Below are 288,358 nucleotides of genomic sequence, written 5' to 3'. Positions count from 1 at the left end.
GCTCCCTGCTCAGTGGGAAGCCTGCTTTTCCCTCTCCCTCTCTCCCTGCTTGTGTTCCCACTCCTGCTGTGTCTCTCTCTATCAAATAAATAAAATCTTAAAAAAAAAAAGCTCAACATTATCAACCATTAGAGAAATGCAAGTTAAAACTGCAATGAGATACCACCACACACCTATTAGAATGGCAAAAATTAAGATCAACTCTACCAAGTATTACATGGATGTAACGGATGTGGAGAAAATACAACTCTCATACCATGCAGATGGAAATGTAAAATGATACAACCACTCTGGGAAGCAATTTAGCAGTTTCTTAAGTTAATACACCCACCCTATACTCCAGCTATTTCACTCTTAGGTATTTACCTGGAAGAAATGAAAGCACATTTCCATACAAAGATCTGTGCACAGCTGTTCACAGCAGCTTTCTTTGTAACAGCTACACACTGAAAATCACCTTGAAGTCCATCAGCAGGAAAATGGATAAACTGCTGCTTACCATACAGTTTTATTTATTTTATTGTGAGATACTGCTCACAATAAAAAAGAATAGACTGTTGGTACATGTCATAATAAAGATGATCTAAAAATAATTATGCTTGGTGTAAGAAGCCAGACAAAAGAAAGTGTATACTTTACTGATGTCATTTACATAAAATTGTAAAAAATGCAAATTAATTATAGTAAGAGCAGTAAGTGGTTGCTTGGGATACAGTAAAAGGGTAGGGAGGGAGAAAAACGATTTGCAACAGAGCATGATTAAACTCTTGGGGGTGATGGATATGTTCTTTATCTTTATGGTGGTGGAGATTTCATGACTAGGGTTGCCAGATTTAGCAAGTAAAAAAATAGAGGATGCCCAATTAAACTTAACTTCAGATAAAGAGGTTTTAGCATATGTATCACACAATGTTTGGAACATATCTATACTAAAATATTCATTGTCTACCTGAGATACAAATTTGACTGGGTATTCCTTTATTTATCTGGCAAACCTGTTACATGTGTATATATAAAACTTAACAAATTATACACTTCAAATACATGCAGTTTATTGTATTTCAGTTATACTTCAATAAAGTTGTTAAAAAAATGATGAAGAAATTGAGGTTAACAAGGAAGACAAAATGACTTTCGAAAGTTCACAGCCAATGGCAGCAAGGTTAAAACCAAAATCCCAGTTGCCATTCTCCTTGCCCAAGTGCTCTTTCTATTATACCAAGTGGATTCTAGAGGAGATGTTTGCTCACAGGGATGGAAAATAGATCCCAGAGTAAGGTTATTTGATATGGAGTGATAAGGAAATTTAAATTAACTTATGTTTTGTAAATCTCTGCTCTCATGTGGCTTTGTGAATCTAATAGTTCACCTGTTCACAAATCCAATTCGAAAGCAAAGCTCTGCAGCCCAGTGAAATCTCTTCTAGGAATAAGTAAGCAGTCATTTTATTTTGATTCTTCTAACTGTCTGGGCGCACAACAAGTCCCCACGGGGTCCAAGTAGAAAGGGTTAAAGGTGTAACAAAAAAGATAAAAAAGAACTATAAAGAGTACCTATCTGTTGATCAATGCTTTCTTGTTTTTTATAATTAAATATTTCTCAATAATTCAAATAGCAGGTGTCATATGCTTTTCTTATAGCATACCTTTAGTCATTTCTAGTTTTTTGTTTTGTTTTGTTTTGTTTTTTTAAGTAATCCCTACACCCAGTGTGGGGCTGGAACTCAACAACCCTAAGATCAAGAATCACATGCTTTACCAACTGAGCCAGACAGGCATTTCTGTACTTATTATATAATTTACAAGGTGAGAAATATCACTTACTAGTCTAAATTGCCCTGGTCTAAATTGAATTCACTTGCTGGCATCTAGAAATAGACAATCCTTTCCTGACACACTGTTTATCGAGAGAATAGGAAGGAAATTGCCATCTTTCACCTAGGCTAAAAAAATGTTATTTTAATAAATTACATTTTAACTTGTCTGTAGTTATGATGTACCTTACTATCAATATCTACATTTAAAGTGGTGAATTTCTTTTCTTTTCTCTTTTGAGGCAAACCTGATATTAAGTCAACGGTACATTTTGTAATTCATAGTCCCATAACTGGAGTAGCCGTTTCTATCCAGTCCGGTGTTAGCTATGCTCTTTGGATTAGGTGGTAATTATTATCATTACTCAGAGCACTAATGGAGCAATGTGTACTCTCTCAGCTCTTTCTGGTGGGGTAAAACCAGTGTAATTCTTAACTGATGTTATTTCCAAACAACCTGCATAATTTAGTATTCCACCCCACTGTTTCTATATTTTATTTTCCCTGGCAGGTTAACTATATTTGCATCTCCTTATTGGTCATTTAGGCAATCCTAATAATAACAAAATCAAGATCACAAAGTCAGAAATGACATGAGGCCAAATTAACATCAGCAAAGTAGAATTAAGCAATCGTCTTTACTGGGACCTATTATACAAATAAAAAGTGAATACTTCCATGCAAAATAGTGCATTTAAAAGAAATTTTTTTTTAAGCACTAACTTTTGCTGTGAAGTAATCAGAATAGAAACTTCTTATCTAAAATACGAACGGTAGCTTCTCATCTAATGATAGCTTCTTACGTAAAATAAAAGGCAAATATAAGACACACGCTGGATCTGTTAGTTAACTACAGCCTGCGGAACCAAATCTGGTTTGGTACCTGCTTTTATGCAGCCAAAAATGGTCTCTAACTTTGTAAGTGGTTGGAAAAAATTAAAAGAATATTTGGTGACATGAGATGACATAAAATTCTAACTTCAGGGTCCATAAATCAAGTTTTGTTAGAATATAGGCACACAATTGTTTACATATTGTCTGTGGCTGCTTTTGTGCTGCTTGGGGCAGGGTTGAGGAATTGTGACCAATAGGGTATCACCCACAAACTAAAAACATTTGCTCACCGTCTTTTACAGAAGAGTTTGCAGACCTCTGCTCGCTCTCTGAGGAGTGTGTGGGTGACTCAGTGGCTGAGGATCTGGCTCTATTTTTTTTTTTTAAGATTTTATTTATTTATTTATTTGACAGAGAGAGATCACAAGTAGGCAGAGAGGCAAGCAGAGAGAGAGAGAGAGAGAGAGAGAGAGAGAGAAGCAGGCCCCCTGCTGAGCAGCGAGCCTGAGGGAACTGGATCCCAGGATCATGACCTGAGCCAAAGGCAGAGGCTTAACCCACTGAGCCACCTAGGCGCCCCCCAGCATCCAACTCTTGATTTCAGTTCAGGTCATGATCTCAGGGTCCTGGGATTGAGCCCCATCTCAGGCTCTGTGCTCAGAGGGTCTTCTTGCCTTCCCTCTCTTTCTCTCTCTCCCTCCTTCTCTCTCTTATAAATTAAATAAAATATATATTTTTTTAAGGTTTAAATATAGAGGAACACCAGCAACTGCTCTCTTTTTCTTGTATTTTGAGAAGATGAGTTCTGATGGAGCCCTGGCTTGCCTCTATTTCTTTGCATCATTTCCATATAAGTCTGTATCCTCAGGTAGGAGAGCACAAACACCAAACAGATCATCATGATTGGAGATCATGCTCCAGAACCAAAGGAAGGTGAAGTACTGACTTCAAATAATTCATGCAGTCTTATAAGTAGATTACAATGTATTTTGTGTGTGTGGGGAGATTTCTTTCTTTTTTTCTTTTTCTATGATGAACATTTCCCTATATGCTTTATAGCAGACAACTCAGAGGGCAATACACCTTCTTCCTTTAAGAGGACCTCCATTTTGTTTGGATGTCTACACCCACCTCGCATGACTCAGGGTTAAACCCTGAGTCCTTCAAGCCAGTCACTCTTACCAGTGCTTAGTTTTCAGAAGAAATGAATGACTCAATCCTGGCCAATAAAATGAGAGAGCGACTCATCTGGGGTTTTCTAGGAAAGGCTTCTCCACTGACAAAACACACCCCGCCCTCATGGGCATTATGGTATCTGCGTTTGACACCAGGAACTGACAGCCTCATTGGGACCTCACTGGGAGCTTTGCCTGAAGGCACACAGGTGGAAAGACTCTTGCATTTCTGAAGACATCACTGATCTTCTGAATTAAGCAACCACAGAATCTTCCTACCACAAAAGATCTTATTACGTGACAGCAATTTTTCTTATTATTTAATCCATTTGCCATGGATTCCCTGTTATTTACAGTACTTATAACAAGTTCTTATTAATGTTACATACATAAATCTTTTAAATATCCTTTTTCAGTGGGACACCTAGAGCCTGTTTCCATGAGAGGTAATACAATTTCTTATAATACAATTGACTATGCATGTTTATACTAGGAAAATTCCCAAGACAAAAGCCAAAAAGAAAAATGAAACCTATTTATTATTATCTACTTACATTTCCCCTTCATGTGAGATGAACCTGTAGCAAATCACCTGGTTGCAAACTTTTGTCAGGGTAAATCTGTTCGTTTTATTTTCCAAGTAAAAGTCCAGAGATATCTGCAAAACTTTTGTCTTTTTTTTTTTTTTTAAAGATTTTCTTTATTTATTTGTCAGAGAGAGAGGGAGAGAGAGCGAGCACAGGCAGACAGAGAGGCAGGCAGAGGCAGAGGGAGAAGCAGGCTCCCTGCCGAGCAAGGAGCCCGATGTGGGACTCGATCCCAGGACGCTGGGATCATGACCTGAGCCGAAGGCAGCTGCTTAACCAACCGAGCCACCCAGGCGTCCCTCTGCAAACTTTTGATCTTGCCTTCTTTCTGCACTCAGCAGGAAAAATGCAGAATTTTATACTTTTGAATTATATTAGCACCTTTAATGATAAAGTAGTCATTCTTCTAAGAAAGATTACCAAGTATTTGCTTACTGTATCGCACTACTTAGAATGCTGTGGAAGTTACAAAGCAAACAGAAGACAGTTCGCATCTCTAAATGGAACTAACAAGGGCTGGCTTGACAAGCAGAGAGACTAGTCCCACACTCACGAAACAGCTAGGAAACCTAAGCAGGCATATGACACCTAGATCAAACTGTACTTTAAAGTTTCAATGAATACCATTGTTTGTCATGAGAGCAATGTTTCCTAGTGGAGATGAACATAGTCTTCTTTAGACTGTATGGTGTCTTAGTCTGTTTGGAGCTACTGTAATAAAATATCATGGCCTTGGGTTATTCACAACAGAAATATAGCTCTCATGGTTCTGGAGGCTGGAAAGTCCAAGATCAAGGCACCTGGTGAGAGGAGAGTCAGCGTCTGGTGAGCACCCACGTCCTGGTTCAGAAACGGCTATGTTTTTTGCTATAACCTCAAATGGCGGACGGGGTGAAAGAGCTCTTCGGGGTCTCTCTCGTGAGTGCACTAAACCCATTCACAAAAGCTCCCCCCTCAAGACCTAGTCACCTCACACAAGCCCAACTTTCAAACCTCATCACGTTGGGCCTTAGTAGTTCACATATGCACTTGGAGGGGGACACAGTCATTCAGTCTATAGCATTTGAAAAGGCAGAAAGACAGAGGTTATGTCCTATTAATCTTTGTTCAGCCTGACCCAGCTCTGGGCACACAGTAGGGTGCCATCAATGCGAGCTCAACCATCAGCTGAACTGTTGCAGAAGTCTCAAGTGAAATCTCAATTTCTTTATAACTCTAAATTCCAATTTGTAATTTCATATGTAATTATCATATAAGTTGCCTTATTGATACAATAATCCTTTGAATTTATTAGAGGCAGTTTGAGTTTATTGGAGGCTTCCCCTAATGTTTTCAGATTATCCACAGGTTTATTGTTTGAGAGAAGAACAGATGTACAGAGCAAGGATGTTTCTGCCTGATGTTTATTTGCCTCTTTCAGAAATCTGACAAACTTAATCTTTCAGTTCATTTAATGGTTAGACCCGCTGCATAACTGCACCGATGGGACTGAAATGAAGTCCTTAAAATTTTTCCAGTCCGTGGGTCCATTCTGTAGTAATTGTTGGAACTGGAGAGTCCTATTCACATTAACAGTTGCAAAAATTAATTTACAGCATCCTTTCCTCTCTTCTCCCCCCACCACATGGAAAAAGATGTATCTTGTGCTATGTATCCATTAGTTTTCATTTCACAGTTTCACATTCCTGCTGTCACCTCTGACCTCTGTCTTGCCTCGAGTCTCCCAATAAGCCCAGCTGTTCTGCACAGCGCATCTGTAATGGCAAATTTATGCCCATATTGTTAACAGATTTTCAAATATACTTATTAAAACACTCATTTCCATGTTCCACTTGATTCCTTTCGATTTATTTCCTTGGAATGTTTCATTTTGGTCACTGAAGTGGAGAATTGGCCTCATGAGGCAATATTATAAAATGAAGTAATATTACTATGAGCTCTCATCCTTCTCTCTATTAAAAATAAATGTTGTGAAAAGCAGTTCTTCCTCTGACCTTACCCTTAAGTGTCATATCATAAAATCCAAAATAGGAGGATTTAAGGCCGCCCTGGAGAGTAGATTGCTCTTCAGATATTTCAAGAAGTGTTTGCTTCTCTTTTAATATAAGTTTACATGATTCCTCTGTTATAATGGATTTCTGTTAAAGTTTATTGATTTATTTATCCTAAGTAATCTCTACACCCAACACAGGGCTCGAACTCATGACCCTGAGATCAAGAGTTGCATGCTTTTCAGACTGAGCCAGCCAGGCACCACTTTGGATGGAATTTTCAAATTCCTTTATTCAACTAACAACTCACTTCAGCATTTGACACATATTTCTTGAGGACCAACTGTGTTCAAAGTACTGTGCTGGCAAGTAGGAGTTTACAGAGGTAATAAATACAGACAATGGAATATTATACAACCATGAGAAAGAAGGCCATCCTGCCATCTGCAACAATATGGATGGAATTTGAGGACATCATGCTAAGTGAAATAAGTCAGACAGAGAAAGACAAGTACTATATGATACACTTACACATGGAATCAAAAAAAGTCAAACTCGTAAAAATATAGAGTAAATTAGTGGTTACCAGGGCCTGGAGACTGGGGAGATGTTTAAGGGCAGAGACTTGCAAAGACCAGTAAATAAGTCCTAGGGATCTAATGCACAGCATAGTAAATACAGACAATAATAATGTCTTATTTTCATCTAACCTGTCAAGATGCCATATATTAACTATTCCAACCATTAAAAAGGAATTATAATTAAGTGACAGATAGATGTGCTAATTATCACAGGAATGGCAATCACAATATATGTATCAAATCAACATGTTGCACACTTTAAATTTACACAGTTATGTATCAAATATATTTCAATTAAAGAATCTTTTTTAAAAGTTCAGAGACATAAATAAGATAGAGCCTTTACCCTCTAAGAGGGTAAGCTCTAGGAGCTTAAATATGATATAATCAAATAAATATGATATTAAATATCACATAAATATCATATACATATGACATTAAGCTCTAGGAGCTTAAATATTATATAAAAAGGAAAGTGAAATTAAAAGAAACTACTGTTAAGGCAGCCTGGGAGTGTCTAATTTGACTTGGGAGAGTAGGGGTATTGTCTAGAAAAGTATCACAATAAACCTTAAAAGATGAATTTTGATAACGAGAAAAAATGAAGGAAGGTAAAAATAAGTAGGTTAGGGTCAGATTATGAAGATACTCATCAGTCATCCTAAGAAATCTGGGTGGAAAAAATTATGAGCACTGTAGAAAATCATTTCATGTTTTTTCAAGAGAAGAGGCATTTTTTTAAAAAAGATTTATTTATTTATTTATTGACAGACAGAGATCACAAGTAGGCAGAGAGGCAGGCAGAGAGAGAGAGGAAGAGAAGCAGGCTTCCCGCTAAGCGGAGAGCCGGATGTGGGGCACGATCCGAGGAGTCTTGGATCATGACCTGAGCCGAAGGCAGAGGCTTTAACGCACTGAGCCACCCAGGTGCCCCAAGAGGCATTTATTTTAACTGAGTTTTCATTTCCTTTAGCACCTGTGTGGAGGACGGATTGGACAGGATAGAAACCAAAGCCAAGACTAGTTTAAGAGGTTATTGTGATAAGTCAAATGAAAGCTATTGAAAGACTATTTAATTTTATTGCCTGCCTCTTCAAGGAAATGTAAGCTCCATGAAAGCAGGATGCTTGCTTTGCTCACTTCTATACCCCCAGCATGCAGAACAGGGAGTGACATGGAGATCAACAAACATTTGTTGAATAAATAAATAAGTGAAAGCATAAACAAATGAATAAGTTGATTATTAAGTGAAACACTAGAAATGTCAAGAGGTCAGAAAGAGACATTTGCCTCAGAGATGGAATTTTCTCTTTTTCTACTGACTCATGCCATAGTTGGGTCCTTTTCAAGGGCTGGCAACACATGAAGCTTGTTGGAAAACCTCCCAGACTGGCCTGTCTGTGCTCTTTTCAGCCTCTGTGGTGGTCTGCTTTCTTAGGTCCACCATGATCCCACCATCTACAGCAGAGGTCGGCCAACTATGGCTCCTGGTTCAAATTTGTCCTGCCACCGGTTTTTGTAGGTTGGTGAATAAAGAGTGGCTTTTACATTTTCAAATAGTTATTAGGGAAAAAGCAAAGAAGAAGAATATTTTGTTTGTGAATTTCAATGAAATTACAATTTCAGTGTCCATAAATAAAGTTTAATGGGCACATAGCCACACTCTTTTGTTCACATGTTGTCTACAGCTGGTTTTGCCCTACAGTGGGAGAGTTTAAGTAGTTGAGACAGAGACAGTATGCTCTATAAAGCCAAAACTACTTACTCTCTGGCCTTTCATAAGAATAGTTTGCCAACCCCTGGAGAGAGAAGGATTTGAAGTTCACAATAGGAATAAATTGCTCATCAGGGAATGCTACTGGGGAAAAAAAATATATATATATATATATTTTTTTAAGATTTTATTTTTATTTATTTATTTGACAGAGATCACAAGTAGGCGGAGAGGCAGGCAGAGAGAGAGAAAGGGGGAAGCAGGCTCCCTGCTGAGCAGAAAGCCCAGTGTGGGACTTGATCCCAGGACCCCGGGATCATGACCTGAGCTGAAGGCAGAGGCTTTAACCCACTGAGCCACCCAGGTGCCCCCCCTAAAATATATTAAAAAAAATTTTTTTTAATTTAAAAATAAATATATTTTTTAAAAAACAAGCAAAAAAGAGGAAAAAACACTAATAGTAATATTAACGATATACTGTATGCCACATTCTCACCTAAGCACTTCTTTAAATAAAATTGATCCCCTCCTCTCCATCCAACATGGCAAAAAGATAGGTAGGCATCACCATTCTCATTTTATAGATAAGGAGCCTAAAACTCAGAGGCTGAAGAACTCTTCCTGGGTGACAAAGCCAGGATTTGAACCTTCAGCAGTTTAGATTAAAAAACCATAACCTTGGGGCACCTGGGTGGCTCAGTCATCGGGCTGCCTGCTTGACAGGAAGCCTGCTTCTCCCTCTCCCACTCCCCTGCTTGTGTTCCCTCTGTCTCTCTGTCAAATAAGTAAAAATCTTTTAAAAAATTAAAAAAAAAAAACAAAAAACAACTCTCACAACCTTAACTATAAATCTAGAATCTCAATACAAACGAGTGAGTACTATTGGGTCTATGTAGCGGGGAGAGGAAACATACTCAGCCTTTCCAGGTCAAGAAGATAGAGAAGCGTGGAGCCACGAAGCCGGGTACAGGTTTTAATGGAAGTGCATCTCCTTTCCCCATCCTAATGGGGCTCCCCAGTGGAGAAGAGTTCGGAGTGACTGGCTGGCACAGGGCAGCTCTGTGTTAGTGCCATAGCTGCTCCTTGTCCCGTTTGAGCAAGCCTTCAGACACAGAAGAGAACTTTAAAGAAGATGGGCAGATGAGGACTTTATTAACCCCGGGCGGCTGATTTCACTGTTGGCAAAACAAGGCTGAAGTTTGGGGAAGAGGATGAAAGATCCAGGAAAACTTGCCATAGGATGAAAAAAGAAAAAGAGAAACTAGAAACATCCTAAGGGATGTAGCAACCATGGATGAACAGAGATGATCATTGGTAATGGAAAAATAAAGAGAGCATGGACTACACATGAGTTGGAAGTTCTACTTTTCAGCAGAGAATCACAGCCAGCATAGAGTCTAGGATCTGGAGGATGAGGTTTGGAAGAGCACAATGGGTCACTTCAAGCCGAGCATCTGGGGAGCGCTCTCACTAAGGAAAGCGCGTTCCTGTGAGTCGCTGGTCGGGCAGTGATATGCCGAGGTCTGGGTCCAGTAAACCCTGGGCTGGCTCCAGAGCCTCTGCTGTGAAAATGGGGCCTGCCTTGCGCTCTGGCATCTAGCTGCTTCCATCTCTTAAGGCAGATGCCCGAGTCCACTCTGTGCCCAGAGCAGGGTCTTCCCAGGAATCTCCTGTGCCATGACTATCAAACCACACTATTTCTAAAGCATGGATGAGGAGATAGGAGTTTGGAAAAATCCAGCGACCTGACTAAAGCCACAGAGAACCCTGATTGGAGCCCTCTGCCCACCCAATCAACCCTTAAACATACTCCCAGTTTGCAGAGTATGGGCACCTTCCCCTACACCGTCTACACTGTCTTTTGATTCTGCTGCAAGTCACGGCTCTTTTAAACAACAAATAGCAGTCCACAGAGTGACTAAGGAACTAGCTACAGATATGTATCTTCTCTCCCATCTGTAGTAACAAGTGGTGATGACAAAATTTTAATGATAACTGAAACATTACACAAATGTAAGGTTCCCCAAATCCATTGGTATCTGCAGAATGTGTAAATGGGACCCAGCGGGGAGAAGAGATGCATGTTTAAATAAGTTTGGGAAACACTGGGTTACCTCATTGTAAATGGGCTTATTTACTACAGGATTTCTCAGAGCTTTTATTATGCTTTCATATGCTGTGACTATGTAAAAGGCAAAGGTAGCAAGCCGTGTTCCCAGATGTTTTTGACTAAAGAGCACTCTTGTCCCGCCCCTACATATATCTTCATGTTACCCTCACTGGAGCAGCATTTGATGAAACATTTGGGAAAATACTGCCCTAAACATATACTGAAATTTCAGCAAGACTAACCACAGTTCTTCTGTATTTTGTTGCGTACAGAAGAGCCTGCAAAAATTCACTATGACAGGAGTTTTATAGGTATCTCTGCCTGCCTCTCCATCTACTTGTGATTTCTCTCTGTTAAATTAAAAAAAAAAAAATTAAAAAAAAAAACAAAACAAACAAACAAAAAACATTATTTCATACTCTGGCCATTCTAATCTTTACCAAAGTCATTACACCTGAGGGTAAACCCAGACATGAATACAATGGAAGAGCCACTGAATCATCAAAGGAAATTAGCCACAGTGAATACTCAGTGCCTTCTAGGGAGTGATGGAGGTTAGGAAGCTGTGAAAACATCTGCCCAAATCACACGTCTGAAGAGCAATTTCTTATGTTCCCAACTTCTCAGGAAAGCTTAGATGACTTTTGTAAGCCCAGACTTGCTAGCACATTGACCATCCCGTCAAGAGTCCTTGTCAAAGCCCAGGTACATCTGTGTGCTCTGCAAACACTGAGCTTCCTAAGCCAGAGAGCCAGATGAAAGGAGCCACAGGACCGGGAGGGACCAGGTGACATCATGATCACAGCACAGTTTCTGCCTCCAATGTCTTTGGTCAAGTTCTGGGAACGAGAATGAAGTTTCTCCTTTGCTCCCCTCACCTGTCCATACAGTCTGCAGCTGTGTTGGGTCTGGGACTTCTGAAATACTCCCTGGCCAGCAGCTCACTTTCTATTTTACATCAGTACCATTCTTCCCACAGATCTGTGCTCCCCTTTACGTTTCACATCCTCAACTTTCAATACCAGGTTTATTTAAGGGATCTTTTCCCAGATCTTCTCTTATTTCTGCTTGTTTTACCCACTTCCACAATTCATGGATTCCTTTTTGATCACTGCCTTACATGTAAAATACAAATATTTATTTAAACACCCCCATCTTTGGTCATCACCTGTTACACAATGCCCTTCTCATCTGAGAGTTTCCATTTTCCAGTTGCTTCTGCTACATTTGGGAAATTTGCTCATTCTCATTTCAGGATTTTATCTACATCAAACACCCCAATGTCTAAAAGCCCGCAGCCTACAAGTGTGGCACGAGTGAGGGTTTTTAGTATCTAAGACATGTCTATACTAAGTTGGTTCTAAACAGAGCAGTAGAATGGGGGGCGATGAAGAGCGGAACCTGTGAGACAGCCTGTCTGGCAACGAAGACCTTGCTAGCTGTGACTCTGCAAGAGTAACCAGTCTTTCTGGGCCTCATTTTCCCCACCTATAAACTGGTGAAAACAGTATCACGTATCTTACGAGTATAAGGATTAACTGAACTAATATACCTAAAAGGCTTATAAGAGCAACTAGCATCTGGTCAATACCATATAATCATTAGCTATTATTATTTTCACCATTTAATATGACAAAGAGCACTTCGGAATAAAGTGTAGAGGTTTTTTTGGTGGTGTTTTTGGTTTTTTTAAGTAGGCTCCACACCCACCATGGAGCCCGGTGCGGGCTCAAACTCAGGACCCTGAGATCAAGACCTAAGCTGAGATCAAGAAGCAGACGCTTCACCAGCTAAGCCCCACCAGGTGCCCCAAGTGTAGAGTTTTTTTGAAAAGTCTGTCTTTCCGTCTTTTTAAGGCCCAGATTATATAAAGGATCATCTACCTAAAGTTCATCAGCACACGTCCTATATAGGAGAAAAACGCCCGGCATTGGAAAAGACTGGAGATCTCAGATATTTATGGAGACCTGCCTCAAATGGAAACTTACCAGCAAAATATAAATACGAGTATGTTGGTGAAGTTGGTTGGGGAATACCAGAGTATGATTTTATCAACCAAACAAGACTTCGGACTGGCTTTCAGATCAAGGTATTGCTCTTAAATACGCTCTTCATAACGGATCGTTTCTGACTTGAATCCTTTCTGAGTAAGCTTCCCCAGGAAATGTCATGTTCTTGATTTGTCATTGAAAAGTACTAGGATTTGAGTTTTGCAGAAAAAGAAATGTGTGAATAAATGGACTTGCTATGATTCCCTTTTAGGCCCTTTAATACATGAGAGGAGAGGTGTGAAGAGAAGGAAGCCATGCATAATCCAAAAGCATTTGTGTTTGGCTTTGGAATGCATTCAGATTCACATTTCTGCTGCGACATTCACACGTACTTCCCCCATCCTAGCGCTGCATTCTGAGTGGGTGGTATAAAAGAAGCCTGGGCTGGACATCATCCACAAGCCGAAACAGAGAGTTCCAGCTCTTTAAGATGCACTGTGTTGATAATGCCTTTGTATCACATAATTCAGGGTAATTAGCGGAAGGGTGCTTCGAGACCTTGTCTTAGTTCCTTTTGGTGATGTTTATGTAGGCATGAGTCCAGACAGTGTCCTCTGAGACAAGAGAACCCAGGTGATTTTAGAAGTAAAATCTGAGAATTCAGACTTTTTTTTTCCAGGCAGACCTTTGCATTATCTGAAAACTGAACATGGATCAACCACGAAATAACTGGATTTCCTCAAATGCGTAAGGCAATATGGGACTGCCTCATATGGTAAAGGTCAACAAAAGAAAAAACCTTTTTCTGGCTCAACTTAGGGCAGTGGGAGAAAGTGCTTGGAAGCTCAGTCTTTGAAGTCAGACAGGGCTGGATTCAAATCCTGACTCCGAGTTAGGTTTCGCTCTGTGACCCTGAGTGAGTGAGCTCCGCTCTCTGGGTCCCTGCTCCCTTCTCTTCCACACCAGAGAGTGCCCGTGTCCCAAGACCACCTGAAATCCCATCCTCTTCTGCCACCTACTTGCCTGCTCGCTGTGGGTGGCCCTGCAAGTTCCTTAACCCCTTTGGTTTCTTCATTATGCGTCTTAGTGTTTACCTCATGGCACTGCTGTAAACATTAAGCAAGTTAATATTCGTAAAGGGCTGGGAACAGTGCCTGGCACATACCAGGCCTCTATGTATTAAATATTATTTTTGTTATGTTGTGAGGATTAAATATGAGACCACAAGGAACACACGAGGTATGAAGCCTGGCACGTGGCTGATGTCAGCTCTTAGCGTATGTTTGCTGTACTTACTGTTACTTAGTGTCATTTAACGGAACAGATATTCAGGTTCTTAAACGGTGTCCCATTCCACCTAAGCAAGAAAGATGAAGTCAGAGATACCAAGACTGGCCACCAGCGGGAAGAGTACAGCCCAGGCGAGGCGGCTGGTTTGAAAGAGTCCAAACGTCTGTTGCTTTTTTGCTTCTCTTTGGGTGGCACCATGTATCTGTCTGGCCATCTTGGGTGTGTATTGCTTCTCTTCCTTCTTTATCTTTAAATTAAGAACACATTTGCTTATTCAGATGAAGCATATTCAAGTGTTCCTTGGATGTTGAAACAAGCTGTGAATCTAAAAGAGATAGCAGCCATGAGCTAGCCTTCCAGGAAGGAATTTATTGTTTCTTCCATTCATATTTCACAGGCGGCTTTAAATCACTGTTCTGTTCTGTAGCACTGTCTTCTTAACCCCTGTGAGACGGAGTCTGAGCCGCATGATGGTTTTTCTCCCCTGACTTGTGGCATATTCAGAATCTGGTCCTGTTCGGCACAAGCCATGGGAACTGTTACCTATCATCTGTGCACCTTCCTGGCCCTGGCATTTTGACAGGAATTGTTTCTGAAGATGTACCTACCTCATAACGATCTTCAGCAAGATCTTATAGGAGTCCTTGGACTCAGATCTTTGGAAGGAGAACAAGATTCATGGAGATTGACTGTACATCTGACCCTTGAACAATGAAGCGGTTAGGAGTGCTGATCCAACCGTTGAAAATCTGCGTGTAACTTTTGACTCCCCCCAAATTTAATTACTAATAGCCTACTGTTGACCTTCAAGCCTGTGGATAATAGAAAAGAGTTGATGATGATGATAATGATGATGACATTCTGAATATGTATTATATACTGTGTTCTTATCATAAACTAAAAAAAAAATGTTATTAAGAAAATCATAAGGAAGAGAAAATACATTTATAGAACTGTACTATATTTGTCCAAAAAAATTCCACATGAAAGTAGACTTGCACACTTCAAACCCATGTTGTTCAAGGGTCCGCTGTGCATATTAGTGAATAACCTATAATTTATCCACCAGTTAGGGTCTAGAATTGGCCATCAAGGCTCCTGATCTTCCACTAGGCACCTAGGCATGGCTGTCTACATCTAAGGCAATATTCGTTTTTCAGTCTAGCCTCAGATTCCTTACCAACCCAGAGCTTCAGGCAGTTACTTTCGATCCATATGACTTGGCATGAATTGACATTTGAGTTGACACAAACACACACACTCCATGCATAAAAATGAGCTCCTAATTACAAACAGTATATGAGAGTCCATGTCGCTCACACCCCTCCTTACCAGGGAGCTGGTTTATTCCCTAGTTTGATGTAACTTTGGGAAATGGAGAAATGCCTCAAGGTACCTCCTGTTTTTCTCTGACTCCTTGTCTTTAGTGGACCTTGTCTACAACCCTCCACCATCCTTGTGCATAAACCGATGAAGACAGCGCTCTGTTTCAGCCTAACTTCAGGGACTCCTCAGGGTCTCTCACTGCAGTTGCTCAGAGCTCTGATTTTTCAGCACAAACCTTTATCTAGTAGGTTTCTATAGCCTGAACTGCTATTCTTTCTAATCCACCACTCCAGGTTTGCAGGAGACTGTCAGCTACCGATGCTCAGGCACCTCCATTAGACTCTTGGTAAGATGCTGGGGCAGCTGCTTCTTACCTGGGAATGGCCTCTCCTGTTTGGGGACTGGGAAGGGTTTTATAGGTCATCTGCATTTTGGTAGAAAGACAATAACTTCTAGACTGAGTGACGACTGAAAAATGTCCCCACATCAAAGAGGTCAGTAAAGATCACAATATCGGGTTTCTTTTCTGGATCTTTTTATGTGTAGCTATTTCCTACTCATGTTTATATGGGCTGCAATGTCATCATAGCACATGTATATATAAACAGTAAAGATCATTGTTTTTGTTATTTTATTTATTTTTTTTTTAAAGATTTTATTTATTTATTTGACAGAAAGAGATCACAGTAGGCAGAGAGGCAGGCAGAGAGAGGGGAAGGGAAGCAGGCCCCTGCTGAGCAGAGAGCCCGATGTGGGACTCGATCCCAGGACCCTGAGATCATGACCTGAGCCGAAGGCAGCGGCTTAACCCACTGAGCCACCCAGGTGCCCCATTGTTTTTGTTATTATCTCAGATTTAAGAGTAGTACATTCTTCTTCTCCTCTATTAAAAAATGGATTTAGTCTCTGCCAAACTGCATGTGATGTTTCTGTAAGAATTATGTGAAGACTGGGCAAGCCTCTCGAGTCTCCTTCCTCTTTGGGAGCTTTGCATTATCACTTTATTATCAGTCAATAAACTTTGCCCTGCCGCCCACAAAGAAAAGAATATATGAAGACCATTGAAACAATTTTGGTTTCAACCCCATGCTAAACTGAGGGGACTTTCTAACTCCTTCCTAGCTGAGCATCTCTCCCTCCCCTTGGTTCTCTTTTTAACCCAAACCTCAATAGTATCAGCTGGCTTCCTAGTGCCATTTTCTGCTCCTGCACTCTGGCCTCATGACCAAATGATTTAAGTCATTTGGTTTTCCCACAAAAACAAGGTTATGACTAATTCTTCATAGGTGTGATCCCAAAGACAATATTAAACCAATTAATCATAACCTATATTACAACCAATATGTCATGGAGTCTAACAACTTGAAAATCCACATAAAGTTCTCTTTATGGGAACCCATCAATATATTTATATGATACAGTATAGTGTAATAAAAAGTAAGATCTTCAAGACTTTGAAAGTTCTGCCTTATTTGTAAATGCCACAAATTCCAGGGTTATGAAATGCAGAGGTCAGAACACCTGGGTGGCTCAGTTGGTTAAATGACTGCCTTAGGGTCAGGTCTTGATTCCATGGTCCTCAGATCAAGTCCCACAGAGGGAGCCTGCTTCTCCCTCTACCTGTCGTTCCCCCTGCTTGTGCTCTCTGTCTCTCTCTGTCAAATAAATAAATAAAATCTTTTTTTTTTTAATTTCTGTTATTAAAAAAAAAAGACATGCAGAGGTCTTCTCTGTGACAGTATTAGGGCTATTTGAACAGACTAATAATGAGACATTAAGTTTCTTAATGGCTGTGAATAAACCAATCAAGGTTTGGTTGCTTCATTAGACATTTTTTTCTCTCTGAATTTATTTAGAGAAAGGAAATGTAAAAAGTGTTTACCATGTGAGGAAGTTTCTGTGATTAGTTCTGTTTCAGGTTGAGGAAACTGGAGGTATTGACAGGAGGGTTTCTTGTCCGAGGCCTTGGCATTAATAAATGGTAGAACCAGGATTTCAACGTAGGCTGTGGAGTCACAGGGCTTCGTGGGAGTACAGCATTTATGAGATGAAAGGACTGAAAATGAAGTCAGAACCCTCGACACAGAGCCACCGTGTGAAGCTAACATCTGCGTGATCCTCATTCTGTGAGGCAGGGTCTGGCTGGGGTCAGTCCCAACTGCCTTCTCTTACAGAGTGTGCATCATTTCCTCAAGGTTCCCTCAATTTTCTCCCAGCTTTCCATTCTGTTTCACGGGCACCCCAGAGATTTCATTTACACTATTAAGATTAATTTTGAGTAGCTATCACTCACATATTTGATATAGTGAGAAATAGCTTCGCACTAGTTATTTTTGAATTTCTACCTAATAAGCATTTTACATTGCTTCAAAACATAGCATCAAGTACAATCTTCAGCATTATGGGGAAAAAAGAAGACGGTGAGGGTCTAGTGAACTGCCCCTTCTTTTTTCGTCCTAGCACAACTCTGTGCGTTCTTCTAAACCATCCACCTTCACACCATAGGGTCCTGGATAATCTTCAGACTATCCAATCCAAAAAGGATTGCCAGTGTGGAGGTGATCAGTATGTAGACCACCAATCACCTATTTCAGAATTTCTAAGTGTTTTCCACACCAAATTTCTTATTTACTTCTGGGTTTACTTGGGTAAATCCCATTCAGTCTTATTAGAATTCCTAGGATCTCACATTCCTAATCTCCAGATTTTTTAAGGAAGATTTTATTTATTTCACAGAGAGAGAGATAAAGAAAGCAAGCAGAAACAGAGAGAGAATCAGGCTCCCCACCGAGCAGAGAGCCCGATGTGGGACTGGATCCCAGGACCCTGGGATCATGACTTGAGCTGAAGGCAGATGCTTGACTGACTGAGCCTCCTGGGCGCCCAAGATGTTATTATCGATATAGAAGATTTTATAAAGATAATAAACGGGGCACCTGGGTGACTCAGTGTGTTGGGCCACTGCCTTCAGCTCAGGTCATGGTCTCAGGGTCTTGGGATGGGGCCCCTGCATCGGGCTCTCTGCTCAGCAGGGAGCGTGCTTCCCCCTCTCTCTTCCTGCCTCTCTGCCTACTTGTGATCTCTCTCTCTCTCTGTCAAATAAAAAAAAAAAATTTAATACAAAAAAGATAATAAGCTCCTTTTATCAACGAAGTTATAAGAACAAAACAGAAATAGCTTTTCTAAAATTAGGCTTCCCTTTGCATTGCTGCTGTTCTTCCCCAGATGGGCGTGTGTTTAGCTCTCACTTTATATTTCTTAGAGTTATTTGCATCCTAACAGTTTGTGATTTAATATAAAAATAATTACATTAGCACCTTTCATCCTTAAGTGCTGAATAAAGTCATGCATTTTCTGATACCAGAGGAAGTCTTCCATGAGGGAGTGCCACATGCTGTCCATCTGTGAGGGAGGAGAAACATTGGTAAGGAAGGCCAAACAACCCTCCCTCTTCTCGAATATAATATAGTAACACCACTAACCTCCTGATACATAGATGTTATATTTTCCCTATTTTATAAAGCATGCCTTTATAGGATGCCTCAGATAAACTGAAGGAACTAATTCTCTTATAAATTCTTACTCATAGCTGAACTTCTGGAAAAAAAGATTTTACGTTTGATGTTTCCTTTCTCTAACAGACCATGAAAACAACAAGGGAGGCATGTATCACTGCTTTGCATTCTGTATTGTGTTCAGAGCAGTTCCGTGAAGAATAACATGTTTGGAACAGGAAGTGTCTGTGTTGGTAGCTAGGGACACTGCCACGCCACATTTTACTGGGCAGCCCGCCCTGGTGACCTGACACCCTAACCAAACACAGCTTTCTCTCTCTTGTTGAGGTGACTTTATAGAAATCATTGGCGAATTGGGAAAAAAAAAATCTTAATTTTCACATCTTTCGTTAGGATGTACAAATGTGAGAAAGAAAAAAAGAAAGAGAGAAAGAAAGGGGAAAGGAAAGGAAAGGAAAGGAAAGGAAAGGAAAGGAATTCTATAATTTAGAGCCTAGGGGGTGATTTTATTCCTTAATTAAGGAAGGCTTAAAATATGCCATGCTGGTTACAAACTTTTACAGGGCTTGACATAACATCTTGAGGATGTGTCTAACTGTAAATGTCACTTTTTTTTTTTTAAATCATACTACCTAAAGTTAGTAATTCAGCATATGCCATCAGGTTTCAACAAATATTATTTGATGATGATAGGGAAATACAAAGCTTAGAAAAGAATGTGTAAATTAGAATGTGTTCTAGTAAACCTGTGGTATAACTCCATAGCCAAGGTCTTTTCACTATACTGTCAAAGAACTGTGAAATTTGTGTGCGACTAATACCCCCAACACAGGTGGCTAAAATACCAGAACATCTGTTTTCTAAATCTGGCATTTAGGGGCACCGGGGTGTTCAGGCAGTTAAGCTTCTGACTCTTGATTTTGGCTCAGGTCATGATCTCAGTGTCGTGAGATTAATTCCTGTGTCGTGGTCTTCGTTGGGCATGAAGCCTACTTAGGATTCTCTCTCTTCATCTCCCTCTGCCTCTACCCCCTTTAAAAAAAAAAAAATCTGGCATTTATCCTGGCTTTTAAAAATCTTTGGGAGAAATTCTAAAATTACTATAAACTGAAGATTATAGTTTTTCCTACTATTCAGGTCCAACACTCCCATAGTACTTCAGTGGTATTGACAGAAATGCCCAGAATGCATAGCCAACAAGACTAGCAATCTGGAGTAATCTATTCTTTTCCCAGGACTGAATTTAGGATATCCAGAAATCCTGAATAAGCAAACTGAAAATGATTCTTTAAATATAGGAGATCCCTGCTATGTTGTCCCAGCTACACCCCTGGGTAGAAAAGATCTAAAAGTAGTTGCTGTTAAGGATCCATGTGAGCTCCCTCAGCTGTTTGGGGAAGTAATCACAGGCAGTATCTTTGTGTTGCTGCTGTTGTTGAAATTTTTAGTGTGACTCCTGTCAGCAATTGGACAGCACAAGCCCAGATACATTTTATTTTTTTAATGTTGTTAAAAAGTGTATTTGGATACTTACTCATATGTTTCTTAATTTCAATTCAATTAACATATAGTGTATTATTAGTTCAGAGGTAGAATTTAGTGATTCATCCATATCATAGAACACCCAGTTCGTCAACTGCCCTCCTCAATGCCTATCGCCTAATTACCCCTTCCCCTCACCTACCTCCCCTTCCCCTCACCTACCTCCCCAGCAACCCTCAGTTTGTTTCCTAGAATTAAGTGTCGCTTATGGTTTGTCTCCCTCTATGTTTTCATCTTGTTTTATTTTTCCTTCCCTTCCCCTATGTCCATCTGTTTTGTTTCTTAAAATTCCACATATGAGTGAAATCATATGGTATTTGTCTTTCTCTGACCGACTTACTCTGTTTAGCATAATACCCTCTAATTCCATCCACGTCATTGCAAATGGCAAGATTTCATTCTTTTTGATGGATGAGTAATAATCCATTGTACATATATACCACCTCTTCTTTATCCGCTCATTGGTCCAGGGATATCTAGGCTCTTTCCATATCTTGGCTATTGGGAACATTGCTGCCATAAACATTGGGGACCAGATACCACCTTTTAAATGGCTTTAAGCAACTTGAGGTCTGAGATCTGTTTTATTTAATCCTATATGGACAACATCAACACCACTTTCCTACTGCTTAGCATGGTGTAGATGATTATCAATAAGTAATCAGAGATAGGCATGGAGATGGCTTCACTTCTCACGCAGTGTCTTTGTGCAGAGACCAAGTTGCAGAAGGGAAGAAATGAAGTTTGAAGTGTGCATTCAATTGAGAACTGTTGTACTCCTAGCTTATTCCATAGGCATTTGAAAACTACGTACCATCTTTTCCCCCCCTTTGTTGCTAAGACTTAGTTATACCGTTACTGTTCCTACAGCCTGAGCTGCCACCCCTCGTGTAATTCTGTGTTGTAAAGCTAATTGGACAATTAGCTTGGGAGAAGCACACTTTGTAACCTTTGAGTTAACAACTGTGCCAACACATCAGAAAACTCCAAGGGTGAGAACACTTGCAAAACATGCCTTGATTATATGTCAGAAACTGTGCCCCTGAGCACAGAGACCTAGGCAGCTCTTGTGTAGCTTCTCTGTAGCTCCACTAGCTGAATCTGTGCAGATCTCAGAGCCTGGATCATCAACCCACTCCAGAGGAAGGGCTGGTGGTAGAACGGCTACTCATCACAAAGCCTCACAATTCCCAACAGAACAATTTCTAGTCTTCCTTTAAACGAAAGTCCTTGGGTATTTTGAATAGAGAATGAATAAGGAGAACACTTATTGTCCTGGAGAAGTATGGCGACAAAATAGCAGATATTTGTCTTCTCTCTGAGAATAAATGGGGCAACTAGCATTCCTACTGCTTTTCAGGGCATGATTGTGAACTTAGCAAAAAACTGAATGTGACTTACAAGCAAAAGTCGCCACTTGAAGAACTCTTCATTTTCCCCTTTTGCTCCCTTTGCATGCTAGACTGCCTGTTTTGTTTTTTCTTTTTTATAACATCTCAGCTTTCCTGTCTGTAAAATGGGAACTGTATTCGTTTTCTTTTTTTTTTTTTTTTTTTTTAAAGATTTTATTTATTTACTTGAGAGAGAGAGACAGTGAGAGAGAGCATGAGTGAGGAGAAGGTCAGAGAGCGAAGCAGACTACCCATGGAACTGGGAGCCTGATGTGGGACTCGATCCCGGGACTCCAGGATCACGCCCTGAGCCGAAGGCAGTCGTCCAACCAACTGAGCCACCCAGGCGTCCCGACTGTATTCGTTTTCTATTGGGCATAGCAAATTACCACAAATTCAGCAGCTTAAAACAGCACCCATTTTTTTAATTCGTAGTTCTGTAGGTGAGAGGTCCTGGAAGGCATGGCTGGGTTCTCTGCCTGGGTCTCAGAAAACTGAAATCAAGGCATTCGCTGTAGCTGTGATCTTGTCTGAGGCTTGTGGTCTCGTCAGAGTTCACGTGGTTATGTCAGATTTCAGTTCCTTGTGGCTGTGGACTGAGGTCCCACATTTTTGCTGGCTTTTAGCGGCAGGCCATCCTCAGCATCTGGAAGCTGCCTACATTCTTTCCCATGTAGCACCCCCCCATCTTGAAAACCAGCACAGAGAGTCTCCCCCATATCAAATCCCTCTCACACTTCAAATTCCCTTTGCCAGGAAGAGCCCAGATCCTTTTAAGAGTTTACTTGATTAAGGAAGGTCCACTGAGGATAATCTCCCTTTCTTAAAGTCAACTGATTTAGGGTCTTAATTAAAATCCCTTCACAGCAGTAATTAGATCAGTATTTGGTGGACTATCTGGGAGAAGATGTGTATACCAAGGGATGAGAATAGTAGGGGTCATCTTAGAATTCTGCCCACCACAGGGATAATAATAATAATAATAATACCATATGGTATTGTTAAGTGGATTAAGAGAGATACGTATGTAAAACTATTATCATAGTTTCTAGGAGAATGTCTCAGTAATGGGATCCAGTATCACTGGTGTTTATATATACCATATTTTCTTGCCTACATGGATTTTTGAATTATAGTATTATAAGCACTTTAGAAGCATGATGGAATATGTTGCTCACTATTTGGACACTCCACAGAAAACAGAGATGCAGGGGCCATAGTCAACAAACTCATAAAACCTCATGATGTATTAATTCAAATGATTTAAAAACACTGCAGTTAAAAAAAGAGATACCAGGATATAATTTACATTGGAACTCAAGCCCATATATAATGTAGCATAAAATGAAGTATGGGTATCTGCTTTTTTTTTTTTTTTGCATTTTAATACAAAAAAACGCATTGCAGAGTCCATGCCTTAAACACTGACATTTTTCAGAAAGAATTGTTTTGTTTCTACTCATGCCCTGAATATAAAATGAATACTTCAAATGCGCCATTCATACAAAAGCCTTTATACCCCCTTTCCACCCTTCAATAGTTCTGGTCTAGAATAGGCAACATTATGCAATTCGGTGATCCCGCTACAACAATGAGAATGCTTCTCACAGGCTGTGGGAAGAAAGACACCTAAGGGGTTAACAGTAATATTTTGCAAATTGAGGCAAGTGAAGAAAAAATACATTAGCATAAGAAAAGGTAGCCTTAGGGAATTTTCCACTCAAATGTTTGGTACTAAGAGCTCTATGTTACGGAGAAGGAGGATAGAGAAGAGAAACCCTAGTGTCTATGCATTCTTGAAATGTATTGCCATTGTATTCATTCTACGGGTAAGAAAGACCTCATAGTTACAGAGATGGAAAATAGCTCTTTTAAGTAAAATAAATAAATAAATCAAAATTGGATATATTAAGAAAAGCATGTTGACTCGAGTACGGTAGAAAAGCAAGAGGATTCCTCCATGATCAGTCCCAAAAAGATTTCTTAAGTATGTCAGGACTAGCCTAGAAGTGGTTTGAGATTAAAAGTGAAAGTATTAAGCAACAATTTCAGTTGTGAACTGGAATGGGCCCTGTAGGTCTGCAATTAGCTCAAATTTAACGGGTTTTAACCCATTTCAGAGATAGTAGCTAATTCACAGTACCTGAATGTAGTTAGTAGTTACTTCCCTTCTTTAAAGATTGCTTCATAGGAAATGCCCACTTTTGAGTTATGATTGTTTGTGCTTGTTAAAATATTCAAACTAACTGATTTCATTAAGCCAGAGACCATACTAATGCATTGTTACCTATTTCTATAAAGATGTTGAGCCAGGTTTTGATTCAGTCTTTTCTTTACTCTTATGAACAACTGACCAGTTTTTGTTTTTTTTTAAAGACAAAGATCTTTTTTATTCTGAATTTCATTAGATTTAACACCACAGGCAGCAAGATCATCCAAATAAACTGTGGTGGATTTCATTAATAAATTGAGAAGGGACAGCTTATTTTAAGTAAATGTTTTATGACATTATACACTAATAACTAAAGGACAAAAGGGGGTAGCAAAAGAATCTGTTGCTTATTTCTAATAAAAGTCTTTCCAGATTAAGACAGTGCAATTTTTGTGTTTTAAAAATGGTAACAAAGATCAAAGAAGATTGTCCAATTCCTGGAAAATTTGTCAAAATGCTGATAACAAAGTTATTTATAAGTCAGTTGGTAAGGTCAGTTTTAGGGAATCACATGTCAGAAATAACTGAGAAAATTATACCATGATCTATACAGATTACTACTTTTCAAATCTTCTCTGGAATAATGGGCCACCCTTGCATTTAAACCTTGATTTTCCTTTTTTTTTTTTTTTTAAGATTTTATTTATTTATTTGACAGACAGAGATCACAGGTAGGCAGAGAAGCAGGCAGAGAGAGAGGAGGAAGCAGGTTCCCCGCAGAACAGGGAGCCTGATGCAGGACTCTACCCCAGGACCCTGAGATCATGACTTAAGGCAGAGGCTTTAACCCACTGAGTCACCCAGGTGCCTCTAAACCTTGTTTTTCTTGTCCCTGCTTTTATTTATTTATACATGAATATTAAAGAGGTAGAAGTGATGAAGGTTTCAACTTCATCTCTGAAAAGATGACAAATAGATCTGTTTTCCCAACACAAATAACTCTGAAGGACTTAATTAGGAAAGTCCTAAAGTAAAGCTTGAGGGAAAAGGAAGGGAAGGATTTAAAAAAAATGTACTAAGTATTTCTTCTGATGCTGAAATTATAATTCAATCTTGCTACTTTTCGAGATGTTATGAATACAGCATCCCACATCAATGTAAGTGAAAAATGATTTCCAAAACTGAAGTGAGATACTTTTGATAATCCAGATCATTGTTTCCCAACCCAAGTATGGAAAACTGAGTAATGATTGTAGACCAAAGGCTTTCCAATATAAATTTGACACCCCTATTCCCCTTGCTTATTCATAAGATGTGCCATCCACTGCCTATTCCTGGGGTAAAGGAGTCCGTATAGAAAGGCCATTTGTTCAGTGATAATGGATCATTTCAATGTACATGAGAGAGTGTGGGGATTATTTTTTTTAATGTGGGAACTGGTCCTAAACTAAAAATATTTTATCAATGTTCTAAATTATGCTTTCTGAAAGGAATTTTCAGATTTACACCTTACCACAGGCTGTCTATAACCCAGTTTTTCCTACATTATTGCCACCACATTTGCTAATTCTGTGAGGATAAGATGAAGTAAAAAGAATTAGACTACTTGGGTCTGAATAGTGGTTTAGGATGTCTGCTCATTATCAGACAGAATCATAAAAACAGAAAGGAGTTTTGAAACTATGGGCTACACTCTTCCTACTACTAATATTTCTACTTTCACAGAGAGGGCAAATAAAGCACACAGCATGATATTTGCTTTACTTCTTGCATTTTTTTTCTCAAATCAAGAATCAAAAGGTTATGTTCTTTTAATTGTATTTACCATCTCTTACTTCATTTCCCAGCCTGACTTCCTTTTTGACTAGGAGTATAGACTGTTAGACATGCTGGTGCCAATTTACCTGGAAGTTAGGTTACATAATTTTTCTTTCTTTTACAGTATGGAGAACTAAGTCAAGCCTCTATTGATAAAATAAGCCACAGATACCAAAACCCATGGTAAGCACATGCTAATACATTGTTAATTAATTATTTAGCTAATTAATTGATGTGTTTCCTTCTTAAACTAGTAACTTTTTTTTGTTTGTTTGTTTGTTTTTGTTTTTACTTTTGAGTGTATTACAACTTTATTTCTTTTTATATCAGGTAGGTTTCTTTGTAAAATCATGAATTTTTATTCCTAATAAAAACATAAAATTTTCGTGGCCTGTTAGGTTTAATTAGGGGAAGGAAAGGAGCAAGGCAGGCAGAGAGTAAGCAACTGTGAGAGTAAGCAAGTGGAGGAAAAGAGAGCCAGCAGCAGCTACTGAGAACACCAACTGGATGAGTAAGGTAGAATTAACTATATAAATAATTCTGTCTGTGAAATAGTAACAATACACTTTTTTTTTTTTTGTTTAAAGAAAACCTCATTTCATGCTGTTGGCCTAGAAACTATCATCAGGGGTAACCTGGGTTAATAAACATAATCCTACTGAAGTCACACAATGACTTGAATTCGTGCTATCTTAAGGCAAACTAAATTAAAAATGTCTTACCTCAAGGTATGTTAAATTATGGGAAAAGAGCAAAACCTAGACTTATCACCTGTAATTCTGATTCCTAAGTGGGAAGGAATCAATCAGCATTGTTCTTATAAGACTGCAGATTCAAAATATCTTTGTTATCTTTAGATTTTTGATAGTGAGAATTTCTGGAGCCTCTTTCACTCATTTTTATTTATTGAATGACACAGTTATTATCATGAGCAAAATGAATGAATTCCAGTCTCCTTCTGCTCTGCCACAACATAAGCTTCCCCAAAAAGAGAAAAGCTCTCAAACCCCATGTCAAAAGCCTACTAGTTACCACAGCAGAATCCCAGGACAACGAAAGAGCTCACTGGGCAATTCCTATAACTTACAAAGCATATCTTATTTTATTTATTTTTTTTAAAAGATTTATTTATTTATTTGACAGACAGAGGTCACAAGTAGGCAGAGAGGCAGGCAGAGACAGAGAGAGGGGGAAGCAGGCTCCCCGCTGAGCAGAGAGCCCAACGCAGGGCTTGATCCCAGGACCCTGGAATCAAGACCTGAGCCAAAGGCAGCAGCTTTAACCCACTGAGCCACCCAGGTGCCCCAGCATATCTTATGTTTAAACCACAGAGAAATAGTTACAGTTTATTGCTTGCAAGGCACATGTTATTAAGATATCAATTTAATTTGTTCAAATAACATTGCAGGCATCTACCTGTAAGTGCTCTATGAAAAATTTCTAAACCAAAGAAACCCACTAAAAGTCACTGAAAATCAAAGGAACTTCTACAAACACTGGTAATATAAGTGTGAAAATTTACTGCATTTATTTTAACATTAAACATTAGAAAGGATCTGGGAAATACTTAAGCTCTGAACACTTTCAGAATGTGAAAGAATGTTAGCTATATTCATTTCTAGGGAATATGATATGGTTTGTGCCAGATCAGGACATGTAAACATTTATAAACAAAGACCTCATACTCAACTGGGAAATTGGAGATTGGATATATATTTGTATAAATTATAAAATCAGTTTGCGTCTGTAAAGTGCCAAATGCATAATGAAGGCAATTATCATTACAAAATGATAATTAGGAAAGTTCAGAATTTTTTAAAAAGTATAATGATGACCCTCTAGATTTGCCTGTAACCTCTGGCCCAGGTCCTACTTTTAACTAGTCAGATGCCAATAACCTGAATGCTGCCTCCCTCTTGAGACTTCAACCATATCCACTGTTTAAGAGGCTTCTCACCCAAGTCTCTGGCTGGGAGTGAGCTCTTGAATAAGACACGGACTTGGACAGGCCTAGGTGTGCCCCACCACCTCGTGTTCTCTAAGTGGGACGAAGAGCCATCTCCTTTCTGGGCAAGGTTAGTGCTTTAGCCTCCCATTCAGTTTACATGCCCTGTCCTTCTCAATCAATGGTGTTCGCTCAATAAATCTAGTACCTCCTGAAGCATAGGTCGATTCTGTGGCCACAGTGGTGAACTAGACAAGCCCAACATATGCTCTTCTTGGAATTTGTATTTTAGGGGAGGAGACAGTCATTAAACAACTATATGACTTTTAAAAAACATTATGCTGTGTCTCATGTTTTTAAATAACTTTTAACCTTACACATATAATTCATGCTTGTGGCTACAAATCAAACAATATAGAGGTTTATTAAGAAAAAGTTAATATCATACCCTATCCCATCCAGTTCATGATTTCAGTTGGATTTTCAAGAAAACACATGTTTTCAATAAATGAAAGGAAGGATTTGAGTTGAATTTTCAAGAAAACACAGGCTTTAAATAAATGAAAGAAAAGAAGAGATGATATTTGCTGTTATCATGGAGAATAAGAATGTATTAGGCACTCTGTTGAAGCAGATTTTAATATCATCTTAATTTTACAAGTGAAGAAATTGAATTTCAGAGGTTCAGTTACATGACCAAGGGTCACAGCACTAATATTCCAGCCAAGTTGACCGATCCCATTGACCTAGGCTAGGATCTGGGCTTAGACACTTTAAGAGGGCTCTCTGAGAGATACCGCTGTGGAGCCAGGATTGAAGACCACTCCTGAAGCCTGAAGAAGGAAGGGCACTGAGCCTTCAAAAGTGCCCGCACTGGGGACAAGATGAATGAGAGCTACAGAGGGAGAAAGGAGCCTTAGAGGAAGGGCCTTTGAGACAATAGAAGGCCATAAAGCCAGGGAGGAATTTTGAACAGAAGTGCTTAATACAAGGAAATGGAAATCTAAGAAAACAGTGACAGGTAAATATTTGGAAGTTAATAGTCCTCTCAGAAAAAGCACTGGAGGAAGAGTAGGATGATCTCAGTCAATAAAACCAGCACAAAAGAGTTTCTGTCCGAGAAAAAAAAAAATAATTTTTGCCTGTTGTCATAATGGAGGTGAGTCCACTGTGTTTGGGGGCCCACAAGTCCAGTAAAGGACAATCAAAGGATTTCCTCCATTCTGAGGCATACTTTTTAAACTCTGACTTTCTTGAAATCAGGATGTGTTTTAGAATAGCTATTTACAAATGTATTATACAGATGTGGTGCCTCTTTTTTTCCTCCCATGTAAAGCTTTTATTAAAACAAGGGTGTGTTATACAATTTATTGGATCCTAAAGACCAGGAAAGATAAACTTCAACAAACTTGAAATGAAAATCTGCTCTGTGCCAGACATTCAGAGTTAAAGAATTAATAAGCAGGGTCCTTACTTTCAAGTAGCTCACAGAGAGATGTAAACAGAAGATTTCGGTATAATAGACCTTGATGGAGAACAACTGCAGTAACAGGGTGTGGGTTACCTCCTTTTTTCCTTCTGAATTAAAGAAAACATTCTTGGGGCCCCTGGCTGGCTCAGTCAGTTAAGCCTCTGCCTTTGGCTCAGGCCATGAGTCCAGGGTCCTGGGATGGAGCCCCGCTTAGAGTCTCACGTTGGGCTCCCTGCTCAAGGGAGGAAACTGTTTCTCCCTTTGCCCCTCCCCCATTCATGCCCTTCTCTCTCTCTTTCTCTCGCTCCCTCATTCTTGCTATCTTTATCTCAAATAAATAAATAAAATCCTCTTTCTAAAAAAATCTTAAGTGTCTCTAGATATATAAACCAACGATTACCTGGTTTTCATATGGTCTCTTCTAACTGCAACTCAGTGTTTTCCAATACATTTGTACTGTGTTTCTAATTTCAACAAGAAGACAAAAAAGCACAGATAGGAAATGGAGGAATCGTTTACCGTCAAATTAAAAGAGGTCATAAGAGAATGCACCAAAAACAGTGAAACAAGCAGGGACTTTTGTTTTAAGAAGCAAGTACATTTATGGAAGTAGAAAACACTCCAGATAGCTAAAAGAATGTTGAAAAAGAAAACCAAACCTGGTGGCATCACAATTCCTCCAGACTTCAAGCCCTATTATAAAGCTGTCATCATCAAGACAGTATGGTACTGGCACAAAAACAGACACATAGATCAATGGAACACAACAGAGAACCCAGAAATGAACCCTCAACTCAATGGTTAACTAATCTCCGACAAAGCAAGAAAGAATATCCAATGAAAAAAAGACAGTCTCTTCAACAAATGGTGTTGGGAAAATTGGACAGCCATATGCAGAAGAATGAAACTGTACCATTTCTTTACACTACACACAAAAATAGGCTCAAAATGGATAAAAGATTAAATGTGAAACAAGAATCCATCAAAATCCTAGAGAACACAAGCAGCAAACTCTTTTACTTCAGCCCCAGCAACTTCTTACCAAACATGTCTCCAAAGGCAAGGGAAACAAAGGCAAAAATGAACTATTGGGACTTCATCAAGATAAAAAGCTTTCACACAGCAAAGAAAACAGTCAACAAAACCAAAAGACAATTGACAGAATGGGAGAAGATATTCACAAATGACATATCAGATAAAGGGCTAGTATCCAAGATCTTCAAAGAACTTATCAAACTCAACACCCAAAGAACAAATAATCCAATCAAGAAATAGGCAGAAGACATGGACAGACATTTCTCCAAAGAAGACATTTCGCCAACAGACACATGAAAATATGCTTAATATCACTTGGCATCAGAGAAATTCGAATCAAAACCACAATGAGATACCACCTCACACCAGTCAGAATGGCTAAAATTTACAAGTCAGGAAATGATAGATATTGGTGAGGTTACAGAGAAAGGGGAACCCTCCTACACTGTTGGTGGGAATGCAAGCTGGTGCAGCCACTCTGGAAAATAGTATGGAGGTTCCTCAAAAAGTTAAAAATAGAGCTACCCTATGACCTAGCAATTGCACTGCTAGGTATTTAACCCAAAGATACAAATGTAGTGATCCGGAAGGGCACCTGCACCCCAATGTTTATAGCAGCAATGTCCACAATAGCCAAACTAGGAGCCCAGATGTCCATCAACAAATTAATGGATAAAGAAGATGTGGTATATGGATACACAATGGAATATTACATATCCATCAAAAAAATGAAAATTGCCATTTGCAATGACAAGGATGGAACTAGTAAAATAAGTCTGTCAGAGAAAGACAATTATCATATGATCTCACTGATACATGTAATTTAAGAAAAAAAACAGAGGATCATAGGGAAAGAGAGGAAAAAATGAAACAAGATGAGACCAGAGAGGGAGAGAAACCGTAAGAGACTCTTAATCATAAAAAAACAACAGAGGGTTGCTGGAAGGGATGCGGGGTGGAGGGCTGGAGTAACTGGGTGATGGACATTGGGAAAGAATCTGTTGTAATGAGCACTGGGTATTATATAAGACTGAAGAATCACAGAACTGTGTCCTGAAACAAATAATACATTATATGTTAATTAATTGAATTTAAATACAATTTTTAAATAAGAGGCAAGTAAATTCTGTAGAAGCTACACACCATCACTGAAGAGGGTGGGGCATGGAAATATTTTTTCTTCTTCTTTTCCTACATTTCACATAGTGCTTGACATGAATGGGCACTCAATACATATTTGCTGAATCAGATATAAAAGACAAATCTCACTTCTTATATTCATAATGGCACAGATTGTTACAGCTCAGGCCAAAGAAGCTAGAGAAATTCAAGCCACGAGGACTTCCTGAGAGAGACTAAATTTAAGCTGGGTTTAAAGGAACATTTTAGGAAAATCTCTGGCTGCCTACTTGGGTGGATTTTTTTTTTTTTTTCCTCATGCGATTGAGAGACTTGCTGAGATGGTAATATATAACAGAATTCTTCACAGGCAAATATCATTCCAGAAAGGAGCTGCTGACCTGCCTTTGACCTAATATCATGACAAAGTTGCCTCTGTGCCAACCAAGGCCCATGGTATTGGCCCAAGATTTATCTTAGTAATAATGTCGTAATGAACATTAAAAGTTTCTATGGAAAGTAGATGGGGATGGAAGGCAGTTGTCAAGGCTGCAAAGTCCAAGGTAAAGACAAACAAACTCGATGCCAGCCATGAAAAGAAGGGCAGCATGAGTTTGAATGAGCGGAAATAACAACAATAAATAAAATCTTAGGGAAAAAAAAAAAAAAGCCCTAGTTCTGGGCTCTGAGGACAGACTTCCTGAGTTCAAGTCTTAGCTTCACCACCTATTATCTATGACATCTTGTACAACTGTTTAAATTATTTATGCCTCAATTTCCAAATTTATATGATGTTAACAGAATCTACTCCATTGGGTTGTTGTATAGATGTGTTGTTATGTACATAGCACTTAAAATAACACTTGGGGAGCACCTGGCCAGCTCAGTTGGTGGAGCATGCCACTCTTGACCTCAGGCTTGTGAGTTTGAGCCCCCTGTTGAGTGTAGAGATTACTTACAAATAAAATCTTAAATATCAATCAATCAATCAAATCAAGTCAAAGAATACTTGGAACGTGCTAAGTACTCAGAAAATAGTGTGACCATGTAACTTATCACCCAAAACACGATACTTCTGAGAGTGAAACAGAAAGCTAATCAAACTGGTCACCTGGACAACAAACAAACAAATCAGGCCAATCTGTTAATAAATGTTATTATTAGTTAAATAAATGAAGTACATTGCAATAATGTAGCAAATACATTTATTAGAATTCGTATTATATTGTTAGCTAAAAACAATCAGTATAGAGATTTAGTATGGGATACAAATTTCATACTATATGGTTGAGTTAACCTCCCAAAAGTAGGAGAGAAGAAAGAGATGGAAAAAAAAAAAGGGGGAAAATATGAAAATAAGAAATCAGTTAAAATTAAATTAGATTAATATCTGACCAATAAGAGATCTAGAAAATAATCAGAGAAAACATAAGGAAATTGATAAAACAAGAAAATTTCTCAGAAGGGAATAATATGGGTTTCTAAATTGAAAGTCTCCATCAAAGCCAAAAAACCCCCATCCAAAACAAAATATATCAAGTCATATATCACTGAGAAACTTTGCTATGATAGAGATGAAGAGACCATTTAAAAACCTTCAAGAGGAAAAACAGGATATATCCAAATGATCTAGAATCCAAAAGGTGTCATACTTCTTGATAGCAATACTAAACTCTAGAAGACAATGGGTTAATGCCTTCCATATCTGACAGAATATGACTTTCAACCTAGAATTCTATACCCAGCCAAATAATTAAGAAGAAACATGGAAAAGAGACATTTTCAGGCATGTATTTAGGCACATATGTACTCAAAAAAAAATTGTACATCAAAGCCTTTTTTCCTAGGAAGCAACCAGAGAATATAATCTAGCAAGACAATGGAGGTATACATCAAGAAAAGACAAAAGAAGACAGAACAAGAAACACATTTCTTTGACAAGCAAAGGGGATTCCAAAGATGATGTTAAAGGAAAGTACCAGAAATATGACCATGCAGGACCTAGGGAACTATCAAATCAGACAAGAACAGGACAAATGGGGGCTTTAGAGAGCACGTTTACTGTATACAAATACTAGGTTAAGTTCCAAAAGAACCAAATGAGTGAAAAAGTGTTTACTTCTGCAGAAGAAAACTTTGGGACAGGGAGCAGGGAGAAAAAGGAATTTTTTTTTGTTTTTATTGTTTTTGTTTTTTACTATGAGCTTTTTAATACTATTTGTATTGTATATATGTACCTAAATTATTTCATTAAAATTGAAAAAAACTAGCACTATATTATTACTTGTACATAATATTACTTGTACAATGATATTATATATTATTACTGGTACAATGTCCAAGCATTTTATTTTGATAAAAGTATCACTAAATTGCAATAGTCAACCAGAATTTTAGTAATTTGGGCTCCTAAGTTGAAAAAGTTTCTGTCTAAAAGTAGGATTTTTGGTATGAAAGAAATATTCACTGACCTGAACAAACAGGGCTTTCTGTTTATTCAAAAAGGTGTAAGGTGTGCCTGTATTTGGCATTAGTGAGCGGGTGTGCAGAAAACTGCTTGTTTTATTCCATAATGAAATACTGCCAAAACCAGTTGTTAAACTAGCACAGACTTAATGACAGCCACTATTTTAAAAATATATTGGTACATAAATGTGTACTTTTTTTCTTAGAGTTGTTTTCCTCAAAACAGCCCTAAATCTTGACAGCTATTTTTAAGGCTGTCTGTGCCTGACCCATTGGAGGGATTTCCATGAGCATCAAGTAAAGTTCTGCAATTTTTGAGATCATCAGTACCTGCTTCTATGTTTGCCCTCTCGGTCCATTACCTAAGAATTGTCTTTGCACTTCGTTCCACCAAACCTCCTTGCCCCAGCCTCCTCTTCACCTTTGTGGGGAGGGAGGAGGGCTCTTGCTAAAGCCCAGGTATTGACAGGTCAACACGGAACTACCTTGGTAGTCACTGCATCAATACCACAACTATTCATTCAATAAATATTCAAGTGCCAACCATGTACCGGGCACAGTGTGAGGCCTGGGGATTCAGGTTGAACCAAACAGACATAATTCCTGTGGTCCTTGTATCTTCTCATCAAGGCAGGACAGAAACAGCCAAGATATGACTGAAAATTTAACTGTGGAAGGTGCGATAAGGAAGAAATGCAGGATGTGCGTAAATGTTTCTGATGGAATGAATGAATATTCCTCATCACAGGTTGGAGCTCTTGAGCAACAGGGTAAGATGCAACTACTTTTTGAAAAATCTACTGTTTTTGAAAGAAAAGCTAGCCAAAGAGATGGTGTTGTTATTCTTAAGAAGAAACTTGATGCCCAGGAGGGGAAAGATTTCCTTCATTTCAGAATGTGGCTCTTGACCATGCATTACTCTCTGGATAATTTACAAAAGATACAGATGACCTGATGAACCCTGGGTGTTATATACAACTCATGAATCACTGAACACCACATCAAAAACCAATGATGTACTACTATATGTTGGCTAATTACACTTAATAAAAAAATAATAGTAAAAAGAAAAGAAAGAAAGCTACTAATGTCTGACACATGTAAGAAAGAGACATTACTACTTCCCTGGCCTATCATCTACAATTTCTCAGTATATCAGAACTGTAGTTCTTAGAACCTGTTCAAGACACCAGGGTTACTGAGAGAACAGCTGCTGGGCCTAACAAAATGGTTTATGGCAATGAAATTCATGCATGGACTGCAAACTAATAGTAAACAGATGAGCTAAAATTTGGGGCCGGGGCAAACAGAGTTTATGCACTGAAAAGAACACAGAAAAACAAGGATGAAGTATGTTACAAAGGCTCAGATTGCTTTTATTTTACTATTACCTATTCAGTTTCTTGAAGCCACAAACATGCCCTGATCATGGTAGTTTTAAACATTCTTACATCACCAACATTTACATAAATGGTGTACAGAAGATCAATAGTATCTCTTAGCTAATATCCGTATTACCAGATGAAGCAACAGAATAATAATCACTGTAGTCCATTTAATATGTACTACTTATTATCATTTCTGCTTCTCATTTTTTATTATTAATGTTCAATTAGCTATATGTTGGCTAATTGAATGCAATCTTTTTTTTTAAGTAGACTCCACCCCCAGCATGGAGGCCAGCAGGGGCCTTGAACTCACAACCCTGAAAATTAAGACCTGAGCTGAGATCAAGAGTTGGAGGCTTGGGGCACCTGGGTGGCTCTGTGGGTTAAGCCTCTGCCTTCGGCTCAGGTAGTGATCTCAAGGTCCTGGGATCGAGCCCCAGATCGGGCTCTCTGTTTGGTGGGGAGCCTGCTTCCCCCTCTCTCTCTGCCTGCCTCTCTGCCTACTTGAGATCTCTGTCTGTCAAATAAATAAATAAAATCTTAAAAAAAAAAAAAGAGTGGACGCTTATTTGCGACAATGTGGATGGAACTAGAGGGTATTATGCTTAGCGAAATAAGTCAATCAGAGAAAGACAATTATCATATGATCTCCCTGATGTGAGGAAGTAGAGATGCAACACAGGGTGATTGGGGAGTAGGAAAAGAATAAATGAAACAAGATGGGATCGGGAGGGAGACAAACCGTAAGTGACTCTTAATCTCAGAAAACAAACTGAGGGTGACGGAGTGGGGGGGGAGGGTTATGGACATTGGGGAGGGTATGTGCTATGGTGAGTGCTGTGAAGTGTGTAAAACTGGCGGTTCACAGACCTGTACCCCTGGAGCTAAAAATACATTATATATTTATTAAAAAAATTAAAAATTATTAAAAAAAAAAGAGTTGGAGGCTTAACTGGCAGAGCCACACAGACACCCTTCATTACCTCTTTTACTTTTCATTTTCAGCCCACTCATAACTTCAGGTTCCCTTACCTGGAAGAGCAAGACTCTGAAACTGGGCAGAGTTGGGTTTAATTCCCTTATCTTATGAAATGTAGATGCTCTCTGAGCCTCAGTTTCAAGGGAAAGGGGGGAGTGAAAATATATATCCCATAGGGTTGTCTTGAGAATGAAGAGTCAACGGAAGTCAAGCACCCAGCATGGATCTGACACGCAAAAGATTAGCTTTCTTCCCCATTTTAAGAAAGTCCCAAATTGACCACAGAATTAGCTACTTCTTAATGCTTTCTATTCGCTTTTAAAAACTATCACCTCAAAAGTGATAAATTCTAAACAAAAGCGAAAATAAACTTTTGGGACTTCATCAAAATCAAAAGCTTCTGCACAGCAAAGGAAACAGTCAAAAAAACAAAGAGGCAACCCACGGAATGGGAGAAGATATTTGCAAATGACAGTACAGACAAAAGGTTGATATCCAGGATCTATAATGAACTCCTCAAACTCAACACACACGAAACAGGCAAACATATAAAAAAATGGGCAGAAGATATGAACAGATACTTCTCCAATCAAGACATACAAATGGCTATCAGACACATGAAAAAATGTTCATCATCATTAGCCCTCAGGGAGATTCAAATTAAAACCACATTGAGATATCACCTCACACCAGTTAGAATGGCCAAAATTAACAAAACAGGAAATAACATGTGTTGGAGAGGATGTGGAGAAAGGGGAATCCTCTTACATTGTTGGTGGGAATGCAAGTTGGTGCAGCCTCTTTCGAGAACAGTGTGGAGATTCCTCAAGAAATTAAAAATAGAGCCTCCCTATGACCCTGCAATTGCACTCCTGGGTATTTACCCCAAGGATACAGATGTCGTGAAAAGAAGGGCCATCTGTACCCCAATGTTTATAGCAGCAATGGCCACGGTCGCCAAACTATGGAAAGAACCAAGATGTCCTTCGACGGATGAATGGATAAGGAAGATGTGGTCCATATACACTATGGAGTATCATGCCTCCATCAGAAAGGATGAATACCCAACTTTTGTAGCAACATGGACGGGACTGGAAGAGATTATGCTGAGTGAAATAAGTCAAGCAGAGAGAGTCAATTATCATATGGTTTCACTTATTTGTGGAGCATAACAAATAGCATGGAGGACAAGGGGTGTTAGAGAGGAGAAGGGAGTTGGGGTAAATTGGAAGGGGAGGTGAATCACGAGAGACTATGGACTTTGAAAAACAATCTGAGGGGTCTGAAGTGGCGGGGGGGTGGGAGGTTGGGGTACCAGGTGGTGGGTATTATAGAGGGCACGGATTGCATGGAGCACTGGGTGTGGTGAAAAAATAATGAATACTGTTATACAGATGAAAATAAATAAATTGAAAAAAATTTTTAAAAGGTAATAAATTCTAACTCTACTCTGTACTATAAAATTTTCTCTAGGAGCACTAGACTGTTTTGAGGTACATTATTTGCTTTCTGTTTTTTAAAAAAAAAGATCATTAATTTTTTTTTTTACCATCTTCCTGATAAGGGGCCAAACTATTTCAAAGAATTTGAGTTTGGAAAAACTTCAGCTGTGAGTAGTGGTGAATTTATTATCTGTGGAATATCATTTCTCATCTATGTCATCATGAGGCCTGTGACTGGTGCATTTCCCCAAACGTTCACTGACCACAGTGATGAGAAAGAAAGCTGCAGTGCTCAGATGAGATATTTAAAAGACTGGGGGAAATAAAAAACAACAACAAAACAAACAAAAACCTATAAGAGTCCTTGTAGCAGGAATGTTTTGAAATTATTAATAATCAGAAGGAAAGCTCTTGTTTGCATAATTTTTATTCCAAATTAAATAGTCTCCTTGATATTGAGAGGAAATACTCTTTTCTAACTACTTTGGTTTATAGCCATTACTTGGAGCACTCATTTATTGAGTCAATCAACAAATATGTTTGGGATGTTGTTCTTTCCATCAAAGAGCTCATAGCATAATGGGGAAAAGAGACATACAGATAATTCTGAAACATGGACAGAGCAATGCTATAGCCACACAGGGATATTACGCATATAACCCAGCACAAGGGTGAGAGAGGAGTTATGGGAAACTGTCTGGGGAGGAGTCTGAAAAGGTGAGGTTAGGCAATACAAGATGAGTGGGGTTGCAAAGGAGTGTTTTAGGAAGAACAGATACTGGGATGCTTGGGTGGCTCAGTCAGTTAAGCTGCTGCCTTCAGCTCAGGTCATGATCCCAGAGTCCTGGAATCGAGTCCTGCATCTGGCTCCTTGTTCAGCAGGGAGCCTGCTTCTCTCTCTGCCTCTGCCTGCTTTTGTGTGCTCTCTATCTCTCTGACAAATAAATAAATAAAATCTTCAAAATAAGAAAAAAGAAGAGCAGACACCAGTAATAGAAGTTCAGAAGTGATAAATAAAATCGATGGATGCCTAAATATTTCAGTGCTACTGGATCCCAAAGTGTTATGAATGGTGGAGGGACAAGTGAAGCCAGAATTGAGTCAGGAGTTAGATGAGTTCACTTTTACGTTTTTGTTTAAATTCCAGTTAGTTAAGACACACTGTAATGTTGGCTTCAAGAGTTCATTCTTAGTTCTGAACTTTAGAAGATGGAGAACCCCAAGAAGGAATTTAAATTTACCCATCTTCCTTTTTTATGTAGTACCCAAAGTGATAAATTCATGCTTAGATTTTAGATAGAGGATGGGTATGAGGGGACATTACTGGAGATAGGGAAGTCCAGGCAGGAGTCTATCTGCTAGGCCCAGGACAATGATGGTAATTTAGAGAGATGGCAATTAAGATGGAGAGGAGGAAAAAAAAAGTCCAGAATTAACAAGGACAAAAATTGGCAGGACTTAGATATTGGATGTAGGAGATGAAAGTAATAATGGAGGCAATGGGCTTCCAATTTCTAGTCTGAGTGAATGATTTGACAATGGACCAACTCAGACGAGCACAGACGCAACATCTCCATTAAAGGGAAGAAGGTGATGATGATGAGTTCAGGTGGACTGGAAGTACCTGTGGGACATCCAGTAAGAATCAGATAGATAAATATGTGAAACTACATGAAAGAGCTGTGCCAAGGAGCTTTTTCTGTCATCATAACTATGTTGTTTCTGAAAAAAATGTGAGTGGATGAGAATAGGGAAGACCAGAGAAATAAAGATAGAATTGTAGGGAATTCAAACTCCTGCTGTTTGAAAAAAGAGAAGAGCCACGAAAGAAGGCATAGAAGGTGCACCTGGTGGCTCAGTCCATTAAGCATCTGCCTTCAGCTCAGTTCATAATTCCAGGGTCCTAGGATGGAGCCCAGCATCAGGCTCCCTGCTCAGCGAGGAGCCTGCTTCTTCTCCCTCTCCTCCTTGCTTGTGCTCTCTGTCGCTATCTGTCTCTCTCTCTCAAATAAATAAATAAAATCTTAAAAAAAAAAAAAGACACAGAAGTCCAAAGTGAAATAAGATGTTAATTGAAAAATGCCCACTGAAGAAAGTAGACAGAAAGTCATCAGAGACCATAATGAGACTAGAACAAATAGAACCATTTGGGAGAAGTGGAAGGAAGAGAGGGATGGAAGCTCCAGTAGAATAGGTTGAGGTATGAAGTACTCAACAAGTACAGGCATGGCTTTGAAAAATTTGGATAAGAAAGAAAGTGGAGGAGATGAGGGGTCCACTGAAGGTTTTCCTAGGTTAGGAGAAATGTTATCCTAGAGAAGTCTTCACTGCTTGGAGTGATGGGTAAGTGGTGATGCAGCTAGGCGTGAAATGGCCCGGGTAAATGTGGAGACCCCAGATGATAAAAACTCCCTCATTTCCAGAGACTGAAAGGAAGGAGAAATGGTTTCCTTGGCTATGTAGGTAGAGATGTTCTTGTACATGTAAGTGTGCGGTAGGCATTGATGGTGGTGTTGAAGGAGTATAGATCTGATGGCCTCAGGTTTCTTTTTTTCTTTTTTTTTTGGCCTCAGGTTTCTTGAGGGACTCTTTTTTGTGTGTAGATTTTTTTATAATGGTAAAATATACATAACATAAAATACTATTTTAATCATTTTTATTGTATAATTCAGTAGTCTGTGAAGCGTTATGCAAGGCTCTGTCCTCTAGAGGACTAATGAAAAGAGTGGGAATGAGATGCGAGTAGGAATCTTGAGGAAATAAAGAAGGGCTAGGGTGCTGTTGAAGATGTGCACTAAGGATAAGTAAAAAGATTGCTGCTCTGTAGAGTACTGAAGGCTCACCTAAGGTTGGAGACAGCAGGTCTACATCAGCAAGGATATCCAGTGTCCCAGGGAAGAGTTATTCACCTTGACACAAGACCCAAGAAAAACTGGAGTTGGGGCAACTGGCTCAACTTTTAGAAAAAGTAAAATTACACCTATACCTCATAACATACAATAAGATAAATTCCAGATGGACTAAAAATTAACTATTTTAGAAGTGAAATAGGGGCTCCTGGGTGGCTCAGTCATTGAGCATCTGCCTTCAGCTCAGGTCATGATCCTGGGGTCCTGGGACTGAACCCTGCATTGGGCTGTCTGCTCAGCGGGGGACCTGTTTCTCCCTCTAACACTTTCCCTGCTTGTATTCCCTCTCTCTCTGTCTTTCTGTCAAATAAATAGTTAAAATCTTATAAAAAAAGTGAAATAATATAGAATGAAATGTATAGGAGCATTCATATTATGTTTATATAGTCTGAGGGTATAGATGTCAGGCTGTAGCATTAAGCCACAGTTGAAAATTTATGAGCGTGTTTTTCATGACTTTGTCTTTTAATGTTGCCTCATACTTACAATCCTCAAGAGTGTCTTGTGTTTATACTCAAGAATTCTAATTCAATTTCAATAGTATCACCCTTATTCATTGTGCCAGTTAACCTATGGGCAAGTGTAATACCAAGGAAACAAGACAATTCCTGCCCTCAAAAAATTATCGTATGGGGGAAGAAACACATCAACAGATAATTACACTAGAGTATATTAGGATGCAGTGATAGAAATATTGAATCAATATTTATTGATTACCTATTTGTGCCTGGCTAGGTCTGGTGTTGTGTTAGATACTTGAGAAAGTATAACAACAAAGTGTTGTGCCTTTTACAATAGGGAGTATGTTAGGAGGTACAAGGAAAACATGTAACTGAGAAACAAAACTCTGTGGGAGGGTCAGAAAGGCTCCATAAGATCCCCTGACCTTGAAGGATGGTTAGGAGTTAGCTTCTAGAACTGCTGTAGCAGGATTGCTATCACTTCAGAGAGGGAGCTTCACCTATTCAGACACATTACCTTGGAGCACATTACCACGTATTTGACAAAAACTTTTCCTTTCTGGCTTCTATAGCAATGCATAAAGACAGCAGGACTTCACAGAATGCTGCAGCTTGTTTTCCGTCTAGCAGCCTAAAGGCTAACTCATTAAAATTCAAAGATGAATTACATGGTGGGTGACAGAACAAATGTTTTTTTCACTGAGCCGAGCAAAGGCCTTAAGACAGTTTTTCCCAGAATCTAATTCACTCTTTGCAGCTGTTCAGTAGGACGTGACTGAGGCTTCACCTCCTCCCACAAATCTACCATGACACCATCCAACCCTTTTTGTTGGAGGTCACATGTGTATGGTATCAAGAGAAGAATAGGAAAACAATAAGTGGTTTGACTTTGGAATCATGTGCATATCTTACAGGTAATCATGTGCATATCTTACCTTCTATCTTACCTTTCATTTATAAAATAATTTAAATAAAAAATCTTAAAAAAAAACTAGACGTGTACCCAGTTGATGGTTTAACCTACAAAGAGGGAATATTCCATGAGACTTTAAAGCATAGTCATTTGAGTACAAATATCTGGTGGGGTATACTCCAAGAACAAAAAGAACTGCAAAACGCTTGGTGGAAGTGTTGGTGGTGTTACTCTGACTCTGTTGTAGGTGTACAGTGGAATAAAGCAAATGAGCAAGAATGTGATGTTCTTACTCAATCGTTCCCGGTTTGGTTGAGTACCAGAAGATTCCTGGAGTGGGAGAAGGGAAATACAGATGTTAAGATAAAGGAGCTGAAAAACAGCCCCTGAATGTGAGTGGAAGATTATATATACACACACACACACACACACACACGCACACACATATGTATGTATGTGTGATTGTATGTATTTACAGACATTTTTTCCTAGCTCTATCCACTCTGAAGGCCTAGACATAGGAAGGAACTCAGTAGTTGTGAGTTCCTCTACTACTCAGATTCTGCTTTCTGTCTGTCTATCTTTGAGTAAGTTTTATACCCAGTGTGGGGCTTGAACTCATGATGCTGAGATCAATCTTAGCATGCTGCATGCTCTAACAACTGAGCCAGCCAGGCCCCTCAGATTCTACTCTTCAAACAACTTTTCCACTAAAAGGAATTGGGGCTTGTGGAGAATTGGTTGATTCTGGATCTGGAGAAGGAAATGAAAAACATGACTATAGTACATACTGTGCGCAGTTTTATAGGACAAGTGGCCCAGTTTTTTCAACAAATAAATAGCAGAAAGAAAGGAAAGAAAGGAAAAGGAAAGAGAAGAGGATGCTGGGAAAAGGGGAAAAGAAGGAGGAGGAGCTAAGAGATGAAACAGAACCTATGAATGAAAAGAAACTCCAAAGATGGATCAACCGATTGCAAGGTGCAAAGCTTATTTGGATTCTCTTTCTAACAAACTATCAAAAATATAGCGTTTATGAGGCAACTAAGATTTTAAACGCTGAATAATGGTAAAATTGTTAAATTTCCCAGAGAAATAATGTCATTGTGATTATGCTAAAGAAAAACAGTTTTTAAATTTTTGAGAGTCATAACTATAGGTCATTTGGAGAGGGAAGATTAGTCTTATTAATCTTCTTAATGACTGAAGAAGATTAAAAATAGGATAGAGATGAAATAAGATTGGCTACCAATTGAAAAGGTTTGAAATTGGGTGATGGGTACCCAGGTTTCTTTAAAGTCTTTTGTCTATTTTTGTGTATAATATATTCAAATCTCCAAAGTAACTAAAAAGAAATTGTATCAACTTTATCCTTAGTTAATGAAGGTCAAGATTCACCATCTGGATAGATAAAACTTGTCCAAAACAAGATTGAGTCAATACTGTTGTAGTCTCCCAACTGACCTTCACCCGGATTGCCTCCAAGCAGCTGAAATATATGTTGTTCTCCTTTGTCCCCTTGCCTTTCTCTGATCCGCCCACAAACAAGTAAGGGATGCCCAGGAAAGCACAAAGAGAAACCTTGAACTTGATATTTCAGAAGTCCTTAGCTGCTGAAATTGGCAGAATTTCCTGAAAGTCTTATATAAAATCTCTCATATCTGTAGCACAGGAATTATATTTAACATTCCTAAGAGGTGACCCTCATCAATCCAATATGCTGCATTTCTGGTAAGATTTTGGACAGCTGCCTCTGAGGCCATGTGCATGAGAAATAGTCACTTCATATAAATCATTTGAAAATACAGAATGGGAGTCAATAAACACCTCTGTGTATTTCTACACCATGGACGCACTCTTGGCAACAGGAACCTTTTGGAGGACATTTTTCTGCACAGGAAGACAACATGTTTGATTTTGATTGCATAACCCGTGGGACGGGAAGCCCAGCTGGGCCCCATAAGGGCAACCAGCAACGTGCTGGTGACATCACTGTGGCAAGGACAGCATTTCCCACATTCTGGAGCTCGAAGAAGACAATCTGGCAAAGCCATGAAAAAGTGTTCGTTTAGGGTAATGCGAAATCTTTCTTGTTTCAATTAATTCTTTACTTCAATATAGTGGTAGAATATTTAACAAGCCTTTTGAATAAAGCAGTTGTGTTTCCTATGAAATAAAACAATAAATCAAACCAAACAATCGCAATCTGAGGTCTGAAGCATATGGTGTGTGTAATTTTACAGAACTGCACAAGCCTTTGATGCTCTCCTTCGAGAAGAAAGTCTGAGAGTGGGCTTTTTCTACTTAAAAGAAAAATATTCTTATAGTTAGCGATCTCTTTTGGTCTTTTAAAAATAGCTTTTAAGCAATAATCTTGTGTTGGAAATACGCTGGCAGTTTGGAAAGACTTCTCTTGTGTTTTCCCAAACACTTCTTTGAGAAGCAATTTCATTTTTATCCTCGAGATAGTATATGTTTCATACTAATGTGAATTACACACATTTTGTTTATGAATTTAAATAACGCTACCTACTTTAGCAAAACAGTTTGTGCCCATAGTTAAGCAAACCCATTTAAGAAGGTTAGTTTCGAATTGTTAATGACATAAGACTGATCATAGGCATTTTGGCAAGTATAAAAGATTCAAACAAATATAAGAATGGTTCTACATTTCCTCATGAATGATAACTTCATCACGAAGTTGATTATAATCAAATAACCTCTCAATAACCATTTCATTCATTCACAGGCACAGCCGTAAATAAGCAATTGTTTATTCATATACTAATGTCCTTTTGCCATGTGTCCATTTTACATCGACTATCAGCTTTCTGTATGGTCTCCCAGAGAAACTGCTACATTGTGAAATACATACTAGGTATTTGGTCAAAAAAACTCTAGCTAAGACTCTAGTTGTCTAAAGACAGGATTAACAGATAGAGAGCTCTGGATCATCAGTGCTATAAATTACCTCAAATTGTCCTGATCATTCAGTTGAATATTATTTTGGACATTTACCTTAAAAAGGTTAAGTTACAACTCAGAGGTAGCCTGTCAGTTTTCCTAGTATCCAGAAGACAGAACATTAAGCAAGTAGACATGGCATATGCCTTCCAGCTAAATCTCTATAACCTCCTTTGGCTATGAATTACTAAAAATTAGCTTCTTTCATTAGCCTCTTTTTCTTTCCACTCAGTAAGAATCTGTTGGGCAACAACTAACCTAGTATAAATTCTATTAGCATTAAATTTTTCTCTACTAATAATTGTTAAATATAATTGCACACTCATTTTGTTTGTTCAAATATGAAATACCCGGAAAATGTCATGTTTTTAATCAGCTCTATGACATTTGTTGATCTAGGATAAAGTACATGTTAATCCAGAGGATTAAGATTAGGTCTTTTGGAAATAAGACACAACATCATTGTGCATGATTCTGTAGGACCAAGGAGAGAAGGAAGATCAATGTGTAAGAAATAAGGTTGGACTTGACTTAACAAGGATATGGCTAAAGCTAACCTGGGGCACCCCAATTTCCTCAGGTCCTCCTTTGTGGTACTGCCCCTTCGAGATACATTCTCTCTAGAAGGGCCAGGTAAAATGCTTTTAGTGCCTCTCCCCAACTGTGTGTGCTGGAAGCCTGGTCTCTGGTTGTGGAATAAAAGGAAACAGCAAGGGAGGGTCGAAGGGAATATTTTCTCGGGCAGCTGGTGTCTCTGAAATCATACGACATATGTGGCTGCCTATGTCAGCAGGAACACCCACTCCATCTATGTAGAAGGCCAATTCAAAAAAGGAAAAATACAATTAAAAACATCTTTAAAGGCCTAATGGTAATTTCTTGGCAGGTTCCGACTTTAGGTGTAGATGACACCATAAATTCAGAAAGATCTTTCAAAAACAGGGGTCGTATTTTCTTGTGAATGTTCCAAAGAGAAAAGAACAGGGAGAGAAGGCTTAGTCTCCCAGAAAGCAGAGATCCTGCCAAATGGTTTCTAAATGTGTTTCTCAGAAATTTCCATGTGCCATCAATGGTTTTTGAGTACTTCTGGAAGTGGAAAGAGCAGAAATCAATGGCCCTGTGAGAAAGCAAATACTTAAGGTAACTAATGTGCTGAGAACATAGGTCGTCACCCTAGATGCTGACAATATATGGTCGTTCAGTCACCATATATGGTGACCAGATAGAGCACCAGTCTCCTCACAGGCTAGAGAGGCACTGTTCCATCCCTGTGACACTACACAGAAAATACTGAGGCCCTCAAGGGACGCTTCCACATATTTCTCTATTTGAAACTCAAGTGAGTAACTGTTTTCTGGGTCTATATTAGGCGACCAGACTGACTCACTGGAACTTAAACAGTTAGTAATTTGTTTCCTTAACTGTGGAATCTAGAAGACTGTAATTTTACCACTTATTAGCACTATTTTTAGCCAACCAAAGGGAATCCAAAAGATGTCCAAATAGTGGAAAAAGCTTCACTTTTGGGCAAGACCGATGCTGGGTGGTCAATATCCAGAGTAACCAGTTATTTTGATCCGTTTAAGTAAACATATTAATTCAGGCTGGTTATTTCGCCAACATACTGAGACTTCATTGACTTGTTCGGTCATGAATCAAAGTGGCTGCCCTAGAGCCTCCTATGGGTCCAACTCTAGTCACAAAAAGGCGGGAACCCCGAAGACCAAGCGGAGCCCCACCCCTAGCAGAACCCTGTCCTCAGCTCTCCAGAGTATTTTCTCTGGCAGAAGAGTCTAAATGAGAGTTGTTTGTCCCCTCAGTTTTAGACAGTTACATAAGCGAGGCCCAGCCAGTCACTTCCTAACTTAGCGCTGAAGTCTGTTTTATCTTCTCAGCCCATTTCTAGGCTGCCCAGGCTGCGAGGACAATTTTGGTCATCTTCCAAGTAACCAACAATTTTTAAGGAAAACTCAGACATGTTTTATTATAAAAATAAAACACGCTTGTGGTTTAAAAAATTCAAACAGCAACAGGGAGAGTATGAATTTAAATCAATTCCACCTCACATCAAAACTTCTACCATGTACCATCACAGACCCTCTCGCTGGAGATGATGACAAAGCATTTTTTTAAACTGTCTTTACTGAAGCAACCAAAACTGACTGAAAACATGTTCTGTGTCAGGAACTCTGCTAGACATTGAAAACACAAAAAAGTAGGAGACAGTTCCTTCCCTTTACTTACAGATTTATTGAGAGTCACCACAACGACACCAAGTATAATTGGTATGAACAACACAGTAACAGTAGTACGGGGAACAAAGGAGGGCATGACTGCGGCCCACTGTGGAAGGTCAGGCTGCTATTCAGGAAAGCTTTGTAGGAGAGGTAACACCAGCTACATTATGAAGGCTACTTGGGAAATGAAAAGGAGGGCGTAGAACTAGAGCTGGGGAAGGAACACCCAGCCAGAAGGAATCGTATAAGCAAAGGCATGGAGGAGTGAACTCTTACCATGTGCTGAGGAAATGACTAGGAGTCTGGTGTAGCTCAAACAGGGTACTGGTTTAGGGGTGTGGTGGGAGGCAATACTGGAATTGCAGCACAGGGTCCAGATTGTGTACTATTGCAAATTCCATGCTAAAGATTTTTGTGCTTAATTCTGTAGGCAACAACTGTTGTTTTTATGTTTTTAAGTAAGGAAGTTATATAATCAAATCTGTGTGTTAGAAAGGATACCTGGCACATAAGGGGTGTAGGAAACTGCTGAATGGACGAGCAGAGAAAGGGGAGCCCGAGGGACAGAAAACAGGTTAAGTGATATTGTCATCATCACAATGAAGGGAGCCAGAATTATAGAGGTGGGGACAACAAGATGATTTAGAGAAAGACTCAGTGACACTTGGCAACCAATTAAATGTGGAGGAATGGAGGAGATGGGAAAATCAAACGCAATTCTGATGGTCTCTTCTGTGTGGCTGGGTATTTGGTTAAGTCATAAACAGAAATATGGGAAGGAGAGGGTATTTGAGGGAGATAGGAAATGGGGAGATAAATTGAGAAACAATAAATGGCCAACACATTATTGAATTTTTACCATGGACCAGATACTATTTTCAGTGCTTCATAAGTATTAACTCATTTAACTCTCATAAAGGGTAGTATTTTAATAATATCCCCATTTTACAGATGAGCTCACATAAGTTTAGAATCCAACAACTCTTGAGTGCAAGTCCCAGCTCTATAGCTTTTAACTGTTTGATCCTGGATAAATTACTTAATCAATCTAACCTCAGATGTAAAAAAGCAAAAAATGATATCTACCATATGGAATTATTATGAAGATTAGCAGTAACACATCTCAAGCAACTAGCATAGTGTCTGGAAGCTTATATATCTTAACGAATGCAAGAAATTATTCCTAGCTATGAGATAGCCTGGCGCTATGATCAGAAAGGAGCTTGGAATTTCTGTTTAAGTTATAGAGGTGAAAGCAGAAATTTCAAACATGAGTGTATTGATGTTGATTGGGTCACTGGATATAAATGCCATTTCCTGGTTTGGAGATGGGTGGCAGTATACCAAGAGATGAGATTCAAGGATGGAGTTCTGGGAGAATACCAATGATAAAGGAGCAAAAAGAATAAGAGATTCTTCTAAAGGAAATGTAGATGAGGTAATATAAGAGGAGGAGAGACAAAAAGAGAAGAGCTCTAGAAGCCCAAGTGGAAAAGTGGGAGGAGGATAATGTCAACAATTGCAAAAGCTTCTGGGAAGTCATACTAGAAAGTCTGAAAAGAGATGATTTGATCTGGCAGATGGAAAGGAGGTTGCTGTTGGCTGAAGTAAGAATCATCACAATGAAGTAATGGCAACACAAAACGGAATGCAGTGTATGGAGGAGGTGCAAATGAAGAAATGGAAACAGAAGACACAGGCAATTCCTCCTTAAATAGTGAGTCTCCATTTTACTTTAATTTAAATGATTTAGTTCAGGAAGCACTTTGGGAATGGTGCAGTAAGTACCTCCAAAAATCTGTTCCTCCAAGAAGAAATAAAACCAATGGCAAAAATTATCAAAACTACCTTTAAAAAAAACAAAAACAAAAACAAAAACAAAACTACCTTTTTTTTTTTTCAAAGCACTGGAAGTTAATAAACAAATGTTTCCAATAATCCATGAAGTATTTATTTAGGAAAAAGCACTGAAAAAAAAAAAAAGAAAAATCACTAAATCTCAGAAAGAACAATGATCTTTGGGCATTTTAAATTTAAATTGCTGTATTCCTCAGAGACAAACCAAGAAATAGACTCTTAATTATAGAGAACAAACTGATGGTTACCACTTGGTAACCAAGTGGGTGGGGGGATAGGGGAAATAGGTGATGGGGATTAAAGAGTATACTTATGACCACACTGAGTAAGGTATATAATTGTTTAATCCCTATATTGTACTCTGAAACTAAGAGAACACTGTATGTTAAGTATAGTTGAATTACATTAAAACCTTAATAAAAAATACAAAAAATAAATTGCTCTATTCCCATCCTTCCTTGCCAGCTCCACGGTTGCCTTGAAAAAACCAATAGCCTCACAACCATAGTAGCTGTGAAAACAAGAAAACAAGCAGCCTATTAGTCCCTGGAAGGGAACCATGGGTTTGAAGCTTCTTGAAAAGTGTCATACTCAGAGAAATGTCACATTTGATCCATCTTGCAAATCCCTGGAAAAAGCCCATTCTTAGGGCTTGTCATTATTTGACCTGATTCTGTGTGAACAGCTCTATCTTATGGGGATTCAAAATCATCAGTCAAAAATCATCAGCAGTAACTGTTTAATACCACAGCTGCCTGAGGGGACAACACCAGTTGGGCAAAGAAGGAGTGGATTAAAAATCTTAAAATGAGGGACGCCTGGGTGGCGCAGTTGGTTAAACGACTGCCTTCGGCTCAGGGCGTGATCCTGGAGTCCCGGGATCGAGTCCCACATCAGGCTCCCAGCTCCATGGGGAGTCTGCTTCGCTCTCTGACCTTCTCCTCGCTCATTCTCTCTCTCACTGTCTCTCTCTCTCAAATAAATAAAATAAAATCTTAAAAAAAAAAAAATCTTAAAATGAAAAATTGGGCAATGAGACATCCATAGGGGAATTTGAAAGGCTCCAACATATTCTTGGAAATATAGAAGGCTATGAACGTGGGCAGTGCTGTGCACATGCTCAGGAAAAACCTGAGAAGGTGCTAATCTCTCGCCTTTGGCTAATCTTGAAACTCTCTGCAAGTAGGAAATGAAGGCTAAGGTGGAGTTATAAGCTGCCTGCCAGAGCACTGAAGGTATGCCTCAACACACACAAAGGCAAGAAGACACACTGATTTGAGACATTTAAGGAAATTTCTACCCAATCATTAGGGGACCACTAAGCTAACCAAGCAAAAAATTCAGGAGGCACACATGACAAAATTTAGATAATTAGTCCAAGAAAGTCATTAAACAACCACCAAAAACAACAAATAGCAACAACATCAAGCTCTAGGGAGGGGAAAGAGATCTCATGTCCAGAACCGACACATTATATTATTTGAACCGTCAATTTTTTAACAAAGAATGACGAGACAAACCGAGGTAGTTCAGAGTAGGGTGAGAAAGACTGCAAGAGGGCATCCTGGACTGGGGTGTTGGGTCCCAAATGGGGTGAGTGAGGAGAACATGAGGAGAAAGTGGAGAGGGAGGTGTGGTAGCAGTGAGACATGGGTTATCGACAGGAAAACCCGTCAAATAAGTAACTGCGTAGAGAGAATGGGAATCAGGTTTCTCACTGTAGGAGAAGAGAGCTACAAATATGGAAAGGGAAAAAAGCAGAACACACACCCTAACGAATCCTGGGTTATGTTATCTGAGAAGGTTGTGTGACAGTGACACCTCAACACTAAGAGGAATATCTAGCACCTGGATCTTGGTTTGTCAATACCATTTTCCACTAAAAGGAACCAGAGTTCCTTCAAGAAATGGATTATTCCAGGACTGGAGAAAGGAAAGATGAACCTGGAACATCTTTTCGTTTTAAAAAGTAAGGAAATGCCCAAAGAATGATGGGGGCAACCAACAGGACACAGAAGTGAGATTAAAAGAGCTCCCTCTAGCTGAATCTGGGACAATCTGAGCATCAAAATGAATGTTATGAATGGATCATAGCCCAATGCACAAAACAGGAAATCCTGAGTCCATACTGATGTTAATTAATTAATTGAATGTTTGACATGGGATGAAGTTTTTACATAAATTCAAAGTATTTTTGAATACCAAAATACTGAAGTGTTTCTGAATACAAAATACCAATAACGAATGGGAAAAGTAATTTTATACCATCATTGTCCTGCGTTATTTCTGCCTGAGGATGCACGGCCTGAATCTAATCAAGAGAAAACACAAGATAAACCCAAACAGCGGGACATCTACAAAATAACTGGCCTGTGTTCTCCCAAAGTACCAAAGCTGTGTGAAAGTCACAGGAAGATTAGGAAAGGATTTTAGATTTAAGGAGACTAAAAAGATGAGAAAACCAAATGCGATGTGTGGTTCTTAAATTGATCCTTTTGCAAAACAGACATTATTGGGAAACTGGAATGGTGTCTGAAAGGATTAGGTAGTAATAATACAAACACGTTAATTTTCTGATTTCCTCTGCTTTTCCCTGAAGTTTTATTAGGGAATAATTATTGACATACCTCCTTGCATAAGTTGAGCATGATAGTTCAATTTACATATATTATGTAATGATTACCAAGTAAATGTAGTTAAAAACCATCAACTCATGTGGATACAAAAAAAAAAGAAAGAAAAACAAATTCCATTGTGAAGAGAACATTTAGGATTTACTCTCTTAACAACTTTGCCATACATAACACAGCTGTGTTAACTGTAGTCATCATGCTGCCATGACACACCTAGTGCTTCTGTATCTCGTGTCTGGAAGCTTCTACCTTTTGTCTACATTCCTCCAACTTCCCCTTCCCTCGACTCCCACCTCTGCTTACAAGTCTGATTTATTTTTTTTCTATGAGTTTGGTAGTCTTTGTTTTTAGATTCCACATATAAGTGAAAGCAAACACTATTTGTCTTTCTTTGTCTGACTTATTTCACCTAGTGTACTGTCTTCAAGGCCCCTCCATGTTGTCACAGATGATAGGATTTCCTCATTTTTTATGGCTGAAGAATATTCCATTGTGTGTATGTGTGTGTGTGTGTGTGTGTGTGTGTATATATCTCACAACTTCTTTATTCCTCCATCCATTGAAGGACATTAATGTTGTTTTCATGTCTTGGCTACTGCACATAATGCTGCTGTGAAACTGGGAGAGCAGATACCTTCCTGAGCTAGTGTTTTTGTTTCCTTTGGATATATTCCCAGAAGTGGAATTGCTAGACCATATGGTGGTTCTATTTTTAATTTTTTTATGAACTTCCATACTCTTTCCATAGTGGCTGTCCCAATTTGCATTCTCACCAACAGTGCACAAGGGTTCCCATTTCTCCACATCCACACCAACATTTATTATCTTTGTCTTTTTGATGATGGCCATTCTAACAGGCATGAGGTGACATCTCACTGTGGCTTTAATTTGCATTTCCCTAATGATTACTGATGTTGAACAGGCTTCTCATGTGCCTCTTGGCCATTTGTCTATCTCTGAGAAGGCGTCTATTCAGGTCCTTTGCACATTATTAAATTGGATTATTATTTCTTGTTTACTATTGAGTTGTAGGAATTATGTTGGATATATACTTGGGATATTAACACCTTTGCAGATATATGGTCTGCAAATAAATTTTCCCATTCTGTAGGTTGTCTTTTCACTTTGTTGATGATTTCTTCTATTGTGTAGAGGCTTATTAGTTTGGTGTAGTCCCCCTTACTTGTGTTTGCTTTTATTGCTTGTGTTGATTTTCTCGGATTGTGTTAGTTATGTTGAGGTTATGTAGAATGTCCTTATGGGTAGAAATTAACACACTCAAGTATTTGGGTGATGGGTATCATGTCCTACTTTCAAACTGTTCAGGAAAAAAAGCTTTTGTAATGTGCTTCTACTTTTCTATAAGCTTGAAATTGTTTCAAAAAGAAAAGAAGCTGACCCTTAGGGGCCTACTTAACATAAGAATAGTAAGATTGTTACACTAACAATCTTTGTTACCTATTTTGGTGTGTGTGTTTGCGGCTGTGTGCTTGTATAACATCGAATCCTTGCTGATGGCCTAACATTCACGCCCCAAATCATTCTGGAGCTAAACCTTCTGCTCCTGGATTTACCTCTTTCAACTTTTGTGGCTCAGTTTTAAGTTCAATATAGTGTATGTAAATCTCCACAGTTTCTGTGTCTATTATTTTTATAAGACTTTTAAACTCATTGAAACGCAACTAATTTTTAGCTTTCCATTGTTTCTGGGAATTCAAGATTTAGGGACATAGGATATTCTGAAATTAAAATAGAAGATTATAAAAAACTGCATACAAGGATTTTCCTTTTCTATTAGTATAATTATTTCTGTGACACATTATTTTTGTTAACTTTTTTCAAGCTTTTATTTAAATTCCAGTTGGTTAACAATATATAGTATAATACTACCTTCAGTTGTAATACATTATTTTTATAGAAAATATGGCACATTTGCATGAAATGATTCTCTTATGAATCATTAATCAAGCTATTATAAACTAGAAACAACACTCCCCCCATACATTTTACTCACTGGCTCTCTTGTCCTTTAAACTTTCTTGGAATTATTCCCAGCTATTAATATGTGTTTGTAAATAAAAGCATTCAGACAAACCAGACTGTGATCTGCTCCTTTACACCTGCTGGTGGTGGGAGGGAAAAAGAGGCTGCAGGAGGGGTGCCTGGGTGGCTCAGTTAATGGGTTAAGCGTCTGCCTTAGGCTCAGGTGGTGATCGGCCCGCAGTCCTGGGATTCAGTCCCAGGTTCGACTCCTTGCTCTATGGGAAGTCTGCTTTCCCTCTCCCTCTACTCCCTGCTCCTGGTTCTCTCTCTTGTTCTCTTGCATGCTCTATTTCAAATAAACAAAAAATAATCCTTAAAAAAGAGAGGGGGGGCTGCAGAAGCAGGCAAGTGGGAAAGAGTAAGAGGGAAGGAACCTTCAGCATAACTCAGCTTTTTTTTTTTAATTTTTTTTTAAAGATTTTATTTATTTATTTGACAGAGAGAGATCACAAGTAGACAGAGAGGCAGGCAGAGAGAGAGGGAAGCAGGCTCCCTGGCGAGCAGAGAGCCTGATGCGGGACTCGATCCCAGGACCCTGAGATCATGACCTGAGCCGAAGGCAGTGGCCCAACCCACTGAGCCACCCAGGTGCCCCCAGCATAACTCAGCTTTGATCTCCTCCCTCCCTTCCTCATTACTGCACCCATCACAGACAAGCTGAGAGTCCCGGTGAGTCAGGCCAGGTAATGAGTACTAGGGATCCTGTGATGAAAGAGACATTCTGGGCTCTTTAAGGAGCGCTGAGTTCAGAGGGAGAGAGACTGCTGCACTAGACATTTAAGCAGACGCTGATAGTTTCTACAAAAGAAGTCAAATGCAATGTGCTATCAGAGGGGGAAAAAATGCTACCTAACAGGAATAAGGAAGGAGTTTTTCCAGAAAAGGTGAGGTTTAAAGCCTTGGCTGCAGTTTGTCAGGAGAGGAGGAGGAGGGAGGGAAATACAAGCAAAAGGAAAAGTTGCAGCAGAAGGCTGAGGGTCTGAAAGCCTGACTTCCTCAGAGCTCACAGAGGGACGGGGACGCACAATGGAGTGCTGTGTGGGTGTCTGGGAGGAGGGAGGCACTGAGCACAGACCAGAAAGGCCCATGTGGGCAAACCATTTAAAAAAAGAAAACAGATGAAAAACAAACAGCAGCAGCACACACCCTTGTGTGCTGTGCTAAGGAATTTGGACTTCATTCTGAAGGCTATGGAGTGTCAGCGGAGAGTTTCTGGAGAACCACTGGGTCAGCTCCTGCCCAGTGCAGGGATCTGTGGTTCTAGGGAGTGGGAGGGAGTGTCCCGACCCCCAGGGCACTGTGAGAACGGCTGGCTCCCTCCCTTCATCTAGCTCCCAGCTCAAGGGATACCTCCTACTCCTCAGCCCACCACCACAAAAACAGCATGCCTGGCATTCTCTATTCCTTATCTGGCTTTAGTTTTCTTCATGATGCTTCCCCAATACTTGACTTACCTGTTTGCTGTCTGCCCATTATTGCTGTCTCCCCACCACCTCGTCGGGTGCCGGGCATACAGTAAGGGCACCTATCTTCTCAAATGAACAAAGGGTAAAGCAAACTGTCCAAAGAACTTGGGAACCCATAAAGCTCAGATGCTAGGAAGGGAAATTTATAGTGACCAAGAGGCTCTGAGAATTCAGGAAAAGGGATGGTACAGTAAGAAGCTCTAAGAGCTTCTTCAGAACGACAGACTTCCAGAGGAGATGGCAAATCCTCTCTCCTTTGATCTTTTTCGCTTTTCCCCCAGGGCTGGCCCTTTGTAATGGGAAAGCAGGACTTAGTATTCTAATTTAGGGATGTTGGAACCTACATAAGGATCTCAATGGGGAAAGAGAATGAAGGAGGATCAGTTATGATACAGGGGTGAATTCATCAACAAGGTTCCTAGATTAGTATCTATCTTGGGAGGTAGTTTCCTGAGCCTCCACAGCTGCACATCTGTTGGAGGAGGCAGAGTCCGGAAACTTCTTAGAATGCTGGCTGATGGCTCAGGTCCCTAACTTTCTTGAGCCACACAGCTAAAAATCGAGGGGAACAGACAAATCTCAACTATCTGAAAACTAATGGACTTGTTTCTAGATCTTTCGAATTTGAGAACCAACCAATTTGTTCCAATTTCAGGCAACCAAAACCTGATATTATGGATATGCAAGGAAAATACAGTCGTGGTTCTATCGCCTGGCATATGGGAGATTATGAGAACATCAATGAGAGAAATTCAAGAAGATCTGTCCTTGTCAGGCAGAGCACAACAGGGTTGCTAAGAGCTTCCAGACCACCTAAGTTGCCCAAGGTGCCAAGAAAGGAGGAGGTACCATCATTTGCTTTTCTGAATCGTCACAGAAAACGTTGAATTATTTTAAGATGAATTCGAGAATGCTATTTAGTAGTACTACTACTAATAACCAGTTTTATAGCTCCTTGTAACCTACCAGAACATTTTGGAATTAATATTGGATTTCCACAGTAATGTCCGTACTTTGGGTAGGTGGGTATTATTCCCACTTTATAGGTGGAAAAAAACAAGAGGTTGTAGAGTTCAGTCCTAACTACTTCTTTGTCATATGAGTGAACCTGAAGTGAATGGCCATCTCCTTGATTTGCAAAAGCTGAGAAAGATCTCAGTGTGTGAAATGGAGGTAAATCTATAGCCATGTCAAAACTCTTGCAGACTGGTTAGCAGAGTAAGTGTATAGTTGTTCAAGTGTTTCCCACTGCTATCTATGAAATCTTAAGCAGGCTGCATAATTTCCCTGTGTGGCTTTTTAATTTTTTAAAAAAGTACATTTGATTTTCCACTCCATACTTTTAATGAGGGTTTCTTTTTTTTTTTTTTTGAAGATAATTTATTTATTTGAGAGAGGAAGAAATCACAAGTGGGGAAGGGAGGGCAGAAGCAGACTCTTGGCTCAGCAGGAAGCCGGATGCGGGACTTTGGGTTTGATTCCAGGACCTTGGATCGCAACCTGAGCCCAAGGCAAGATGCTTAACCAGATGAGCCACACAGATGCCCCCCTTTATAGGGTTTTTTATAAGTAAAACGAAGAGTTAGTATTTGCACTAAATATCTGATAAAGTGATCATGAGAGTCAAGTAAAGAATGAATAAATATATGTGAATCAGCAACTATTTCCTAGGGTCCTTTAGCATAACCCCACAACAAAATGCACTTTGTAGTCGTTCTATATGGAGTATTACTAAGTTTCATGATAGAAAGGGAAAGGGATAGCTTGGAATAATTCAGACCTTCTTATTTCCTACATGAGAGCATCTCCTTGCTCCATCCAAGAATCTTGCCAACTCCCTAGAATATTGTTTGCCCTCTGTCACTAGAGATCTGATTCATTAGCAATTAATTATATCTATTTGAAACACTCTGTGAGGGAGCCATGGAAGTCCTCCTTGGTAGGTCCTGACCCCAGAGACACTTTGTATTAAAAAAGGGGGGGGGGGCAGTTCAGCGGCTAACATTCCTCTGTGGTCTGATTTTGGGCTGGGTCCAAATGAAATGATTTATTGCAATGGGTGTGCAGGAGGCTTGGGCTAGTTACTCTCCATCACTGTACTAATTTTGTGTAAAGCTATCATAGATTGAAAAATCCCAAAGGCCTCCTTCTATCATTCACTAAATCCAATTGAGATATTTTGGTGCATTAAAAAAATCTGTAAAGGGACTTTCATTTCGGAATGATTTCAGATTTATAGAAGAGTTGCAAGAACAGTACAAAGTGAACTTTGAAGAGTCCATTGTTTATTTGCTTTAATGCTTTCTTTCTAAATGTGTATGTGTGCATATATATATATATATATGTATATATATATATATATACATAAACACACGCACATATTTGTTTTTCCAAATCATTTAAGGTTTAGTTGCAGACATGATTCTTCTTTAACCCTAAACATTTCGGAGTGTATTCCTAAGAACAAAGATGTTCTCTTATATAACTGCAGTACAATAAGATCCACAGTTTAACATTGAAACAGTATTATTATCTATAGTTCATAATCAAATTTTAGTAATTGACCCAATAATGTCCTTTGTATTTTCTTCTCATCCAGGAGCCAATCTAGATTTTATACATTACGTCTTCATGTCTCTTCAGTCTCCTTCAATTTAGAACAGTTCCTCAGTCTTGGTCTTTTATAACACTGACATCTTTAAACAGTACAGACCAGTTCTGTAGAATATCTCTTAATTTGGGTTTATCTGATGTTTTTCTCCCAAGTAGATTCAGGAATCTCAGCTGAGTCCCATTATGTCATTCTCAATGCATCCCATCAAAGAGGCACCTGATGTCAGGTTAACTCATTGTTGGGAAGCTTAATTGAGCACCTGGTCACATCTTTTCCCTTCCAGAGATCGACAAAATACTATATTACCCCCAAATAATCTCTCTTTTTATAAACTAGGCTTTCTTTTAAATTTCTAGATACATGTTAGAAGCTTGTTCCCTAAGTCCATTTCTTGGACCAGCCCACAGGATTTTTGTGAATGATACTTCAATATGTACTCAAGCCTGCCCCTCTGTAATAGAAGTCCTCTTCAGAAAATAACGTGAAGCAAGTGTTCTTATATGTTCCAAAGCAAAGAAGGAATACAATGTGTGTAAAGCCTCCAACATACTGCTTTACACTGGCCTGCAATGAATGGCTACCATGACTATAACACTGTACATAGTGGGGATGTCAGCACATTTTCCGTTCTTACGCTGAAGGAATCCAAGCCACGCATGGGCAGCAGCCTCAATAGAGAAGATTAAATAACTATCAATGGTTTTGGGGGCTTGATGGAAATCCTTCTTCTCATGAAGGTAGATGGTTGAAAATGGGGATATTTCATATTCACATTCTTGAGTTTGTACCTTTACTTATAACTCTAAGTTTGGAGCCTAATTACAATGTTTCTAAAAGTGCAATTTATGATATTTAACAGTATATATCATTCATGTATTCATTTATCCAAAACTAAATGCTCTAAAAATTGGGCACATTTCTAAACTGCTTCTACTATATTTCCCCAGTTTTAAATTTTTTTAAATTTCAAGTTCTGTCTGATAGTATATGTTATTTTCCCTTCTTGACTTTTGGTTCAATTTTTTCCTCACATAAATAATAGCTACTTATGTGTTGTCAAATGTATGTTACATACACTTTTAACACCATCCATTCCTATCTCATTTCTTGGCTTGCAGATGTTCTCACTGCCCGCTTGTCATTCCAATACGGGGACACAATCTCAGTGATGGGTACTTCCTCTCCCTCATCCATTCACTCACATCGAATCCAAGGGCAATAATTCTCAAATTTTAAAATGCATATCAATCGCTCAGGAGTCGAATGAAGGCACAGATCCTCCATCAGTTGGGCTGGGAATCGGCATTTCCATGGAACTCTCAGGAAAAGCAGCTGTTGTTAGTCCAGACCCTGAGTGGCAAGGTGCTTGAGAATTTGATACTGAATTGCAGTTTGAGCTATGAACAGGAGGAGCTTGGACCAAAGGGGAGAGGGAGACAAGGAAGGACGGACAGCTGGGCAAAGGTAACACTAATATAGTGTCTTTGGTTTAATCCAGCTGAATAATATCATGCAAAGAGCAGTATCTGGTGAGGAGGCTGGGAAAGAGGAACCAGCTGGGGCATTTGAGTGTCCAGTGTCAAGGAACTTGGATTTTACAGGGCTGGCTTTCAAACAGAAGTTTATAGTGTTAAACTTTCATTCTGGAGGGGTTCAGACATCAGCCTGGAAGATTGATTAAACCTGTTTGATATGACAGGGAGACGAGTTTTGAGGCATTTTCGTAACTCAGTTGAGAAATGAGGAATTAAAAGAAGGCAAGAGAAAGGAGAAAAGATGACGACGCATTTGAGATGCAGAGAAAGTAGACTAGACAGCTCTTTCTATGGGAACAGAAGTGGAGGCCAAACTGCACTGCAGAGTTTGTGAGCCATCAGGGCGGGGGTGGGGGGAGGCAGGGGGCAACAAATAGAGAGTGAGTAGGAAGAAAAGAAGTGAGGGCCCAATAACCTCTCCAGAAAACACAGTTGTCGAAGGGAAGAGAGATTTGGGATCATGAAGAGGCAGGGAGACACAGGGCAAAACATGGGAGAATTTCTGTCTATACTTAGAATAGAAAAGTCTGTAGATTGAGCACTTACAGATGAGAAAAAGGAACAATAACCGATGTCTTGAGGTCCCCAGAAAGCAGAGGGAGATGTACAGCTCTAGGAATTAACATACAATGGCAGGGACTAATCTTTTACAGGAAGGGGGCATATTTCTCCCACTCTGAAGGAGTGTCATTTCCTTTCTTGCCATCCCCGAGGGTTATTTCTCACTCATGCTTTTCCTGTTCTCCCACATCTCCTTTGCCCCACATATCCAGAGACTATTGTGACTTGCCTGTCAGCCAGTCAGACAGGAATGGGTGCCGTGTTAGAGATCTTTGCTTTGAAGTCTACTACTTACAGTCGGGTATGACAATATTCTGACTACTCAACTCCTTTTGGGGGGACATCCTATACATCATCTGACTGCAGCTGAAGTATCGGTTATCAGTCAAGGTTCTCCCAAGAAATAGAACCAAAAAGATGGACAGACAGACAGACTGATTGATTTTAAGGACTCACGATTTTGGAGTCTCGCAGATGCAAAATCTTCAGGGTAGGCCAACAGGCTGGAGAGTGACGTTGCAGCTCAAGCCCAAAGGCAGTTCACAGGTAGAATTCCCTCTTCCTTAGCGACATCAACCCCTTAAATCCTTCAAGTGTCTGGGTGAGGCCCACCCACATAATGGTGGGTAATCTGCTTTACTCCAAATCTACTCAGTTAAATGTGAATATCGCGGATCCCCACGGCGGCCCGCAGGGGACGAGGGCGGGCGGGGGCTCTGGAGGCGGACACCCCACCCCCACCCCATCGCCCCCAGTTTCCTGGCCCAAGGCAGGAGAGCTGGGGTTGTGGGGCGGGACGCAGTCTGCCATAGGGAGCTGCAGGATGAGAGCAGTCCTCAGGCTTCAAGAAAACCTTGGGGCCAGAGTTGCACATCGGCGACCAGAGCATTCCTCGCAGGCCACCAGGCAGAGCGCGACCTGGGGCCCCGGAGCGAACGAGGGCGGGGGCGGGAACGCCTGACTGTGGCGGGTCTCTGCGCGAGCCACCTGCCTTCCCGCCTTGCGTCACTGAGCCCCTCCCCCCTCCCTGGCTTCTCTATTTCTTTCCTCGGTTGGTTCTGCGCCAGGCCTGAGGTTACGGTGAGGACTGTGAGCCTGGCCCCGCGCTGGCCCTCAGCCTACTGGACTCCTCAGGTCTGTGCCCCCTGCGGGGAGAGAACCCTGCCCGCACAGCAGGCGAGCCAGACACACGGCGCTGCAGGCTTCGGTATCCATGTGGATCCTCAGGACCCTAGAGCAGCTTGAAGCTATTATAACCCTCACTTCACAGCTGTGATAACCGAGACCGGAGAGGCTGAGAAATCCTTCCAGTGTGTCCCACAGCTAGTAGGCAGCCGATGTGCGACCTTCACCCTGTCCAAAGACACCCCCTGTGCCTGGCGCACAAGCCTTGCTAACTGATGGGAGTCTAGCAGAACGGAGCCTTAAGAACAGGACGTAGACCTTGGAGGGGAGAAGGGTTGCTGATCGGACACAGGGGTCTGCAGGAGAGAGGCCTGTAACTCGATGGTTTTGCTGAAGGCAGATAATATATGGTCCCGGCCTGACCCTGCTGTGGCTTTTGGCTGTGTGAGTCTCCCGGGTTTTCCCTCCCTCCTGTAGGGCAGGGGATGATTGCCCTGTTCACTTGTTCTTGGGGGGAAGCACAGAGTTTAGCAGGACTCTAAAGTTACTTTCCTGATGGGTTAGCTCTGAAGCCCTCTGTGGCTATCAATGCCCAGCAGGAGTCGGTCCTCAAGTAGCAAACACTCTGTAGAAACAGCATTTTTGTCAATCACTTCCCTGAACCTTCATCTCGCTGAAAACCAGGTCCTGATAAAACCTAACATGGCCCGGGGTGGGGGTGAGGGTGGGGGAACGCCTGGGGGCTCAGTAGGTTAAGTGTCTGCCTTCAGTTCAGGTCGTGATCTCCGGGTCCTGGGATCGAACCCCTTGTTGGGCTCCCTGCTCCGCTGGGAGTCTGCTGCTTCCTGTCCCTCTGCTACTCCCCCTGCTTGTGCTCTCTCCTTTCTCTGTCAAACAAAATCTTTAGGAAAAAAAAAAAAAACACCCTAACATGGGGCTCATTTTGAGCAACCTCCTTTCCCACCCCCACCGGAGGTGCCCCTCTGTCTTCCAACCTGGTTTTGAGTTCCTCTGTAGCTGCCACAGGCACTGATGTTATTATAGGTGCTCTGCCTGTAATCCTACACCCCCCCACCCCCTCAGCGACCAGGAAGACCCCACTTGGACTGCTTTTTCCACCTCTGTCCTGTGCATTTCAACCAGTGCCTAGCATCTAAATATTTGTTGAATGCTAAGGGAGCGGATAAGGATTAAAGGAGGTGATGTATCAATCAAGCTTAAAAATTTTAAAAAATATATTAATCACATCTAAAAAATATCCTCACAGCAACTTCCACATTCATGTTCGATCCGAATATCTGGGTACCATGCCCTGACCAAGTTGACATGTAAACTGAACTATCACGGTACCAATCTCATTCAAGTGTGAGTTTAATCCTCATGTATGAAGCTCCTGACAAAACTGTCCCTGCACCACAAAACCAAAAAGCAATGTGGTGTGTGTGTGTGTTTAAGTTCTTTATTAATGCAATACTTTTAAAGTTGCATGAGGGAATATGGAAAACACTTTTGAAATTTTCATTTAATCCAAAAGGAGTTGGAAATACCGAAGGTTACGTCTTTGAGATGACGTAATTCAGTATGGCATTATATATGTTTCAAAAGTTCTACTTAAAAGCATTTTTTTTTTCCTGAGACTATATATATGGATGATCTCATCCTTTACATAGCAAATATTATATAATATCCTTTACTTTCCTAAAATAAAATTCATAAGTAATATAACCTCCTTACACACATAATTTATAATAAACCAACATAATGCCCTAGATGTACTATTTTAAAAATAACATTAAAATATATCTTAATAAGGAGACATTGAAACACTAGCTTAGAATAGAAAATATAATGAAGCAGGCAGAGGCTTGCATCTATATGTAGTCTCCACGAATGCTACAAGCAAAGATGGATATACAAATGACTCAAATTCATTAATACAGTAGCTGTTGTTAATGTCATTTTCCAAGTTTATGTTAATTCTTATAAAAACCCTGAATCTTACAAAGTAAAATCTTCCCTCAATTTATACAACGGTGGCATTCCTGGAAAATTCAGCATATATCAAAAATCATGTGAAAAACACATTTGGCTTTTATGTAAAGCAGAATTAAATTCTTAGCTTAGATAATTATATACAGCTTTTTCACCCACATGAATGCCCAGCAGAACATTTAAAAGTCATGCAGGAGGAGGGACAATTCCTCACTCTGTGGGGGTGTCCCATACATTCCAAGACATTTCTCTTACCATCCTCAGCCCCCATCCTCTATGTGCCAGTGACTCTCACCCACCATTATGCTAACCAAGAATGTCCCTACACTTCCAAAACAGCCCTGCTGAAAATCACTGACATATATAACTACTCATTTCAGCATGAATTAATGGAAATGAGACCTCTTAAGTTTTTAAGAGCTAAGATTAAATGAAACAAGTCACATGCAGTACTGAGAAGATCTTCAAGATAAATTCAAAAGGTTTATTGCACCAAATGTCACAGAAAAATGGATCAAAATAATACAAGAACAAATTTTAAGAAAAAATTTCTATACATTGACATTGATATTTACCTGATCAAAAATATAAAGTCCTATCAATTTGTCTTCTGGAGCATCAATAATAACAAATCCCAGAATTTTCTCTTTTTAAACACCACTTAAATTTAAACATATTGCAATCTTGCTCCGAAGATATATGGTCACCAAAATTTTGACATTTAAAAATTAACACTCAGAGGGGGCTGCTTGATTTAGGTAAATATTATATTAAAATATCCCTTCCCCCACAGCACAATAAAAAACAAATGGTTCACATTTACCAAGAGAAGCTAAAGAATTTTTCAATTTAATGGTGAAAGTATGCATCAACAAAATACTTTCAAAAGTACATATTAGTGGGAAAATCCAGACATTTAAAAGAATTTTAGGGTCACTTTATATTCTTTATTTTTATGTACAACCAACTCTAATGAATAACCTAAAAAGCTACAGACTAAAGTTTTTATAAAATCTCAGGACCTAATTATAAGAGCCTAAACAACAGTTTAGTATCACTTAGCAAGCGGGGACTTTCCTCCCTCCAAAAAAGTTACTTTTGAAAAATATGGTAAGTTTAAAAAGTTGTGATGTAAACGGCAGTTCCATGGGATGTGAAAAGATTATAGTTACTTTTATTAAAAAACAGCACACTTCAGAAAAATGGATTGAAGCCTGTACAAAAAGCTATTTAACACTGATAAAAATAAAATACTTTGGAATTATGCACAAGTATGGAAGCTACATTTTAAATTTTCATTGTCATGTTTAAACATACACAATTATCTTTACATTCATATCACTCATCAATCTATTAAAAATAAAACTGCAACATGCTAGAAAGAGGTCCATCACAGTAACATTTACACACTTCTGCTCTGTCATGCCTCACTAGCTTGCTTAAAAAAGCAAGATGCTACAAAAGTTACACTCAACAGGTAAGACTTAAAAGTTGAAGAAACCCTAAAGGTGGAATCCTGTCAACTGAGGTAGTTTTCTCTTTTGTTTTGTTTTGTTTTCATTTTAATTTTCTTCTTGAGGTGGGCATTGGGAGAGGGCGGGATCCCTTCCTTGCCTCTTGGGCTACGACAGAATGAAGCCACCGGGTGGTGTGTGTGGGTGTATTTGAACGCAATTCCATGAGATTTTTTTTTTTTTCTTTTCCACTTTCAGGAGGAGGTTGAATTTTAAGACAAAACTTGAGTGTTATTTAAAGGAGGATTATAAAAGAGCAGCAACATTCCTGGTCTGTTTTTGTAGGCAACACATGTGAGGATTAGGTTCTGACTAGAATCCTGAGTGTCACTGAGACAACCCCCACATGTGACCCACCTGTAGTTTTCCAATAGATGTTTTCCAAGAGAGAGTTTTAGAACAGTGGATTAAGAGGCAAATTAAATTTTCTCAGGCTTTGAGAGGACTGGGCTAAATTTTTATGTGTGGAGTTTAGAATTAGCCATTTAAACCCAATTTCCCACTACATGGGTCTAATTTTTAACATGCTGCTATGCATACACATTTTGAACGAAACTAGTTTTGTTTCTAGTTATTTTCTATGAATCCCTGGAAAATGGTGAATGAGGGAAAGTGCTCAAAACATGTAAACAAGGAAAGGGGAAAGAGAGATGAGGGGAATGGTCTACACCGGTACAGATGGGAATGCTGTAACATCAGCTATCATAATTTATTCACACATAACGAGAAACAAATGATGAGTGAGCCGAGCCAGAGGTGAGGTTCATTCTCTGTGTACCACACCAGGAAGCAGTGATGTCACGGAACTGGAGACTTAAAAACACCAAACTCAGATGTTAGAGGAAATAAGATAAACATGAAAAGGATGGAAAACTTCAATCCTGTAAAAGAAAGACGTAAAATAAAAAGCAAAGATCTTAAGAGCCTTAATGCACCCACCTACAGTTCACATCATAGAGAGAGAGAGAGAGAGAGAGAGAGAAGGGAAGGCAGCAGTTCTGACCTATTCCTAAAGAATTATTACACCTATTTTTCTCCATTGGTACTGCTGCTATACTCTTTCAAACAATTAACTTCCATTTGTAAAAGGATAGACAAATTTATGGAACTTGGATGTTTAGAATCAGAATTTTATCAAATAAAAAATCTGAAGTCATTCTAACCCCTAAAAGGGAAGTTACTTCATAATCTTAGGTACAAAAGGGTACACGAGAAGGACCGGAATTAATTTCTGCGACAGTGAAAGGAAATCAGAGCCTGGTTATAATCAATTGTACTCAAGATCTGTGAGGGGCTAACAATGTTCTGATGTGTGAGATTAGCACAGTCCAGTTTTGAAAAGTCTTTTCCCTTACCCTGGACGTCAGTACGTGGTCTGACATGGCCAGAGTTCATGGCCAGTAAACCAAGTAAAGTTTCTTTCACATTAAGGTTTCTGAAAAAGTGAACCATACTAATAAACAATCTGTCATTTTGGCAGATTTTATCACGGGTGAGTTAATTTCTGGAGAGGTGTTTTGCAAAGGACTTAGGGGTTAGAAGGCACAGAGATGATAATGTAACAACAGATCATTTACGGATTGTTGGTAGATGTACAAACCAATTTCTTTCATTAGTCGTCCTGAACTGTTGCAGGTTCATTTCCTGCTAGGCCCGCTGTGCCTCTGAAAGTACAAACAGTCGTTTGTATTAACTATTGTGGAAGAAAGTGGCTTCGGCTGGAAGAATTTAGCAAGAGAAACACTCTTGAGCTTATAGAAATAACTTTGGTAAATGGCCTCTCTTAAAAAGGCTGCTGAAAGCTCTAAAGTATGAGGATAAAACATATGGTATCAGACTGTGCACTCTGCTGCTCTGAACTACATCTTGATAAGATTAAGATGCTACATTGGTTCCTGGGTTTATTGCACCAACAGTCCATCTCTAACCTACCTGTGGCTGCATCTGCAACAAGGTAAACTCCAAGATGTGGAAAGAGTGGGTCCCTAAAGCACCCTCTGCCCAAAAGTCGATCTTCTTTCCTGTTTTCTGCCAGGCAGTGATGCCTACAGCCTCCGGAGCGGAAGATGGCACAATGTGGCTTGCTTGCTTTCACCTTCTGTAAGAAGCAAACTCTGCCCTGGAATCCAAATCCCTTGCTCTGACTGTCTTCTTAGGACAGCAAATGAAGCTTCCATTTGCTTCATTTGCAAAATGAAGTTCTCCATTTTGGAGAGCTCATGCTTAAACTCTGAAATGTTGTCCTACTGGAATGGTATGTCTACTGGTTCCCTTGTCATTCTGCCCAAACACACAAGGTGATCTGTACCAGCAGCTTAGTGTTTACTGTAGTGTTTGTTTCCTCTTACCAAAAAGGTCACTCTCTCTGTTGATTCGTGGGTAACAAAAGGCCAAACAGTATTCACGAAAAACACAAATGATATGTCAAGTAAACCTAAGTCGTCCAACGAAGCATCCGCTTGAAAGCAAGAAAACAAAACAAAACAAAGCGGTGGAATGACTGTTTCTGTTTGCTCTTCTCATGCTTTTGACGTCACAGAGAGCTTACTCCTTTCACCTTCGGTTGAGAATCTGATTTTTTTTTCTTCCAGGGAAGAACTGTCCTGAGCTTTAGCTTATAAGAGTATTTGCGCAACGTAAGGAGAATGAGTACTGGCAATAGCAGTCAACAGAGGCAGGTCGTTGGATTCAATCCTGAATAGTGAAAAAAGAAAAGAATATTAAAATAGCATGATTTTACAGCAAAGTATTACTGCTAGGTACCACGCTTGCCAGATCCTTGCTTAAAACTATGACAAAGAGGTGGAAAGATGCTGAAACTGTCCTTTTAACACAATCTCCCAGTGACCACCACCTGACGAGAAGGATGCAGGTGTGCTCTGTGTGTGTGTGTGTGTGTGTTGGGGGGGTACACAAAGCTGCTCTTCCCACAGCTGGAGTCACCCAGATGAAGCCCAGAACGTTTCTATATTCCTCGACAATGTCAATGCATTGTACTCTAATGTCTTCTCCAGTATCTCCTCATTCTTCCAGTCAGCACTCTGAAACACGTACTGAAATTCTAGGCTAGACTCGGGCTTAGGAAAATGATAAAAATGGGAGTTTTTTCTATAAACTTGGGAATTTGTTCAACAGGTTAGACAATTTAGATCCTCACTAAGCATCTGAGCTACAAGATTCTGAGAGCAAAGTGACACTAACAGATAGTCAAGAGAATCATAACATCAAAGGGATGCAGCTTTGGCTACCTCTCTTACAGCAGAGGCGGATACAGCGTGGTCACTGGCTCAACACTGCCAAATGTCCTGAAAAAAATTAGGACTGCCTCAGTCCATGAAATATGTCCTATTTTTTTTCCCTTGAATTCCAAAAATGAAAAATCAAAAATAAAATTTAAAAAGGTAGCTGGCATTACTTCATGGAACTTTCTATGCTTTCTCCAGTAAGCTGCCTACAGATCTCCTTTCAGGGTAAATAAAGAAGTTCTTTAGTACCTTTTGTGCTGCTGGTTCTGACTAGGAGAGGAAGGGGCAAAAGCGAGGCTGGGTGTGACCCTCACTAATAATGAACCAAGAGGACCAAGAGACCACAAAGGTATATAAATCCTTAGGATCCTTCTAACAGTGTTGATGGACACCTGCCAGTCAGGGGCAATGGAAAACCTGGTGAGGCAGGACTCAAGGCTGAGGCTGGTAGAGATGTGAGCAACAACTAACAACAATAGCAACAAAGACACATTGCAAGTTAACTGCAAAAGCAAATGCCTCAAAAGGGCAAAACATTTTTTTAAATAAAGTATGGGAAAAAAATGTATGACAGGAAATGCCAAGAGCCAAACAATACAGTAAGTCATATCCTGGGTGTGAAATATGAAAAGTCTGATAAGAATGCAAAGGCCCGAGTCTTGAAATAATATTTTGATTAGCAGGCTTGATAAAGAATTTCAAGGTTGACACTATATACACAATATTTTCTTGCCCCAAATTAGGGGAGTCATCATCACAGGGAAGGGGGTCAATTCCCCATGGGCACAATGTCTTTTTGTTAGTTCTCTGTTGAAACATTAAGCAGAGAGTAACAAGTCAGAATTTCTTCTCTGAGAGAAGGTATGGCCAAACCCCGAGCCTCTGGAAGATGACCTACACTGTCAATCACATCAGCACGTCTTCCTTCCCAAGGGGCTTCTAATGAAGGAGGGGAAAGTACAGTCACCCTGTGGACATGCAGGTAGCCCCTGAGAGTCCAGAAGGCCTGCCTTGCCTCCTCCAGGGAGCAAAATATAAACCCAAGCTCTGCTGCATGTCTGATGGGTTATGCCTTTGACATCTTACCTAAATGACTAGAAATGGGCAAGCAAAAAGGGATTAAATTTTTCACTTTCAAGCATAAAATAATCCAGAGAGGAAACTAACATAAACTACCACTCGCTTAGCACTCTGCATTTCTTTGCAAGTATGAAACCCCAGTATCAGAGATAGGAAGAAGGAAAGCAGCAGACGCATAAATCTCATGAACCCCACACATTTCAATGGGGCACCAGGACCACAGGTTCTAGGTGAGACAGGCTAAGTGGGTCAGTCAGTGGGTGCAGTGCTAGGGTCAGTCCTATCACGGGGGAAACAGTGGCACTTCACAGCACTCACCCCAGTACGACACCTAATTCTTTCACATGGACTCGTGTGTGTCCACGAAGATATTCAGACAGCATCTTACTTTTCAGGTACATCTCCTGTAGTCTATCTTCAAGATGCATGATGCACTGCGAAGCCAATAACATTCACAATGAGGGCTGGGATTCAAGTCTCTGCCAACGTTCTAAGAGCTGGAATTAATTCATTTCTAAGAACACAGCTATAATCGCATTCCTTCCCAGTACACTTGAAAATTATAAACCACATCAAACCACTGGTAGGTAGAAGAAAAGGTTTTTTATAAAACAACAGCTTGCTTTTTCTAATGACAAGATTTTCATACATATCTGCTAGTCTTTTTAAAAAAGCATTTTTAACAGGGTGCCTGGGTAGCTCAGTTGGTTAAGCCTCTGCCTTTGGCTCAGGTCATGATCTCAGGTCCCGGATCTAGTCCCGCATCAGATTCCCCACTCAGCAGGGAGCCTGCTTCTCCCTCTCCCTCTGTGTGCTGCTCCCCTTGCTTGTGCCCTTTCTCTCTCTCTGTCAAATAATAAAAAATCTTTAAAAAAAGCACTTTTAACACAGCTGAAATCATTCTGTAAGTGCAATTATTTCCTACTTTTTAAAAATCTTGTAATAATCCTTTCCCCATGTTATTAATAAATCTTTATCAATGTAATTTTTATCATTAAATAATTTTTGAGAATGTGAATTACCATTATGTATCCACATGGCAATCTGAGATTTTGCTACTATAGCTAATTTTTAAAGAATATCTTTGTTGTTTTCCTATAGTTCACATTATTTTGGCGAAATGCGTCCTCAACAGTAGAGTAAATGGAACAAGGTTACTTTAAATCTACTTTTTCTCTCAAGAGTATATTTTAACTAGGTCTTTAATAACAATAAAGAAAAGGCAATTATTCTTAGGACATCTCTACCCTTGGAATTATGTCCAACTTCATTTTTTAGAGAATAGCAACCATCTGTGTCTTTCACCAGAGGCAAATGCTTTTGCATTTGGCAGGCAGAGCCATCCAAGCATCTTCAGTAAGACACCTGATGGCTTTGGCAAGGGTAATTCCATCATACATAATTTTCTTCTAGACCATTATGCCTGTTATTTTCAAGGTAAAAAGATTAACAGATGCATTTGAAAATGTTGATCTTGACCATCTGGGCTGATCAGTGACATGAAAAAAGTGTCTATTCAAGAGGCAATCTTTTCAGTTTTTCATTGGCTTAAAATCTTAAATGCACTGTGTTGAGTGGATGAAAAAACTGGTAAGTGACTAAGAGTAATAATCAAAACAAGCAGGATTTTACCAATTTTCATGAAAATGTTCCTCCAAGTTAACAGAGTTAAGTGGTAAAAGGATCTCCTGTTCAGTTTCAGTTCCTTATGAAGTAAATACAAGGTTTTTAATAAGGTGTTATAAAATATTAAAAAGAACTTTCACATTACATGGCATCCTTTGTTTTAAATGGTTAATTTATGGTGTTTTCATCATCCCCATGGACACCGTATGTTGTAATGTGGAAATAAAGATAACAGTGGTCTATATGGAACTTGAAATCAAATCATTCAGAATTTTTTTTATAAAAGGTTGGGGCGCCTGGGTGGCTCAGTGGGTTGAGCCGCTGCCTTCGGCTCGGGTCATGATCTCAGGGTCCTGGGATCGAGTCCCGCATCGGGCTCTCTGCTCAGCGGGGAGCCTGCTTCCTCCTCTCTCTGCCTGCCTGCCTTTCTGCCTGCTTGTGATCTCTGTCTGTCAAAGAAATAAATAAAATCTTTAAAAAAAAAAAAAAAAAAAAAAAAGGTTTGATTATCAAATTGAACTGCTTTGTGTTCTGTCCTTCCCTTCCTGGTATTTTATTCCTGAGATGGATTTCTTCAATTTTTAACTTCAGAAATTTTAAATAGCCACTTTCTCCTTTTGAAAATACTAAAAGTTCTAATAGTCATTTAGTCATGTTTCACTCAAGTGATTTTTTAAGGAGAGTTTCAAACCGCAGATGAAATTTTCTTTGACCTCGGTTTTGTCAGGATAAATAAGTCATTCACAGTATTAAGTGGCCAAACACACTTCTGCCCAAAAGAAGTAAAAAGAATTAGCTACAGCAATTTACTGCCTAGATAACTAAGATGTCAAATGTAGCTATGTCATAAGACTTATGTATCACAGAATAAAATATGAAAGTTTGGCAAATTTTATAACAGTAAAAAAGTATTAAATCTAATGTATCTGTCTTTCCTTACAGAAAAAGAGAGTTCAGTCTCTACATCAGCATGATGCAGCTTGCTACTAGGAAGAAAAAGTGCCTGCAAATATAGAACAAAAGTAAGGTCGTCATAACCCATAAGTGCTTCTCACATTACCCCCTTGGGACAGAGGTCCTTCAAGAGTATGCTTCAGTCTAAACCCCAAATAAATAAAAGATTTTGGTGAAAAGCTGTTGTCAGTCTTTACAGCCAGTAAAATTATTTCATGAAACTAACTATTAGCAATCACTCTAATAGTAGCTGTTTCCTGAGAACTCATGACATGTAATGCATTCCAAGTGCTTTACCTGAATAATCTAATTTCATTTTCATAACCACCTGAGATAAGCTACATCATCTCCTCAGCTTTATAGATGTAGAAACGGAGAATTTGAGAAGTCACACAGAAGGTAGTGGAGCTTGGATTTGACCCTAGACTACTGGACTCTAAAGGCCACACACAGGCCACTGCTGTGTACACTGGCTGTTAGAGTTTCTCATATTGGCAGAGTGCTTTGCCAGTTTTTTAAAAAGCTGTATCTCAGACTTAATTTTCAAAGGATTCTCACGACATGCTTGTCGAATGGGTACTATCTTCGTTTTACAAGTGAGAAAGCTGAGGTTCAGAGATGCTCAGGACCACCCACCATCACACGACTCACCGATGGCAAAGCCTATACTTCAACCCAGTTGCGCTGAGGGGGTCTCCCTATCGTGACACACTTCTACAACTTAGATGACAACTACACAGTATCTCAAAGCACCTTCTTGAAGGCCACAGAAGTCTTGACTTTCTGAGGAATGTGGGGAAATTACCTCAGGAAAATTACCACTCCATTTGCAATTAGTGTAGGTAATTAATATTCTGCTTCCTCCTTTGTTATTAAATAGCTCTGTATCTATTGTGGAGGCCAGAAGGGAGGTAATGGATACCCTGGTCTGGGGGTATACTGCAGAGGGCAACTGAGTGCAGGAGGGAATGAGTGGAGAAGGTGGGCACTCTCTCACCTAGCGCAAATCCCCGAGGTCGGACAGCTCACTTAGCTTCTCCTAGCTATCTGCCCTTGAGTCTCTCTTCCACTTTTGAGACCTCTCTCCCTCCCTCTCAAAATATATTTTTCTCAATCTCTCTGCACACATACACACGCACAAACACATACACATACATACACACACACACACACATTATATTGAAAAGTATCTGTTTTATATATTCATTCCAATGCCGGGGGTGGGGGGAGAGAGGTTAATCATTTCCTAGGAGTTTACAGGTTCTATTTGCTGTGTTTAATATAATGTGATGAAGTCAAATCAAAACCTGATTTGAGGGGCGTCTGGGTGGCTCAGTTGGTTGAGCGTCTACCTTCAGCTCAAGTCATGATCCTGGAGTCCCGGGATGGAGTCCCAAATCAGGCTCCCAGCTCCACAGGGAGTCGGTTTCTCCCTCTGACCTTCTCCCCTCTCATGCGCACTCTCTCTCACAAATAAATAAATAAAATCTTAAAAAAATAAATAAATAAAACTCGATTTGAAAAGGAGCAACTGATACCATCTTCTATGGGTATAATACTTCAAAACTGTCTTTATACAAATGATATTCCATTTTATCTTTAACAATATTATAGCAACAGTCCCTAAACAAAAGGAACTAGAATCCCTTCAGAAACTCACTTGCTTTATGTCAGTCCGATAAAGGAGAACTAATGAGTTCTCCAAAGGAAGATTTTAAATTTCCTTTTATGTCTGATCCCTTCCTCCAAATATTTTTTGTTTTACCATATACCTTATTCAAAAAGATTTCCATGTCACTGCGTGTTGTTTCGTGGATGAGCTATTGTTACTGAAATCTATCCCATCGGCCGGTGTTCTGTTGCATGTTCTATTTTTAGTTATGCTAATGTCCAATCATACTAAAAACAAAACATGTAGGTCTGTGATTTTATAATCAAAGTACTAGTAGAAGTGCTGTAACGATCTTTCTTTGGTGATATGAGAACAAATACTTACAAAATCAGCAGGGAGGTGAAGCTTGTAGAGCTGTAAAATGGAGTGAAGCAAACTGGACACCTGACTCGAGACCAAGACATCCTGGCCCAGTTTCATGCTGTCCGTCACCTTCCTCTGACTTGTGGCTACCTGGACACTCCACTTATCCGTGTCTGCAATAATACAGACTGCTTCGGCGATTGGCTCGTCGAGCACTGGATGCTGGAAACAAACACAGGGGGTCAACTCTCCACAGCACTGCCAAGTGGCACTCAGAATGTCCAGAATGTTTCTGTAATTTAATATTAGCCTAATCGTTCATAAGCTGCCAGCAGGAGCTACAGAAATTGAGAGTGTTATAGGGACTAAAATAGGAGTGTCATCAAATTGTCATTTGAAATTCCTGTGATAAAAATTGCATTTAAGTGGTATTTTTTTCCTTCCACCCAGTTAATACACTATAAATGTTGTTAATGTTCACAGAGAAGTGAAAAGATACATGCCCTCCCTACATTCCAGGATAGTAAAATTCCTTTTGAAAAACTGTACTCTCTTTTTAAAATGGAGAAAATTAGAATAAGCTGTAGGATTCTATTGCCATTTCTCCAAAACAAGCTTAGTCTGAGCAACTTAATATTCCCTTAAAGTTATAGCTTTAATCATTGAGCACTATTTACTTAGTGACCATGTGTGTCATACATAAATCAACTCTGAACAACCAACTAAAATCAGATGGGGGACTAATTTATCTAGAGGAATCCAAAAGGTCAAACGATGGCTACTGAGGAGTAATTTAAAATACAAAATTCTCAGTAACTCTGTAGTTACAGATAGAGCAGGTTGAGTACCAGTGAATTGTGACGTAGGGCAAACAGGGTAAACACTGATGGGATCAAGGAAAAGGCCTTAAAAAAACCAACCAACAAACAAATATTAATGTCCTCAAACTGATCAAAGTGTAACTGCTTTATCACCAGCACCTGGAATAAGGGCACTGTGGCTCACTGGGGAGGTCATGGATGGAGGATTCTCCAAACATGAGTTACTTTAGAAGGCTGCAGATCCAGATATTGATAACAAAAAGGGACAGAGACGTTGGCTCAATTACTTGAAAAGGAGAAACTTAATGGGTACAAGAAATGTTAGAAAAAAAAAAATCCAATGTGAAAAATGAGAATGAGTCATTTTAAATCACTGGATCAAAGAGAAATGACTCAAGACAAAGGGGTCAAGGGTTGAAACAAACCATGGGGAATCTGTGAGCCTGTTCCTTGAAGGAGAGACCTGAATCTTTTCTGCCTGAATTCTTAGCTCCTAGCACAGGGCCTGGCATTTGAAAAATGTTACTAAATTAAAATGAGACAGGTTAAGTACGAGCAAATGACAGCAATGATGAGCACCCTGCATTCCCTAACACAGCATGGTATTGCTGACTTCTATATTTTCAGGTTCTAGAACAGAGAAGAACCAGCCAAACATTTACAGAAGAGTACCTTAAAAGAAATACCTGAAGCATGAGACCCAGTCTCAGACTACTACGTATCTAACACAGAACTCCCTGAATATATCCACGGGGCAAACCCAATGTCTCCATCTAACCATGTCATTTAGTAGCTACTTACTTGTTTACTGAAGAATAAACACTCTTTTTTCTTTAAATAGCGATTTTATTTATTTATTTGACAGACAGGGAGAGTGAGCACAAGCAGCGGGAGCAGCAGACAGAGTGAGAGGAGAAAAGAAGGCTTGATCCCAGGACCCTGGAATCATGACCTGGGCTGAAGGCAGATGCTTAACTGACTGAGCCACCCAGGCGCCCCAAGAACAAACACTTTCTAAAAGAAGATGGAAGTAAAGGAAAATGTAAATTAGTCAAGGCAAAAAAAGATATAAAAATATCATGAGCAACTACTTTAGTTATAATTGAAGGGGTGAGCTATTGGTAGTCCATCCCTGACCTGGTCTAAACTTCTATGAGGTCAGAGAGTTGAAGCTTAATTAAGTTCCAATGATTCTGAAGATTTCTAACACATATCTTTGCAAAGAAAATGCAAACCCCACTAAAAAGATTTGGCTTATGATTTGGTCTATTAGTCAGTCTACAAGCTTTTACAATTTAAAGAACTCTAAGATCCAGAAGACCATGTTTGAATTCATCACAGAAACACACACCCAGACACACCCTATGCCCTGGTATTCAATTTAAAATTCCTCTTTGGAAAGGCTCTACTTTTAAGGCACATGCAGAACTACAATATACAAAAAATTTGCATGTAGGCTTCTTTTTAATCCTGACTTTTTCTTATTAGCTGTATCTTAATTACAGTAGTAATTAACAGTGGGATCTGTAAGGGTGATTTTTTAAGTTCACAATTTTATCAAGTTCACACGTACACCAGGATCCACAACAAACATATACACAGAGCAGCAGTAGTAACACACATGGAACAGTACCTTTGAGAAATTAAGTACTTTAAGAAATGCTGTAAAACCTAAGACTGAATGATTCAAACACCTATTAAAAGCCTGATCTGCTATCCTTAGGGCTTAGAGTTTGGGTGCAGAAACTAAAAAAAAAGGGCAGGAGAGGCAGGGCGGCATCCTGGTGGAGACTTTGGCCTCCTGTGGATCTTAAGAAAATCAAGATAGAGTATGGATAGCTACCAGCTGGGCAGTAACTTTATTTAGTAAGATTCCTCTTCTTAATGTTAAAAAACCCTAGGGGCGCCTGGGTGACTCAGACTTGGGTGTCTGTCTCCGATTCAGGTCATGGGGATCAAGCCCCGCATCAGGCTCAGCAGGAAGCCTGTTTCTCCCTTTTCCTCCCCCATTTGTGTTCTCTCTCTTGCTGTGTCTCTTTCTGTCAAATAAACAAATCTTTAAAAACAAACGAACAAAGCTTAAGGGGTGGGGGGCACTTTGTTAGTTTGACTAAATGTTAGAAAACCAAAAAAGGCCCCATCATATATTTACCCCTTTAAAAGTTCTCCTCCCAACCATTAGTGTCTGAGATTAAACAGGACCTCTGATGTTTGAGTTTGGAATGAAAATCTGAAGGAAATATTAAAACAGTCACTTCCCTTAAAATGCTTGTTTGGTTGAAAGCTTTACCAACTTTAGGGACACTGTTATTTATCAATTTTCCTTTTCTCTCTCAAACTGAAGAGAATTAATTTCAAGGTAAGTTTCTTGTCGACAAAGTTCATTAAATTCTCTTATCAGGGGGCGCCTGGGTGGCTCAGTGGGTTAAGCCGCTGCCTTCGGCTCAGGTCATGATCTCAGGGTCCTGGGATCGAGGCCCGCATCGGGCTCTCTGCTCAGCAGGGAGCCTGCTTCCTCCTCTCTCTCTGCCTGCCTCTCTGCCTGCTTGTGATCTCTCTCTGTCAAATAAATAAATAAAACCTTTAAAAAAAAAAATTCTCTTATCAGAATGAGTCTGCTGAGGCACCTGGGTGGCTCAGTCAGTTAAGCGGCTGCCTTTGGCTCAGGTCATGATCCCAGCACCCTGGGATCAAGTCCGAAGTCAGGCCCCTTGCCCTACAGGGAGTCTGCTTCTCCCTCTGTCCTTCCTCCCACTGTCCTCTTAATGTCTCACAAGTAATAAGTAAAATCTTAAATCTTAAAATTTTTAAAATCTTAAATAAGTAAGAAAATAAAAAAGAATGAGTCTGCAGTACGTTTCTACATTCTCCATAATCTGAAACTTCCAAAAGTGCTGCCCTGTTCTCGCCCTTACAAGTGCCCACACCCTGGTGAGCGCACACCCACGACCCAGGTGGCAAGGCAGAGCTGCCAGCCCTCCTGCCCCTGCTGGTCCTCCTGCCACCGCTTCCACATGACTGTCAGCAGCCTCCATGTCCGTGCCTCCCTCAGAGACGTGATCAGACAACTGAGAAACTTCTAACAGAGACTGGAGGATGAGGGAACCCTGGAGATCAACAGAGAGCTGTAGGCGATTGTCAGGGTGGAAAGCCAATCTCTGTCAGAGGAATGAAGTCTCGGCCATAAGCCAATTATCTTTTTTGCCTTACTCTGTTCTATGGGAGTTAGAAACAGTCATTTCTTTAGTTCCACTCTGTCAATATCTCATTTATCCAATCTACTTTCCTGTACAGATTTCTCAAGATAAAGTGACAAATGAAAGGCTTTGTATTAGAGGTCTTTAAAGGTTTCTCAAATATCTTTTGGCTATTGTATTTTGTTGAATCATCAGATTAGATCTGGTTTAATTCACAGCCACTAGGAATTTATGGGTCTGTTTTCTAGGAGTTCTAGATGTCCAGGACATTCCAATTTCAGGGTTCTGGATCAGAGCTCTGAGTACAAAAAATAGACTACCTTGGCTTACATAAACAAGACTTCTGCCCAATGTGCTAATTCAAAAACCTACTCTAGCACTTCTCATCCAAACACCTAAGTTCTAACTTTCCTTTTTCTCTCTTTTTAAAAAAGATTTTATTTTATTTATTTTTGCGAGAGAGAAGGGGAAGGTGCACAAGCTGCAGGGAGGGGCAGAGGGAGAAGCAGACTCCCCTCCCCCTCACTGAGCAGGGAGCCCAATGTGGGACTTGATCCTAGGACCCTGGGATCATGACCTGAGCTGAAAGCAGATGCTTAACCGACTGAGACACTCAGGTGCCTAATTCAAACTTTTTCTTTTCCATACTTTAAGCTCTTTACAGCGTGGGCCACATTCACCTATGCGTATTTACTTCCAGGACTCTCTAAGAATCCCCTTCTCCAGTCTGGGAGGGCTCCTGCCTCTTAGCACAGGCTGTGCCTGGAATATTTTCTCTGCTTCCTTCTAAATTTTTCAATCTTTTGGGGTCATCTGGGTGACTCAGTCGGTTAAGCGTCTGCCTTCGGCTCAGGTTATGGTCCCAAGGTCCTGGGATCAAGCCCCACATCAGGCTCCCTGCTCAGCAGGGGATATCCTTCTCCCTCTGCCCCCCACCCCGCTCTCATGCTCTCTCTCACTCTCTCCCTCAAATAAATAAAATCTTAAAAAAAAAAAAGTTGCTGAAGCAGAGGGGGGGCGGGATGGGGTGTCTGAGTGCTGGACAATGGAGAGGGGATAGCGAGAGAGGGAACACAAGCAGGGGGAATGGAAGAGGGAGAAGCAGGTTCCCCATTGAGCAGGGAGCCTGATGAGGGGCTTGATTCCAGGACCTTGGGACCATAACCCAAGCCGAAGGCAGACGCTTAAAGAGCAGGCCACCCAGGGTCCCCAAAATCTACATTAAAAAAAAAAAAGTTTATTTATTTCAGAGAGCGCATGAGGGGAAAGAGGGAGAAGCAGGCTCCCTGGCCCAACACGGGACTTTATCCCAGGACCTGGGGATCATGACCTGAGTTGAAGGCAGACACTTGACTGACTGAGCTACCCAGGCGCTCCTACAATCTGCATTTTGACATTTAATCACACTGTCTTAACTTGTTCTTGATTTCACATCTGTCTTGTATACTCAGTGATTATATAAGTAACTCAAGGAAAGAAATCGCATTTACTTTTTCTTCTGTAGCCTCTGAAATGAACATAACAAAATGCTAGTCATGTGCTAAGTATCTAACATGTGCTGGCTCTGTTGAATAATTCTCTATGCAGATTTCTTTATTTTTGGATTCAGACTAGTTCCTATTAAGTCATCTGCACAATTATTAATTTATTTCTTTTCCATGTACCATGTTTAAATGACTAACATTTCACGTAATCACCTATTTTTAACTTAAGGGCAGGAAAATACCATTATCACATATATGCTTCCTATAATTACTTATTAATTCATCATGCCATTTTTCCTGTGGGGCGGCCAGGAACACAGCACTGCCCTACAGACAGAAACACTGAGGACAAAAAAATGTAAGAGCTTATTAAGTATCTTGGTATGTCAGAAATAGAAACTAGTAACTCATGCAAGCATTTCCAACTTTTAGCTCAGTGAGTCTGCCAAGCCCTCTACTTTGAAATCCTAGGACCTTGTCAGGGTGGAAATCCCTCAGGAGACAAGACTGCAAACAGTGTGAATGACAGTCTCAACTTAATGTCAAAATAGGAGAAAATACAGTTGCCTCTATTAAGATTTTGTTAAGAAACTTCCCCATCTTTACACTGTCGGCACTGTGCAATACATACTCTGAGCTGACACTTTATCAGTCCCCAGAGATGTCCAGCTCACATGTGTGTTGCAGACCGCAGGAGAGTGGACAGACTTCTGTCCTCATAACCAGCTCCAAAATGTGCACACTGGTTATATCGAGGTGGGTCTGATTACCAGGGACAAGCCACTGAGCAGCCTCTTTCAAACATACAGGGGCAGGTGATTTATGATTCAGGAGATTGGAAGCATCTCCCTGTATCTTTTATTTTTCTCTGAAATATTCTGAATAAAACATAAGACTCCTTGGCATCATTTTGAGTGTCAATTTCTTATTCTATATAAGATAATTCTGGTACATTCTGTAACTTTATTAAACTGAACTTGAATAAGAGGATACCACATGACAGAATGCCTTTCAAAAAGATTCTCCACCATTCTGTTACAGCACCATGACTTAGTAATATTGGCTTTCACACAGCTTCAAGTGAGGACTTTCAGGCGTCCTATGAAGACACCAGGATGACTAATGCAGTGAGATTCACCTTCTCGGCACCTGCTCTTGGGTAAATGTCCTCAGAGCCCCCTTTTTATTCTTCTACCTCATTAGAAGTGAAGGCCCACCTGCTTCACCATATCCTCCACCGCCTTGGAGCTGAAGACCTAAGCAACATAACACAGTTCTGCGCCAGCCCACACCACCTCTGGATGGATGAGAGCCACAAATAAGGACTGCAGCCACGTGTGGACTGCTGACCAGTTTTATTTGGTTTTAGTAAAACCAACCAAACAAACAAACACCAAAACAAACAAACAAACAAACAAAAAACAAAAAAACCCTTCATTCATTCAGAGAAATTCAGAGAAACCATTCATTCAGAGAAAAGGAGCCTGGTTATCACTCACCATTCTTAAACACTTCTTCTCGTCTATAAAATCATGTAGAATACTGTCTTTTGCTAACTGCTCAGCATCTAGACTTTCCTAACCTCACTTTTACCAAGAAACAGTACAGAGAGAAACTCCTGTGCTGGTGAGGTCAGCTTCACCTGTTGGCTAAGAAGATGCTCATCAACGATCAGCCGGAAGTATCTTGGGTTTCCTGAGAGAGTCAAGTGGTTCCCTGCACCCTCCCTGGCCCCACATGCTCACCCCTACTGACCTCCTGGTACAGACACTACTTCCAGGAAGTCCTTCTATGCCTGTCCTGTGCCTCCCACTACAGGAGACTCTACTGTACTGTTTTTACTGCTTATTGACTTTGTACTTCCCATAACAGATTTCAATCTCCTTGAGGACAGGTGCCATATCTTCTCTTGGGCTCCTTACAAGTTTTCTTTGTCTTTGATGTTCTCTATAGCTTAAGACTGGATTTATTTGTATTTACACTTACTTGGGAGTCAGCGTGCTTATTTAATCTGAAAAAGTCAGTCTTTCCTCAAATATTGTTTTTCCTCGCCTTCTCTGTTCTCACTTTCTGAATATGCTATAAAATTTTCTTGTCCTAGCCTTCGTGTCACAAATTCTAATTCTCTCCAGTGGTATTTAATCTGCTCTGCTCTTCAACCTACCCTTGTGGGATTAAATTCCAATGGCTATAATGGTCACTTTTAGAAGTTCTTTTTAGTCCTTTTACAAATCTAAATATCACTTATCATATCATCCCATCTCTTTACTAAAGTTCCAATTCCTTCTTTTTTATGACCGGAACCATTTTAAACAGAGTGACTTCATGGTTATTTCAGATTGTTCTGGGAGCGTTAATTGTCCAGCTTGTATTTGCTTAGTCTTCCTCATCACGGTATCTTCATACATGGTTTGCAATCTCTGAACATGAGCCCATCTTATTGTGGCTATTTGTTTTATGTACTCTGTGTGTCACTTGGAAACAGGCTCAATGGAACTCACTAAATATTTTAAAGTGGAGAAGAGAAAAAGCATCTCATAAGGAAAAGTGTCTTATAAGCTGGTGGTTACGAAAGCGTCCAGTGTGCTTCCTTCCGCCAGAGTCCTAGAGGTTTCAATGCTTCTGAATTTTACATTTATTTCTTGGGCAGGGATTCCCAAGTCACTTGGGTAGAATAAATCTGGACCTCCAACCTACTCATAGAATGAATCTTAGGCTTTGATTTCTCATGGATGACTTTACTTTCTCCCACCCAAGTTTCCAACTTGTTTCTTTGCTGCCTCACTGTTCATGGCTGAAGTTTTCTAATCCCCTTTTCATGGAAGAATAACTGTTTGAAGCTCCAGACTTTACAAAAAGGGCTCAGTTCCAGGTCCCAAGCTTCATATGCATATGAGACCACATCTTTCATCCTGAGTAGATCTTAGAAACTCAGCACCCAATTCCTAGGGACCTGTATCCAGATTGAAACCCCAGAAGGCCAGGGTTGTTCTGGCTTTGATTTTGATTTTCTGCCACAAAAGAATTTCCACTTTTCTTCATGCACAGGTACTAGAAAAAATTGGTGTGGGATGGTACTACTTTACCTATCATGTCTATAGTTTTAGAGAGGAGGTGCACCATTAGTAGCAGCACGACATGGTGCTGGAACTCTCCCACCTCAGACCTTGACCATGGCTGTAAACACGGCACCTAGCACACAGTATTTTTTGATAGGAAGTAAATTTCCAAGGCATGACTGTCTTTCTCTTCCCCAAAACCCATGTTCAGGCTCCCTGCCTCATTTTTGGCCAAACAAGTCAGCCAGACCACCTGACATGCCACCAACAGAGATTTCTAGTTCATATCAAACAGACTGTTAACATATGAAAATACCAGAAGAAGTAAAAATTATATGATCTTATGATAACTCTGTAAGCATTTCTCCACCAGAATTTATTTTCTCTTGGATTCAATGCCAGTTGCTGAAGGCTTAAGGGTTGTAATGAGGTGGAGAAGAAGAGAAAAAAAATCAATCATTGTGGACCACAGACATTGCTAAGGGATCCCAAGAGGTATACCAAGGTGAGGGCTCTGGGAAGCCCAAAGACATCATGAAGACACAGGGATCTAGCAGAAGGAAGATTAAAGATTAAAGACTTTGCATAGATTTAGCAGAGGGTAGGAGGAGAGGGTCTTGTGAGGTGATCTAGGAGGGGCTACAAAGGAAACATCTGACCTTCTGTGGGTTTATGCCTGTGGCTGTCATTACCAGGCTGACACCCAAGTTCAGCCTACAACCTTGTAGATACAGTGTGCAACCTTGAGCACAACTTTATTTTCAGGCCTGTCACTTGCTGAGAAAAACAATTTAAAGTCCAGAAAAGGAGCTCAAGGTCAAAAAGAGTCATCAGACTAAAGCTATGTGATGATGCACAGGACTCCAAAATAAAATGCAGAAGGTTGATAGCTTTTTTTACAAAGAATGGCATAGATGTCCAAATACTTTGCACTAGTGAACACATTTAAGAAAAAATGAAAATTAGCTATGTGTCTAACATTTACAAAATGCAAGAGCACTGAAGCCTGAGTGACCTATAATAAGCTTTTTACTCTCCTTTACGTAAAGAAAATGAACACAGAGCCAAAGGAATCATGTCTAAACACACTACTCTTTCCTTCTACTTTTAAAAGACTAACTGCCATTTCTCCTTTCTTTAGAAAAAACACATAAACCAATCATCACAGTTTTAGCCACAAACACATATTCCTAAATCCAGGTCTGTAGGAAATAGTCAGTTGACATCACTGAGCATGTTGTAGGTACACACAGTGAGGAGCTGGGAATATGAAAGAAAGGAAGTCTCCCTTCTCTGCTCCAGAGGCCTGCAGCCCTAGTGCTAGAAAAACACCAGAAACAGAACAAAGATGTGGTAAAATGTGCTAAGGAGCCTGCGGGTGTAAAGTTCTACTTGAGGGCAACTCCAGCCAAGGAGTTTATATTTTACCATCTCAAAAGAATAGGAAACCATTAGAGCAAAAAGAGTAAATGATCATATTCAGGGGTTAGCAGGAGCCCTCTGTGGCACAGTACAAGATGACTAGAAGAGGAAAAACTGGACGCAAGAATTCTAGTTGGGAAGGTTAAGGGGAACTTAAATAAGATTGTACTGTAGACACTGGAAGGAGGAGAATCAGTAAGATTTCGGATTAGAGTTGGCAATACTCAGAGATCAGTATTTCTTTTCAAAAACTTAAAAAAAATCACAATTCACAATAAGAAATCCATTTAACCATCACAACCCCATGTACATGCTTATATATGTGTGAACATGTGTGTCCACAAACACACACATGCATATATACACACAGATTTTTATGAAACAGTAAGACAGTGCTGTAGGCCCAAGGCACTGCCATTCTCATTTTCCAGTATAGGAAAATGAAAGCGACAAGAGGTGTTCTCAGATAGCTGATCTGTCCTACATGGATGCTTCCTTTGCAACAGTATTGATTTTAAGGTTGTTGTTGACTTGAAGCACCTTGATGCTGTCTGTATTACTTAAGTAATGATTTATCATTTGATGCAACTTGCTGTTCTTTTGTAGTCTCCCTGGTTGATTACACTGCATGGCTTAATTAGGTATTCATGACCATATATCACAGCCAAGCTTTTAGCAAAGCTCTTTATCTGTGCGACTGATTTCTGCATGGTATTTCTGGAGTCAATCTGTCGCTACTCTTAAAATTAAATGAAAGAGGCTGCAATATCCAACTGTTAACTTTGCTTTATAGATTATTCTGTAAAATGCCTGCAGCCCTGGGACACAGTTTTTTTAAAAGAGCATTACAATGTGATGTTGATTTTGGGCTTGAGGACCCTACCCTGCAGTTAGCCACTTGGCCTGCTCTTTGTGATTTCACAAGCAAGGAGAAATGGATGCTTTTTAGCCCGGAATGAATGCGTATATGGGTTCTGTTCCACGATTTCCAGCGAGAGTTTCCTGGGAAACTCTATTACCAAGCACTTGCACATATATTATTTTAATAGCTAACATTAGTAATGTGCCAGGCACTGTGCTGAACACGTGATATGCATGATCTCTGAGTCTTCAAACCAAACCTGTATGTACTGTTCATTTTATAGAATCTGAAACTGATGCTTGGAAGAGTAAAGAAACCTGCCAAGGCCACGAAAGCCACTAAGGGGTGAGCCATGATTCAAATCAGGTTTGTCTGTCTTTAGAAGCCAAACTCTTAACCAGTGCATTATAATCTCATCTGCTCCTCTAAATATATTCTTTTGAGGCTTAGTGATACCAATTGATTTACTTGACTACCAGCAAATGAGTGGTAACAGTAAGACTTGAACCCAAGCCATCAATGCTGAATCAGTGCTCCTCCCCGACTAATCCATAACTTAATACCCCTAACACTGCCCTGAGCAGGAGTATTCATACCAGACAAGCACACAAGAGGAAAAAAGAAGAGAGAAAAAGTTACTTGAGGGTCATAGGTATAGTGGGAAGTGGACTCTCTCACTCTTTCTCTCCCCGTTTAACATTTAAAGTCAAAAGGAAAACAGAGAAAGAATGCACAGTTAGATATGACAGGGGTAAAACAGTGAAACTAAATATTACGTTAGCCTAATTTAAGGCAGCTGTATAATCTACATGCTAGGAGACAGAGAAACAGTTCAAATGACAGAAAGGAGGTAGTATATGGATTAAACAAGAACACATGTTTAAATATTTAAAGACCATCACAATATTGACATAGAAAAGCCGATAATGAAAATGGAAATAAAGTTAATATATCTTTCCTTTAATGAGACCAGAATAAGGAAATGCCTAAAAAGAATTTCTTAGTGTCGGAAGCTCTAGAATGCAATCCCTCAATGAGAGAAGAGATTCTATGAATTTGTCCACCATGGTTATAAAAGCGCATATTTATATAAGACAGATTTTACAGTCTACTCATGCACAGATCTAGAAGATAAATCAATAATTAAGTCAACTGTTTTTAAACAGTTAATAAAAATCCTTCACTAAAAATGATTATGAATATCAAAGCCCAATGAAGTCTTGCATGAACACTAAAAATTATTAACATCCAAAAAATAGGTTACTTAAAGCAAGTTAAGTGAAGCAATTTATCCCAACCTCTTCTTCCTCAACAAGTTATTATTTCAGCTCTGTGGTCATGTATTTTTGTTCTTGGATCTTTGCTTCTTTCTCTGGGAACATACTCAAGAATTTAAATAATTACTAGACTTTATAGAGTACTAACTCAATAAAATGTTTTTTTTAAAAAAACAATTTATTTTTCAACAAATATTTGTAAATGGCAGCTGAAAGTAAGGTTTTTTTTTTATTTAAACACTGCCACGGACCAGAGTCCCAATCTGAGAGGCAGTTTAAATGGAACACTACTCTTCAAAAGCAAATTTCATTATGATAAATGTGCCAAGTGAAATTAGAAATCTACTAATGCTAATTGGATACATTCTGAATGTATTAAATTTCCAAAGATATTTTTATGAACCCTTTGCAATTTCCTATTAACACCCATGCATGGCTGCACTTTGGATGTACCCACAATTTGACACAATATAGGTTATTACGCTTAATAACTTTCGATCTCTCAGGGTGATTGCATAGTCTAAAGAAATGAGAAAAGCCTACAGTGTGAAAACACTACTTCTGAAAGGAAGGGAAAATGATATATGAAAAATCTTTAAGAGTACTAATAGAGGAAACATGGATTTTTTTTTTCAAATATAAGAATTATAGAGCTCAATGGTCACCATTAAAACCTAATATACAAAAAATTGGTAACTGTCAGCCTATGGAAACTATAAAAAAAAGTCATAAATGGTTTTACAAAGAAGTTCAAGGAGGGTTATCAATCAATTAATGACATTTCCATAGAGGTAAGTGAGCAAGTCCGGAGCATTTGGGCAACACCCCCCTCCCCCAACTGGTAAGATCAATGGCACTGAGACAAACTGCCCCAGTTCACACTGGGTCTCCTGGTGCGTCTGTCAGAAGCAGAGCACAGGGCTTCATGGAGGAAGGGTCCCGCAAGTAAGAACACCAATGTTCTTCTTTTTTCTTTTTAAGATTTTATTTATTTATTTAAGAGAAAGTGCGAGCACAAGTGGGTGTGAGGGGTGGGAGGGGAGGAGGAGGAAGCAGACGCCCTGCTCAGCATGGAGCCCAAAGCAGGGCAGGGCTCAATCCCAGGACCCTGAGATCACGACCTGAGCTGAAAGCAAGAGTGGGACACAACCAACAGAGTCACCCAGGTGCTCTACAACACCCATGTTCTTACAAATCAAACTGACACAGAACAGAAAGAAAATACCCACAGGTTTTGGATATATGGATATAAACACATAGATTGCTGACAGAAAGGGAAAGGAAGGCCTCTACTTCCCTGCCTTAATGCTACCAAATGCTACAAAATATATTCGAGTCTCTAACATCACTGAGACTTCCCTGGTTTAAAAGAACCTCCACAGCATCACACAATGAGGACACTGTTCTTATTCTAATGTCACTGACCTAGGGACCTCTGAAATGATAAACAAGGATACAGTGTACATTACAACCATGAAAATAAAATGTTATGGCATTTTTTACAAGACAAGAAAGAAACCTCATAGCCTCATTCCTAGAATATCCTGGTGAGGGGTGGTGTCCGACCACAAAGCAGGGTGGGGTTAGGAATGTTTGGGTATAAATGTATGCTGGACTGGTCTTCCCAGCTTCCAATCACCCGTTCCCCATTTCTTCTCCCTCCTCATTCAGGGGGCTTTATGAGGACACCTGCTTCACTATTGAGCTCTTCTTCCCATTTCACAAAAATACCTTCAGCCTGTTTAGCCTGTGTCTGAAGTATGTTTAGTCTTCACAGAGGAGATGCTCAAGGCCAAAGATAACATACCGTGCCTTCTGCTCCACCTCTTAAAAAACACTCGCTGGGCAAGGAGGTAGGTAACAAGCCACATTCCAATTTTCTTAATGCAGTGAGGACTCTCCCTATTGCACAAGACACAGTATGTTTCCAATGCAAAACATTTATCTTTGCACGTCTGCCCAATAGCAGCTCAGTTAAAACCAGGCCCATCAGATTGCCACAGTTTCCTTAACTGCTCAGTTCCTGTCACGCTACAGATAGCAGAAAAGCACTTAACAGCAGCCACAAGGCAATTTTCCAGTAAGACTTGTTAAGTTTTATACAGTCATCCTCATGTAGCCATCAAAGTGAACTTAATGACAAATCAGTCAAAATAATTTACTCTTAGGAACTTGTAAGGATCAAATAAAAAGCAAACTGTATGTGATATCTCTTCAGTCCTCCCATGACGACATAGAATTGTCACCATCTGTGTTGTTTATTCTATTTTGCCCAGCTTGTGTGCCCTCTCGATCCACTCTCTGCCCTTCTCTGTCCTGTGCCAGCCCCAGGAGGCTGACCTCTGTGGACCTCACAAATGCTGCATCAGTTTTGACCTTGCTATCTAGCTTCCAGCTGGGCTCAACCAATGGGAGGGACAGAAGAGCTCAGAGGCTGAAGGGAAGAAATGGCAGAAAGCTATCCTCCACCTCCCTCAGTGCTCACCTTGCCAAGTGGCCTGGCCCATCCTACAGCCCCAGCTCTCCACAGCTCTGGTGTCACTGCACCCCACTTATCCTTCAGGCCCAGGTGTGCTCATAGCTTCCAGTTGTTGCTAACCCCTGGGTGCTTCACCAGCCCTTGCCTGCATCCTCTAGAATCAATCCTGTAATTACACACTCTTTAGCCTAAACACCTTTTGTTGGCCAAGACCCTGGCGGACGTCTGGTCAGCAGCCAGGGGATCCAAGCTGGGATCACTTACATGGACTGTGTGGACCAGATCGGCCACCAGACACTGCTTCATCTTCTCATCGCTGCTGGTCCCATGAAGCACCAGATCAGGCATGTACGTGGGGCAATAACCTGCCAGAAGTGAGCGGCCAAAGTTTCTTACATTTGGGTTGCTGATGCTCTGAGACCTAAAACAACATTGGTCCATTAGAATATACAATTAAAAATGTACTCCCTTCTAGCATCACAACTGGAACAAAAACTCTAGTAACACAGGTAAGGAAAACCGATTCAGGGAGGTCCATTTCACCAGTCCTCCAGGAAGTGGATCATCGATGTGGGAAAAGGAAGGGAGCTGGAAGAGAAAAAAAAATTTTTTTTTGGTTGGAGGGGTAGGAAAAACAGTATTCTGATGGCTGGCTATGAGTTTGTTCTTGAAGTTCATATCAAACATCTACCAGGCAGTCTGTGTCAAGCGAGTGAAGAAAGAGAAAGTCTCCTGAGGGGGGAAAGTTGCCAAAAACCTGGCTTTAGGAACTCGACACATCTGCACAGGGTGGTGCCCACGACAGTGCAGAAGAACAGAAGAAACCTCTAATTACTGCGTTCAGTCATCACAGACCAAATAATCAACCTGATGGAGTGTTAAGGAAGAGGTGTTGTTTCCCCACCACTTCCTGCCGCTCTGATCTGCAGGAGAGAAGTCACACGGCGAGGGTAATCCACCACATTGGATGCAAGGCATCTGCTGCCAGCCACCTCACTTTTACTCCGATGACAGAAAATTAAAACCCCTGCTCCCCACCCTCACCCCCACTGCATCCTTTAGCTTCCCAAATGCCACAGCAGTTGCAATGGCAACAACTTGCCACCTCACTCAGAGAGCTCAGATGCACCAGGCCACTGATCATCCTGGAAGAAAGGGTGGGCTTGAAGCTGTGTGCATCGGGTTGATGACACTGCTCATACTCTGAGGGATAACACCTGTTACGTGTGAAACAGCCGCCAGCAGCTAATGTGCTCATGCACGTTAAGTCAGGAGAAAACGGTATCAGAACCCAGTTCCCTCAGCTTCCCCACCTGCCAGTGTTACCTTGGCAGAGGCAGCTCCACTTCCAAGGACCCTTCAGTCCGGTCATCGCTGTGCTCTAGATTCAGCGAGGCTGAAGCACACGCTTCCTCGTCACTGTCTCCAAGTGCACTGTCTGAGCTTTCGTTTCTGGGAATGTCTCCCTCCATCCTGAAGTTGGCCTTCCTGTCGGCATCCCCACAGGGGACATCTGCAGTGCCCGAGACGCCAGAGTCCTGCTGTGCACACTTGCTTGGAACAGGCTGTATCAAAGGTCCTTCTGTATCCTTCAAGTGCAAACGTCTTGGTTTCTCCAGCATCCTCGTTCCAGTTCCTGGCGCACTGCCGTCAGGTGCCAGCGAGTCAGCAGACTGGCTGGGCTGCCCGGTAGCATCTGCTACCACCTCAGTTTTCATGCCTCTGTCCTCAGCAAAATCCCTCTCAAATTCACCTTCATTCCTCTCACAGGATGGACTCTGACGACAGTGGAAATTTTTCTGGAAGCCAGGTGTGAAGGAGCACCTAGAAACCGGTGGGTCCTGAGGCATGTCAGTGGTCATCCCGGACGTAGCTGAGGAATGGCAGCCCAATTCTGGATAATGTCTACAGGCCGTTAGCCGCTTCTCCATTTTTTTGGTGCGGCTTTCCAAGTCAGACTCTGGAGATACGGAGCTTCCAATCTGGAAAGTAACCTTTTCTAAGGGAGGTTTCTCCCAGGGATGTCTCTCAGGGCAAGGCCAGGCTGCTGACCGGTCTGCGAGTTTCTTAGGCATCTCCCTTCTCAACTCCTCACTGACAGTCTGCTGGCTGATCTTCACGCCTGCCTCTTGCCTTTCACAGCTGGACAGTCTTGAAGAGCCATCTCCTCGTGCCTCGTTTTCACTTTCTTCCTCCCCACAAAATGTGCTCTGAGGTTCCCAAGAGCTGTCCAAGGCTGGCTCTTGGAATCCCATGCTGCAGGCCTGAGAGCTCTGCTCTGGCCTTTTGTTTCCTTCTTTGTCAGGTTTGGAACACGGGTCTCTAATGTCAGTGCCCTCTGGGGATACACCCAGCCCCTCAGACCTGGGGCTCCTTCCCTCAGCCATAGTAGTTGGCAGGAGAGGGGGAAGGAGAGCAGGCTCACTTCTCACCGTGACCACCACATACTCAGACTCCTCTACCTCCCCCCTCTCCAAGGCTGTGGTGATGTTGCTCCCGTTTAACACCTGGTCACCTTCACTGTGATTCCCACTCCAGGTCAGCTGGTTCTCTTGCAGCTCCGAGCAACGGAGAAAGTAGGTCAGGACATAAAGTATGCGTTGGACCAAATCCTTCTGCTTCCCCACCACAACGGTGCGAGTCAGCCTCACTGGAGAGCCAATGGCTCCGTAAAGATCACCTATAGAGCAAAACAGACACAAAGTCAAAGTCATCTGGGGCAAGGCAGGTCACGGATATGTCAGCCTTTATGAGAGAAGGACAGACAACTTACACTCCCAAATTAGAGTTGCTTCTCCACACAAACTGAGGCAAAAACTGGGTAATGACCATGTAGCAGTGTTGCCTCTCTAATGGGATGTGTGCCTGGAAAGGCTAAGGCCAACCACTCTCGGGGCACGGGTATAGCACTGGTATACACAGCCCCTCCCTGTGCTTGTCGGGTCTTCCCAGCAGCTCACTGGACTGGCCAACTCCCTCTAAAGACAGCAGCCTCAACATGGGACCAAACCAAATACTGTAAAGTAGAAACTAGTATGATGAGATTTCTCTCTTTTTTTTTTCCCAGAAGAATTCCAGGACAATAGGCCTTGGGGTAAAATCCAAATTCAGGGATCTCTGAACAAAAGTGCAGTGCATCAATTCAAAATACTTAATGAAAAGGACTGCTCCAAATTCCCTCAATACACACACACATACACACACAAACACACCCCAAGCAGAATCAATCTGATTCTTCTGATTCAGAAGAAATCAATTAGTCATGAAAAATGAATCTATTTTCTATTACTTTAAAAGACAATTCTACTGGACGAAAATGTGTCCCATAAGTTATATCCTGACAAGCTGATTAAAAACTACCTAATAAACCTCAAAAATTTAGCTTAAGGTAGAAGAAGGCCAAATAAGGGCAAATGTGTCGATGAGCCCAGCAGTATAAGCTTTGCATCAAAAGTATTTAAGTGCTTATTGAAATATTGCATTTGATAATCTTCTTATTACATTTGATAAGTTGTACATTTGATGCTTTAATAATAACACTGACCATAATAACAAAAAGCCAACATTTGCTCATTGCGTAGGCACAATGCTAAGTGTTTCATTTTGTTTGTGCCTCTGTATAACCAGTCCTGAGCTAGAAACTGTTATGGGAATAATTAGAAGGCTGGAATAAATCAAAACGTGAAAAGATATTAAATAAAGGAAAGAAGGTACATGGCTACAGTTATAAATAAGAACTCAGGAGGTTAAACTTATCTGAGGAATGCTTCTAGAGAGGAGGGAATGCATTTTTATAAGGGCATATACTAGATAAAACTAACTAAATCAATAGACTACAACAGGAAAAAGTGACAGGAACCATTAGGAAGTACCTGCTCTGGAGAGTGGTCCCTAGTGTAAGACTACTGCTCCTGACCACATGCAAAGGGCAGGACGCAGCTGACTTTAAAGGATGCTGTCTAGAAAAAAGACTACAGGCTAGCAGAGTTTTATCTTTGAGGCTTTTGCGACTGACAACTCAAGAATTTAAAAGAATAGCTCAAGACTGTAGTCTGATGCTAGGACGAGTATTTCTGTTTGAGAAAACCTTCCTGACTGCTCACTGCTGCATGGTGTCAGAGTCATCTCAGGAATGCCTGGGGCATGCTTGCCAAATCAGTCTCATGTTAATAAAAACGATAACTATTACATATCTGAGACCTGGTACAAAAGAATCACAAAGAAAGGCCACTAAGAATGACAATATTATTTTTTAGCAATGCAGTTAACCTTAAAACTCATAAGGAAAAAGAGAAAACAAGGAAAGCTATTAAAATAGAATTTATAATAATTTAAACTATATGAAGTAATGACAGCAATGTTGTATGGAAACTGTGTGTTTATTTTAGGGTCAACTTTCATAAAATAATGCATCATTTAAATAACAGACCTATAATATTAAAGATTTACAGGATCCTGAACTGGAAGACAACTTTTGAGTCCCTGGGCTGACAAAGCTACTAATTTCAAAGTAGATTCGTTTGTTTTCATGAGTATAATTTTGCAAAATGAAGAAGTTGCACAACAGTGAGAATAAACAACACAACTGAACTTAGAAATGGTTAAGATGGCAAATGTTATGTTCGGGGCTTTTTTAAAAATCACAATTTAAAACATAAATTTAAGGGGTGCTTGGATGGCTCAGTTGGTTAAGCATCTGCCTTCTGCTTGGGTCATGATCCCAGGGTCCTGGGATCTGGGACAAGTCCCTACATTGGGTTCCTTGCTCAGCACAGAGCCTGCTTCTCCCTCTGTCTGCCTGTGCATTCTCTCTCTCTCTCTCTTTCACAAATTAAAAAAAAATTATATTTTTAATTTTTATTTATTTATTTGACAGAGAGAGACACAGCAAAAGAGGGAACACACACAAGTGGGGAGAGGAGGAGAGGAGGAGGGAGTCTCCCCCTGAGCAGGGAGCCTGATGTGGGGCTGCATCCCAGGACCTTCAGATCATGACCTGAAGGCAGATGCTTAACGACTGAGCCACCTAGGCACCCCAATAAATAAAATCTTTAAGAAATAAAAAAAAAAAAAGAAACAACTTTTAAAAAGAGAGAAAATGAGAGTAAGACAGAGTTGGGGGAAAGGGGTAAAAAAGAGTATCTTCAGGTGAAAGAGAAGCTAAAGGCAGAGAGTGCAGGGAAGCAGGAAGGGCCCTGGGTTGGGGAGAGGAGAGACCCGAAGGGAAGGACACAAAAGGGCACCAGCAGGAAGGAGCAGGAGGGAGTGGGAAGGAGTGAGAAAAGAAGAGCAGGTGGGGGAAGAGACACAGCTGGCCCAGAGAACAGAGAGGGAAGTCCAGAAAGAGGAGGGCAAGACAGAGAAGAGGGTTAGAAGGAGAAGGAGAAGAGGTGGGCAGTGGAAAGGTACAAATAACAGAGAACCTGAGAGAAGCAGAAAGAGGTGGAAGAGGTACGCAAATAAGCGAAGGGGGAATAATTACAGAGGCGGGGATGAAGAGGTGACAAGAAAAGGTATCGAGGGGATGGTGAAAAGATAGAAACTAGAAAGCTGGGAAACTGAGAATTTAGAGCGCTGTAAAGAGAGGGTGGTACATGGAGAGAGGCTGGGAGAGGTGGGGAATATGGAGGCAGAAGCAGACGGAGGGAGAAACTGAGACAGAGTTTTAAAAGGCCACTTACTCCAAGACGACCTTCTAATAAATGTGTACATGCAATGAAGTTCCCTTTTCACAGAGTCTCCCCAATCCCATACATGGTCATTTACTGTATCTTTATTATTATTTAGTTCAACCTATCTTCTAATTTCTCTTGTGAAGTATACTTTGGCTTTTGGGTTATTTAAATGGGTCGTTTAATTTCTGAGCAGGTGGGAATTTTCTCCCTATCTCCCTATTGATATTTCTCCAATATCATATATATTGATTTGTAGTCTAATTCCACTGCATTCTGAAAAATACAACTTAAACTTCAGCAGAAAATAAAAAATTTCCAACATTTTTACTTACATTAATTTAAACCAACAATCCCAAATGTTTTATGAGGAGAAAAGCTGCTTTTCATTTCCACATATTCTTGAGGTCGTTAGTATCATAAAAGAGACCCGCACAGAACTCCTTCAACAGTGGCGAAAGAAAGTGGCTTTCAAACTACGCCTACCCATCCCAAGAGAGAAATGCATTTATACCAAAGCCTCACTCACCCTCTGAAAGAAATATTTTACAAAACATTGTATGTGTTACTCTGATATGTTCTACTATATTGACCCGTTTGAATGCTTTTTTGACGCACTAAATTGCTTCTACAACCCACCAATGTCTGGTGATCCCTTTAGAAAGCCCATGTGCAGAGGGCTCCTGTGAGGCAGAGGTGGGGAGGAGCTCCCGGAGAGTAAGCCAGGGAGGGTGTGAAAGGGCCCAAGCGCTGGTTGCTTCCAGCTTTTCTCCTCCCTTCCCTGGGATTGCCAGGGAGGCAGGCAGAAGTGGGCATAGCAGTGGTACCGGTCCTGGCAAGCACTCAGATAAGCCTTGGAAATAATTCAAGATAAAGTCCTTTCTATTACTTAAGAACCTGGATTAAAATTACATCCACATCATTGTATGTTCCCAGAAATTTATATTTTCTTCTTTACTGTGACTTGATATTTAATGGAAATAATAATAATTTGGAAGAACTATCCTGTCAAATTACTGAAGCCTCTTGATTTTCTGTAATAATGGAAACTCAACCATCATTTACATTTGGCTTTACCACATGACTCTGTGCGAGGGTCTTAGCCCCTCTTACACTGCTCGTCAACAGCCAAACCCTAGCTGGATTGTCTAGGGGTGGGAAGGATTGGAAACTTTCGATAATACATGACTTACGGCTCAGTTGCTTAAGTGTCTGATTCTTGATTTCAGCTCAGGTCATGATCTCAAGGTCGTAAGATCAAGTCCTGTGTCGGGCTTGGAGCTCAGTGGGGACTCTGATTGGGATTCTCTCTCCCTCTTTCCCTACTTCCCCCACTCATGAGTGAGTGCACTCGTGTTCCCTCTCTCAATAAGTAAATAAAATCTTTTAAAAAATAATACATGATCTACTACATGACTGTGAGAACATGGGAAGGAGACTTTGCCTTGTTATACTGAACACAGGGAATTAATGGCTCTCGATTAGTTAAATTTAAATGAGACGCATGTCTAATTATAAATACATTTATCTAATTAAAAGCAAACTGCTTAATTAGCATTGTTTTTAAATGCGTGACCCAGCAGCCTGAAACACTATGTTTCCTTAACATCAAGCACCCTTCTCTTTGCCACTTAATGATACTACATTTTTTCAGGACTATTGTTTCAGGGGCACCTGGGTAGCTCATGTGGTTAAATGACTGCCTCTGGCTCAGGTCCTAATCCTGGAGTCCCAGGATCAAGCCCCGCATCCAGCTCCCTGCTCAGCGGGGAGTCTGCTTCTCTCTCTGACACTTTCCCCTCTCATGCTCTCTCTTACACTCTCTCAAATAAGTGAATAAAATCTTTGGGGAAAAAAAAAGAGACCATTGTTCCATAACAAGAACTACAATGCTCCATCCTCCCCAGAACTGTATAACCCAGAGTGAGGCACGCTCTGAGTTCTTTTCTGAGCTCAGTACTTTCTGGTTGTGTTAAATCCATTTTTAACATCCATAAATTCTTTAATTCAGTTAACATGTACCTATTATCCACTATCTGTGAGACAAATTTTCTCTTTCTTATATCCAGGATATAAGAGTAAGACATCTTTATCATCTATAATGTGAGGACAATAGTAATAGGTTTGGAATGAGAATCTGATTAATTAATACATGTAAAAAGCACTAAAAACAATGGTTGGCTCACAGTGTCAGCTTTCATTATTGTTATTACAACATGCTATTTTCTACTAGCATGCTATTTTCTACTACCTCCCTTGTCTGTACTTCTAAAGATGTCATTTAAACATTTCCTTAAGTATGCTTTCCTTGAAAATACCCTCCATCCCCTAACTCTGTCTTCTGGTGCCCGTCTATGTCAATATTCTGACCAGCAGCATAAATAACAAAAGTACTCTATGTAGAACTAATTTCCACAGCAAATATTTTATCCCATTTTACAGATGAAGAAACTGAGGCACAGAGAGGTTAAGTCACTTGCCCATGGAGACTGGATTTGATTTATGCAGTCTGGCTCTGGCTCCCTTGCTCTTAACCTCCACACTATACTGTGTCTCTCTTGCATCCTTCTACACATTTCTATCAAAGGAGTAATCAGGATGTTGTGAGACTGTCTGAATACAAATCTGCCACCTCCATTAGGCTACTAGCTTCCCAAAGCTAAGCCATGTCTCTGGCATCTAGCCTAAGATCTGGACCACAGTGAGTAGCAAGTATAACTTTGTCATTCTCTAAGTTTGATGAGTGAGAGATCCCAGGGTAGACCTGTTCTGCACATGAACCCAGAGAGGCCACTTTGATGTCGCAAGTCCCAAATTCTATAACCAAATATGCCCAAGAATTAGGTTCCTATACCATGCTTAAGAACGAAGCTGTAAGGAAATAAACAACACTAACTCATTGCAAGGAAGCTGTGTAGAGAAAGACAAGGTTCCTAACTTAAGCTAAACTTATAAAGGCAGTAAAATTTAGTGCACTACTTTCTTTTTTCTCCTTTTTTTTTTTCCTATTGAGTCCATCCTTGAGAGCAGTGGTTCTCAGCCAAGGAGTGTCTTGTTGCCCAAGAACAATGTCTGGAGAAACTTTTGATGGTCGTAACTCTGAAGGGGGTTCTTCACTGGAAGCTAGTGAACAGTGCTAAACATCCTACAATAATACACAAGACAGACCCCCTCCCATCCCCCCTCCCTCCAACCCTGCCCCAAAAGAATTATCTGGTCCAAACATCAACGAGGCCAAGCTTAAGAAACCCTGCTCCAGGGTGAGCTGCCGCTGTCGTCCAGGAGAACTGTTTGCTTGTACTGTGCTTCGCCAGAGCACAACAAAGCTGCCAGCAGCAGGAAGGAGAGGAACAGACAGACTTAAACAACTAGAATCTGTGGGCCAATCTCCTATTTTCTGTCCATCCAATGACATCTCCTGCATTGCCAGGATGGAGAGCCAATATTCACCAAAAAACTGGAGCATTTTCTCCATTCCCTCCCATCAAGTCTCTGAATAGGTACTAACCCAGCTGTGCCCAGAGAGGGTTATACGGATGTGTCTTGGCCAGCGTGTTCACGGACTGAGAGGTGCGTTTCTCTGAGAAGGCTTTAATGGGAGGATGATCAACAGGCATGACGGTCGGTACCCAGGCCAGGTGGTAGGTTAACACTGCAGTCAGTAAGGCAGCAAAAAACCTTGGAGAAATAGAAGAAAATACCACCACATGAGCCCATGCAGGAAGCAGCATGTCACGTGCAGTACATACACTGACCACAGAAGCTGCACCCGAGGCTCCAGAGTTGACACTTACTGGTTTTTGTTGATCTGTTCTATCAGAAGTGTGAATTCCTTGAGAAAGCGCTGGCATAGCTGGGTTTTTTCCAAAGTGCTGGACATCATGGTAAGCCATACAGGTTCAGCTATCCTTGGAACAGAATACAAGTTCCAGATTGTTCCTCTAGAGAAGAGAAAAGGGATATACAAAACTGTCACAGCTATCATTTTGGGTGATCATAATCTCTTCATAAAGGAATAAAGAAGAAAACAAAAATGTGAATCTATGCAGCCTTTAAGGGATTCAAGCAGTATATAAGTAAGGGATCAGCCAACTGTGATCCACAAGCCAAATCTCACCACCTCCTTTCTTGTAAACAACATTTTATTGGGATGCAGCCATGCTCACCTATTTACATATTCTCTGTCGCTGCTTTTGCATAATGGCAAAGTTGAGTAACTACGACAGCAGCACTTTACAGAAAAGGTATACTAACCCGTGATATAAAATATTCATTTTTAAAGCAATTTATTTTCACAATACCTAGTATAGAGCTTTACGGCCATTTTTTAAAAAAGATTTTATTTATTTGTTTGTCACAGAGAGAGAGAGAAAGAGTGCACATAAGCAGGGGTAGCAGCAGGCAGAGGTAGAAGCAGATTCCCCACTGAGCGGGGAGCCCGGAGGCGGGACTTGATCCCAGGACCCTGGGATCATGACTTAAGCCAAAGGCAGACACTTAACTGACTGAGCCACCCACGAGTCCTGACGGCTTTTCTTATAGTAAAGAAATAAAGGAATAAAGAGTATATACTATATCAAAAATGTGACTAAAGGCAACTCAACACTCCCAGTTTGGTGCTTTAGTTCCCTAAACCAAAGCACTCTATTTCAAATGGAAAAATTATTTAAGTGGCTCTTCTTCACTATAATATATGCCGAGTTTTTATAAGCACTAACAGAATCAAATTCTTAGAACTATAAGCTATTACCAAAACTGACTAATATGGCTCTATCACTTTACAGATTCAGAAACAGGCCTAGAGAAATTAAGTTACTTGCATAAAAGCTTGAACAACAAGGTCAGGAGGACTTTGGGTCTCCCACACCTGATGCCAAGGGTTCTATTGTGAGGTCATGATGCACAAGTGTTTTTCCAAAGAACACACTAACTTAGCTTAGGATCTCCACTGGAGAATACATCCACTTCAAATGAAAAGAGCTGAGACATATTCTGATTTGGTTTTCTAGCTGTGTGCCTATCCATTCTCGGCCTTTTGGCTAAGATCAAGAGTCTAGCTGTGTGCCTAAAAGAATTGAGACACAATAGAATTCCACCTTGGCCAAAAAAACATTTGCTGAGTTAGGTAGCAAGGACAAGTTACAGTCACATGGAACAGGAATTTCTTTACTAAAACTAAGGTCTCCAATTGGTAACACTTTTCTTTGTCACATTTCTGGAGAGGTAGATCACTGAAGTAAGAATAAGACTGGTCAATGAACAAGTGAGGTTCTCTGGCTCTGTACTTTCAGATTCTTGACCTCTGAAAAATTAATACTTTAATTAAACTAGTACAACTTCACCCTATTTCTCAACTATATGACTTAGGTCTTGACAATCACCAGATAATGACTTATGTGTTTTTTTGTTTTTTAATTTTTAATTTTTTACAAACATATATTTTTATCCCCAGGGGTACCAGTCTGTGAATCACCAGGTTTACACACTTCACAGCACTCACCAAAGCACATACCCTTCCCAATGTCCATAACCCCACCCCCCTTCTCCCAACCTCCCTCCCCCCAGCAACCCTCAGATTGTTTTGTGAGATTAAGAGTCACTTATGGTTCGTCTCCCTCCCAGTCCCATCTTGTTTCATTGATTCTTCTCCTACCCACTTAAGCCCCCATGTTGCATCACCACTTCCTCATATCAGGGAGACCATATGATAGTTGTCTTTCTCCGCTTGACTTATTTCGCTAAGCATGATACGCTCTAGTTCCATCCATGTTGTCGCAAATGGCAAGATTTCATTTCTTTTGATGGCTGCATAGTATTCCATTGTGTATATATACCCCATCTTCTTTATCCATTCATCTATTGATGGACATCTAGGTTCTTTCCATAGTTTGGCTATTGTGGACATTGCTGCTATAAACATTCGGGAGCACGTGCCCCTTCGGATCACTACGTTTGTATCTTTAGGGTAAATACCCAGTAGTGCAATTGCTGGGTCACAGGGCAGTTCTATTTTCAACATTTTGAGGAACCTCCATGCTGTTTTCCAGAGTGGTTGCACCAGCTTGCATTCCCATCAACAGTGTAGGAGGGTTCCCCTTTCTCCGCATCCTTGCCAGCATCTGTCATTTCCTGACTTGTTGATTTTAGCCATTCTGACTGATGTGAGGTGATATCTCATTGTGGTTTTGATTTGTATTTCCCTGATGCCGAGTGATATGGAGCACTTTTTCATCTGTTGGCCATCTGGATGTCTTCTTTGCAGAAATGTCTGTTCATGTCCTCTGCCCATTTCTTGATTGGATTATTTTTTCTTTGGGTGTTGAGTTTGCTAAGTTCTTTATAGATTTGGGACACTAGTCCTTTATCTGATATGTCATTTGCAAATATCTTCTCCCATTCTGTCAGTTGTCTTTTGATTTTGTTAACTGTTTCCTTTGCTGTGCAAAAGCTTTTGATCTTGATGAAATCCCAATAGTTCATTTTTGCCCTTGTTTCCCTTGCAACTTATGTGTTATTTGAGTACTTTATACATATAACCCAGGGTTCAAAAACTACTGGGGATTTTGCTCCAAGAAGCATTATAGAATTCACCTTAAGCATCAAGAAAGTGTTCTAAAATTCTAAGAACTACAAAAAATATTTTTATCCTTCAGCTACAGAATAACAGTTTGGCTCATTAGTTCATGACCCATTTGGAGTGTGATTCCATTCCCCATTGAGAAATTGGCTCAAAGAAATGGTGTGAGAATCCAGCTCAGCACGGTGAAGGAGAACCCCACCCCCTATACTACACCTTCCTATCCAGATATTAGGAGCAAGGACTATAGAAAACCAGTCTCCAGAATACAAAGATCATGAATGAGAAACTGAAAATGAAGACACACAGTTGTGGTTCAGACCAGGACACTGAGGAGAGGACACTGGGTAGAAACACAGATCGTCCTGGCTGACTGGAAGATCTACATCCCTGGCATAGATATTCTCCAGCTACCCTCTGGATAAGCAGCCCTGAATCTATGTTTCCACATCTGTACCACGGGGCTAGTTAATAGAGCTTACTCCTAGGGCTTTTGTGAGGAGGACATGAAATAATGAACAGGCTTGTAAGAGACACCTAAATATTAGTTTTCACTATTCATCTTGTTAAAAGCAATCAAGGACTGGATGACAGGCAGCAGTGTTGATTACACAGTGGGGAGTGACCCAAACTTTTTCCTCCAGTTGGTCTGGATTTCCATCTTGGGGGAAGGAGCTACCAAAGTGAGTACTAAATGCCAGTCCCACAATTCTTCCAAGTAATGGTCTCTGGGTATCCCCAGATCCATGGCTGCCATGGCTCCTGCCACTTATAAGCTACCTTTGGGGATTTGCCAGACGCTGCCAACGCACCTGAATTCTCCCAGAGCTTCCATCAGACGGCTGATGTAGAACTGGACACGCAGACTCGATTCTGCTATCTTTCTGCAGGAGATCATGGCCTACATGGAAGAGAAAACAAACCAAATTGCTCTCTGAGAAGAGATTCCTTTGTAACTGTCCACTACTGGGATTTTATTAATAAAATAATATTATAATTAAGACATTCACTGTGGTAATGACTTCAGTCATACCACAAGAAGTGATCTCCTTTCCTAAAATACTATAGTATCTGGGGGCGCCTGGGTGGCTCAGTGGTTTAAGCCTCTGCCTTCGGCTCGGGTCATGGTCTCAGGGTCCTGGGATCGAGCCCCGCGTAAGGCTCTCTGCTCAGCGGGGAGCCTACTTCCCCCCCTCTCTCTGCCTGCCTCTCTGCCTACTTGTGATCTCTCTCTGTCTGTCAAATAAATGAATAAAAAATATATAAAAAAATCAGTAAAATACTATAGTATCTGATATCTGATATCAACGTGCCTAAGGGTCTATTACTGTTGCAGACAATTTAACTTCTCTAAAAAAGTGATCGGATACATAAACCATGAGGTGTTAACCACCTTAAAGTGCCATGATCATGTCTCTATCTGACACTAGAACTACATTCTTATTACCTTTTCAATGGCACTCTTCAACCTGTTCATGTGAGATTCAAACAAAGGAAAATGAGAAAAAAAGAAGTCCTGGAAATTCCTTTGTGCCTCTTCTTTCTCACACAGAGAAAAGATGATGCTTATGGCAATTTTCTTCCTCCGAACTATGGCTGGATTAGAACTGCAGGTTTCTTCAGCTAGGCTGAATGTCTCATCCGTTGACCTGAAGGAAAAAGAAGTTTGAAAAGTTGCCATGCCTCCAAGAATTGCATTGAGGATAAACTGTAATGCCAGGGGATGACATTCAGAAAGTGAACCCAGAACACCCAGAGTCTTAACCAAGAATTTGTCTGCTTCCAATTCATTCTCTTCTCTAATTCTCTGTCATGATAAATGAAAACATCAACTTGCCACACGTTATTTTCTAACACGAAAAGAAGTGTAAATAAAACCTAAAAGTAACTTCGAATGTCCTCCTGTTAGGCTCTTAGTCTTTTTCCCTTGGATTATTTCACATCGGACTGGTGGTATTTAGAGAGCAGGGAGATACATCTGGTCACTCAAAACACAGGCCCTTTGTTTTGGTTGAGAGATAGCAATAGACAGGAACATTAGAAGGGAAATGATCCTGTGGTTTTCTGTTAAACCAGTGCATCATGTTTGGAAATTTACTCGTGGTTGAGGCTTACTTTCCCAAGGCTATTAAAACCATTAGATGAAGTAAGTCCGGTAAATGCTCAGATTAAGCCATGCAATTGATTAAACTCTCTGGGAAATCCCCCAAGCAGAAAGACATATCTCTCGGCTGGGTAGTCAATGTCTCAAAAAAATTTAAGATTCTTTTGAGAGACTCTGCTTCTATGATAAGAGAATCATGAAACCAGTAAATTATGGGTATGTTCTCAACTATCTTAAGGGGTAAGACTCAGAAATTCGGTCTAACCCGGTCTCTTACAGAACTATTCTGAAAAACCAGCACTACCACATAGCTACTAATAACAAAAGTGAAAATAATTTTTTTTTTTTTGTACAAAGACACCAAAAGCAAAGTCCATAATACATCACACATGAAAGCACTTTGTCTGGCACACAGGAGGTATATACAATTAACTTTCTCTTTCTCACCGACTGTCACCATTTAGTCTCGGATCTCCACTGAATATGGGAGGGTACTGCTTCCTCTGTTTTCTTTACCACAAATTACCACAGAACAATTACTTATGCTTGGCAGGACTCAAGGTCATCATACTCCTGATCTTAAACTTATTTGCTGCTCTAGTACTCACAGTCTGTAATGTTACTGTGATTTTCACATATCCATAGCTTTGAAAACACGCATACATCAGTTTTATGGTCAGGAAAGCCATTTTACTTTTGAAGAAAAGGAGAGAGACATCTTGTTCTAAGCTCAGAAAGGACATGTTCTTGTTTTATTCTCAACTTTAAGCAAGATCCCCGAGATGGAGATGTGGTTGATAAATTAGTAACAGGCTCTCACTAACAGACATGCCATGGGCAGGACATGATCTCCAGGTGCTGTTGTAAATGCTGTGCACTCTAGTAAACCATCAACTGTTTTTTCCGCAAAATTCCTAGATCTTAATCATCTGTTCATCAGAAAAAAAAAAATCTTGAGCCTCTCTTAGAATTTTACTTAATTTCGTACAGTGAAATTTCATATGGTGAATACTCGTCTTTCCCAAAATAACTGTAGTATAACTTTGTTTTTTGCACCAGTTTATTTCTATTTTATATAGGAAGTTCTGAGCTTATATATGGCCAATATTTTCTTGCAACACTTTTTTTTTTTTTTGGTCTGGCATCTATTTTTCTTCTTTTTTGAAAGTAAAATGACTGTTTCAGTCCATTCATCTTCAGCCAACATGGTCCTTAATAATGAAATTGTAATAAACACTTAACCCTATGCAAGTTTATGCACCATCTCTCATAAACAATAGCTGACTCTATCTTAATGTAGCAGAGTGCCACCTACTGCATTTCTGAAAAACTTCCATAGCTACAACAATGTGGATAGTTCTTCCTCACTTTGCTGTATCTCTGCCTACCGAATTCCAAAGCAACTGAGCTTCATTCTATAGTCTCACAAACCAGAATACATCAGTTCACAGAGTATTATGATTATATTTTTAAAATTATTCCACAATGAAAGAATGTTTCAAAATGTTTTAAAACACTTGAGTATGCAACCCAATATGTCATCTCTTCACCCTCAAGTCACCATGTAAGGTGAATAGGCCTTTCTGCAAATGTGGGAACTGAAGCAGAGTGAGTCATTAACTTGCCTCAGGAATAGAAAACTTCTCAGTAACAATGTTGGAGCTAGAACCCATGGTTTCTGTCTTCTAAGCTAGGCTTGTTTCTGGATGTTGGAAACGAGCAGGGTCCGTGCCCTGGGTCTGATCTGTCTTCCAGTCTTCATACCATCAGGTGCACCCTGCCAGCTGGAGCACTCAGAAGAAAGAGCTGGGAGTGATCACGTCAGCTGGCAGGACTTCAAGTCAAGGAAAGACCCCTGCTACATACTTAAGCTTTCTCCTTACAAAAAAATCAAATAGCATTTTGCTGACACTTACAGATAAGCATTTACATGTATTACTTTTACCTCAAGATCATAAGCAAAGCAAAAACTGTGATTATTTAAGTAATCTCAAGAATTTATAATTGATATCAGGACTTATAATTGATATCAGGCTTAGTCTAATTGTTTTTGTCAGCTTTGAACTTCATCTGAATCTATGTATTATATTGGAACATAGGAAATTGCCATTTTTGTAGGTCAGAGAACAAACCTGCAGCAACTTTGTATGGTTGGTTCAATATAATAATCCAAATCAAAAGCTCCTGTGAGTACTTTATACCTTGGTCCTTTAGGGTTTCTGTCGCCTCACTAAGGGATGAAATCTTTGCAGCTTCTCTTCTACTATAGGCGATAGTTCCCTACCAGCTGGTAAATGCCCAAAATGACTCCCTATCCAGAAGCCAAAATTTACCACTCAGCACAGCAAGGGGACTGGAGACAGGAGTATCCAGTGTGGGACTAACTGTTCAGTACTGTGAAATCTTCCTTTTTGCCTCTAACTCTCTTAGGAAGTTTCTGATTACTGTGGATTTTCTCTCAAAGCCAGAGGCAATCATATTTCTGGTACCTGCTATTCTTTTGTCTCACATCAAAAATTTTCCTACCTGCATACCTGCCAAAAGTAAGAGATCAACTGCAACATCTTGAAATGAAGGGATCTTCACAGGCGTAGTGATCAATTAAAAATATCAGCCGCACTTACATTCTCTGTGTGCCAGCTTCCTGGGCATGAGACCCCACTCACCCAGAGCCCTGTTCCCAGATGGGCTCCAGGCTTGATGTAAAGCTTTGCAGCTACCATCTAGGATTCTTAGTAATTTTATCTTTCAGCCTGTATTCTGGAAGTGAAATCTGATGGGACAATGAAGCATGTGAGTGAGCAGTGAAGACACCAGGCTGCAGAGTACACAGTGGGCTTAGGCCTAAGGGCATGCAACCCAGACGCTGAGCAACTGGCTGAGCAGTTAGGCGCACACCCACGTGTCTGAAAAGGCCAGGGTGCCAGGAGGCCCCAAGGCGGCAAGGCCAGGACTGGAGCCCAGACTGGTAGCTGGGACAGCAGCAGCAGAAAGAGCAGTGACCACAGCCACGGGAGAGAGGAAGGGCATAGGTAGTGGTGCGACCCACGGTGTGAGGCTAGCTTACCCATCCATCACTGGAATCTGTCCCTATAGAGTGTGCACAAATATTTAACTCTCTGACCCAAGCCCCAAAGACAGTAAGTTATCACAAAGAGCCTACAGTGGACATTGCAATAAAACATGTCCAGGAATAACCAGAATTCTTTAGTTTATCATCTCCAGTTTTGAAAACTATTGCAACACTGCAAAGTATCTATAGGCATAGAAACAAATTAAATGTAAAGATTGTTGTACTGGACAGAAAAAAAAAACCCTACTATTTTCATATGAAGCTTCGGATAAACTATTAATAAGGAAGTCCACTCTAAAATTAATATTCCTTGTAATTGAAGATGCAGTGATAGTGAAAACACAGGCATTCTGAATTATATACAATTCGTGAAGGCACTTTCAGTTGCTTGCAAAACCTCTATGAGTTACTCAAAATGTCAGAGGAGACATTAAAATAAGTTTGTATAAATTTACATTTAAATTAAATTCAGCCTTACACAAAATGGATTTGTGTGAAGACTAAAACCTTTTTAGAAAAAGTGTTCCACAAGAATCATCAGATCTAGATGTACTGAAATTTATATTTTGAAAGTTTATCAGAAACTTAATCCAGTGTTTTCATAATCCATAAAGTTCCAGTAAAGGTTACATCAGCAGAAAGATCTTTCTTACAAAATTGTCAAAAAATTACTTGCCATCTTGCATTTGCTAAGAGTGATTAATGCTGCTTTCAATTATATCAATTGAAAGCAAAGTTGCTAAAAATATAAATTTTGATAACCTAACAAATGAAGATAGAAAAGAAAGCCAGAAAAGTCTTATGATAAATCAAGATATAGCATTATTTATTATATTATATAAAATTATGATACCAAAATACTATTTCTTGTAATTTATAAGTTTATGTTTTATTCATATTTCATTATTATTCTATTATATTTTATAAGTAAAGTATTTTTAACCTTTACATTTTAGTACCTTTAACAGCACTCTTCCCCACTTTTTGAACAAAGGCGTTCTGCATTTTCATTTTTGAACCAAAGATATTTATTTTAGGTGTAAGTTTTGCAGAGATTCTTTAGTTTCCAAAGCCACATCTCAATTCAAATTAAAGTTCTGAAGAATTTTCAGAGGAGTGGATTGAAGAATGCTATTCAACTTTGGATTTAAACCTGAAGGGATGGGGGCACCTGGGTGGCTCAGTCGATTAAGCATCTGCTTTGGCTCAGGTCATGATCCCAGGGTTCTGGGATTGAGCCCCACATCGGGCTCCCCGCACAGCAGGGAATCTGCTTCTCCCTCTCCCTCTGCCTGCTGCTCTGCCTACTTGCGCCTCTTTCTGTCAAATAAATAAATAAATAAATAATCTTTAAAAACAAAAGCCTTGAAGGGATAGAAAAACATTTTTAGTAAAGAAATGTCTAAAGGGAAGGCTTCTATGACTCATCATTCTCTTTAATCACAGAAGCTGTTGTAAGGACAGTGAGGATGGTGGGATGCCCTCTCCTGACAACTGCAATGATGGCAATGATAATGACGGCAATAATAATTGTAAATAAGTCCTACTGACCAATATTTTCTTTACTTATCTTATCCTAGCTTGGCTTGACTTGCTGTATCTCATTTAACTTTCCCAACAACTGTGAGACTGGTACTAGTACAATGATCATACTGCTGATGAGGAAGCAACACTTTGTTTTTTTTTTTTTTTAAAAGTTTTTAAAACTTATTTTCAGTGTAACAGTATTCATTGTTTTTGCACCACACCCAGTACTCTATGCAATCCGTGCCCTCTATAATACCCACCAACTGGTACCCCAACCTCCCACCCCCCGCCCCTTCAAAACCCTCAGATTGTTTTTCAGAATCCATAGTCTCTCATGGTTCACCTCCCCTTCCAATTTCCCTCCACTCCCTTCTCCTCTCTAACTCCTCATGTCCTCCATGCTATTTGTTATGCTCCACAAATAAGTGAAACCATATGATAATTGACTCTCTCTGCTTGACTTATTTCACTCAGCATAATCTCTGAGGAAGCAACACTTTGAACACAAATTAATTCACTGTCGGTACACCTAGTGAGTGGCAGAAGTAGGACCTGTTCTCAGACCAAATTCCAAGCTCCTGACCATTCTACTCAAAGCCCACCAACCACAAAGCAGTTCCTCGATGAGTGAAGCAGCTCTATTTTTCTCTCTTAGTTGAGCTTGCTAGGATTGTGAGAACAACAGAAGAGAGGCCAGCAGCCTGACACATCATATACACACACCCTGACCCTCGCCTCTCAGCTTGTCCTTTAAGCACCATCTCTCCCAAAAAGGGAATCTCCAACTCCCCACCTAACAATGCAAGTGTTCTCTCCCTTCACTGAGTCCCAAAGCACTTGATGACCCCCCCACCCTGGCTCGTGGCATTTATAGTTTAACATTTTATTGCTATTATTTATGTGTGTATGGTCTACCCCACTAGTCAATAACCTCTATTAATGGTCCCCAGATGCAGGTGTGTATCTGAATCATCTTTACACCCTCACAGACCCCCTACACACGGTGATTACCAGCCTACACACCAAATCGAACAACTGACATGTGAATCTTTCTTTTTAGGTTTTGGGTTATAGGGAGAAGGAAGCGGAAGCTACTGATGTAATATCATAATAAGCCAAACTGTGTATTTTGCAAAACAACCAAACTTTAGATCTAAAATTCAACTGCAGTGAAGGCAGAATATACCTTGATGCTGTCTTTATAATCAGATTCATGACCATTTCGTTTAAGAATTTAAGTTTTAGGGGCACCTGGGTGGCTCAGTGGGTTAAGCCTCTGCTTTCGGCTCAGGTCATGATCTCAGGGTCCTGGGATTGAGTCCCGCATCAGGCTCTCTGCTTGGCAGGGAGCCTGCTCCCTCCTCTCTCTCTCTGCCTGCCTCTCTGCCTACTTGTGATCTTGCTCTTTCAAATAAATAAATAAAAATCTAAAAAGAATTTAAGTTTTATGAGAAGAGTATGCATGTTACAATCCTTGCGTTCCTATGTTTTCAAAGACCACATTGGTGTCACAGTAAGCTGAGGAAGAGATTTATTTCAACCCTGTAACCCACGAGAGCTACATCTGGAAGGGAGCCAATTCAAAGAGAGAGGAAACTCTTTTTTTTTTTTTTTTAAGATTTTATTTATTTATTTGACAGAGAGATCATAAGTAGGCAGAGAGGTAGGCAGAGAGAGGAGGAAGCAGGCTCCCCACCAAGCAGAGAGCCCGATGTGGGGCTCAATCCCAGGACCCTGAGATCATGACCTGAGCCGAAGGCAGAGGCTTTAACCCACTGAGCCACCCAGGTGCCCTGAGGAAACGCCTTTTAAATTAACACCAAATCTAGCTCGTACATGGCACAAAGACCCAGATGGTTCCCAGCGTCTTCCAAACCAGACTGGTTTTCAGCTTTTATATTTATTGATTTATAAAACTTCTAATTTACCCATTTTCAGCCTAAGCAGAAGCTAATCCAGCAGTCTGGGTTTTTTCCCCACTGAAAACAGGGGAGTCCTGCCAGTTTGTTTAAGCAGTCTACAACCAGCACCTTTCTGAGCAAGAGCAAACTTGTAACTCACCTCCTTGGAATGATGCCATTTTCCAAACTTGTTGTCTGACTTCGAAGCCAGCGGCGCTGGTAACTGCTGGAAGAGGATGTAGAGGAGCTTGGAGATGGAAAAGGTGTAATCAAAAGGCTGCTTAGTGAGGCTGTAAGGATGAAAAGTAGAAAGTTGAAAGTTGAGGTAAATGAATCCTCACGTAGCCACACAAAAACATGCGCGCCAAGTGACCTAAATTTTCCGGTTCTACCAGCCATGTCCAGCAGGGGGAGACTACAACTCCTCTCATACTAAGACTTTTGGACTGCAAAGAAAATGTCCTTTAAAAAGGAAAATAAATTAAAAAAAATAGGGATTACAGACATATCAAATGCATCAATTATCAGGCCCTACATTACAAAGGCAGCATAATTATTACTCACTTAACCAGAATGCAGATTTCTCATAAAAATGGTCCACATAGCATAACCATTTATATTGTTACCTGATAACCAATGTCATACACAGTGTTTATTTACACTATTTTCTCCTCTTAACTACTTCTTCACTCCTATTTTAAAGTGAAATCTAGGCAAGTAAGAAGTTCCTCCACAGAGTATCCTCCCTCCTATCCCCTGTCTCTAAATACACAATACTGACCTTCCTTCCCTCCAGCAACCAGCTTCCCCACTAACCCAGCTCCACTCCCTTGGCTGTGAAAAAACATCCTCTAGCCTTAAAGATATTTTCTGCTTGGATTGCTTATTTGCCTCAGGGCCTCTCTCTGCTTTTCTCTGCTAAATAGTATTAGATGCCTATGCTTGGGCTCTCAGTGTGAGCTGACCTGCCAGCCCAGACTTCTCAAAAAGGCAGGGAGGGATTGGTCCCTTTCATGGTAGGCAAAGGAATTCTTACAAATCAGAGCTGCTTGATTGGTGTCTACTAGTTTGGAAGAATAAAAGAAGGCGACTTTTACTTTCCTCAGGCTAAGGAATTAGACATCGATATGTCACTCAGTCCAGTGGAAAAGGAAATGAGGTCCAACTGAATGCTGGTCAACGTTTTCGGAAGCAAACCATAGGACAAAGGAAATTTATTTGAGCACACATAGTATACTATGCTTATGGATATCACTTGATAGGGCATTTCCCCATATGAAGTGTTATATTTTAATTTACACTTTTATAGGCAGATGTAAATGACCGGACTCCCTGACCTGATTCTTTTCCCCTGCCACAGAAGCAAGACGGAAATGACTCTGAGGGCTAAATTTATTCTGAAAATTGTATGTATTGCTGTATAATTCACAGTTTAGTAAACTGAGTAAGAACCCAGGCTCCCAATTCAAATCCTGGCTCTGCCACTCACCAGCTGTAATACCTGGGCAGTTTACTTAACCTGTCAGCTTTCTCATCTGTAAAATGAGGACAGGAAAGCATCACGCCTTGGGATTTTCATGAGAACTGCAATCTGCTAGTGAGTTATGAATTATTTAGTGAACCAACACCAACATTTAAAAGAAAAGAAAACAAGAGTATATTGCAATGCTAATATTAATTGATGAAAATTTGTTATATATAAAGATGTTTGTTACTGGATCATAGTATAAAATGCATTAGCATGAATTGCAGACAAAAGAAAAGTCTGAGAAGCACTGACCTATTTCATAAAGTTCCTGTGAGGATTAAACAAATCAATACACTTAGCCCAGTGCCCTACACAATAAATGTTGGCTATTGACTCCCTCTGATAATTCTTGGAACAGGAAAACTAAGTAAGACATTTCAGAGTACTAAAACATTATTAGTTCTGATTAGTTAATCATGAAAACAACCTCGGACTTGTAATAGACACATGAAAGGGAAAGGGGAAAAAATTAATAAAAAAACAGAGACAATATTCCTTTTTTCATTGTAAAATCCTGAATAAAAATTTGTAAGGTATACAAATGAAATACTTCACTAAAGTGCTGGTTTAGGGATACCCAGCACTTCCTTATCAAAGTATTTTAGTATTATTTAATATGATTTTTACATTAACTATGGTATATCATTGTCAGTCACATACTCTAGGAAGCAAAACATTTGGTAACTCTCAAGTGGAAGAACAATTCTCAAGCTTAATTTTGGCTTCTAACTCATTATCACTTTCATGAGAAAGGGGTGGATTCAGGTATCTGTTCTACTAACATTTAATGGTTGGCTAGACTCTTCTGTATCTTCTGCAACTTTGATAGACACCAGTCTGTGTGTATTTGGAAACAATCCCATCACAACAAAAAAAATATACTAATGTGATGAGGCCCCTTATTTCCTCTCCAAGCTTATCATACACCACTCTCCCCACTCTCCCCTTACTATATTCCAGCCTTCTCTCTATTTCTTATACACAAAGCTCCGAAACCTGTTTCCACTCTGGGTCTCTGCACTAGCTGTTCCCATGCCTGAAATGCTCTGTGCTCTGATCTTCATGGAGCCTGTTACCACCAGCAATCCAGCCAGGTGAATATTTCTCCTTCTTGAAGAGGCCTTCCATGAACATCTCATATCTTTTATTTTCCTCAGTGATAAGTGCTTACCTACATTTCACTGTCTATGATTTGTGCTTCCTTTATTCAATATAAACTCCATGAGATCAGGGATCATGTCCATTTGATCACTGATCTATCCCCATATTCTACAAAAATGCCTGGTACATAAGATGTTCAAGAAATATTGCTGCATGAAGAGTGAGCAATGATTATGTGAAGGACAATGACATCTGTCTCGATCAATAATTATGACAGAAACAAAGCATTAGAAAAACAAATTTCTAGGAATTGCAAGTCTGAATTTGAGGAAAGTTTCCAGTGGTCAAAGCTATATACACAGCATTTGGATTTTCTCTTTTTCCTCCTACCTTCATTTTAAAAAATTCTTTTTTTATTTTGTTTTATGGTGGTGGCGGACAGCAGTGGTGTATCTCTGAACCTGAACACTTTCTCTGCATGAAAGAGGGTACTACATCCAAAAGACAGGAATGATCTTTTGTGCTGTAATACTGACAGTACTTCCCTTAGAGTTTTTGCTTATTTAAACACTTGAGAAGTATAAGGTTCCTTAAAGTTTAACAGCTGTATTACTCAACAAAAGAATAGAAGCATTTAACAAGGTCAATTAATAGAGCTGTGATTATTGTCTGATAGGCGAATGCCATTTTTTTTTTTTGAGAATACCATTTTTAACAAACCGAATACATTACTAGGCAAATAAAAGTTAATACATTGTAGTTAGAAATCACAGAGTAATTTTAAGACTATAAAGGGTCCTTAAAAGCATCTCAGGAATTTTAACTTTTAATAAAATTCCCACAAACTCCCCTCAATGAAAAGACAAAATATCCTCACCGTGATGATTTCCAAACACCTTAATTTTTTTAAAATAGACTTTATTTTTTAGAGTAGGTTTAGGTTGAAAAAAAAAAAATGATTGGAAGTTCCAGAGATTTTCCTCCATAGAGCCCCTACTCCCCTGTGATCAGCCTCATTCACCAGACTGGTATACTTGTTACAACTGATGAATCTACACAGAAACATAATATCACCCAGAGACCATGAATAGAGACCATGAATAGAGACCACCATAGAGACCATAGAACCTGAGGGTTCACTCTTAGTGTTGTACTCTCTGAGTTTGGACAAATATATAACGACATGCACCCACTACTACAGTATCAATCAAAATAGTTTCAGTTCCCTAAAAATCCTCTGTATTCCAACTATTCATCCCTCCCTGCCCTGTCCCCAGGGGGACAGGGACCCCTGATTTTTTTACTGTTTCCACAGCGTTACCTTTTCTAGAATGTCGTACAGATGAAATCATGAAGGACTGTAGCCTTCTCAGATTGGCTTCTTTCACTTAGTGACGTGCCTTTAAGTTTCCTCCCTATCTTTTCATGGTTTGATAGATCATTACTTTTCAGCACTGATTTTATACTTCATTGAAAACATCTTAAATTTTAATTCCTTAGCTAGACATAAACCCTAGCCCAGCCTTTGTGATAAGCTCACTCTTGACATTTATTTGCCAAATTATTTGATCTTTCTAAGTCTTCTAATCCATAATTTGCAATCTAAGACTGAAGTGTCTGCAAAGACTTTTGGGAAGTCTAAAAAAACTCTCTTGGTTCTTTGCCCTTCCATATAAATAAGAGTTATTTTGTCTGGCTTCACAGGGAGTTTTAGTTGAAATTACACTGAATTTATATTTGTGAAAATTCACCTCTTTCTCTATTCATATTTATTTTCTTTGAGACATAGTTTCTTTACCTTATTGTTTTAAACATTTTCTTAAATTTAGCTTCAATTAATTAATTTATAATATATTATTGGTTTCAGGGGTACAGGCCCGTGACACATCAGTCTTATATAATACTCAGTGCTCATTACATCACATGCCCTCCTTAACGTCCATCAATCATCCCCCACCCTTCTCCCCTCCAGCAATCATCAGTTTGTTTCCTATGATTAAGAGTCTCTTATGGTTTATCTCCCTCTCTGGTTTCGTCTGTTTTTTGTTTTTTTTCTCCTCTATTACCCTATGATCCTCTGTTTTGTTTCTTAAATTCCACATATGAGTAAGAGCATATGATAACTGTCTTTCTCTGATTGACTTACTTCATTTATCTTTTTTTAATCAAATTTTTATATCTCTCCATAACTGTATCATATATATATATATATACATACATATATATATTTAGAATTATTCCTAGATCCCTTTACAGTTTGAGTTGTTATTTGCATTACTTTTTTATTCTAATTTTTCTTAAACAGGTAATAAGAATGCAAATGTAGAAAGGAAAAAGCTAAAGCAGAAGTTAGCAAATTTCTGAAACTGAAGAAGATACATATCCATTCCAGGAGAATACCAAAGGTCTGACTTGAAATATGAGAATTATAATGAAATGAAAAAATGAGTTCTGTCCAAGCTACATTACAGACTGCCAACTCCATATACGGAAGGCAAGGCAAAGCTCAAAGTAAAGATTTGACAGTACTGATAGAACAAGACATTTTTAAATTGAGACAGTTTCTTACACAGACTGTGGAAAGAAGAATAAAGCAAAAGTGCTAGTCCCTAGTGATCCTTGCCTCACACACCACAAAGGACAATACTGACACAAAAGGGATCAGATGCCTGCCCCACAATCTTTAGGAGACCCTGGTGCTGGAGAGCCAGCTGGAGACTAGACCTCGAGTCTCAGGTGGGCTAGGCAGAAAGCTCCAAATCTTATCTGAACCCAGGAGGTGATGAGAAACGTTTCACGTTGAGAGAGAGAAGTGAGTGGGGGATGACCTCCCAGTAGCTCCTTGGAGGCCTCCCATTCTCTTGTGTTCCCTGAGGAGTACAAGTTGTACTGCCAAGACTCAGATAAGCTGAGTTCGAGCCTTCGCCTGTATGCACACGTGCAAGGTCAAGGATGCTATGGCCCAACAGCAAACAGAGCAACACCCTCCTGGACGCTTGTCCTTCTTTACAAAGCACTGCAGCCGTTAAGTCAATAAAGAATTCAGATACAAATGGGATGTCAGTTTGCATCATTCAATGGTGACCTGTGTTGCAATCAACAGTTTGACTCCATTTTTTCACGTTTGACTGCTGATACCTTTTCAGGTTCTCCCCCCAACCCCCTTCCCTTTCTGCCTCAAATCTGGACAAGGTGATGAGAAAGCCCGGGGGCCCTCTCCTTTGGAACCAGTGGGCAGTTCTGCCATGTGTGGAAGCCCTTACCCTGGCCCTACCCCCTAACCACCATTAAAAAACCCCAAGACCATCTCCTTTCCCTGACCAGCTTGGGAAGCCCACTCTGCTTTCACCAGAAAGCATCATTATGTGAATGGTAAATATTTTCATATCATCTTTGCATGTGTGTGGTGTAATCAGTTTTGATATGGAAACCGTATTTTGGGTAGGGTCCATTCTGTACCTGTATAGTGGCTAAAACATATGTCCTATTTCAGTACTATGATTATACTGAAGATTCATTTTAAAACACCTGAATAAAGGGGCACCTGGGTGGCTCAGTCAGTTAAGCATCTGACTTAGACACAGTCCTGGAATTGAGTTCCACAGTTAGGCTCCCTGCTCAGTGGGAAGTCTCCTTCTCCCTCTCCCTCTGCCCCTCCCCACTGTTTGCATGAGCTCCTGTTCTCTCTTTCAAATAAATAATATCTTAAAAAATATTTAAAATTTTTGAAAAAAAAGTATTTAAAAGTACATTATTATCAAAGTTTTTCTCATATTGACCTTCTGTTTATTCTACTTTTAAGAACAGAGGAAATGCAATTGTTCAGTGAATGAGGAAATTATTTTTCTTGTCAATGATTTGAACATTCTGATGAAGAAGAGAACTGAAGCCTGAATGAAGGTCATAGATTAACAAGGCTCAGTGGCTCTGGTCTCAATCCCGGCCCTTCAACCCTTACGCTACTCATGTACTCAGACTTTCAAATTCTAGCTTCTGCTCCAATCCATCTCTGTAGAGCCAGTTTCCTATTTCTAAATTACAGATTTCTACTTTCTATTTCTACTCACACACCTAAAGAACTCAGACACTTCTAACTAAAAATTATCTATCTACCTCCCTGGACTGGCCTCCTGCTTTCCCTGTACTAGTTAATGCCATTATCCTCTGCTTATTTACCTGAGTTAGAAACTGAAGAGTCACCCTTGTTTCCTCCTGCCTCCTCCACATCCTGTGCCCCCTTAGTCACTGAGCCTTGCCAATCCCACCTCCTAGCATGGCTGAAACCCACCCTTCCTTTCTCCCAAGACCTTACTCAAAAATTTTTAATGGTGGGGCGCCTGGGTGGCTCAGTGGGTTAAAGCTTCTGCCTTCGGCTCAGGTCATGATCCCAGGGTCCTGGGATCGAGCCCCGCATCGGGCTCTCTGCTCAGCAGGGAACCTGCTTCCTCCTCTCTCTCTCTCTGCTTACCTGTGATCTCTATCTGTCAAACAAATAAATAAAAAAATGAAAAAAAAATTTTAATGGTAACCACTAAAAGAACAACCTCTCAAAAAATAATCTTCTAGATTAAGATATGTGCAAAGTACACATTAAAAAATATCCAAAAGAGGGATGCCTGGGTGGTTCAGTTGGTTAAGCAGCTGCCTTCGGCTCAGGTCATGATCCCAGCGTCCTGGGATCAAGTCCCACATCAGGCTCCTTGCCGAGCAAGGAGCCTGCTTCTCCCTCTGCCTCTGCCTGCCATTCTGTCTGCCTGTGCTCACTCTATCTCCCTCTCTCTGACAAATAAATAAAAAATCTTTAAAAAAAAATATATCCAAAAGAGAATACAATGAAAATGCATTTTCCCGTCTTATCTGTCCAGGTTTGTATCCCTTCCATAGACAGTCTATGACTTGATCTCACGACCCATGAGATCATAGACCTGAGCTGAAATCACGAATCACACACCTAACTGACTGAGCCACGTGGGTGCCCCTCTTTTTTTTTTTTAAAGTTAGATATTCTTGTTGCTTTATTTCTTATTCTGTGTGTAACAAGCTTGTAAAAAGGCACTGGAGTACTTAAAATGAAGAATAACTTAGAAAGAAAAGTTGTATATTTTCAAAGATGCTATTCCAAAAAAGCGAAGAGGAAAAAAAAATGGACAGTTTTTCAAAATTTTATGCTAAATCAGATAATCATTTTATACTAGCTACACACACACACACATATACATACACATACACAGTGGTAGGAAGCCCCCAGTGTTTCAGAAAACTATACTGAAAAAAAGTTAATGGGAAAAAAACCCCAAGCCCCTTCATGCCCTGCCAAATTAGAAAGCATCACCATTCATGTATTTTAGCAACAGATACATTGGTCCAGGTTTTTCTGGAGCACAGTTTTGACGAACCACCTTGACCTCAAAAACAGAGTCAATTATGTTACATCCCTTAGCTGTCCCTGCTTATAAGATTAAATCCAAACTCTTTATCATGGGACTGGTGCCATTCAAAATTAGCCTTTCATAACCAGCCTTACCTGCTGACATTCCCAACCCCCCATTCTAGTCCTGCAATTGTTCAAACATCCTAACAGTATGCTCTCAAGGATTTACACCCTTGCACAAACTATTTTCAGAAATGCTCTTTTCCTAAACTCTGGTACAGCTCTTTTCTACCTTCAAGGTGTCACTCAAGTATTACCTCTTATATGAGGCCATCACCCTGAATTCCCAGGCAAAGTGACTTACTGTTCCTCTTTGTTCCCACAATATCTTATGAGGTGGTACTTATCACACTGGATTTTAACTCTTGGTCTGCACAAACTCTTCCTGAGGTCATGTGCTATACTCTACTCTTCTTCAAAAACATCCAAATTCTGGTAAAGTCTGACAACACAGGGGACTAAAAACTGCTATTCAGTAAATAAACAAATATAGCTTAATAACTGGCTAGTTAGGAATCAGTGCTATCCTTCTAACTCTTTCCCTTAATTTCAACTGTATCAAATTGGTCTTACTGTGAAAACCACCAAAATAATTCAGTTTTCTAACAACAGAGTAAACTCCTTTGGGATTTCAAACCCCTATGGCTCTTTGTATTCCCAGAGCATACTCTGCATCGAACAAGTATGCTGCTGAATGTGAAATAAGCTCCTATATCCATTCCCTCCTTTCAGGTTTGCCTGCAGAAGAGGAAGCATAAGGAAGGCACTAGTGGGATAGGACAAAGACCCCCAGGTTTCTTTTCAATGGGGAACTGTAAACTCTCTTTTAAAGTTCCTTTTTATCCTGGAACAAGTTTCTCTGTATAGACAATGATTTAAAAACAAATAAACAAAAAAGATTTTCTCCAGTTACTTCTCTACAGGACTACTGGGGGAGGGGAAAAAAAGAACCTTAAATTATTCTTCAGACCTGAATTGCAATAATCGGAATTCTGGGCAGAACTCATGAAGCCTTTATATGGTGAAATGGTGTGAACACTAATTTCAGAGATCTACTGGACTGGCACACATAGCTACAAAAACTCCCCCATCTCAAGAGGTGCTGACCTCAGGGCACCTGGGTGGCACATTCAATTAAGCATCTGACTCTTGATTTCAGCTCAGGTCATGATCTCAGGGTGGTGAAATCAATCCCCGCATCAGGCTCCGTGATCAGCCCAGAGTTTGTTAAGACTCTCTCTCCCCAAACCATAAATCTCACAATCTCACAAAACAAACTGAGGGTTGCTGGGGGGAGGGTTGCTGAGGGTTGCTATGGGGTTATGGACATTGGGGAGGGTATGTGCTATGGTGAGTGCTGTGAAGTGTGTAAACCTGGCAATTCATAAATCTGTACCCCTGGGGATAAAAATATATTATATGTTTATAAATAATTTAAAAAAAAAGTAAAAAAAACCCCACAAAACCCTCTCTCTCCCTTTCCCTCTGCCCCTCCGCTCCATGCTCTCTCTCGCTAAAATAAATAAATCTTCCCCAAAAAGCTGACCTAAGTAACTGGAAATGAGTAGACATCTTTAAAACTAAAGGTAAAAGAAACTGAATAACAGCACTATACTCTAGTTAATAAAGTTGTTTCCTTCCCGGGTACAGGTTAATAATTCGGACACCACTACACACGTATACTGAAATGTACACAATTAAGTAAGCAGATGGCAGACATTGAGACCCAGGAGTCTCACTGCTGGAGTATGGAGTTTCACATAACCGAGGGGAGGAATGATCCATGAATGAATTCCATCATCCATGGAATGATCCATGTGGTAATGGCTTACAGATAATGGAGATATCAGTATAAACTCATGTTTTAACCCAACATACATATATATAATATTACACCCAGCAATACTATTATTTATGTATAAAGTCAGCATGAGCTCTTTATTTTTTGCTTGTCAACTGACAGGACCTATAAAAAAATGACATTCCTTGGGACGCCTGGGTGGCTCAGTTGGTTAAGCAGCTGCTTTCGGCTCAGGTCATGATCCCAGCGTCCTGGGATCGAGTCCCACATCAGGCTCCTTGCTCGGCAGGGAGCCTGCTTCTCCCTCTGCCTCTGCCTGCCCTTCTGTCTGCCTCTGTTCACTCTCTCTCCCTCTCTCTCTCTGACAAATAAATAAAATATTAAAAAAAATGACATTCCAGTAGCAACGAGCATATCTAATGTCTAGATCTTAGAATCTAATATCATTCTCCAATGAAAGAACAGGGTTCCATTCAGCAATGGCTGATTCTATGACTGGTAGGAGATATGTAAGACAATATACAAGTCTGGAGTATCTTATAGTGTCAGAAAGTAAGAAGTATTAAAAACACATATACCCATACCATGCCAATAGGGGTATATTAGAGAAATACAGAAGCCAGCAAAATGAGCTCCAGGGCTTCCATGGCCAAAGCTGGAACAGCTTCAGCACTACTGACTGACTGAATCGAAAAATGAACAGATGAGGGGAAAGAGATCAATCTCTCACGCAGAAGAATTCCAAATACTTTATGTAGATACAGATACCGTGTTCCAACAAATACTTTATGTAGATACAGATACCGTGCTCCAAGGAAGGTGAACAGAACTCTCCACTCCTTAGGTGTGGACTATACCTAGTGAATTCCTTCCTAAGTTACAGTAAAGGGAAGATAAAGAGTAACTTCACGGTGGAGAAACCTGACAAACATATGTACCCTGGTATGATGTGATGGAAACAGCACTTTATCTTTGGGATCTTTCTTCGGAAAACCATAACCCTAATAAACATGTGAAAAGCATCAAACAAATTTGAGTAGGGAGTATTCTATAAAATACCTGGACACTATCCCTCAAAACCGTCAAGGTTATCAAAAATAAAGTCTGAAAAAATTGAGAGGAGCCCTAAGGAGACATGATAACTAAATATAATATCGTCCTCGAACAGAAAAAAAGACATTAGATAAAAACTAAGGAAATAAATAAGACTATGGACTTTAGGTAATGATAATACATCAACATTGATTTGTGAACTATAACAAATTCACCATACTAATGTAAGGTGCTATTAATAGGGCAAACTGTGTGCAGGTTATATGGGAATTCTCTGTACTCATCCCAGTTTTTCTGTAAATCTAAATCTGTTCTGAAAAATAAAATCAATTTAAAAAAATTTCCCCAACTCTCAACTCTTCAGACATGAAGTTAAAAAAATTATAGAAAAAAGGAATAAGCATGTTTTTAATTTCTCTACATCTTCTGCTAAGGCAGTTCAAACACCTGGAGTCCCTATTCTGTTTCAGGAAGAGGACCTTGGTTCCAGCAGTGTAAGGAGGGTATAAAAGATCTAAGAGAATTAACTACAGTAAGAACATAAAGAGGATTTTATCAACAAACTGCTGAACCCCACCACGGGTATAAAGCTCACACTGGTCTTTCCTTCCCACATCTGGTCAGTCCCTAGTTCCTCTCATAGGAAAACATTCAGATCTGCTGTTCACATGAATGGAAGGCCAGGAAGAAGGGCATCTGAGGCCTGGACCCAGTCCACCAATGTAAGCACTGACCGGCTGGCTTATTCTGTGATGGAGCCGCGTATCACGGGTAAAACCAGCAGGGTACCCTTGGTCTTTCGTGGAAGGCAGAAGTGGCATGTATGACATGTTCATCAGGCAAAACCACAAACACCTCCAAGGCCTCTGGTTCCAGATCACTGGTTCACTACCCCTCTTCTACAGCACAGAATCTACCTCTGATCTAAACCACAAATCAAAAATCATAGCAGAATCGTGTACAGAAACAGAAACTGAGAGATTTTAAAAGCAATATTAGAAAAGCTGAAGGCTTGAAGAAATGAGAGCAAGGGGTATCCAAGATAAAATCTAGATCATCAGCCTGACTCTAGGACAGGACAGAGGGTGACTGGCAGGCCCTGCCCCAGTCATGGATAGACCATCCTCCACAGACACCCTTCTTCCTCTGATTTTACATTCAATATCAGCAGGCAAACTCCCAGTAACACTAGCTCAAGGAAGCTTCCCTTTAAAAAGAAATTTCTACATTGGGGAAGGTATGTGCTATGGTAAGTACTGTGAAGTGTGTAAACCTGGTGATTCACAGACCTGTACCCCTGGGGCTAATAATACATTATATGTTAATAAAAAAATTAAAAAATTAAAATTGAAAAAAAAAAAGAAATTTCTCAAAGTATGAGTCTCCTATGAGGCTCTTAGAAAAAAAATTAGTTTAGAAAAAAACAAGTCCATTTTGCACAATCACCCTTAGATGCTGTATATCAAAGTTCTAGATCTTCAGACACGTGAGAGAACCTTAGAATGTGGAGAGGGAAAAATATCTGGAAAATGAGGCCTGTCTTCTGTTTCCCACCTACCTCCCCATCATGGACGAGAGCTCACCCTACCACCTAAACCAATGAAGGGAAGTACAAGTACCTGATCTGGCAATGCCACTGTCCCGGTCTTCATTCTGTCCTCTGCTCGGCATGTCAACCGGAGTGCTATGTGCTAAGATAAAGGCAAAAGGTAAACATGTTACTGAAATGCCCAAAGAACGAGTTGTTCAAAAGCAACTGTAGTCCTTTTTATATTCCAAGGAGGCTATTGCTACTGATGACTGGCCTACGTTTATAGAAAGATTAACCACAAAGCAAAATTAAATATGTAGAAAACAAGTGAAAAGAAGATAGAGTCAAGTAACTACCTGCTTTTATCCTGTTGTTATTAACACAAACACTTTTTGGAGTGATGCTTATTTCTAAAACAAACTGCCATAATAAACTATTCGTGCAGTTGACACAATGAACAAACATTCTCAGGCAGATACTTTCAGGCCCTTTCCTCATTATCAGTAATACTTAAATAGCACTGTATTTTCAAAATGCTTTATAATCAGTTTCATTAGTGCCTGTAGGCAACTTGAGGGAACAGAAATTCTTGAATACCATTTTGTAAATTTAAAAATGTTTCTTTGTTTATAATCCACTCTCCTGGCAGGTATTAAAAAAAAACAAAAACACATATCCATTTTCAAATACTTCTTCCTCCACTTCTTTTTCATATATTCCCAGCATTACTGTAGTTACTGAGAAAAACTCATATCCTGGCATGAATTTTAGAAAACACACTAAAGTACTATAGACTTCCGATTCACCTAAACTGTACACTGACTGAGCTGCGGGGTAGATGACATGTTGCTATAGCAAGCTTTACAATGTACGAGAAGCCCAATGCCTTCCCTGATTATTATACTTGCCAGCTATTTTTGAAGCACGTTTATTTTCACAGTTTTAAAAAGAGCATATCAACATCTTATCCTCACTCTAAGTAGGTGGGACAGTGTCAGTTTCAATGTGCTTACTTAGCATACTTCCGGCTATGAAGAAGAACAGAATGAAGAATACCATTTGCCATAAACGTAACCGTTCATGTTAGTAGTGAAGATTCCCCACACTTGTTAATCATGCCAGACTACAGCAGACATTCCATAGCTTTAGCTAGCAAGGCCAGTTAAATCTCAGAATTTACCTACTCAGAGAGACGGAGATGATTATACCTGTAAAGAACCTAGAAACTGTGTTTAAACTGCTTAAATGCTATAGAGAGAGAGAGAGAGAGACGAGGAAGAAAAAAGAAAGAGAGGTCTTCCATGCTCTTATTAGGGTGGCTTTTGAAGAAACTCTGTGCAGGTAAGGATGCAGGTGAACAAATGGACAAAGGTATACCATGAGAAAGGGAAACAGTTCAGAGCAGCAGAAGAGGCCCAGGAAATCAGAAAATATAATCCTCTTAGAAACACTAAGGGCTCATTTCAGATCAAAATCAGCTTACACCGGGGTATTAGCAAAGACATTTACAAAAGAGGTTCTTTGGTGGAATTTTCACACCACCATAAACTTGGCAGCATTTGAAACTAATATCTCAAGAGCCCCTTGGATTTCTAGAGAGGCACCAAATAGGATTTTTTTTTTTCTAAGAACCTGCACAGGATTTATTATTAATGTGTGTGTGGGTCACACTGTACTCAGCATTCCACACAAACCTGCAAAGAAAGAAGCACTCCGGGTGAGCCGGAGCGGTCCTCCTTCAGCTACGCCCTGCAGCAGTTTGCTGCTGCATGCCTGCAGCAGACCTGGAGACAGAAACACACACAAGAGGGCAAACAGAGTACACACACAAAAATAAACACAGATTAAAGATAATGCAAAAAAAAAAAAAGTAAAAAAAAACCAGCGCAACTAACTCATAATCAAGCAAAACACACACCCACAATACTGGTATTCAGAAAGAGAGAGCCCAGTTACGTGGCGGATTTTACCTAGGTTACTCCCAGTACGACAAGGACCCAAATTATTCTGATTTGTGTTCAGTTTTCCCAAATTAGGATCTTGGTGGATATATTCAAAGCTGTCTTGCAAGCTAAATCCGGAGAGGGGAAGGAAGGGAGGGAGAGAGAAAAAAAAAAAAAATCAAGAGACAAATAAAGCTGTTTTCTAACAAACTTTCAAACATAGACAACTTACCAGCTGCCCAGACTTTTCTTTATAAATGAATAAAGTCTCACATCTAACAAAGGAAACCAAACTTTAGGGGAATTTGCTGGAGGAAAAGACAAGAAAAGCTTTCTGGAGGCAGTCCAAACTATAAAACTAAACAAAGCTTTCTTAACTGTTTCACGTGATGTAATGGTGCATGGAACTCTACAAATTCTGCTCTGGTGACTGATAGCTAGGATACTGCTCTTTGCCTCTGAATTGTACTTTAGTAACTGATACCCAAGATGTTGCCATTCATTTCAAGGATAATTTCACATAAACCTTCAAAATAAAATTCATCTTAACTCTTAGTTCTTGTTAACATTTTGTTAACATTCTTGTTAACATCTACAAGCAATTAGGCAACTTTTTTCAGGAGGACGATAGAACAGAAATTAGGATTCCTTAGGAATTTGACTTCACAACATCTAAAAAGTTAGTTATTCATAAACAGAAATATGAGAGAAGCAGATTTTAATAAGTTACTTATTTATTAACCAGTAAAATAAATATCAAGACTTTGAGGAAAATACAGCATAGTGAAGCCAAAATCATTTTTACTTAAATTTGAGTTCAATATTCTATTATAGGGAATTAGTGTAATAACTGAAAGAGTCTGGGTGGCTCAGTGGGTTAAGCCGCTGCCTTCGGCTCAGGTCATGATCTCAGGGTCCTGGGATTGAATCCCGCATCGGGCTCTCTGCTCAGCAGGGAGCCTGCTTCCCTCTCTCTCTCTCTGCCTGCCTCCGTCTACTTGTGATTTCTCTCTGTCAAATAAATAAATAAAATATTTAAAGAAGAATATCTCACAAGAAAAAAAAAATCAATTCCCATAACTGGCTTAAGTCATGCCAGTCCAATGTTAAATGCTCAAACAAGTTAAATTCAGGGGCGCCTGGGTAGCTCAGTGGGTTAAGCGTCTGCCATCGGCTCAGGTCATGATCCCAAGGTCCTGGGATCAAGTCCAGCATCAGGCTCCTTGCTCAGGTTTCTTCTTCTGCCTGCTGCTAACCCTGCTTGTGCTCTCCCTCTCTGGCAAATGAATACATAAAAGCTTATAAAAAAAACCAAAAACCTACCAAAGTATAACAAATGTTTTGCTTTATTCAAAAATGAAGCATATGAACTATTTCTGCTTGAAAAGTTTGAAATATATGAACAAATGTACCAGCATGAGAGTTAAGTTAGGCACATCAGTATTCTTAGTCTACTCAGAAGTATAAAATTAGAGGAGGAAAAAACTCAGAGGAGTGAAGATCAGAACAGAACATGGCCCAAATAACCACGAATCCCAGAGGCTACACTGATGGCTGAAGAGACTGTGAGCCCATAAGACCCATCCTATCATACACATGCCTAGGGGCCTGGAAAAACTGATTACATATTTCATTCCTTTAGAAATAAGTTAACAAACTAAGTAACTAACAAGTGTTTTTTTTCCAAGATAAAATAATGTTAGAAAATAAACAGGCATTTGTCCTTAAGACCATCTGATAAAGTCAAAGGCCTTTTCATACTCATTATGTACAGGAAAAGGGCCACTTTTAAAATCCCTTTGTTAATGTGGACTCTCCCCACTTATCATTTCAAAAGAACTTATGGTCCTGGAAGAAGTACTTTATCCAGAAATAGCCACTTAAAAAAGTGGAGGCAAGGGGGAAAGACAGGTACAAAATCCCACACTTACTTATTTGTACTCCCACAGAAGCTGCCCATTCTAGCAGAGAAAACCTTACTAATCATTAGTTGTGGAGGAGAACTGGAAGAAAACAAAAAAAAGTGAGGGAATGCATTTTTGAATTAAAAAGCCAGTAACACCATTCCATTTCCCACAATTAGTAGAAAAAGACACTTGAACTCACCGGATATAGTGTATCTTTAAAGTGGAGCCTTTGTAACTCATGGCGACTGAGCCAAACATCATTTCCCCTAGCATGTTGACATCAGAAGCTGGTCTGGTGTACTGTCACACATGAAAGAGACCAAAATCAAAGTTAGTACGTGGCACAATGTGATGTGTAATGCAACAGAAAATAACGTTTATTGATCTATAGGTCCATCTTTACTGTAGCAGTAACTAAAACTGTTTCTCAAAGCAGAAACTGACCATTTTAATCCATAATGTCGATTGACTATTTTTCCCCAAATTACTATTTATGTTCTTGGTTTCATCTTTACGCACAATATCTTCATACAGGATCCCAGTGTCTCAGCAGGGGTCATTTTTAACCTTGTTATGAAAAACAAAGATTTTGCATTATCTCTATTTATAAACTATAGAGAAAAAGATTAAGTTCTGGGAAAGAAAAAAAAGAAAAAGAAAACAGGGTAACTCTTATCTTGGTACCAAAATACATCCTGAAAAGAAACACAGTTCAATACTATTCACCTGAATAATTAACAGTGTTGAACGAAAATGCCAGTTGGCACAGGGAGGGTTTTGTGAGGGTCCAAAAGGTAGCAGACAGTCTGATACCTTGAAAGTTTTACCAAAAAAATATTTCAAAAATATTTGACCCCTCTGGCTTCTGACAAGTCTTTCTTGTCATCCAAAAGGGTGGCCTGAGCTAGCTCTAAATTTGCCTCATCTACTCAAATTGTCCTAGGATGGCCTCTGCCTTCCTGTCAAATCCAGTGTACTTTCCAGTTTGCTTTCTTTTTTTTTTTTATAAAGATTTTATTTATTTATTTGACAGACAGAGATCACAAGTAGGCAGAGAGGCAGGTAGAGAGAGAGAGAGAGGAGGAAGCAGGCTTCCCGCTGAGCAGAGAGCCCGATGTGGGGCTCGATCCCAGGACCCTGGGATCATGACCTGAGCTGAAGGCAGAGGCTTTAACCCACTGAGCCACCCAGGCGCCCTCCAGTTTGCTTTCTTAAACATCTCTCACAGTAGCTGATGATTTTATCTACCCCACCTTTTTTGAATCTCTTCTTTCTTAGGTCATCCCTTGAGCAGGGTTTTTTCTCAGAGGGCACTCCTACTCACCGTCTACACTCTCAACCACTCTTGGAATTTTGGTTATTCTTTACATAGAAATACCTTCCACATCTTTATCTGTAGGCCCAGACCTTTCCCTTAACTCTAGAATCCTATATCCAAAAGCATTCATTCACATATGATAACAATACATTATTACATATCATATATAAGTCATATGTTACATGTTATCATATACATATAATGATAATGTATAACTATGATAAGCCGCAGGCATCCCAGCACAGCCTGACCAAGACAAAACAAGCATCTCTCTCTGGCCCAGCCCACACAGCCCCGGATTCTCTACTAGTACGCTTTCCACCTAAGCAGAAACATGGGAATTGTTCTTAACATTCTCTTCTCAATCTCTTTTTTAAACTACAAATCCACACACAACACATATATACACAAGCACATGCACACACAAATGCACATATGCACACCTACTTAGACATGTCTGCAGAGAAGGAAAGAAAAACACACATCTACCAGCCTCGTTTAACTAGGCTGCTCTCTGTTTGGTTACAGCTCACGCCAACCCCTTCTCACTCCATCCAGACAGAGACCAACTGTCTTTCACATTTTTTATTAATAACTTCCACCCACCACCTCCATTTTATAATCTGCTTTTTCCTGGGGTACAAGGTCTACATGACAATTGTAATTCTCAACGAACTGAAAATTTCACTGTATACTTTTTAAAACACAAACTGCCTCGAGACCCAGGAGCACTGTGAAATAAGGGCAAACGCATGGCCCAAATCCTGAACATGAAATTCACCAAGTTCTATAGACCAGTGGCTGCTGGCAATTTACCTGGTTTAGCTTTTCCAGCAACATGGAAAATTCCACGAGTCAAAACCAAATCTGATACATCTTCCATCAGTTTACACCCTCCCGCTCTTTAGTATTCACGAAACATTTATTCCTTTATGTCTAGTACGCCAGTATTTTTCAATAACCCTAATCCCTATCCTCTACTTCCTTATGCACACACAACCACACACACACACGCGTGCACGCTACCAGCCCTGTATCTCTCACACTCAAGTTACATCCCAAAATGGTTCTCTTCCTCCTACTGTCAAGTGCTATTTTCTTAGGATGCCCATATATATTCCCAGAATCCTTGAAATTCTCATAACAAAACTGGAAAATCTGTGCTTCTTAATCAGGTTCTGGCAACAAAGGAAGCAAAACAAAAGGGTTTACCTCGTTAGCAATATTTCATCCTCACTCAGTATGTATTATACTGGGTCACCTCCACTCAATTATAGTTTTTATCAAGAGACTAAAACCAAAGTGTGAAAACAGCATGGACATGAAACCTCTAAGGGCACGTTTTTGAACACTTATGCTCATGTTCCTGGAGAAGCAACCTGAAGCAGGCATTCTTCCCTGTGCAGAAGTAACAGTAAGTGGCCTCAGCCCCAGGGCTATCAGGCACGGCAGGGACAGTTTTACCTGGTACTTTGGGAGCTGCTCCTTGGCGTGCTGTAGCGATCCCCCGGAAGAACTGTGGGATGAGATGCTGCTACTGCCACTGCTGCCGCTGCCCTGACAGCACTTGGCTGACAGTTTAATAGGGACATCCTCTGTTTTCTGGAGTGACAGACAGGCAAGATAAGATACTGCTAAGTGTATCGGGCTCCCACAGCCTGCGCTTCTTTGCTAAATTTCTTTGCAAAATCGCTCTGTTATGTTGTGCCTAAGTTACACTGAAAACCAGAGGCTTTTTCCCCCTTGCTTGCGGAGGACAAAAATGTGGTTCCTGAGAGTCTGTGCTATCTGGGAGGGAGGCATGATGAAGAGAGGAAACTGACAAAAGACGGGGCTGGTGTAGTGTGCAGTGTGGTTAGCCTCAAGTAATTCAACTTTATTTGTTTCAATTCATATCTTGAACCAGTCATCTCTGTTCGGGTTATTGAGGATCTGTTAGTACTGTGGAGAGTCATAATCTACAAAATTGACGTGGAGAAAGAAAGTTCTTCAAATTTAAAATGTTACCAGGCAAACAGAACTAAGTAAGAAAGCAAAATTGCTAATTTGGAAAGTCTGAGTTTGTATTTTTAATGACCCACCTTCTCTAGCACTGCTTTAAAGGTAACAGGAGAGAAAATCACGAGGTCAAATTTGTGAAAGATGAACCAAAACTCTGAAACAGGAGCTTCTGTGAATTATACATCATGTGATGGAAAAGTGTCCTCTAAAAGTTAGGGGTAACAGAAGATTATCTACTATATAGTCCCTAAATAGAGTTCACTGCTAATTTTATGACAGTGACATAAGGTATAAATATACACCTTTATTAATTTTGCCCTTCCTCCTACACCAAAATATATTACTCCCTACAGAAGCGTCCTGTGCCATCTATGATAAGTTGTTTCTATTCTGTTGGAGTCTTACTTGTTTTGTGTGCAGATTTGCTTGGAAAATCATGAATGCAACTGCAGCTTATCTAATCTCCAATGTGACAGTCACACTGGTGGTCTAATGCAAATGCCTGCAGTCATGTGCTTGATACAAACTCATGACGTTTTGTGCTTGCCAAGGGAGTGGGGGGCTGAAAATGGGAAAAGACTGTAAGGAAAACACAAACTGTGCTGGTCCATAATAGCCACTGTAGCAGTGATGGCACTCAAAATCATACTTGGTTATTCTCAGGTATCGGGCACTCCTTCAACACCCTCTTCAGCTCTAGCTGTTACTTAATACCACTTATATCAGAAACACCGCCCCTCAGAGAGCCTAAAGTGACACACCTGCCTCACACACTGTTCGATCCCCCTGGCTGGGGTACAACATACTAAGCATCTATAATTGGAGAAAATAACTGGTACAGTGAATAGAGCACTTTTCTTTTCTTTTGGACTCTGTAGCCTTGGGCAAGTTACAAAACCTCTCTGGACCTACATGCCTTTTTGATTAAATAAGTACATCCAGGCTCCAGTGTTATCACTGCTCCGATATACCAAAATTCCTGTTCATTTTGAAAACCCATGAGAATTTTTTCCTTCCACCTGTTACCACCATTAGATGCCCTAGTGATGGCGTGCAGGTGTTCCAACTAAACTACCTGTGCAGGGGCACCTGGGTGGCTCAGTGGGTTAAAGCCTCTGCCTTGGGTCAGGTCATGATCCCAGGGTCCCCCACATCGGGCTCTCTGCTCACTGGGGAGCCTGCTTCCTCCTCTGTCTCTCTCTGCCTGCTTCTCTGCCTACTTGTGATCTCTGCCTGTCAAATAAATAAATAAAATCTTAAAATTATATATATATATTTTTAAAAATATAAATAAATATAATATATAAAATATTTTTAAATATATATATATACATATGTGTATGTGTGTGTGTGTATATATATATATATATATATATATATTTTTTTTTTTTTAAACAAACTACCTGTGCAGGGCTTCAGGGAAACAGGAAACAATGTGGAAAATCAAAGGAAAACCATGGCCTATCCACCAAAGGGTAAAGTGCTGGCTCACTATAACTTTGATATAAATCTACCATTAAAGCCTACAGGTGAATCACCTGAGAGATCCCTGCCCCTCCTGCACCCCCAACCTAACAAGCCCAACAACTACTGTAATGATTAGCTACCTGGCAGCCTTCCACTTTAGAGCACTATGGAATCTACCCAGCTCAACTGCCTTTAACCAAATACGTCCTTCCTGCAGAAATGATCTTTATCAAAAATAGGAAAAGAGCCCCTGGGCCCTGATGAAACAAAGACCGTGAAATAAAATATTCATTTATTTAGCTACACATTCTATGAACTTCCAGAATTTGGTCAGTATGGATAGCAAGGTATTACATGAAAAGAATGAAAAGTCTAAAGGCAACAACTTAGAGGTCCCCCGGGCTGATGTCCAGAAGACTCAGGAGGTCTGGACTCTGTGCCTCACCTGGACACATGACCTTACCTTTCCTGTTCTGGCTACAAGGGATCAAGGGCTCTTATGTCCTCACTTTACCCATCCCAGATCTCCCCACACCCCATCCACCATCACCCCCACCCTGCTCGCCACTAAAAATAGGAAATAAATAAAGCTTCCCTGGTCAGATGGGTTTGAGAAGCCCTCCCTTTTGAAGATAAAAGCTTTTGTTAGCATACTGAAGAGCCCTATGGTAAGGAAAGCTATTTAATTTTGTTTAACTTCATGCAATGTAATACCTCTTATTATCTATGAGAAATACGAGACAGAATGATCTATTAACTTCCCTTCAGGCTAACACTTTATGAATTTTCGAGTTCTCAGTTTTCCTATTACACAGCACATGTTTGGCATCCAAATCCTACTGCATTGCAACTTTACCTCTAGTAACATTTATAGTACCCTACTGAGCATCTGTCATGATTCCTTGCTAACAGTCTCACCTGTGTATATTAATAAGCATACAAATGCAGCAGGGTAGGGTGGCGGAGAGCCTTTGTTTATGTTTCTTCTGAACCATTACTGGTACTGTACAATACAGCCCAAAGAGAAGATAATGAATTAATAAATGACTGGTCAGAGAGGTGGTTAACAGCACAGATAAAAAAGATGAAAGCAAATCTGCATTTCATACCTGAGTTGCCACCTCTTCAATCTTGTGAACCGCTTTAGAATCAAACAAGACTTGTCTGCCCCTCCTTTCACAGTCCTGGTAAACTATCAGGCGGATCTCATTCAGGTCAAACTCCGAACATGACCAGCTGTGGATTCAAAAGGGAGAAAGGAGTTATGTTACCCACAACACTTGGAATGATCACGGAGAGTAAGTTAAGCCAATGTGTCCAAGGGCATCAGAGGGCCACAAGGGTGCAGAGATTATAACCCCTTTGCACCTAGGGGGCAGATAGCCTCACCTGTGGCCTCAAAGGGGCCCTACAAATATTGCCAAATGGACATGACAAAGGTTGGGGAGACTGCAGTAAATAATAAATCACTGGAGAGAAAGCATCTCCTTCCAAAAAATCACGAGAGAGAGAGAGAGAGAAAGAGAGAGAAAAAGCTAAATTTGGATATGCCTGCATTCTGGGGATGGCATACCTGATGTATAGGAGTGTTCAAGCTTCTGTGTTACTAGCCAGGGAGCCATTTGGAGTGAGTGGGGTCTTTTCCTTTCCTCTCCCACACACCCAGGCTCAGGTAAAATTGAGTGGAATTACATATCCTAAAATTTAGGATTTTCCTCTATTATAGCTGGCTCTGATACAGAAGTTTTGACAACCAGGTGCAGGGGCACCTGGGTAGTTCAGTCGGTTAAGCATTTGCCTTCAGCTCAGGTCACGATCCTAGGATCGAGTCTGGGATAGAGTCCCATATCAGGCTCCCTGATAACTGGGGAGTCTGCTTCTCCATCCACCCCTCCCCTGCTTATGTTCTCTCTCTCTCAAATAAATAAAATCTAAAAATAAAAAAATAAAAAAATCAAGTGCATCACTGTAGGGAATTTGAATTGCTAACAATAATAATCAGCAATAAAGGAAGCATGGCTTATTCCTCTTAAAAAGAAAACTACAGACCAAAAATGGTGTCATTTAAGCCAAGTCACTAAACCAGAACTTAACACCTAACTTAACTACAGTTTCAACCTCCCCTAGAAGTTAACCTGTCATCACTAGGCCTTTTCCAGGCCTAAAAGAAGATGAGGTTATGTGCCTGATAAGACCCTTGTCCCTCCTCAGGGAAAATGACCTGGCCTGAAATAATCCTTTCTTTTCTTTTGCTGTTAACTCCTTGCTCCATCCTCCTCCCTGTAAAAACCGTCCATTCTGTACAACTCCTCAGAGCACCCCTCCACTTGCTGGAGGGGATGCTGCCCCACCCACTCAGGAACTGCTTAATAGAGCCAATGAAAACTTCAAATTTACTTGGTTTAATTTTGTCATTTAACTTTCCTAAGCAAACCAAAAGTTGCTGGGATAAAACTGCTCTAAACGTAAGTCTGTTCTTGAGTAATGAATGACATGAGAATGTGAGACTATAAAAAGGGTAATTTAAAATGCACTGCTTTGGAGCTCCTGGCTGGCTCAGGTGGTCAAGTCTGCAACTCTTGATCTCCAGGTTGTGAGTGCAGGCCCCATGCTGAGCACAGAGCTTACTTTTAAAAATTTTTAAAAATGAATAAATATAAAACGCACTGCTTTGGATTATTTTCAGTTATTAGTCTGTTAATCCACTTAACACATATTTGAGTGCCTACTATGATTCAGGCACTGTGGTCCTGATGCTAGATATTCAGCAGTTAACTAAACAGATCTGGTCCCTGCTCTCACAGAGAACATGGTTTAGCGGGGAATACTGGTCTAATAATATATGAATATGTAATTACAGATTGTCCTAAGTGCATAAAGGGGAAGGAGTCTCATATTTTCACATGTGAGGAACAGGGAAATCCCTAAGTATTTAAGGAAGTGAAGCAGGGTTCTGGCTGGCTCATTTGGTAGAACATGTGACTTTTGATCTTGGGGTCTTGAGTTTAAGCCACATGTTGGGTGTAGAGCCTAATAAGAAAGCAAAAAAAAAAAAAAAAAAAAAAACCCAAAAAACAAAACAGACAGAGGATCTAAGGGACTAACATTTAAACAGGGCTTGAAGGAGTAAGAGTTAAAGAAATAAAGCATGAGGGGCATCTAGGGGACTCAGTCGGTTAAGCATCTGCTTTTGGCTCAGGTATGATCCCAGGGTCCTGGGATTGAGCCCCCAGTTGGGCTCCCTGCTCAGCAGGAAGTCTGCCTCTCCTTCTGCCCCTCCCTTTGCTCATGCTCTCTCTCTCTCTCAAATAAATAAATAAAATCTTTAAAAAAAAAAAACAAGAAAGAAAGTGTGAGAATGAAGAACAGGGTAGGAAGAGGGAAGGACATGGTAAAATATAACACTGATATAGAAGAGACAGAAAAAAAAAAAAGCAGAGAAGTAGAGCTCAAGAGGTAGGCTGGGATGACAGGCAGGAGCCAAGATCATACCCTAAGTGCACTGAGAGGCCAAGATAAACAAACAAAGGCTGATAATTTCGGGTCTATACTTAAAAAAAAAAAAAAAAGAAAAGAAATTCAACCTAGCTCCTCTAAGGAAAACAGAGGTGGGGGAGATCAAGACTGGAAGCAAGAAGGCCAGACAGAATTCTTATGAGTTCAGCCCTTGTCAGGAAGGTGAGGACAGCAATTGAGGTGGAGGAAGCAAAGACATGCATGATAAGTGCTCCAAAATGTTACTAATTACTTAAGAGAATTGTTAATGGTACAATTAAAAAAAAAAACAAAAAACAAAAAAACTGATACAGTATCTGGTAGCCAACCACAAATTGTACATTATTGGCTCTTTCCTTTTTCAGTGACAGTTAATATTGAACATATTCTTTCCAGGTAGCAGATTAGTTTTCTTAAATTCCAGCACCAAAAAATACAAAGTTCTTATAACAACCTATGTTCTAAACTACCATGTCCAGTATCCCTTCCTCCTGATTTTGATAACATGGCCAAGTTTATTTTGGAAATCATTTTTTTCTCAGTCCACAAGTCATCTGTGATCCAGGTCTGGCCAATCAGACCCCCAGCTAGGTTGTGAAAGCCAGTCCCTACACTTCGTTGCTTGGCTGGCAGATGAAACCCTAGAGTTGACGGTGCCTGCTTTTAGTCGTTATGAGGTGAGAACCTATCTCTGAAAATGAAGTCAATGTGAAGGAAAGAGAGGTGAGCAATGGGGTGAGACAGATTCTTGTTGGCAATCGAAGCTACCTGCTTCCGAGTGAGCACTCTTCCTGAAGTTAGTTTTCTATCACTTACAACCCAAACAGTCCTGGTGACTGTGCCCCAAACCACTAAATTTTAAAATTACACAAAGTCATTAATAATGCCTCTGTGGGGAGCCTGGCTGGCGCAGTCAGCACAGCATGCAACTCTTGATCTTGGTGTTGTAAGTTCAAGCCTTATGCTGAGTGTAGGGACTACGTAAAAAAAAAATCTTAAAAAAATAGCCTCCAATAGTACACAGGCTAAAGTTATTAAAAGTGAGAAAGCAAAGAGGGTTTAATTGTCTTTTTTCTTGTTCGACCTGTTTTGCCCCAGCAATTACACTTCACCAAAACAGCTTTCTAATTTAAGAAGTTGTTCAATCTTTTTCTTTTTGAGAGGTAGCCATGACTCAAATATCCAATAATGATTGTAACACCTTATTAAATGTTTCATGCTATTTTTCAAAATTTAAAAGAATGGAAATAAAGACATGGAAGGGGAAAGTAAATATGTTGGACTAATTTTTTGACCCAAATAACTTAAAAAAGTATGTTTTATAAACTGTAAAGCAAACTACACTCTCCTTCCATATGAATATTTTATTTAATACCTAATTAAATTCTTGTCAGCTGTCATTACTAATATCAGTGGAGAAAATTACAGTTGAGAAATTTGACAAAGAAAACACAGGCAGGACAAAGGAGATATACTGAATGCTTCAAAGTAAGTGGGCCTAGGATCAAATCTCAGCTCTGCCTCCCACTGGTTTGACAGCCTTGGGCAAGTCCCCCCAGGCAGCACTATTGGGGCCTGGTGTAAAGATTAAAGGAGATAATCTATGGAAATCTCCCTGCGCACTGTCAGCTCTTTCCCCTACCATCCTCCATATACAGAGGCTTGGGTTAGTCATCATCACATGCCACATCTATCTTCCGCGTGTCCGCATTCCCTTCAATACTCCACCAAAAGTTTTTGTGGGGCTTCTGTGCGTACCAACCATGGTTCCTGGTGTTTCACTGAGGGCAACCCTGCATGACTCCAAGAAGTATGAAAAAATATGCCTTGGGCTTTTGCCTTAAGATATCTATTTGAAAGATGTTTATTCTAATCAGAACTACCTCATTTCTTTGCTTTGGTTGAAAGCAAGGACAGAACACTGGTCCCTGGTATAATTTGTCTACTCTATGACTGCAGCTGTCGGACTGTAGGCACAACAAAATAAGATGGTTTATCTACCTTTTCTAACTGTAAAACTTAAACAAAAGGACTTAGATGGACACTTTTCAGTTTCAAGATTCCATGATGTTAAGATCTGCCAGGGAATGAAACCAGATCTTATTTCTGGAACTACTCAAGAGCAGGAAGAAAGTGACCAAAGTCTAAATTACTTAACCTGAAAGGTGACAAGCAACAGTTCAAAGGAGTTAAGTACAGAAAACAGAATTCTCTTCAAAATATATATAACCCCCCCAAATAAATAAATAAAATAAAAAATATATATAACCCATCTGAAAATAATGATGTACTATACGTTGGCTAATTGAATTTAAATTTAAAAAGTTAAAATAAAATACATATAATCACGTGTTGTGGGTTGAGTCTTGTCCCCTCAATTCCTCATTCTCACACCTGGGACTATGACCTTGTTTGGAAACAGGGTCTTTGAAGATGTAATCAGGTTAAGATGAAATCAAACTAGATTAGGATGGGCTTTAATCCAACAACTGGTGTCCTCATAAGAGGAGGGAAATCTGGACAAAGACACAGAGGGAAGGTGATGGATGACAGACAGATTGTGAAATTACACTGCTACGATCCAAGGAAAGCCAAAGAAGGCTGGCACTCAGAGGGATTACAGTAAGTAAGAACTGGATAAGTCCTTATTCTCAATGAATTTAAAATCCAGAAGACACAATTATATAGGAAACTACATGAAAATAAAAAGACAAGGCAGAATATAGAAAGCAAAAGGGAAAAAAAAAAACACAGGAAAAAGTTCCCAGAAGCAGCAATATTTGAACCAACAAAGTTAGGAAGGATGGCAAGGATTCCACGTAAACAAGGGAGTCAGTCATTGAAGAAAAAGGGCATGACATAAACACAAAAAATCAAATGATACAAAGTCTTCGTTGGTTGGATTATGTCTTTGGCAGAAGAATCACACAGGAAAAGAGGCTATAAAGTTTAGGATTACTTGTAGAGAGCCCTGTATATTTCAAGAAAAAATTATGGAAAATGGGTGGCAGTAACAAATATGGAATCTTTTTTTTTTTTGGTCTGGGTTAGTACTCTCAGGAAAAGAGCAAACAGGAAAAGTAATTTGCAAATTAGTTGACATTCTTATTTTATACTGAAAAGATCTTTGGTGCACAACTTGCCAAATTTAGCTTCAGAGACACTAATAAAAATTTACCATTGAATTGCTGTTCTGTGGTCAAGTGTATAATTTAAAAAATACTTAAAGATTCCAATTCTTATTAGAAGCTTTAATTCATCAAACTAGCCTAAAGATATAATTTTAAAATGATTCCAAATAAGTGCATCACACTATTATTTTACCAAAAGAAATTCCTGTTGGTTACTGGCTGCAACTCTGTCTTTAAGAAAGTAGGTGATATATAATTTTTTTACTTCTTTTGTAGAAGAACTGTGGGGAATGAAAGAATAAATCCCTATAATCAGCAGTATGGTGTGGAAAGAGCACCATAAGTAACAACATGAACCTCAAAGCACACTCCTGCATTCACTCTTTCCACACATTTTAGGATCTGGCTTACCCAAGTACCATGGAAGATACTAGGAATAGAAATTAATTGGATGCACTTCCTCCCTCAGAAGGCTTACAACCTGATATGGGAAGGCCAATATACAAACACTTACTTACAGTGTCATGGATACTGAGATTAATGTCCATATGGCATATAAAACTTAAAGGATGAAGACGTCAAGTCCACACTGTAGGGGTAAGGGATGGATGAATGTCACAGAGGATGTAATCCTTGGGACATGAATTGGTATTCACCAGGATAAACAACTTTTAACTCTAGCTCTACCACTTTCGACCCAGGTGACTTTAGGAAAGCACTTATCCAGGGGTCACCTTTCCCAAAGTGTATCTATCTGCCTTATCTCTCTCACAAGGTTGTTGGGAAAAACAGTTACTAAGTATGAAAGTGCTCTTAGGCCTGCAAAGCGTAAATCAGAGATAAGTTCAGACACACAATCCTTTCACTGAGATCTTTGGGGCCAGGTATTTAAGTATTCAGAATTTTTTATATTTTAGAAAGAATGTCATACCACATGTCATGTGATACCTCCTCCCAGGTTTTTTGTGTTTTGTTTTTTTTTGTTCCCCAAATAAAACAAATTAATATTACATCAGGCCCAGTTATGAATATTTATGCTGAGTGGATTAGACAGAAACTATGCATAACCTCACAATAGTTCAGGTTAATTCCAAAAATCTTTTCAGAGATTTTAGGATTTTAGAATTGTAGGATAAGAGGTTGTTGACCAACGTAATGCTTACTGTGTCTTAGGGAAGGTCAAAAGGCTAGAATAAGTAACATTAAGTTCACCAACTTTTATCCCAGATATAAGCAATCCCTAACAAAGACAACCATCAAAGTTTATGTGCAAGTAAGTTCTAACTCAGGACTCGTTTCTCCCTCTCACTGAAACAGTACTATAAATGGCTGCAAGGGTCACAAGCTAAAACCATATAAGTCTTTATGTGTTCACACACAATAACAAAACATTATGAGTCACAAAATAGCCTGAGGTTTGGATAGGATGTACCATGAACTATGAAGTACAGAGCAGAAAAAGACAGAATTCTTTCCTTTTTTTCCCCCCCTGAGTTCAGGGGTCATATCAAGTAAAACTGCAAAACAGGTAAAGTTCATGTATGGCCCCATGGCACCATCATACCCATCCACCCACTGTCCTAGAGCCCCCGGGGCACTGACTAAACCACAGAGCTCTGTACTGGGCATCAGAATGCCTGAGTTCTAGGCAGGATCAACAGCCTATTCCCTTCACCTCGTAATCCAGAGTTCCTTCCTCTAAAAAATGATGGGTTGGGGCAAAAATCATCCCTCAAGGTCTTATCCTTCCAAATGTAACACACAAGAATTCCAAATCATCTATAAAACACACACAGTGTGATTTAGAATGGATGACCCCAGCAAGGTAATAAGAGGAAAGCAATTGTAATGTTGATCCACATTACTGCATGACAGCCCTCACCTCTTCAAACTGTACTCTATACTTTAACAAACATGCTTCTTAATATAAATACATCTTTAATCGATAGAACTTTCAAAAGATGCTAACAAAATCTGCAGAGGAAAAGTACAAGTTCTTTGGAGGCAAGAGGGACTCTGAGGGGCCAGGTGACTATGCTACTATACCAACTAGGATACCACCCCTGGCCAGATTTTGCTATTATTATTAATAGGTTTTTCCCTTTCTCCCCCTTAAAAATTCACAGAATCTCTAAATATGGTCTATATTTTCCAAAATAGTTCCTGTAATTCATGAAAGAGTACTATGTGTTCTTTTCCAGTATCTTTAAATTAGAAGCTACCTTTACTTAAAAAAAAAAAAAGGGCGCCTGGGTGGCTCAGTGGGTTAAGCCGCTGCCTTCGGCTCAGGTCATGATCCCAGGGTCCTGGGATCGAGTCCCGCATCGGGCTCTCTGCTCAGCAGGGAGCCTGCTTCCCTCTCTCTCTCTCTGCCTGCCTCTCTGCCTACTTGTGATCTCTGTCTATCAAAACAAACAAAATCTTAAAAAAAAAAAAAAAGTACTTAAAAAAAAAAAAAGTTAGGGGGCAGGCATGCCTGGCTGGTTCCACCAGAAGAGCAAGTGACTTTTTTTTTTAAGATTTTATTTATTTATTTGACAGACAGAGATTATAAGTAGGCAGAGAAACAGGCAGAGAGAGAGAGAGAGAGAGAGAGAGGAAAGCAGGCTCAATCCATCATGACCTGAGCCAAAGGCAGAGGCTTTAACCCACTGAGCCACCCAGGCGCCCCACAAGTGACTTTTGATCTCAAAATCATGAGTTTGAGTCCCACATTGGATTTAGAGATTAGTTTAAAAAATATATATATATGTACATAAATGTATATACACATATATCTTTATCTTTGCTGTTCATCTTCATGCACGCTTTAAGTCAATATTCACTGAGCTAATTCTTTCATACTCTTGTCAGCATAACCAAAACACTCTCAATATTCATTACTATATTTCAGGATTACTGAAATGCACAAGGACCCTGCTGAAAGCTAACTTGCAAAAACATGATTTCATATCTTTTCCTGAAAGTAAGGTTTCCCCACCTCCCTTACTCACCCACCCAGGGAAATCATATACTAACAACAGATAAATATTTAAGACACTAGTTTGTATATTAATTCCAGACCCATTTAAATTATACACAGATAAGGTAATTCTGTTCTCCTAGAGGATTCCAAAGGTCAAAAGCATGATTCTCTCCATAAGGCTTTTTGTTTGCAAAATGAGAAAGCCAAAATCAACAGAAACTGTACCTATCTTTGGTTGTAAAATATCAACTCTAAAAGAAATGGGTACAGGAGAGCACGTGGAGAGTGGTCAGAGCACAGCACTGTAGAGTCGGGCCACGGCGCAGAGGCAAGAATGAAAATAAGGGGGAAAAAAAGAAAGACATGGGTACAAACACACAAATTTACATATTCTTTGACCTGGCAATTTCATTTGTAGGAATTGATCCTACAGATCAATTTGCATGGGTTCAAAATGATTATGTACAAAAAGGTATTCAGTGCAGCACTTTTTGGAATGGCAAAGGACTTGAAAATGTCAACACAAGATTGTTAAATCATGGTCCATCCATACAGAGAGTACTATACAGATACAACAACAAATGAGGATGAACCTTATGTAATTATATCATAAGCCAAGACACCACTCAGGAAGAAGTACAAGATATTGCGCATAGAATGTTACTATATGGGGGCACCTAGGTGGTGCAGTGGGTAAGTCTCTTGCCTTGGGCTCAGGTCAGGATCTCAGGGTCCTGGGATCAGGTCCCACATCGGGCTCTCTCTTCTGCGGGGAACCTGCTTCCCCCTCTCTATCTGCCTGCCTCTCTGCCTACTTGTGATTTCTCTCTGTCAAATAAATAAATAAAATCTTAAAAAATAAAAAAAATATTACCATATGTATTTTTAAAAAGAAAAATAAAAAATTCTGGATTTTATTATATATGCACAGGCTATTTCTAGAAAGATGAATAACAGATTATAAGACTGGTTGTGTCTAGAACTATTTTTTTAAAGATTTATTCATTTATTTTTAGAGAGAAAGAGCAACTGCACACACTAGCAGGGGGAGGGGGAGAGGGAGAGGGAGAGGGACAGAGACAGAGACTCTCCAGCAGACTCCCCGCTGGGCACGGAGCCCAATGCAGGACTTGATCCCACAACTCTGGGATCATGACTTGAGCTGAAACCAAGAGTCAGACAGACATTCAACCCACTTAGCCACCCAGGCACCCCCAGGACTATTTAATACACAGCTGTCAAAACAGCATAGAGTATAGACTCTGAAACCAGGCAGCCTGAGTTCAAGTCCTCACTCTGCCTGTTTCTAGTTACGTGACTTCAGAAAGTTACCTAACCTCGCTGTTCCTCAGTATCTCACTTGCAAAATGGGGACAGTAATGCCTTCTCCATAAGTGTCTGAGGATTAATGCAGAGCCAGCACACAGAAAGTGTGCTGTAAGTACTAAGACGTCATATCTTTTGAATATTTAACCATATAGCTATATTATCTCTTGAAAAATTAAAAATAATTTACAGGGGCGCCTGGGTGGCTCAGTGGGTTAGGCCGCTGCCTTCGGCTCAGGTCATGATCTCGGGGTCCTGGGATCGAGTCCCACATCGGGCTCTCTGCTCAGCAGGGAGCCTGCTTCCCCCTCTCTCTCTCTGCTTGCCTCTCTGCCTACTTGTATCTCTCTCTGTAAATAAATAAATAAAATCTTTTAAAAATAAATAAATAAATAAATAAATAAATAAAAAATAAAAATAATTTACAAAACTGAGGGGTACAATAAGAACATTCTAATTTTTTTAACCCATCAGATAGTCTATTATTGCCTTAAGACAAACAACCTTAATTACTGTTTGCTTTAAAAAGCTTCTTGGTAGCTGAAGCATGAGGCTGTGGGTGAACTCCTACAGGGAAACCACCTTAATGAATTCAAGGCATTTAGAATCAGTTTCAAATATGTAGTTTGGCCTTAGACAATGACATTTATTGAGCTTTCTTGTCAGCATTCATATACCACATTTTCCTGCCCTTCGTCATCCCCTGCCTCTCCCAAGAATAGGATAAGTTTCTCTCTAAAAAGTAACCCCCTTTCCATTTATTAAACCTATTTATGGCCTTTGAGTTTATTACTGTTCTAGTACTGCATTACATTGTTTCCTACTATATTCAATAACTGCCCTTTTTTTACTGCATAATCTCACAGAGCCTAAAGATACTACTTCAAGAAAGCCTGATGTTTGGATATAGGCGGGGGAGGACTGGTGATCCGAGTTACACAGCACACACACAAATAATTGCCTAACATTTGAGAGGTTGCCAAATACTTTACAGAATTCACCTGAACTAACCTTCACAAATGCCCTGTAAAAGCCTGCATTTCATACTTTATACAGAAATCAGGAGACCATTAAAAAGGTATTTGGACGCCTGGGTGGCTCAGTTGGTTGGACGACTGCCTTCAGCTCAGGTCATGATCCCGGAGTCCCGGGATCGAGTCCCACATCGGGCTCCCAGCTCCATGGGGAGTCTGCTTCGCTCTCTGACCTTCTCCTTGCTCATGCTCTCTCTCACTATCTCTCTCTCAAATAAATAAATAAAAATCTTAAAAAAATAAAAAAAAATAAATAAAAATAAATAAAAATAAAAAGGTATAACCAGTAAGTGGCAAAGACAGGACTCAAACCAATGTTTGCTGATTCCAAATTCTGTGCTCTTCCAACTCTGAGATACCATCACCTTCCTATCAGTAGCAAACAAGTCAGGGTCACAGCTTCTATGTTCCAGGACATCCTTCTGCATTTCCTTCTGAGGTATAAAACCCCTGTCACACTTGAAAAATAAGAATACTGGTGATATAATCTTTAGACTGAAAAGTAGAACCCAGAAGTACTGTGAATGACCCCAACTATGTTAAAAAAAAAAACAAAAAACAACCTGTTATCAAAGTTGTCTTAAAAGCTCACCAAAAATTAGTAGCTCATATCACAGACAAAAGATGAATTTCCCTAATATATAAAGGACCAGAAATAAATGAAGAAGAATACTCACAAACCAATGGAAAACTGGGCAATGGATACAGGTAGTTCACAGAAAAAAAATATATTATGACGGTTTTTAAATAGGAAAAGATGTTAAATCTCACTCTTAGAGAAAAGCAAATTAAAGTCATATACTTATCAGATTGGCAAAATTCGAAAAATTAAGACATCTTACTCGAATAAGAGAAGCAGAGGCACAAAATGGTATGACTACATTGGGGGAGCAATTCATCATAGCTAGAAGAATTACAAGTATTTGTAACCTTGGACCCACCAATCTTACTTCTGGAACTAAGCAAATATAAACATGTGATTGTGGCATGTTTGCTAAGAGTGGAAGGCTGGAAACAACTGGAGAAGACACTGGTAGGGGCAAGTTGTATCATTTATTTTAAATTTACACAACAAAATACCAAGGAGCTGTGATAGAGAGTGTGCAAGGATGACAGAAAACCTGTTAGATCTCCAGAGGATACTGAAAGTCCAAACAGCAAAGAGTAGATTCGTGTGTACAGCATGCTACCTTTTGTGTAAGAGGGAGGAATACATATTTGTATTTGCTTATTTTTATACAAAAGAAATATAAAAAATTAGTTAATATAAATTGAATTTTAAAAAGTAGAAAAGGAGAGAAAAGTTCTGACTTCTGAAAACAAAACTCACAAGAATATTCTGTTCTCCCAGGTAAAGAGCTAGATTAGTTTATCAGACGTCATTGTTCCCTCCATTAGTTCTAAAATAAATTTCTAGATCTTATAGTCTACTCCTGACCATGAAGAGGCGTGCGGATAAAACAGATAAAATAAGGCCAGGAGCTTGCCCAGCACTTCCTAAGATTGGTTTTTAAATTTATGGCCCAGATAGTTGGTAAATTTGCCTGAAAATGCTCTCCCTCATTGGGTGGAGAAGACAAGATTTTCAAAAGTCTTAGTCCTAGAGAGAGACACTGGCAGTCTGGGAGTCCATCGTTGAGGTAAGATGCTGTTAGAGGCCAGAACATTTGTTAATGCATTAAAAAGGCAAGTGGGTGGCCACGGGCCCTTATAGGGAGGGGCTGTAGCCAAGGCTAGGAAGTATACATGCTGTCACACCTTCCACATCATGGTGAGTACTGTGGGGAAGTTCTGAGCAATGGCAGCCAAGAGGGCTAGAGAAAAGACTCCTGCTGCTTCCTTACCCCCTGCACCAGGTAGACACCTGTGACCTCTGCCTATTGCTCCTGGCATCCAAAGTGTGATTTCTTCATCCAAAAAACCGTCCACATAAAAACATGTACAGGAATGTTTATGCAGCATTATTCATTATAGCCAAAAGGTGTGTCGGGGGGGTCACATGTCCATCACTGGATAAATAAAACATGGCACATCTATGCAATAGAGTATTACTTGGTCATAAAAAGCAATAAAGTACTAACACATGCTAGAACATGGGTGAACCCTGAATGCATGGTAAGTGAAAGAAGTCAGTCACGAAGAATTGTATGTTGTATGAGTCCATTTACAGAAAATGTCCAGAATAGGCAAATGTGCACAAAACAGATAGCAAATTACAGTTAAATCTTGTGTGGGATATCTTCTGGGGGTAATGAAAATGCTCTGAAGTGAACAGTGGTGATGACTGCACCAATCTATGAATACACATAAATCCACCCAAGCATATACATGGATGGGTGGATTGCTTCGTATGTGAATTACATCTCTGCAAGCTGTTTCAAAAGAAAACAAGATACATTTTCTGTATACCTCCTCCACCCCACCCAAGGATGATGAGCAGTTGGAACACTCATGCACCACTGTTGAGAAAGGATTTGAGGCAACTTTTTTGTGGAATATCTAGTAAAGCCAATATGCAGATATTCTAAAACTTAAAAATTCCTCCTAATAATTCCACTCCACCCAGTGGAGTGGAGATATGCAGAAAAAGACAAATGTAATACTATACACTGCAACATTGTTTATAATAGTAAAAATCTGTTTAAAAAAATGTTCATCAATAGACTGATGGATAAATTGTAGCATGCTATACTGAATTTAGAAGTACTGAACTAGAACTAAATGAATTAATACAAATAAATCTCAAAAACATAGATATAAACACATACATAAGCTTCTGTATGTACAGTATGTACAGTTCTGTATGTACTGTATGTACAGTATGAAATTTGTTCTGTAATGTTAAATATGTGTGACCAAGTGTTTTTTTTTCAATACATCTTGGCCAGTAAACTAAAAATACACAGAGGTAAATATTCAAAATGTAGTTACTTCTGGGAGGTAGAGAGGGAAAAGACTGGGCCCAGCAAGGGTTATGCAGGAAACAACATCTGTTCCTCTAGTGTTTTAAATTTTCTTGTTTTTAATTATATATGTGAAGCCAAAGTGGCAAAATGTTAAGATTTAAGAAAACTGGGTTGTGGGTACACATATGATTATTGTAACATGTTCTCCATCTTCTGTAGGTTGAAATAGTTCATAAGAAAATGAAAACGCAATCCCTTTGATGTTCTTCAGAAAACTAAAAATAGAACTACCCTATGATCCAGGAATCGCACTACTGGGTATTTACCCCAAAATTACAAAAAAAAAAATGTTTAGGGACACATGCATCCCTATGTTTATTGCAGCATTATTTACAATAGCTAAACTACAGAAGCAGCCACAGTATCCACTGATAGAGGAATGAAGATGTGGTATGTACATATACAATTGAATATTACTCAGCCATAAAAAAGAATGAAATCTTGCCATTTGCAACAACATAGCTAGGGAGTATAAATGCTGACTGAAATACGTCAGAGAAAGACAAATACCATATGATTTCACTCATATGTGGAATTTAAGAAATAAATTAGCAAAGAAAAAAAAAAGGAGACAGACAAACCAAGAAACAGACTCTGAACTCTAGAGAACAGACTGATGGTTACCAGAGGGGAAGAGGGAGATGGGAGAAATAGGGGATAGACATTAAAGAGTACATTTACCATGATGAAAAAATAAGAGAAACGGTTAAATTGAGGGAAAGAAGAAGAAGAAGAGGAGGAGGAGGAGGAGAGATGATGCTAGAACAGACTAGGCTGTAATAGTGGAGGTGGTAAGAAGTAGTCAGATTCTGGGTAGCATTTGCAGGTAGAGCCATTTGGAGATGCTACAGATTGGATACAGTAGGTAAGGAAGGGGGTGGGGGAAGACGGGTCCCATAATTAGGACCATCAAGATGGAGAAGGCAGCAGGTGAGGCAAATTGTTGGATATACAAATCTGGAGGTCAGGGAAAAAGTCTGGGCTGCCATTATAAAAGTGGGAGTTGTTGGACTACAGATAGTTTTTAAGGCCAAGAGCTGAATGAGATCACTAAGAAAGTTGAGTGTGGGTAGAAAAAAGGTCCAAGGACTGAGCCTTCAAGCACACCAACATTAACAGGTCTAGAGAAAAAGAGGACTCAGCAAAGATCAAAATGGAGCAATCAGGAAAGGGGAGAATGCTGGAGTAAAAAAGGAAATGCTAAATGGGTTTCTAATGAGCCAAAACAAAACAAACAAACAAACAAAAAACCAAAACCAAAACCAAAAAAAGGATTTGTAAAAAAAACTAGAAAAACTGACTACCTAAAGGGCATGGGGGAAAATAAAGAGGTGGGAACAATATATTTCAAATACATATTTTTATTGTTGTACCAAGTGAATGTACTATCTCTGAAGACATATAGACAAATGGTTTTTAAAACATTAAGGAAGAAAAACTACACTCATACTCTTTAAAAGGTGATTCAACCCAAAGATGCTCAGTCTCCTTTGGCTCAGATTATGGTCCTGGGGTCCTGGGATGGAGCCCTGTGTCAGGCTGCCCGCTCAGCGGGGAATCTGCTTCCCCCTCTCCCTCTCTCCTGTATGCTCACTCTCTCTCTCCCTCTCTTTCTTAAGTCAATCAATCAATCAATCTCAAAAAAAAAAAAAAAAAAAAGGCGATTCAAAGTACAAAAGATACTAGAGCTGGAAAGGTCTCTTTAGCTTTGCTTCAGGTTTCCAAGTAGAGGCACAACAATCCCAATTAGGGTAACACTCCTGACTGTCTTCACTGCATCTGCTCCTTCCCAGGGCAAAAAGAATGATTTCTGATTAATAAATCTCTTATTCTTTGGCATGTATCTGCCTGCACAGCACACACAAACCAATCTGATCCTCAACTACTCAACATCAAGTTTTACAGGGGTGAACCCTTTGTGACAACGCTTATATGTGTCCTAGGCTGCTAATGACAAGGTGTGTGAACAAATCTAATTTTGAGGTTATTAGGCAGATCCTTGTTGGTATACACCCTAACCATTTTCCAAATGTAAATATATTTTGGTTTCTATCTATTTGAACAATTTCTATCTTTCAATTTTGAAATTCTATTGAGAACAGAAAAAGGGTCTCCCTCAAATTTCCTACAAGGAAAATTATCTCCCAAGGAGAATGTCAGAAATGTGAATAAAAATAAGTTTCTTATGGTTCACCTCTGAAAAACAGTCTGAGGGGTTTGAAGTGGCGGGGGGGTGGGAGGTTGGGGTACCTGGTGGTGGGTATTATAGAGGGCACGGCTTGCATGGAGCACTGGGTGTGGTGAAAAAATAATGAATAATGTTTTTCTGAAAATAAATAAATTGAAAAAAAAATTAAAAAAAATTTAAAATGGAAAAAAAATAAGTTTCTTTCTATGCTTTGTTAGCAGTCAAAAACTAGAAACCTAAACATCCACCAGAAGAACATACTCTTAAGTTTTTGAGGCCATCTATTTAAGAACATACTATGAAGTAATTAAAATTTGTTCACGGAAACATTTTAATAACATGGGGGAGGGGCGCCTGGGTGGCTCAGTGGGTTAAGACTCTGCTTTCAGCTTGGGTCATGATCTCAGGGTCCTGGGCAATGGGCTCTCAGCTCAGCAGGGAGCCTGCTTCCCCCCTCTCTCTGCCTGCGTTTTTGCCTACTTGAGATCTCTGTCAAATAAATAAATAAAATCTTTAAAAAAAAATAACATGGGGGAAATGTTATAGTGGGTAAAAAAGCAGATTATAGATAATCTGATCAATAGATACTAAGTGATTCAGTTAATATAATACAGCTTATATCCACGTACCAAAAAAGGACTGCACGAGAGGCTCCTGCGTGGCTCAGTCAGTTAAGCTTCTGACTCTTGATTTCAGCTCAGGTCACGATGTCAGCGTTATGAGTTTGAGCCCTACACTGGGCTCCGTGCTGAGCAGAGTCTGCTTGAGATTCTCTTGCTCTCCCTTTGCCCCTCCCCTTGCTCACTTGCTCATTCTCTAAAAAAATAAATAAAATCTAAAAAAAAAAAAGGACTGCTAGAAAATAAAAGTGTTAGTAGTAAAATTTGTGTGATAGCATTATGAGTAACTTGAATTTTCATTTTTATATATGCTTATACCTTTCCAACTTCTATAATAAAAGTATATCATTTTGATAATCAGAAAAAAATATTTTCAAAAATCTTAAAATAAATTTAGTAACAATATAAAAGAAAAAGTTGGGGGAATTTAAAAAGAAAAGGGGAGGGGATTCCTGGCTGGCTCAGTTGGAAGAACATGTGACTCTTGATCTCGGGTTGTTAGTTCAAGCCCTGTGTTGGGTGTAGAGATTACTTAAATAAATAAAACTTTTTAAAAAACCAAATAAAATAAAGAGAAAAGGGGAAAGTAGCTAGCTTGACATAAATGCAGTCATGCTCCGGAATATACACCTGTTAAAGTGTTTTTTACAATATTTCATATACCTGCAATTAAGAAGTGGAATTTAAAATTAAAAACACAATATCATTTATAATATCACACTCCACCAATATATACAAAATCTGTAAGAGGAAAACTATAAAACTCTGATAAAAGAAATGAAAGAACTAAATAAATGGAGAGATATTCCATTGTCAGGGATAGGAGACTCAAGATGCCACTTCTTCCCAACTTGATCTACAGATTCAATAGAATCCCAATCAAAATTCTAGCAAGTTATTTTGTGGATATAAACAAATTCATTCTAAAGCTTATATGTGGAGCTAAAGTATCCAGAATAGCCAGCACAATATTGAAGGACAAGAGCAAAACAGGAAGACTATAACCACCTAACTTTAAGACCTACTATAAAATTACAGTAACCAATACAGGATGGTTGGTACTGATGAACAAAGAGACAAACAGATCAATAGAAAAGAATAGAGAGCCCAGAAAAAGATTCACACAAATACAGTCAATTGATCTTTGACTGAAAAAAAGCACAGGTAATACAATGGAGAAAAGACGGCCTTTCCAAAAATGGTGATGGAACAAATGGACATTGACATGCAAAAAAAATGAATCTTGACACAGACCTTAAATACTTCACAAAAATGTAATTCAAAATGAATCTCAGACCTAAATGTAAAATGAAAGACTATAAAACTCTTAGAAGACAACACAGGAGAAAAACCAAGATGACCATGGGCATAGTGATGACCACCAAAGCACACATCATTAAAGAAATCACTGATAACCTGGACTTTATTAAAATGTAAAACTTCTCAACTGTGGAGGACAAAACAAGAAAATGAGAGGATAAGCCACAGATTGGGAGAAAATATTTACAAAAGATATATTTGATAGAGGTCTGTTATCCAAAATACAAAGAATGCATAAAACTCAACAACAGGAAAATGAACCACCCAATTAAAAAATGGGCAAAGATCTGAACAAATGCCCCATAAAAAAAAGATATATAGATGGCAGATGAACATATCAATGATGCTCCACATCATATGTCATTAGAGACATATTAAGACATATTAGACAAATTAAGACAATAGTGGGATACTACTACACTCCTACTAGGATGGCCAAAACACAGAACACTGACAAAACCAAATACTGAGAAGCATGTGGAATAACATGAACCATCATTCACTGCTAGTGGGAATGCAAAATGGTACAACGACTATGGAAGTATGGTGGTTTCTCACAGAACTGAATAAACTCTTATCTTACAATGCAGCAATCACACTCCTTGATGTTTACAAAGGAGTAAAACTTAAGTCCATACAAAAACATCCACACGGAGATGTTTATAGCAGCTTTATTCGTAACTGCCAAAACTTGGAAACAACCAAGCTATCCCTCAGTAGGTGAATGGATAAATAAACGGCCACCTCCAGACAACAGAATTCTTCTAGTCAGCGGTAAAGAGAAATGAGCTATCAAGCCATGAAAAGACATGGAGGAAGCTTTAACACATACTACTGTATGAAAGAAGCCAAATCTAAACAGGCTACCCACTGTATGATTCCAACCAAATGACGTTCTAGAAAAGGCAAAAGTATGGAGACAGTGAAAAGATAAGCGGTTGCCAGGGGTTAGGGAGAGATGAATAGGCAGAACACAGAGGATTTTTAGGGCAGTGAAACTAATCACTATTGATACTACAATGATGGGCACATTCCATCATACAACTGTTAAAACCCCCAGGATGTATAACACCAAAGAGTGAACCTTAATCTAAACTGTGGTGTGCAGTCACAACAATGTCTCAGTGAAGGTTCATCAGCTGTAACAAATGTACCACTCTGATGCAGGATACTGATAGTAGGGAAGTCTGCACACGTGTGATGTGGGGCAGAGTACAGAGGAACTCTCTGTTCTTGTTGCCAATTCTAATGTGAACCTAAAGCTGCCTAAAAAATAAAGTCTATTTAAAAGGAAAAAACTTTTTCAACTGTCAAGGGAACTTTCAAAATATAGGAACTTTCAGTAATGAGCACTAGTTTTTAAAGTTTGGGATAGGATTATTCTCTGAAGGTCATTTTGGTCTGTTACAGTCAGCTACAGAATTTCCCATGAAGATGAAAACCAAGGACATACTATTTGAGCTTTGGATATGGTCATCAAAAACCTGTGTCCCTGTTCAGCTGAGTTACAGGCTGTCTCTCCTCAGCTTGTCCACTCAGCTGGAAAGGAGAAGGTCAGCCCTCATATGCGGCTCTACAGAATGCACCCAATCCTTTCAAATGATCTTGTTCTGCGTGACAGAGGAACAAGTTCTCATAATAGTTCACACTAAGGTATCACTTTCTGCTCTGAGAGAATGCTTAAATACAAAGAAATGAGGTTCTAATAATAGGAATTGTTGTTATCAAGGAAGGGTCAATGGAAGAGAAAACAGGGAGCAGACAACCTCCCACCTGCCTCTTATCTCACACCATATAGCCACTAGCCCTACCTATCAGCCCACCTTGGGCCCACTCACACTCCCTGGAAGGACCATTTACTTACTTTCTTTTTTTTTATTATTATTTTTTTATTAACATATAATGTATAATTTGTTTCAGGGCTACGGGTCTGTGAATCACCAGTCTTACACAATTCACAGCACTCACTATAGCACATACCCTCCCAATGTTCACAACCCAGTCACCCTATCCCTCCCTCCAGCAACCCTCAGTTTTGCCTGTAGGCAACATTTTTCTTTTTAGGGTGCACAGCAAGCATGATCCTGTCTCAGGATCACTGTCCTTACTTGTCCCTCTGTTGAGAATATACTTCTTCAAATATCCATATGGTTTGCTCCCTCACATGGAAAAGATGACCACTGAAGATAGTTTTGGCTCCCTTGATTACCCAAGGTCTTCACATTTCTCCAACACCCTGTTACTCAAGGGTCACTGATTGTCATAGATAATCAGAATGTTAGAGCTGAAAGGGACCTCAGACACCACCTGATGGTTCCTAGACTTGACTCATCATTAGAATGACCCCAGAAGTTCTTGGTATTCGTTTGTTTTTTAATCAACAAAACTTCACCAGTTCCACTTCCACAAATTCGGTCTGAAATGGTGATCAGGAAGCTACATTTTTAAAAGCAGGTCACATATTTATTTAGTGATCACTGACTTACCACATAATTACAAATAAATAAGATTTTATTTATTTATTTGAGACAGAGAAACAGAGTGCACAGCAGGAAGGAAGATCAGTGGGAGAGGGAGAAGAAGACTCCCCTCTGAGCAGGGAGCCTAGTGCAGGGCTCGATCCTAGGACCTAAGATCACGACCAGAGGTGAAGGGAGACACTTAACCAAATGAGCCACCGAGGTGCCCCCACTTCTATTATTGTTTTGTAGAAGAGAAAGTAGAAGCACAGAGGGATGAGGTGATGCTCTGAAAGACACAGTGAATTCAAGGCCGAGATGAACCCTCAGATCGTAAGATCAGAGTAGAGAAGGTCCCTAGATCAAAGATGCTTCCACTATACCTGGTACTACAGTCTAGATTTTCACATTTTAGAACCAAATTTTTTTAAAAAATTAGAAAGTGAAAAAACTAGCTTAGCATTACTAAATTTTTTGTTTTTTGCCTTTGGGCAGGGTGAGGCATGCAAGTAAAAGGAAAGAGCACATCAAGAAAAAAAAGAGCATCTTAATTCACATCTGTTCTATAAAGACATGAGAGTAGCTTGTGTTTTTTTTTTTAACCTTTCTAAACTAGTAAGAGAAGGATAAAACCCTTTGAGATACAAACACTGATGGATAGACATATGTCTAATACCCAATAACCTTATAAACTTGGGATCCCATAAAAGGGGAAGAGAATTGCCAGGAACCTTGGTGTTTCTAGAACCCAGAGACTGGATTCCCTTCGTTGAATTTTTTTTTTAAGGTCTTATTTATTTATTTGTCAGATAAAACGGGCAAGTACAAGCAGGGGGAGCATTAGGCAGAGGGAAAAGTAGGCTCTGTGATGAGCAAAGAGCCTGATGCGGGATTCAATTCCAGGACCCTGGGTTCATGACCTGAGCCAAAGGCAGACACTTAACCAACTCAGCTACCCAGGCATCCCTGCTTTGGTGAATTATAATGGGAGTTTAATTATAATCTTAGATGGGTCACAGGTCACTGCTCTCACCAATTCCCACCAAGGCTTGCTACATCATTACTCAGCAGTTATTCAGCTTTTGTTACTGTAACAATAAAAGGACAGGGCTAAGCCACAGCCTGACTCACAACAAGAGTCATAACAGAAGAACCAGGAATCACCAACATGTGTAACCAAGTATTCCAGCTTAGCGTATAGCTGAGTGGTATTCGAGGGAAAAGGCTTTGGAAGCTGCCCAAGGACTTGGCCTGCAGACCCCAAAGCTGGAGTATCCTTGTCTTCTGTCTGAAACACAGTCATTCTGGACATAATTAGTTATGGAAACTATAAGGACTCTACCCTATTAGGTCATCAACACTGAGCAAAATGAGACCCATACAAAAGTTTACCTGAGTTGTCGGTCTACATGAAGCAAGTTCACACTTCCTTCAAAACCTCTCTACACAGGGCCTTTAGCAAGGGGCACCTGGGTGGTTCAGTCAGTTAAGCATCTGCCTTCAGGTCAAGTTATGATCCCAGGGTCCTGGGACTGAGCCCCATATCTGGCTCTCTGCTCAGGGGGGAGGCCGCTTCTCCCCCTTCCTCTCCCCCTCATCCTGGTTGTGCTCTCTCGCTATCTCTCCCTCTCTAATAAATAAATAAAATCTTTTTTTTTTTTAAAGATTTTTTTATTTATTTAGTTGACAGAGAGAGATCACAAGTAGGCAGAGAGGCAGGCAGAGAGAGAGAGAGAGGAGGAAGCAGGCTCCCTGCTGAGCAGAGAGCCCGATGTGGGACTCGATCCCAGGACCCTGAGACCATGACCTGAGCCGAAGGCAGCGGCTTAACCCACTGAGCCACCCAGGCGCCCAAATAAATAAAATCTTTAACACACACAGACACACACAGACACACACACACACACACACACACACACACACACAATCCTCTATACCAAGACTGCTCTGATTCATTCCCAAGAAGAGATGTGGCCTCAGAGGGAAAAGAAGATGAATGTTTTTAAAAACCTAAACCAAAACCTAATAACTCTGCAGCAATACCAAGTTACCACTGCATTCCTTCATTCATTCACTCATTCTCAAATTACAGCTCTGAATCCCAAACATCAGCCAGTGGAAATAAACTCAGCAACTCAACGAAAATTCCTCCTGGCACATAAAACCAGTGAAAAGGGAAGGAATGCAGAAAGGGCAGAAGAACTTGTGACAGCAATACTCCATGCGTCTGAAAGAGTCACACCCAGCAATTTCAACCTCTCTGTGAAGCTTGACGCAAAGCACAAGACCATCAGCTGACTAGGGTTTGGGTTTTTTTTTTTTTTTTCCCTCTACCCACTTCATTCACCTAACAGCTACATTTTCTACATAGTAACAAAGAAGAATAGAGTTCACAGTGTTTGTAAGTGAAGAACACAGTGAAAAACACTCTCCCTTTTTCTACAACTTGCATTAGACTTCAGCCCTTTTTCATTAAATTCTTCAAAATAGAATGCTTTCTTAGTATTCTATAGTATGCCTTAGCATATCTCTTTCTAAATCTGGGACTATCTTTGTATTTCCTACTGGGTTGTTCTAACTGCTATAAATAAAGACTGGTAGTAAAATCATGGTTGGCTTATCTCTGTGAAGCAGTTAACTAGGGAAAAGAAAATAAACCTTAGTTTCTGTACTTCTTTTCTTGTTGAGCAATTACCACAAATAATCTGAGCCTGTTTCTTTTTTGATAAGTTGGTTCATCTAAATGGTAGACAAATCAGATATATACACTCATTAATCCTCCAGTCCTTCCTATCCTGGTGATTCTAAAGCAGTGCAAAGAGTCTCTGTTGAATCTAAGTTCCAAGATATAAAACTTAAAGCACCATTGACTCTGAAGTGCTTTGTTTCAGTTCTTCTTCTGTGTGGGTAACGTATACTTCTTAAGACAAGGTTACGTCAAATTTTCTCTTGTCATCAGAGAAACAATGGTTCTCTGATAAGCTTGGCAAATAATCCCAGATTTCTCACATAAACAGCCCTATGGTCATCTAATTTGCTGGCAAAGTGAGAAAAACCAAGTCATTAACAGCTTTGCTATGGTTGGCAGCTTAAGGAAGAAGGAGCTGATTATGGAAGACTATACCATACACCCAGCATCTTGTCAGTTACTGGATTTGAGGTGAGTTTCAGCGAAGAATTTCAAGTGATAAACCACTTATAATGTTTCATCAAACTCTGCAGGTTTTGATTGGTTCTGAAATTTTGTGAAATAAATGAAACTCCAGTATCTGTCATTCTAGAGATTAAGGAGAAAAGAAGTGAAGTTAAGAAGGACAGACTTAATATCCTGAAATGTTCCATTCCACATGAACTATAATGGGAAAGATCAAAATGTTTCTTTCTGCACAGGACTATGTCAGTTTTACACTGTGGCCAGTCACTGTCAGGTATCCAACATGACTCCTCTGTGTTTGTGAAGTGTTTCTCGTCACCTTTACAGTAACTAGAAAATCATGAGAAAGGATAGAAGAAAAACAAAAAACCTACTTAACAGTGTAGTCAGCTAAGACCACCTAAAATTATTGATTTAAGACAACCAAGAGCAAAGAGGGCGTTGGAAGTCATACTTCACTGACCACCACCTGACTTGGACAAACAGATAACTCGTGAACACTTTGGAACCAGATCCTTACAGTGTAAACTCCTGTCAATAATTCACTCTACCCTTGAGACTGGCCCAAATCCTAAAGAAACCAGGAAACCAAATAAAACACTGCAAATAACAAATGTGTTTTCAAGATCTTAGGAAGGGGAATTGAAAGTGTGTAAGAACTACCAAGACAATTGGTCTGACTAGAAATTAATTCCAGTTAATTGATGACAAGTGTCTATCATCACCATACAGAATTAAAAAAAAAAAAAAATATGGGGCGCCTGGGTGGCTCAATGGGTTAAGCCGCTGCCTTCGGCTCAGGTCATGATCGCAGGGTCCTGGGATCGAGCCCCGCATGGGGCTCTCTGCTCAGCCGGGAGCCTGCTTGCTTCTCTCTCTCTCTGCCTGCCTCTCTGCCTGCTTGTGATCTCTCTCTGTCAAATAAATAAATAAAATCTTAAATTAAAAAAAAAAAATCTCAGCACCAAAGAACTAAATCTAAAGGAAGTCAAAATAGAAAAGGGCAATAATGGATATGAAAATTTTGTGTTAAATTGTTGTTTAATTAAAAATGATTAAAATCCACTGAAGAATATTAAGTTCACTGAAAGTGATAAGCAGAAGCTCATACCAAAATGTTTTGAAGTTTAAAAAAAAAATCTGTGTGGCTCTGCATAATATTTTCTTACACAGATGCTGTCCCCCTCACCCCAAATACCTATTTTGGACATATACTACTGTATGAATAACAAAAATAGGGCCTACAAAAGGTCCGATGCTACATCTTAGAATTTCAGAGGAGGAAAGGATTTTTTTAAACACTCTGAACCAACTTCATAGCCTAGAGTTGAAAGTGAGACCAGAAAAGCCAGGAGACTCCCACATGGTTACAAGGCTCTTGGGCAGCAGAGCCGGGGATCGGGATCAGAACCCAAATCCAGATCAACTGAGTACCAATTCATTACTCTTTCCTATCATTCAAATGCCCTTTCTTGATAAGAAACAGATAAAAAAGGATACTATAAGAGGGAAATTCTTATCTGAACACTTAAATGTATTTTTCTGATGTACCACTTCCTCTATATATATATCTCTTTAATTGAGTGGACGGGCAAGTGACCCAGCACCCATACATGATTTCTACATTTTCCCCCTAACCCTTCAATCAGCTGGGCTCTTATACTGGAATAGATTATACACCATTTTGTTAAGTTTCTACTAAAGAAAGACAATGATTTTTATATAACAGAAACTATATCCTGATTTTTAATCAACTAAGAAATGCATTGATGGATAAAGTTCATGACACGTTAATTGTAACAAAACTTCTATAAAGAAAAAAATAATATTTAAGTGAATTTAGAAATTTACTTTTACACTAACCATGAGAATCAAGTTTATCCTTTAACTTTGGTTCTCCTCTACCTATCTACATTAGATTTTGGAATGAAATGCAATTCTCAAAAGACTTTTACTTTTCCTTGATATGCAATAAAAGTCTTTACAAATATGTTTCAATTAAGAGCTATTCCTAATTAAATTAATAAATTCTTCCATCACCCTTAAACAATACAGCAAATATGTTATTCTCTTTATGTAAGCTCCATTATTAAAATTAGTTCAGCACAGTACCGTCCTTCTCATGGAGATAATTTTCCAGAAGACTGGACCCTCTCCGACCACCCTGCCTCCACCTACCCTTCAAACTACGAAGTGAGAACTTCTAGCCCTGTGCCCCATCTACCAGCTGCGGTGGTACTTCAGCACTGCAACTCTTTTTCCTGATCATCTCTGTGAATAGTACTGTTCAATCTTCAACACAGGACAAGGATATAACCATTTCTTGCAAGCTGGCTCCAGCAGAAGTAATGAAATTTAAGAAAGAAACCCACATGGGTAGTAGAATTGAAACAGTCAAAAAAAATAACCTTGTTGGGACACCTGGGTGGCTCAGGTGGTTAAGCATCTGCCTTTGGATGATACCAGGGTCCTGGGATCTAATCCTGCAACTGGCTCCCTGCTCAGCAGGTAGACTGCTTCTCCCTCTGATTGCCGCTCCCTCTGCTTGTGCTCCCTCACACACGCACGCACACACAAACACACAAATAAATAAAATCTTTAAAAAAAATAACCATGCCTACAACCTTTTCTACACAGGAAAGGACTTGTTTCTACACACCCACCAACTACCCCATGTCCTACTAAAAGTACTCTTGAAAAACAACTTGCAGATCAATACAATTTCATCTGTTTGGTACTCAGTGATTTAAATAAAAATTTCTCTAAGACTTTAAAAGAGAACTAAAGTTTCAAACCTGTTGCTGAGTTCCGTGAGATCAGCGCCCCTTCCTACCCTGGCACGTTTTCGAGTCTTTGTGCATAAAAGTGCCTTGTAATTCCTCCCAGCACCAGAACCGCCATTACACACACATCTGGTTGACTCCTGCCAGCCCCCTGGCCGATTTGCAGTCTTCGTGGAGCCGCCACACATCTCCTGGGTGGATGAACTTGCTTCTGGTTTATCCTGACTATCAACATGGACCTGGGACACAAATGTTGAAGATTCTCTGCTGTTGGAGGGATATTCCACACTGACCAGCCGTCCTAATTAATCACTGTACTGCGTATACACTGAGGCGAGCTACTTGGCAGCAGCCTACTAATTTCCTCTTTCAAAATTAAAAAAAAAAGAGAGAGAAAAAGGAACATTCATTTGTTACGTAAATTAAGCCTGCCAAAGTATTAGGAAGTCAGATGTATCCATCATGTTATAAAACACGCTCTCAGCAGGACCACTATAAACAGACAAATCTAAATCCCACTTCCTACTTTTGTTCCTAAGCTTGTACTCTGGTCAGCAAAAGACAAAACACTCAACAGGTTGAGCAGCTTCGTCTGACTCATTCCATCTGTGCTCCCCTGTTGGAGATTATGTAGTAGTCAATTAATTGGTCATAAGACCTATTCATATGGCTCTGGGCAAATGCAGTGACTTGCCCTCAGCTGCAAGGTTGCTCTGACATTGGCCACACCACCCTCTTTAATGGCTCTCATGTGAGCAAGTTGTCAGCTGACAGATCTTACTCTGCAACCTTGCAAAACTCTACCCATAGCAAGTGAAGGAAATGGTAGGGCTCAATGTACAGGAGGTGATGTGGGGAAGGGAGAGTATGGACACGTCCTTGCTTTACCACCAAATATCCATATATGTAGATATGTAAGAAAAAATTTAGGTACACACACATATGTAAGAAAAATAATAAGTGAGAAGCCATACACACACACACACACACGTAAGAAAAATAATAATAAATGAGAAGCCATAAACTCTCTCACAACTCTTGCACTGAATTCCCAATTCCTGGACATATTCAGGATAAGAAAGCCCTGAACAAGCATGCAAGGACAAAAGTAGTTCAGATTTTAATTCTTACACTAATGTACTTCATCTGTAAAATGAAATACAGCTATAGAGTCAACATGATTCTTCTATAGTACTGAGTTCACAGAAAAAGTAATTTTTTTTCTTTAAGAAGAAATGAAAAGCATAGGTCCCTAAAATATAGGCAGATCTTAAAAACTATAAGGGATTGTCTCAATTCCTATTTCTCTTCCTTACCCTGAATTTGGCTGAAGAAAATATTAATAGATCCCTAAAATCTGACGAACTGTTGGCTGGGTCTCTAGTGTCAGGAGGATTTAAATATGTCTTTATACATGGCAGCCAAAGATTTCACCCCACAAGTGTGAAAAAAACCTACTGATATCGGGGCAGAGGCCTCAATTACCTTAAGACATTATTCTCTACGTGACCCTAAAGTTCTTTTACAGCAAACCAAAAAAAGATCTTAAATACACCCTCCCTTGAGAAATAGATTGCAACACACCTACAACAAAGACTGCACTTCTCTGTGCACGTAATAAACTGATAGTGCCAAGAGAAAACCAGATTAGTAGAAAATGAACTCATTTTTCCAGGAAGGGGAACACATTTTGACCTTAAAGCTTAACTGTATGGCCACCATGTGATCATGGGTTCTTCCTTTTCCCCTGTCTTTAAAATCACTTTCTCTTTTTAATAGAGAATCAGAAGCTCTTCCACATTTTAGGCACAAGGCAGCTGGGTGAGAGAAGGCTGAAAGGAAAGCCACCTTCCACCATCATCATTCCCACTTCATAAGTGACTCAAGTGAGACCCCAAATCAGTGTCTCCTATTCACCTAGGGTTTACCTCCTCTAAAATCACAGGAGAAATGAAAGTATAGTTTGTCAAAAAGAAAACCACATGCCTCAAAATGTGTTTCTCTGGCCAGTCCAAGTCACCAAACAGGAGCTTAATAACTAACTTAACTGCAGTTTCAACCTCCCTGAGCATTCTGTCTCAACCTGTCAATCAGGAATTTTCAGGTAAGCACCAATGAGGAAATCTATCACACGGGTCCCCTCCACCACAAAGGAAGTCGATCGAGGTAATTTGCTCAGTAAGTCCCCTGCCCTTCCTTTCTTTTCTTTTCTTATATCTTTCTTGCTCCACTTTCCTTCCTATAAAAACTTTCCATTTTGTACAGCTCCTTGGAATACCCCTCTCCATTTGCAAGGTGGGATACTGCTTGATTCATAGTCATTAATAAAGCCAATTAGATCTTCACATTTACTTTGTTGAATTTTACCTCTTAACATGTTCAATGTTGATGGGGTAGGATCTGTAAAAATGCCAAAATAGCTGAATTTTATAAAATATGTAGAAATGTTCAGGGAACATATCCCATTTTTTTTATGTAAAAAATAAATAAAGTTTTAAAACTGCAATCTCTAAAAAATATTTATCTAGGAACTAATAAAAGGACATGAAATCCTTTTCATTTTAATTTTTTACTCCTTGGGGTTAGGGTGGTGGAGGCACAGAAAGAGAGGGAGAGAGAGACTCTTAAGCAGGCTCCACGCCCAGTGCAGAGCCCAAGGCAGAGCTTCATCTCACAACCTTGAAGTCATGATCTGAGCCTAAACCAAGAGCTGGACACTTATCAGACTGAACCACCCAGGTACCCCATGAAACCCTTTTTTAAAATAGGTATTCTGAACAAATATTTAACCTAGACGTTAGCCACAAAGCTGTTCAATCATCCTGATATTTTACATTTCTAAAGGCTTCAAATACTGTTATAAAATGCAAATGTTATCCCCTATCCAGATGATGTAAACATTTTAAATGATCAGAATAATAAAATATGAAAATGACAACATAGTTACAAAGAATAATTGGATGTAAGTGTCAAACTGCATTGGGAAGGAATTCCCTTAAAGAGAAGCTAAATCCCTGCTGCATGCTTCTTTCATTCAGCCAGCCATCTTTTTTTTTTTAATTTATTATTTTTATTACCATATAATGTATAATTTGCCCCAGGGGTACAGGTCTGTGACTCATCAGGCTTACACATTTCACAGCGCTTACCATAGCACATACCCTCCCAACGTCCCAATAACCCAACCACCCTCTCCCTACCCCTCCCTACCCCCTCCCCCGCACATGCCCCAACCCTCAGTTTGTTTTGTGAGATTAAGAGTCTCTATGGTTTGTCTCCCTCCCGACCCCATCTTATTTCCTTTTCCCTTCCCTACCCCCTAAACCCCCTGCCCTGCTTCTCAAATTCCTCATATCAGAGAGATCATGTGATAATTATCTTTCTCTGATTGACTTATTCTGCTCAGCGTAATACTCTCTAGTTCCATCCGTGTTCAGCCAGCCATCCTTAACTAAACACTACACACAGTCACCGTTTCTCCCTTAATTCAGCCAGCATACCTTTTGTCCACTGCTTCCTTGGCTGAGTGGTGCTCACATACAGCATGCTTATAAACACAGACTGCTGGACCTACCCCCCAGGGCTTCTGACTCAGCAGTTCTGAGGTGGAGTCTGACAAGGTGCATTTCTAACAAGTTCTAAGGATGCTGTTGCTGCTTGTCTGGGAACCACACATTTGAGAAATACTTCCTTGGTAAAAATTTCATCTTCCCCCTAAGGACTTCTTAGGCTGGAAGATCTTTTTCTCCCTTGAACTCCTCTATGATTTTTTTTAAAAAGATGTATCTATTTTAGAAAAAGAGCATGTGTGTGGGGGGGTGGTCAGAGGGAGAACCCTCAAGCAGACTCCCCACTGAGCAAGGAGCCCAATAAGGGGTTCAGTCCCAGGACCCTGAGACCATGACCTGAGCCAAAATCAAGAGTCGCATGTTTAACCAACTGAGCCACACAGGCATCCCCCTCTATAATTTGTTTTAAACCACACTTTTAACACTTAACACATAACTGCTTTGCAACAGAGTAGTGTGCATATCATATAATCCTAACTAGATCATAAATTCTCTCAGTGTAAAACTGGATTTTAACATTCATCTTTGCACCTCATACAGGTCTTACATTTGGTACATGCTCAACAGATAACTTTTTGATAGTTTTAATGTATCTATTTAGTGGTATTAAACCTATATAGGAACCTACCTACACCAAGCAGTGAACTCCTTTAACAATCTGATGCTTATTTTCTGCCCAAGAGGGTGCTTGTGCTTAAACACACACACTCTCTTCCTCTCATTTATTACGGCAGAAGTTCCTTCAGAACCTTTAACATTTTGTGTTCACTCCAATCAATGGGACTCATGCCATATGGTAACAGAAAGAAATTTAAAACTTTTTAAAAGTGAAAAAGTCATCTCCTCTGTCCCTCCCCTTGATAATCCTTAATTTCACAGCTCAAAGTATGATAAAATGTAATAGAGATGTATATCAAAACCACAACCACTGTACTTAAGAGAGATGCCTCTATATGACTCCAAATTTCCTTATGTCTAAAAATGGGAGTTTTAAAACTTCTTCAGTAAATGAAAAAACAACTACTGATTGTATCATCACAACCATTTTTCTGAGGCATTATGAAACTGCTTAAAAGCATAAAGTTGAACAAAAATCAAAATGGCTGCACTAATGTTTCAGCAAAGCTTGGTTTTGCAGTAATCTTTTCCTTCCCTTCTGCAAACCTCCCCTTCTCCCTTCTTAGCCTTTTGTCTCAGGAACCCAGTCCTACCCTAAGGACATGACAAAGCACACACAGTTCCTGCCAAAACCAGCTAGAGCCTGTATTTCCCTACAAAACCCCTCAGCCCCTTCCTTGGGGCAGGCTTGCACTTTTGGAAGGCCACACTCTGCAGCAGCCTCCTTAGCCCCGCAAAGCAATAAAGCTATTGTTCCTCTTTGTCCCAAACTCTGTCTTCATGTTATATTTGGCTCCAAAGCATGGAAGCTGGGTTTCAACAATAATCAGAAGAGTTTATATAGTAGCTAAGAGAAAGGTATCTTCAGATTTTTGGTGCCTCAAATTCTGTTTGTACCTCAATCTGATCTTCCTTTCTTCTCGATCTTCTGCTTCCTGAAATGGAATCATACTCATGTAGGTATCCATACTCTGACTCATTATCATGCTGGATATCCTGGTCTTAAGTACTAACTAACATACAAAATTTATCATCATCCCTATTTGCAGTGCTACTCATGCTAGAGTTCTCTATTTCCTTCACACAGTTCAGCCATGTTTCCACATTTAGGAAAGTATCTGCAGTCCCTGCCCAGACTCCCACACTCCACCTGCAGTTCAGTACACTGACTGGAACTGCTGCTGTCACCACAGATACTTTCACAATACACATCAGATGTTAGAGGGGAGGATTAGGGAAGTATGTGAGGTCACATGACAGATGTAAGGAAGGAAGACTACTGGTTCAACTTTTTTGGGACTCGGACTCACAACCCGGAGGTGAAGAGTCATGTGCTCTCTTGACAGAGCCAGCAGGTGCCCCTGGTTCAACTTTTTAAACTTTATATGTATTCCTTCAAATCTCATAGTCACTACTAAGTAGTCTGAGAGAAGAGTGCTAAGTTTAGGAGTCCAAAGATGGTGTAAGTATCATTCTGGTATAAGTATCATCCAATCCTTTTTTTTTTTTTTTTGCCATTGGCCAATCTTTAATCAACCAGAATGCTATTTCCTGTTGTGCCCAGACTCCTCTGCAAATCCTTCAATGCAGGGACCCACTGCAACCCAAAAGATCTGGTTATTGAGGAAAAATACGTTCCCATGCTTGTTTAGCGTTGGGACAATTAAGGTCAGGAAGGTTTCATTAAAGTCAGGAAGGCATTTCTGCATTCCCTTGACTTCACACTCTTCAGGTGATAAAAACGGTGATTACTGTATGTAGTGAAAAATTAACTCAAAAGCCACAACTGAGATAGATGGGTTTAAAGAGAGAAAAAGGAAAAAAATGAAGGCCTGGGGTGCCTGGGTGGCTCAGTGGGTTAAGCCTCTGCATTCGGCTCAGGTCATGATCTCAGGGTCTAGGGACCAAGTCCTGCATCAGGCTCTCTCTGCTCAGCAGGGAGCCTGCTTTTCCCCCCACCCCCCACTCAAGCCTGCCTCTCTGCCTACTTGTAATCTCTGTCTGCCAAATAAATAAACAAAATCTTTTAAAAAGAAAAGTGAAGGCCTAACATAATTCCCAAAAAGTCCAATCTAATTTTTCTTATCTAATGTATCTTTCTATAAAGAATTTTTTCTGGGGTGCCTGCGTGGCTCAGTTAAGCATCGCACTGCTGATTTCCGCTTGGGTCATGATCTCAGTGTCCAGGGATGGAGGCCTGCAGCCCTGCATCAGGCTCTGAGTTCAGTGCGGAGTTGGCCTGTCCTCCCTCTGCTCCTGTCCTCCCCCCCAGCCCGACACACTCTCCCGCTCTATATCTCTAAAATAAATTTAAAAAATCTTTTCTTTTCTTTTTTTATTTTAAGAAAAAAAAAAAAAGAATCTTTACTGCCTATTCACATTACCTTAATGAGAAAAAAAGAACAATAAATTGAGGGGAGGGAGTGAGACAGCTCTTACAACTACAACTATTACAACCAACCCTCCTTTTATTGGGGTAATTCCCTCTCTTCCATTAAACCTTCTCCACATCCACAAACAACTCATCACAAGCCTTTTTACCAATAGTTTTCAAATCAGGATCCCCAGAAAGAGACACAAAAAGGTTATGAGATGCTGGCAAATACTCTTTCTTATTTGAGTGCTGATGCTGTGAATACATAGCAAGCAGAATATGTATACTTTTCTGTCTGTATATTATAGCTCAATTTGAAATTTTTTTTAATTAAGATTTATTAATTTGAGAGAGAGAGTGCATGCACAAGTTGTTGGGGGGGTGGGCAGAGTAAGAGGGAGAAGCAGATTCCCATCTGAGCAGAGAGCCTGAAGTGGGGATTGACACAGGACCCTGAGATCATGACCTGAGCTCAAAGCAGACGCTTAACCAACTCGGCCACCCAGGTGCCCCAAAGTTTTTTTTTGTTTGTTTGTTTGTTTTATTAAAAGTCACTCATGCGGGGCGCCTGAGTGGCTCAGTGGGTTAAAGCATCTGCCTTGTCTCAGGTCATGATCTCAGGGTCCTGGGATCGAGCCCCGAGTCGGGCTCTCTGCTCAGTGGGGAGCCTGCTTCCTCATCTCTCTCTGCCTGCCTCTCTGCCTACTTGTGATCTGTCTGTCAAATAAATAAATAAAAATCTTTAAAAAAAAAAAAAGGTCACTCATGCTACGCTAGCACAAATAGACTAAGGCAAGGGGATGAGATAGCTTTCTTGAAGCAGTGTGCTTTTGGGGAATGGGCTTTAGAAACAGATAAACATATCCAGGATTAAGACCAAGTCTGTCAATATTTGGTTGTTTTCAGATATGTGATCATGAACAGCTCCCAAAACCTAAGCAGCAGCCCATCCTCACAATACCAGTTTGGTATGCAATAAGAAAAGAAAATACTATACCTGCCCTGATGCCATCTAAACTTAACTGACAAGCTCAGTACCCAGGAAATCTGGCAAAATGCACAAACTCAGTCACACAAGGTAGATAATAACCAGTTAGGTGTATTAAGTGCTTATTCTACATCGAGGCATTGTTCTCACAGTGTTTCATCTGATCACAGGAAGCTGGTAGCACTAATACCTTCTTTTAACAGAGGAAGAGAATGGAGCACAGAAAGGATAAGGAACTGGTCCAAAGTACGCAGCTTGTCAGAGACAGAGCCAGGATGGAAGTCCAGGAATTCCTGCTCACAAGCGAGCCCCGCCGCTCCTTCTCCCACTATCCTGGCGGAAGGGAGGGCACAACTGCGCCTGACCCTCTGAGGACTGACTTAGGAAGAGGTGAGGGAGGAGGCAGTTGAATATCACCAACTGACAAATTAAGTCAAATTCTATCTGCTACATCTCGAGTCCCACGCCACTTACAATGTTTAGATTCTCACTAACTCAGTTCTCTCTGAGGACAAGGTCTGTCATGTGCACTGTGGGTGACTAAGTCTCTTGTCAGACACCTTGCCATGAACCCTGCCCTGATCTCTGGTAAACAATCCCTGTCCCGGAGCCAAGCACACCAGCCATCCCACAGGATGCCCACTCTGCCCTCCTCTCTTGACCCTGTCCAGTGCAATACTTTGGCTGAGAGACAGACTCCTAAGCAGAGTGATTTTTTTGATCCATACAAAGTTAGCTCAAATATACAATAAAATCAAACAGTATTACTTCTTTGACTTAAAATGAGGAACTCCCTGGCAGACAATTTAGCTTTCAGATTTAGATAAAAGTTACATGAAAATTCAGGATGATCTTGCAGTACGTAATTATGATCCCAGATTATTTTCCACTCCTATATACCCACACTTTGAAAAACAAAGCATCTGTTACCCAGCACCCAAACGCAACTGACAGAATGAGTGAATGAGTGGCATGTCTTCAAGAAATCTGTGAAACACAGAAAAATTCTTTTTTTTTTAAAAGACTTTATTTCCTTATTTGAAAGAGAGCAAGAGGAAGAGTGAGCATGACAGAGGGAGTAATAGGCAGAGGGAGAAGCAGCTCCCCACTGAGCAGAAAGCCTGATGTGGGACTCTATCCCAGGACCCTGGGATCATGACTTGAGCCAAAGCTAGACGCTTAACGGACTAAGCCACCCAGGGGACCCCAGAATATTCTATTACAAAGTTAAATAGAAAGAATGAGATACAAAATTATATATGTACTTTTGATAACAAGTGTGCCTTTAAAAAAAGCAAACCTAGAAAAAAGAACAAGAAAGTAATATCAAAAGTCTTTGAATGGCAAGACTAAGAAGGCTTTTCCTCTTATTTTTCTCTACTTTCCTTTTTTTGGGGTAGGTATTATTTACAAACAATGGGTAAACCTATTTTATTTTTAAAATCCTTGCTGCCAAACCAGTAATGATCAAAACAATCTGTTTTCTTTATTCTATAACAATTCTGCAGGCTTTATTGTAAGGAAATTATAAGAGTCAAAACAATTTCAGACAGCTGAAAGGAAAAGCAAAGCAGTCACCCTATAAGAATGCAATTCTATTCACACTATTTGTCCTTCAACATAATTGCTATCATTAAGATTTATATAAGCCAGCAAAATGTATATAGCTCTAGCTATATGCTCTTTTACAATATCTAACTAAAAACAAAACTCCCCAGTTTCCCTTTATTTGGAGACTTAGTTTTAGTACCTAGCAGCAATACAATATACATAACAATGACAGGATTTTTAAGCTACACACATTGCACTTTTTTTTTTAAGTGCTATTCAAAAGGCTATCTAACCAAGTACCAGCATGCTTACAACATAGATAGGGAAAAGCAAGACGAGACTCTGGGAGCTCCTCAACCTAATAAATGAAACAGTGGCTCTGAGGATGAGAGTTGCAATAAACTGCAGCTGTACCAATTTCATATCTAAACTTTAATGTGAAAAAGAGGCGGCCAGGCCTAATAATTCAAGGTTGTAAGGCTCTGCTATGTTAACTCCCCGCCCACGAGAAGGGTCACTGCTTGTCCTTTCGTCTCAGTAAAATGATTCACCCCTTGTGGAATCAGCTAGATAACCAGCAATTTAGATAAAAACTTACAAACTTTCATCACTTCTTTTTTTTTAAGGGTCAATATCAGACCTCAATCTATAATCCTTTTTCCTTATGCATGATTCTTGCAACTCCTCCCCATGTTTCACTGAAATGAATAACAACCACACAACTACTTTTAAGATTTCCTAAAGTTAGAAACATGTTAGCAACAAAATATTACACAACTTTTAAAATTTAACTCTGATGTCCAGCTGGGTTGTCACTAGCATTTGGACCTTAGCAGAAGTATCAGCAGTCCAGACCTGCTTAAGATGCTGGAAACCAAGCTACTGGGCTGGGGCTATCATCTCTGAAAACATTCACAGGTCTCTGATTCTCTGCAAAGCATGTGAGCAGGGCACCCAGTTACAAAGAAAAGAACAGGAGTCTGATCACAACTGAGGGCGGATGGGTCCGGGAACTTGGGAGTCCCAGGGACACTGGGATGGCCCAGCCAGCCAGCCAGACTGCAGAGAGGGCGGTGGCGGCAGCCACAGTGGCAGTGGTTGCCTGTAGTGCAATGTGTCGGAGCTAATAAAATGGCTGAAGAGGCGAGAGAGCGTGGGGCTCCCTGGGCCCCGCCTCCAGGATGCTGCAAGGAGTCCCTCTCCACCCCCTGGGACACAGAGATTATATATAAAGTCTTTAAATCTAGTGGGTCTTTGAGGGGGCACCACTGCCTGCCCCTGGGATCCTTTTTTATTTTCTGGAAAATCACTCATGAGACTGCTGTCCTCACTGCTGGGGGCATATGCTCCATCCCTTGTAATACCTCTGCTGCGGCCTGGGCAAGAGGAGGGGTGGGGCATGGAACCTGTAATTATTAAATATGAATTCATTTTTTTTAAAAAAGTTACTTTGAAGAGCTGTTGCAGAAGCTCCAATTCAGCACATTGGCTCACTCTACCTATTTGACCAAAAATGGCTCTGTTATTGCCAGTGTTCAGTGTTCCCACTTTCCCCATCAAAACTGTCACTATTCTTACCAAATTGTATAATTCATGAGAAGCATACTAGGAAAAAATACCTAGTGGAGAAATCTCAGATATCTCCAGCCCTCTTCCGTTTGGATATATATTTATAATCTAAGGAAATTTTTCTGTTGATGCTTTCAAACAAAACCAGCCTGGATTACTCCAAGTCCAAGTCCTAAAATGCTGTCAGAATTGAGACACAGCAGCTCACATGCCTGAGCCATAGCTAAAGGTTCAGCCACTCTGGCTGAGCACCAAGTCCCTCCGTGATAAGGCGGCTGAGCACCAAGTCCCTCTGTGATAAGCCTTCTCATTGTTCTGCATGTACTTTTTAAATTTTTTTTAAAGATTTTCTTTTAATTTTTAAGTAATCTCCATGCCCAACATGGGGCCCAAACTCACACCCAGAAATCAAGGGTTGTATGCTCTACCAAATGGGCTAGGCAGGCACCCCAGTTCTGTACCTTCTTCTATGCTTTGTTCCATTCAGGCAAACTAACCTGTGTCCCACACTAGATGGGTCTCTGAGTCTTCCTGCAGAATAGTTTTATTGTAAAAAGGCCTTTCTCAGGGCGCCTGTATGGCTCAGTTGTTAAGTGTCTGCCTTCGGCTCAGGTCATGATCCCAGGGTCCTGGGATCAAGTCCCACATAAGGCTCCCTGCTCACGGGGAAGCCTGCTTCTCCCTCTCCCACTCCCCCTGCTTGTGTTCCCCCTCTCGCTGTGTCTCTCTCTGTCAAATAATAAATAAAATCTTTAAAAAAAGAAAGGCCTTTCTCTCCCTCTCTCTTATATTTATAACATTTCAAAAAACATTTTTAAACATTTGTAATTTTTCAACAGGAGGATACAACTATCTCATAAGAGAATAAATCATTCAATTAAATTACTCTAAATGGCATTACACAAACAATACTATTATTATTGTAACGATCATAGCCACTGGGATAATTCTACAATTACTATGAGTTACTCGTTAATCTGTGCTGTAATTAAGTAAAACAGCAAATGGCATTAAACAAGATAAAAAGCATATTACTACTCTCCTACAATTTATAAAGATATCTCATTAGTTTTACAGAATAACTTACCAACTTGCCTTCAGTATATGCTATCTAAATACTAAAAACTCCATTTATTTATCCTTTCAAAAATTAGATGTGCCAGGCCAGCCCTGCTCAAGATGCTGAGGATACAAGAAAAATGGTATTGGTGTGCTAACAGTCTCATGGCAAGATGCAATGATGGTGTAACAGGACTACAGTGCTGTGGGCTTGGGGATACTTATTAGAAGTACCCGAAGCACTGGGGCCTGTCTCTCCACTCACCACTGGGGACAGGAAAGCTCGGGAAAGGAGCCCGTGGTGCTTCCGGCTCCGTGGTGACCCCTGCCTATAGAGACGGCAGCCTACACCACGACCTCCACCACACCTCCACCACACCACTACCACCCTAGTAGTGACACATACTAAAAAACGGTTGCTTAGGAGTGGATCAAAATCAATTTAAGGGAAGAGAAAGCTGGGAAATGAGAGTCTGGGAAAAGATATTCAGCTCTGAATCAGCAGACTCTCATTTCTCTGAGTCAGTTCCTCATGACAAGGCTGAGTACTAGGAACTCAGGAGATGCCAGCAACCAGATGAGCAGTCACTGTCAGATGTGTCTCTGCTGAGAGGGTGTCATGCAAGGGGAAAGGACCCTGGACTAAGAAGAGAGCTATATCTAGTTCTGGCACAGTCATTTACTAGACACATGACTCTGAGGAAAGATACCCAGCCTCGCTGAGCCTCAGTTTCCCCAGCTGGAAATAAATGGGTGATGGTGATACGTATTCCACCTATCTTAGAAGGATGTTAAAAATATTAAATATGAGCATGTGAAAGTCCCTCTGAAAAACTGTATAGCTTTAAGCAAATGCGATATTTTTTATGCACGTGTCTGAAAGTACTCACTGTCCTATTTGAGTTGCTACACTCATAGATGACTGTATTTATACAACATGAAGCCAAGATAAATAACTTTGGCCACAGTGACATCTGGCAAATAATAATTTTATCCAAGAAAGTTAGTCACCTCTCCATTCCCCTATCCCGAAACATGGCCAATTCTCTGGAAGCTCCAGGCAATTAAGCCCTCTAAAATAGACTTATTGCAAGTCCCTTGGGAGAAATAAACTCTAGAACAAATTAATGCAACAGCTAGAAAATTACATCTACAAAATAATTAGCTTTCAAATTAACATAAGGCATTCTTTCTTCCACTGATAAATTTCTTTTACACCCCCTGTGTACTTTCAATCATACCAGTTTCCTCCTAAAATACCTTTCCTCTAATTCTGCAAGTCAAATTCTCAAAGTTTTTTCAGGACCCAAACCAATGGCCATCTACGCCATGAAAAGTTCCCACAGTGACCCTTTTCTGAAGATGTTTCAACATCTATAAAGGGAAGATAAAATGGGACTCTATATACAATGCTTCTGAAGGGTTCTCTATGTGTTTCTTAGAGTACAGAATCTCCTAACAACCATGGTTCAGCTTTTCCATTGGCTACACCTTAGAATGACAGTCCCTGTCCCTTATACACTGCCATGGTTATGGTATAAAAAAGAACAGCTACAGGCCATGTACAATTCCCACAAAAGAACACATGTGTAAGTGGTGTTTATCCAAAGTAGCCATGAATCTGCATTCTTATAATAAAAAATTTCCAGATTTTAACACTTTGTCATTACTGTAACATATAAATCTCTCCTCATACCTCATCACATGCAGAATGTTAGAATGTGTGTTAGGAACTTCTAAACCAATTGATGGACTTCTTGAGGACACACACACCACATCTTCATTTTTTTTGTGTTTGACTTGTGTAGCTCAGCTAACACCAAGCAGAGAGAAGGCAACTAGTAAGTGATGCTTAAATTAGAACTAATCTCTTTTCAGGGCATCTGGGTGGCTCAGTGGGTTAGGTGCCTGCCTTCAGCTCAGGTCATGATCTCAGGGTCTTGGGATAGAGCCTCGAATTGGGCTCTCTGCTCAGTGGGGAGCCTGCTTCCCCCCCTCTCTCTGCCTGTCTCTCTGCCTACTTGTGATCTCTCTCTCTCACATAAATAAAATCTTTTTAAAAAAATTAAAAAAAAGAATGAACCTCTTTTCTGTCATGTTTACTAATGCTGCCTCACAAAATAGCTGTTCACCTAAATTATGGAAATAGTGACTCTCTCAGGGAAAACAAAACTCTTACACTATAGCTCAAAGTGACACAGATTCAAATGTTCCTTTGGGAAAAATAGTTACGCATTTAAAAATCTGACTGTATTTAATTAGTCCAAAACACAATCCAATGGTAATCCTGCTATTATTTCTTAAAGAGATTTAGTTATCGGGACGCCTGGGTGGCTCAGTTGGTTGGACGACTGCCTTTGGCTCAGGGCGTGATCCTGGAGTCCCAGGATCGAGTCCCACATCAGGCTCCCAGCTCCATGGGGAGTCTGCTTCGCTCTCTGACCTTCTCCTCGCTCATGCTCTCTCTCACTGTCTCTCTCTCTCAAATAAATAAATAAAATCTTAAAAAAAAAAAAAAAGAGATTTAGTTATCTTCCATCCAGTAGAACTGTCATGAACACTGACTTTATTCATAACAGGAGAGTTTCCAAAGAAAAAGAAAAAACTTCTTAAGGGGAAGTTTTCTTAGCAGGGAGAATTTCTAGTATTCATGACAGTACTGTTTTGTTTGCAAGAGTTATGTTCAGGTACATCAACAACTTCAATAGCATTACAAATACAAGTGGACCCAAAGTTTTGGCCTTTAAAAGTAGTACCATCTAACAGTCATTTTCAAATTATTCCCTGGAAATTTAAAGGGTGCAATGAAACACTGTCCACCAGAAATGTATTGCAAGGGGCGCCTGGGTGGCTCAGTGGGTTGGGCCTCTGTCATGGTCTTAGGGTCCTGGGATCAAGCTCTGCATCAGGCTCTCTGCTCAGTGGGAGCCTGCTTCCCCCTCTCTCTCTGCCTGCCTCTCTGCCAATCAAATAAATTAAAAATCTTAAAAAATATATATGTTGCAATCCCCATGTATAATTAAAAAATTTTTAGTACCCACATTTTTTAAGGTTTTATTTTTTTTAATTCAAATCTGTAGAAGTATTTTATTCATTTTTAAAATTAACATATAATGTATTATTGGTTTCAGGGGTACAGGTCTGTGATTCATCAGTCTTACACAATCCACAGCACTCATCATAGCAAATACCCTTCCCAATGTCCATCACCCAGCCACCCCAGCCCTCCCACCCCCTACCTCTCCAGCAACCCTCAGTTTGTTTCCTGAGATTGAGTCTCTTATGATTGTCTCCCTCTCTGGTTTTGTCTTATTTCATTTTTCCCTTCCTTCCCCTATGATCCTCTGTCCTGTTTCTCAGATTCTAAGGTTTTATTCTTAAGTAATTGCTACACCCAACGTGAGGCTCAAGCTCACAACCCTGAGATCAAGAATCGCATGCTCTATCAACTGAGCCAGCCAAGCACCCCTCTGGTACCCACATTTTTAAAAGGAAAAAGAAACAGGTGAAGCGAGTTTTAACAATTTATTTTATTTAGCCAACATATACACAATCCTATCTCAACATGTAATCAATGTGAAAATTAATGAGCTATTTTCCATTCTTTTTTTTTCACACTAAGTCTTTGAAAGCCAATGTGAACTTTATACTTCAAGAACATCTCAATTCAGGGGCACCTGGGTGGCTCAGTGGGTCAAAGCCTCTGCCTTCGGCTCAGGTCATGATCCCAGGGTGCTGGGATCAAGCCCCACATCGGGCTCTCTGCCCAGTGGGGACCCGGTTTCCTACTCTCTCTCTCTCTGCCTGACTCTCTGCCTACTTGTAATCTCTGTCAAATAAATAAATGAAATCTTAAAAAAAAAAAAAGAACATCTCAATTCAGACTAGCCACATTTCAAGTGTCCATGAGCCACATGTGGTTACCGAGATGAGGGAGCACAGCTCTAGAAAACTCTTGAGGAGAATTACAGTGGTGGTATGTGTATATAATTTGCCTCTCCTTCATTTCCAAACCCCATCAAAACGACCAAAGTGAAAAAAGACAAACCTAAGCTGGTGGCTGGTGGGAAAATTTGGAAGACTAGTGTCAGAGTCAGAGTGTCCACAGTTGTCAGTGAAACCTTATAGACAGTCAAGGGGAAGCAGGCTCACTCCCAACCCCCACGCAAACAGAACTGAGAAGAATCATTACCTCTATTTACCAAACAGTAAGTACACACATTCGCCAATTTCAAATGCCGTAATAATGAAAATCACAGGACAAGGGAAATGAAAATTGAAAAATTGGGGGCACAAAGAGATAACAAAGAACGCTCTAGAAGTATAACATCAACCAATCTCCTCTATAGAAGAAAAAGGATCTCATGATAGTCAACACTTTGGAGCAACTCTTTTTTTTTTTTTTTTTTAAAGATTTTACTTATTTATTTGACAGAGCGAGATCACAAGCAGGCAGAGAGGCAGGCAGAGAGAGAGGAGGAAGCAGGCTCCCCGCTGAGCAGAGAGCCCGATGTGGGCCTCGATCCCAGGACCCTGAGATCATGACCTGAGCCGAAGGCAGCAACTCTTGACCATTCACCCCATCTGTCTCCTCCTCTCCCTGAATCTAATCAACAAACAATCTTGTTGATTTTTCCTCATGTCCTTCCCATGGTTCAAAGAGGGCGGGGCTTGTAAACTAAAGAAATGTATTGTACTCTGTGCAGGAAAAAAACTTGCCACTCATTTGAAACTTTGCATAGGCCTCTTTATATCTGCTTTTACACCTGGCCTTTTAAGATTCCTAGATCATGTCTCAGGGCTCTCGGGACCTCTGGAAACATGCACGGTTACACCCCTGGGCACTGAAATTATCTTTGTAGCTCTCTGGGCTCTTTGATCACTACATCACTCCTTAGCAACTCAACATTCCTTCCCATGAATGGTTGATCCAACAACAAATGTGCTGTTTTCTGCCTTCTTTAAAAACAGCCTTGGTTTATATCCCTACCCATTTTCTAATATTGACTACAACCTACTATTCTTACAGCTATCTTACTCCCTCTGAGCCTCAACTCTGACTCTACATAATCTTCCAGTTTCTTCCTGTATCAAGCCCATTCTGGCTTACTTCTCAACGATTCAACCCTACAAATCAACACTTTGATGCCCCCCCTGCCACCATTCCCTCAGTTAGAACAGCCCATAAAACTCAGAATCAGTTGTCCATTTACCTTTTCCACTCTAAAGTTGATGAATGCTGTATAGTACTTCCACCATACGATCGATTCTCACTATTTGCAATACTTACATTCTATGAAGTCTCTGTGACAACTGAATTACTGAATAATGAACCACTGCTCTTAGGGGAAATAAAGGGTTAGGTTCCTACAAGCCTTGTAGCCACATGTTTTTAATTAATCAATTGATTAATACTTAATATTGTTTTATGTGGGTTTCTACTTAAAGACACTTTAATAGATATAGTTGCTTCATTAATATTGGAATCATAGTCAACAGCACTATAACTCTTCACTGAATGAAGCCTACCTAATGCATAGATGGTCTCCGTAAGCACAATACATCACAGCCTTCTTCCCTTAGGAACACTAGATAGCACTTCAGCCCTGTGCTTTGTGGCCCTTTCAAACAGCAAAATCACCAAGAAGCACAAAGATGCAAAACAAAAACCAACCAAACAAACAAAAAAAACCCCAACCTCAACACTAAATAGACTGAAAACAACAATAACACAATACTTGTTTACAGTATGAGAGCTGATAGAAGATGGCCGTTCTGCTTGACCTCTGCTGGGAACATGCATATTAGGTGACTTCAATTATTTTACTGCTCTGTGGATGTCCCTGAATGACCATAAAAGCATCACAAGTATTAACTTTGGTGATTTTAAATAAATTTTAGTTAGTAGGAGAATACACAAACCTGGAATCCACGGATAATGAAGATGGACTGTACTTAGTACCTGATAGGGCTTTTGTGACCATCTCCTCTGCTGAATTGTAACCTTCCTGAAAGCAGATCATGTCTCAGTCCTTCATTTCTTCCCAGAAACTAGCACAGTGCTTGGCATACAGAAACCACTTACCCACATTCACCTTTGCTTCCTATGAGAAAAACCTTCATTTTTTCTAGTCTAAGAACAAGACTAGATAGACCCTGATCACAGAGTCTCATTGTCTCTGACCTGCTCAGGGACACTGCTCTATCAGTTCCCACCACCCCACCACCACCATCTCTTGCCTATTTTCAGCCCTTAATAATGCATTCAAAATCATCAATTTATGTAACCTTCATTTCTTATTCTACACGATGCAGAGAACGTGTGGGAAATGAAAGACACAGGGTCATTACTGATGGTGTATGTTATACTCTATGCAGGAAAAAACCTTGCCACTCATTTGAAACTTTGCATAGTTTGGGAAATGAAAGACACAGGGTCATTACTGATGGTGTATGTTGACAGCTGAGGAGGCATTACCCTCTGCAAGCCTGTGGAAAGCAATGACATTCCAAAACAGAATTTCCTGAACTTAAAGTGGCCAGCTGTGACTGGTAAAATTCCTAGTATCACAAACACACCAACATGAAAACTCCTTAAATGTTCACAATGAAAAAACAAAACAAAACAAAAAACAAACCCACCTAAAGCCTAGAGTATTTATGAAGAGTAAAAGAAAGTGGGCGCCTTAGTGGCTCAGTTGCTTGAGCTACTGCCTTCAGCTCAGGTCATGATCCTGGAGTCCTGGGATTGAGTCCCACCCACATCGGCCTCCCTGCTCAGCAGGGGCTCTGCTTCGCCCTCTAATCTTTCTTCTCTCATACTTGCTCTCTCTCGTTCTCTCGCTTCTCTCTCTCAAATATATAAATAAAATCTTAAAAACAAATAAATAAAGCCAATTAGTTTTTAAAAAAGGAAGAAAGAAAGAATGAAGATAAACTCCCATAAGAAAAGCCCACCTTCAGGAGCCTGGGTGGCTGGCTCAGTCAGTAAGCATCTGCCTTCAGCTTAGGTCATAATCCCAAGGTCCTGGGATAGAGCCAGGCTCCCTGCTCCGGATGAAGCCTGCTTTCTCCCTCTCCCCCTCCTGCTGCTTATGTTCTCTCTCTTGCTATGTCTCTCTCTGTCAAATAAATAAAATCTTTAAAAAGAAAAGAAAAGCCCACCTTCTCATTTATTGCTGCTTCCTCCTGTACACACCCATCACCCTCTCCACTCACCATTCCATAGTAAGACTTTCAAAAAACTAATAAACAAATTATGATCATGATAACCTAGTTTTGATGTTTAGAAAATCATCTGCAGGTAAAATGGAAAGACAACAAGAATAAAGAAAATTCTGAGCTCAAATGAATGAGAATGACTTACACATATTTACTATTTAATTCTCCAAATGGAAGGATAAAACCTAAGAAAGTGCTAAGTGAAAAAAAGAACTGAAAAAGAAATCTACCAAGCTTGGACACTCTAGTCAGCCATCTATTGAGTACTTTTCTAAGGCTCCCTGCCTTGACCTTTTAGTCCTATTACACACATTACAATGGAACAGTATGCAGCAAAGCTTCAGGAACTGAACTGCTCAGGGCAGGGATGTGTCTTATTCATTCTCATATTCTACCAACTCATTATATCTGAAATACCAAAGATACCATAAGCTGTAATCCATAGCTGAAATACCATAAGCTGTAATCAGTAGGTGGGTTTTTTTTAAGATTTTATTTATTTATTTGACAGAAAGAGATCATAAGTAGGCAGAGCAACAGGCAGACAGAGATGGGGAAGCAGGCTCCCCACTGAGCAGAGAGCCTGATGTGGGGCTCGATCCCAAGACTCTGAGATCACACATGACCTGAGCCGAAGGCAGAGGTTTAACCCACCGAGCCACCCAGGCGCCCCATAAGTAGGTGTTTTTGAATGAAGATTTATTGTATAGGGTCTACAAGTTCATTCATAATTTTAGAGTTGACTAAGTATCAGAAACATTATGATAAAGGGTGGCCAAAATTCCTGGCTATCTTACAAAAACCAAATTAACTACAGTCATTATCCTAAGGAATAAGTGAACTAACTGTTCTTCATAACAATAACATCTTTTAACAACTTAACTATGGGAAAATGTCTTCCAAGTGGTAATAGCCTACTATTTCACATAGATACATAGATAGACACACATAGACACACACATAGACAAACACATACCCAAACACACACACACACACACCAATCCAGCTCTTTTACGGGCTCTGAGCATAGAAGAGGATGGCAAGAGACTGCTCAAATGCCAAGAGGTTAAGAAGTAGTTGCTGGACGAGTACAGCTTTAAGAAGAGTAATCGGCAGTGGTTTAAACCCGTGAATACATCACGGTCCCCTCTTGCTCTGGGTGGTTCAGTGAGAGGCCATCACTTCCTGGTGTAAAGAAACACACAGCTCAATTTTTTTCTGACTTTACAAAGAAATAAAGAACCAATGACAAGGGATGACCAGATATCGAGAAAGACCCTTGTCATTGGTTCTTTATTTCTTTGTAAAGTCAGAAAAGCAGAGGTTACAGTGCTCTCATCTCTTATTGGTAGACAATGGTAACACCATCAGAAGCACATATAAATGCACCTAATTAACTCCCAAGTCAGAGTCACAGTAGAAATGCTCTGAAATTTTTCATAAATTTCCCTGGACACCAATCAAATCAAAGGTTACTCCCAGTAGAAGACAATATAACAAATGGTTAACTACTTGGCTAACACAACTCAGCTGCTTACTCTGAGCCTTGTCTAGCACAGAACTTTGCTCTTACTACCTCATCTATTAGGGACTTTATTTGTTTTTAGATCTAAAAAGTGAGATGGAAAGTAATTTGCCCAAAATTGCACAGCTAGTAGGCAGAAGAAGTGGAATTCAAACCTGACACACATACAAACACATTCTTAACTCTACACATCCTGCTTTGCTTTCTTTGGAAATAATAAAAGGGTATATAATATACTGTGAATACTGAACATATATACATTGGCTATATATAGAAAGCATTTCGAACATTGCCTGTACATAAGCTGTGCTCACTAAATTTTATTATTTTCCTTATTCTATTAGGGCAGATTAGATGTAGGAAGGCAGGAACAAGCTCAAGAAACAGAACTTATTTTTCAAATTATACTGCTGTGAAAGTCCAGTCTGGAGTTACTCTTTGCTTTTTACTACTGCCCCTTGAAAATCCAGTAAAGCTTACAGCAATTAATTGTCTCATTCTTCTAGTACTCCAAATCTTTAATGCCTTTAAGCAAAAGAATCCTGGCAGCATAGCAAACACCTTCCTCCTTCTTCCTTTTCCCCAAGAAAGACATTATTTTTACCTGGAACACCCCACTATCAGGGGACCTGCCACGACTACACCAGATGACTACTACCTCTAGAGTAGGAAAAAGTCTGTTACTTTCAGCCGGAAACTATTTTACTCTTACATAAGCTTTTCCTTTTACCTTGTTTTTATTCTTGACTATAAAGACAGAGCTAGTAGGAGGGAAAAGTCAAGCAGCTTCTACTGCTACGTGATAGCCATAGGCACACCTGATTGCCAACAAAAGCTGAATGCCGGGAAATCCTGTGATTTACAGGGAGGCTGTGACAATTATTAAATTAAATCCAGACTGTGTTCGGCATGAATCAGGTGTTCTCATGAGTCTGGTCTGTTCTATGTGGAACCCACTTTAACTCTTCCTAAAAAACACAGCAACTTTTCAAGAGCCCTACCCTTATGTACAGCCTCTTCTCTAACAGAACGAACCACACTAAGCAATGGAGTGTTAACAACTCCAAAACCCATAAAGAAACTGTGGCTAAACTATCATCTCCACTGTCCTAAAATTACCCCTTATCAAGAACTCCAAATAGGAGCGTAAAGCCAGCTCAGTGAGTATAGCACACAACTCTTAATCTCAGGATCATGAGTTCAAGCCCCACGTTGGGTGTGGAGCCTACTTAAAAAAATCTGAAAATAAATAAAACTGTCAAGCTTCAAATAAAAGCTTAAAGGTCTTCACAAAAGGAAAGGAAAGGAAAACTGAGGCCATAGACATTAAGCATACCACATGAGTTAACAGAGCCTTGCTTATTCATTTATACAAACATTTCCCAAGTGCCTATATATGTGACGAGGGCTGCATCCCAAAGTGAACAACACAAATATGGCCTGACCAGGCCATTTCTGGTCTTTAGAGTGGGAGAGTCATGCACAGGCAATTCCAGTCCAACGGGGTAGGGTACAAAGCACAATGCTGAGTATGAGAAAGAGCACCGGAGGGTCAGGACACTATCAGTACCGGCTTCCAGCTATCAGCACTTACCAAGTCCCAGGCACTGTTGTAACATCGCAAAAGCCAACCCATTTAAATCTCATAAGCACACCATGAGGTGGTTACTGTTATTCCTAGTGTACCAAGGAGAAAACAGCAGCATAGTACAGAGCTGCTCGGTAACCTGTTCAAGATCTTACACCTATTGGGGCACCTGGCTGGCTCAGCTGGTTGTGGAGATTACTAAAAAAAAAACAAAAAAACAAAAAAAACACAACCTTTTAAAAATAAATAAATAAGTAAATAAAATAAAATCTTAAATAATAATAACAATAAAAAAAAGATCTTGCAGCTATTATATGATGGTGTTAGGACTGGAAACATGAAGTCTGGTTCCAGAGTCCACACCCACTCCTAACCACCAGAGTAGGTAGGAGTCAGTAGGTTAAGATGGAAGAGAGGAAGTGAGTTCCAGGCAAAGCAATCCTTATACAGGGAAAGCTCAAAGTTGTTTGAGGAACTGAGACAAGTTCACTTTGACTGGTGTTAAGTGTGAGGGGAAGAGCAAAGAGAAATGAGACAGGGCCAGGCATGTAAAGGAGTTTGGAGTTGATTTTTAAGACTTAACATGTCACAGTTCTGAGCACCTCAATACCAGAAAATGGCACAAATCTAATGAAAACAACACAAAGGTTTAGCACACAGAAGAAGGCAGAATTATTATCATTAAAAATAAAAGAGATGTGGGACGCCTGGGTGGCACAGTCGGTTAAGCGGCTGCTTTCAGCTCAGGTCATGATCCCAGAGTCCTGGGGCTAAGTCCTGCATCTGGCTCCTTGCTCAATGGGGAGCCTACTTCTCCCTCTGCCTGTTGCTCCCCCTCCTTGTGCATGCTCTTTCTCGCTCTCTCTCTGACAAATAAATATATAAAATCTTAAAAAAAGAAAAGAAAGTAAAAGTAAAAAAGATACATTTTAGCTACAAATTCATAGCAGCTTTTATTAAGTCCAAAACAAGGGAACTTGCCATACTTTTAAGACTAAAAATTGGCTAAGGCCAATGCCTCAGGTCTGTGTTCCAGATCTGGCCCTACCCATATGCACAACTACCGCTGGGGCCTTGGCCAGCGAGCCTGTATTCTATTCTATAAAATAAATACAACTGCTTTGGAAACTAAAACTCACGTAAATGTGAACTAATACAAGTAAGCCCAACTAAGTAATTACCCTTTCTCTGAAATACTGATCTTTAATACATCGCTGCACATTTAACCAATATGCATCTTTCCCCAACAATTTTTAGACAAGAAAATCATAGGAAAAATTGGCTAGGATGCCTAACTTTGGCATTCTAAACCTACAGCGTGGCTTCTTTCTGCTTTGAAACCATCACCACGACATTGCACAGACTAAACAGATCTTTCTTTGTCTTTGCCTAGGAAAAGAAATGATTCAATTAAGAGGATCTCTGGCTAATCCCACTCACAGGGGGCAGGGAGCATTCCCCACTTTCTCAACAACATCTAAGTACAAGATCCTTCAAATCCTGATGACCCCCCTTCCAGACTACTGGGAGATGACAGCCTCCACCTGGAGACACAGGTGCTTCTATTTCAGGGGTAAAATTCAATTCAAAGACTTGGGGATGGAAAGGAAGTTTAAGGCTTTGAAAAGCAACACTCAGAAAATAATCTCTCCCTCTGGTGTTTTCTATCCCTATCCCACGAAGACATTACCTTATCTAAGTAAATTAAAGTGGCAAATTAATGGAATAGCATCATGAAGAAGAAATCACAAAGAATCATAAGGAAAAGGAAACCCCAGGAGATCAAAATTGGAATACCTTTGACTCTGGTTAGTTTGTCACTACTTTTTTAGGAAACAGGGAGCAAGAGATGTCGCAGAATAAAGGTTGCAGAGGATAACTATCAGAACCTCTCCTCTTCCCTAAGCTGCATTCTTTGGAATATGATAAAAATCACTGTCAACTCATTACCATTTGAGAACAGCTGCAATTTAGGGATAAAATAAATACTTTCAAGCTCTGGTTCGTCCACTTATTTCAAAACTGATACCTACAAAATTCAAATAGGAGAAATGGACTTCTGATAGCCCACTGAAGCTGTAATAGTAAATGATTTATGTACTAGTAAACACTTAGGGTTAGTTTTTTTTTTTTTAAACTATGTCCATGAGAAACCAAAACAAGTATTCCTTTATTCACCTAAATCTCATTTGCCATTAACGTTTTCATTACGTGAACTGCATTAGTACACAGGTATTTGGCCACTTGTTTTTATGAGGATAAAATGGTGTGAAGCCAGTAAAATATTTATCTTGGACAGAGAACTGGACTCAGACCAAAAAGCGAAAGTAGGAATAAACAAACATTTCTCTGGAAAAATAAATATAAACAGTGAACTTTTGGTGATGGTTGTAAAGACTGAATTTAACATTTTTAAAAATACTTTATTTATTTATTTGACAGAGATCACAAGTAGAGAGGCAAGCAGAGAGAGATGAGGAAGCAGGCTCCCCACTGAGCAGAGAGCCTGATGCAAGGCTCCATCCCAGGACCCTGAGATCATGACCCGAGCTGAAGGCAGAGGCTTTAACCCACTGAGCCACCCAGGTGCCCCTAAACTTAACATTTTTATAACTGATATGAGTGACAGAGTGGCCAGGGATGGGGACATCTTTATAAATGGCACTAAACATTTTCACCAGGAAAATGCCCAACTAAAGGGAACACTCAACAGATCTTTCAGGGTTCTTTGAAAAAACATAAGTAAGTGCCAAATGAATTTTGGTTTGAGTAAATATGGTGGTCAAGCTAATCTTATGACAGACCAAAGCTCTAAAAAAAGTATATTCTAACTAGAATACATCATACATTTCTTGGCAGTAAACCTCAGAAACATAAACTGAAACTGATGTAGAAAAAATAAAATGATCTATTGAGAAGAGTCTCTGGTGTTTAAAAAAATTGCATCACCTGGTAAATGAAAACAAATTATAAAAAGGGGGTAAACACAGTGAGAGGTATGGACAGGATAAACATACTTGCTGGTTAAATTCTAAGAAATGTTCCAAAAGTTTCAAAGAGGAAGATTTATACAAAATTTTAAAAAAGAATTCCAGATAATTCAATAAATTATATTACTCTAAGTAGTGGTATTGGCTGAAAATAAACAGGTTTAAATAAATATATTTAAATATTTGCTGAGCTCCTATTAACGGACTCAGTGCTATGCTGTGTACTACAGGGACATACATACAATGTTCCTTGCACTTAAGGTATAAGCTGGTAATGCTTGGATAATTAAAAAAAAATAAAATAAAAACAGCTAGTAGATGGCTGTAAGTGCCATAAAAAAAGAAAAGCACTAAATTCAGGAGTTCAGAGGGCATGTATATTTAGGGCAATCTGCAAAGACAATCAGAGGTGGCATCTGGACAGAGTTTGGAAGTACAAACAGAACTGTAACGAAAGTTATTTTGGGGAAGAGAACAGAAAAAGAAAAGTCTTAAGAGCAAAATATGGATCTCCTGAGCCCTCTGGCAAATACCCGCTTACTATCTGCTCCAATAACCACTGCCTCATGAAGAGCACTATTTGTGGAGTATCCAACTGCACTTAAATTCAGTATGTGCAAAACCAAATATATATACTCTCTTTCTTATTACCTGTATTTTTAAGTAGGTTCCACACCCAACTTGGAGCCCAACTTGGGCCTGAACTCATGACCCTGAGATCAAGAGCTGGGCTAAGATCAAGAGTTGGATGCTTAACCAACTGAGCCATCCAGGTCCCTCAGGGGAAATTACTTTTGAAAAAGTGAGTATAGGGGCACCTGGGTGGCTCAGTTGGTTAAGCATCCAACTCTGGATCTCAGGGTCATGAGTTCGAGCTCAGCATTAGGCTTCATGGTAGGTGTGGAGCCTTTTTTTTTTTTTTTTAAGTAAATTTATTCTTATAGCTGTCCTCGTTCCATTAATTATGCTACTGTTCTCCCAGGTTACTCAGGCTCAAAACCTTGAAATTATTCTTTATATTACTACTTTAAGGGTTTTGTTTTGTTTTAAGTAACTTCTAGACTCAACGTTGGTCTTGAACTCACAAGCCGGAGATAAAGGGTTATATGCTCTTGACTGAGTCAGCCAGGTATCCCAATTATTATACTTTTAAAAAATTATTTATTCTCTTTGTTTACAATTCACCTCTTTCATATTCCATCCCGTTTTTCCTCTAAAATATACCTCACATAACTCCATGCATACCAGTTAGGTCCCCAAGGAAACTATATTCAGAGAAAGCAATGGGAGATCTATAAACCCTTACTTACTTGCTAAGCTTTGATGCCCAATCTCAGACTCAGATCCCAGTAAGTTGGACTGGGCCAGGCTCTGGAAGTGTTTGGGACCAGATGGAGAATTCCAGCTGTGAGGATTTTAGGCCACCCAGAGCCTAAACCAACATAGGTCAGATGACCTCCTCCTCTGCCCCCAAAAGGTCACAGAGGACCTAATCTGATGGTGAGGAAAAACCCTTGTTGGGAATCCCAGCCAGCCAAGAAAAAGAAAAGAAGAGAAATTTGGACACTACTTGCCCCTACACACAGGGCAGAGTTGGTCAAGGCCCCATATCCCAAATATTTCTAGGATAGGAAGACAAAGGGAGTCTTCTAAACAGAGGAGTGATAACTGATAGATTAACAATAATTCAGGATTTGTTTAGAAGGAGAGGAGAGACCCTGTTATTTTCTCCTTGAGGATAATTGTTGCTCCCTGACTAAAAATATCTCTGGGGTACGGGAGACCAAGTGCCTTGCACATAAAGGTTTCTAAAATAAAGAGCACAGGTCTCACGTTATGGCAATACTTTAATCCAAGGGAAGATACCTACTATGGTCTGCTGATTGGACCACAGCAATTCTGACAATCAAGCACTAGCTATAACACAGTTCTGAAAAGAAGCTTCCTCTTAAACAGCTATTTAACATGCTAGTGGGTCTAGGCAAGCTCGGGAGAACTCACATTGCTACAGCTGTGTTACACACAATATTGACTCTTAGAGTCCAAGCTATAAAACTCAATACTCACTGGAATAATCTTAAGAGCCACATAGCACAGTAATCAGCTGCAAGATCAAAGTCCAACACAACCCTGAACTTGAAGGAAAGAAAACTGAAAGAAGGAAGACACAATGATGAACAAATTATAAAGTGTGAATTTCCACCTAGGGCAACTAGACTGCTTTTTAAGATTTTATTTATTGGGGCACCTGGGTGGCTCAGTGGGTTAAAGCCTCTGCCTTCGGCTCGGGTCGTGATCCCAGGGTCCTGGAATCGAGCCCTGCGTTAGGCTCTCTGCTCAGTAGGGAGCATGCTCCCCCCCACCCCCGACTCTGCCTGCCTCTCTGCCTACATGCGATCTCTGTCAAATAAATAAATAAAATCTTTTTTTAAAAGATTTTAAAAGATTTTTTTAAAAAAGATTTTATTTATTTGACAGAGAGAGACACAGCGAGAGAGGGAACACAAGGAGAGGGAGTGGGAAAGGGAGAAGTAGGCTTCCCGCTGGGCAGGTAGCCCAATGTGGGGCTCAATCCCAAGACCCCAAGATCATGACCCAAGCTGAAGGCAGACACTTAACAACTGAGTCACCCAGGTGCCCCTAGACTGCTTTTTAACAGCTTTACTGGGAACACACAGAGTTTGCACACTTCTCATTGGCACATTATCTAGACGAATAATCCACGTAATTCTCAGGGTCAGTCAGCACTTCAATAAGGTAAGATTACTGGACAATTAAAAGCTTTTCCTTTCTCTAGTTTCTGAGGCAAATGCCCCTCTCTCTCTCCTTCCCTTTTCCCCGCTTTCCATTTGTTTAAAAAAAAAAAAAATTGACTATCATGAGTAACTGAGCTAGTCCTCAAACACAAACTCTCTCTGGTGTAAGTCTTGAATTTTAGGACACAGCCAAAATGTGCTCTTCACAAATGTTTGGGAAACTAATCAATACATGAAGCAGAACTATCAGGAGACTACTTAGAGAAAAAAAGATGTCCTGAGATACAAAAAGAGATACCTGAGCATGGGGGGGGAAATGACTAGGCCAAGCACAGAGGATTTTTAGAGCAGTGAAAATACTCTCTGTGGTATTATAAGGATGGATATGTGCCATTTTACATTTTCCCAAACTGAATACAATGTGTCAATGTAGGTTCATCCTTGGTAAAAAGGTACCACTCCGGTGAGTGATGATGATAATGAGGGAGGCTCTACATGTGTCAGGGCAGGGCTGTATGAGAAATCCCTGTACCTTCTCCTCAATTTAATTTAAACCTAAAACTGCTCTAAATAACTAAGGTACTTATTGAAAGAAAATAAAAAAGACAAAACAAAACAAAAAAACCCCAGATAACTCTGTTTACCAAGTATGAATTCTGCCATAGGCTAGGAAGAAAGCCCAAAAGGTAGGAATATAATGTTACTGGCTTGTGATGATTTGTGGCTTTTCCCCTTGGAGACAGAGGCCTAGGGTTGGGGGAAAGCAGGAAGACTAAGAAATACAGACACATTCTACTTGTAGATATCGTATATAGTAAAACTGTACTATCTTGGATCCCAGCACCAAAATTTAGGTCAAGGCACTGGTGCTGAGCAAGCTGTTTCACCAATCCGTTACCCAAAATCATAGTGGCTCCCCAATGCCTTCAGAGAAGGAACTTCACTTTTTTTTTTTTTTAAAGATTTTATTTATTTATTTGACAGAGAGAGAGATCGCAAGTAGGCAGAGAGAGAGAGAGAGAGAAGCAGGCTCCCTGCTGAGCAAAGAGCCCGATGCGGGGCTCGATCCCAGGACATTGAGATCATGACCTGAGCCGAAGGCAGCGGCTTAATCCACTGAGCCACCCAGGCGCCCCAGAACTCCACTTTTTGATGAAGACAGCTACTTGCCATTTCCCTACAATTTGGAGATGGCCAAGAGTTGTGATTAAGACAGGGAAGTAGCTAGAGAAGCTAGGAAGAAAAGAGTATTTCAGTTTCTGAGTACTACAAGACTTAAACCATTTTTCAAATGTCTGAGTGCCAAGGGCTGTGTGGGACAAATGACAAATATTATCTTTAGTCTTCAGAACAACCTTGCAAGAAAAGAGATTTTACATTCATTTTACAGATGAAAAAAACTCAGGGAGGGTAACGTGGCATACATCCTAAGTGGGGGAGCCAGGTTTGAACTCAAGAAATGCAAACCCACAACAAAGTTCCTATTCTTTCTATTGATCCTCAAAGTAGCATAGATTGAAGACCTCTCACTGACTCTTTGGGGTCACCTAAATTTAAACTTAAAATTAGGGGCACCCAGGTGCTTCAATAGGTTATGTCTGCATTTGGCTCAGGTCATGATTCCAGGGTCCTGAGAGTCCCACATCGAGCTCCCTGCTTAGTGGGGAGCTTGCCTCTTCCTCTGCTTGCTGCCCTCCCACTTGTGCTCTCTCGCTATCTCTGTCAGATAAATAAAATCTTTAAAACAAACAAACAAACAAAAAACCTTAAAATTAAATGCTTTCAAGGACCCGCACAATTTCATCCCAGTGGATCTTGCCTCACTAGAGCATTCTTATTTCCAAAAAACCAGTCCACTCATTACCCCAAGAACACACGTGAAGATAAAACATTTTCACCCTCTTCATCTCTTTACAGATATTCTCCAATCAGATCTGACCCCCTCTGTAAAGCCTCCCCTAATCAGCTCAGACTAAGGGGCCCTTACTACTTGCTTTCATCTTAATCTGCCACTGGATCTGTGGCCTTGGAGTCCACCGCTCTGTATTACCACTTAGCTTTTTACACTTATTATCTATTTCTTGCACAACTAAAATTGGAAGTTCCCTAAAAATAACACTTAAGACTACATGCTTCCTTATAAACCTGACAGAATGTACCAGAATCTTAATCTCTCAGGTATCTCAAATAATAATCTGCAAAGTGGGGATACAGATCATGTATTAGTAAAGAATTCACAGGCATGGCTTTGAATTCCCAGCAACACTAGTTAACCACTCAGTAATCCCATGCAAGCCTCAACATTTTCATCTATAAAACATTATGACTTTATAATCTAGAAATTAGCTAATAAAAATACCTACCCTTAAAGGAGAACTATGAGACATGGGTGAGAAGATATAAGTAGAAGCAACTCAGCACAGTGCCCAGTACATAGTAAAGTTTTATTTTCAACAAATAGTAGAGAATGGGTCTCTTAAAATTCTTGAGAAGGAGATATTTACAGGCATCTTAAAAGATTTCAAATAAGCCATTTACATACATATTCTATAATATGTCTCCACTAATTAATGACGTTCACAATATGAAAATACATCTTTAAAACCATAAATGGCTATTTGCATTATAAAAGAATTTGAGGTTTTCCTTAATTTTTATCTTTTGCCCAATTTTATTATTGTGAAGGATAATTTTTTAAATTATCCTTAAAAATTTAAGGGCATTTACCCACAAGCTCATTACCCCATCATATCATCAGCCTTTTTCCCTTATTGTATTACTGTTATATTACAAATTAATATGTTAATTATATATTAATAATCACATATCAATACATTAATATAACATTATATTAAAATATTTGTGACTTGATTACATTAATAAGTCATCCTAATCATTTAACTATCATATAATATCCCATGAAACTAACATCATATTTACCCGCTCTCCTGCTGTTAGACAGCTATTAAGATTCTTTTTAGATTTTATGATGTAATGATAATGTCTAAAGAGCATCTCTATGCACTAAAGTTACTTTGCTTTTTTAAACATGTTCATACAGCGAACGTTTTTGGTAAATCACTAGGGTCAAAAAAAGGGCAAGCACTATCATGTCTAGCTAGCACTGCTAAATTGAATTACAAAGGAGCTTAAAACAATATGCAGGACCCTGGACTAGAGAAGCGATTAACAACCACCAAGAGCAAGCTAAGGCTCCAGTTACACCACCACCCCACCAGTTGGCATTGTTTCTTTAGGGTACTTGAAGCTACTAAACAGTCACTGTTGTATGTTACTGGTAGGAGTATAAATAGGTGCAACATCTCTGAAGAGCAATGTAGCAGAAATTCCATTCGAGGTTCTTATCCTAGAAACATACTTCATCTTATGCATAAGACCTCTGACCAGCAGTTCACTATCTGCAACCAAACAGCCTGGAAACAATCGAAATATCCATCAGTGGGGGACTAGTTGATATTAGTGTGCTTGGCTGCACACTAAAGTTACCTGGGAAGGGTTTCATAAAGACAGACACATAGTGGGGCACCTGGGTGTCTCAGTGGGTTAAGCCGCTGCCTTCAGCTCAGGTCATGATCTCAGGGTCCTGGGATTGAGTCCTGCATCGGGCTCTCTGCTCAGCGGGGAACCTGCTTCCCTCTCTCTCTCTCTCTCTCTCTCTCTGCCTGCCTCTCCATCTACTTGTGATTTCTCTCTGTCAAATAAATAAATAAATAAAATCTTAAAAAAAAAAAAAAAAAAGACAGATACATAGGGCCCTAACCCAGACCAATTAAATATGGATCTCTGAGAAAGTGAGCAGTTTGGGTATTTAAACCTCTCTACATGACTTTAATGTCCAACCAGATTTAAGAACCACAGGGGTTTAAGTAAAGTATTCATACATTTATTCAACGGAATATTACATAACTATAAGCAAAAGACAGTACACAGGAAACTACCACTCTACACGAACGAAAGAATATTTTTTCCTTATGTTTGCATAGAATATTTCTGGAAGGATATAAAAGAAACTATTATAATAATGGTACCCTTTAGGAAGAGAGACTGGCCTGTGAACTGAAGGTTTCTATTTCAATGCATATCATTTTATATTGTTTCATTTTTTAATCAGGTGCATTTAATTTTCAAAAAAATTCAAATAATTCAAATTCATTCAAAAATTCAAATAATCTTGAACAAAATAAAATCGTAATTTATAGAAAAAATTTTCAAGAACATATGCCACTAAAAAATGTACCGTATCCCACAGCAGAAGCCAGGTAGCAATGTTCATAGGGTCTCTGTAAAGACCCACAATACTTGGAAAGAACTAAGTGGCTACCAGCGGTACTTCTTTGCCATTTGGGCAGAGACAGTAGTTCCTGCTCAGCTACCTCCTTCTGCCCTAGCAACTAACTTACTCAGTGTACCATTCTAAAGCAAATAGTCATTGCCTATTATGCTTGGTCAAAATGTTTACTCAAAGCTCACTTCCTCACACAGTGTAGGTCAACTTTATATGTTAGTCTGGGTTATACACTTCTTAAAGAACATGCCAGATTTGTAATGCACATTTAAGTTAGTTTCTCAAATGGAAGGCAGAGTTGATTCCATCTCTTCTCTGAAATACCTACTTCATGTAACATGCAAACATGGTCTCTGCAGGTTCATAAGACCTGACCTTGTTTTTATACTTAAGTGTGCTATTATCTTAAATTTGAAAAAACCAATGAGCTAATAATGTTATTGTATAATGTATTTCAGGTTTACCAAGCCACACAAGAATTAAAATAAATCTAAAAAGTATAGAACAGAGTTTTACATTTATCAACCAGCTAATAATTTGAAAGGTTCACATTGTTTAAATACTTTTTCAACAGGTTATTTTTGGCAGCTGTGGGATTTTATAACTGGGTTCAGAAATATTACTTAGGTGTCTTTTTTGGTTTAGTTGTGTGGTTTCTTTTGTTTTGTTTTTAAAGAGGAGACAGGTCTCTTTAGACTATTTATCCTATGATTTTGATACCAGAAAATTTTTCATTATAATTAATGGAAAGAAAGAAACTGAGTTGTGTAAAATGAGATACCTTTAAGCAATGCCACAAGGCATACCAGAAACATCAAGAAAGGAACTTCCCTCGGGGCACCTGGGTGGCTCAGTGGGTTAAGCCGCTGCCTTCGGCTCAGGTCATGATCTCGGGGTCCTGGGATCGAGTCCCGCATCGGGCTCTCTGCTCAGCGGGGAGCCTGCTTCCCTCTCTCTCTCTCTCTCTCTGCCTGCCTCTCTGTCTACTGTGATCTCTCTCTGTCAAATAAATAAATAAAATCTTTAAAAAAAAAAAAAAAAAAAAGAAAGGAAGTTCCCTACAAATAAAAGCATTAATATTTCAAGAGATCAGATTCTGGAATACCAGAGAATCTTTAAGGACTGTCAGTCTTTAAAACTCTAAAATGCATTCATTAATTCATTCATTCACTCATTCAACAGGTATTTATTAAATGCAACTTCCTGCCAAGCACTGCATTAAGCACTACAGATACAATGACATTGCTAGGATTTAGAACTCCCACATCAATCCTCTAACCACAGCATGTATGTTTCCTTGTTTCATTCAATTATTTTCAAATATATGCTTTAAAGTGGGAAATTTAAAAGACATTCTTATTACTATTTCTCAATCATATTTTATAAAAAGACCTTGAGAAAATGAGGATAATTAAGAGGTAACTGGTCGGGACGCCTGGGTGGCTCAGTTGGTTAAGCAGCTGCCTTCGGCTCAGGTCATGGTCCCAGGGTCCTGGGATCGAGTCCCTCATCGGGCTCCTTGCTCAGCGGGGAGCCTGCTTCCCCCTCTGCCTCTGCCTGCCATTCTGTCTGCCTGTGCTCGGTCTCTCTCCCTCTCTCTCTCTGATAAATAAATAAAATCTTAAAAAAAAAAAAAAAAAAGAGGTAACTGGTAACACACATTTTTTTCTATAACCCTAACCCGTTTCGCATGAAAGAAAAAAGAAAATATCCAATCTTCTGGATATACCAGGGAGATAGAGTTGGCAGTATGAAGTATTTATAAGGTGTTAAAGGCAGAACAGATTAGATTGGTGATTTTGTTGCTTCTTCCTAACACATCTTAAATCAACACCTGTTTCATCTCTCAAGGAACGTGCAGGTTAACATCTAACTTGTCTTCAACTTGTGAAGAAACAGAGTTGCCATGACAATTGAATGAAAAGTTTAGTTAGCAGAATTTCTCAAATGAAATGCAAAGATCCACTCAATGCCATTTAACTAATACATGTGTACTTATAAGCAAGTTCTATTTTTCTGTTTGTCAAACTATTTAAGTAAATGTTAACCTATTCTCTGCAAAGTTTCATGGATAAAATATTAAACATACACACACATCTTTTTGTTAGAATCGGCCACAAATAAATAAAATTGGACAATAACCGTTTGACTATTAAATCTTGGCAGTGCTGCATTTAGTATTATAGGGTCTCAAGTAGACCTAAATCAAGAAAAAGCAGACACTTATAAGTTTATTTCTTGTTATGCTAAATTATCAGGTAAATTCATGTACATGTTTAATTTCTACTTATAGCTATTACACAACGCAATCCAGGGGATATTCAAATACATGAACTATCAATTTTTTTTCAGAAAAAAAATTTCCATCATAAACACACAAGAGTTTAGGCTGTTTACATATGCTGCATAATCATTAACTTCCAACATGCAAACTAACCTTACTGGAAAATGAAGTACCCACCAGATATGTGGTTTCTCAATCTGTCCCCCCACAGTTTGGGGGAATATATTTCTACTGCACCTATGCCTACTCTCACATTGGGACCCTGCATGACTTGGTAGTCATTTTCAATTAGAAAACAGTGGATAATCAAACACCAGTGACCACTTATTTACAGATATATTATAACAAATACAGAAGTGCTCTTATTTATGATTTTAAAAAGTCAGGTGTAGTGATAAAATCATCTTCATAAGACAGTATACATATCTATTTATAACACTCTGCTGGGCACAAATTCTAGAGTATAATCTATAAATTAAACAAGAGTACAGGGACAAATAACTAGAAAAATATTCTAAATATATATAAATGAAAGTCATACAGTTAAAAAGAGTAATGTGATAGTCAGGAATCTAGATTATCCATGCTAATACTAAAATCTTATGTAACAGAAGGAACACTCCGCTATACAACACTTATCCACAACATTACATTATTAATGGCGACATTTATTAGATTTCATATATTGCATTATTTTGGCACAAACAGCGCAATAAGAAAAAAAATATGTAGCATGGTGTGTGAGAAGGCACATTGTCCTTTTCAGAAGTCCATTATAAAGGCAGCTGGACAGATTCTGGCTGAACACAAGTGGGATGCCAGCCCATCTCCTTCCATCCCCATCCCACCCTCCCATTCAAGCACTGGTTACAAAAGTGCCTGTGTGGCCCTGAGAAGTGAGTCATGGATGTTCCATTTACAGATGGGGTGGAGTTGAGGGAAATCACTATTACATGCCCAGTTAGCTGGAAAAGTCCATCCTGTTTTTCCTCTTTTACATAATAATCATTTTTCACAAACCTGAGATAAAGAATACTCAGTAAGTAGGAACTCACCAAATATTTCAGCATTCAGATGCAAAAGGGAAAGACTTAACTTTTACAGCCAAGGACATGACCTCATAGTGCAGGCCTAACAATTCACACTAGGCAAGGGACTTGTACAATCAGGATAAAACATTTGTTCCTTTTCGCCCACACCAAGAAAAACAGTGGCTGGAGAAATAAGCACAGTGCCAGTTCCCAAATCAGATTCACCCACCAGGAGTTCACACAGACAGCCAAAGCATTTCGGGAGTGCAAAGACAATCTTTTACAACTTCCTTTGCCTAGGAAACAAAACAGCAAAGTGGCTTCCTTAAGCTGACCTCAGAAGTAAACCATGAGAAACACAACCTACAGCCACAACGACAAAAATCAATGCTCTCTTTAGATCTACAGACTGCGCATTAAAACACCCCATGCCTTGGCCTATCTCGTGATTACTACCTACTAAGCAAATCACAATGTGTTAACATGGCCAGTTCGCATTTCAGGTCTCAAAATTATCATACATATCTTAGCTTAAAAATATCTATTTTAAGTCCCTTCATTTCTCCAAGTTCTCCCAAAATCTAAAAGGCTGTGTCACTTTCTAAACATATTTCAAATAAATCTTAATTTGATCTCTCTCTGTCACCAGCTAAAGAGTTGCACGTAGCTCCTAACCTGTGCTCTGAGCCATGGTGAGGATTACAGTGGGGTCCGAAGTGTGGGGGAAGCCCTGACCCTACCCAACCAGTAAAAATTGTGCATACGTACATTGCCAACAATTATCAGTATCACCAATGAAATTGGCCTCCTAAGGCTCATAATGAACTTAGGTGTTAAGCACATTAAAATTCACAGCATATTACTTTTAATAACAGGAACTACCAGTTATTTTAATGAAGAGGAAAATTTCTATGAAGAGTTTTCATTCAAATCAGATTTCTCCATAAATATTATCCTTAACCCATCCACCTCCACCTCACAGCATAGAGTAATCCAAAGATTATTTAAACATTCAAAATAATTTAAATCACAAAAACCACACAAATTCATCAGAGCAAAATCCAAAATACCAACAAAAAACAATATACAAAAGAGTAAAATTAAATTTTCAGCCACCCCTTGCCTGCCCCTGGCTGGTGTACAGTGCTGCTATCTCTCTTCCATATATGCATAGTCACACATATTTTAAAACTAATCATGCAAGTTTATATCTTGTTTTTACCTTTTTTTAAAAAAATATTTTATTTATTAATTTGTCAGAGAGCGGAAGCACAAGCAGTGGGGGTGGCAGGCAAGGGAGATGCAAGCTCCCCACTGAGCAGGGAGTCTGACGCAGGACTCGATCCCAGGACCCTGGGTTCATGACCTGAGCCGAAGGCAGACACTTAACTGACTGAGCCACCCCGGCGTCCTTGTTTTTACTTTTTCTATCCAGAATTCCTTTCTGTGTGGGTATATACATACCTCTGTGTATGTATGCACACGCATGTACACACACACACACAAAATACTGATTTGGCTGCTGCAGAGTATCATCCACAGTGCGATGGGTATCATTTTGCTTAACAGTAGTTCTCTTATCAGCTAAATAAGATTTTTTTTATAAGAAAAAAAATGTAATTCTGAAAAACAAATACACCACACTCCTAAAAATATTCCTGAACTCCTGGTCACCTCCATCCAGGTCTGAGTTACAGCCTGTTGGGTGTCTTAATACACTCTAAAAACTTAAGGTCTTTATTTCACCACTGACAACATCAAAGTAAAAAAAAAAAAAAGGTAAATAAAAGCATGTCACTTCAGTTCTATCTCAAGTCTCTGAAAAATGGTTCAATTATTAATAAAGCCTCAATGTGAATAATACTGAACTCCACAACTTAAAAGTCTCTGGGTAATACTTAAAATCATGTTGCACTGCATTAGATCCTTTTCAAAAGATTTTCAAACTATTGTATTACCTCCTTACCACCTATGTAACCCTATGACATAGGATGGTGCTGTGACTTTACAAATGACAAAACAGAGAACTGGAGAAATGAAGACACTTGTCCAGGCCCATGTTGACACGGTGACTGAGGCAGGACTAAATCAGTGGTCTGCTCAATTTGTCTTCTAAGTGCTTTTAACAGAACCCATTGCATTAGCTAGAACAGTCCCTTCTTTACCTCTGCCAAAAAACTCTAATAACCCCCCACAGTGTACGGCATGTTTCAGGACAAGGAGGTATGATGTAATGAGTACACCAATAAATCCAAAACCGCAGGCAAGGAAACCTCCAGGAAGTCTTTTAGAAAGTAGAAAAAAAGAAATCAAAACTACTATTAATGCCACATGTGTCTCAGGTCTGATGTTATAGGAATTAAAAATGAGTATAATGAAACTACACTATTTTTTTCTCCAGAATATTCTACCTCAAAAAAATCTCATTGGAAACGTGTATGTCCTGGGAGCTGGCAGTGGGAGGGGAAGAAGCACTCCTCTGTAATTTCCTTCTGTCCAAGAGACTAATTTATATTCCTACCCTCAGTCACACTTAGTCTAAGAACAGTGAGATCTTAATGCTGTACTTTATATTAAGATTTACTCTTTATCACTGTTTCAGTTATCTTCTTGTTATAGCTTCCAATCAGTACTTTGCTGTTTATTCATCTTGGTAAATAATGTGTTATCCTTTAGATCGCAAACTGCAGTAGGCAGGACCATGAGTGTCCTACCTTGATTTGTACAGGTGGAGTACAAGGCCACAAGTACATGGGCATCAGATGGTATTTGATAACAACGATAAGTAGATTAAATTATACTAACCCTGTAACAGAGTACTTAAATTTGTTCTTACAGAACAATGTGGATTAGTACTAACTAGGCCACTTGGCCTTAGATATTCAGGGCTGGAGGGGAGAAGGAATGGAATCTACTTCTAGCCTTTACACAGCTGGCTACCAGGCAGCTGAAATGCTTCTACTTACTCCTCAGGTCCCAGGTGATGTATCAACTTACTTCATTTAACTGGTCCAAAATAAAACAGCTAATTACCTATGATCCTTTCACCTCCCTGTTCCATATATTTTTTAGAAGAAGACCTGTCCACTAATTTAACAGAGACATTAAAAAAAAAAAAAAAACACTATAAGATAAAACCTCAAACTTGAACCAGACATGCAAGTCAATGTGCATATCTTGGCTTTTAAAAAGTCCTATGTGAACATGCTGACCTCCAATCCAAGGTAACAAGGAACCTAATTTTACTTCTGACTTGAGCCACTAGACAAAGTACCTCTTTTTGTTCTACTTTACCCCTCTAGAACAAAGGGTTGTTCAAATACATATTTATGTGTCAACTAATTAAAAGTGAAAGTATTCTGAAAACAAGAAAATAAAGATTACTCTCAAATTTCAAGACCATGATTTTTATAACTTTACCATGAATTTTATAACTTTAAATAGAGCTTACATTTCACAATACCATAATCATATCTTCTCCTAAACATATAAAATCAATCTCTTTTGATTTCTTTTGTTTTCCTAGAAGTCGCTTTCCTCAAAGCAATGAAAGGACTTTTGCTGAGATCCCAAACGAAACATACTTAAGAAGAAATCTTGACTGCGATGTTCCTCTTTTTAGATGGAACACCAGAAAGCACGAAGATCTGAAAATGACCTATGAGATAAGCTACTTATACTGGACAAAAAATTTCCTCTCTAATCAATTATAGTATATGAAAACCGGAGGAGTGAGAGGGAACAGTAAGAAACCAAGGGAAGTGCCCAGGAAGTGCACAAGAGTACACAGAGTAAAACAGAGGGCAAAACTTGCGGAAAGGCTAAACTTCAGAGAATTGGAGAAAAGTTTAAAATAACTAGTGAAAACCCATCGCGGGAACAGAAGAGATATAAAAAGGTTTTCAAAAACTCTAGAACAAATATACACTGTGTGTGTGTGTGTGTGTGTATGCATGTCTTTATATATACTATATATATATATATAATATATATTTATAAAAAATATATAAAGTTGGATCTTATTCTTAGGCTTTTCTCCAAAATATATGTTAATATATGCTACAAAACTGCCCAAAAAGTCTATCTGATTCCTCAGGAGACTTTCATTCCCAAGATCCACAAGTTACATGCTATATTTAAATGCACTGAAAAATAAAAATTCACGTTAGGAATATTAGATTTTTAATCTAAGGGTTTTTACTTTAACTTCTGAAAATCTATTCAACTATGAAGTGGGTCCCTAAGGGCAGCTAATACCCTGTATAAGGCAGCCACTTCCCCAAAAATCACATGCCAGCTTCTGTCTGGTAATATGGATAAACTGAAGCACAAGGGTAAGAAAAGGAAGTTTTCTAAGAGACTTTTCCCAGGAGGGCTACACATAATTATTTATACATAATATATTATATACATCTAAGAGTGAGACCAGGTGGAGAGAGCGGGAGGAAAGACTTGCCTGGATATCCTTAGTTGATCTGGTGCACTGGTTGCTTTATCCCCACCTTCCTGTGTCTTCCCAGACATGTGTTAGCTCACTTCTTTTTCCATGGTGACCCCAAGCAGGGACACAGCTAAAGGGCCTCAGGAATGAAATGTTTGACTGCTCCAATTCTCCCAATCTACCTCAAAAATCTACCTCAAAAAACTTGTAGAAAATCTTAAGGAGGTCAAGGAAAAAAAAAAAAAAAAAACAACCAGTCCTTGGCATACTTTTGTGTTCTTCATTATACACCAATGGGACGTCAGAACATTATACTGAAAATGTTCCCACAAAGTGGGAATCAATTGCCCTAATATGGCCAAACCCTAAATATAGCCACAATTTTTTTGTTCAAATACATGCCATTAAATTGTGGATGAAGGAAATGGTGGTGGGCAACTGGGCAGAGAGCACAGGAAACAATGACAGTGTAACTCCATTATCTCCACCAGCATTAAAATGGCTTTAAATGTCCTTGACAAGGGCTGCCAAAGTAAAGACACCAGTAACACACATGCCCTTTTTTCTCCAGGCTTTGTTCCCTTGATCAAGTCTGGGTTACTGGGAGGGAAGAAAAGAAATTCCATACCCTGGGTCTGAAGTAATTCTACCATTCTGAGAAGGGACACAACATCACTAGTACTCAAAGCGGTGAAAGGAATAGAATTCCCTACTCAAATTATAAGGATCCAGTTAGTCTAAAGGAAACATGAGAATTTAACTAGGGTAGTTGAAAGTCCTCACAATTTACCTTCCAAACAAAATCACACCCACACGCACCCACACACAACAAAATACTGATATTTAATATTCACATAACTGCAATGAGGGGCTATGTTCTAAATGAATGGGATTCAAGATAAGCAAAATCTAGAATATTAAAACTTAACCCAAAATGTATTCAAAGTTTCACGTCAAACTTTTAAAAGGTTTATTCTACCAGCCCTGGACTTGTTCCATAAACTAATTTTGCAAGACATTTTGGTCAAAAAACGTGTAGCACTGTGCCACAGCTGGAAGCAGATAATTTAAAAATTCACTGAATAAAACTGTTAAAAGTACATAAACAAAACCTATTACATATGTGGGCTGAAAGGCAACACAGGCCATTTTAAGTCACCTTCTGAAAGTTTGCTCTTGAAAGCAGAATAACATTGGGATTTTAAAGACTGGATTCCGTGGTCAAGCTGCCTGGGTCAAAGGCAGTCTCTGGCACTACAGCGGTGGATCTTAGGCAGGCTGTTTAAGTTCCCTGTGACTTTAAGTTCCTCATCTGTAAAATGGGAGTTGTAATAGCACCTACCTCACAGGGTTGTTAAAGAAATAAATGAAAGAAAAGAAGTCAGCATAAACCATTTAGGTTGGTAAACGCTCAATAAATACTAGAAATTATTATTCAAAGGTGTGTGTTCACAAGGTCGGATCGATTAAATATATGCATCAGCGCTGTTAAATTAAACACTCAACCATTTCATAAAAGCAGCTTACTCCCCTTTTCCATACATCAGGCGGCATCAACCCTCAAAATGATGTGGAAATTACATACTTTCACTCACCCGTCTGAAAGCCTGTCCTATACAGCAAGAAAGAAGGAAGATGCCTTTTTCTTGACTGTTGCTCCTTCCTAACTTCAAAATACTGTCACGTACACAATAGGTTGAAGCTGCCCTCAAAATGACAGCTCACAGCTTTGCAGCGCCCGCAGAGGCGCCCAGGCGGCTCCGCCGGGAAGGGGTTCACCCCATTTCACCGCCAATCTCCCACGTCCACCGCGAAGGAAGCGCACGCCTGGGAATCCCAAGGAACACAAGAGAACTCTCTGCAAGGAGGAAGGGACCCTGAGTAGTGGGGAAAGAGAGGGAGGGAAAAAGGGGAATAAGAGAGGAAAGAAGCCTCCCGGTCAAAGAGGTTTCGGAGCCACCCTCGGATCAGGCGCGTCCACGATGACAAGCCCGGGACCCGGTGCCGGCGATGGGCTGCGACGTCCCGAGCGGCCCACTCCCTGCTCCTTCCCTCTCCCGGCGGGCACCGAAGCCAACTCCGTTCCCGCTCCAGTCTCGCCTTCCGGCGCCCCCTCACCTAAACACGGGTCCTTCCTTAGAAGCCCTGCCCTGGGCAGACGCCGACGCAGTGCTACCGCCGCTGCCGCTGCCCTTTTTGTTAAAGAGCTTCTGGAGCAGGGTCGGGGCCATGATGCTGCCGCCGCCGCTGCAGCTCCGGCCGTGGCGCTCGGGGGGCCGGCGGCTCAGCGCGCGGCCGGGAACGGCGGCCGCGGCGGCTGGGCCATCGCGGCGGCGGCGGCGCGGCCGCCCAGCCTTGTGGGAGCGCGGGGCCGCTGCGGCTGAGTAACTCTGCTCCGCGTCGGGGCCGCCGGAGGCCGGTCATATGACTGAGCCGGCCCGCCGCCGCCGCCTCGCGCGCTGACAGTTATCTCCTGCGGGAGGAGCCCGCAGCCCCACGGCGGCGGCGGTGGCGGCGGCGCGGGAGGAGCGCGGCCTCCCGGGCGGCGGCCATTGGCCCGGCGGCCGCCCGCCCCGGGCTCACGTAACCCCGGCGGGAGGCGAGGCCCGGATCGGGAGGTCCTGTGCTCCCGGCACGCGGGGAGCGGAGGCGGGGTGGGCGCTGGGCTTAAAGAGGCTGGAGAGGCGGGGGCGGGCGCCGCGCGGCCGGGGTGGGCTGCCGGAGGGGCTCAGCTCAGCTAGAGGCGAGGGGTACCGGAGGTGACTGCGTTCTTTCGAAAGCGAGGGCGCAGCGGGGCCGATCTTTGTTCTTTTGAGACAAAGCCCTGAACTTGGGTCCTCGCTTTATGCAGGTGCAAGTGCTCCTGCATAGTAAGCCCCTGGCGGGGGTGGGTGGGGTGGGGGGTTGGAGGGTTTAATACACGAGGTTGCTGTTTCACACGGGACTGATTCGAATTTCACGACACCCAAGGTATTGGCATGTTTCTACCATATCCAGATTAGAGCTCTGCGTTTTTTGTTTTTGTTTTTTAATTTAAACTGTTTAGTCGAATTATTTGCTCTTTAGCATCTTGGGTCACTATACTATAGTTATATAAAAAGTTGCTTGTGAAATTAAAAAACACATGGAATTTACTACATTGATTTAGAAAATTGAGAAGCTATTTCATAAAAAGAGAATGCTTTCCTAATACGTATTTAACAATCAAGGCACATAATAATCTGATGGCAACAGCAGATAGATATTATTTGATTTGGGGAAGGGAGGAGTTAATCATATTTGAGTCGGCTTTCCCAGCCAGTTCCACCCAACCTGCATGAGAACTTCAGCCTCTGGTGTGGAACTCTCGAAACAGCCTGTGGTGGTGAAGGAATGTGCCAGACTCAAAGCAGCTTCTTTTTTTTTTTTTTTTTTTTTAAGATTTTATTTATTTATTTGTCAGAGAGAGAGAGAGAGAGCGAGCGCACAGGCAGAGTGGCAGGCAGAGTCAGAGGGAGAGGCAGTCTCCCTGCGTAGCAAGGAGCCCGATGTGGGACTCAATCCCACGACGCTGGGATCATGACCTGAGCCGAAGGCAGCTGCTTAACCAACTGAGCCACCCAGGCGTCCCTCAAAGCAGCTTCTTAATCTGCCTTATAGCGTTAGCTCTTCAGTTTTTCTGATGAGGAGTAATAGAGATAAAAGTTAAGATTCCAACCCTGCCTCTCCTAGCTTTCCTTCATGAGCAGTGAACAGTGACTCACCTGGATTCTCTTAGACTTGTTCAGAAGAGGACCCTTGGAAACTCAAAAAGGCAAATGTATTTCCATGAACATAAGTAATTAAAAATACCTCTTTCTGGCTTTGGTAGGAAACTAACTATGAATAATGATGTGCTGAAATTTCACAAAGGTAAGGGAAAGGTGGTAGAAATTGAAACTCAGTCCTTTTATCCTTTCAGATTTCTACTATTAAAATGGTTGGATTAAGTGTTCACACTAATAAGCAATCCTTGTTTTGCACAATGGAGTATACACAGAATCCTGATTTGCAACTTCTATATCTCTCTCTATTTACTGGAAGCATCTACCTCATAGAACTGACAGTATTGGTCAGTATCCTATCTAACAGGTTGTGGCTTCATCTGTTGTGAGTTTATTAAGACAGGTTTTGGCTGGCACGTGACTACCCTCCCTTCCCCCCTACTTGATCAGAAAATGTCCTTTATTCCCCCAACTCAAGTGTATTCTTTTATGCCTACAGCTTTTGTAACTGGACACTGAAGAGGAATTCGGCATCGTGTTCCTTGTGTCCCCCCACCTGCAAGGACTATTTCAGTTCCAGCCCCAGTCCAAGTGTGCAGAATTACCCAAAAGAGGCAATTCAAAGATCAGCCTGCCCCGGACATCACTCTCAATTTTGATCTTCACTGGACAACTCTAAAGGGGGTGTGTGCATCTCAAACTATTAAGAACAGACTTCAGTTAGGTGAGAAAAAAAGGAACTGAAATGGTTCCCTTTCCCTTCCCTCCCTTTTTCTCCCTTTGCTTCCTCTCAACACCACATTCTTCCTCATTCTGGTTCTGGCCACACCTCTCGCTCTTAATTTTAAAAGCATACAAAATTCCTGACCAGCAAAATGTGGGGAAATTGCTCTAGCCAGCTTTCCTATCCCAGTTTCATTATTTCTCTTTTTGTCTGTTCAAGGCCTCTTTAAAAACCCCGTCTTTTGCCTGTCTTCCATTGGTCACTGCGTCATCCCATAAGTTTGTCATAGTCCCAGTCTCCAGCTCGGTCATGTGGCTTGTCTCCCAATTCCATACATCTCATTTGCCTCATCCCACTCACTCCATCTTAGAAAATCTATTGGTTGGCTGTTCCTGTATGCAGCTGTCAAGAGAAGGGAGTAAAGCAATATCCAGAATTTTGGGGAGATGACAGAATAACATTTACTCCTTGCGGAGTAGGGAGTCCAATGTGGGACTCAGTCCTAGGTCCCTGAGATCATGACCTGAGGAAAGGAGGAATTGTAAAAGGGCTTACGCACTTACCCTGTTCTGTTCTGAGTCCTGGTGACAGTTCTCTCCGGTTAGTGAATGTATGTTCTGGAAGTTGGTTTAGGAGTTTCGCTTGTATGATTAGACTGCCTTGTACTCTGTAGCCTACCTAATTTCTACTACCCCTTCTTCCTAACAGAACTCCAGTTTTGTTCAGGTGTCTATCCCTCCCCTAGGCCAGCAGGCCTCAGGTAAACTGACATTATCCCCAAAGCAGCTGAATGATCTGAGGGTAATTCCAACGCATTTGCAAGGTACTGGTTCAGGAATAAATCCGTGAGGCAAACCTAGCTAATGAGGCAAGAAGGAAAGGAGCCAGAGAAGGAGTGATTTTTCACTCTTAATTGAGAACTATAAGGAGAGATGTGGTTTGTTGTTGTTTCTTCCTTTGAATGTTGTTTGTCTACATGTAATTCTACAGCTATCTTACTAGCAGCTTGGGCGTGAAACCAGTTAGTTCTGGAGATGGCAGGGCAGAGAGGTGGAACAAGCTGTGTCTTAGTGATACTGTTGAGCCATAACACATCTACCCTAAGCTGACATTCTGCATTTGATGAGATAATATTTCTGTTATCTGAAGCCAAAAGCAGTTTATAAGAGGGTCCTGTTTTGTGTTCTCTATTGCTTGTTATGTGAAATAAATAAACTCCTGCTCGTTGAACCCTCAGTACACCCACCAATAATCACCAATGGACCTGCTTTATCTTTTCATATATTTTTAAAATTGTCTTTTATTTGAGAAAGAATGAGTGGGAGGGGGCAGAGGGAGAAGCAGACTCCTTGCGGAGTAGGGAGTCCAATGTGGGACTCAGTCCTAGGTCCCTGAGATCATGACCTGAGCCAAAGGCAGACGCTTAACCAACTGAGCCACTCAGGCACCCTATTTTCTCATAGTTTTAAGTCATTTTGCAAATCATTTATAAGAAGCAAAAATAAAGGACGGTAGTGAAACAATTTTAAAATAAATTTTAATAATTTAAACAGTGTGGGGTGCTTGAGTGGCTCAGTTGGTTAAGTGTCTGCCTTCAGCTCAGGTCATGATCCCAGGGTCCCAAGCTCATTGCTCAGCTGGGAGCTGCTTCTCCCTCTCTCTCTGCCTGCTGCTTCCCCTGCTTGTGTTCTCATTCTCTCTCCCTCTCTCTGTCAAATAAATAAATAAATAATTTAAAAAAAAAAAAGAATTTAAACATAGCAAATTCAAGTTTTTATCTTATATTTTCCTGCAATTATAGAAACATTACCCTAAATGGGCCATTTTTTTTTAAAAAATGCCCATCATGGGGCTCAACCCTGAGATCAAGAGTCTCATGCTCTACCAACTGAGGCTAGGTACCCCAAACCATACCCTTGATATACAACTACTGATCAACGTGTATGAACCTGGAATAAAATTATCTCATAAATATTGACTCCAAATTAAAAATACATCTCTATTGTTCTAGTTTATTCTTACTTTTGCTGCTTCTTGCCCTTAAATCAACAAAAACACTTTTGAAAATATAGGTGGCTTGAAATCTTGTTGAAAAGAAGGTAACCATCTTCTTAGCTATAAAATATTTTCATATTTAGATTTATAAACAACAATTAGAACTACCAATTTAAACACATTGGACTTCCTAAACTTATATAATGTATGTCAATCATATTTCAGTAAAATTGGAGGAGAAAAGGTCTAGCAATTCAATCAGTTTTTTCCTCCTACACCATGATTTCCTTCCAGTCATCTTTGCATATACATTACCTTTAGCATTTGTTGACTTCAAACTATATCAACTATAAATGATGCAAAACATCAAAAAAGATGACAAAATACACGACATGTGTTTTGGATGGCTTGGGTTCTTGTTGTAAAATATTGAATAATGGAATAATTCCTGTTGAATAGATAGGAATACCATATTTCCTTTTTGTCTTTGAATATATATTGTTGAATTATCAATTCTTGAGTGTGGGAAGTTAGGATATCATCATCTAAAGACTCACCTGGGGCTGCCTCGCTGGCTCAGTTGGTAGAGCATGCGACTCTTGATCTCTCAGTTTTGAGTTCAAGCTCCACATTGGGTGTACAGATTACTTAACAAACAACAAATAAAATGTCTAAAAAATAAATAAAGGCTCATCATCTGGTATTCCATTTGTGTGATAAATTTCACCATCATCATTAAAGTCTAGTGTCTTTTTGCATTTTTTTAATTTTTCTAATACTTTTGAAGTGTTTTCTTCTATCAGTTTTATTTTCTTTGCCATTATGAAATAAAATATGAAATTTCTGAATTTTCACCAGTGATTAATAAAAAACTATGAAAATCATATCTCCAGATTTTTTTAAAGATTTTTTTAAATTTATTTATTTGACAGAGAGATCACAAGTAGGCAGAGAGGCAGGCAGAGAGAGAGAGAGAGGAGGAAGCAGGCTCCCTGCTGAGCAGAGAGCCCGATGCGGGACTCGATCCCAGGACCCTGAGATCATGACCTGAGCCGAAGGCAGCGGCTTAACCCACTGAGCCACCCAGGTTTTTATACCTTCTTACAAGATGATGCTTTGAACAATACAATAAAATAGTAGAAGAATGATGTAATAATGATGATTTATTTTACTATTGAATCAACTTTCTAGGCAATTCCAAATTGTTTTATTATTATTTTGTCTTCTCTAGCATAGTTGGGAATAGCTATTGAGTAATGTTGAAATAGTTCCTAGAATGATAATATAGCAAAATGGATAAAGCTAAGATCCCGCTAATTACGAAAGACTTCAATGTACCCATATGGTAATTGCAAAACAGAATGAGTTATTACATTTTTAAAGTACATTTACTTCTTGTTTTTTGGAAAAAATAGGAGTTTAAGTAAACTCACAAAATATCCATCCTTATAAATAGTTAGAACCTCTCAGAAAAGAGACTCAAACTCTAAAATTGGATCCAATGGACTCTGATGTGCTAAGGTTAATTCACAGTAAACTGATTCTCTGATATTTGCAGTACAACTCAATACACTTGATAATCTCACTATATCAATCCGTCACCTCCATGATGCCAAAATCAGGGGACATTTTCCTGTCTTCTTTGCAATCAATATAATTGACCACTTCCTCCTTTTTGAAACCCTCATTTTTAGTACTATTGACTTCTACTAGTTTGGAATAACCTGACCAGCTCCTCCCTTATGCTCTTCTGGAGGGTCCTCCTCTCCCCTCCCTTTAAAGTATGAAACTTCTCAGGGCTTCTCTTCTCCTCCTCTCATTCATACTCTCCCTCTCCTAGATAAACTAATCCACTCCTGTGATTGTAAATGCCATCTCTATATTGATGATACCTAATCTTTTACCTCCAACCCTAACCTCCATTTTAGATCTTTATAACCGGCTATCTAATTGATATGTCCAGTTGGATAACTGACAAGCATCCCACATTGAACTCTGAATCAGTTCTTGCTCCAAAGCCTACTTCTCTTGCCTTTTCCCTCTTTACACATTTATAATACCTGCCTTTACACATTTGTTTACAATAGAAACCTGGGAAGCATCCTTAACCTTTTGCTCTCTCCTCATCCAAAATATTTCTCACTTCCATTTTCCTCCCTGTTGATTGTTACAACCCTAGTCCAAGTCAGCATTATCTCCTGCCTACAATTGTTATAACTGGTTACTTTCTTGCCCCATCTCAAATATATTCAACATGCAGCTGCCATAGGGATCATTAAAAAATATAAATTGTTGTCCCTTCTTTGATTAGAACTTTTTAGTAGCTTCCCATTGCACTTAGTAAAATCCAAAATTCTTCACATAACCTTCCATATAATTAGGTCCTTTCCTCCCTCTCCAAACTTACTTTACATCCCCTCCTCCCCCACTCATTTGCTAACCTCCTATCATACTGTTATATTTTCATTTCTTCTACCTGGTCTCCTCTGCCAGGAATGCCTCCACCCCTAGCTCACAATTCCCTCTGAATAATTATCTTTCAGTTCTCAATTTAATGTCACTTATGCATGTTGACTGTCTGACTCTCTCAGTCTCCATTCTCAGGTAAGGATACTTTCTCCCTCCTATGTTTGTTAGAGCACCCTTTTCTGTTCCTTTAAAGCACTTCTCAGGGGCACCTGAGTGGCTCAGTCAGTTAAGCATCTGCCTTCAGCTCAGGTAATGATCCAGCTAATGGGGTCTCACCCGCTCTGCCTGCCTCTGCCTCATCCCTCTGTTCCCCGTCTCTGCTTATGCTCTCTCTGTCAAATAAATAAAAATTTAAATCATTTATCACAATTTATAATTAACCAATAAATAAATATATAACACCTTTGTTTCCCACTAGACAAAAAAATTACTTAGGTCAGAGGACTATGTCTTGTTTTTTTTTTTTTTTTTTTTAAGATTTTATTTATTTATTTGACAGAGAGAGATCATAAGCAGGCAGAGAGAGAGGAGGAAGCAGGCTCCCCGCCGAGCAGAGAGCCCGATGCGGGGCTCAATCCCAGGACCCTGAGATCATGACCCGAGCCGAAGGCAGCGGCCTAACCACTGAGCCACCCAGGCGCCCCGAGGACTATGTCTTGTTGACTAATATGCCTGGCACTTGGTGTCTTCTCAAAAATACATTTGTTGACTGACTGAATGAATGTGTGAACCAATGAATGAATGAAGTTCACAGTCTCTACTGCATGTAAGCTCTAGACCCTCACAAAAGAATTCTCTGTAATAATCACTAGATGAGGAAAACTTCCTGAACTTTTTCTACTTACTTGCTTTGGTTGGAAAAAAGATCAGTGCTGGCCACTTTTAAGTCCCCATTAGGAAACTGATCATTTATGGGGCTCACACTTTTGTTCCTAATTTCCTGGTTTAACAAAGCCTTTTTGCTTGAGCACCAGCAAAGAATCCTGCCCCAGGTGAGAGTTTTGTATGTCTAATTTGCCTAACATTTAATAGTACCAACTGCTTTTTCTCTCATCAGCCCCTTGCACCAAAGCCCCTTCCTGAGACAAAGCATATTGTATCAGTTAGGATGCCTTTTGCTGCAAGTAACAGAAGCTCCAACCCAAATTGGAATAAACAATAAAGGGATTTTTTTTCTCAGAAAACAAAAGATCCAAAGGTAGGTCAGGGTCCAAGCATGGTACATCAGAGTTCTGATTCTGCTTCTCTAGGATTCTTTTGGCTCTGTTTTCCTCTGTGTGTTGGATTCTTCTTCAGGCTGATAGTAGTATGGTCTCCAAAGCTCCTGGGATTATGAGCAAATGCAACAAAGTCCAACAGAAGATGGGGGTGGTCTCTTTCCATGTGTCTTAGTTTCTCAAAAGCTCTACAGATTTTAATCATTGGCAAGGGAAATATGGCGTTACCATTATTAGCTTTGACTAATGGGGAGATTTCCTAAGTCACATATGGGGAGGGTTAAGTCACTGGAACAAAATCAAGTTTCTAACAAAGAGAAATGCAGAGTGGGGAAAGTGACTGTTGGGTAGAAAACCAAGAGAATCAGCCACATATGCATTCATTTATACATCATAAAATGCAGGCAGCTGTATTTTCCCTGAGTGTTTTTCAAAAACACATCACACCATCACTATGGATTCTTAGTCTAGCCCATGGATTTTTTTTTTCTTTTTAAGATTTTACTTATTTATTTGTCAGGGAGAGAGAAACAGGCAAGCAGAGAGAAAAGCAGGCTCCCTGCTGAGCAAGGAGCCCAAAGCAGAGCTCAATCCCAGGATGTTGGGATCATGACCTGAGCCGAAAGCAGACGCTTAACTAACTGAGCCACCCAAGCATCATTAGATTATGAATTTTTTTTTTAAGATTTTATTTTGGCAGAGAGAGATCACAAGTAGGCAGAGAGGCAGGCAGACAGAGGGGAGAAAGCAGGCTCCCTGCCAAGCAGAGAACCCAATGCAGGACTCGATCCCAGGACCCTGAGATCATGACCTGAGCCGAAGGCAGAGGCCTAACCCACTGAGTCACCCAGGCGCCCAGTTTATGAATTCTTGATCTCCAACTCCATGCATGGAATCTGTGAGATGATAGGTACCAGACACGTGTTTTATGTTTTTAAACAAATTAAATGTAAAAATGTGGAAGACACTATTGCTTTTCAGTTTAAAAAATTGCCCACAAGATACTTCCTTCTTCTATACTTTGTGAACAGTTTCTTTTCAGATCATGATTCAGAAAATACTTACCTATTTATTACTGCCTCTGAGGTATGTAACTTTGGTCTAAGCACTCAGTAAAAGCTTGTTCAGTTAATCTGTGGACTTTATTTCACCTCCATAGTTGAGGTATTGGGAAAGGTCCAGAAATTTTCTCCCATATACTCGTTCACACTCTAAAAGTAATAATCTACAGTGCATAAAATTTAAAAAACATAGAAAAGTACGAAGATGAATATAATAATGTGTCCATAGATAGACAGAAATAGCTACAGTTAGGGATGCTTAACTCACTCAGTCAGTGGAGCATGAGAGGCTTTGTCTCAGGGTTGTGAGTGTGAGCCTCATGTTGGGAGTAGAGATTACTTAAAAAAATAATAATGTAAGATCTCTTTTTTTTTTTTAAAAAATAGCTACGGTTAACATGTTTGTGATTTTTCTTCCTTCCTTCCTTTTTTTTTCCTTTCTTATTCATTTGACAAGAATTTTTGTTTCAAGATCTATTGATTCCCCCAGATTGATAATTCAACATACATCATTGTTTTTCATAAATCATTAATTTTGCATAAATTCATCAGTTCATGTAGTTAGTCAACAGTCATCCAGTATTCCAACTAGGTTCTAGTCAGTGGTCTTCAAGTGTGTGTTGCCCAAGATATACTTTAGAATTCTGCTTAAAACAGTGATTTGTCTGTAAGTATTTGGCTTCTAGCTGTCCCCCCCACCACTGCTTCAAATCTCTCTAAAACGACAGCAAAGGAATTTAAAAAGGCATTAGCTTACAAGGAACAATGGTAAGAGGAGGATGAGATAATGATTACAGATTTTAATAAGTGTTTGGTAGATGGAAAGTGGATGGAGTAGTAGTAATTAATTAAACAGGGAGGAAGAATTCAAAACCTAAGAATGAAGATGGGGGCCAGTTTCCTTCAGAAGATCAGTAAAGCCTCAGCATTTGGGACTTGAAAGGTCCCTGAAGGGGAGGTCAGGTACAGGCTGAAAATAGGAGGGATAGGTTAAAGTCTACATATGAAATAGACCCCCAGGTTCCTTTCTATACTTACCCTGCCCAGGCAGATAAATTTTGGTCAGTGGCTTAGAAAAGGGGCATTAAGTGAATGCTCAGTTTCCAGAGAAAAAGAATGATGATAGAGAACAGAAAAAACCTCTCCAGACATTTACAATTGGGGAGCCCAATAAAAAGCTGGTTTATTACTAGAGCATCTACTTGTGAATTTCCCAGATCAATACTCTACACAGGGAATTCTCATAAAATGTTGAGTCTCATTTTTAAATATGAATAGCAACTGAAGAATCACTAGAAATTTGATGAATGCCTCCAACATAGTAAGAAAAGTACACAGGAAAGTGAAAGGGATCTGAAGAGAATAGAAACAATACAAGGAGAAAAGGACTTTAAAAAAAACTGTACTTGGGCGCCTGGGTGGCTCAGTGGGTTAAGCCGCTGCCTTCAGCTCAGGTCATGATCTCAGGGTCCTGGGATCGAGTCCCGCATGGGGCTCTCTGCTCAGCGGGGAGCCTGCTTCCCTCTCTCTCTCTGCCTGCCTCTCTGCCTACTTGTGATTTCTCTCTGTCAAATAAATAAATAAAATCTTAAAAAAAAAAAACTGTACTTGATTATTATCACCAAAGAGACAAAGGGATATATATTTCTAAAACAAAAAAAAGGAAAACACATACAGAGCTCTTAAAAATAAAATCTATGGCAGTGTAAATTAAATATTCAATACAAACACTGGAGGATAGATTTGGGAAAGATGGAAAACAGAAGAGGAGAGATGAGAACATTATAGAATCTATTCAGTGACTTACTAATAAGTGTTTCAAAAAGAGAAATCAAGGGTGCCTGGGTGGTTCAGTTGTTTAAGCATCGGCCTTCAGCTCATGTCATGAACCCAGGATCCTGGGATCCAGGCCTCCATTGGGCTTCTTGCTCTGCAGGGAGTCTGCTTCTCCCTCTGCCTGCCACTCCTGCCACACCACCCTTCCCCCAACTTGTGCTCTCTCTTTCCATCTCTCTCTTTTTCTCTGTCAAATAAATACATAAAATCTTGGAGGAAAAAAAAAAGAAGGATCAGAGAAAACAGAGGGGAACAAATCAGAAATAATAGAAGGAAATTTCCCAGATAGGACTCACCCAGAACAATGAATTTTTTTAAAGACCCACTTCGAGGCGTATCATCGTTACATTTCAGACACCTTGGATAAGGAAAAGAATTCTAGAACCTTTCAGAGAAAAAAAAAGATGATCAAAAAAAATGGAATGACTCAGAGTAACATTGGAATTCCTACTAACCACTCTTGATGGTAGAAGACAATAAAGCACTACCTTAAAAATTCAGAGGAAAAACTATTTTTAGCCTAGAATCCTTTACAAAACTAAACTGTAACTCAAGTAACATAGAACACACACAGTTTTCATATATACAAGGTCTCAAACATTATCTCCTTTCTTGGGAAGCTGGAAGATGTATTTTAGCAAAATAGGAGATTAAAATATGAAAACAGAAGATAGAGGAGAAGATCCTAGAAAGAAAAGCAGCAGGGAAAGCTGTAAGGTGGCAGGAAGGAATGTCACAGGACTTCTAGAAAACAGCCAGGCCAGAGAGGAGGAGGAGGGAAGAAGGCTCCCAGAACAACTCAGAAAAATGGAAAAGAAGTTTTTGAGCATGAAGAATATATTATTAATAAGTATATGGCAGAGATGCCAGCACATTGGGGGAAATTAACAATAGGTAAATGGAAAACCAAACAAATGATAAAATGAGGCAATTATTAACTTCAGAAAAATTGAAAGCTCATACAGGAAAAGAGGTGTGATTGCAATGCGTTACTTGGCTCAGTGAACAATATTTATGTAGTTTCAATGAGGTAATGCTGACGATTGACTTCACAAAAAATTGTATGTAATTATATTAGGAGATAGAAGAAGAAAAATGGAGTTGGGAAGCAATATTCCAGTATTTATTCACAATAGCAGGAAGTCATCAGGCAAATCAAGGAACAGTGACATAAGCATATAAAGATATGGAGGAAAATTATCAGTGGAACTAGCTAGAAAAGTTGAGGGTGTTAACCTGTCATGTTGGGAGTGGGCATGGGGAAGGGTGGGGTAGGAGACTGCTGGTTTTTATCATAAGCCTTGCAATACTATTTGATTTTTAAAATGATACACACGTATGTGTTTGTGTGTGTGTATGTTTCCTTTGACAAAAAATAGTTTATTTTATGTGGTGCATGGCTGGCTCAGTTGGTGGAGCATATGACTCTTGATCTTGGCATTGTGAGTTTGAGTCCCATATCGGATGTGATTACTTAAAAATAAAGTCTTTAAAAAAAAAAACAGTTTGAAAACCTCTGAGTGGCACAGTTAGTTGAGTGTTGACTCTTGGTTTCCACTTAGGTCAAGATCTCAGGGTCTTTTTTTTTTTTTTTTTAAAAGATTTTATTTATTTATTTGACAGAGAGAAATCACAAGTAGGCAGAGAGGCAGGCAGAGAGAGAGAGAGGGAAGCAGGCTCCCTGCCGAGCAGAGAGCCCGATGCGGGACTCGATCCCAGGACTCTGAGATCATGACCTGAGCCGAAGGCAGCGGCTTAACCCACTGAGCCACCCAGGCGCCCCAAGATCTCAGGGTCTTGAGATCAAATCCTGCATGGGAGCTCTGAGCTCAGTGAGGAGTCTGCTGAAGTTTCTCTCTTTCTCTCCCTCCAACACTCCTCTCTCTCTCTTTCAAATAAACAAATCTTTAAAAAATACTTTATTTTTAAAAAGTCTCACCTGTGGGCATTGTTAAAAGTCTTATTTCTGGGCTTGATCTTATGAAATTCCAATCCAGTGAGTCTGCACTGGGTCTCAGGAATCTGAACTTTTAACTAGAACCTCAAGAAATTTGGATGCAGATCATTCATGAATGATTCTTTGAGAAATCTCACCCAGATCCCCTGAAATTATATATAAAGTTTCATAATCTCAGGAAAGAAACTGAGGGTTGCTGGAGGGGAGAAGGGTGGAAGGGATGGGGTGACTGGGTGATGGACACTGGGAAGGGTATGTGCTTGGTGAGTGCTGTGAATTGTGTAAGATTGATGATTCATAGACCTGTACCCCTGAAACAAATAATACAGTATATGTTAAAAAAAAAAAAAAAGAAGGTGCAGTGTTTGGGAAGGAGTCCATAATTTTTAGATTCTCTTTGGTTCCTCAAACCAAAAAAAGTTTGAAAATTGCTATTCTATGTCTGTCTTCCAAGAATAATTGAGATTCCATTAATTACTTAAGGTCAAAGCATAGCTAATGATTGTTAAAGTGAATTAAACACTTCATAAAACTCATTACATAAGCATATGTATTGAAAGCATTTGCAAAATTCTTAGTTAATTGCTTAGTATACTACCAAAGTAAATACCAGTGCATTACTACTGCAGTGAATTGAATATAAGTCTAGTAGCTTGGAAAAGTTAATACAAATCCATTAGTACCTACCAGTGGTGTTGACCAAATCTATAGTTAAATTTATTCAGCTGAAAAAAATGTTTGTATATGGTCATTTAATGTTACCTATAACATAGCTATAACTATAGTTATTATAATAATATAATTATTATATTATATATTAAGAATATTATATATTACATAGTTATTATATAATTATAATAACTATAACAGTGCTATAATAGTACCATATAAATGGTACCAGAGTCCCAACTAGAAAATTTAATGCAGGTATTTTGGCAATCTTGTATTTTTAACAAATTTAGTAATTTTATGGTTCAATCTTCCTCAAACTTAGGCTTTCAGCCTTTTAAAAATGGATATTTCTCTATAAAATATTACAAGAATACATGAGATATGATTTGGATTAAACTAGACAAAAAATATAATTTCAGATTAATTGCTGGAAGGAATTAAATTTTATTTTATGTTTTTCTTTAAAGTTAATACAATAAGAGAAATGAATTTTTTAACTTTACTGACTATAAAAGGTATAAAATATTTTAAAAGATAAATCACAAAACCATCACAAACCAGTAGCTAACAAGTTAATATTTGTTATATGAACAATAGCATACAGGATGACCATTATTAGTTATTTGAGGTGATTATGCACCAATTTGCATATCAAATGTCCCTTCTCCATATATCTAGTCATCTCTGATATTTTTAGAGGTGGCACACCATTCTTAAAAATAATAGCAGGGTCATCCATAGCATTTACTGTGTCCCAGACCTTGTTTTAAGCATTTTTGTTGCGGTTTTTCATTTAATTCTGACAACAGCACTATGAGGGAAGTGTTATTATTATTCCCATTTTCAGACAAGAAAACTGATACTTGGGAAACCTGGGTGGCTCAGTCAGTTAGGCATCTGACTTCAGTTTCCCTCATGATCCCAGAGCCCTGGGCCTTCATCCAGCTCCCTGCTTAGAGGGTAGTCTCTTCCCTCTCCCTCTGCCTGCCACTCCCCCTGCTTGTGATCTCCCTCTCTGTCTCTCTTTCTCTGACAAATAAATAAATAAAATCTTAAAAAAATAAAATCCAAGTGTACAAAAAAGAGAGAATTAATTCACAAAGTTACACAGCTGTACAGAGTCAGTAAACAGATGAGAATGTGATCTGAACTCAACAACCTGGCAGTGGATTTGCTATACTCCCCCCAAGGCATATTAATGTAAAACAATCACATAAACAATTACACCAATATATATGGTAACTTCATATATATATAGATTTTTTTTTAAGATGCATCTTAAGGGGCGCCTGGGTGGCTCAGTGGGTTAAGCCGCTGCCTTCGGCTCAGGTCATGATCTCAGGGTCCTGGGATCAAGCCCCGCATCAGGCTCTCTGCTCAGCGGGGAGCCTGCTTCCTCCTCTCTCTCTGTCTGCCTCTCTGCCTACTTGTGATCTCTGTCTGTCAAATAAATAAATAAAATCTTTAAAAAAAAAATGCATCTTAAAAATATCTCCATAAAAATATGTTTTTTCATTGTTTTCACCAAACAACTAGCAACTGACATCTTGAAACCTCATGTTTCAGGGAACACATTTTCTGAAATGATGACCTAAGAAATGGTTTGAAATTTTCATTTCCATCATTCCTTTTTGGCTGGGTCCTTCTCTCAGCACCTTCTGAATTGACTTGCCTCCCCTGAGCTTCTTTTTCAAGATGTGGTAGGAAGACACCTTCAGACAACTCTTGGTCTACCAAATGCTTACTTAACAAGCCTGCACTTCCCATTTCATCCCCCACCCCCCACCCCCACCCCTCCCTATCCCCATTAAATGCTTATTCTTTGAGCTACATTTCTCAATTGTTTTCCAGTCAAGGTGTAAATGAGAGCTAAATATCACTACTTTCATTTTTTGGGGAAAAAAAATGTTAAGCCATATTACATCAGTGCAAAGAACTTACCTCATATGAAATCTAAGTGTCCTAAGAAAGTGGTAGCTTTTCTTTAATAGCCAGAAATTTTGGCATCATGGTTTGATATCGTTGATCTAATATTTCTATTTCAGTTCTTCCATGTGATTTTATTTATTTTTTAAGGACTTATTTATTTAAATTTTTTTTTTAAATTTTAGTTATTTATTTGTCAGAGAGAGAGGGAGAGAGAGCGAGCACAGGCAGACAGAGAGGCATGCAGAGGCAGAGGGAGAAGCAGGCTCCCTGCCGAGCAAGGAGCCCGATGTGGGACTCGATCCCAGGACGCTGGGATCATGACCTGAGCCGAAGGCAGCTGCTTAACCAACTGAGCCACCCAGGTGTCCCAGGACTTATTTATTTTAAAGAGCAAGCGAGCGAGCTGGGGGAAAGACAAAAGGAGAGAAAGAATCTCTAGCAGACTTCCTGTGCTCAATCCCAGGACGCTGAGATCAGGAGCGGAGCCACCAAGAGTTGGTGGCTCACCTGATCTAGCCACCTGGGTGCCCCATCCCACGTGATTTTATCTTAAATTAAAACATTTCTGTTTGAAAATCGTTGATTATTTGATTGTTATACTCTATAAAAATATTAATTGATTTCCTGGATTAATTAAAGCTCTAAATATTAAAATGCTCTATCAGTTTAATTATTAGTAGTACAAAATTTATCAATATAGTAAATTTGTAATTCTTTAAGATTTTATTTATTTATTTGAGAGAGAGAGAGAGAGCACGAATGGGGGAAGGGTCAGAGAGAGAAGCAGACTCCCCCCACCTTCCCCCACAACAAGTGCTGAGCCTGACTCTGGGCTGGATCCCAGGACCTGAGACCATGACCTAAGCCACAGTCAGATGCTCAATCAACTGAGCCACCCAGGCGCCCCAACAAATTTGCAATTCTTAAACAAGAAATTAAACTGTGCTGTAAATGTATTTTCTCAGTGACAGATGGAGCTAAATTCAATTTTATGGATAAAGATTACTCATCATGAGAGTGAGACAGGTTCAACACTAATTTATGCTTTTTGTTTGTTTTTATAGTTACAAATGCTGAGAAACTTTATTTACATAAATAAGGAGATGAGAATTCAAGGAGCTTTGTTACAGAATTATCATCTTTTCCATCCAAGTCTTATTTTAAAAACCATTGTGTGCTCTCATCATAAATTAGACTGGTGTCCAGCATGTGGAAAACCCTCTGTTGGAGGCTAGCATTAAGTCTCAACTGTCTTTAATGAACTTTTTTTTTTTTTAAAGATTTTATTTATTTATCAGAGAGAGAGAGGGGGAGAGAGTGAGCACAGGCAGACAGAATGGCAGGCAGAGACAGAGGGAGAAGCAGGCTCCCGCCGAGCAAGGAGCCCGATGTGGGACTTGATCCCAGGACGCTGGGATCATGACCTGAGCCAAAGGCAGCTGCTTAACCAACTGAGCCACCCAGGCGTCCCTTTAATGAACTTTTTATTCTCTTCAATTTATCTTTTCTTTCCAGTTAATTATCATACTCTGTAATTATTATTGATTTAGAGAATATTTTTGTATCTGTCAAGGGCCAGTCCCTCACTTCTTAAAATTATTTTGGCTCATATTTACTGTTCCCAAAGGTTTTTATGATCAGCTTGTCAAGTTTTAAAATTTGGGGTTAGTGTATTTATTGAAGTGCACTGAATTTTAGATTAACTTGGACATATTTGATATTGTTCCAATACCCAGTTTTCCCATCTAGGACCTCAACAAATCTCTCCATTTATGCAAGCCTTGTTTCACATCCCACAGTAAGGTTTTATAGTTTCGTTTTCATGGGTTTCATATATTTCTTCCTGAATTTAGGATAACACAAACATTTGACCTCTTTAAATGCATTTCTTCTTTCTTTGTCCTCCCTTTCTTTTTTCTTTCCTTGTCTTTTTCTCTTGCTATTCTGAATAAATTGGAAACTCGAACAGGATTGGGAATGGATTGCCCTTCTAACCCCCTAAGTGGTTAAATCTTCACTAGGATGGTTGCTAAGGAGAGAAATACTTGTTGAATAAATAAATGAGTGAAAGGCTTGATTCATAAACTAGAAATGCAACAGGAAGAATCTGGGGGATATTCCAGGAAAGACCTCAATAGAATTATTCTTTAAAATAGATGACAAATTATGGCTTGGCTATATCATAGGACAGATTTGACAAGCTATTTTATATATATATACAATATATTATATGAATTATATGAATGAATACAATAAGCATAAATTATATATTTATTTGTTTTAATTAAAGAGACAGAATGAACCAGATAGTAGATAAATTCTGCGATTGTGGATTCATTCAGAGATCCAGAGGAGATAAATATATGCTTCTGACTTTCTCAGACTTTAAGAAAAATGCTAAAGTTTTTCTAGCTGTTAGGTTTTCTGAAACAGTATTGAATATCAAGGATAATTTAACTTTTTTTTTTGTAAGAAGGATGTCTGCTGCCTAAATGTCACAGACTTAACTGGTCTTTTAAATAAGGAACATTTTAAACCCAAAGACTAAGTGGCATCAGGGCGGAGAAAGGATTTTTGAGGGGAGCTCTTCTGTACATTTTGTCTGTCACTTCAACCACTCACATTCAGTCTGTTGCCTGAAAAATATCATCACTGCAAACTGCTCCCATCCTTCTTTGCCTACCTGTTTCCTTGTAGACAGAGCCATGGAGCTCAGTTAGACACTGCCGTGGGTTAGGAAAAGAAAAAGGGCTCAGGGCAACTGCACTTTGGGCGAGGGTGGGGGCGTGGTGGGGTGGGGGGCAGCGAGGCATACATTTTTGAGACGCTAGAGAGGTTGCAGCAGCAGAGACCCTCTGTGTTCTGGAGTTAGAAATTGAAAGTGAATACAACTTCTTAGGCAGCAGGAATTCATTCTGACAGAAAAGTCCCCCTGACCCCAAGAATTCAGCTGCAGCTTCATGAACAGAGACTGGGGAGTGTGGGGATAGAACTGATCTTGTTGCTGCTTCTCCTGCAGGCTTCCCTGGGCTGTGTGGTCCCAAAGTGAAGCTGAGGAGCCACCAGAAAACCTCAGAAGCTTTTCATCCAGAAGCCTGAGGAAAGCCCTGCCCTTCCTCCAGAGAGGAGGAAGGTCCTTTAACATGACAGGTATTTTTCTTAGTCTTTGAAGGAATTCACTCTGCTCCTTCCCCCGTCTTTGTATGCAATGGCGTGATGGAAGCAAAGAGGTGGTCTCAGAATTTCTAGAAAGACCCCAGTCCTCCCTACCCAACAACAGGTAGAGCCTTGCTAACATTACCTATCCTGAAACCATCAGGATTAGTCACATTATCCCTTTATCCCCATTGACATCATCACTGCAAGAAGCCTGGAAGCCCAGGTCACCCTCCACCTCCTTTACACCAATCCCCATGCAGCTCTTAATCTCACTCTCCTCCCTTCTCCCACTCTCCCCTACTCTCAAAATGCATTCTCTGGGCTCACTGTGATGCTCAGTCTGTCAGCAGCAAATTTCCTAAAGCTCTCAACCTGTTCTGCGAAAGTCCCCTTTCACTGTCCTGCTCTAGCTGAAATGTGAAGCTCCCCAGATTACTCCCTCCTCTGTAGCCCTCTCTAGTGGTGGCCTTTATTCTCTCTACTACATCCTACCCAACCACAGAGTGAGGGTACTCCTTCCTCCTCATTGCCATTTTCAAACTCTTCCTCCCCCCAAACCCCAGCTTTGAACCTCATGTCATCAGATATACCACCTCCTGTCCCTTATTGTCACTTGCCCTTATTTCTCAAAGAGTTTAGCAGCTGACACATGGTCGCTTTCTCCAGCGGTACTCCTAACATAAACTAGGGAATTTCAATATCCATTTGGTCAGCTTTCAGATATACTGGTGTTCCTTGACCTCTTCTTCCTATAAATTTGCCTTTCCCCGTGTATCAGTCACTCACTGTGAAATCATACTGTAGACCTTGGCATTATCTGTAACAGTAATTCCTTCAGAGTCTCAGGGTGGGGCATCTCTCTTGTACCACCACTACTCTTCTTCAGAGCCCCGACTCCAACAGCCTCTCATCTGTAGTCCCTTGACTCTACCACCTTTCAGTTAGGGGTTAGACCTCATTCTCCTCAGATCCTCTCATAGACTCATTCCCTAGCATTAAATCCCTCGGTCAGTTATTAGAATCACTCCCTTGCAGGGAGTTCTAATTATTTGCTAAAATCTAGCCTTGTTCCAAAATCAGAGCACTGTAGCTAAGCAGAGAGCTGACCATACACACCACATTTCTCAGGCTTCCTTGCATTTAACTGTAGCTATGGACAAAAATTTTGCTAATAGAATATGAGCCTAAGTAATGTGTGGTACCTGCAGGCTGGACCCTTTAAACAAGGGCAGTGCTTTTTCCTTACACTCTCTTTCCCCCTCTGGATAACTGGTAAAACGTGTGCCTGCTACCCAGTTTCTAGGATTTAGCTGAGGAAAAAAAGCCCTAGGTCATGGAAGAGAAATAAGGTAGAAGGCCCCTCAGACCCTAAATGAGCATTTGAAGCTGAGACTCAATGGCCTGGAATGGTAATTTCTGCTTAAAATTGAAATAAAATCTGTTTTAAGTCACAGAATTAATGTTGGTTTGCTTTGTTACAGTAACCTAGCTCTATTATAAACAACACAACTCGCCACTCCCTTGGTGATCTATCATTTGTTCATACTCACCTGGCAAAACCATTCATGGACACTGAGCAGAGAAAACCCTGCTGCTTAGTCATACTTACTTTCAAATCTTGGACACTGAATTGCATTCAGCTTTTAATGCTGCCTGGCCATCATATCATATCTCCTAGGTACACTCAGTCTCCCACTCTTCTTGATAAAGGATTCTCCTTTCTCAAACATCCAACACTTTCCTCCCATCCTCACTCTCACTTAATAACCCTGCATTCTGTTTGAGGCTTCAGAAGAGAGTTTCAACAACCTCCTATCTCTTCTTCCTATCCTCTCAAATCTGTGCCCACCTGCTCTGTCTTGCTCTGCCTTCTATTACTATGGGTAAATTATACATACTCCTTTAATTTTTTGTTGTGTTATGTTAGTCACCATAAAGTACACGATTAGTTTTTGATGTGGTGTTCCATGATTCATTATTTGCATATAATACCCAGTGCTCCATGCAATCCATGCCCTCCTTAATACCCATCACCAGGCTTACCCATTCCCCCACCCCCTCCCTCCTAAAACCCTCTATTTGTTTCCCGAGTCCATAGTCTCTCATGGTTCACCTTCCTCTCCTATTTCCCCCCTTCATTTTTTTCTTCTCCTAATGTGCTCCATGCTATTCCTTATGTTCCACAAATAAGTGAAACCATATGATAATTAACTTTTACTTCTTGACTTATTTTACTCAGCATAATCTCCTTCAGTCCCATCCATGTTGATGCAAAAGATGGGTATTCATCCTTTCTGATGGCTGAGTAATATTCCATTGTGTATATGGACCACATCCTTATCCATTCGCCTTTTAAAGGGCATCTTGGCTCTTTCCATAGTTTGGCTATTGTGGACACTGCTGCTATGAACATTGGGGTGCATACGGCCCCCCCCCTTTTTTTTTTTACTACATCTGTATCTTTGGGGTAAATGCCAGTAGTGCAATTGCTGGGTCATAAGGCAGCTCTATTTTTAATTTTTTGAGGAACATTCAAACTCTTTTCCATAATGGCTGCACCAATTTGCATTCCCACCAACAATGTAAGAAGGTTCCTCTTTCTCCACAACTCCAACATTTGTTGTTTCTTATGTTGTCAATTTTCACTATTCTAACTGGTGTAAGGTTTTATCTCAATGTGGTTTTGATTTGAATTTCCCTGATGGCTAATGATGATGGACACTTTTTCATGTGTCTGTTAGCCATTTGTATGTCTTCTTTGGAGAAGTGTCTGTTCATGTCTTCTGTCCATTTTTTTGCTTGATTATTTTTTGGGTGTTGAGTTAGAGTTCTTTATAGATCTTGGATAATAGCCCTTATTCTCTTACACCACACACAAAGATAAACTCTAAATGGATGAAAGACCTCAATCTGAGACAGGAATCCATCAAAATCCTAGAGGAGAACATAAGCAATAACCTGTTTGACATTGGCCACAGCAACTTCTTTCAAGACACATCTCTGAAGGGAAGGGAAACAAAAGTGAAAATGAACTTTTGGGACTTCATCAAGATAAAAAGATAAAAAGGAAAAAGTCAACAAAACAAAGAGGCAACCCACAGAATGGGAGAATGTATTTGCAAATGACACTACTATCTATACTTCTATTTAAGACCAATGCTTCTGTGTTTGCACCACATCTCATCCCTCCTCCCTATTCAAAGATTTTGCCCCAGTAGTTCTCCTTTCTCTCCTGCATTATCCAGTGTTCTCTCTCTGTTCCATCTGTACCACAGCGTACAAATATACCTGTACTTCTTCCACCTTGAAATTTTTTAAAAAAAAGATTTTATTTACTTATTTGACAGACAGATCACAAGCAGGCAGAGAGGCAGACAGAGAGAGAGGAGGAAGCAGACTCCCTGCCGAACAGAGAGCCCGGTGCGGGGCTCGATCCCAGGACACTGGGATCATGACCTGAGCCGAAGGCAGAGGCTTTAACCCACTGAGCCACCCAGGCGCCCCCCACCTTGAAATTTTTAAAAAAGATTCTCATTTATTTATTTGTCAGAGAGAGAGAGATGGGAGGGAGCGAGAGAGAGTGAGAGAGAGAGAGAGAGAGCACAACCAGGGGGAGTGGCAGGCAGAGGGCAGAGGGAGAAAAAGGCTCCCTGCTGAGCAAGGAGCCTGATGCGGGGCTCCATCCCAGGACCCTGGGATCATGACCTGAGCCAAAGGCTGATGCTTAACTGATTGAGCCACCCAAGTGGCCCTCCATCCTGAAATTTTAAAAAAACAAACACAACTTTTCAAGCTTCCTTCTCTTCCAGCTATCTCTTCATTTCTGTTCCTGTTTAAAGCAAGAAAGCCCAAAAGAGATATCTATATTTCTTGAATATAACTTTCATCTTACTTTCTTTTTTAAAAAAATTATTTTGAAAAATTTCAAGCATATTCAAGGGCAGAGGCACAGTAGAATGAGACCTCCATATGTTATCACTCAGTTTCAACAGTATAAACATTTTGTCAATCTTATGTCATCCATCCTCATTCCCTAAATTGTCTGTACTGTTTTTTCTTCTTTTTTAAAATTTGAGTATTGTTGACACATAATGTTCCATTAGTTTCAGGTGTACAACATAGTGATACAACCTCTCTTTTGGCCCATTTTAGAGAAAGTTCCAGACGTCATTTCATCTGTAAATATTCTAGCATATATTTTTAACAGATAATGACTGTAAAAAAAATTACAGTCACAACACCAACTTAATATCCAACAAATCTAAATGAATGATCAGAGTTTAAATTTCCTATATTGTCTCAGAAACATCTTTTTATAATAGATTTTCTCAAATCAGGCTCTAAATACATTGTATTTGGCTGGTATGTCTTTTAAGTCTGTCTTCATCTCTAACAGTTTCCTCTCTACCCTTTTCTCCTGCCAGAAGTTTCCACATTCTGTTGTTGGCTCTTTGCATCCTCATGATGTCATCTAGCATGTTCTTCTCTCCTGCATTTCCTGGAAACTAGTAGTCATATCTTGAGGCTTGATTGTCTCCTTTTTTCAATCCATTCCAGTCACCCATTCCTCCTATTGCTACTATGTGTGTGTTGTCAAGTTCATTGATAACCCATATTGCTAAATCTAATGGCCCATTCTCAGCCCTCTTCTATCTTGATCCATTGGCAGTATTTGAATTGATCACTTCATCCTCCTTGATGCATTTCCTTTATTTGGCTTATAGGACACCACACTGTCATGGTATTACCTGGACTTACTTGTTGCTCCTTTTCAGTTTCTTTTGCTGGCTCCTATTTGCCATTGTTACCTCTAAAAGTTAGAATGCTATAGGATTATTTTTTGGTTCTCTATCTGCCAAAGTTCATTGGTGATCTCATCCAATTCTCAGGCTTTAAGTATCATTTTATATGTGCTTTCTAATTTATAGCTTTAGCCTGAATCTCTTCCAAGAAATCCAAATACATATAGCCAACTGTTTATTTGACATAACCATTCGTGTGTCTAACAAGCACCTCAACTTGATTATGTCCATAATTTAACACCTGACCTTCCTCTAAATCTGTTCCTCTCTTAGACTTCTCTATCCCATTTGATAGGAACTCCATCTTTCCAGTAGTTCAGGTCAAAAATCTTAGAATCATTTTGGAACTTTCTTTCTCTCCACCCCAGATAGACTCTGTCAGCAAATCCCATCTATACAGTTGTCATCTTGATTCAGTCCATTGTTATCTCTTGCTTCTTACAATAGCCTCCTAACTGATCTCTGACCTACCCCTTTGTTCTTACCACAACAGTGAGTACAATTTTTTTTTTTTTTAACTGTGGGTCACATCAGGTCACTCCTCTGCTCAAAATTTTCCATTGGTTTCCCTATTTCCTTACAGTAAAATTTGAAGCTCTTAGAATGACCCATAAGACCCTATGTATCTTGTTCTAATATTTCTCTGACATTTCTCCCAATATTCTAACCCCCTACTCAGGCCACGCTGGCCTTCTTATTATTTCTGTCACATACCTTCTCTCAACTTACCTTAGCATTGGGTGTTTTGCTTGGTATGTTCTTCTCACAATATCAGAGTGGCTCACACCTTCAAAAGGTAAAATGTTTTACCTTTTCAATGAGCCCTTTCCTGACCACCCTCTTTAAAATTACATTTCTCTAGAGGTAAAATTGAGGAGTCAAAGAGCATAAGCATTTGTGTTTTGATAAATACTAAAATATTACCACATTACTTTCACCAATTATGTATGAGTATACAAGTTTCCCCCATAACCTGGCCAACTGAGGCCATTAGCAACTTCTGAATTTTTGACAATCACAGTGTAGTTTTAATTTTCATTTCTTCTCTTATGAGAGAGTTTAAGTATCAATTTAAGAGCAATTTGTATTTCCACTTCTGAAAATTGGAAGTTCATATCCTTTGTCCACTTTTCTAAGAATGTTGATCTCTCATTTATTTGTAGAAGCTCTTTATATGCTATGAAGTGAATACCTAGTCTGTCATATGAGTTAGAATAAAATTTTCCCAGTTTGTCATTTGTCTTTGACTTTATTTATGGTGGGTTCTTCTATACAGAATTTTTAAAAATTGTAGTCTAATTCATCAGTATTTTCTTGTATGGATTCTGAGTATAGTATCATACCACGAAAGGCCCTACCTACCATATCTCCCACCTGAGAGAATTTTTTTTTGTCATACTTTTTTTTCTTAACGTTTAAATCTTTTATCCATCTGGAATTCATTTTAATACAGGATGTGAGATATACTTCCAATTTTATTGTTTTTCCAGATGGCCAACCATTTGTCCCAGCACCATCTCTGTTTTCTCCATTGACAAGAAATGCCACTCAGGAGATTCTTAGGCACACTTTACTAGCCATGAGCTTAGGTTGATGTAACACTGTGTTCTCTTTATGAAACCTCTGCCAGTAGGCAGAGACCTCAGACTTGCCACTAAGCTCTGCAAACAGGTCGAACCTGTAGCATGCTGAAAGCCCACACCCAGTAAATGCATACATAATATCTTCAAATTGTAGCTTGAAATGTTGTGAGCACATGATTCTCATATAGTTAGTTACTCCACCCCACCCACATTCTTTCCAATAATGCCAAAAGGTGGCAGGAAATATTCACATGGTTTTTGGTTGTTTGTTCAGTATGTGAGGAAAACCAGAACTTAATATTTGCGAGTCACTTTGAACGGTAAACAAGAAAACCACTACTATAATCCTAATCCTTATGCTACCTTTTATACATCAAGTGTGTTGTTGTAACACAGCATTCTGGGCTTAATGAAGTTTTATTCTAATGAGTATAAGTTTGTCTTTCTTTGTTGAACTAGCTGTGAAACCAGGTTACCAGGTATGGATTATAAGGGCCAAAATTTGGGGGGATGGAATGAGATTTTTCAGAATTGATGATGTTATATGAGACCATTAAAGTCGGTTTACCTGGCATCTGCCTATTAGGATGTTTTTTAAACTAGGACACATATTTTTTGTTCAGTAATAATTATACTGATAATGCTGACTCTAAGATACTGTAAAATACTGCTATCACTTTTGAATTAAGAATCATCCAAAATAATTATGAGGAATATAATTTAAGTTTCAAGGCTATTTGGCTGTGTTCCTTAGTGGAAATACTGTAAGACGCAGACAGGATGAGTTTTTTTAATTTTAATTTTTAAAATATTTTATTCCTTCATTTGACACAGAAAGAGAGCACAAGCAAGGGGAGCAGCAGGCAGAGGGAGAGGAAGAAGCAGGCTTCCCTCTGATCAGGGAGCCCGATGTGGGGCTCCACTGCAGCCCCGTGGGATCATGACCTGAGATGAAGGCAGACACTTAACTGACTGAGCCACCCCGGTGCCCCAGACAGACAGGGTGAGTTTAATTTTGATTCTTCCACCTCTTATCTAAGTAATTGAGGAAGTAACCTAACTTCAGTAAGCCTCAATTTCCTCATATATAAAATAATAATGATACTACTACTCACTGCTTTAGGGATTAATAAGAAAATCCACTTAAGGAAGGCATTTCCTCCCTATCTGATTGGCAAAGACAAAAAAAAAGTAATGATATATTGGGTGGTGAGAGTATGGTAGAGACAGATACTCTCATACATTGCTTGAGGGAGTATAAATTGGTACAGCCACCATATAAAACAATTTGGCAATATCTATCAAAATTACAAATGCACATACATACTTTGGCCAGAAATTCCTCTAGCTGGAATTTATCAAGCAGATGTACCTTTTTTTAAAAAAAAAAAAATTTGAGAGAATGAGGGCATGCACATGTGTGTGTGTGTGTGTGCACAAACAGCAGGAGGGCAGAGGGAGAAAAAGAGGGAGAGAATCCTTCAACAGACTTGCTGCTGAGTACCGAGATTCAGGTAGGGATCTATCCCAGGACCCTGAGATCACGGCCTGAGCCACAACCAAGGGTCAGACACACAACCGACTGTAGGGGCCCACAAGGGCACTTTTAAATGAATAAATTGATAACCATATGCTGATATTTATTGCAGTACTTTTATAGTAAGAAAAGAGTGGAAACAACCTAGATTTCCATTTAAGAAGAGCTGTTTTGGCCTTAACACAAATACCATGTTGTAATAAAGAGTAAGGAACAATTTCATTAAGGAATGAGATACTACCAAAATATACTGTTGGTAATCAGAAGAAGCAAAATGTAGAACAGTGTGTAAAAACAGGATGGAAAGTATATAACATATATACATATTTGCTTGTATAATCACAGAAATGCTCAAGAACAATACTCAGGAAGTGGTAGCACTGATTTCCTCAAAAGCTGGAATTTCCTGATGGAAATTTTCTAAGAATTTCCTGAGTGTCCAGGAAACTCTTCCTATATATATATCCTTTTCATTCCTTGATTATACCCTGTGAATGTGTAACTTATTTTTAAAAAATATATCGATAGGGGAACGCCTGGTTGGCTCAGTGGGTAGAGCATGTGACTCTTGATCTCGGGGTTGTAAATTTGAGACCCATGTTGGGTGTAGAGATTACTTAAGTATAAGATCTTCAAAAACACCCCCCAAAAAATAAATAAACAGGGGCACCTGTGTGGCTTAGTTGGTTAAGTGTCTGCCTTCAGCTAAGGGATTGAGCCCCATGTGGGGCTCCCTGCTCAGTGGGGAGTCTGGTTTTCCCTCTGTCCCTCCCTCACCCTGCCCACCCCCACCCCCAACTGGTGCTTGCTTGCTCTCTTTCTCTCTCTCAAATAAAGTAAAATCTTGGATGCCTGGGTGGCTCAGTTAGTTAAGCATCTGCCTTTGGAAGCTCAGGTCTTAATCCCGGAGTCCTGAATCAAGCCTTGCATTGGGCAGCACAGCTGGGAGTCTGCTTCTCCCTCTCCCTCTGCTCCCCCTCCTCCCATTTTTGCTCCCCCTCCTCCCATTAGTTCTTTCTCTCTTTCACTCACTCTCTGTCTCTCTCAAATAAATAAATAAATAAATAAAACCTTTTAAAAAGAAATAAAAACTTTTAAAAAAGTTAAAAAGAAATAAATCAACATAAAGTATATAGAAAACTCATGACATATAGTAAACATGCAATACACATTAGCACTTAATATAAAATTTCAACTTAATTGTAACTATCTTGCACTAAAATAAGAGAATAAGAAAATTTTAAAAATCAGCTGCTTAAAAATCTAAATACTATGAGTTTAAAAATATATGAGTAGATTTAAATGAGAAAATCTGTCTTACTATAAATTGTAAAGGCATTTCTCTTAGTCCATGAAGTCTTACACTCTGGGTGTTATCATTTAGATTTCTCATAAAGGTATTAAAATATCTAGTAATATTTTTCAAATATTTTATTTATTTATTTGGAAGAGAGAGAGAGAATGAGTGGTGGTGGCAGGGAGAGGGAGAGGCAGAGGGAGAAGCAGGCTCCCCAAGGAGCAAGGAGCCCAATGTGGGACTCAATCCCAGGACCCCAGGATCATATCAAGAGCTAAAGGCAGATGCTTAAATGACTGAGCCGTCCAGGTGTCCAAAACATCTAGTAATTTAAAAAATCTTACCTATGCAAAAAACATGATTAGAAGGAAAGGTTTTCCATCTATAAACGCAAATGTCTCCAGTTAGTCATAAAGTAATTAGAGTTTGGTAGGTAAGAGGTGTCATTTAAACTTCCAAACATTACTGGGTTTTGAAGAAGAAATTAAAATACTTAGAATCATTTATTTATTCATAGTTGAGTTTGTTTATATTTCTGGGTTTTGAGCAAATTTGGATAAACTGAGAATAAATGGAGAATTTTCTATTTTACTTATATATACTCAGACTATCAGGTTGCCATAGTTGCTTTCTCAATAAACTGTGCATCTAGATTTGTCACATTTATCAGATATTCTATATTAATATCTTGTTCTCACCCATACTTTGGTAATAATACTGTCTATGGTTTTTAATTTCTGAGATGTAAATAGCTTTTAGGCTATGCTATGTATATAATATTAACATGTGTCCCTTTAGACTCTAATCTCCCAGTCTGGTAAAGTATTTTCCGGAATGTAAGAAGACTTAGATCACATGGCATCTTGCCTATGAAATTGTTAGAGATCTCCAATTTTTTTCCAGTGTCTCAAATCTCCCTCTATATACTTTATTACGTATACATATACTGTAATGATCTGTCTCTTTTAGCAAACAGGGAATTCCTTAAAAACATCAGCTCTATTTTTTATCCTTATAACTATGGGCCAGGCCTGGCAAGTATTAGGTACTCAATAATGTTTGCTGAATAGACCAGTTTTTCCTAGTAGATGTTATACTTCTAATGAAAGATTTCAGCAAAAGTTATCACTTTATTACATTTGAGTATTTTATTAACTATGAAAGTAAACCAAATATACAGAAATTTTATCTAGTATGTCTCAAAAATCTGAATACAGAGGAATTCTGTTTTTCTCAAATTCCAATTTAATAAATAATTGTGTAATAAATAATTGTGATCGAAATTCCCCATTTTAAGCTTAAAAGATTTGTGGTTTTTGTTTTGTTTTGTTTTGTTTTATAACTGAGTGCACAGTCTTCTTCCAACAGCTTGGCCCAATGATCACTTTTAGGGGAATATTCAAGAAGCAACTGAATTTGTTGGCTATTTTTTCTCAAAAGCAACAAGTCACCTCATTAGTGATAAAAACAAAATTGTTATTGGCAGATGTTCCCACACATCTAGATAGACAAATAGGGAAATGCTTTTTCTGATCTAGGGGGTATGTTTTGTGGTCTGAGATAGAAGCAAGCGGGACTCTGACAGTCTGGCCTGGAGGTATAATCTTTAGCCTCTCACATCCTCTGGGAAAGGGATCCAAACACCGGCCTCCCTGTTTTTTTTTTTTTTTTTTTTTTAAGATTCCATCTATTTAACAGAGATCACAAGTAGGTGGAGAGGCAGACAGAGAGAGAGAGGAGGAAGCAGGTTCCCTGCTGAGCAGAGAGCCCGATGTGGGGCTCGATCCCAGGACCCCGAGATCATGACCCAAGCCGAAGGCAGAGGCCTCAACCCACTGAGCCACCCAGGTGCCCCCCGGCCTCACTGTTTTTATAGCCAAGGTTGTCTGTTTTGGGATGGTGCTCTGTAGTGAAGATTTCTGGGGCTCCCAATGGACTTCCAGAATCTAAATAGATCCACTGTTGCAAACTGAGAAAAATCCTAACCTCCCTCTGAGAGGTTCCTTCTTAAGGTGAGCTATTCTTTCTGTGGGCAAAAATACAAACTCATTTCTTTCGTGCCCACTGGTCTGGTAGCTAGGGCACTTAAATTTTATTCTTCAATTAACAGCACAGAAATCCTTCATTTCACATTGTCGGCAGTGATCTCAATGATGCAGCTATAAGGCAGAGACTGTTAAAATCTTAGCCGGTAACAAGTGAAAGTCAGCAGGAACTGCATTAGGAACATAACTGTTAAGTCCTATGGCCTCACTAAATATATCCATCCTTCAAATTTGAATCCAGAAATCTGTACACCTAGGTAGACAGCACCATTCTGGTCGCTTGTAAAAATGACTTAACAATATGTTCTTTGGCATGTTTGTTTTGAGGGTCAATATGAGAAAAGACGTGGGGATACTACATTCTGTGTACATCCTGTGTTTTTGGTATTATCAGGAACACCATCCATCAGATTACTTAATATTCCTCTTATAAATTAGGGGACAACCCAGAGATGGCAGACCCATTAATAACTATTTCATTTAAATTTTGAAAGCTCTTGAACAGGAAGGAGGTGGGTTTGAGAGACATCATTTGAAAGACAGAAGGGAGAATAGACAAATTGTGACAATAAATGTTACTGAGTACCTACTGCCTGTCAAATGGCTTAAACATTATAGCCTATGGCACTTTGGAAAAGAAAAATAAAGGGCATGTAATTTGAGTGTGCGGATTTGTAGATAAGAGTTCAAGTTTGAACAGAGCACCTTTGGTGGGACAGGATATAAGAAAGAGGATTCAACAACTTCCATGTGCCAACTCATCTTTTTAAAGAACTTCAAACTGTTACCACCAGTAATCAATACTTAATCTAGAATGGTTGACATTGACATTAGGATACAGAAGATAAGTTATAAGATATGTAAACGCATCTGGCATACAGTACATATTCAGTAATGTTACTTTTACTTTTAATTCTCACAAATCATTCTGCCAAAGGTACTGGATCTCACCATGGAATTTTTTTTTTTCCCAAAGACATTTATGTGTCTACCAGAATTCTGTATTATACTTCCTATTTTCAGTAAGTTTAAGGATATTAAAAATAATATTGATTATTGGGAATAAATGTCAATATTATAAATTTAAGACACTAATGAACCACAGTCATCCCATTAGAGAGATGACATTGATTATTAATGTGTCAGCAATGTGTCCAAAGACCTCCATGTCACTAAATTCAGTGGGTGTTTATCAGTCCTCTTTCTACATAACCTCCCAAGTTTACCAGACAACCTACTTTTCACTCCACCCTTCTATGTTACATCCCATGTCCAATCTATTACTTAGAACTGTTGATTTTATGCCCCCTCCCCATATGCCTCTAGTATAAGCTAGATTCACGTCTCATCACTAGTAATTGGCTCACTGCCCTCCTGACTTCCATGATGGCTCCTTTTGATTTTATTCTCTGTGCTAGAGCTGAAGTAGTCTTTTAAAAATGCAAATTTTAGGGGCACCTGGGTGGCTCAGTGGGTTAAGCCTCTGCCTTCGGCTCAGGTCGTGATCCCAGGGTCCTGGGATGGAGCCCCGCATAGGGCTCTCTGCTCAGCGGGGAGCCTGCTTCCTCCTCTCTCTCTGCCTGCTTCTCTGCCTGCTTGTGATCTCCGTCTGTCAAATAAATAAATAAAATCTTTAAAAAAAATGCAAATTTTAAAGTTAACCCTATGAAAATTCCTACATTGGCTTACTTAACAGGTCACAGAAGTCTTTGTCAATCAGTAGGACCTAACAGACCTTCACTATATAAACTCTTCTACTTCATAACTCTTCAGTCAGTCACCACGATTTATACTGGCATATCTTCTATTAGCTTTTTTTGCCTTCAATTTCTGTCTCAAATTAGGGAAATTCTTGGAGATGCCAGTAGGTTGGCTCCAACTCTCTAACTTCTATGCAAAGTGATTAGAGGAAGTTTTATTATTGCTTTCATTCTCTGTGGAAAAATGTTTTTTTCTCAGTTTACAGTCTGTAGTTATAGAATATCTTTCAGAAGGCACAGAAGCCTAATCCATTTTATGATGCCAGATGAAAGACAAGTTATGTAAGGATAAAAGAAGTCCAGTATTAATGCCATGAAGAGCTCAAGGATCCTTTATATGTCATGATGTTTCTCACATGATATCTAAACTTTGTATGTTTAAAGACAGATTGTCAGGTTCTATCTTTCTAGTACATAGGGAAGTGGCTTTGGAACCAGAATAGGCAACTTTCTTAACCTCTCCAGCACTTACCTGTCTGATAAAGTAAATAGGATAGTAAGGTTACCGCTGATGCAGAGTCATTTTGAGGATTAACTAACATAAATAAGTAAAGCACTTAGCAGAGTCTGGCACATATCAATAACCAATATGTTCTAGTTATTATTTTTGTTTGTGATAGTCATAAAATCCATTTTAAGGAAGTCCTTTTAGATTAATGTAAATTTTTTCTTTGGAGGAAGGGAATACTAAGGATTTGAACAACAGTTTTATTAGTTCAAAGTTTTTTTTTTTTTAAAGATTTTTTATATATATTTATTTGACAGAGAGAAATCACAAGTAGATGGAGAGGCAGGCAGAGAGAGAGAGGGAAGCAGGCTCCCTGCTGAGCAGAGAGCCCAATGCAGGACTCAATCCCAGGACCCTGAGATCACGACCTGAGCCGAAGGCAGCGGCTTAACCCACTGAGCCACCCAGGCGCCTTTTATTAGTTCAAATCATTGTATCATTTGATTTTGTTCTATCAGATCAATACACATTTCACAACTGAAAATAGTTAAAATTAATCTGTTACTACTCTTTAGGAAAGGAATACACACAAGCCCTCTCCTTCCTGTGTTACTGTAAACTAATAATCAATATCCTTTTTTGATCATATCACTTCCAGGTCCCAGAAGAAGATTCTTACCATTTTGGGAGCTCTCGAGCACAGAGTTCACGGCACTATTTCTGTGGGATGATTTCTGTTGGTGGCAGAGACTCTGCTGTCCCCTGGTGGCAGCTGCTGTCTTCCATTGATTGGTTCAATGTCCTAGCTCAGAAAAATTATAATTATGCTTCGTCATAAATTTTAGCAGGCAGGCAGAACTTGAGAGTTGCTTTTCCATTCTGACCTGGAAGAGTAGGGATTCATAGTTAGGCCTCTCTCCTCCACATTAGTATCTCAACACCAGTGCTTCCTCTAGAAGCAGAATCATTTTGTCTCCCTAAAGAGTTAGACAATAGCCTGTTGGAGTTCCAATTTTGCTGTCAGAGCCTGACTCAAGAGACATTGTCCTGAAACATTCTCCCCAAATTCTGGTGTCCTTTCTGATTTCTTACCTGTGATGAAGGGGTTGGGTGTTATTTCAGATTTGTCTGGGTCCTAGTTAAGATCTCAGTAATCTACAATCTACGACCATATAAAGGTATGAACTCAGATATGTGAGACTCAGATGTGTGAGTTTTTTTCTATGACTCACCTTAAGTTCAATTTTGAATCACCTATTCTGAAGGGTTGGCAATGCCATAATTTTGTCATTTTCTGGTGTCTCATGTTTTTCCTCTTGGGATTGGATTTAAACTTGATAATGTTTAGTATGGCACCAAGTTTTGGTGTTGGGAACCTCTGGTTCTCAAATTCATCTGTCTACATAGGCAGCCAATGAGAAAGTAGACATCCTACCTCAGTTTTCAGTACTCCCAAGCCTTGTTAGCTGAGTTCTCTTCTGCAAGGTCTCTTAAATTATGGAGGCCATTTTTCCTCTTCTATGGGAATATGGGGATATTGTTTTGCTCCCACTTCAAGTTAGGGTATAGTAAATATTTGGTAGTCAGTCTAGTCCCCATCTACCTACTCACACCAATAATCTGTATTCTTTCTAGGGCCTGCTGCCTTTCTGAGGCTGTATTTGGGAATCCAGGCACACTGTTCCCTCTGCTCTCAGATCTCATAAACCCATCTATGGAAGGCTGCTGACTTCCCAGGGAATGTAACTGGAGAAAATTGTTCCAAGACTTCTCATCTCTGGGATAGTGGAAATATGCCCTGCCATTTCTTCCCCTCCTACTCTCCTCTCTCTACCATCTGTAACCCCCTCATTTTTCAGCATGGGAGATAGGTTTGTTTATTTCAATTTTACTATTATTATTTTTTGCCAGTGGAAAGTCCTGCTCTTATATGCTCTTACAGACATTTTGTCCAAATCTCTTGCTATGCCAGGAGTCTTTCTTATTCCTGTAAAGCCAAGCCTTTTGCAACTCCAAAACCAGGAATAGACTGTTTCCCCCTCTGTTTTCTTCACTATCACATGTTTCTCTTTAAAGCAATGAGCACAGAATGCCCAGTTGCTTGTTTGGGTGGAGTAATGAGTAAAGAGATTGAGGGGGAAGATACTGGGTGTGGGATGCGATCTGTTAATATTATCCTTCTAAACTTATGGGGAAAAAACAGAAATAACAATAATGATAATGATAATAATAGAGCTCTTAGTGCAAACATTGATCCCTCTATCCAGATGAAATTGTGTCCTTAGCTCTAAGAAATAGTGCATGCTCCTTAGTCTTTCTTTCTACACAAGTCAAGAAGACTTCAGAACTCAGAAGACCTGTTTTAAGTAAGCAAACTGATGATGGGACAGGTTGTCTTCTAGGAGGATTTATCTTCACTAGAGATCAGTACTAGAGTGGTTTTGAAAGGTATGATTCTGTTATTCAAGTTTGTTCTAGGAATATGACAGTTTACATAAAACTGTTACTGTGAGAAATCTAGACACAGTGAGAGGAACATTTAGTCTTTTACACCCAGAAACCTGTGTAACAGGAAGAATCACATTGTATTTTCTGAGAATGCAGAGGCATCTTTAAAGTACCTTTGCAGTTTTAACTTGTGTTGAAATATGTTGATACTAGGGACACCTGGATGGCTCAGTGGGCTAAAGCCTCTGCCTCTGGTTCAGGTCATAATCCCAGGGTCCTGGGATCAAGCCCCACGTCGGGCTCTCTGCTCAACAGGGAGCCTGCTTCCTCCTCTCTCTCTCTGCCTGCCTCTCTGCCTGCTTGTGATCTCTGTCAAATAAATAAATAAAATCTTAAAAAAAAAAGAAATATGTTGATACTATTAATTATTTTAATAAAGAATTATCTACTTATGATGAATAATTGCTTATACTTGTTGAGTATTTACTAATTCTGATACTAAATCACCTAAGTAATTCTTCACCTAATCCTTATAAGGCATCTGGCTGTATCGGTCAGTGCAGCATGTGACACTTGATCTTGGGGCTGGGAGTTTAAGCCCCACACTGAACATAGAGCTAACTTAAAAAAAAAATTAAACAGACAAAAAAAAATTTAAGAGATACATATCATTATTCTAGTTTACAGATGAGGAAACTAAGGCACAGAAAGGCTAAGTAACTTGTCCAAAGTCACAAGTTAGTATCTATTAGTGATTGAATATGAGCCCCAGAAGCATGATGGCACAGAAGTGCTTAACCATGTTACCTAGTTAATTACAATGATATTTCTAATAATAATAATGGTTAGGAGGTTATGGTGCAAAAGTGACAATTCTTGGACTTAATATGCTAGAGGCTAATTTTAAGCTAGTAGAGCAGAAAAAAACTTAATGTGAATTTATTATTTGATATTTGTTAGACAAAGTGTAAATTACCAGTTTGCAGCCCAGAAATGAGACTGGATTAATGAGAGATTTATTTTGACTCCTATTCATCAAAGGACACAGAGGTGTTATGCTGGGCTGACCTAGATCCTCAGGGAACCATAATGAATAAACACTATGGAATTCAAGGACATCAACTCATAAGGAATTAACATTTTACATTAATTTTAATGTGCTGGAATTTGAAAGGATCAGCATGAAGTGCTGATGATCTTCTCAAATTATACATAAACACACATGGAAATGAAATTTATTAATATTCTTATAAAAATTCTCAAGGCCATTAACATTCTGTGTAACTCTCAATCATTCAAAAACATTTATTGAGCACCTATGGGGCGCCTGGGTGGTGCAGTTGGTTATGTTGGACTCGGTTTTGTCTCAGGTCATTAATATCAGGGTCCTGAGATCCAGCAAACCGTCTCCCCCCAGCTCAGCAAGGGGTCTAGATGCTCAAGACTCTGTCTCCCTCATCCATTCCCCTCCTCCACCCCATACTCTTTCTCTAAAATAAATAAATAAATGTAAAAAACCCCAAACAAACCCTCATTTATTGAGCATCCACTATGTGCTGGTCACTGTTATTACTGCACTGAATAAAGCAAAGAGCAAAACCAAATTTTTGTCCTCATGGAGTTTAATCCTAATGGGAGGAGATGGATGAAATGAATGAATAAACAATTAGAATATTACCAAGTGCTAAAGAACATACCATTTCTTTAAAAAATTAGGCTTTATCCAGAGGTGAGTCTGTGTTCACATAAATAGGGAAGACGTTTACACAAATTCCCAGAAGGGAAAAGTGGACTATAATACAGTTTTATCAGGAAACAAAACTCTCCCTTCTGGATGTTCGGCTTAGGGCCTTTGCCTAACCTCTATCACTTACTTTTTTTTTTTTTTTGCAACTTGTAACGAAATGGCAGCAATAACACGGTCACTATGGATTAGCTAACACCTAACACTTTGTGTTAGGCACTGTGCTAGCTTTGCATCTTTAATTCCCAAAACCACCCACCAAGATAAGCATTTTTATTCCTACTTTCCAGACAAACTGTGTGTCAGAGAAGCAATCACACACCCGTTAGTGGCAGACCTGAGGCTGGAACGGAGAAGACCGTCTCCAAAGCCCTTCTACACTATCACGGTAAAGTGATGAAGCACATGCAAAAAGACTGAAAAGGACTGGGGCTGCAACTCCAGTACGCGGGAACAGAGGAAGCGCAGGATAGAAAAACCGCGGGGAGGGGCGCCTGGGTGGCTCAGCGGGTTAAAGCCTCTGCCTTCCGCTCAGGTCATGATCTCAGGGTTCTGGGATCCAGCCCCGGATCGGGCTCTCTGCTCGGCAGGGAGCCTGCTTCCCCCTCTCTCTCTGCCTGCCTCTCCGCCTGCCTGTGATCTCTGTCTGTCAAATAAATAAATAAAATCTTAAAAAAAAAAAAAAAAACCGCGGGGAACGCGCGGGGGTTCGAGCACGAAGAGATACAGTCCGCAGGCGGGGCCGGAAGGCGGGGCGCGGGTTCCGGACCTCACGCCGGAAGTGGCTCGTCAGCGCCGCCTACAGATCCTCATCTAGAAAGGCGCTTGAGCTGCCGGTGGTCCACGAGGTTCTCTGAGTTGGCTCCCTAGCGCATCTGCAATTCAAAATGTCGCACCCGTCCCCGAAAACTAAGCCTTCCAACCCCTGTAACCCCAGAGTCTTCTTTGACGTGGACATCGGAGGGGAGCGAGGTGAGCGGAAACTGATACTTGCGGAATGGCCCCGAGGAAGCTTCCCGGGATTCGGGGATTCCGACGGTCGTGTGCGGTTCGGGCCAGGGGCTGCTCTGTGGTGCCGAGGGGATCGCGGCACAGACTGGACTACGGGAACAAATCCAGGCTTCCGAGGCTGGGTCGAGCCAGCGCCCTTGTACCAATGCCATCGGTCCTACGGAAGTTTCTGGAAATTTCTGGTTTCGGGATTGTGGAGGCCTTTACGTTTGTCTTTCCTGATTGGGTTGTACCTCCTCGCCACCTTGCACGATCAGGCAGGCATAAAATAAGATTATTTTATGTTTGCAGTGGGACGTTGAGAAAACTGATACGCGTTTGTTGGGTTCTAGTCGCGCCGTGCCCTATACCACGCGAGATACGTCAGCAGTTGCCAGAGTGTTCGTAAATTAAAGCGACTTTTGCGCGTTGATTTTTCTTATCACCAATTTTTAACTTAGCGGTCGGGTCAGATTAGCGTTTTCTGTGTTTTGGCATTGGGGGAAAATGAGCTCTGGGTAGCGATGTGGTTGCCTAGGCTATGTCAGCACTTCGGGAGCTCCAGAGGTCTTGTGAATTAGCATATTGCTTTGTAACTGAAATACTCGTTCTAGAACAGGTTAGAATTGTTAGCTGGGCTGTGTGAACGCGTGCAAACGGACACAGCAGGGTTCAGAGACCCCGTGGCTGATTATGGACACACACGTGCATTTATATACACATTTATTTTGTTTTGAAATTAATGCGAGGTTTATTTTTAACCTGCCTTAGGAGTTGTCCGAAATGGGAACTTTTTCGTCTTTTGCTTCAGCCGCCACGTTAGGGAAATTGCAAAGAACACAAAAGCTACAGCTATACTCAAAACTCAGCCAAACCGAGCTACTCAAAGGATATTTGGTTTTCTCCTATTGGTTACTTGGTGGTTGGAATTTCTGAGTACAAGTAGAAGAAATTACTCAGAATTAAAAACCATTTGCATTTCATGGTGTCCCTTATATGGTGCTAATCTCCTGGCTTTGCATTTATGATCTTTTGTTACGATGTAGAAAAATAGTTTCAAATTCATCTAGTTACATGACACTTAACATTAGACCAATTTTGAATATTAGAAAAATGACCAAAGAAGAGAACTTGGTATCTCAGTCACTATACTTTTACCAATCGTCCTTTTGTCATTTTGCTTATTTGGTTGCTCGTTTTACATACTGATAAGTTTTCATTTTTTCTTTTAGTTGGTCGAATTGTCTTAGAATTGTTTGCAGATATTGTACCCAAAACCGCAGAAAATTTTCGTGCGCTGTGTACAGGAGAAAAAGGCATTGGACCCACCACTGGGAAACCTCTCCATTTCAAAGGATGCCCTTTCCATCGAAGTATGTGTAAATTTTTTAATCTGATTCTTCTAAATCTGTAGCAATTAGGGAAGAAAATACTAAGTAAAGAGAAGTAAAGAGTGAAAGTTAAAAATGACTGTTAGTTTCAGGAGAATGCTCTGACATCTGAAACAACAGCTCAATTTCATAAAGTTTGGGCTGTGAATAGTGCAATTATGAGAGGGTACTAAGGCTTACTTACAGAGAAATGGACTACCTAGCTTAACCAGTGCTCTAGCTCTTCACTCCCGTTGGGATTAGATTGAGGAAAAAAGGGTGTGCCATGATAAAAAAGCAGACTTTAGATAGTTTGCCTGGTGGCAAAAAAGTTATAACTACCACTTTTGCAGGATTGCTTGGGAATGCTTGTAGCTGATAAAAATTCAGTGTCTTGGTGTGATAATTAAAAGACGACTTTTCATAATGCTTATCACACCTTATAATCATACCTTTGTTTAGTGATTATTTGATGCTTCCCCTAATAGACTGTAGGTTCCATGAATTCAAGAACTGTATCTTTTCACCATCTTGTCTTCAGCATGTAGTATAGTTACTGAGTGGATACTCAATAAATATTTGTTTAATGAATGAATAAGTTAGTTAAAGTATAATCATGAGTAGTTCATTTATTAAAAGAAACTTAAGAAAAAACTAATATTGATTTTAAAATGTTTAAACTGTTGATTTATATTCATGTTTAATGAAGTACTAAAATATACTAATACAGTGTTTAGAAGAGTTGACACAGCAGGCCTGAGACTGCTGTCCTTGAAAAGGTTTGCTTGCAGCATGGCCATTAGCTGGAGTTAAGAACTTGGCACTGGAACCATTCCCTGAATCATAAAGATGGTTTACTGTGTCTGGATTATTTGTATAAACACTTTGATTTATGATGAACACCTGCTTTCCTTTTGGGAGTCTGGAATTTTGGTACATGCGGGGTGGAGAGTAACTGGATGATCCACCCTGAAAAACCTTGGGTTTACCTGGGCAACAACATTGTGCATATGTTGTAGCATTTTTTTTTTTTTTAAAGATTTTATTTATTCATTTGTCAGAGAGAGAGGGAGAGAGAGCAAGCACAGGCAGACAGAGAGGCAGGCAGAGGCAGAGGGAGAAGCAGGCTCCCTGCCGAGCAAGGAGCCCCATGTGGGACTCGATCCCAGGACACTGGGATCACGACCTGAGCCGAAGGCAGCTGCTTAACCAACTGAGCCACCCAGGTGTCCCTGTTGTAGCATTTTTTGCGCTGGGGAAAGAATGTATTCTCTGACCTTTCAGGGGAGGGAGGGAGTATAAGGAAGCACATGGATTTCTCCAGACTTTTGTATTTTTTCCTTTTATCAACTAGCTGTGTATCCTTACTTTATTGCTGTAATACAACCAAATGCTGAGTCTCATGAATCCTAGGAAATTTCTGAACATTAGGGTTGTTTTGGGAACCTTTGACACCAAGTGATAATACTTGCTGAAGTACTCCCATTATGGTATAACAATCTACTGGGAAAAATTAGTCTTATTTAATAGACATCAATGAGTCACATGTGTCTAGCCATATGCTCAATGAAAAACAGTTGCTGTACTTGAGGAATCAATGTTGCCTGGAAGAGACAGATCATTATGATATATGTTACAAAGTGGAGATAAAGTCAAGATACTGTGGGAGAAAAATTACAAGATCCAACCTCAGAGTCTCAGTGACAGTTATATAGGGGAGGTACCATTTGAACTAATTCTTGGAGTATTAGTGAGTGATTAGTCAGTAAAAGTAGGTTGGATCCACGCTATGAAAAGCCTCTTAAGAGTTTGGAGTTATGGGGGTGGATGGGGAAAGAGAGGAGAGTTATAGGACTAGAGTCATGTTTTAGGAAGTTTTTTTCTTACCACATGTTCATTAGTTAACATTGCTATAGTCATCTATATTTTAGTTTCTAATAGTTATTTTCCTTTTTTGTAGTTATTAAGAAATTTATGATTCAGGGTGGAGACTTCTCAAATCAAAACGGGACAGGTGGAGAAAGTATTTATGGTGAAAAATTTGAAGATGAAAATTTCTATTATAAGGTAAAGTAGACAAAAGTGAATGTTTATTGCTCATAACAAAGGTTGTTATATGTCTGGGATACTGGTTGGATTAAGATACCAATAAATGTCTCAGGTTTGCATAGATTCTCCTTTTCTTGTAAAAGGTATCATATTTGTGAATCTGCTCTTTAACATACAAAAATTTCATCCACTAATTTTATTTGGCAAAAATACGGTGGTCGTGTCTGTGATCCAGGTTTACATACTGCATTAAAGCCAATGAGTTTTTATGAGTGACCACCATATAGCAAAATTGTTTTCAGGAAAAATGTTCTCATTATCAGAAGGATGGTAACCTGTACATTTTTATGCTTGAATTTGAAGAGCAACAAAACCATCGCTAATAACCAGGATGTCAGGGGATTTGCAAAATATCGGATATGGTTAATGTCTAAGCTCCTAAAGGACATTAATGGAGCCTGTGCCTTCTTATCTTTATTGTCTCAAGATATAATTGGGCATATTGCATCATTCAAGTTATAAAAATGGACAGGTAAGTACAAAAGTGAAGTAATATCTTTGGAAATGAGGAATACGTGCAAGGTAATTGGGGTAATTTGAAAAGAAAATGTTTCGGTCTTTTCAACAGTATTTATTGACTGCAGCTATTATGTATTTAGTACTGTCACTGGCACCAAGGAGCTTACAGAAGTGAACAGCTTGATAACAAGGAATTTATGATATTACAGGGAAGGCAAGATTAAAACACATGGGATAACTGGAGAATGATAATGTGTAAATAAATGCTAAATTGAGACTCTCTGTATATACCATAGGAGAAAGGTATTATTTATATGTTCCAGATTATTAGGGAAGATATTGAAGAGGAATGGGTACTGAAATTGGGCCTTGCAGGGTGGCCAAGATTGGTTAGACAGGAACTAAAACGTAGATTCCAGTTTGAATGAGGGACATAGGTAATAAAGACAAAGGCAATAGGAGGCTGAGGAAATGAAGTTAATATTCTCTTGGATACAGTGGGGAAAGCACCAAACTTTTGGAAAGGAAAAAGGGAAGCTGCCTCTGAAGGGGGAAAACTAAGATTATGTGATTAGCTTTGATCAAAAGAAAGGGGGTTCTGTTGAAAAGACACATAGTTTTTGCCTTCTGCAAACTTGGTAGCCCTGAAAACTGAATTTTTTAGGTTGCAAGGGTACAAGGCATTTTCAGTGGGAAGATTAACATGAGAGTACAATGCATGACCCAACAAAGAATAATTTAGAAAGCCTAAGGATAAAAGTGGAAAGACGAAGAGATCTAGTTTCACAGCACCTATGAACAGATTGATGCCAAATAGAAATTTGATATCAGGATGTATGTAGTAGTTTCTTTAGGTCATTCTCTGAAGAATGGTTCTCTGAAGATTCACCTGGGATGAAAGCCATAATGTTTGGATTCCTTTGAGATTAGGAAAGTACCTAATGAATGTCCTGCCTAAATTGACTATCCCATTAGTGTTCCCAGTTTATCATGTGTAAAGGAAGAATCATAATGTAGGCCCATAAAAATGGGAAGACTATTGAGTTCTTTTCAGAAAAGAGAACATTCATCATAAAGAGCAAAGTATAATCATTACATTTCCTTAATGCAGCATCTTAAAGTTGAGATATAAGTATGTTCTCAAAATGGCCAATTTAGAAATCTAAATTATTTCTGTTCCTATATTTGGTTTCATGGTTTTTTTAAGTCTAAAAAGTGATTAAGTACCCCATGTTTGTGAATTAAAGGTTGCGGTTTATCTAAAAAGAACAACAACAGCAACACTACATTGTTTGCTCTAAGTGGTATAGCCTGTCCTCGTTTTATGTGAATGGTCAGTAAAAGAACAGTTCAGACTAGGACCTCTAACCTTGGTTTTCTTGCACTGATTTGTATTTTTACAGCATGATCAGGAAGGTTTACTGAGCATGGCAAATGCAGGCTGCAATACAAACGGTTCTCAGTTCTTCATCACAACAGTCCCAACTCCTCACTTGGATGGGAAACATGTGGTATTTGGCCAAGTAATTAAAGGAATGGGTGTGGCAAGGATACTGGAAGATGTAGAAGTGAAAGGTGAAAAGCCTGCCAAAGTAAGTAAAAAATTTCAGTGAAATACACTTATTATCTTAATTACTGTCTTGAAGAGATGTAAGTAGAGGGATCAGATGATTATTAGCTGGGAAGATGTTAGGATGACTTTTGGCACAGAAGCCTGGACCTGCAACTTTATCTTGGAACTTTTCTACAGTGAGAAAGATAAGGTTAGGGTAGTTTAAAAGGACATTTTTATTATTCCCACTTCAATTTTGGTGATTTTTTTTTGGTAGGTTTCTTAATTCTTCTATACCTGCAAAACTTTAAATCGGTATGTACAAATACGTAGTAGGTAGAGGATAGGAAACCAAGAGTCCTTTTCAGACTCTGCTGTTTAATTGATGGTTTGGCCTTGATCTTGTTATTTAAATTTTCTGGGCATGTTTCCTCATCTTGTCAAAATTACTTAGGGTTTAGACGAGATTACATAACTCTAAAGAACCTTGTGTTCTAAATGTGAAAAATCACAGTGGCCACAATACTACTTAACCTAATTAGCAGGGCTGTGAGTGGGAATTGGAAATTGAAATACCTGCAGGAGGTAGGCTGTCACCACTGTGTGAAAGGAAGAGTGGAATTGAAAGGACATGCCTCACCTAAAGAAAATTACATAGAGAATGATAATATTTTCAACTTCCTTGAAAACTGAACCTGCTGAATAGCTATAAAACCCCTTCCTAAAATAGTGTCATAATATTACTTGGAATGTACATAAAGGGCAATATAAAGGGCATTTTTGTAATTTGAGCAGATAGATGAGACTTCTGTCAGTCTCATTTGAGAAGTGATTTGGACAGTGTTGTGCATAACTTAAAGCTGTATAGATTTTAAACCCAGATTGCTTGTTTTTAATATCATTAATGTGGTAGTACACCTCTACAATTTAGGATTATTTTTACAGTTGTGCGTTATTGCAGAATGCGGAGAATTGAAGGAAGGGGATGATTGGGGGATATACCCAAAAGATGGCTCTGGTGACAGTCATCCAGACTTCCCTGAGGATGCAGATATAGATTTAAAAGATGTAAGTACTTTCAGATTAATCTTATTTTAATTATTAAAATTAGTACTAAAATTTTGAACTACTCATAAATCAATCTAAATGATAGAACCTAGCAAGTAAAATGCAACATATTTGTATTTTTTTATACAGGTAAATAAAATTTTACTAATAGCTGAAGATGTAAAAAATATTGGAAATACTTTTTTCAAATCTCAGAACTGGGAAATGGCCATTAAAAAATATACAAAAGTTTTAAGGTAATAAAATATTTTTAATAAATTAATTCTAAGAGCTTGTAAATTTAATTATAAACTGAAATTCAGAGTTATTTATTGTCTTTTTGGCAAAATTGCTTTGCAAAATAATAACCTGGTATGTTGAAATAGCTTCATTCCTTTTGTTTCCTCTAGTTTCTTATTTTGAAAAATTTGAAGATACAGGAAAGTTGAAAGAATCTTATATGAATACATCCATACCTTTACCTCTTTTCACTAATTTTTAACTCTTGCTATATTTGTTTTTGTAGAATCATTTTGAAAGGTTACTTTATCCCCAAGTAGTTGAGCAGGTAATTCCTAAGAAACTAAAACAGTGCTTCTACATAACCTTGATATAATTGAAACACCCTGAAAATAACATTGATACAATAATATATCATCATATATGTAATTCATATTCAAATTTCCCCAATTATTTCAAAAGAAATTTTTTTTTTTTAGTCCAGAGTCCATTATATCATTTTGGTTTTATGTCTCTAGTCTGTTATCTTTAGTAGTCTCTACATCAGGTTTTTTAATTCATAGGTATCTGTGGAGTCTTAAGTCAGTTGTCTTATTGAATACCATCTATGTTTATTTGATTACTTCCTCAAGATTAGTTTGTTAAATATTTTGGCAAGAGGACTTAAATCTGTGGTGAATATTTCCTGTGATACCACATCCTGAAGGCACACGTCAGTTTGGTTTATTTTGAGTTTTGGCACTTGGTTAAAGAGGTATCAGCCAGACACTTGTGTCATAAAGTTACCTTTCCCCTTTTGTAAATAATAAGTACTTTGTGAGATGATCCTGTGAGACTATGTGAATATCCAGTTCCTAACCTTTCATTCAGTGGGTTTTAGCATCATTGAAGATACTTCAATTACTATACTGGTCGCAGAACTGATTTTCTAATTTTATCATTCATTCTACAGTTCTTATCTTGCATTCTAATGTTTAAAAGCGCCTCCTCCCTCTCCTTATTCCTATTTATTTATTTAAAAGATTTATTTATTTATTTGACAGACAGAGATCACAAGTAGGCAGAGAGGCAGGAAGAGAGAGAGGAGGAAAGCAGGCTCCGTGATGAGCAGAGAACCCGATGCGGGGCTCGATCCCAGGACCCTGAGATCATGACCTGAGCCGAAGGCAGAGGCTTTAACCCCCTGAGCCACCTAGGCGCCCTCCTTATTCCTTTTTAGTATTATTATATACCTGTGGATTTTTTTTAGTTCACCCTGTTATATCATTTTCTTTGATGTTCAAAGGGTTCCACCTTTGTCCACTGGAAGCCTCCTTTCCTATATCCTTTGGACATGTTCCTATTAGTCTGTGAGCACTTTCTGGCACAAGGTGTTTCAGGTTCATCTTTTACTTAACTTTGTTTCCCACTGAAACTGAAATTAGCAGTTTCTCCAAGGAGCCCCCATTCTGTTTATAGGGGGATGGATTTTAGAAACCAGATTCTGAGGGCCAGATGTGCCCATCATTTCTGGGCCCTTTTCTGTGGGTAGTGCCAGTTGCCTCATTCAGTTCCCTCTCCTAAGGTGAGAGCCTTGGCCCAAACATACTTAGGTTGGAAAGTACATAATGGAGACCTGAGCTTTAAAAATTGGAAAGTGTTAGTAGTGCATAATTATCTTTAGATTTGGAGAATGCTGTTCAATAGGTTTCTTTGAACACTTTGTGAAAAAACTGAAACAAATATTTATCTTCTTAAGAAAAATAAGATTGTGATCATTAAGAATATTAATATTAGCATTTGATGAGTTTTTTATATCAGAAATGACATAACACTTTTTGACATAGTTGAAGGAGCAGAGTATGTTCTATGTGGCATTACATGCTACCTTTATTAATGTATTCTCCAGGTATGTGGAAGGTTCAAAGGCTGTTATTGAGCAAGCAGATAGATCGAAGCTACAACCTATAGCTTTAAGCTGTGTGCTGAATATTGGTGCTTGTAAACTGAAGATGTCAAATTGGCAGGGAGCAATCGACAGTTGTTTGGAGGTAAGTCTCTCTTGACGTCAGACTTTTTGAAGGAGTGGAATTATGATACATCAACTTGAACAAAAGCAATTTTATGTATATTAATATATTTTATTACAGAGGACCAAATGAGACTTGATGAAGCATAATTAAAAATCATATTATCTCTATTTTGGACCTTCAGTTCTTCCCGTTAATTAATTTATTTAGCTGATAACATGTAACTTAATAATCTATGAAGATACTTTTCATCAGAGCACATGTATCAGCTCCTTTGTTCATTGAACATACTGAGCACCTGTTGCATGTAAGGCATTGGAATATGGTTGCAGAGCCAGTCAGACTTGGTGTTTTTGTTTGACTTCTGTCACTAACTTTGTGATCTTGGTTAAGTCCTGATTTTAGAGTCTTTTTTTTTTTTTTTTTTTTAAAGATTTTATTTATTCATTTGTCAGAGAGAGAGGGAGAGAGAGTGAGCACAGGCAGACAGAATGGCAGGCAGAGGCAGAGGGAGAAGCAGGCTCCCTGCCGAGCAAGGAGCCCGATGTGGGACTCGATCCCAGGACGCTGGGATCATGACCTGAGCCGAAGGCAGCTGCTTAACCAACTGAGCCACCCAGGCTTCCCCTGATTTTAGAGTCTTAACATCTTTATTTTAAATGAAAATAACTCTTCCCTCACAGGATTGTTCAAAGATTATATAACATATGTAAACCATTTAGCACAGGTGTTGGGTACATGTTAAGCACCTAATATAGATGAGTTGCTTTAATTAAAAGACTCCTACTCTTAAGGAACTTTTTATTTGGCTGATGAGGGAGTGTGTTTTAATTTAGGGTCATCAGGACTTGTAGAGGAGAATGGATACTGCTGGAACACACCGAGGTCATCTGTCTTTATGGGGACATCCAGGAATACTAACTGATGAAACTACATAGGTGGCAGCATTACCTCCTTAAATAGAACAATTATAACACTCTCCCTATTGCACAGTTGAAAAATTTTCCAAACTAAACTATATATTTAGAAAGATCATCTCCAGTAATTTTTATGTATATTGTTCATTAAGCTATGCCCAGAGCAAGTAGAAATAAAATAAGATCTGGGGCATTTCGTTGGTTCAGTTGGTAGACCATGCGACTCTTCCATCTTGAGGTTGTAAGTTCTAGCCCCTTGTTGGGTGTCAAGATTACCTAAAATTAAAAAAAAAAAAAAGATCCTAATTTGGTTAGATAGGTAGAATAAGGGATAAAAAAGTACATTTAGAAGAGAGCATATAACAGAGGAAAAAACTTATCCAAGGAAAAGATGGGTCTTCACTCTGGATTTCTTTCATTTTTTTTAAGTAGGCTCCACACCCAGCATGGGGCTCGAACTCATGACCCTGAGATCAAGAGTAGCATGGTCTCTTGACCAAATCAGCCTTGTGCCCCAACTCTGGATTTCTTTTTGACCTTTGTGAACCAGATAATACACCTTTTTCAGTAAAATCTTAGTATTGTCTTTTAGAAGATGTGAAGTAAAATTATTTCTAAAATGTTTATTTCAAAGGACAGACCTTTTCAACTTTACTCACACTCCTAAAAAAACCCTGTAGGTTTCAAGTAAAAGAGTATAACAAATTTTTTATTCATAATAGTATTCTCTTAGCATTTAGGACCTAATCAGGAGATAGAAACTATAGAATAATTTGAAAAGAGAAACTTTAATATAAAATAAGAGGGGATTAGAATAATGAAGGGAATGGCTAATGAAGAAAATTCTAAAGAAATGGGAAAGCAGATACATCTATATATGGAGCAGTCACTTCCCCTTGTGGAACCCACAAGGAAGAGGCTCCTCTTGACAGCCCCTAGGCTGAGAACCTGATGTCCTGATCCCTCTGGGGAGGGAGTGGCTGTGATTTACTAGATGGCAGAGAAGTTCATTGGCTGCCATGCTTATGGAACTACGCTATAGTGCTTGGGTAAGTTGCTTGTGTGAGCTGCTATGTGCTGTTGACCAAGCTCAATGCTGGAGCCTTTGAGAAGTGCACTGCAATGTGCAAGAGAAATAGCTTTTCTTGTCTGTATCCCCCCTTTAGTGCCCTCTACTGACAAAATGTAACGTGTCTGCTGACAGAAGAAATTTATAGGGTCTATCTAGCTCCATTATCACAGAGCAGTGAAGGGTTGATTTGGAGTTGACCGGCAATAAACTGAAATTTAGTACATATATTTAATGATATTTAGGTAAAGATACTAATTTTACAATTTTTTGTAGGCTCTTGAAATAGACCCATCCAATACCAAAGCATTGTACCGTAGAGCTCAAGGATGGCAAGGATTAAAAGAATACGATCAAGCACTGGTAAAATTTTGTTCTACATTTTAATATTTTTAGACGACCACCTTCATAAATCATATATCTAATATTTCTTTAAATGTTTTTTTCAATTAAAGGCTGATCTTAAGAAAGCTCAGGAGATAGCACCAGAAGATAAAGGTAAGTTGGCAGTGTTTACGGTAAAAGTTCATTTTGTCTTGTTAAGAATATATCTTTATGAACCACTGTATTCTGTGCCACTTAGATATTTGTTCAACAGATATTACATAATGACTCTTACTGGCGCTGTTCATACTGCAGTGAGCAAATCTGGTTCCCTGCCCTCAAAAGAGCTTACATTCTAGTTTTTCTTCTGAATACTGATTTTCACGTACCCAAATACTTTTCTGTCTTATTATTTGAGATCTGGTTCCTATTACTGTAATGCCACCTGAAAGCACAGCGCTAAAAGCTACAGTATTTATCATGAATTTAATGTCTGGGACCATTCCTTAAGCTGAATGAAGCCATAGTACAAGTTTTCTAGTTACTGCATGTATATTTTAGGAAAGCTTTGCAAAGTTAGGACACAGATTAGTTTGTTTTTCAAATATGCCTGCTACAAATAGTGATACGAGCTCTAGATATTAAAATATATCTTCAATCTCTCACTGCTGAAGTGAAAGAGGCGAGGCACTTAATTGCCTTCTCTCATGGGGAGAGAGAAGGCAAATCTACATATAACTTAGACTTCTCTCAAATTGACAATCTTCTAAAATTGTTTCATGGTTTTTGTTTGTGTGATTGTTTTGTCAGTAAAATATTCTGTTAATTGAGCTCAGTTACTGTACAGAGAAGAGTTGCATCAGTGGGGAGAATTATCTTAAGACATTAGTTGTTGAGCATCCTAATTTTTTGGATATTTTGAGAAATAACCCCTATTGTGTATTTATTTTACAGCTATCCAGGCAGAGTTGCTGAAAGTCAAACAAAAGATAAAGGCACAGAAAGATAAAGAGAAGGCAGCATATGCAAAAATGTTTGCCTAATAAGAAATTGTTTTACTTAAATATGCATTGATTATTGTATAAAGGCAATAAGAAAGTTTAAAGGTTTTTGTCTGTTATATATGATCCCTGATGTGTTTCCTTTGCTACTTCAGTTTTCCATTGTTTACAGTTTAGGAATACTGAAAAAAGCTTACTCTTAATAAAAGTGTTACAAAATACAGTGAGGTTTGATTTTTTTTAAAAATGGCTGTCTGCATTAATCACAAAGAATAATGGTGTCCAGGTCTAAACTTCTAAAGACACATCTTGCTGAGTAAACAGATTAAAGCTTGTTTATATACGGTTTCCCTCAATTCTCTGATGTATTTCTATGTAGTTGGCTTTGCTGATGTTTTGTACCTATGTACAGTAGATACTTAGGGGTTGGTAAACTTTCTCCAGAAGGCCAGATATTTTAGGCTTTGTGAACCATTATCATCTGTCATAACTACTCATTTCTGCAGTTGTAGCTACAGACCATGTAAACCATTGGGCATCACTGTGTTCCAGTAAAACTATTCATGAGAAAAGTGGTGGGCTGGATGCTAACCTCTGGTCTAGACTCTGTATTTATATCTGATAAGTCAAATCTACATTAAAGGGTAGTAGTGTTGGTACTGAATCTTTGAGTAATTGCAGAGGTAAAGCTATCTCATTTGTAAAGTTTTATGTAGGAGGAATAGTCATAATTTTTTATGGGACAATTTTAGGTATAAATATAAAATTTTTATTTCACTGGTGATTTTATGAACATTCTGATCAGTAATACGCAGTAAAATATTTTGACAGCTGTTGACTTCTAAACTTTAAAGTTAGCTTGTCATACATTTTAAAGAAACTATCAAATGTGCCTGCAAATGCAATCAGTTGCAGTTTACATTCCATTGTAAGCAGGTCCTCCACCACCTTCGGGTACCACCCAGTTAATATTTTGACTTGGGTCTTTAATATCACATGTTTTACAGTGCACGCAGTTCTGAGCATTTATCTGTAACCGAAATCCATCACCTTGTTCCAAAGGTACAAATTCATAAACTCCTGCAAGGAAAAATAAATAATACTGTGAATTAGCTAACTATTTTAACTTTTAAAATTCAAAAGTAGAAACTGAAGTCCTGGAAACAGTAGCTACAGAAACCTTAAAGGTTTGTTTTCTGAACGTCTACCCATAAAGAATATTATAAAGATCTTGGTGTGTGCTATTGCTATTAGTGTAAATTAAATATGGATAAAAGCAGAAGGTGCATCAGTATTTGGCTGAGTTAGTCTTATTAAACAAGGGAACAACTGAGCAATTTTTGGGTTCCAGCTTTATGTGTGTGTTACAACTGAAAAGACAAATTAGGTCCAATCCTTACTCCTCAAAGAATTTACAAACCAATGTAAGTTCAGATGATTTTAAGACATCAAAGGTCCCTGCCCTCAGAGTTTACATTCTAAATCTAGTCCCTGCAGAATATACTGATTTTCATATATCTGCATACTATTCTACCCTATCATTTGAGATCTAGATCCTGTTATAATTCTAGTTGAAAGTTCACCTTAAAGGATACAGTATTCATGGTGAATTTAATGTCTGGGACCATTTTTTGAGCTGAATGTGGCTATACCCTAATATTTTAGTATTTGTGTAGGAGCAGACATGAGAAATGATTTAAGTCATATAAACATGAAAAGAGGTATTTGGTGTTCCATAATCCTTAGTCTGCAGTAGGATAGGGAAAGGCTTTTTTTTTTTTTTGTTTTTTAAACTTAATGACCCAGAGATCAAGACCTGAACTGAGTCAAGAATCAGCCACTTATCTGACTGAGCTGCCCAGGCACCCGAAGAAAGGCATTGAGAAATGTCAACTGAGTTAGGCTTACCAAAAATTCCCTATTATTTTAGCATTGCTAGAATAAAAATCATAAAAATGAGTTTTCTAATGGAAGCTGGATGTAGGGGGTCATTTGCAATTTTCATGCAATGGAAGGAGAAATTTCTTAAAATAATGGAAGCATATTTCCAACATGGTTTAAACAAATACGTGTTTTTTAGGAATGGATGGAAATCACAATACTGACCTGCAGGGCAGAATCGCTGCTCTGGTCCATCATATATTGACAGATTTCTATTAACAGGAACACTGTCGTCCTTTAAGGTTAAATGTGCTGGCTGGTCGTGTTCATGATTAGTACCACTCAGAGCCACAGATGACAAAAGGTCAAAACTGATCTGTCCATCGGGTTTTGGATACTCAATAGGTGTGCAGTCCTTGGCTGGCTTGAGCTGATCAGAGTCTGAACCTTGAACAGTTTTGAGTAAGATTTTGAATAAAAATATGATCTTAATATAAAAGTACTTTCTTAAACATTTTTGTGAAAATATACTGAAGGAGTAAGACTTTAGTCTCTTATAGTAATGATACATGATTAAAGATACTGAATTTATTATTGCTCTAAAAAAACAAGTTTGAAACATTAAATTCACTTTATTAATTAGTGGATCCTATTCATGAGATTTAAAAAAAACAAACAATTTTTCAAAGTAAACTCTACCCTCAACATGAGGCTAGAACTCACGACCCCAAGATAAAGAGCTGCATGCTGTACCGAATGAGTTAGCCAGGCACCCCCCATTCATGAGTAGCATGAGTAGTTAATGATTATAATATTCATACTCAAATATGTTGGAATTACCTTTATGTTTTAGAGTCCACGGCTCCATTCCTCTAAATATCCAGTAAAAGACTCCAGTGTAAATCATCCCACCATATACGCCCAGTACTCCATGGCAGGATGGTCTTATATTTCTAACCGTATATAGCTCTTTCCACACCCATGATTTCTTTATATTGTCTTCATACTCAGTTACATGAAGTCCTTTTATTAAAAACATGAAATGATTCAAATTACCTTAAGGAGTATAAACTACTTTATTATCAAGGTATTTTACTACTGAAATAATCTGATGAGTGAATCTTAAATAAATTTAAACAAGTGGTCATATAAGACCCCACACTCGAAGAATCTTCATGTACAAATGTTGGCATCTTCCAAAAAGACAGCCATTTCATATATGTTAATAGATGGTAAGGTATTTGATTTCTTAAATTCAGTATTAAAATTCAGTGAACCTGAAAATTTACTTAGAGTTCATGCTACCCATAAAAGTGAGAAGTTTTTATAATTGATTAAATGAAACACTTCTGCCTGTTAACAGGTTGAACAATGTCCTGCAAAGAGATTATCTTCAAGTCCTAACCCCTAGTTATCTCAAGATGGGTCAGAAGAGGGTCACTGTAGTTGTAATTAGATGAGGTCATACTAGATTACGGTGGGTCCTTCCTTAATGCACCAACTGGTGCCTTTATGAGATACACAGAAGAGAGAGGAGAAGATGGAAGCAAGAGATCAGAGTTATTCTGCCACAGGCCAAGGAATGTCTGGAGCTATCAGAAAGCTGGGAGGGCAAGAAGACTAAAGACAGAAGAGAGTAATGTCCTATCAACACCTTAATTTTGAACTGTTAATCTACAGAACCCAGGATAAATTTCTGTTGTTTTATGCTGCCCAGTTTGTGGTACTTTGTTGTGGCAGCCCTAGGAAGTTTATAACTATCGAAACAGTAAATGCATTTAATATTTAATGGGACAAACTGGTTCTTACTTTTCACAAACTAAACTATGGTGTCTATACACTTTCCAGTCATTGTTTTATGTTCCATTCCCTTTTCCTCAAGGCTTTAATGCTCTGGTCTTTGGTGACCTACTTGCTCCAGTACTTGTCTATGTATAGCTGCTATTCTGTGTACATGAGGTGCAAGTACAGCTTGTGGTCCCAACAAGGAAAGCTACTTGGCAAGAAAATGAGAAAATAAAGTTCCACTACTCAGCGAGTACATTCCGTCTTACCTATTCTGTTCTCCATGAAGTGGCCTCCTCCCTTTTCCATGCTCTACCTATCGCCCTCCTCTCCCATACCCTGTGCCTCCACTTCTACAAAGAAATTTGAAGGCATAATCAAGTTTCATACTTCTACCTGGAAGAACATTTGTTATTTGGAATTCTAGGTAATTAGGTTTATTTATCAAATATCTACCGAGTTGCTACTGTGTGCCACGGACTTGGGATTCATGGTGAACAAAGTCTCCGCTCTCTTGGGAGTTTATCCAAGAGGCAGGAGACAAAGTTGATAAGTAAATTATATGCCAACAGGGGGAAAATACTCCAGAAAAAAGAAACAAAACTGGGGGACGGGAAGGGGTGGGAGTACTCTGTGTGCGTTGCAGATTAACTGGTATGGTCCATATAAGGCCACCATGAGAGAGTGGTATTTGAGCAAAGGTGAAGGGAATAAGGGGGTCATCTGTGAGTAAAGACCAGGAGATGGTCTTTGTAGTAAAGAAGCCAGTGTGGCTGGAATGGAGAGTAAAAAGAGATGAAATCAGAGGACTGAGAAAACTTAGGCTTTTATTTAGAGAAAAACTGAGAATTACTAAAGGGTCTTCATAGATTAAGGGTTTAGGGAGTCATAGGTGTTAGCTCTTACTCTCCACCAGACCAGAAGGATCACATCTTTGCCTGTGCTTGCAAAGCCTGCAAAGGAAAAGGTACTGCTGGATTCTGCAGTCCACAAAGCTGTTCTGTTTTCAGACTGAAGATACATCAGTAGGTATGAGTATCTTAGTGAGTACATGAGACATACAAAATGTAACAAAGTACTGTCAAACTTGAAATGATTTCTTTTTAAAAAAATTTTTAAAAAATTTGTTTATTTAAGCACTCTCTATACCCAACATGGGGGCCCAAAGTCATGACTCCGAGATCAAGAGCCACATGCCCTACCAACTGAGTCCATCAGGTGCCCCAAACTTGAAATCATTTCTAAGTAGGTGGGACATCACTGGTTCTACTCTACTTTTGATGGTGAATAAAACAGAACATTGCTATAAAAATCTAATTACTGACATTAGGTCCTATAGTTTTTTTTTGCATAACACACACCTGAGTGCTTTGTGAAAAGGGAAAGCTCTTTTAATATCAACTGAACTATGCATAAAGAAGATCTCAAGATTTTCATTGTACTTATTTTCATCCTCTATATACTAAGTGTTTGTTTAAATAGCTTCTTTTTAAGTATCTCAATAAAGAACCTGACAATTTTCAATGCTTTAAATAGGAAGTTCTTACCTATTGTCTTCGATTGGAGACTTTCATTAGTTAGTTGATTAAAAATAGATTCTGCTGCCAAAATTCCACTTTTCATTGCTGTATGGGTACCTTTGATCTTGGGAACATTCATGAAACCAGGACTACAACCAATTAGTAAGCCACCAGGAAAGGTGAGTTTTGGTATAGACTGAGGAAAGAAACATTCCAAGTGCATTTTTAGCTTAAACAAACAAACAGAATACTACTACAAATTACAGTCTCTTAAAGTCTTCTAAGGTTGTAGGGAAAAATGTGAAGGAAAAAATCAGAGCAAAGGCAGTGTCTTCCTCCTTTCCTAAGAATGAGGATTAGAACTATTACTATTTTTCTAAGACTTTTTCCTCTTCTCTTCTTCCCCCTCTTCTTACCTACATGAGACAGATTTAGGACCAGGGCATTAAAATGTAGGTATGTATTTAATATTAAAATGTAGGTATATATTTAAATATTATTCAAATATTCACGTCTAAAAACACTCCCTAAACCTAAAGAAATTTAAAATTAAAATGTTATTATTTAAATATCCATGTCTAAAAATACTCCCTAAACCTAAACACCTATTATCTAAATTGTAATCTGCTTTTACATGCATTCTCAGTAACACATGATTTACAGAAGGTTCTCCCCATGGCATCATTACAATTAGCTACTTCCTTAAAGAATATATTTTAATTAACTTAAGAATAAGCTGAATTTCCAAAATAAATTTTAAGACCATTGTTGGGACCTCAGTATATATTTCTCATGAAAAACAATGTAATAAGAGGTGGTGGTTTTTTTGGGGTTAGCCAGTAAAAGCTTATTATATATACCCTACAATGTAGTGACTAAATTAGTTTGCATGGGAAAAGATACTCTAATCTATAGTTTGAAAAGTAAAGAAGAGAAAGCCAATGCAGAGTTTTCTTTTTTCCTTCTGTAGTTTTTCTTCTTTACGCGCTTCCTAAAGTAAGCCACAGTCTTTGCTGCTAAAGTGGTGGGTGGTAAGAATTTGGCTGATGGTGCTGAAAGGGGCTCAGAGGGAAAGAGGATAAAAAGGGAAACCAGTGCCTCAGCTGCATGAGCAGTGAGAGATCTGTGGCTATAGCTCCTATTAATGACATAATTCTAACCCTGAGGGAGAGGCGGTGAGAAGCGAAGCTGGAGGGCAAAAAGAACGCTGCTATAAGATGGGTCAGAGTTCAAGTCCTTCACGGTACATGTTGGGAATGAATTTATGTTTATGGTTCTCAGACTGAATTCAGTATCAGAACTACCTAGATAAAAGCGTGTGAAATCAGGATCACAGAATAGATAAGAGAGGGGAGGGCTTTCTGGAATATTACTAACCGAAAAGAAATAATAGGAATTTGGATAATGACAACACTTTTCTTAAATAGGGCTGTGGTCTTACTAACACTAGGTTTGACTCAAGAACCAGAAGACTGTGAAGTTTAATAAAAGGGAATGGATTGTTAGTACAAGTTCTTCCAAACTGGTGCATAAATCCTATGAGTAAAAATCTTATGGACCAAGCAAAATGCATTTTTACATCCTGGGAGGATCCTACCCTATATCCTGCCCTATCCTATAGGGGCAGTGTTACTGGCAGTTGGGAACTATGAACTTAGGAAAAGTTGCACTGAGAAATGCACAAATAATTGGAAACCACATTAAACCACAAATAACTAGAAACCCTCCAGAAAAGGTAAGTTTTGGTACAGACTGAAAAAAAGAAAGAAAGAAAGAAAAAGTCACGTATATAGCAACCACCTCATTTATAGAGAATTGATGGTTGCCAGAGGGGAGGAGTGTGGGGGGATTGTAAAATATGTAAAGTGGATTAAGAGATATAAACTTCCAATTATAAAGTAAGTATAATTTTAAAAATTAAAGGGAAAAAAGTCATATTTGTTAGCTAAAAATAAACAAAACCAAATGTTCCAAATTCTTGCTTATGGTTCTTTAAAAACTTACTAGAATAAATTTCTGAATCTGACTAATTGAAGCAGAAAATTTAAGTAAAATGTGAGTATGTGTGTATATGGATATGTGTGTGGTCAACTCTTCCCACCATTCTAAAAAATCATCTGACATGTTGAAATACACAAGGCAGATGTTTTTAAATACAAATCTGTATATCCTATTGAATATACTGGAAACTGTACACTATACATTAAAAAGAGCAGAATTAGACTGACTGGTATTATAGAGACTGTGAAAAAGAGCTGAATGGGCTTGAACACAGTTAGGCAATTTAATAAATATTTGTTGCAAATGAATTACTACTCTAGAAACAAAACAACCTCCTGAGAAGTAATCTGATAGCAACAGAATTTAGGGATACTATTATTTTAAGTTTCTAATGATTACATTTATAATTTAGCTATGATTTTACCTCACCTTATAAATTATTGTTACAGTAATAATAAAGTATTTGGAACTTCACTTTAAAGGTTAACTTCCCTCCCTGCTAATATTCTATAATCTGTTACTTTTACAACAGTATTGCCAAAAAAAAAAAAAAATCCAATCTATAAAATGGTTTGATTTTCCTAGGTTATTAGAGACAGAAAGGATCATCTATAAAATAAAGACCAGGGAAGATAAGTAAGTTCCTTTAAGTCACTTCATATAAATTTTAGAGCTAATATTTTAGATCATCTTACCTAATATTTTTACAATAGTACTAACAGCTTTTATCATAGCTACCGAGGTTTTTTATCTCATTGTCTACATATACTTAATACATTAACATTTTTTAATAGCCATGCTGTTTTATAGCCTGCTTTTCTTTTTATTTTTACTTAATGTCATAGCTTTGACATCTTTTCCATGTCAATATCTGTAGATGTACCCATATTTTTAATGACTATAAAGTTCTTTGTAGACTTGAGTTACCCGTTTCTTCTTTTTTCTGTATGTTGAATTATATACTGGATTCTTTTTTAAAATTTAAATTCAATTAATTAACACATAATGCTACATTAACATTTCATAAGATCTACTATGAATATACACTAAAATAGACAATCAAGGGCAAAAGCTTTACAGAGGCCACCCAAAAGGCATGGATGTTAATTGGTAGTTGGGATAAATTAATTACCTTTGTGGAAAACTAAGTCTTTGTTTCCTGGCAGCTAAGGAATAAAGGAAAATATCTTTGGATCATATAGTTTTAATTTTCTGGATAAAAGCCAACCAACCAATGAAAAGTCTATACATTTATCTCAAGAAATCAATATATTCTTAAAACTAAATTTGTAGTATAATTTAACTATGGTATGACACAGTCTTATAAACACTAGATGTCTTGCTTAAAGTTTCTTCCTATGACATAATTTTCTATTCTTTATCTAAATTTATTACATTATATTATCAATGTTTACTTTGTAAGGCAGAAATAAGAAATAAAAAGCAGGATGAGTTACCTGAAAGCCACCTTCATTCAGGGCTCTGGCTCCATATGCAATCCTTTTTCCACCCTCCAATGTTGGCTGAATGCTGGGATGGTGTTTCCACCTTTGGAACTCTCTAAATGGACTCAAATATGGATTCTGGTAGTCTAGACCAACCTTAAAATTTTTATATTTAAATTTGGTAAATTTATACAATTAGATATTTTTATTTCAAATTATATCAAGCTAAAATGTGATCAATATTTATGAGAAAACATGTATTCAAAGTACTTGGAGAAACAGATGCAGTAACCCAAACTTAAATAAATAACTGAATAAAATCTGTTTGGAAAAGAAAGGGTAAACAAAAGGATACCATGTGTTTATAATTGGTCAAACTTTAAAAGTTTAAGACATATTAATAAATCATTGTGCTCTGTAAATAAAAGCCCAAATTAGAAAAATGTTTGTAGGTAAGTGTCTAACATTATGTTCCTACAAAAGGAGTTGTAATTATTTTTCATTAATCAGTACTCACTCTAGTAATCAACTAATAAGCTATATGTGGTACTACGGAGGCAAAAGTGAAGAAAGAGAATGCAATCTCAAGAGGACAAGAAATAGTAGAAGTTACATTTTATGAGGCATTATCAAAATGCTGAAATTGATAACCAAACTTTTTTGCTTTGAAAAAATGAAGTCACAGGAATAAATATACAAAGATGAGAAAATGAACACTTGGCTGGGTGTCAAAACCACCAATAATTTGGTGTTTTTAATAATGTTTTTAATAAAAAATAAATTTAATAATGTTTTTAATAATAAAAATTAAATAATGTATCATATACAAGTCTAATTATGACATTAAATTATAAAGCTGCCCCCAACTGTAAGGTGCAGAAACCCTTATTTTTCCATTCCTTGCAATGTTCAAGACGTAATTTACTGCAAAGATACAAATGGTTAAAAAGGGAGAAAATGCTTCCATTTTTTAATGGAAGTTATAGATTCAAACCCAGTGCTGACTTCATTTTTTGTGACAGCATGCCATAGTGGAAATTGGGCTTGGAAGTCACACAAACTCAAATGTGAATCCTGTCTGTCATTTAATGGGTGTAATTGGGGAGCTGTATACCTTGTTTGGACTTCAGTGTCCTGTCAGTTAAATAAGGATATACATACTTCAAAGGAATCTTACAAAACTTAGACCTCTCCATGAAGCATAGGGCATAGTGTCTGGCATTTAGCAGCTACTATCACAAAAGCTATGTGTGTTTAAAGCTATAGACCAATGCCTATGATAACCACAAGCACTTTACCTACTGAAAAAATGAGAAAGTGACCTTTAAATGACAAGCATTTTACATGCTCCAGATTTTATAGATGATCCAAGGACTCCAACAGTAGAGTTTTCCATAATGGGTGTGTAACTTACCACAAAACCAAGGGCTACCAGGGGTTCACCTTCATTTAAATGGTAGAGGAAGGAGCCTCCATAAGTATGTCTGTCCAAGGGCCAGCCAACAGTGTGATCCACTCTCCCTGGTTTCCACTTCTTTTCATCAATAATCCATAACTTAAAAAAAGAAGACCTAGAGTATTATTTAAATTTTTCTACCACCACAATATATCAAATTTGCCAGGTTTTTATGTCTTAGCTATGAAAATTTCAAGGGAAAAACTGCAATAAGAGAAACACAAAAAATGTAATTCACATATCAAAGAAAATGTATCGAACAGCAGCATCATGAATTGGACTAAAAAATCGGTCAGAAAAGCTATGAACTCTTTAAGAAATTTCTTCTAGAAAATGATTAGATTTTCAAAATGGTTAAGACTTTCATGTGATTATAGGGAACACCACTGAAGAGATGAGGAAAACTTCTGGGGTGCTGGTAATGTTCTAGATCTTGATTTAGCTGGAGGTTCCATGGGTATGCTCACCTTGTAAAAATTAATTAAGCTGTACCCTTAAGATCTTCTGCTTTGCAGTATATATGTCATTCTTCAGTAAGACAGCTTATGCTCCCCTGCACTCCCCTTTTCCCAACTGAAAAAAACTGTTCATCTATTTTCGGAATGGTAAGGTTTTTTTCTTTTCTTTCTTTTTTTAAGATTTTATTTATTTGATGGAGAGAGAGAGCACAAGCAGGCGGAACAGCAGACAGAGGCAGAAGGAGAAACAGGCTCCCCACTGAACAGAGAGCCTGATGTGGGACTCGATCCCAGGCCTCTGGGATCATGACCTGAGCCCAAGGCAAATGCTTTACCGACTGAGCCACCCAGGCACCCCTGGAATGATTAAGTTTCAAACTTTTAACAATTCCCAATTGAAACATCTAAAAATCAGGTAATATTATGTGTAATGCATAACCTACCAAAACAAGCTTTTACTCACAATCAATCTAGCTATTACAGAACTGGAAATGTTGTGAGCTTTAACCCCCCCAAAACTTAAACAGAAGGGTTATAATGCATCTTTACACTCTAATAAGCCAAAGGTTTGGGAAAACAGAGACTGGATAAATTGAGAAAAATATGTAATAATTAATCTAACTAAATTTTAGGTTTCAGATCAATATACTATGGCTGAGTGTATATTTCATAAACTAAATTATCTTCTCAGTACAATTCTGAAGAAACCATTCTTGTATGATCTGGTCACCCTACAAACAGCATAGGGGTATCATGTCAAATCTTACTAGGACAGATGGCATTACAATGAAAAGAAATTCATATCACAAATATTTTCAACTTCCAGTCTTTGATTTTAAGCAACGACTGATAAAACAATTATAACACACAGAACCAATTTAGATAATAATGGAATTTGATCAGGAGTATTTTCTAGCCCCTTAAAAATAGCCCAAATATTTTTAGTTATGATGAACATTTCAAGTCAATGAAAAATATAGCAACTATAAAATTACATCAATGTAGGGGTGCCTTGGTGGCTCAGTGGGTTAAAGCCTCTGCCTTCAGCTCGGGTCATGATCCCAGGGTCCTGGGATCGAGCCCCGCATTGGGCTCTCTGCTTGGCAGGGAGCCTGCTTCCCCCCCACCCTCTGCCTCCCTCTCTGCCTACTTCTGATCTCTGCCTTTCAAATAAATAAATAAATAAAATCTTAAAAAAAAATTACATCAATGTTACAGACTACATTATAATACAAATGAGTTTAAACTCCATAGTTAAAAATTAAAATCCCAAAAACAAATCAGGATACCTCCTTCAGTCCAATTCCATAGGTTTGGGGTTCACAATTGGCTCTCAAATCAAACTTCTTATATAGTTGCTTGGCTAGATGTCCGTGGCAACCCTCTGCAAAAACTGTGACTTTTGCATGTAGTTCTAGTCCTCTCTCAAATGTTGTCTAAAAAATAAAAACATGTTAAATTGCAACATTTGACAATTTAAAAAATATTCACATTTTGGTCAGTTTTGAATTGAATAATGATACAGGTATAGAAGAAACAATACAAATACAAAATACTAGAAATAAAACTACTGTTGTAAGAAGAATCTAATTTAAATTTTGTAATATATCCCGTGTCTTTGTTGTATTTTTCTTTTTTTTACTTCCAAAGTACCCGAATGGTTAAGTGTGATAAGAATTAAAAAAGCAAATAAAGCACGTTCATGCTAAAAATATTCTCTACAAATGAAAATAAAGTGAAAAGTGAAAATCCATTTCCTCCCTGCTCCTAGTTTTCTAGTTCTAAAGCAGAAAACATTATTAATAGCTTTCTTGTGAATCATGCCAGAAAATTTCCATGAATAAAAAACTATACAGAGCCTATTCATATCCTTCTAACACAAGTAGAATCATACTAAGTATACTCTTTAGCTACTTGCTTTTTTCACTTTAATTTTACTTGTTCTCTATTGCTGAATGTATATTCTAAAACTGGATTTTCCAAGTGGAAAAAAAGCCACAATTGAAGTCTTTACCTCTCTTTTGCTCTCTGTATTTTGCACTTACACCTACTACAAGGCACTCAGTAAAGTTACTTAATAAAGGAATGCAGAATAACCAGAAAAGTCCCTTATAAAATATATCTTTTCTGATATTTCTCTACTCATTTTATTTGCATGTCTGTGTGTATGCAAAGACAAAAAGTAGTTTAATACTGACAGTTTTATAACCGTTTTTTCATTACTTGAATGTAAAAGCAAGATACTCCAAGAAAAGAATCCTCCCCCCAGCACCCCCCGAGAGAGAGCTCATGATGGGGTGTGGGTAGAGGCAGAGGGACAATCTGGAGAGAAGGATTCCTAAGCAGGCTCCACACCCAGCACAGAGCCAACTGTTGGGCTCAATTTCAGGACAATGAGGTCATGACGTAAGCCAAAATTGAAAGTCAGATCCTCAACTGACTGGGCCACCCAGGTGCCCTTAAAGCATTCATTTTTTATGTTTGAATAGATTCCCCTAATTTTTCAAACAATTCTCAATAGTGGACATTTAGGCTGTTCCAGTGTGTTTCACTATTATAAAACATTGCTTAGATGAACATACTTGGTGCTAAATATTTTCAATCTGAATGGTAAGAATTACCTCATGATTAATTTAATAAATTAATTACTTTGATTACTATAAGGTCTGAACATCTTTTACACATTTATTAGTAACTGCTATTTTTCTTGTGCAATGCTTATTAGTGTCATATATATGTATACATGTATATTACACTTTCATACACATCTTGTAATTTCACTCAGTATCTTTTTATTTTGTTCCCGTCTGCTCACTCTTATTACACTTCACTCATCCATAAACCATGTTAACAATCTAGTATGTACAATTTATCCAAATATTTAAACACACATACATACTGAGATACATACACACTTAAACTTTTTTGGTTCCTGATTTGTTTTACAAAAAAATAGGATCATTTAATACAATGTACCTTACTTTTCTCACTTAATAATACTTCTCTTTTATTCATCTCTATATTCCCATTGCCTAGCATAAAACTGGCACACTGTAGGTATTTATTAATATTTCTTGACTCAAAAACAGAAAAAGTACTTAAAACAGTGAGGGAAATGCAAATTAAAATAACAGTGACTCAGCACTGAAGTAGCAAAAATGTAAAATAAAGTTATATCTTTCAGAACTGGACTGTGGGGGAAAAAGCTTTTTTAAAAATTCAATTTCAGTTAGTCAACATATAGTACATCATTAGTTTTTGATGTAGTGTTCAGTTCTTCATTAGTTCCGCGTAACATCCAGTGCTCATCACATCACGTGCCCTCCTTAATGTTTATCAGTGAATTACCCCATCCAAACCTACCTCAATTTCTACAACCCTCAGGTTTTTTTCTCCGAAGTTAAGAGTCTTAGTTTGGCCCCTTCTTTGATTTCTTCCCATTCCATTCTCCCTCCCTTCCCCTCTGATCCTCTGTGTGGTTTCTTGTATTTCACACATGGGTGAAACTGTATAATAATTTTATTTTTCTGATTGACTTATTTCACTGGGTGAAAAAATAAAAGATATGTCCCTTTCCTTCAGTCTAATCATAGAGACAGACATTAAGGAAACACATGAATATATAAATACAAATAAATACAAATTATTACTTAAGTGCTATGAAAGAAAACACAGGATGCTATGAGAGAGAATAAAAGAAGGAAATTTATGGATTGGGTGAACAGGAAAGGCTCATTTGAAGAAATGACATTTAAGCTACGGACTCTGAAGAAAAGGTACTTAAGCATCTTTCCTTATAAGTAGTAGTGATCTGGACTTTGCTCTTCTGTGAATTGTCAGTTTTTTAGATTTTGCTCATTTTTCTAAAATGCTGTCTTTTTTTTTGTTAATGTATATGTGGTATCTGATATTATAGGTAATCAAAAAATTTTCCCCCAATCTACAGTTTATCTAAGACTTTATAGTAACTTAAGCATACAAAACTGTTTAATTTTTATACAGTTTAAAAACTGTCTCTTACGGGTTCATTATTTCTTGCCTCTATAGGATGGCTTATCCTACTTTTAAGTTGCAACTGTAATCTAGATTTCCTTCTAATTTTTCCATTTTTTAAAAAGATTTTATTTTTTCCAGAGAGTGTGAGAGACAGCAAGAGTACAAGCAGGGGAATGGTAGGCAGAGGGAGAAGCAGGTTCCCTGCTGAGTGAGGAGCCCGGTACAGGACTCAAATTCCAGGACCCTGGAATCACAACCAGAGCCAAAGATAGATGCCTAACTGACTGAGCCACCCTGGAGTCCCTATTTTTTGTTTTAAGAAATCCTCAGAATTTTTAAAAAATAAAGGCCCAAACTCTCCATCTTTCAGATGGACATGCGGTTTTCCTGACACCAATTATAAAACAATTCAATCTTACTGAACTAAAATATAACTTAATATACTCAGCTTCCTCTTAGAGGCAGTATGGTCCATAGTATTCAAGGGGCAGGCCCCAGAGCCAGCCACACTATTAATATTCAAACCCCAGCCCCGCTACTTACAGCTGTCTGACCTTGGGCAAATCACTTAACTTCTGAAACTTAAAACTGTCCAAATCAGAATTCTTATAATCAGACAGCTATTAGATGTGGCACAGAGCTATTGAATAAGCAGTAGGATATAGGATTCTGGGACTTGGGTATTTAGAGCCATGTGACCAGATGAAGTCAGGGAGAAAATGTAGATAGAGAAGGACTCAACACTGAGCCCGAGAGCCTCACTATTTACAGGATAGGAAGAGGACAAGCATGCAAAGGTGACATTAGGGAGTAAAACACAAGGAAAACCAAGAGTAGGTGTCACCAGCTAGACTGCAAGACCTGACCCTTATTGCCCACCAGCTTGTATTCACTAAACTCTCTTTCATTTTCTCTTAAGCTCTTCTTTCTGGCTTACCTTTTAAGTCTGGCAAATGAAACTCAGAGCCACCCCTCAGGTGATGGTGACTGCCCTGACAAGACCTCTCACTGGCCCAGGCCACCCAGACCTTTTGAGCTAAAGCCCCCGACTCACACCTGCACAGATGGACCATGGAATGACCTCTGGAATGACCAGCAATTACCTCTACCTCATTGTAATACTAACATCTCAACCCAAGGAGGAGCCTCAGCCTTATTTACATAATATACAATGTGTAATTAGGCATGTTTCCTTAAGGCGCATACATGGCACCTTATGCCTGTCTCTACACACAATGACAAGGCATCCGTATCTAAATATTCATCCTTATCCTAAACAAAAGGTACCCGTTCACCCTCTCTCAGGAGTAATGACCTTGGAAGCTATTCCCCATGATCTTATTTCCTGCAAATAAAGTTGACTTTGTGTGACCACTCCACCTGGTGTACCTGTGCCTCACCAAAGAGCAAACTCACATTGGTTCGGTGTAGAGAGCAAAATGCAGTCTCTCACGTCAAGCATGGCCCCGCATCAAGCAATGAAGCAAGCAGTTACGGTACTGCAGCTATAAGATATCGAGATATTCGACACTCCTGAACTGATAACCAGCAGAACCAGAGGAGGTCTATGGGGACCCGACACTGATGAAATCCCTTTAAAAAGAGAAGGATTTTGGCAACAAGCTGTCAGACTCTTCAGACATGACCCCTCTATGTTTGACCACTTAGAAAAGGCAACTGTCGCTGAAGGTTCTGCCTTCAGATGGATCTCCACTGACCAGAACCAAGAGCCTTCCCTGCTTGAACATCAGAAGCAGCAAGTGCCGAGAACTGACCCCGACCAGACCGAGGCTTTATCTCAACTGCACCTCCACAGACTGACTTCCCTGTTGGCTCTTAACTTCCTGCACCTTCTGTTATCTTGTTTGTTGTGTGTTCTGTCCGGCTTGGTGTGCTGTACAATTCAGTTACAAGGTGGTGTGAAAAGCCAACTGTGTCAGTGCTGCCTACTAGGATATCAAGTAAGAGAAGACCGAGAAGTGATTACTGGATTGACAAGGTGGGGGTGTTTGTGACTCTGATAAGCCTTTTCGGTGAAATGGCAGGGAAGAAAGCCTAATGAGTGTGTTTATTTAACAACAGAGAGTGGAACAACAGAATAAACACAGTCCTTGTTTCCCCCCACTCCAAACCTGTGGTACTAAAACAGTTATTTAAAAACCAAGAATCTGGAGCTCACGTCACTAAGACTCCACTGTACTCTTCAATATTTTTGTATCTATATAAATACAATAAAGGAAAGATTTTTAAAAAGATTTTATTTATTTGTCAGAGAGAGAGAGAGAGAGAGAACACAAGCAGTGAGGGACGCAGGCAGAGGGAGAAGCAGGCTTTCCTCTGAGCAAGAAGCCTGATGCAGGACTTGATCCCAGGAACCTAGGATCATGACCTGAGCTGAAGGCAGACACTTAACTGGTTGAACCACCCAGGCATCCCAGGAAAGATAAAGTTTTTATAACTACAAAGCCCCAAACACAAAAATTTACTTTTGAACAAATTTGAGAACATACAGAAAATGAAATATCAGAATAATAGAACTTGTGTGCCTCAGTTCTGTTGTGATATTAAATATAAAAATCTTAAAAGAGTAAGATACACTTTAAAATTAAATGATCACAATACAGGAAAGAATAACTATAACACAGGAAAGAATACAGGAAAAACAATATTCTTTTATCTTTATGAAAAGCAGTAGTTGTTTGCAAACCTAGCTACGCACCAGGATTCTTTGGGGGCTTGTTAAAAAATAGCTTTTTGGGACTTCTCTAAGACACAGAGTCTCAAACCTCACAGAATTCTGAGGAAACCAGTCAAAACTTTAGAATAACAATGAAGGAGGTAAGACTCAAGAGCTCTGCCACTTGCTTATTTCTAAGCAGGAAGTAGTGGGAAGCAGGAAAATCTGCTGGAGGAGACGCTACACTGGATTCCCCATCCTATTCAAGATGGCAGAGAAAACGATAATTCTAAGTTAACAAATAATTTATTGGGGACCAGACATGACCTGGCGCTATGATAGGTACTGGAATATAATGCTTTACGATCTCTGCCCTCATGGAGCTTATGATCCAGTTGAGAAATTAAGACAATAAGCAAATATGAAGTGACAAATTAATTTACTGAGATGCTAATTTATGTTTTCTTCTGTTATTATGAGAAAGCAAGGTGTTTTTTTCCTTTTTCTTTCCAAGGAATCTTACACAGTTAGAGATTCAAATCCTGAGAGCTTTTCTTTTGCAAATTCAAAAATAAAAGCTGTAAAAACCTGAAGACCATCCAGGATTATATTTTTGTGAAAGGAAATCCATCAGTTTCATATTTACCAAAAACATATTAAAATCACATCAAAGACTCTATCAGCATTACTGACAGTAATGCAAATGATTCTTGTCCATAGAAATGAAAATTATGGAAGTGACTATGCAGCTGACTGATGACCTACATATATGTATGTTTTTTTAATTCTCCTTGAACCAGCTGTAACATCTTACTGATTCTATCATTTATTAGTGAAACAAAATCTTTGTCACATGTTTGTTTTATGTTTGTATGACTCGTGTTTTTATCTTTAAAAAATTATTCTTAAACATGTTTTATAAAACACGTTTATTTACTTGTCTAAATCCTTTTTAGCTATTCTTCTTTTTAAAGATTTTATTTATTTATTTGACAGAAAGAGATCACAAGGAGGCAGAGAGGCAGGTGAGGCGGTGAGGGGAGGGAAGCAGGCTCCCTGCTGAGCAGACTGCCCAATGTGGGACTCGATCCCAGGACCCTGAGATCGTGACCTGAGCCGAAGGCAGAGACTCAACCCATGGAGCCATCATCCAGGTGCCCCAGCTCTATATTTTTTTTAAGAGAAGAGTTCCAGGGGCACCTGGGTGGCTCAGTGGGTTAAAGCCTCTGCCTTCGGCTCAGGTCATGATCCCAGGGTCCTGGTATCGAACCCCGCATCAGGCTCTCTGCTCAGCAGGGAGCCTGCTTCTCTGCCTGCCTCTCTGTCTATCTGTGATCTCTGTCTGTCAAATAAATAAATAAAATCTTTAAGAGAAGAATTCCACATTAATAATTATATTCTAACATACACTTTATTAATGTGCAGTTTGTAGCAAAACGAAATCATTGCATTTAGGTTCTTTTTTTTCGTCAGTTTGTTAAGCACATATTTTTTAAAACATTTACCTTGGGTGCACCATCCTTTTGTATCCCTACATCATTAGTGGCAATTCCTTTTACACTGTTGTCTTCATGAAAAAGAACCTGAAATGAAAACATATTTGGTTATCACCTTAGGATTCATAACCACCCTGAAAAGAAGCAATGAACAGCTTTCGATATTTAAGAAACCGAGTATGTTTTCTGGGTTATAGAAATAACAGCCTTTAAAGTGTTTAGGCAAGAAAAAAAACATGTTTTAAAGATACTCCTTTCTAGAGTATAAAAAAACACAGCTCAAACAGCTGGAAATAAAAGAAATGCCACAACCTTGATGAAGAAGGAAAGAGGGGTACGCCTGGGTGGCTCAGTGGGTTAAAGCCTCTGCCTTCGGCTCCCGTCATGATCCCAGGGTCCTGGGATCGAGCCCCGCATCGGGCTCTCTGCTCAGCGGGGAGCCTGCTTCCTCCTCTCTCTCTGTCTGCCTCTCTGCCTATTTGTGATCTCTGTCTGTCAAATAAATAAATAAAATCTAAAAAAAAAAAAAAAAGAAAAAAGAAAGAAAGGGTGAAGCCACCATGAAGTCACTAAAGAAACCAGTCAGAATAAACAAAGAGCTCTGAAGAGATCAGGTATCAAAGACAAGTATACAAACCCTGAAATCAGGGCCTCTAACAAGTGAAGACCACTAGTGTTGGGTGGGAAGACAATAGTGTCAGGAAAGCTGTTCAAAATGAGCGAAGATCCCAAAAAACAAAACCAAAGAAAATGACATAACAAAACAAAACAGAAAGAAGTTCAAGAAACTCTAAATGTGATTAAAGTTTATTTCTGGAGCAAGTTAGATTGGCGAAACTGGTTAAAATTGTAATTTGGAGGATGAGAAACAGCGATGATCTATAATTCTTACTGAGTTTCTGTTTCCTCTCTGGAAGACAATGTCCTTTAGATAGGAAGTACAAAATATACGCTAGCATCACACAGACAGCACAGGAGTGGAAAGGTAAAGTAAGGATCAGCAGCAATGGATATGAAAAGAAAAACATGAACCTCTTACTTCATATTCTGAAAATGAATCAGGAGTAGAATGTGGCTTTGAACTAAAACTGAAGTCTGGCTCAGAGTACAAAAACACCTGAGAAACCTGACATTTATCTATTGATAATGATCTTTAAGGGACTAAGGAAAGGAAGAGAGGTATAAGAGACTGTGTGTGTGTGTGTGTGTGTGTGTGTGTATACACAAAAACTGAAAATCATAGATTCTACAAACCACCTACTTGTGATTTGATACTAATCCCAGGACTAATATTAGGAACATTTTAACCAGGAGAAATAAAAAACCCCACACTTGGGTCCAAAAACCCAAATGCATGTGTGTGTGTGTGTGTGTGTGTGTGCGTGTGCGTGCATGCGTGAGTGTGTGTGTGTGTAAAACAAAAATTAGTACAGCAGCAAGTATAATACAGGGACCTATGTGTTTTATTTGACTTACATACTTTAAGCATAAAAACAAATTAAAAAAATTTTGAATTTTCCCTGGGGCCAAAACCAAAGAAAATTATCCCTCCTGTCAATTCTTTCAATCATTTCCTTTAGAAAAGTTAACTATAAACTCCTTTTCTGTCTCTCTCAGATATGGAATGTTTTAAAAAGTCTTATTTAAGACTCTTGCCAGATCAGCATCTCAGAAATGTGTTTCCCAGAGGCCTTGTAGACATATTTGAAATCTGAACACCAAAAAGAATAGTGTCCTATTTTCCTGTCACTACAAGAGTCTGGGCTAGGTGCTTGGCTCCAAGTGGTAACTTCTTGTCAAAAAGATACGAGAAATTTTATTTTTCCTCTGGATAAAGACAAGTTCCTGACATTTGACGTTTGCCAAAAGCATTATTTGCAAAGAATTAATAGAAGAATGTTTTCTAGAATGAAGAAAGCAAGAGCCCGGCTCTCTACTAGGCTTGAAGCAGTTTTTTCATTCTGGATGCCACTTTTTAAAGGGGATAAAAAGGGAATGTATTCAGAGGGCACTGAGAATACTGAAGGAACTCAAAATATATGTAACATCATGGCTGAAAGAACTGAGAATATTTAACCTAGGAAAGATAAAAACACCAGAGTGAAAGGGAGAAGAAGAGAGCGGGGCATAATTATAATTGGAAAAGTGTCCTTGGAAGAGGGCATTGATTTGTTCTATGTAATGTAAAACAGAATATATATTTCAGCAGAAGAAAGAGAGTGTTATCAACAATCCAAACATCAGCTAGAGATGATCTCATCCCCAATGCTGTGCAGTTGTAAATTACACAACCATGTGATAATGTCAGGAACATTATTCAAGATGAGGAATTCAAGTACTCTTTGGATTAGATCTTTCCAAGATTCCTTCTAACCTTACAATTCTAAAATCTTACAGCTTTTCTAAAATATTTATTTCTTTACCTCTGTACCATTCTTGGTTTATATTCAAAAGAAAAAGAGATTACTTCTTATAAACATTAAAAAATACAACTGTACAAACCTCAGCAGCAGCATAGCCAGGGTATACTTCAACACCGAGGGCTTCTGCTTGTTCTCCCATCCAGCTCACTAAATGTCCCAAGCGTACAATGTAATTGCCATGATTATTCATTGGAAGACCTACAAATATATGCTTAATTTATCAATCTGACATTTTATTGATAAAACATTTCAAAACCATAAATACTTAATTTAAGAATTCTAAACAATGTATAATTTCTGTGTAAATATACACATCATCCTATGGTCAAAATTTCATTTAAATTCTACAACTTTGGCACACAGTTCTAATTACTGAATTAAAAAGCCATTACAATACTAAAGTAAAATTCTGGGTTGCCTTATAAGGCTATCTCAATTCTTTTAGACTGGAAGACAAAAGAACTAGGTTCTAATCCTGTTTTGCTACAAGCTACAAGATGAAATGTGGTTCCTTCCAGGTACAGAATTCTATGATCCTACAAATACTTATCACACCTTACCTGGAAGAATTGGCACAGGAATTCTGTATTTCTCTGTTAAAATTCCAAATCTGTCTTCTGTTACAGGAGTGTTAAGTGGAGCCTAAAAACAAAAGAAGGAAAGAGAAGGAAGCTTTTAGTTCATATTTGTAATGGTAAATACAAATAATGAAAAAACTATGTCAAAAGGGAAAGTGAACTACTCTCCTCACTTTTCTTTCATTTCCTTTAGAAACTTGGAACTGCAAATCCTCTTTGTCTCTTTGAGATGTATGGGAATCTTTTTAGAACCTAAATAAGCCAGTTTTACATCCCAGAAATCTTTTTGGGGGGCCTTGGAGACATCTTGGACATGGCTTCCTGTCTCTCTGTCTCTGTGGGAGTTTAGCCTAGGTGCTTGCTCCAAGCTGTAACCTCCTGCCTGATGAAAACATAAGAGAAGTTTTATTTTTCCTTTGGATGCAATTAACAGGTATGTCATGGATTCTATCTGCTCAGTTACATAGGGCTCTGAAAACCTTTTTCTATCACAACTGGTATTATGTCAATAACAATTCACTAATAACTATTTTTGGTATAATAGTGAAAAGAGAAAGTTAATTAGATGTTAAGTATTTCTAGTTTAAAGGAGCTTGGTATTTTAGAAAGAAGAGCACAGATGAAATTCTTGGAATTCAATTACTCCATATAGAAATAATATAGAAATCATATAATTGTTGACATTTACAAAGTATATTCACGGGTAGTGAATATTCAAGACTTGCCAGGCGTAACATAACCCATCTTACAGAAGAAAAAGCTAGGATATGTAAAGTTTAGGATTTTAATCAAAGCCATATAAATGATGAAAGCAGTAAAATTAACATTCAGTACTCTGCATATCATACCAGTGCCTTTTCTTCTTAGGTTATGAGAGGCCATATTCATTTATTCTTTGAAACACTTGATTAGATTATCCTCTTTGGTTTTAGATATTACAATGTCCGAGGAAATTTACATAAAACTTTATTAAGAACAATGATATCAACACCTATGGAACAACTTAGGAAATATGCTCAAAATCAACATGCTGTATTTTATTTGGTACAAATATTCTAACATCGTCTTAAGAAAAGGCCTTCTTATAAATCCAGTACATAAATACAATGTGTAGAAGGTATTACATGAGTACATGAGTTAATATCTTAAAATTGTAAATATAGTTGATATAATTCAATTTTTGCCCTTTTTAAGTTAAAAAATACTTATCTATAAAAATCCTCTAAGAGACAGAATTACATAAAAAGGTTTTTCTATATTCTAGTAGTTTGGAAATAGATACAATAAAGATTACATTTTGTATAAAAACCAATTTTTCATACTCCCTTCTCCTTCCAGTCTGGGAATAATTCTTCAAAGGCACGTGGATCAAGGCAAGCCCCTGAGAGAGTATGCGCTCCTATTTGCGCAGCTTTCTCTACTAGACACACACGGATGTCCTTTTCATGTTTAGTAGCCAACTGCTTTAGACGAATAGCTGTAGAGAGTCCTGCAGGGCCTGCACCAACTATAACTACATCTGCTTCTTCTGCAAACCTCTCCATGTTCACTCCTGGGAGGAAAAAATGATTTAAAAAATACATGAAAATTCTGGGATGAATATGATCTGATAAAAATCACAAACTAGGTCACACTCACTATGCTTTAGAACATTTACAGAAATTGCCTCTCTGCTTTGCATGAGAATTATACTAAATATATTATTGTATTAATTGGATGTTCTTTGAGGTTCCGTTCCAGTGTCTATCTTATTTTTGCTTCCATAAACCACTTTTGACTTTGAGATATACTACTAAAAACTTTGCAGATATTTTATCTCAATATCAATATGTAATAGATTTGGTAAAGCTATGAAATATTATTAGATGATCTTATACTATCATGAAAAATATTTCCACAAAATGATATGAAGTATCTAGAAAAGCTTCAACACGTCTACAGAAATTATTACTTACCTTCCCATCGCTTGTCCTTATCCCGGGGAAAAATAGTATAGTGGGTAGTAATTCGAGGTACAACAGAAGTTGAAGACCATCTTGTATGACACAGAGGTAGATGATTTTTCTTAATTTTTAAGGCATGAAAGCACTGATATGCTGCACAAAAATTGGTATTTTTTCAATTAGCTTTTCTCAGAGTAGACTAAAAAACCATTTTTTTTAAAAGGAAAAAATTCTAGGATTAGGAATCAGATCTGGTTTCTCTTTAATTTTCTATTAATTAGCCCTAAGACCTTCATTAACCTCTTTAGATTTCAGTTTCCTCATCCAAAAAAAGAAAAGGGTCACTAGATGATCTTTAAGGTACCTAACTGATTTAAAATTGTATGACCCACATGATGTCTTATAGTTGAAAACTTGTTTATATTCTCACTGTATCAATCCTACAGACAGTGAATGGTTAGATCTAGGCTGTTGAGCCATTATTTGTGATATGACCTGAAACAGACTGTACTATTTATTTCCTAGACGAACAACTTAGCTTCTTCTCATGAACCAATGTTTTCAAACTATATTTAAAAAGTATCTAATAATTTATTCAATTTAGCTCATATAAAGCTTAACCTATGAACAGGATAACCATAAAATTTATCAACCAAACTATATGTTTTTAAAAAAGATTTTATTTGCCAGACAGAGAGAGGGTGCATGTGTGCACAAATGGGGGGAAGAGCAGGCAGAGGGAGAAGCAGGTTCCCTGCTGAGCAAGGAGACTGATGGGCGACTCAATCCCAGGTCATAACCTGGGACTCAAACCCTGGTCATGACCTGAGTCAAGGGCAGACACTTAACTGAGGCACCCAGGCATCCCTAAACTAGATACTTTAGAGAGTAATAAGGGATAGTATTAATGATTATGCTGGGACAACATGGGCAAACTAGTTTTACGGTCAGCTTTTTAAACAACTGACTCTCCGATATGGCAGTATCTTCTGAGAGCCTTAAAAATGTACATATTCATTAAGTAAGCAAATAGAAATAAACAGAAGTGTGGAAGGCTTTATCTGCAATAATGTTAATTAAAGCTCTTGTCCTTGAACCTTCAGTTCTACCTCTTCCTTCCCCTATCTGAAGCAGAGACCATAACACACCAAACGTCATAGAAAGAAGTAATTAAGTGGGAACTTTTCTATTTCCTTGGCAACAACCTTCATATTCTTCAAATAATTGGTATTTGTGTCCACTCTTCATTCATTTTCTAGGTTACAACAGATATCTTTTCACTTAGAATCATGATGATAAATAAGGCTTAGCCCTCCCAATTTCAGAGGGACATCAATCCATCTGAAGCCTTCCCTTTCAACCTGCATCTTCAATTTCTGTCTCCCTTCTCTGGCACTCTTCTCCTTGATACTTTTTCCCATTACACACACACACACACACACACAAAGACAGGGAATACTCCCTTGGGAATAGCCCAGATACAAAAACTTGTATTGGAGTTAAAGTAATTATGAGTCTGTTTTAGGAAAAGGAATAGAATAATCAAAGGAAACAAAAGGAATAAAGATTTCAGAAATAGAATATACATAAGGATTTTCCATATGCTAAAGATGCCGTTTCTAATCAGAGAAAAGAGATGGTTACTTATTAAATGGTCAAAGATAGGGAGAAATTCATTTGGAAAAAATTATACCTTTCTCTTCCTATCAAAATGAATTCCATATGGCCTATGATTTTAATAGAAAAAGTCAAAGTATAAAAGATTATGTTGATACATCCACAGATTATTCGTTTCTCTACTTTTGAGTGTGGACTGCAATTAGTGACTAGCTTCCAATGAGTACAAAAGGGAAAAATATTAATTTTACAGTGGAGAAACACAGAGACCCTTTAACCAAATGATTAAGTTTAACACTATTGGCAACAAGACATTTTGGTATCACACACTCCCTGATGTGATAAGAAGGGCTCTTTACTTCTGTGGCATACTTCTCCAAAAGCTGTAACCTTGGTCTAAACATGAGAAATCATCAGACAAATTCAGATAAGGGACATTCTACAAAATGCCTGGCTAGTATATATTGAAAGTAGCAAAGTCGTAGAGACAAGAAAAGACAGAGGAACCTCATACACAGCTGGCGGAAATGTAAAATGGTACAGCCCTTTGGAAAAACAGTACAGCCATTTAAGGCAAAACCTTAAACATAGTTTCCACAGAACTCTCTCCCAGGTATATACCTAAGATAAATGAAAACACACAAAAGCTTATATATGTATCTTCGTAGATGTATTATTCATAACAGCCAAAATATAGAAAAAGCCCAAATATCTGTTTGTGAACGGATTAAAAAGTGATATATTCATACAATGGAATATTATTCAGCAACAAAAAGAAATTCAGTAGTAATAAATGCTACATTATGGATGAACTTTGAAAACACTATGCTAAATGAAAGAAGCCAGCCATGAAAGGCCACATATTATGATTCCATGGGTATGAACTATCCAGAACTGACTACAGAGAAAATAGATTAGTTGTCGCCCTAGGGCTAGAGAGGTTGAAGAGTGATTGCTAATGGGTGTGAAGTTTCTTTTGAGGGTGATGAAAATGTTCTGAAATAGATTGTTGTGATGGTTTCATGTGTGTGTGTTTATAGTAAAAACCCTGATTATATACCTTAAAGGGTATGACTGTAGAGTATGTGACATATCTCAACAAAACTATTATTAAAAATAGAAGATTTACAATCACATACAAAAAAGATTATGAGAAAACAAGAATGTGGAGCAACTGGCTCTCTCATTCATTACTGGTGGGAATGCAAAATGGTACAAGCACTTTGTAAGACAGTTTGGCATTTCTTACAAAGCTAACCACATCTTAACAGATGACCCAGCAGTTGTACCCCTTGGCATTTACCCAAATGAGTTGAAAATTAATGCTCAGACCAAAACCTTCAGTCAAGCAGGATGAATAAGCTCTGATATCTGATGTTTAATACCGTACCTATAGTCAATAATAATGTACTTTTAAAAATTTGCCAAGAGGGTCTATCTCATGTTAAGAGTTCTTATCACAGTAAAACAAAAGAAAGAAAATGTCCAGGTTTAAAAAAAAAGCCCTTCACATGAATGTGTATAGCAGATTTATTCATAATTGTCAAAACTTAGATGTCCTTTAACATGTGACTAGATAAACAGATACACTGAGGTGCATACATACAATGGAATACTATTTAGCACTAAAAAGAAATGAACTATTAGACATGAAAAAACATGGAAGGAACTTAAATGCATATTGAAAGAAGCCAATCTGAAAATGCCAATCTATATACTGCATGATTTCAACTATATGAGATTCGGGAAGAGGTAAAACTATAGAGACATTAAAAACATCAGTGGTTGCCATGGGTTTAGGAAGAGGGAAGAGGGATGAATATGTGAATTTGAATTTATTATATATAAATATAAACATTATATCTGCAAATGAATAAGTTTCTAAACATGGACTGTAACAAATAGTAAAGATCAACAAAGACTTTTGCATGGATTTGAAATGTAAAATCTAATAAAATTTACATTTTAATGGTCATAATGAAGAGTTAAGAATTTTTAATTATGATAGCATGCCTTACCTTTCATGACTTTATGGAAATTGTGGGGCTGCTACAATCCCCACTTACAGTAAATACATAGGAATTCAGACGATCCCACCACCCAAGCTCTCAATCCTTCCAACATCAGTCTAGCTCTGAGACTACAATTGGATTTGAAATGATTTGTGAAGTAATGGAAACCAAGCTGTGATGAAAAAAGAATTTTCTTTCTTTCTTTTTTCTGATTAAATGGAGACATACAGCCTTGCATGGGCTATTCTTTAGCACTCAACTGCAGAATGAACATATTTTTATATTTTACTCTTTCCAATAAAATAATTTTTTTAAAGTAAAAATCTGGCATCAGACATCAATAATTAAAGATTGTGATGAATACAGGAAGGGAAGAGATTTAGAGTGGCTGAACTCTAAAGGCTTTTAAACATTAAAAAAAATCATCTATTTTTGATAATCTTAAGAGTGGCAAGGAAATTAATTTTCTCTACTTGCAAAGGCATACTAAAAATTATAGTATTGGGAATAATTTTAAAATTATTATTTCATATATACTAAGTCTTGAAAAAATGTACATTAAGACACATAAAGGTATTATAGGAGAATTTAGTTCTAGAGTTCAAATATAGCATTACCATCATTCAAGAGAATATAAAATAATTATTCATTTGTATTTTTATTATTAAGAGATATTAAAATCTTTGTCTTATGATGAATTGTAATTTAGTGTGTAGAAGTTATCATTTGCTGCTGAAAACTGATGATTCGGTATCAGATAAAACTAATTCTATTGTTTATACAGCTAGTTATTTTCTTGAGAATATCTGGAACTGGGTAGTTCGATTTCCACCACGGGATTAAAAAGCCACAACCTTTACTCCCTTTCTGAAAACAAATCTGACATTCCACTTTAGATATCTGAACAATTAGGCATGTTGGCTGAATTTTGGTAGAGAAGTAAGGTCAAAAAGTCCATTGAACTCATAAGATCACCATATCAAAGTCATACTGCCAACACATTTGTGTCCATCTCCTTGTTGCCAGTAGGGTTAACAATGATCTATGAAAATGACGATGATTTAAGTATCCATGGAAAATGGAAATGCTGGGGTGCCTGGGTGGCTCAGGCGGTTGGGTGGCTGCCTTCGGATCAGGTCATGATCCCGGGATTCTGGGATCCAACCCCACACTGGGCTCCCTAATCAGTGGAAAGCCTGTTCTCTCCCTCCCTCTGCCTGCAGCTCTACTTGTACTCTCTTATCTCTGTGTCAAATAAATAAAAAACCTTTAAAAAAATCTTCTAAAAAAAAAAAAAGAAAAGAAAATGGAAATGCTAATTTTGGTGGAATGTAATTAACGCTTGGCCCAAGAATGATTTCAGCTAAATTAAGCAGTAGGGCAGATACCATCTTACTACTTTGATATTTCACAGAACATAAAGTGTATCTACACATTAGGCATAGTAATACATGCCCAAGTATCAGGAACTTTAAATAAAATTCAAATTTAACATATGGTGGCCAAATCTGACAATTTCTTCGTGCATGAAATGTACATAATAAGAACATCTTTGAATTTGCAATATGTATACTTGTTTATTCTGTAACCAAAAATTAAAGAAACTAAACCAAAAAACTAAACCAAATGTGACAAAATGCAAGATCCTGTAGTGAATCTTTTTGAATGTTTAAACCCTTTTTAAAAAGTAAAGCAAAACAAAGACCACCCAACTGCATTATTTTTAAGAGGAAGAAAAGGTAATGAGGTATTTTCACAAGTCATTGTGATGGTTCTAGGAGCACCCACAACATGATAAGCCTCTAAAGTTAATTTTAGACAATGTAGAAAAACTCCTGGCTCCAGATACAAACTGGTGACTTGGGCCACGCATATGGATGTTAATCATGATGTGACAGATCAGACTTCAAATTCGTAATGGACTGGGATGAATGGCTGCAAAGACGAAGTTAGGACACGACCAAGAAGAAAAATGTACAAATATTATTTTATCCATTTCCAACAATGCAACAGAAAACACCCGAGCTTTGGGATAAGAATTAGGACCAGATTTGGAAGGTTCGGTTCGGGAGTCCACGGGAGGGCCGTGTTGGTAAGTTTCCTCCGCCCGTGACCTTTAGCCTAGTTGTCAGTTCTTCCAATTGGGACAGCTCTATGGGGAGGAATCTAGGGTCCACTGCCAGGTATGGACGGCGTGACCTTGGCCCGAGTTTAACCTGAGGACTCCAGGAGAGCAGGTGAAGAGAGGTAGGTGTCTAGAGCCCCCCCTCCCCCCAAGCTGTAGCCCTAACCGTTTTGCCCTAACTCCTCGACCTTCCTCTAATTATCCCCGCCCGGAGTTCCCTCTCACCCGGGCAGGACAGCTTGGCTAGCCGCACCAACATATTCTCTGGTCCCAGGACCGTCGGTGGCACACAACCGAAGGACTGTCAGTAGTTCACCGCGGGTGCTGGACAGAGCTCTAGGCCGCGGGGGGCGCCATCACCTGCCGAGAATGACCAACACCTCCGCTGAAGTTTGCCTCTCAGTTCTGCCCAATGCTTTGGCTTCGCGGTGTTCCCGCCTCTTTCTTGCTCTGCGCCGGCGCCGCACAAGACGCTACGGCCGGCAGAGACATCCGGGTCACGTACCGAAAGAGGAAAAGGAAAGGGACTCCCAAGTCTCAGCACGATCCCGGCTTCAGGCTGAGGATTGGTTCTCCGTTTGCGTCTCACCAAGGCGTGGTGAGGACGCGGGAGTGCAGGGGAGGACGCGGGAGTGCAGGGGAGAGAAACCCACGGATCCTGTGGTACACGCGTGCGCATCAAAAGTTGTGGGCGGTGTAGTGACGCATACAGCATTCTGGGAGTTGTAGTCCTCTATTCAAGCGCCTTCTGAGCCGGACCGGAGATTTGCGCCGGAGCGATGTACCGCCCAAGGTGATTGGCTGTCCCGAAAACACGACCTAGTATTCGCGGACTGGGGCAAAAACCCGCAAGGAGACCGGGCGGGACTTCAGGAGGGAGGGGGCGGGGCTTCTGGGTGTTGGGCGCGAGCAGTTTGAAAGACAGTTGGTGTCGGTTCGGCTGCTAAGGTCCGATTTTGCAGCCCCATCCCTGCTCAATGGCAGACCCTGAGGAGCTGCGGCTGTCTTCGCCGCCCCCGCCGCCCCCCTCTTCTCCCTCGTCTTCAGACGCCTCGTCAGCGTCTTCCCCCGGCGTTCCAGTGAGTTTGGGCTGGCCAGTTCCGAGCAGGAGCAGCGGCCGAACGGTGGACCCTCTGGAGGAAGTGGAGCTACAGATTGGAGACGTGAGTGTCGCTCGACGGGTCCCGGGGCCGCGCCCCCACTCGGCCCTTGTTGAAAGACCGTTGCTGTGCCGGGGAGGGAAGGACCAGGAATCCGCATCTCGCCCTTCTGCCCCCAAGGCTGTTAAGTCCACCATCCCGAGGACTCCGTGTTTAGAATTAGTGTTGAGGAATAAGGGGTTGTTCCTCCACCACTAACCGCCCGCCCCCCCTTCGCTGTTTTCTTTTTGTCTCGCCTTCTGGTTTCAATCATCCTCCGTAACCTGAAACCACAGAGCTCTGCTGCGCGGACGTGTGCTGGCGATGTCTGCCCTCTCTTCCTCCTCCTCGTCTGCTGGTGCTTGGGATCAGGCTGTGATTTCTTTCCTTGGGTCTTAAGATCCCGCTGCTCTAGTTGGCCACCTGCCAAAGCCAGCTGGCAATGCTATTATTGCGTGTCTCAGGCTTGCTTTGCGCTGGACCCAGTTTGGAGGGGTGACTTATCCGCGCCTGTAGTCCAGATTGGTTTCCTCAACGGCCAGCTCCGAGAACTCCCTGTGATTGCTAGAGGACTGTGGTTTCTGTGGAGTCTCGAATTCCACTGACACACACACACCCACCCCCAGCGGAGTTTCAGTAAATAAGGTCTCTTGGCTGAGTCGAATGAATGAGGTATGTAGGATGTAATACTCCTGGGAGAACTTTGTGGAATAGACCCTCTTGTGCAGATTGGAAACTGCGGAATGAACTCGATTATCTCTCGTTGCTTAATAAGTTTCTTTCTTTCTTTCTTTTTTTTTTTTTTAAGATGTCTAAAGTGCTGGTACAGCTTCAGTATTTGCTGAAGGAGACTGGTATTAAGAGAGTATGTTGAGTGGACTGCTGATAGGTTATCTAGGAAGAGTGTAATTTTATATTCTAGGTGAAGAAAACATTTGAATAAGAAGTGAATTCCACGAAGAGATGGATATTTTTTGTATGCTGCTTTGGTTTGTTTTGATTTTGTTGATGTTATTTGGCCTGTTCAGAGTATCTGTTCTTTGGTCTGTACATTTTCACGGTCTAAATAGTGTTCACAAGTAAAATTAGCGGGACAGTGCCCTTGTTACCTAAATATCAGTGAGCAGTTTGTCAAGAATTAAGTCCCTCAGATGCTTCTGGTACTTAGTGTCAAGGGCTCCAAGTCCTCTTTTTGAGCTAAATGAGTCTAGTGAATTTTTTTTCTTTTAAAGATTTAATTTTTTTTTTTAAAGCAATTTCTACACCCAGCGTGGGGCTTGAACTCAACAACTCTGAGATCAAAAGTCACTTGCTTTCTATGATTGACCCAGCCAGGTTCCCCTGGTGTATTTTCAATTAAGAAAAAAAAAAAAAAGAGAAAGAAAAAAGTACTGACTTGTTAGGTCTGGTGCATAAGGGGTATCTCTCCAGCAGACATTTATTCAAAGCTTACTTAAAGGAATTTCTTAGGTTCCCTAAAGAAGCTAGTGTTTAGTTTGAAGATTTTTTTACGTTTATGGAAAACAAGTTGGGCATGGGAGTCAGGGTTTTAAGCTATTTTTAGACTATAAAATGAGATGAAAATCTGAAAGATAAACATATTATTTGACTTTTTCTCTCTCTCTGTCTTTTTTAAAAATTTCAGGCAGCATTTTCATTAACCAAACTTCTTGAAGCCACATCTGCAGTATCAGCTCAAGTGGAAGAGCTTGCCTTCAAATGTACAGAAAATGCACGTTTCCTTAAAACATGGCGGGACCTCTTGAAAGAAGGCTATGATTCTTTGAAGCCTGACAACTGATTTGGCTGTGTAATAATTCATACTTACTCATTTTTGATATTTGCACATGTACCATAAGTATATGGTTGTCTCCAGCAGTTCTGTATGTTCAGAATGAAATCTTCTTGGTTTTCTCACTTTTGTGAAAGCAGAATACTGATTCTGTTTTTCATGCTGGATGATACTTATCTTTAAATATTTTCTGTCCTCTAAACTTTAAAAGTCTATTTTATGAAAGTTAATTTCATCAGTAGATAACGTTAATAATGCTACAGTGTTACCAATAGAAAAAAACATGTAGATCATTATTCTGTTTGATTTGTCAGAAGATGTCAGAAATGCCAGCGTTTGAAGTTGAGCTTCATTTTATGGACCAAGGGAAGTAACTTTAAGGTTACCAGTGTTGGCCCAGCTCCACCACGCGAAGTTCCCTGGAACTAATGATTGTGTCTTACTTCTTTTATCCCCAGCACCTAGAACAATGACTGTCAAACAACAACTAGTAAATGTTTGAGAATAAAAGAGTTGACAATACAGTTAAAAGCTGTTTTTTTTTTCACATGAAACTTATAATTGTTTTTCTAAAAATATTTGAATTAGAACCTCACAGACTTATTAGGAAGACATTCTTTTCTTTATAGGAATTTGCAATTTAACTGATAACTTTTAAAAATATATGATAAATATTTTTTATTCTTTATGATGCTTTATAAAAAGATTTTACTTCAGAAAATGAAAGCCTGTCTGGAAAGAATATATATGTATATATATAAAATTTTTCCCCTTTTTATTTCTCAGGTTAATTGCTATGTGATGTTGTATGGTGATTGTTCTCTTTAAAGTGCCTTATCAAAATTATGGCTCTGTATTACTGCTTTTTGAACTTTGCACATAATAATTCTAAATTCTAAATACAATCATTCTAAAGATACTTTGTTTTTAATGCATCAAATTTAAATGATGTGATTGGTTTCATATTATTTGACTTTAATGACAATGTTCTACTTGTCCCATATTTTAGATTGTTCTTTTTGCTGGTTTATGTTATATATTCTCCATAACTTGTAGGCATCTTTGATATGGTATCTTAATTTTTTTGTAGATATGGAGATGTGTATAGAACTATATTCTAAAGCTCGATAGTGGGGACAAATGGATGGACAAAGAATAGTATTGTTTAGTATATTAGGTCATAGTTCTTGATTAATTTTTTTAAGTTAAAGATAACATATGAGGTGTGTTTCTACCAAAGAGATACTTATTTTAATATTAGAAAAATATTTTTCTTATGTGTCATCAAAATTGCAATTTTCAGAATATACAGAAATAAACATGTTCAAAGCAGATTTTATTTTATTTCTTTGGGTTCATTATTTTAAAACTTTTACTGAAATATTTAAAACATAAGAGTAAATTATTAGAGGACATATTCCCACCATGCAGATTTAATAAACGTTAGCATTTGGTTATACATTCTTCAAATCTATGTATATTTGTAAATGTTAGTTACATTTGAAAGTTTTGTTACCTCTTTGATCCCATCCCTTCTCTCCCCAGAGGTAACTGTTGTTCTAGAAGTGGTATGTATCCTAGTTTGTGTTCTTATATTTTTAATGCATATGTATCAAAGCAGTACAAAATACTGTTTCATGTATGTGGTAGCTAGCCTCCAGATGGCCACAATAGTCTGCCTCCCGGTGTTTATGCCCTTGTATAGTCTCACACATTAAGTAGTGCTGACTTGGGTAACTACTGGAGATTCAGGAAACGTAGTGTGTGATTTCTGAGGCCATAGCTTTGTCCATTTTTCTATTATTTTTTTTCCCTTATCAATTTGTAAGTATTATGTATTTTGAATACTAACTAATGATCTGTTATCTGTGTTTTAACTATCTTTTTGTAGTTTGTGATTCATCTTCATATTTGATTGTGGAGTTTTCGTAAATAAAGGTTTTTAATGAAATCTTACCAGTTTTTCCTAATAGTGCTTTCTGGGTCCTGTTTTGAAAGGATACATCTTTCCAAAAGTTAAAACATTTTTGTTTTTAATGTTTAGGTGCTTAATCTATCTGAATTTTGCTTTTGGTGTTGTTTTGGGATCTTAATTATTTTTGCATGTGTTTTAGTCTTCCTCCAAGTATCAGTATTTTCAAATGCTATCTCTGTCATTCAAATACGCTATAAATGCTTGGTTCTGAGATCATTCTAATCTGATCTCTTTGCTAACCCCATGCTAAGATTCCCTCTGTTACCTCTGTTATAGCTTTATCATAAGTATGATCTGTACTACTTTGATTTTGGTGTGTGTGACTTCCTCCTCCAACCATGTATATATTTTTTTATGTTGGAAAAGAAAAATGTTAGTTCATTTCTAATTTTGTTGAGTTGTGGTCAACGGAGGTTAACCCCTGATTTTAGGCAGTGAGCTTTCTGTGGACACTTACTTTTTTCCTCAGCACTAAACTCCGCTGCTAGTGTTGAGTCTGGTAGGCCCAGAGCTCAGCTTTGTTTACAGTTTCTGTTGCCATGTGTGGCCCACAGAGAAGTTCATCTTATTTTTGAAGAGTTGCTTTTTGGAAAAGTGTCCTTTTTTTAGGGGTGCCTGGGTGGCTCAGTGGGTTAAGCCTCTGCCTTTAGCTCAGGTCATGATCTCAAGGTCCTGGGATTGAGCCCCACATAGGGCTCTCTGCTCAGCAGGGAGCCTGCCCCCCCCACTACCTCTCTGCCTACATGTGATCTCCCTGTCTAATAAATAAAATCTTAAAAAAAAAACCCTCCCCCCCCTTTTTTAAAGCATCCTTTTTTTTTTTTTTTTTTTTTCCCTCTGCTTCATGGGAGGGGTTGGGGAAGGCTTCAGAACAAACATTTTTGGGGCGTCTGGGTGGTTCAGTCTGTTAAGTGTCTGCCTTTGGCTCAGGTCATGATCCCAGAGTCCTGAGATAGAGCTCCACATAAGGCTCCCTGCTCAGCAGGGAGTCTGCTTCTCCCTCCATCCTTCTGCCCGCTGCTTGTGCTTGCTCCCTCTCTATCAAATAACATTTTTTTTTAAAAAAAAAACATATTTTCTTAGAGACTCAAATTTTTTCTTAGTAGTTCATTACCAGGTCTATATAAACCTCAGAGGAAAACAGTATTTTGACTAATATAATTAAAAGACATAAGAGGCCAAAGTCAGTATGATTTTTAAAAGATTTTATTTATTTATTTGACAGAGCCAGAGAGAGAGAGCAAGAGCACATGCAGGGGCAGCAGCAAATTCTGCTGAGCAGAGAGCCCAACAAGGAGCTTGATCCCAGAACCGTTGGATCATGACCTGAGCCAAAGGCAGAAGCTGAACCAACTGAGCCACCCAAGCGCCCAGTATGATGAAATTTTTAATATTAAAGACAACGTGTTTCAAAACTTCTGAGGATGAAATATGTCAGGCACTATGCTAGGAGCTTTGTAAGCATTGTTTCATATTAGCTTTTTGAGGAGAGTGATACTATTCCTATCTACAGAAACAGAATAGGAAACAGGCTGAGATGAAATGATTTTCCTGTGGGTCTCTTAAACCAAAATTAATACGCCTATCTTTACCATACCTAGCCACCTAACTCTTGGTTAGACCTATTAATATTCAAGCTCACTTTGTTTACTTTCCCCAATGATGATGGTTTATTTTATGTGTCAACTGGGTCACAGGATATCCAGATTTTTGGTCAAACCTGGGTGCTCCTTTGAGGGTATTCTCAGATGAGATGAACAAATTGGTAGATTGGGTAAAGCAGATAGCCCTTGGTAAAGTGGGTTAAGCATTCAACCAGTTGGAGGCCTGAGTAGAACAAAAGACTGCTCCTCCCCTGAGTAATACCATTCTACCTGATGGCCTTGAAAAAGTGGCTCGTCTTGCCTGATGACCTTTGAATGAGGACACTGTGTTTTCTTAGTTCTACAATATCTTCTGGCCTTTGGATTTGAACTGGGACATCAGTTCTACAGATTTTGGGTTTGCCAGACTCCATAATCATGTGGGACAATTTCGTACAACAAATCTCTTTATAAATACATAGATTCTGTTTCTCTGGAGAATTCCGACTAACACACAATTTAAAAATAGAACTGAACACATTCATCCATTCAGTCACCCATCATAGAATACTGGTAGTAATAATTATAATATTCAATTTTTTCCCCTTAGATTAATTTGGGAGCTCTAAATACCTATACAAATCACTCGAGCAAATTACAACTGGAGGTATAGAAACTTGTTAGAAGGTTATTGCAAATATAGTTGATGAAACATGATGTTAGCCCAAACTTAGGTATTAGGAAATGGGATAAAGAGAAGTAGATTTAAGAGCTGTTTATTACATAGAATAAAGGTAGTGCTAGGTGATTTTGATATGGTGGATAAATGAGAAGGAAGAGCCAAAGGATGACTCAAAGATTTCTAGGTTAGTTTGTTGGTACCATTCACCCAGATAGGGTCTGGAAGAGATGCAGATGTCAGAGGCAGGGTCCATATTAATGACATTAAAAAACCAGTGAGCTACCCAAGTGGTAATGTCTAGGGACATTTGTACGTATAAGTGACTAATTTAGGAAAGAGAATAAGCTAAAGGCAAAATGTGGGAATCATCAGTATATACATAGTAATTGAAACCACAGATTTTAAAGTAGGTAAGACTGCCAGGCTGTAGATAAAAGGATTTAAAACAGAGTAAATGAAGTTTCTAGTGAAGGGTTTTCTCTTTAAAAGAGGAGTACATTAGTAAAAAATAGATTTTTGAAGTGTCTTACCTAGAGTGCTTCACTCCATCACACTAAATTATCAATTCATTTACTACTTAGTTTATTAAGCAATGAAATGCATGGGCCTCACCATTCTGGCTGCATATATCCCTTCCCATTTGTTGTTTTCCTTCAATTTTAGCAGTGTCTAAATTGCTAAAAGGCAGTAAGTAAGTAATTTCCTTGTGAGAGATTATGTATTAGCTGGATGAATAGGAGCCCTTAAACTAAAAATAGAAAAAAAAAAAAAAAGAGTTGAGGTCTCTCTCTTTAAAATTAAAAATTTTAAAACACTTTATTTTAACTTAGAGGATTGATTTGACCTAGAGCATAGTCCATGAGTTTTGGACTAAAGTTATTTTTGTAAAAGAGAAAACCATGACTTGTACCTGCATTAATTTAGTGCTTCTAATGTAACTTCCATTGAAAGTTAGTAGGAAATAGTTACACAGTATGCTAGTAATTACTTACCAAATTACATTAAGTGGAAGTTACTCTATTTGGGGAGGCAGAAAGATGGAAGAAGTAAGTAGACTGAGTAGACAAATCAAGTTGTCTATAGAAAATTATTTGAAAATATTTTAAATGCTAAAAAGTAGTTTGAGGTGTATATTTTGTAAATTCACTGCGTTTCTATGACCCATAAACATAGGTTACAATTATAATTTTTGTAGGATTACATTTTATGTAGTCTTCATGATTATCGTTTTTTTCTTTTCTTAATTTTTTTGGGGTAGGGGAGAGAGCATGTGGAGGTAGAGAGAGGAGCGGAGCAAGAGGGAGAGAGAAAATCTTAAGCTGGCTCCATGCCCAGCATGGAGTTCCATATAGGTTTGATCTGGGGCTGGATCTCACAACCCTGAGATCATGACCCTGAGATCATGACCTGAGCTGAAATCAAGAGTAAGACACTTAACTGACTGAGCCACCCAAGTGCCCCTACTTTTTTCTTTTGCAGAAATTCTTTTTTAGAAAAATATTTTTTGGGGTGGCTCAGTCGGTTGAGTGTATGACTCTTGGTTTCAGCTCAGGTCATGATCTCTGGGTTGAACCCCAGGTAGGGTCCCCCCAACTCAGCAGAAGAGTCTGCTTGTTCCTATCCCTTTCCCTCCCCTTCTGCTGAGCTGTGCTCCCTAACCCAATTTGTGAGCAAGCATGCATGTTTGCACTCTCGATCAAATAACATCTTTAAAAAAAAGAAAAATATTTTCCTATTCTATTATTTACTAGTAATAAGACTACTTAAGAATAATAAATAGGGCGCCTGGGTGGCTTAGTGGGTTAAGCCTCTGCCTTTGGCTCAGGTCATTATCTCAGGGTCCTAAGATGGAGCCCTGCATTGGGCTCTCTGCTCAGCCCTGCCTCTCTGCCTACTTGTGATCTCTCTCTCTGTCATAAATAAATAAATTCTTAAAAAAAAAAAAAGAATAATAATCCCCAAATAATTTTATAAGAGAATTCCAATGTATTTTCATTTTTGTAGACTTTAAAAAAATTGTATAGTCTGAGTACTTAGAGAATTGAATATATTTTTAAGAAGATTTATTTATTTACTTTAGAGAGAGAGAGATAGAGACTATGTGGAGGGGGCAGTGAGGAGAAGGAGAGAAAGTCCCAAGCAGACTCCAAGCTGAGTGCAGAGCCTTAGGTGGGGCTCGATCTCATAATGCTGAGAACACCACCTGAACTAAAACCCAAGAGTCAGATGCCCAACTGACTGAACCACCCAGGTCCTTGAGAATTGAATATTATAAGCAGAACTATAGCTTTCTATTATTCTCTGACTTTTTTTGTTGAAACGATAACCATAGCCCTCATGTAGAAAATTTATTGGTATTATTACAAGTAAGAACAGAAAGGACTCAAACTAATCTACATTTTTAATAGAATTAAACTGTAGGCAATTTGCTTTCAAAAGAAATATATACAATTTTTTATTCAATAAATATATTTTTGATTCCAGTATTTTCATGTTTCAAACATTTTTGGTGTATTTAAAAGTACCTGAAAACATTTTATTCCTATTTAAATATTTCAAATTATGAGAGCAAAAAAATTCCAATAGATCAGAGACCAGAACAATAACTAGCTAAAAAGTTAATATCTCATGAACTGGCTGGCCATGCAAAAGGAAGGTAAGTCCATCTTTTGATAACAACTACTTCCTCTTTGAAGTAAAACATGTACATGCAGACCCTTCCTTCCTTAACTTCCTGAATCGATGCATTCTAGCTTTCTTCCTTTCTTTTCCCTCTTAACTCCTTTTTTGAGATCTAATTCACACACCATAAAATTCATCCATTGAAAGTGTACAATTCAACGGCTTAGCATATTCAGGCAGTTGTTGACTTAGAAGTGGAAACATACAGTATTTGTCCTTTTATGTCTAGCTTTTTTCATACGCATCATGTTGTAGATGATATGTCAGAACTTCTTTCTTATAAATGGCTGAATAATACTCCATTGTATGCATATACCACACTTTGTTATTATTAGTTATTAGTTGTTGTGCACTTG

At 39.2% G+C, this 288,358-nt stretch overlaps 4 protein-coding genes and 1 long non-coding RNA gene across 15 annotated transcripts; 3 read left to right on the top strand and 2 right to left on the bottom strand.

Annotated features, from left to right (window-relative positions):
* Positions 1-63,445: 63,445 nt before the first annotated feature.
* Positions 63,446-199,514, bottom strand: FNIP2 (folliculin interacting protein 2). Of its 8 annotated transcripts, none has more exons than XM_044224744.1 (18): positions 199,342-199,513; positions 131,022-131,148; positions 127,909-128,046; positions 125,326-125,426; positions 125,151-125,222; positions 123,247-123,347; positions 122,971-123,060; positions 121,365-121,436; positions 108,992-109,121; positions 101,674-101,875; positions 101,039-101,127; positions 97,444-97,590; positions 97,158-97,327; positions 89,304-90,657; positions 88,242-88,398; positions 73,398-73,598; positions 69,140-69,255; positions 63,446-67,190 (listed from the first exon to the last, which is right to left on the bottom strand). In XM_044224744.1, the coding sequence occupies exons 1-18, from the start codon at positions 199,452-199,454 to the stop codon at positions 67,112-67,114; spliced, it is 3,459 nt and encodes a 1,152-aa protein (XP_044080679.1). In that variant the 5' UTR covers positions 199,455-199,513; the 3' UTR covers positions 63,446-67,111. The 8 variants fall into 8 exon arrangements, with proteins under 8 accessions (XP_044080679.1, XP_044080685.1, XP_044080678.1 ...); XM_044224750.1 differs by lacking the exon at positions 199,342-199,513 and adding an exon at positions 160,854-160,964; XM_044224743.1 differs by lacking the exon at positions 199,342-199,513 and adding an exon at positions 157,366-157,918.
* Positions 199,515-200,100: 586 nt separating this feature from the next.
* Positions 200,101-234,187, top strand: LOC122889516. Of its 3 annotated transcripts, XR_006380934.1 has the most exons (4): positions 200,101-200,193; positions 201,466-201,690; positions 217,846-217,976; positions 233,093-234,187. It is a non-coding gene; the product is annotated as an uncharacterized LOC122889516 (long non-coding RNA). The 3 variants fall into 3 exon arrangements; XR_006380932.1 differs by lacking the exon at positions 200,101-200,193 and having other exon boundaries at positions 200,804-201,690; XR_006380933.1 differs by lacking the exons at positions 200,101-200,193; positions 233,093-234,187 and adding an exon at positions 225,205-225,244 and having other exon boundaries at positions 200,804-201,690.
* A 2,253-nt stretch (positions 234,188-236,440) lies between these two features.
* Positions 236,441-248,959, top strand: PPID (peptidylprolyl isomerase D). 2 transcript variants are annotated; one of them, XM_044224721.1, is made up of 10 exons: positions 236,443-236,621; positions 237,872-238,012; positions 239,970-240,076; positions 241,981-242,169; positions 243,075-243,197; positions 243,327-243,433; positions 245,305-245,446; positions 247,688-247,774; positions 247,867-247,909; positions 248,690-248,959. In XM_044224721.1, exons 1-10 carry the CDS (start codon positions 236,537-236,539, stop codon positions 248,776-248,778), a joined length of 1,113 nt encoding a protein of 370 aa, XP_044080656.1. In that variant the 5' UTR covers positions 236,443-236,536; the 3' UTR covers positions 248,779-248,959. The 2 variants fall into 2 exon arrangements, with proteins under 2 accessions (XP_044080655.1, XP_044080656.1); XM_044224720.1 differs by lacking the exon at positions 248,690-248,959 and having other exon boundaries at positions 236,441-236,621; positions 247,867-248,683.
* A 523-nt stretch (positions 248,960-249,482) lies between these two features.
* ETFDH (electron transfer flavoprotein dehydrogenase) lies at positions 249,483-278,460 on the bottom strand. Its single transcript, XM_044224719.1, has 13 exons — positions 278,375-278,460; positions 272,408-272,548; positions 271,775-272,004; positions 270,435-270,516; positions 269,954-270,072; positions 267,461-267,538; positions 260,572-260,718; positions 258,783-258,923; positions 257,381-257,524; positions 253,950-254,118; positions 251,458-251,640; positions 250,843-251,064; positions 249,483-249,816 (listed from the first exon to the last, which is right to left on the bottom strand). Exons 1-13 carry the CDS (start codon positions 278,406-278,408, stop codon positions 249,653-249,655), a joined length of 1,854 nt encoding a protein of 617 aa, XP_044080654.1. The 5' UTR covers positions 278,409-278,460; the 3' UTR covers positions 249,483-249,652.
* A 442-nt stretch (positions 278,461-278,902) lies between these two features.
* On the top strand, positions 278,903-283,036 carry C11H4orf46 (chromosome 11 C4orf46 homolog). Its single transcript, XM_044224722.1, has 3 exons — positions 278,903-278,942; positions 279,112-279,312; positions 280,934-283,036. Exons 2-3 carry the CDS (start codon positions 279,127-279,129, stop codon positions 281,087-281,089), a joined length of 342 nt encoding a protein of 113 aa, XP_044080657.1. The 5' UTR covers positions 278,903-278,942; positions 279,112-279,126; the 3' UTR covers positions 281,090-283,036.
* Positions 283,037-288,358: the final 5,322 nt, after the last annotated feature.

Source organism: Neovison vison, chromosome 11 (assembly GCF_020171115.1).
Source record: "Neovison vison isolate M4711 chromosome 11, ASM_NN_V1, whole genome shotgun sequence".
NCBI classification, from domain to species: Eukaryota; Metazoa; Chordata; class Mammalia; order Carnivora; family Mustelidae; genus Neogale; species Neogale vison.
Note: the sequence above shows the minus strand (reverse complement) of the source record. Positions and strands in the feature narration are given on the sequence as shown.

Excerpts from the sequence above, each read along its gene's own strand:
- FNIP2 (XM_044224743.1), bottom strand. The coding sequence starts at position 157,541 with ATGTGTGGCGGCTCCACGAAGACTGCAAATCGGCCAGGGGGCTGGCAG. Across the intron at positions 109,122-121,364 it reads CAGTGGCATTGCCAGATCAG|CCTCACTAAGCAGCCTTTTG; the intron begins GTACTTGTACTT and ends TCATCCTTACAG. Across the intron at positions 101,876-108,991 it reads AATGGCATCATTCCAAGGAG|GTCAACGGATGAGACATTCA; the intron begins GTGAGTTACAAG and ends TTTTTCCTTCAG.
- PPID (XM_044224720.1), top strand. The coding sequence starts at position 236,537 with ATGTCGCACCCGTCCCCGAAAACTAAGCCTTCCAACCCCTGTAACCCC. Across the intron at positions 236,622-237,871 it reads GGACATCGGAGGGGAGCGAG|TTGGTCGAATTGTCTTAGAA; the intron begins GTGAGCGGAAAC and ends TTTTTCTTTTAG. Across the intron at positions 243,434-245,304 it reads AAATATACAAAAGTTTTAAG|GTATGTGGAAGGTTCAAAGG; the intron begins GTAATAAAATAT and ends TGTATTCTCCAG.
- ETFDH (XM_044224719.1), bottom strand. The coding sequence starts at position 278,408 with ATGTTGGTGCGGCTAGCCAAGCTGTCCTGCCCGG. Across the intron at positions 260,719-267,460 it reads AAAAGGATGGTGCACCCAAG|ACAACATTTGAGAGAGGACT; the intron begins GTAAATGTTTTA and ends TTTATTTTTTAG. Across the intron at positions 254,119-257,380 it reads TGAATGAAGGTGGCTTTCAG|TCTATACCAAAACTCACCTT; the intron begins GTAACTCATCCT and ends TTCTTTCCTCAG.
- C11H4orf46 (XM_044224722.1), top strand. The coding sequence starts at position 279,127 with ATGGCAGACCCTGAGGAGCTGCGGCTGTCTTCGCCGCCCCCGCCGCCC. Across the intron at positions 279,313-280,933 it reads TGGAGCTACAGATTGGAGAC|GCAGCATTTTCATTAACCAA; the intron begins GTGAGTGTCGCT and ends TAAAAATTTCAG.